At 44.1% G+C, this 280,963-nt stretch overlaps 3 protein-coding genes and 1 long non-coding RNA gene across 4 annotated transcripts; 3 read left to right on the top strand and 1 right to left on the bottom strand.

Moving 5' to 3' along the window:
- Positions 1 to 17,921: 17,921 nt before the first annotated feature.
- Positions 17,922 to 29,685, top strand: WT1 (WT1 transcription factor). The gene is made up of 6 exons (XM_059138978.1): positions 17,922 to 18,023; positions 18,123 to 18,219; positions 21,181 to 21,331; positions 25,048 to 25,137; positions 25,724 to 25,816; positions 28,308 to 29,685. The coding sequence occupies exons 1-6, from the start codon at positions 17,998 to 18,000 to the stop codon at positions 28,427 to 28,429; spliced, it is 579 nt and encodes a 192-aa protein (XP_058994961.1). The 5' UTR covers positions 17,922 to 17,997; the 3' UTR covers positions 28,430 to 29,685.
- Positions 29,686 to 74,457: 44,772 nt separating this feature from the next.
- On the top strand, positions 74,458 to 244,776 carry LOC131810950 (uncharacterized). Its single transcript, XM_059138974.1, has 3 exons — positions 74,458 to 74,630; positions 157,905 to 158,150; positions 244,338 to 244,776. The coding sequence occupies exons 2-3, from the start codon at positions 157,933 to 157,935 to the stop codon at positions 244,720 to 244,722; spliced, it is 603 nt and encodes a 200-aa protein (XP_058994957.1). The 5' UTR covers positions 74,458 to 74,630; positions 157,905 to 157,932; the 3' UTR covers positions 244,723 to 244,776.
- Positions 244,777 to 249,608: 4,832 nt separating this feature from the next.
- On the bottom strand, positions 249,609 to 262,184 carry RCN1 (reticulocalbin 1). Its single transcript, XM_059138857.1, has 6 exons — positions 261,810 to 262,184; positions 257,671 to 257,864; positions 256,392 to 256,570; positions 254,613 to 254,673; positions 251,644 to 251,843; positions 249,609 to 250,800 (listed from the first exon to the last, which is right to left on the bottom strand). Exons 1-6 carry the CDS (start codon positions 262,061 to 262,063, stop codon positions 250,693 to 250,695), a joined length of 996 nt encoding a protein of 331 aa, XP_058994840.1. The 5' UTR covers positions 262,064 to 262,184; the 3' UTR covers positions 249,609 to 250,692.
- Positions 262,185 to 271,823: 9,639 nt separating this feature from the next.
- Positions 271,824 to 278,652, top strand: LOC131810936 (uncharacterized). The gene is made up of 3 exons (XR_009345775.1): positions 271,824 to 272,758; positions 276,801 to 276,952; positions 278,293 to 278,652. It is a non-coding gene; the product is annotated as an uncharacterized LOC131810936 (long non-coding RNA).
- Positions 278,653 to 280,963: the final 2,311 nt, after the last annotated feature.

Raw genomic sequence — 280,963 nt, 5'->3', positions numbered from 1 at the left:
TTCTTTTCTCCTTTCTTTTCTTCTCTCTGCTCTTCTCAGAATTCAGAAATTGTCCCCACATTAAATGCCAAGAGTAGACAGAACTTGATTGTGAAGTGAACAGTATGTTTCAATTTTTGAAATTTCTTTATGCTGGAGTACAGGGTTGGTTTGTTTGCTTAATTACAAAAATTACAGATATGGAATCCTGGCATGTGTTTGATTCTGGGTCTTTCCATAGTTGAGATAATTTTGATACCTTCTAAGGTCTTTAGACACATGATATTTGTCACTTTCTGGAGAATCAGAAGCTGTATTGTAAAGATGAAGCATAAAGTGCGAATAGTTTGTTTTGTTTGATCCTCTTCAAGGTAAAAAGAAAACTAGAAGAGCTTTTGTTGGCCTGATGCTTACATTTTAGGAAAGGATTTCTGAACCAAAATGTATTTCTTGATTACTATTTTAATTCAGAAAGCTGAATGAAAAGAATAAAATGTCAACAGTAGGTGGTCCTACGGAAGAACAACTCTTTGGAAAACAAAGTTGCTTTGTATAACTTACTAACATCTCTCACGCTGCACATTTATCCCTTTAGAATGTATTGTAAGTCATCTACTTCCATTTGTGATTCGACAATCTATCTCAGGGTGGATGCTAACATTACTGAGTCCTATGTAAGGGGCCTTACGTATGTTTTCACCTTTGACCGCAGGACAATCCTAGGATACTAGGGTGTGTCCGTCTTTCAGATGAGGAGAGAGGAGAGATTAAGCCATCTAATCCAAGTTCACATAGCAATGTGAACTTTATTTTTAATTAATTTATTTTTTAAAGATTGTATTTATTCGTTTGACAGAGAGGGAGCATGAGAGAGCAATTGTGCAAACAGGGGAAGCAGCAGAGGGAGAGGGAGAAGCAGGCTCTTCGCTGAGCCGGTGTGAACTATAAAATGCTTGTTGTGATGTGTAGATTGATACTACACATTGACACTGGTGTGTCATGAACTATAGTTTGCCTTCTCTCTTATCGCTCTTAAAAATGGCTACTCCTTAGCTCTTTCCTCCAAGCCCCTGGGCAGCCGAGAACTGAATTCAGTTGAATCTTTTATTCCAGTAGAAAATTGGGCTTTTCTCCAGGGGGAGACACAATCTGGGTCAGCATCATCCTTCTCTCTGATGTCATATTCACTTCCTTTTGTCAGGGTATGAAAACGCTGTTAATATGGAAAATACATTTGAGTAAAAATACTCCGTGAAGGAAGATAGATAACTATTTTATTTTACGTAAATCCACAACTAGTGTCTTGACACTGAAATCAGTGCTAAGAAAAATCATGGTGACACAGTAGATATAGAACAGAAATACTGGAGGTTTGCCTCCTATTTTAGAGAAAAAAGATAATTTCCATATCACTCATAAAAATGAGACATTATCCCGATGTTTTTTTATTAAAAAGATCATGAACTTCAGACAAACCCCCATTAAATATTTGTCCATGTCTTTTTTTCCTTGAAAAATTTTACTTAAAAAAGAAGAGGGTTTTTTTCTTGTGTCCTAAGCAAGTCCTTGGAGACATCTTTCATTAGATGTCAGGGAGCGGTGTTATTACAATGGGTGCGGATGGGATTTTTAGGGCGAGCGTGGGCAAAATGAGATGAAAACATGATACATTGAGGGAGGAGAAGATACTCTTGCCCCTGATTTACTCCTCTCTCCTCCTCTCTTTATTCATTTTCTGATCTCTGTGTGCCCATTGGGATCAGAATTACTTTTATGACCTCATATGGGAGAGTATTATATTTCAATTTAAGTCAGCAGGAGGTATTTTGTGAACCCACTTTCTTCACTCTGACCCTTTTCGTCACTCACAAATGAAACTAGATTTTTTAAGTGGGTCACTGGGAGAGAAAATTGCCAAGGATTCCTTCTAAGCATTAGTCTACCTTTATGAATAATTCTGTTTATGGTATTTTTGCATTGGTTGCCTGCTTTTTTATGTCTTTAAAAGCCTTTCCCGTGTGTTCTTAACGGCCGCTGATTTCCTAAGGCTGCTCCCAAGCCGCAGCTCCTCCGTTAGTCTCTGTTTTGCCTCTTCTGAAGAAAATATCCTGCAAAATGGAGTAACACATCAACCTTGACTGTGGTCCAAGTTATTAAAACAAGGAAGAAGTTATTCTCTGGGGAGTTGGGCAGGGGGAGTGGGAAATCGAATACAATAGAAATGTTAAAGGAGTGCTGAGCAGAATGAATGTCCCTTTGCTGGTCCAAGAAGTTCACACACGGTTGGGAACACACAGTATTTGACCTGTGGATGGTTGAAAGGAAAAACGAAAGATTCACGATGAGTGATGTATGGTGAAAACGAAGCGGTGCGGTTTGGTAGGGCCAAGGATGTCGAATCTGGAGAAAATCCCCGCTAGACATGGTCTCATCCCCGAGAACCTGTGCCAAAAGAGATAACTGTCTTCTCTGGCTGGGAGTTCCAATACACAGCCCAGCACCTTCCAGCTCATAAACATAAGGTATTCGTCCAAGAGATTTACTTCTTGAAAATAGATAGCCTGCTTTAAAGTGGCTCCTGGAGCTTGGGATGCCGAGCAAAGGTGGAGAGAAATAGTTCTGTGAGTATCAGCATTCCTGAGTGAAACCCTCTAGCCCCGCCCCCTACAAAACTGTGTTAATTTCTCCTTTTAAATGGCTACCTTTATGCCAGGAAAGTGGTTCTTTGTCTTCCCTTGGACTCCACTTGGATCTGAACTGCCAAGACAAACCTGGGACTCCTGGGTTGTCAGGGTTGGGGTGGGGACTGATTTTGAGCTGTGTCTCCTGCTCCTTGCACCTGGGAAGGAACTTCTTTGCCTTCCATTCTCACTCCATGCTGCTAGTTTCAACTCTCCTCCGCTGTCTGCCTTTCCCATCCTTTGCTCTTTGGGCATATATTCAATTAGTGTATTTAACTTTTTAAATTTTTTAAGTAAGGTATATAAATTGTAGAACACCTAAAAAATACAATTATACAGGGAAAGAAATGACCACTTTCCCCTCCCCAGCTCAGTAGTTCAGATGAAATTACTGTTAATATTATGTTGCATACACTTAGACTTTTTTCTTTTGGGGAGGGGCAGTGAGGGGCAGAGGGAGAGAGAGAATCCCAAGCAAGCTCCATGCCCAGCGCCCTACATAGGGCTCCGTCTCACAACCGTGATATCAGGACCTGAGCCAAAATCAGGAGTTGGACACTTAGCTAACTGAGCCACACAGGTGCCCCTAGAACTTTTTCTATGTATACATATACATTTATGTCCTTTTCTTTTTTATAGCCAATGATTGGGCTTCAACTTCTGTAAGCCACTGCCAAGTTCTGTATTTCAACTATCTAGAGAGTGTTTTGAAAATATTGTCAACTTGTTAAAAAATATTTCATTTAAAAGACTACTTCGGGCCTGATAGACATCATCTCCATATTATGTTTCTATTTTATTTTTCTAAATATTTATTTATTTATTTGACAGAGAGAGAGAGAGAGACAGTGAGAGAGGGAACACAAGCAGGAGGAGTGGGAGTGGGAGAAGCCGGCTTCCTGCCGAGCAGGGAGCCTGATGCGGGGCTCGATCCCAGACCCTGGGATCATGACCTGAGCCAAAAGTGGACGCTTAATGACTGAGCCCCTCAGGTGCCCCTCTATTTTATTTTTAAGCAAGGAGTCATATTCGTCTTGTAAAGGTGAGGGGAAATGACAGGTTTATTCAGACCAGAAGAACAAAGAGACCAAGCAGGAAAGATAGAAGAGGAAGATGGTGGCAAAGGGTCCAAGATGGATATGAGGAAGGTGATGGATGAAGATGAAGTAGGATTCCAGCCTGTCCATAAAGGTGTGTGTGTGTGTGTGTGTGTGTGTGTGTGTGTGTGTGTTGGGGAGGAGAAGTATAATAGATGCATGGAGAATGTCTTTCATGACCTAAAGGAGTATTTTCGCAATTGTGGCCATTGCTATTATGAACTATTGGGGTACGTATGGTCCTTCTTTTCACGACATCCGTATCTTTGGGGGTAAATAGCCAGAAGTGCAATTGCAGGGTCATAAGGTAGCTCTATTTTTAATTTCTTGAGGAATCTCCACACTGTTTACCAAGTGGCTGCACCAACTTGTATTCCCACCAACAGTGTAGGAGGGTTCCCCTTTCTCCACATCCTCTCCAACACTTGTTGTTTCCTGTCTTGTCGATTTTGGCCATCCTAACTGGCATAAGGTGGTATCTCAAACTGGAAGAAATCAGAGGGAGAGATGAACCATGAGAGACTGAGGACTCTGAGAAGCAAACTGAGGGTTTTGGAGGGGAGGGGGTTAGGTGGGGGGTTAGGTGAGCTTGGTGGTGGGTATTAAGGAGGGCACGTATTGCATGGAGCACTCTGTGGTGCATAAACAATGAATCTTGAACACTGAAAAATTAAAATAAATCTTTTAAAAAAAGGACTATTTTGCAACTCCCATGTCTGTGATCCCATCTTGTACCCCTTTGAGACCCTCTACTCACCATGAATCCTTCTCCCTATCATTTACCTAAGAAAAAAAATCATAACCTCCAGCTAGGAAAACATCGACATGGAGGCTACGCTAGTAAAAAGCCATCCATATAAACACTTCTCTGAAGTGAGGGTCTGTTGCATACTTGAGGAGGTTTTTTCCCTATTAAAAGTGAAAAAGTTCATTTACTCCAGCTTTATTTTTAATTATTTTTATTTATTTTTTAATAATTTTTATTTATTTGAGAGAGAGAATATGAGACAACCTGATGGGCAGAGAGCCCAATGCGGGGCTCCATCCCAAGACCTCTGGATCATGACCTGAGCTGAAGGCAGAGGGCTTAACTGACTGAGCCACCCAGGAGCCCTCTAACTCTTTATTTTAGAAACAAAGCCACAAATATAATGTTCTTAAGACTAAGATGGTGACTCTCTTCCAAAATGAAAACAACTCCCCTCCCTTAATTATAAAAGTAATGCAGGCTTCCTATGTATTTAAAAAATCAGACCAGTACCCAAACATCATAAAGGAAAAGAGGTATCTGTTATCTCACCACCCAGTGATCACTGATTTTTATTAGGATGTGTTTGTATCTGCAGAAAGAAATTCCTGGGAACATTTACCCAATTAGTAATGGTGGTTGTCTCTGGAAAGGTTAGAAGGAGAGGGGGAATGCCTGATAGAGGTGGTTTTAAGAGATCCTAGGAGAAGATAGACTGGAGACACTTGTACAAAGATGTTTGCATGGAGTTCTGTTGCAAAAAGGAGCAAAGAAAAGGGGTTCTAGCTCAATGAGGATAGAATGTCAGCAGAAGGTTGTTTTTTTCTTCCTTGTTCTCTTTCTTTCTTTCCTTTCTCCCTCTCTCCCTCCCTCCCTCCTTTTTCTTTCTTTCTTTCTCTCTCTTTCTTTGTCTTTCTTTCTTTCTTTCTTTCTTTCTTTCTTTCTTTCTTTCAGATTGTATTTATTTATTTGACGGAGAGAGATCACAGGCAGGCAGAGAGGCAGGCAGAGAGAGGGGGAAGCAGGCTTGCTGCTGAGCAGGGTGTCCGATGAGGGTCTCGATCCCAGGACCCTAGGATCATGACTGGAGCCAAAGGCAGACGCTTCATGACTGAGCCACCCAGCCGCCCCAAGATGGTGGTTTTTTAGAGAGAAGTGCCTGCCTGTTTGTTTACTGATGAGAATGATCAAGAAGAGGAAAAAAGTTGGTGGGAGAGGATAGAATTGCTAGAACACTGTCCTTGAGAGAGAAGAGGCTTCGTGGGAAATGCAGCTGGGTAGCTGAGAGCTGGGATAGGTCATCCAGTAACCTAACTGTTGATCAGCAAGTGCTCTTTGTTTATAAGGGTGTTAACACTTTTGTTGTCCTATGCACTGCAACTATTTTCTCTGATTTGTATTTTGACTCTTAATAGTTTTGTTTTTTCCTATCAGAAAGTTTTATAGTAAAAGTGATCAGTTTTTGTTTTATGGTTTCAAGTTTTTGGCTTTGGTATCATGTCTATAAAGATTTTCCCATCCCGGGGTGCCTGGGTGGCTCAGTGGGTTAAGCTGCTGCCTTTGGCTCAGGTCATGATCTCAGGGTCCTGGGATCGAGTCCCGCATCAGGCTCTTTGCTCAGCGGGGAGCCTGCTTCTCTCTCTCTCTCTTCCTGCCTCTCTGCCTACTTGTGATCTTTCTCTGTCAAATAAATAAATAAAATCTTCAAAAAAAAAAAAGATTTTCCTATCCCAAGGTGTAAGAAAAATTAATTATTTATTGGTATTTCTTGGTATATTTTAAATTTACTTTTTATATTTAAACATTAGTTCATCTTGAATTTATTTGGCAATTTGATTCTGCCTTTGTTTGTTTCTAGAGGACTAGTCAGTATCCCCAAACTATTTTGAAAAATCCAGCCTTTCCTCACTAACTTCAAATATTTCCTTTATTAGTCCTTGGATCCTATAAAATTTCTTGGGTTCATTTCTAGATGCTTTACTCTCTTCTTTTGATCAGTCTAATTCTTTTTGCCAAATATTAGACTATTTTCTTAGCTATAATTTTATAGTCTGTTTAAATATCTGATAGAAAATTTCCTAGCATTGTATTTCTTTTTTCAGACTAATTATGGCTATTATCTCTTGTTTATTCTTCAAGGTGAATTTTAGATTCAGCTTGTTAATTTCAAAGAAAGCCTTTATTGGGGTGCTTGGATGGCTTAGTTGGTTAAGAGCCTGACTTGATTTTGGTTCAGGTCATGACCTCAGCACCATCTAGCTTCATACTGGTGTAGAGCCCCCTTAAGATTCTCTCTCTCCCCTCTCCTTCTGCTCCTCACCACCCTTGCTCATGCATAGCAGGCATGCTCTCTCTCTAAAAAAAAGAGAGAAAGAAAAGAAAGTCTTTGTAAATATTAGCTGGTTAATTGTGACAAATGCACTTATATTAATGTGAGATGTAAGAGAGGAACCTGGGTATGACATACATGGTAACTGTCTATATTATTTTAGAAATCTTTCTGTAAATCTATAACAATTCTAAAATAACAAGTTTATTTTTAAAACCTTAATTAGAATTTTGAGTAGATTGCATCAGGTATAAAAATTAATTTTGGAGAAGATTGACTTTTGAAAAAAAAGTGGATCTTTCTTCAAGAATGTGGATAGCAGGGGTGCCTAGGTGGTGCTGTCAGTTAAGCATCCAGTTCTTGGTTTCAGCTCAGGTCTGATCTCAGGGTCATGAGATCAAGCCCTGCATCAGACTCTGAGCTCAGGGCCATGTCTGCTTGGGTTTCTTTCTCTCTCTCCCTTTGTCCTTCCACCCACTCTCTCTAAAATAAAGAAGTAAATTTAAAATAAATAAATAAATAAAAGAATGTGAATGGCATTCCTCAACATTTTTTCAAGTCTTGTTCTGTGTCAGATGTCTCCATCTTGAATTTCCTCCTTTTCAAAAACTTTTTAGCAGTAATGCCTTTGGTTTCAAAATTTCTTTGAGAATGAGTGTGATTCCGTTCATATATTACAAGGATTTTCCTTCATGTCTTCACCTTGATCTACTCTGTCATGTTACTAACTTTCGTGGGACCTGTGGAAAAGATGATTATGCACACAGCCTTCACATTTGCAAGCCTCCGTATCACCTGGAGAAGCAGGGGACCTCTTAATCTTCAGAGCCTTGTGCTTGATCCTGGTGTTTTAGGAGCACAGTTTTTTGTTTGTTTGTTTGTTTTTTTATGTAATTGAGCATATTTGAGTAAACTTTTTCAGATTTAAGAGTGAGCAAGCTAGTTGGGTAGGACCTGTTAGGAATCTGGGCTGAAAAGCTCCTGCCCCATTTTTCCTGTGCAAGGCTTGTCTCACATGGATCTGGGACAGCCATTCTTGGTATCTACCAGCAGTTTCCAGCCATAGAGCCCAGGTTTTGAGAACAGCGAACCCAGTGAGTTAGATGAAATTTGGGATTCTGATAAACTATCACCTCAGTATCAGACACATTTAAGGAGAGAGCCAGATATTTCTTATATAGTCTGATTGAGATGGTCTATGAAAATACAGTTTGTATGTGTGTGTGTGTGTGTATGTTGAAGCAGGAATGAAAGTCATGACGAAAACCATCTTCCAAGTGCTAGGGGCCAGTAAAACTGTGGTGTGTTTGGACTGTGCTCTCCCTAAACTGTTGTGAGAAACTGAATTTAAATATTTAAAATATCTCTTAGCTCTGCTCTGAGTGTTAAATAAGAGGGAAAATGTCAGTCGGAGGCGGTTTGTGCACGGTTTCAAGTGGAGAGGAAGCCTGATGGCTCATATGGGCTGATATATACAAGCATTGCTGTCAGCCTGTTAACCATGCAGCCTGTGTCCCTTGTTAAACAGCAGCCAACGACCAGGCTGCATGAGAACTGAAGGCCTAGGAGCCATGACTATAAAGAAACTTTCAAAAGAGGAATCCAAACTATGTTTTGCTAATGATAGTGTTATTGGAACCAGCAGGCATCTTCCAGAAGGTAAGACCTTGAAGGGACCAGTACTCCTCTATAGATACCATGTTTTGAGGAACTCGCTGAAGAAATAATTCCAATGGCTTTTAGGTAACTGCTAGATTATGTATGAATCAAGACGTTTTCTGTAGCAGGGGACAGAAACCTGGTTGCAAGTGGAAGAGGTCAAAGGGGAAATTTTAATTTAGTAACTTACGTATTACCTTTTAAAACCTCATGTCTGGATTCAAGGACTCAGACAATGTCATTAGAACACTCTTTCATTGCCTTTTGTCCCTGCTGTTTTCTGCACTAGCTGTCTTCTCAGACAGGCTCTCTCCATTGTGGCAAAAGTAGCTCTGGTTTGGGGCATCTGTAGCCTCACAAGGAAAATACCTTCTTATTGTTTCTTCTCCAACAAAAGACCCAGGAAAGGCTCTCATTGGCCCGAGTTGGGTCATGTGGCTAGAGAGTGCAGTGATCTGATTGGCCAGGTCCTGAGTATGTCCTTACCCCTGGGGTCCGAGGCCCGGATCAGCAGAAAAATGGAAAGGAAAAGGGCAATGTTTGCAGAGAAAGGTGGGCTGGATGTGGAGTGGGCAGAACAAGAGATACTCAACAGAGAATTAACACAGCCAAAGTAAGGGGCAGCTGGGTGGCTCATTAGGTTATCTGGCTCTTGGTTTCAGCTCAGGTTGTGGTCTTGCAATTGTGTGATTAGCCCCACATTGGGCTCTGTGTTCAGTGTGGAGTCTGCTTCAGATTCTCTCTCCCTGTCCCTCCTGCTCACTCTCTCTCAAATAAATAAATAAAATCTTTAAAAGCAAACCAACAAACAGTCAAAGTTAGTAAAAGTGGCATGAGTTCTTTTCCCCTCCAGATGATTTTGGAGCTGGGTGCCCATAAAGATGTATGAGACCTGGAGGGAAAATAAATGAAGAATGATGCAGAGAAGCCTTCTTTCTTTCTTTCTTTCTTTTTTTTTTTTTTTAATTAACATATAAGTACTGTTTGTTTCAGGGCTACAGGTCTGTGATTCATCAGTCTTACACAATTCACAGCACTCACTACAGCACATACCCTCCCCAGTGCCCATCACCCAGCCACCCCATCCCTCTCAACCCCTCCCCTCCAGCAAACCTCAGTTTGTTTCCTGAGATTAAGAGTTTCTTATGGTTTATCTCCCTCTCCGGTTTTGTCTTGTATCATTTGTCCCTCCCTTCCTCCATGATCCTCTGTCTTGTTTCTCAAATTCCTTATATCAATGAGATTGTATGATAATTGTCTTTCTCTGATTGACTTATGTTGCTTAGCATAATACCCTCTAAGTCCATCCACATCCTTGCAAATGGCAAGTTTTTTTTTGTTGTTTTGTTGTTTTTTGTTTGTTTGTTTGTTTGTTTTTGTGGAGAAGCTTTCTTTCTAATAATGTTCATGAGAAAAGTTTTCATTAAAAGGTACAATGGTAAGGGGGCGCCAGGGTGGCTCTGTGGGTTAAGCCTCTGCCTTCGGCTCAGGTCATGATCTCAGAGTCCTGGGAGGGAGCCCCGCATCGGGCTCTCTGCTCTGCAGGGAGCCTGTTTCCTCCACCCCCGCCTGCCTCTCTGCCTACTTGTGATCTCTCTCTGTCAAATAAATAAGCAATATCTTTAACAAAAAAAAATAAATAAATAAAAGGTACAATAGTTAGAATTACTATAGTATACTTTTTAATTAAAAGTGACACAAGATAGATTAGATTTTTGTTAAAAGTCAAATATGCATCTTTTTCTTGAGATCTGAACTGAAATGAAGCATCTGAGGGGAGGAGGAAGATTCAGATAGCTGGTGGTTTTCTGTAGACTGTGCTTCTGGAAGAATTTTATACCATGAACCATCAGACTGCAAACATTACTTGTATTTTTTTGTTTTTTAAACTCAAATTTAACTTGGTTGTTTCACTTTTAAGTTTGAGGTTCTGTGCTGGATTCATAAAAGAAACTGCATCATTTAAATATTCTCAGGAACAGAACAATCCTTCGGCTTTTACATACACCCATTATTCCCACTATAAACTTTGAAATTACATGAAGAAAAGAGAATGGCCTGGCTGATGATGTTTGTGCAGAATTTTATTTAAATACTGCCCTTAGCACATCACATTCAGGCAGGGAAGAAAATTGCTTTCATGTTGAGCTGGAGGTGGTTATGCTAGGTTGCCACCACCAAAAGGAATCAAGCATTTAAGCATCTCATGTATATAGTCTGATTATCAAGGGTGGACAGAGAAGAGGGGTTGATAGGAAGTTCCATTCTCTGGATATGCAAGAGTTTGACATTTTCTCAGGTGCTTTTCTTCAACCTGATTAACTCTGCAGAGGTGAGAAGATGGAGGTGAGGGTTGGGGGATGCCCACCTGGCCAAGGACTAGAGGTGGGAGAGAGAAATCACAGGTCGAGGCTTCCCCTTTTTGAATATTTTTTATCAAATACTAATTATCTTCCAAAGTCTCTCTTTTTTTCTTCTTTCTTTCTTTCTTTCTTTTTTACTTTCTTTTTTTCTCTCTCTCTTTCTTTCTTTCTTTCCCTCTTCTGTTGATAAGGGATTTCAGAGCAGCTCTGGTTTTCCTCATCTGTAAAACCTCAATTCCTTTTTATTAATCTTCTTGTGCCTGTGGAATATCAAAATTAATCATTTCTAGAGAAGCTACTCTTCGAACATTTTTTTTTTTCTGAGCCAAACCTCAGTGTACAAGTTTTTAGCATGAAGAGGCTCATAATTTGTGTTATATGAGGGACATTCTTCTCTTTTTGTGAACTTTCTAAGGACACATGTTTATGTATTTTAAAGCTATCTAGGAAAAGCCAACTTTCTCAGGATACATTTTTATGCATTTTAAAGCTGTTTGGGAAAATGTGCAGTCCATATACCCCCAGGAATGTAGTCACGAGGTATATGCTCCACTGATAACTGTTTCTGCTTAGTTGATTTTCCCAGTTAGGTGGAAAGAAATTTTTTTTTTGTAAAAATTGTGCTCAGTTTTGGTTGTTGTCTGTTGCATATAAGCAGACCGTTTCCATCAGCTAGCTTTGTGCTTTCTTGACACCAAAATGAAAGTTGTGCCTCAGAGCAGAAGCTGGAGTGTCTTGAAGAGTATCTTGAACTTGTTCATCCTGATCGCTCCCCTTCTCCTATCCCAGCCATTCCCACAACATATCAAACCTTCAGCAAGCCTAATTTCATTCACACTGCTGGATAAAAGAGCTGAGAATAGTCAAGGGTCTTGATGATAAAAGTGAACCCAGGATGGGGTTATTCCACCAGAATTGTCTAGCTAGTTTTGAAGGACAAGAGCTGCACTGACCTGGACTCAAACCCCATCTCTGCCTCTTGCCATCTGTCTGACTTTGGGCAGATAACTCAGTGTCTTCTTAAATCTCAATAATCTTTGCTGTAAAATGCAGATCTTACTGTGAAGTCCTAGTGAACATTTACTGAGGGCAAACCATGGGCTGAGCAGTGTGCTTTACTAACCCAGTCTCATTAGATGCTATAATGGTTTGATGGGGAGGTGCTGTTTCTCTTTTAAACTAGATTAATATGGAGATAAATGATCCAAATTAATTTAATTCTTTCAAATGTATCTGCAAGAAACAGAGTAAGTCTGATTCCCTTGGTATGGGAGGTTGAATAATGACCCCCAAAGACACCTATGTCCTAATTGCTGGAACTTTGCAGTGTGATTAAGTTAAGGATCTTTTTTTTTTTTTTTTTAAGATTTTATTTATTCATATGACAGAGATCACAAGTGGGCAGAGAGGCAGGCAGAGAGAGAGGAAGGGAAGAAGACTTCCTGCTGAGCAGAGAGCCCAATGTGGGGTTCGATCCCAGGACCCCCCTGGGATCATGACCTGAGCTCAAGGCAGAGGCTTTAACTCACTGAGCCACCCAGGTGCCCCTGATTAAGTTAAGGATCTTGAGATGAGGAGATCATCCTGAATCATCTGGGTGGGCCCTACATGTAAAAAGTACTCTTAGAAGAAGACACAAGGGAGATTTGACTACAGAGGATATGTGGCGAAGGAAGCAAGAGGTTGGAATGATGTGAAGAAGGCGCCAAGGCATACAGGCAAGTTCTAGAAATTGAGAAAGACAGGAGACAGATTTCCCCCTCAGCCTCCAGAAGCCCTGCCTACCTCTTGACTTTAGTACACGGAGGCTGGTTTGAGACTTCTGATCTTCAGGATTATAAGAGAATAAATTTGTGTTTTAAACCACCAGATTTGTAGCAGTTTGTTACAGCAGCTGTAGGAAACGGATGCACTGGAATTTGTCCTATAGCTTCAATGTTTAAACCTACCTGCAAGAGGACCAATGAAATTTAGAGTGAACCATTGATACCTGTAGATGATAAGTGCTTCTGGATTTTGCCCTTGTGGCATTGGCCATGTCTGCTGGACAAGTACAGCTTCTTCTTCTTCTTCTTTTTTTTTTTTAAGCTTTCAAGGGTTTTGAAAGTTCTAGTATTCAGTTTTCAAAGAATCAGGTGCTTCCCTGCTTTTACTTTGTTGCCATGTGGAAGGAGATAACGAAACCAAGATGGAAATCTCTAGCTTGTAGCTTAAACTTCCTTGCTCACCTTTAAAGCTGAGGTTGCAAACTGGTGGCCTTTGGGCCAGATATGTCGTCTGACCTGACCATGATTCTAAGAAATCTCAGTTATTTGCTAGAGTTTTTTATTGGTTGACTGAGTGATTATTTAAGGGGGGTATGGGGACCTTTCCCCACACTTTTCCCCACCTCCCTAGCAGAGGGAGAGAATCTCCAGCAGACTCCTTGGTGAGCAAGGAGCCTGATGTGGGGCTCAATCTCACAATGCTGGGACCATGATCTGAGCCAAAATAAAGAGCTGGACACTTAATTGACTGAGCCATCCAGGCACCCCATTTGCCAGAATTTAGAGCTGAAGTGATCTCATATAAAAATCTTGATTTCTGACTTTTCTGGAAAATGGAAAGATCTGGCAGACTGGGTTCATAGAATTACCAGTCCCTGGCTGAAAGAGCAGGGTCAGTCCTTTCAACCTTATTATCTGTGTTGGAAGGTAGATCTAGCCACCACAAGCTTTTGTACCCTAAGGGAGATTTGGGTCTCATCATTGCTCAGTCTGATGGGATTCACCTTCCACTCTCGAGCTGCTCCATGAGTAATAGCACCCTTGTTTCTAGGTCATGACAGATTTTTCCCCCACAACTGTCCAAAGCTTTGTGATTGCTTCATTTGGAAAGTGCATCTTTGCCTCCAGAAATCTCTTCACTGGGTGGTAGCTCCTTATCCTTCTTAGAAGGCTTTATGGCTCCAGACCTGTAAGAATTCTGCCTTCATTCCTATTTGGTTCATTTACAACATAGTCACTAGAACTATTTTAGGCTAATTTCTCTTGGAGGAAAAGCTTGCCTTTACTTGACCACCTAAGCTCATATCTGGGTCTATTGTTCCAATGGCAGCCACCATCATTCCATGTCTCAGATTAACTCCTGCTGATGACATTTGTCCATCCAAATGACTAGATTTTCTATGACGGCTACCCCCAGGTTGCCGCATAGAGAGAACTTCGAGAATCCTAACACTTCCTAATACTAGAGAACAGTTACGTGTATTATAAATACAATAGTTCCCCACAACAGCAAAGAAGGTCCTCCCCCACCCTCTTTTTAAAAATGGAAACCAAAAAAGGTGATTTTTAAACGTAGAGACAGTATGAAATGGGATGGAAAGTAAATGTTTTGGAAGCCAAATTGAGTAAAAAAAGATTTCAACAGTTGAGGTAACTCGCTAAAAGAAATAAAATGTGGTTTGAAGGATAGATGTGTAGTCTTGAACTGCAGTTGAAGAAATCATGTGTTCATGCTCAAGGTTGGAGCTATGGGCCTTAATTGCAGTTCATGCTGTCTTGGATGTTGAGGATTCTATTTGACTGAGGAAGGCCACTGTGACCTGAGTGCCAAGAAGTAATGTGCTTGGATGTGTTCACTGAGCCCTGACAGCCTGTGGGCTTAATGCATTGTGCTGTGTTTGACTGGCATACTGATTTTGAAAAATTTGCAGTGGAATCCCTTCGAGTGAGGCATATATTTATTCTCTGGTCATATTTATTTATGTCACTCCCCCAATTCTTTTTTTTTTTTTTTTAAGATTTTTATTTATTTGAAAGAGAGAGATCACAAGTAGGCAGAGAGGCAAGCAGAGGGGGGGGGGGGAGGAAGCAGGCTCCCTGCCTAGTAGAGAGCCTGATGCGGGACTCGATCCCAGGACCCTGAGATCATGACCTGAGCTGAAGGCAGAGGCTTAACCCACTGAGCCACCCAGGCAGCCCCCACTCTCCCAGTTCTTAAGGTTTTTGTGTTTATGAATGGTTCTCCTTCTCCTCCTCCCTTTGAGTGGCACTCTTCCAGGGGCACTGGCGCCCATTTCAAGCCACATGCTGAAAGAGGAAGGGGGTCAAGAAGAGATGGTATAGATGGGGAAGGAATCAGACACCAGTTTATGCCATAATCTCTGAGAGAACCGCAGCTCTGTACCTGGTCCCATACCTGAAGGACTATGATGGGAAGAGAATTTAGATTCAGGCCTTCTCATGGAACATTTACAGACTAAGTGCCTTCAGTCACCAAGCTGAGAGGATACAGTGACAAGTTGGACTCTGTCTTTGCGGCTGAGTTTACCCCAGAGCAGAGGAGACACACAGAGAGGGCTATCAAACCCGCAGATGGAAAGGAGGAGACCAATTTCAGGTTGGCTTAGAAAGGTCTGTCCTCACAATTAAAGCACTTCCCAAATGGAATGGGCTGCCTTTAACACTAACTACCAGTCTTGGTTGTCCCACTGTTGAAGATAAGCTAGAGGCGTTTGAGCTGAGGGTTGGAGTAGATGGCTTTTCTCCCTCTGTTAGTGTATGGTTCCATGACCACTGACCTGCTTTCCGTTACTCACCCCGAGAGAGTGCTCACCATAAGAAATGTCTGTGGATTGTACCCGGTGTTCTGGCCAGACCCCACTGGGAAGAGTGTTGGGTTGCAGGGTTTCCAAGTGTGGAATGGCCTTGCTGGATCTGTCTTCTGGAGACGCCAAGGCCAGCAGGCAGGACCCAGGTGTAGTTTTTATTCATGGACCTGGTGGAAGAAGCTAGGGACGTATTTGGCAAGTACAGTCTTGTTTCTGGTTGCCTTTGTGTGTGTTGGCTTTCTTTTGTCTCTGAAGAGCATGTGAGTGGGGCAACACTTCTTTTCCTGGGACAAGTACTTTGAGGGAAGTCTATTTCCTGTGCTCTCCAGGAACCCAAATAACAACACATCCGGTGATTAGCTGCCAAGATGAGAGATTCCTAATTCTTCCCCTTTGATAGCAGAATTTAAAATAATTCAGATTTCTGTTGTGTCCCTTAGAATCCCTCAGCCTTACAAAATGTGTCCCGTTTTGGCTCCATGCAGAGGACTACACCAAGCAGAGGCCACGTCTCTTCCCAGCCTTCAAGGCAGAATGTTCTGGCAGCATCCTTCATTGTCCTGTCCTCTGTCAGCTACCACATGGCCACTGTCATCAGCTCTTGAGTCCTCACTGTCTCTATAGCATGATCATAAGGAAAGCAGACATGGCCTCTTTCTTGGCAAGTACACTTTAAGGTTCAGAGGCAGATGTTATCTGGATTTGGCATTTCTTTTTGACTTTTGCATGTTTAACCCCAGTTTAGCTCTTTGGGACACTTCCCCCCCACTCCCAGATATGTCAGAAATCACCTGGAGGATGTGAAGACAAAGTGTAGTAGGTTCAAGGGAACAGAACTGCCACCCGATTCCCCACACTGCTATCACTGCTCTCTGCAAGGGAGACAGGCAATTCTTTCTGAAATGCCTGGAGCCAGAATTAAATGTGAAACCCCACAGCTGCTGTGGCTGTGGGATGTGTGGACAAGTCAGTCATCCTGGCAGACACCCTTCGCCTCCAGGAATTTTCTCCCCTGGGGAAGTGGGAGTGGAGCCAGGCCCCGGTTTCCCCCACACCCTCAGCTGGAGCGGGCTGATTGGCCCAGCTACCTGCCTCCTGCATGGGGACCCCTGGAGTCTCTAGAGTAACAGAGGTAGAGGGCAGAGGATCTCAGCCCTGACGGCAAGTTAACTACTCCTGGAGGTTTGGAGTAGGGGAAACCAGTGCATGGACCCCTTGATTCCCCGGAGTTAATTTTGTAAAGCAGCTTTATAAATTCCACACACCAAACAACTCACCCATTTAGAGTATACAAATCAGCGGTTTCTCGTATATTCACAGAACTGTAAGTCCATTCCCACAATTTTAGGACATTTTCAGCAGTCACTCTGCCATTCCCCTCAACTTCCCCAGTCCTAGGCAGCCCATTACCAACCCACTTGCTGTCTCTACAGAATTTGCCTGTTCTGCACATTTTGTTTAAACGGAATCCCACAGTAGGTGTGTCCTTTGTGGCTGACTTCCTTCACTTAGCCTATTTTCAGGGTTTTCCACATGACCATGTATCAGTATTTCCCACCTTTTTATTGCTAAATAATATTCCCTCTTATGAAGATACTCGAATTTGTTCATCCATTCGTCAGCTGATGGGCATTGGGGTTGATTCCACTTTTTGGCTATTACGAATTATGCTGCTAATCAACAACGCATACAAGTTTGTCTGTAGATACACGTTTTCCTTTCTCTGGGGAATATACCTAGAAGTAGAATTTCCGGGTCACCTTGTAACATTAGGTCTAATCTTTTGAGGAGCTGCTAGACATTTTCCAAAGCAGCTGCACCTTTTTAAAGAGGCATTTCCTAAAAGCTTCCTGTGCTGATTCTAGAAGGGATTGTAACACGCTTCCCATGTAGATACGAATCCTTACTTTGCCTCATTTGGAAGTAAAATAACGGCAGCACACATGCCAGCTTTTACCTAAAGGAGAGAATACTTCTCGAGTCTTCACTTTTTCCAAGTTGTTCTTTTCAGCCTAACACAGCCCTCAGCTCTCGCTCACAGCCCAAGGGAACCTGGGCACCAACTAGATGACTAGCCAGCCTAGTGCTGAGTAGGATTACCTGGTGTCCACGGACACCACGGGTCGGCTGCGAAGAGTTAAGCTGATCTGGGAAACTGATTTGTAGGGGTGAGTGGAGCAGGGCCACAGATGTGTAATCCCCACTTCTGAGAATGTGACATTTCTCCTGTGTCATCACTTTCTTGGGGCTATCTGGTAAAAACTGAGTCATGAGGTGCCGACAAAAATCCATTGCACTCAATGCGGAACTTGAGGGATCTGCTCATTCCTGAGATTGGAGCTGTCAGTCCTTCCAGCTAGAAGGTAAACAACTTGCTGGGAATGAAGTCCTGCCCCTGGGTCTTTTCCCAGCTCGTCTGAGAGGGTAGACCCAGACGGCCGACCTGTGAGAACCTGAGCGTGAGGGAAGGCTGCGTGGAGGTGACGTGATGGTTGAGTGGCCCCGCCCTTCCCAGAGTCCTTTTTCCAGAGCGGCCCTAGTGCAGGGATGCAAAAGCCAGCTGTCATTGTCCTGTGAGCGTTTTAAGAACATTCCTTCTGCCACAGATGAGCATTTCCAGATGGCACCGGTGGACCGACCTGAGCCTTGTTGTCCTTTCTTTGTGTTTGCAGCCACGGCACAGGGTATGAGAGTGACAACCACACGACGCCCATCCTCTGTGGTGCCCAGTACAGAATACATACCCACGGCGTCTTCAGGGGCATTCAGGTGAGAACTTGGGATGGGGGGGCTTGCTGGACGGGGTCTTGTATGCCTCTTTCCTTTCTCAATAGCCCTTTGCTTCCATGCTGATGGCCATTTGGCCCTGGTAAGTCTGTTCCTTATTACAGAGTGCTCTGACCATAGGGACCTCTCCTCTTCCACTGGGGTGGAGAGGGCAGCCCCTTCTCTACAGGTCTTTGTGACCACGCCCACATCCCTGACTCAGACCAAGATGCTTCTGGCAGAAGCCCATCCCTTCCCCTTACCTGCTCAATTCACCTTTCCCAGGTGGGCTGTGGAACTCTTGCAATGAATGACCCAGACCCTTGGCTTCCAAGTCAGAACCTTGACTTGGTCTGCATTGTCAAGCGCCCGAAGCTGACTCTTCTCTTGCCTGGTGTTCTACTAGTAACAATAAATAATGACAATAACAGCAACACCGTGTTGGTGCTGGACACTTTCTATGTGCCAGGAGGTGTGCCGAATTTTATATATGGGCTTTTTGTCTTCATCAACTCAAGTTTTTAGATCAGTTCCAGGTTTAAGGAAAAATTGTACAGAAAGTACAAAGAGTTCTCCTGTCCTCCCTCTTCCCCTCCTCCCTGGGACTAACATCTTGCCTCGGTATGATACACGTGTTACACTTGATGAGCCAGTATTGATACATTATTTTTTTCTGAAACATTATTGTTAATGGAAGTTCATGGTTTACCTCAGGGTTGGGTTTTCGCACTGGGGGCTTCCATGGATTTTCTTAAATGTGTACTGCCATGCTTCTACCATTGCATTAGAGTACAGGATAGTTCCACTGTCTAAAAATAACAATGCCTGTGTTCCACCTATTCATCTGTCCCCCCTTCCTCTCCTCCCCACGACAACCACTGATGTTTTTACTGTCTCTATAGTTTCGCCTTTTACCAGGACATCGTCGTGTAGTTGGAATCACACAGGATGCGGCCTCTTCAGACTGACCTCTGTCACTTAGCAATGTGCATTTAAGGTTCTTCCATGTCTGTATTTTATTTTTCCATTTAATCCTCAGTGCACCTTTACCGGTGGGCACCATTATGTCCATTTTATGGTTGAGGAAACCGAAGTCCAGAGAAGATGAGTGACTTGTGCAGTCACACAGCTGGTCGTAACGCGAGACTTGTCTGATTCCAGAACCCCTGTTTTTAAGCACCATGTTGCATTGCTTCTCAGGGAGACAGAGGGCTGTGAGCAGTTTGGGGGGGGGGCTCCAAGGAGAGTGAGGAAAGTAAAGTAAAAAGGTAGACATTTTGGAGAATTCACAAAAGTCCATGGCAGACCACCTCAGCAGAGCCTCTTTTGGGGATCAGAACCACACACAGTTACCAAGAGTCTCCGTGTGTGACTTTCATGTGTGCCTCAGTGACTCTAACACAAGTGACCGTGGTGATACTTTCACCAGAATAGTCAGTACCCGAGAAGTAAGTTGTGTGCGAGCCGGGTCCCATATGATGTGTGGGGCAGGTAGCTCTGAGATATTCAGATTGATGTTTCCAGAAGCATCATGGTGATAGAACAGTATTCTCCCTCAGCCCAAACCTTCCAAGGGTGACATTAAGGTGAGGGTTATAGAAATATGAAATCTGAAGGAGGTACAGTCTCCCCTCCATCAAATGCCCCCGGCATCCTCCACCAGGATCCTTGACTGACATCGACAACATGGCTTTATATCCTGCTGTTGTGTGTGCTACCTCTAGATTGAATCAAAGGAAATGAAGAGAGCTTTTGACTTCCTGTCCTCCAATCCCAGGTTGTCAGACTCACTATAATGGCTGCGGATAGACTCCAGACCTCACAGGTGTTGATTCACTACTGACTCTTTTTCTCCTAGAGTCTGACAGTCAAACACCGCTGGCTCGTCATTTAAATTTACACCACCGTTTGCCTCGAGACACTGTGGCCTATCAACAGCAAATTTGTGTGTCACCATAGTACTTTTCCTTCCAAAAAGAAAATCTCACAGGGCAAGGCAGTGCGAAATAGGATCTAGAATGTAAGTGTGGTGTGGAAGGTGCACAGATTGGGGAACGGTTTAGGCTCAGAGGTAGTTCTGGGTCTTAACACAAAACACGGATGTGCTCTTTGACTTGCACATCTGAAAGAGAATGAAGAAGATTCAGTGGCAGTTGGGACACTCCCACTTCCCCCATCTATGAGTCATTGATCCTGAGAGCAAGAAGGAGAATTTGTCTCGCGGTGTCCCCTTAGCATGTTGTCACGGAGAAATGACACATACTCACTCCCTCAAGGTAAAGGGAATCGACAGTGAAGGACATGGAAAGTGCCCAGAAGGCAGACACAGTGTTTTCTGGTGTTACTATTGAGCGATTACTCTGCCTATATCATTGGCCTCTGGTGGTTTCAGCCCTTCACAGAGAGAGCCAGAGAGAGCCCCCAGCTCTCAGGGGCCTCTTCCTTCCTTGTCATTTACTTTCACATGGAAAGTCTTTTCAGTTTGGGGTTCATTCAGTATCCCATATTTTTCTCTAATAAGGACTTCGCCACACATTGCAGACTGGGCCTGAAGTCATGTGGCTGTGTGTCCAAGTGGGAGGAAATAGATTCTGGAATGTTGGATTTCTAGATCTCACCGTCTCCAGTGGCAAAGCTGAGAGACAGGATGGATGGGGAACTCTTGCAGTCACCAGCATTTCTTTTCCAGATCCTCTGGATCAGCAACCCCAAAAAGACCTCAAAGAAGTACCAGTTCTGGTTGATTCGTAGTAGTGATGTTGGCGTGCTGCACTGTAACATGGTCTGATCTGTCGTCCATTAGTGATGTCTGCTGTGGGCATGTGGAGTATGGATGGGAACAGTTTTACGTCTTATAACCGTCATCCCGTCTTTGGGTATATTCTAAAGCTCACTTCCACCAGGACTGACATGAATGTTCACATGTGGCTTAAAGCCTCCATTTCTCTCATACTCTGCTCGTAGGATGTGCGACGTGTGCCTGGAGTTGCCCCAACTCTTGTCCGGTCGGCATCTGAGACCAGTGAGAAACGCCCCTTCATGTGTGCTTACCCGGGCTGCAATAAGAGATATTTTAAGCTGTCTCACTTACAGATGCACAGCCGGAAGCACACTGGTAAGTGTGTCCCCTGTCCAGCCTCATTTCCAGTGGCCGGTGGGCAAGGGGGATTCAAGAGCTCCTGCTCTTGGCTGTCCCACCGCTAAGGACACCAGAAATTTCTTGGATTGGCAGTAGGCAGTGCTTTGAAAGATCTGACCAAGAAGATTAAAAAAGCTGCCAGGGGCATTTTCCAACCGGATGGTCTATCCTTTAATAAAGAATTTAGTAAACTGTCTTCAGGAACAACAGAGCAGAGTGGTGGAAAAAGAATTCTGCTGAACTAAAGAGGCTTAACTTGTGTTTGAATTCTGACTTCACAACCAACTGGTAAGACCTTGAGCAAGTTACTGAACCTCTCTTTGGACTTCCTTTTGTCTCATGGAAAATGGAGGTGGTAATGTCTGTCTTATTCCAGTCTTAAGACTATATTTACTTTTTTTTTTTAAGTGAGAGAGAGAGAACAAGCAGGAGAAGGGGTGGAGGCAGAAGGACAAGACTGTCTCCAGCAGACTCCACACTGAGTGTGGAGCCTGATGTGGGGCTCAATCTCATGACCTGAGATGATGATCTGAGCCGAAATTAAGAGTTGGACACTTAACTGACTGAGGCACCCTGGTGTCCAAAATCTAGATTAACTTTTATTCTATTTACTTACGTACTTATTTATTTATTTTATTTATTTTTAAAAAGATTTTATTTATTTATTTGACAGAGATCACAAGTAGGCAGAGAGGCAGGCAGAGAGAGAGAGAGGAGGAAGCAGGCTGCCTGCCAAGCAGAGAGCCCAATGTGGGACTCGATCCCAGGACCCTGGGATCATGACCCAAACCGAAGGCAGAAGTTTCAATCTACTGAGCCACCCAGGTGTCCCTAGATTAACTTTTAAAATCAAATTAAATGCAAGGCATTAACTATGAAGCACCTAGTATAGTCTCTATGTCAATAGGTCTGAATAAACAATAGTGTAACTATTAGAATACTATTAGCATCTCTAAAGAGAGAGGACCTATTCTGGGAGTTTGGTAATCAGACAGTTTTGAGAGATTGATGAGCAAGGTCAGTAAGACTTAAAGAGAGATGGTCCAAGGCAAAACTGAACTGTTTAGGTTAGTCACAACCGACCAGATAGGAATGGGAAAATGGATTTGGAGGTTTAATTTTTGTTTTCAATCTTAAAAAAAATGATTTTTGGTGATGTGTTAAGGAAAATAAGCTTTTCCCACAGGTTAAGGGATCTTAACTTCCTCTGGGAAAGAGAATTGGCCTTATCTGGTTGTTGGCTGCTACCTTGAGTATACCTTGCAGCTATTTCACAGAAGTTTGCTCTTTTCCTTGTGGGCACTGGACGGGAGTGTGGTTGGGTTACCACTGCAGGGAATACTGAGTGAGAAGCAGTGAGAAGCCAGGCTTTCCTACAGGGGAGCTGGCACTATTTTTTCCCGTAACTGGAAAGACAGTTTTATTGTTACAGTTACCCTTACTATCTTGTTATAGATGCTTATTTTGCTCTGGGGAAGCTGAAGAAGAGATGAGCTGTATTCAGATCCCTTTGGATCATTGGATTTTGCTAAGTTGCTGTGTCTGGAGGATGCAGTTCTAGAACAAACCTGAGTATGCACTCAGTAGACCACAGGCTCCAAGGCTAAAGATGAGAGAACTACGGGCCTGTTACATTTCTACATGTTTCCCAAATGAGATTGTTTGAAAAGCATTTGTGAAGTCTATTAAGAAAATGATAAAGCAAAATTGTGACTATAGAAATGCAAGGGAATACACTGGAGGCAATATGATTGTAGAAACCTTGACTGGGGAAGAGACACTTAGAAAAGCAGGGAGGGGGAGATGTGTGTGTGAGGGGGAAGCAGTGGGCAAGGTAGCCATGACCCCACACCCTCTGATGGCTTTAAGAAGCTCCTCTTTGCAGAAGACAAGGAGAGCAGCCTGTATTTAACAGTTCTGGAGCCCTTTTCTTGGAAGAATGCAAGCTTTTCTTATCTACACATGACAGTAGTAAGACTGTTGTATTAAGTATCTTTATATCAAATATTTTTTTATGTGCCAGACTCTGTACATGCATTCTTTCATTTAATCCCCACACACTGACCAGTTATCATGTGGGTAAAATATAGTGGAAGCAGAACCCACACTTGTGCCTTTTCACTGCAAGTCATAAACCCCCTTCTCAAAGAGGTGATAGTCTGTTTTGCAGCTAGGATTCACATATGAAAAAGAGAGTATGTGACAATGTGCTAAACTAGAGGCTGGAGTTGGCTGAGAAGATTTGCTGATTTGAGCCAAAGTCATCCCAGAAGGAGGAAGGGCTTGGACTTACTATCAAAGGGTCAGTAGGGTGCGGAAGAGGAAGCAAAGAAGGAGCAGAAGCAGAAAGGCACCAAAAAGAAAGTAGACTGAGTACGGTTGTTGAAGTATAAGGCACTGGGCCAGATATAAATACGAAGTGAAGGAGAGGTTCCTGCCCCCGGGATTTTCCAGCCCCTGAAGGAAGGTAGCCACAGACCCAGTCTACCAAGTTAGATGTTCTGTAATACGTTCTGTACCGAGGGAATGAAGGGCTTTTGAACTGATCATGAAATTTCCAAGAAGGCATCACAGAGGAAGCAGGTGGCATTGGCAAGGGACGTACCGTAGACTTGTTGACAGGGAGAAATGTGGAGATAAGGACAAAGGGCATTTGGTGTAAGCAAAGTGCAAGGCAGATTTAGGGAATGCTGAGCTCTGGTATAGCAGGAATAGAGATTAATCAGGGAAACAGAAGATATGAGGCCAGACAGGCAACGCGGGAATGCCTTTTAACAGAAAGAACAGCTGGTCCTGGGATGGTTTGCTCTCCATCCCAGAACACTGGTGACTCAGAATTCTCATAAGAAGGTGGGAAGGCCCAGTGGGGTCACTCAGTGCACTCATGGAGCTTTGTTCCCAGTATTTGGCTGAACTTTCTCTAGCAAGGACAGGGGTGGGGTTTCTCCCTTCAGAGGCAGAAGTTTGTGCAATCCCACTACTGACTTCTCTTGGATAAAGGAATACCGAAGCCTTTCTAGATACGTCGGTTCCTGGTTTCACTTGAGTGTCTCACAAGCATGGAGCTGTTTAGGCTTGATCCAGGAATGAGAAGTCAGTAGCAGAGAACACCAAATCTTTAGACCATAAAACATAAAACATTTATTACCTGGGGCCAGCTCCAAGGCATACCCATTCCAGAATTTTGCCTCCAACTCAGTTGAAGAGTTAAGACGTCTTTGGTTTATTATTTTTCTAAAGAGTCTCTACCAGTATTTCTCGAGCAGTGCTTGTGTGCTTGGCATTGGGCAAAGAAGCCCTTTATGGGGCTGGCCTGGCTCAAGCTACTCATGAATCCTTCAAAGCTGTGAGACTAGTAGCCCCCTTTTTCAATAAGGAAATGGCTCTTCACCCAGACCTTGAAATGGCAGAGCTGGTTGGGAACCTAGTGTCCGACATCAGAACCTGAGCTCCCGTCCACTTACAACTCAGAGATGAGGGACCTATCCTCATTCAACTCATCCTCCACTCTCCACTCACTGTCCAGGAGCTTGTGTGCAGGAAGATCTTGAGCCTCACATAGCAGCACCCTACCGCAGTCAACTAGAGTGCCTTGGTTCTTGGGGATCCCTCAGTCCCAGCAGGAAAGGTTGCCTTTCTTGAGATCCCCATTTCCAGCAGCATTTTCAAATGGATTATGTGTCTTCCCCAAGGTGAGAAACCATACCAGTGTGACTTCAAGGACTGTGAACGCAGGTTTTCTCGTTCAGACCAGCTCAAAAGACACCAAAGGAGACACACAGGTTTGTAGGCTCCCTTCTCGTTGCTGGCAGTATGTTCTCTTGGGTTGCCGTTGATTTTGTGATTCTCTTTATTGTTGAATATGGATGTGAGAGGGTTAGCCATTTGCTTAGCTTTTCCCAATAATTATGTCCCCCTCCCCCACCGCTGGAGATTTTCCTTTTCTTAAGAAGGAAAAAAAAAAAAGATGAAGAAACATCCCACGTTTCTCCTGCAGACCACAGAACAGTGGACTCCCACTAGCCATTTCCTGATGATATGCTGAGTAGCAGTGAACAACAGGGTGGTGGAGAGCATGATCAATTTGTAGTGTGTGATTCACTTTTTCAGTCTTGGACATAGCCGAGACTCTAGTGGGAAGCTGGACATTTGTGCTTAAGGGTTAGCAGCTCTTCAGGGATTACATTATGGAATCAGGTGGTCCATGCCAGGCCTGGGGTGCGGGGGACATCTGAGAGAGATGCAGACATCATCACAGGGGGCTGGAAAGGCCCGTCTCCTCTGGCCACCTCCAGGAAGCTGGCCCCGGGGGCCTCCTTATGCTCCCACATTGTTAGGGCTGCGGCTAGACCTTCTCTGTCCATTTAGGTGTGAAACCATTCCAGTGTAAAACTTGCCAGCGAAAGTTCTCCCGGTCTGACCACCTGAAGACCCACACCAGGACTCATACAGGTAAAACAAGTGCGTAAACTTTTCTTCACATTTATTTTTCATTATTTTTTTTAAAAAAATATGGTTGAATGAAGTTGTTTGTATTGGGAGAGATGGGAAAAGATGAGTGTAGAAGTTCTGAGCAGGTGTAGCAAGAGAAAGAACAGTGCACGGCTCTCTTTAACTAATAACATTGTTTCAGAAGGGATGGGGCTGGGAACTACAGAGCAGAAGGGAGAAATGAAAAGAATACTCCTTTACTGTGTGTCCAGAAAGAAAGAAGGAGAGGAGCTAGGTCCCCACTGTTCCTAGTTTGCTGCATTACACGGTGTTGCTCCATTTGATAAGATCATCAACTTTACAGAAAAATAGCAGAAATTCTCGCAAGCCAAATATTTACTCTCTAGCGAGCTCACATTTCATGACGCTATTTTCAGAGACCTGAATCCTTGCTGGGCTAAAAGTTAATGTCCCAGGAGCAGACATGGTTTCTGCCAAACGCATATCAGCATGTGGATATTATTCCCTCTTTACTAGTGTCGAGAGGGGAACAGGGCTTTTATTCACTGGTCGCTGAAACTTTTTGCTTTTCCACAAGCTTGGTGTGATTCCTAATGAAAATAGCACCACCTTTGCTGTGTATTTTCTAGCTTCGGAAGGAGGGTCAAGGCTTAGGGTTATCTCGCTGTATCTTTGCAACATCTTTGTAAGAAGAGGAGGGTAGGCATGTTTTATCCCCATTTTTCAGATGAGGAGACTGAGGCCCGTAGTGATGAAATGACTTGTCTACAGTCCCAAAGCTAGTAAGTAGCAATCCCAATTCCTTCTGCTCCCAGCCCACCACGTCCCATAGCTTTCTTTTTTGGAGAAAGAGTGTAGGTTCGTCTCACAGCCCAGGGAGGGTAGGAATCAGGAAGAGAGCCAAGGTCAGCAAAGCTGAGTGCCATTGAGAGACCGAGGAGAGTGAAGACCAACGAGAGAAAGGGTTGGGCTTTGTCCATTAGAACATGACCTTTGACAGCGTGGCTGGAGGTTGGGGAGCATAGCCAAGGGTCAGATCAGGAAGAGCAGAGGAATAGTTGAGTGGAAGATGAAGGAAAACATGAGGTTGTGAGCCCCCACGCAGTGGCAGATTCTCAGCCCCAGTAGGCTACACTTATAAACCTGTGCCCGCCCCAAAGTTGATGGGACAGGCCTCTCTTTTGCCCTTCTCAGGTGCCTCTCGTGTTTCTTCTTTTTCTTAGTCCTGAGCTCATAATTTGGTGAGAAAATTATCATTCCTTATATCCCGGCCCCCTCCTCCTGTAACCCTGTGTCTATAGGCATATGTGCAAAATGACCCATGCCACTGGCAGACTGTTTTACCCTATTTTGATCAGCCCCCAGTTCTGACCCTGGGACAGTGCCTCCCCTGGGACATTGCTCCCTGCTTTTGCCAACCAGTAGTTCTCAGGGGAGCTAAAGTGGGACCAATGATATCCTGGGAAGTTCTCCTTGGCTTGACAGAGATTGGCTTCTGAGGGACTTTTACTTGGGAAAAAGACACACACACAGCTCTATCTCCATTAGGGCCAGGCCTGGGAGGGGGGATCCTGCCAAGCGCATGGGCTTAGGAACAGACAGGCCTGGGGGATTAAAGCCCTGTTTGGGTCTGCCCTTGCTAGTGGTCTAGCCTCAGCTCCAGAGTGGGGATACTAATGCTTGTCTTGCAGAGCTGTTGTAAGGGATACGTGAAATAAAGTATACAGAAGACGCCGAGCACAAGGCTGGGCATATATTAGGCATTTCATAAATGCTGATTATCCTCCCTGTCCAGAATGAGGCTTGGAAGGAACTTCTGAGAGCTCCTTAGGTGGGGAGGTCTCGATCTTTTGGCAGGCTCGTTAAAAATCTTAAAACTATGCCTCGACTAGAACAGGGATTATGCTCTGAGGAACAATTGAAGGTAAAGGAAGCAAACACCCTGCCAAGTGGTATCAGCGACTTATTTTAAAATACGCAGCCCATCCAGAATATCGACACAGACAGAGATATGCAAGCTACAGTCCCAGCTCTACTACAGGAGGGCGACCAATCAGTAATACCCAGGGTCAGGAACCTGAGCTCCTGCAGCCCAGTGAAGCTGGATTCCCTGGGAAGACTGTGGAGGGGAAACATCTATGCAATTCACAAAACGGTCTAAGAGCAAAGGTTGAAACAAATGTTTTCCCCTCGATTACATATGAGTTGCCCATTTTGATTAACTAGACTCTTTCCTTTCCTGTCATTTCCCCAGTCCTCTGACTTAATAATATTTCATACTTTCGACAGTCATTTAATCCTGAAGGGTCCAGAGGTGCTGCCATTCCAAGGATGCCCATGAAATGAGCCCGATTTGTTAGTCTAGGGAAAGAACTGGCTGGGGAGGGGGGGTGGGGTCAGGGGTGAGTGCCTTGGGATGATTTAACTCAGGCCTTTGAGAGTTGAACTTGTGCCCAGTCTCTCCGCCGCAAGTGTCTCTGACCGGCAATTGTGTCAACAGGTGAAAAGCCCTTCAGCTGTCGGTGGCCCAGTTGTCAGAAAAAGTTTGCCCGCTCAGACGAATTAGTCCGCCATCACAACATGCACCAGAGAAACATGACCAAACTCCAGCTGGCGCTTTGAGGGGGTCCGACCGGGGGACATGCCTGTGTCCCAGGCAGGACGGTGTGTGAACTCCTTTCAAATCTGACTTTAAAATTCCTCCTCACTCACCTCTCTAAGAAGGAAATGGCCGGTGGTCGTCTTCAACCAGCTTCCAAGACAAGATGGCTGTGCTGCTGGATCCCGCCAGGTTTGCCCCAGGCCGCTGGGTTCTGCTTGGCTGGCTTTTCCAGAGACCCTGGAGAAGTGGCTGACAAGGTCCAGTTAGTTCAAAGCCCATCTCTGCGATTTGGTCTGGGTTTTCCACTGGGAGAAGAGCCATTGTTGGTAACGTCCCCCCGGCCCCCTCTTCTCCTTTTACGTTCCTTTTCACTAGGAATGGAGTCACTGTACTATTTTCCATCATAGAATATGGGGCATGTGTATGTGTCTGCTAATGTAAACTTTGTCATGGTTTCCACTTACTAACAGCCAGAAATAAATCAGAGAGCAAGGCACCGGGGCTGAGCCCCGTCTGACATTCCGGAGGCTAGGCAGGCCGCTAACCTGGACAGCGCGATGTACTGCTCCCAGGCCTCTGAAAAGACATGTGTGTTTCAAGCAGCCTAAGAAAGAATCAGAACTAACCAGTACCTCTGTAGAGAAATCAAAAAGAATCTTCCCGTTGAGCTAATTCAATGTTAACATTTGCACAATGCTGTTAAGAAGCTGTGCTTGGAGATCTGAGATTTGGGGTTTATTTTTGACTTTTTGGAGTTATAATCACATTCCTCTTCAGAGATGTACATCTCTCCTCACACAAAGGAAGTGGAATTCATTTTTATCATCTGGGGTGTCCTTAGAATGTACAGACCATGTTGGGTATGTGGCTTCAAGTTGTAAAAATTAAGTGATTCTAGAAGAAAATTGGGCTGGTCCAGCATCCCCACTGATAAGACTATTGTTAAGTAACTTTGAGTCTAACAGTGTATGTGGCAAGATGAGACTTACTAGTGTGAGGAAATCCATTGTTTAAAGGTGGTTGAGTGTGTGTGTGCGTGTGTGTGTCTGTGCATGTGTGCTAAAGGAGGGTGTTTATTATTTACTGTTGCTTGAAATTATTGTGTAAATGTATATATCTGATCATGATTTGCTCTTTGACAACTAAACTTAGGAAATGTGTAAATGTTAGATGCATCACTGTTTTGGTGTTGATCTTACAACTTATCAATGATAACACTAAAAATGTAACCTGCATTTTTCACTTCACTCTCAATTAAAGTCTATTCAAAAGGAAAGTGGTAAGATTGTATCTCCTGCATTATGTTCAAATCTTATTAAGAAGGGTTGAGACTGTCTTAAACAGGTAAGATGCTATGGGACATCAGAGGTCACTGGTGTCGTCTATCCACATCCTGGCTACTCTCTGTTTCTCTCTGTTGAACCCCAGGAGGCAGTTATCCATCCTGGAAGCAGCCAGCCCTCCCCCCCCGCCCAGGTGATGGTGCTCGTGCTGTGGTCAGATGCCTTTATGGAGGGCTTGGTGAATTTAATCAGGCTATCCTTGTATCCCTAACAAGTGATACAAGATTCCAGGTCAGCGAATGAGACTAGGGATGCTAATGATGACTGGGCTCTGTCTGGAAAGTTCACAGGTACATACGGCAGTCGGGAGGCCAGAGGCTGAGCACCTTGAACACCTAGCACAACTGAGTTGCCATCTGGGGTTGTTAGAAATCAACTCGGCAGGTGGAAAAGTGCTTAGACTTTCCAGGGCAGCCGAGTGTAAACGCAAAGGTCTACATTATGTATAAACTATAAACTCTTTTTCTGGTTCTGGTGTATGGTCTCTGAGCTGTAAATAAGGAGGTTGACTTGGTGGTACCACTCCCAGCTCCAGTAGCTTGGAATGCGCCTGCACCCAGGTTTCACATCTTCCTCCATAGTGTACCCCGAGCAGACGGCCGCTCTGCCACGGAGACTCTCTCCAGCAGCTCAGAGTTTGGGCCGTCTAAAAGTCAGGTCCTGAGGCCCCCTCTTCGTTTGCATCTGGCTCTTGCATCATTGTTAATTATAGCTAGTATGGTGACTCATTTGTATCAGCCAGTTTTATCTTTTCCTGCCAGAAGACAGCATTTCTCTGGAGAAGCTCAGGACAAGCATGGCCAACGTCAGCAAGTCAGAGCGAGCCAGGTCTCACAACGACAGCAAAGCCGCATTGTCTCAACCGCAGGAGGAAGACCAGAGATTCTCACACTGCCCTAGCAGTTTAACAGGCGACAGCTAAGGTCACGACCAACCTGGTTCAAATCCTAAATCCCTAGTTTCCTCTTCTGCAAGGTAGGAACAAAAGATTCCCCTGCTTCCTAGGATTGTTGTAAAGATTAAATTTAAAACGAAAGAGAAGAAGGAAGAAAGAGGAAGGGAAGGGAAGGGAATGAAAAGAGAAGAGAAAAGAAAAAAGAAAAGATCCAGGACAAAACAAAGGCTTAAGAAGCATTACCTAGGAAACTAATTAGATAAGAACTCACCTAATTTCCTTTAGCTCTCTGCCCTGGGGATGTTTCCTGGCATTGTCCAGCCATCTTCATTGGTCAGCCCTGCAAAATAACAAATCCAGGGTGCCTGGGTAGCTCAGTAGGTTAAAGCCTCTGCCTTCAGCTTGGGTCATGATCTCAGGGTCCTGGGATCGAGCCCCGCTTTGGGCTCTCTTTTCAGTGGGGAGCCTGCTTCTTCCCCTCTTTCTCTGCCTACTTGTGATCTCTGTCTGTCAAATAAATAAGTAAATAATCTTAAAAAAAAAAAAAAAAGATAAATCCATTTTCCTATACCCCCAAGCAGAGGTGAGGTTTGCAGCAAGAGGGCTCTTGCCGGCATCCGCACAGAGATGACATCTGCTCGCTCTGTGTCTTCTGTGAGGCTCTGGGTGGCAGTGAGTGTGTGCCTCACACACATGAGACTTACGGAGCTGAGCCTCAGTCAATCATCAGGGTGAAAGTCGGGGAAAGTTGGTCGGGGGAGCTCTCTGTACCTCCAGTGAGGTTGTGTTTGGTTCGTGTGTCAAAATGTGCATTTTCCCCTCTTGCTTGACTAGAGTGTCTAGTTCAGAATATGGTTTAATGTCTTTGACAGCCCCCTTCCCCTTTGCTGGATTACTCAGACTGTTGCAGTCCTCTGTAGCCCCCTCGTGCCTGAACTTGTGTTGCATTCTAAGTCTGTAACAATAAATCGTAACTTCCGTGGGTGTAGTGCTTTCCCATCTAGGACGATCTGCAGGGTCAACGGGTCAAGTGTCATTGCCACTTTACAAACGAGAAGCTGAGGCAGGACTTGGTCTTGGTATCCTATACCCACCAATCAGGCTCAGTGATGTAGACTCGCACTCCCTCCACTGTTTCAGATCGGTGAAACGGTCTTCCCAGCCGGACGGTGAGCCGCTGGAGAGGAGCGGATCTGCCTCTCCTGGGTTACTTAGAGGAAGGCCTTCTCAACCTTCAGTGACCATGGGCATCACGTGAGGGATCGCCAAGGGGCGTGCTCAGCTTTGGAAGCGCTGGGGCAGGGCCTGAGAGTCTGCATTTCTTACAAGCTCCCAGCTGGGCCGTAAACTGCCCTTTCCACAGCAAGGACCTAGAGAGTGGGCTCAATAAATCCTTGCTGAAAGGTGACTTTGAGATTTGCTCTTGACAGTCCTGGGGCCACACTGAACCTGTCTAGCCCAGAGAGGGAGCAGCCAGGGAAGACAGCCCCAGGACTGTGCTGCGGTGGCCTTTGGAGCTGTGGGTAGGGACGCTCATACTACAGGTGTTACCCCGGTGGATCCGGGAGAACCCATGGGGAGTTCTGGTTTCCAGCCTGGTCTCCCCATCCTCTGTTGGTGACTTGCCACAAGCAGGGAGGCCTCCCTGGGCGAGACGAAGTGTGCTACGGATCCAGCCCTTATGCCTCTCATGGTCCACGTTGCCAAAGCAGCCCTCAACCTCCCTGACACCCACAACTTGGAATTCTGTGGCTTTGGAGAGAACTGACTCCCCGTGAGCCAGCAGCCTTGCTGACAGGCAGGAATTCCCCATGTCCTGCTCCTACCGAGAACCACTTGCTTGGCACCTTGGGTGCCAGTGGGCAAAGGCAGTGGGTTCTAGAACCCTCTCCTCCCTGCCAGGTGCTTGCACTTCTGGTCTTGGACCAACAGGTATGTCCAGGAGAGTGTGTGTGTGTGTGCGCGCGCGCACTCTCACCTGGGGGCATTTTTCTTCAAAGCCTCACTGCTGGCTGAGTGGCTACTAAGAATTTCTCACAGGTAAATGCTTAGGACAGTAAGGGAAAGCAAGCTTCCACAGGAAGGAAGACAGATCCCTAAGAAAATTCGAAGGTGTTGGCCCTTTTCATTTAGGTCTTTGCTTCTAATGACCGTGTTATGTGTCAAGGGATTAAAATCTGTGCAAAGCGTAGTAAGCAAATTTAAATGCTCATGATGATGAAGATCACACCTGGTCTGGTTTCTTGCACTGAGAAAGCAGCTGCTTCAGGGGAGGGCGCCGGGCTTTTCTCCATTTTTCAAGAGAAACCCTGATTCTGTTAGTTCTTGAACTGGCCTTGAGAAGGAATGAGAGAGCCAGACATTAGAGGAAGGGGCCGGTGGGTTTCCAGCCCAGCCAGCAGACAGCCCTGTCTACTCAAGTCCTGAATAAGGCCGGTTTTCAGAGACAGAGGAGAGCAAACTCAAGACCCAGGGCTCTGGAGACTCCCTTGCCTTTAGTCCCAGACTGAAAACCAGCCGGGTATGAGGGGAAGCCTCAGACAGATCGCAGATGTAAGCAGCGGAGGCAGACCAAATCAGCACATGCGAGCTGAAGAGATAACAAGATATTTTTATGGAGCAGGGGAGGACGGAAGGCTGGGCCAGGGGAGATGGGGCCGAGATAAATGCGCAGGGTGGGTTGGTTGAAACAAGCAGCTTTTCCCCTCACAGCGTCCCAGGGGCTTTGGGGATGTTGACACCGGGTAAGAAGGATTGCCTGACACGGCAAGGATTCTGAGGGCCACTGAGGAGGCAGCTGGACTCGGGAGAAAGGGGGAAGGAGGGATGGCAAGAGGGAGACAGACAGCTCTGGCAAGAAGGATGAGACGGATGAGGGATGGAGTGTGGATGTCAGGGAGGTCTGACAGGAAGAGGGGGCTTCTGTCTGACAGGGCCTGACCCCCACGTGAACCGGCGCCAGCACTGTGAACACGCACCCGGGGCTCTCCCACGTCGGAGATGCTCAAGTGCCAACAGGCAAGTGATCCTAACAGGGGCCATTTATTGGTCCTTCGTATGTGGATGGAGCCAGGAGTTCTCCTGAGAACATTCCCATTTTACAGGTGAAGAAACAGGTTCCAAGAAGTACGTCCTACGAGGTAATATACAACCGGCTTATATAACCGGCTTGTACATGGCAGAGTTGAGATTCTCACTCGACTCTGACTCTTAGCCCCTTCCTTGTATCCTGTTTATCCTTCCGTCCCCACACCCGTTGGCCCCACAAACCTGAGGAGCAACCCCAATGCCTTGCCCGCTTGTTCGTTTGGATACTGCGAACGTTTGTCCAGTGTGGGGAGAAAGGATATGCTTGATCGGCGTGGTGGTCTCTCCCCACATTGCAGAGTTCTTTTGTAAAATATGTTTTCATTCAGTATTTTATATTAAATACCGGAACTTAAGAAATGACATAGCATAATGTGAGCGGGACAGTGATAAAAGGGGAAAATTGAGAAACACATTTAAAAGTTCAAGGTCAATGAGTACTTTTAAAAAGCAGCATCCTGCTTTCCCAAGGAGCTGAACGTCAGAGGGAATGGGCTGAGGAGGAAGCTGTTGGTTTCTGGCGATGGTGGGGGAGGGGGAGTCCTGCGGATGTGTCTCGTACATAGGACTGTCCCCACATCTCAGCAGGCAGCCTCCATGTTTCTAAGATGTCATTGGGTCCTTACTATCCAAATGAAGAGGTCCAGGGACACTGTCACAGATGCCTCTTGGACCAATTTTTCTGAGGTATAAAAATATAATGACCCATGTCCCTGGCCTCAATTTGGGCACAGCTTTCCTTCCAGCCTCAACCCTAGCAAACCTCTCCCCTAGCCAGAGAGGAAGGGCATGGTGATGCTTGGTCAGAGTTTGTGGAGATCTTATGGGGGAAGATAATCAAGTGGGGCTGCGTGACAAAGATGTCTTTGAATTCACTGTGTGGATAGCCAAAATTCATTCTGAGGAAGTTTCCTGATGCTGCCTTCTGGAGACAAGCTGCCACCACTTTTTGACAGGGACCCTGAGCCCTCAGAAGAGGCAGCTGAAGAGATGTGAATTTTGAAAGACTCCTACATTCCCTAGGTGTTCTAGCAACATCCAACACTAGTGGCAAGACAGAATGGTTCTGTTTGCTGATCCAGCCACTCACCTCTGATGAGAGCAGCCCAGAAAGACCCAGAGCAGAGGATGAGGGCCGCTGAAGCAGACCGTGGGGTGAACATGTCCTCCAGTAGGCAGGAACACTCCAGCAGCATGACACAGCCACTAAGAGCACAGGCTCTGCCTTCACACCTGTGAGACATCAAACACCTGAACCTCCTGCAGGTTTGCCAGAAGATGGAAGGAGACCTTGCAGGTGCTTAGCCCAACTACCCTCAGTCAGAGGCAGCCAGGTCTCTGGCTGTTCATCAAACGGGCTCTGGGGTACCCCCGCCAGCAAGTTATGGTTCCGCCCCACTGCCCATAAGTGGGGGCTGCCCTAGAGGAAGCTGGCCAAATTCCTCTTGTCTCACACAATTGTCTCCATTTTCCTTGTGTGATCCACGAAACTCAGGAGGTTGAAGGGACTGGTGTTGTACTTCCCCACCTGTCAGTCACCTCAGAGAGGAGGGTGTGGGCAGGTGGGACCGGGCAGGACCTACCCTCATCAAGGGTCCTGTGGCATCCTTTGTATAAAGGTCCTCTCTGAACCCATCAAAGTGCCTTCTGCAGGTTCAGCTTCCCAAATGAAAGGGGAAAAGTATTCAGAAGACTTCAGCGCAGGTGTGCATGGGCAAGTGCGACAGTATCAAGGAATTGGGAACTCTATGGGTTTGCAGGCCAGTGGGGGCCTCAGAGACAACTTGCCATCTAAGTTGATGGCTGCATTGCCTGGTAGGTGCCCCAGATGAGCAGAGCAGTAGCTCAAATAACCAAAATCATCAGTGATTAAAAAGCTCTGGAACTGGGTTCTGGGATGAATTTATGGCATGTGTGTGTGTTTAATCCATAATGGTAGATTCAGCTCTCAAATTATGGTCATCTCCATGATGCTACCAAATCTGGATGAAATGGGGCACCTGGGTGGCTCAGTCGGTTAAGTATCTGACGTTTCAGCTCAGGTCATGATCTCGGGGTTCTGGGATTGAGCCCCAGGTTAGGCTCCAGGCTCAGTGGGGAGTCTGCTTGAGATTTTCTCTCTCCCTCTGCTCCTCCCCCGCTTGTGTGCACGTGCGCTCTCTCTCTCAAATAAAATCCACACACGCACAAAAACCTGGATGAAACTGAAAAATTTACTCATTTATCTGACCATCCACTGCCAAATCGCAAGAAACTTCCTTTCATTTTGCCCATTTTCCTCCACACTTGTCCTTTTAGGCTCTGTGAATAGATGACACATGGTTTCATTCCCCAGATATGTCACTTACCAGCTCTGTGACTCTGGACAGGTTGACTTAACCTTTTCTTTGTTCATCTGTAAGATGGGACTATAGCATTGCCTTCATAGGACAGTTGGATGGGTTACATGGGGCCAAGCACCCGTGTGGTGCTCGGCCCATAGTAGGAACTTAATATACAGCAGCGTTTGCTCTTGTTTTATCTTTGATACCGTGGGCACCCCCTGGGTATCTGGCTATCGGTCTGGCTTGGCGTGCTGGGGGAAACCTCTTGGCTTTTCTCGGCACTGCCTCCCAGTTGGAAATTAAGAAGGGGGCCAGAATGATGGCTAGACGGGCCAGTATAGACAGGGCACTCAGTCCTGGGTGAGTCTCAGCCCTTGTCTTGCTGCAGGCATTCCTGCCTACAGCTCCAGAAGATGGAATGCAAACACCAGGCGATTTCGGTACCATGCCCCAGACTGCCAGGATGCACTCCCAGAAGCAGATATGTGCAGGCTTCCCTCCCCACCCCACGCCCCCCACCCCCTGGCGCCCCCCACCTCCCATCAGAAGAACTCATTAGAACAATCTGTGATAGGGTGCTGAAACCGGAGGCTCGTTCAGGCGGGCCATGCATGGGGAAGTCTCGTCCCTGCTGAGCCTCTACAGCTGATAAAGGCAGCCTCTGCTGGCAGATTTCATTTTTCACCCGGCCATCTGCATCCAGTCAAGGGTAGCTTGTCTTTCCGAAAAACCTCCTCATCAGCGTCAACCCTGCACAACCTCTCCCCTGGGTTAGCCGCCACTCCTGGTGCCCTGGCGGGGCGCGGGGACGGTGTGGTGTCAACGAACCAACCAGCGTCGCCAGACGGTGCACAGAAGCAATGACATGGACGGGCTGTTTCTATGGCGGATGCCCTGCTGCTTTTCACCAGGCCGAGTTATTGCCGAGTTAGCGCTGTGTTAGTTGCTCTAGAAATCTCCAAAGCAGTGTTTTCATTTTCTTCACTTTATCATTGCTGGGATGCACTATTATCACCTGCGCATGGAGAGAACGTTGCTACTCTCTCCTGTCACTCTTCTTCCTTTCTCTCTTGCCCTTCACCTTTCCATTCCTTCCTTCCACTTCCCTCTGGCAAGTTGGAAGTTCCCAGTTTGAGATCGTCGGTCTGAGGTCACCCTGCCCTCTGATGCTGGGCTTCTCATGGCAGTCCCGAGGGGACACCCTGCACGACACTCCCCTGCAGTGGGTCCCTATAGAAGCCTCTTAGGTTTGAGGAGAGGGTACTTAAGAGAAGGACCAACTTTGAGCCTCAAAGCCCCCTACCTTTTTTTTTTTTTTGGTTCACCCTGGGTATTCCCAGACTATCCCTTCAGAGCTGGGATGGGCCACTGTCACCCAATGACTATCGTTAGAACAGCTCTCAGGGACCTTCTGGAGAAACAGACATTCTATGCAGGCTGAGGAGTCATGTCACTCACTGCCGAATATGAAACCGGAAAGAAGTTTATTTTTTTATTGTTTTTTTAAAGATTATTTATTTATTTATTTGACAGACAGAGATCACAAGCAGGCAGAGAGGCAGGCAGAGAGAGAGGAGGAAGCAGGCTCCCTGCTGAGCAGAGAGCCCGATGTGGGGCTCGATCCCAGGACTCTGAGATCATGACCTGAGCCGAAGGCAGCGGCTTAACCCACTGAGCCACCCAGGCGCCCCCGGAAAGAAGTTTATAATTTTATTCACTTAGCAAACATATATCGTGAGCCTTCTATGTGTCTGACCCCTAGTTCAGAGATGAAGCAAGCATGGCGTTCTCCCCAAGAGCCTCATGGTCTAGTGGGAGAAGCAGGAACTTAAACAGATGGTGCAAGTGTGGGCTAAAGATCAAGCATGAGCTTTGCTTAAAGAGCTTTGGGAAGGTTTAACAGAGTGTTTTTCAGCCTGGTCTTAAAGGATGCATAGGAGTTTCTGAGAAGGAAGAGAAGGGAAGAGCATTCCAGGTTCCAGGCAGAAGGAACTGCAAAAATTAAAAAGATAGGGAATATCTTAGTATACCTAAAGTCGTAGTGGGTGGGGGGGGAGCAACTGGGCCATTGTCCAAAAAACTGCTTTCTCAAGATGGCGCACCCTTGGATCTGGTTACACAGTGGTGTGTAGAGCTGGCTTCCACTGGCTTGTGAGCCAGGAGTAAATATTTAGAATTTTGTTGGGGCACCTGGGTGGCTCTGTTAGTTAAGCATCCAACTCTTGACCTCAGCTCTGTTCTTGATCTCAGGGTCGAGTTAAAGCCCTGCATTGGGCTCCATGCTGGGTGTGGAACCTACTTTAAAAAAAAAAAAAAAAAGATTAGACTTTTGCAAGACAGTTGTTAAAACATTAGTCGCTTGGGTTGGGAGTATTTATACCATAGAAACTGGCAGGTGCTACAAAGCGGAACTGCTTTTGTTCATTTGTTTTCTGGAGAGCCATCTTACAGCACCAAGTGTGTTTGTCCTCGGTTCAGTTATTCCCTTTTCCCAGGAAGGCCCCACTTTGGTTCTTTGTAAGCGTCTGGCCTTCAAAGACGGGGTCAAAGACAAGTAGAACAGCACTCTGCTTCTCTCTGTTTAGAAGAGGGCTTGGTGTGCGCAGGCCTTGTGCCTGCCTCATACCATATTCTTTGGCTTCCTCCCACAGGCCTATTCTAAAGCCTCACTGGGGCCCAACCTAAAGTAAGCCCTGATGGGATCGTGGTTTCAGCCCCGGGTTCCTCCCTCCGGGCGCAGCCACCCTTGCCCAGAAATAGCTCCTGCTGGGATGCGGGGCCTCAGACCCACGCAGGCGATCGCAGCTCAGCCAGTGTCAAGGAAGGACTGACTTTTTAAAGAAACACTTTTTTTCTTCCTTTGCACCAAAAGGACCAGTTATTTCATTGTTGGTGGACACAGCCTTGGCCTTGATAAGTCTATGTATGATTGCTCAGGGCCTGAAATCTCTGCCTCCCAAATGTCCTCCCACTGCAGCTTGATAGAAGGGGCAAAACAAAACATGTTCCCAATGCGGCTTAGCTGCTGGCTGGTGGTGTGTACAAGTGTGTACAAGTTTCTTTACCTCTCTGAACCTCACTGTCCTCATCTGCGTAATGGGAATAGCAAGCTCACCTCCTGTGGTTGCTGGAAGGACTTAACTCGACCATGTGCGTAAAGGACCCGGCTGTGCCATTTTGTCTCTTTCCTCCACTTCAGCTCTCACCACCGCCCGACTACTTCCACCCACTGCCTTATCGTCAGTTAGCTAGCGGAGTCTGATGCTTACTTTTTCTTGTTTAAATCAATGATGGCTCTAATTTCACATTTCTTCTGCTGGACCCTATTTGGAGCGTATTCATTAGGTTGGGAAAAAATCAGTGACCCTTCTGGGGAGAGAACTCGTGGCTATGGCTTTATTACTTCCAGGTTCAAACCCCTCTGAACCTGTAAATGTGAGCTTTTCTAGGTTTAATTAATTAATTAATTAATGTTTTAAAAGATTTTATTTATTTATTTGACAGAGAGAGATCACAAGCAAGCGGTGGGGGCGGGGGAAGCAGGCTCCCCACTATGCGGGGCTCTATCCCAGAACCCTGAGATCATGACCCTAGCCAAAGGCAGAGGCTTAACCCACTGAGCCACTTAGGCGCCCCATAGGTTTATTCATTTAATTTTAGAGATTTTATTTATTAGAGAGAGAGAGAGAGGGAGGGAGAAGCAGGCTCCCTGTTGAGCAGGGAGCCTGATGTGGGGCTCGATCCCAGGACTCTGGGATCATGACCTGAGCTGAAGGCAGACGCTTAACCGACTAAGCCACCCAGGCGCCCCTACCTTATGGGTTTATAGTGAGAATCAAATGAGACAATGCATTTAAGGCGGTTTGCGGTTTGGCAGGTGCCCTGTGAGCCGCCAGTGATGGGTTTCACTGCCAGGGTTTCACTTGCTACGACTAAATGGAGTTGAAAGAATCATAGAACTGGAAGGAAGCTTAGAATCCAGTTCTTTCATTTACAATGACTTGAAGGGCCACAGAATGAGCGGCAAAGCCAGGACTCAAATCTAGGGATCCTAATTCACAGGTCAGAGTTCACCATGTCTCATCAGCAGGAAATGGTTAATCCTCACACAGGATTTTTTTCCCCTACTGAAGTTGGAAGACCAGAACAACCCTCAAGGAAGATCATTAATATTGGGATTTGTTATTTTGAGGCTAATTAGGACTCACATTGCTGTGATCCCCAAGGGAGAAACTGTAAGAGGAGCCTGGGGCCTCATTTCCAGGAATATGGAAGCTGTTACATGTTCCCTCTGAGCGCCCCAGTGGGGACCCGCGCCCCTGATTGCTGAATGGACATACATCATCCAGAAACCTGGATGCTCTGAGCCAAATAAGAGTACAGGCAAGACCCTCAAACTGGGATTTTAGTTGTCTCTTTAGGGAAATGAGGCATTTTATCAGATTAAGAGAAAACTGGGAAAATTGGCAAAAATCAAATATCAGCCTCATAATAAGTGTATTTGGGAAAGATATTGACCATATATAATATGCATGAAAGTGATTTTTAAATACAATTTCTTTTTCTTTTTTCTTTTTCTTCATGTTTATATTGGCCCTTCATTTGAGATGACCATTGACATTCATCACTGTTGAAAACCTTCCTCTAGGAGCTGGCCTTTTTTTTTTTTTTTTCTTTTGCATTTTTGGCCCCCGTTTTAGTCTGAATACTCAAGACATAAAAGCATGGGAAAGGAGAGCCGAGGGGAGGTCAGCCCATCTCTCTCCCCCATGTGATGTCTTTACACCAATCCCTAGTTAGTTCAGCAGAGGGGTGAAAATCGAAGGCTTTGGAACCACAGGGCCTGGGTTTGCGTCCAGCTCTGCTGCATTCCTCACATGTTCCAAGGAAGTCATTTCGCCTCTGCTCATCGCATTCTCTTATCTCTAAGAAGGAAATAATAGTACTACTTGCCTGTATCAGTCTGGGTCCAAGCAGGAGGCAGAAACCACACAGTGATTTGAGCAGAGGTGGTTTAATCTAAAGAAGTATTAAGCATGGAGAGGTCAATAACTAGAAAGATGTGAAGAGAATTCTAGAGGGTACACCAGAGTTGAGGGAAGGTACCCAAGGGAAGGACGATCTTGGGGTGGGGAGGTCTTCCTTGAGGCTGGGGTTCAGACTCAGTTGGAGGTCGCAGCCCACCAGATGGCAGAGACGTTTGCTGGGCTGTTTGGTCCAGAGCTGGTATACAGTGGCCAGGGACAGGTGAGCCCAGGTAGGTGAGCAAAGGGAGGTAGGATGCTGGGAGTCTGCTTCCTGACTGGTAACACTTGGCCCAGGATTTGTGGTGTCGGTGTTGGGAGGGCCATAAGAGACCATCCTCCAGGGCACAGACAAACCTGGTCTGGTGGGCAGGTGCATAGGAGAGCTGAGGTGTTTGCAGCAGGAAAGACACAGTGAGGTGGTCACTGGGCTCTGGGCAGGGACTGTGAGGCTGCTGAGGGACTGGGTACCCTGGGCAGAGCAGAGCACCCCTGGATGGCTCCCACATGGGGAGGGGTGAAATGCCTGGAGCCAGCAGAAGCCAAGGAGCACAGCACAACCAGGAAGAGACGCTTCTTCCTCCCATCACGTTCCTCCATTGCCCTCTACTGACAGAGTTTCACACAGTGGTCACGGTGAAGAAGACAGGCTCAGAGTCCCGTCAATTATTGCAAGGCAGGTACTGAAGGGTGAGTTTGGAGCGGAGCGGCAATACACTGACTGACTGGCACACGGGTTCAAAGAGTTTTTTGAGGGACAAAATGAAAGAGGTACAGAGGGTCCTTATCACAATGCCTGGTAAATGGAATCTGTTCACTTGATTCCTGCTGGGGGGTATCAATCCACATTTCCCAAAATGTGTACCAAGGTCTTCAATTTATATGGTAATAAACTCCATTGTTAAAGAGAAGCCAGCTCAGAAGAACAGCTTGAATAACCAATAAAAGCTCCAGCCGAAAGCCATCCCAGAGGCCAGAGGCTTTGAATGGTGAGAATTAGCAGGTAAAACCTTTAGATCTGCTCTCTGGGCACCTGCAGCCTGGGTGCCCTGGGATAGGACTGCCCCTGCCCCCCATCCACCAAGATTTATGGTGAGGCCCGGGTGCTCACCAACAAGGCCACCTGTTTGTGTCCTTATACCCTCTCCCCGCCTCTGTCATGGCTTCCTGATGGTTCTTTCCCACATTTTCCTGCACGCAAGCGACTCCATTGGGTCCCCAAATCTTGTGAATGGTTTCATTAAAAGAGACTTTAGAGGCCACCTGAACTGACTTCATTTGCCTGATGAGGCACAGAAAGGTAAAGTAGATTTTCCCAAGTCATTCAGCTCCAGGCAAGACAGTGACTAGAATGCCGGTCTTCTGAGTGTGAGGCCCGTGTTTTATAACCGCAGATGGCGTTTCCAAAGGTGTGTCAATATAGGGAGTGTATCGGCTTGGATGGTGGCCCCCCAAAATCGTGTCCTCCCTGGAATCGCAGAATATGACTTTATTTGAAAATAGCCTCATGGGGGAGGTAAGGTTTGTTAAGACGAGGTTATACTGGAGTAGGTGGGTCCTTAACCCAATAGGACTCCTGTGCTCATCAGAAGAGAAGGAAAAAAAAAAGAGAGAGAGAAGAAAAGATGGAGACAGAGACAGAGACAGAGACACAGAACAGAGATTGGAGTCATGACAATCCAAAGGACGTCAAGCATTGCTGGCATCCGTGAGAAGCTAGGAGACAGGCATGAACAGATGCTCCCTCTGAGCCCCCAACCGGTCCTTCTAGCACCTTCATTTCAGACTTCTGGCCTCCTGAACTGTGAGATAAATTTCTTTTGTTTTAAGCCCCTCCATGGTGGGAACCTTAATCCCATGTTCAAAGACGAACGTCCAGTGGTTTTGTGTGTCAGGAGATACCGCGCCTGGTGGATGGATACCTGCAGTGGCTTGTCACATTTCACAGAAAACTTTATCTCAAGTCGTCAGTCTTGCCATCAGGATTTACCGGGCGTCTGTCCTCCATCCATCCTTTTGCTCTGGGATGAAGGAGATGCTGAAGCATAGAGAGGTGGAGAAATTTGCCAGGTCCTAAGGCCAGTGAGCGGTCTGATGGCATTTGGAGCTGTTCTCTTTGCATCCCAAGCCATTGCTCTTTCTACGGCACCATAAATAATCCTTTTTATTATACAAGTTCTTCCAAAATATCAGAGGTGGGCCTGTTAACTGAGGCTATTCTATGAATTGAATTTGGTTTTGATCTTTAAATGGAGAAGGACACAGCCCCACCTTGACCCTGCTTCCCCTACCACCAAAAATTTGAACTAATTTTACATGGGAAAAGATGCAAAAGCGGTATATCAAATTGTGTCTGTGAGAATAAACAACACATATGAAAAGAATTGTCCGCTATGGTAATACGAAATTTAATCTAGGAATAGAAGATGTAATTTGTAGAAACTATCAACAGTTTCCTATTTAACAAGAAAAATAAATATCTTCATAAATTCAAATGCCTTAATAAAGAGTCTATCATTTTCCTGAGTCATACTTAAAAATTTAATAGGAAGACTTTCTTGACACAGGCACATACACACATACTTACACTTGCAGATTAATCTCAACAATTGAGATGCCATTTCACATTTGCTAGAACAGTGAAAAAAAACCCTAACAACGCCAAATACTGACAGAGATGTGGAACATCTGGAATTCTCATACACTGCTAGTAAGAGTTTAAAATGGTAAAGTCATTTTGGAAAACTTTTTGGAAGTTCCTCATAAAGTCAAATATACACCTATCCTCTGACCCAACAATTCACCCCTTAGTATCCACTGAAAGGAAATGAAAACATGTATCACCAGTAAGAATTACACGAGAATGTTTATATCACCTATAATCACAATAGTGAAAAACTAGAAACAACGCAAATGTCCATCGACAGGAAGATGAGTCAATAAATGGTGGCAAATTCATATAAGGGAATATTAGTCAGCAATAAAAAGGAATGAATGACTAATCAATGCAACCATCCAGATGAATCTCAACAGCAATTTGAGTAAAAGAAACCAGACACAAGAGAGAACATACTGAATGATTCCTTTTTTTTTTTAAGATTTTTTTTTTTTTTTTTTTTTTTTTTTTTGACAGAGACACAGTGAGAGAGGGAACACAAGCAGAGGGAGGAGGAGAGGGAGAAGCAGGTTCCCCGCAGAGCAGGGAGCCCCATGCGGGGCTCGATCCCAGGACTCTGAGATCATAACAGGACCCTGGGATCATGACCTGAGCTGAAGGCAGACGCTTAATGACTGAGTCCCCCAGGCACCCCTGAATGATTCCTTTTATATGAAGCTCAAGAAAAGGCAAAATAACTCGATGGTGATAGAAACCAGAACCGAGGTTGTCTATGGAGAGAGGAGATTAGCTGGAGGAGGGCATAAGGGAATTTTCTAGAGTGATGGAAATGTTTTGTATCTTGATCAAGGTTTCGATGACTTACTTGTATACATTTATCAAAAAATCATCAAATTTTCCCTTAAAAATCTGTACATTTCATTGATTTTGCTCCAGTTAAAAAACAACCCTCGTGTCTGCGTCATTATCCTTAAGGAGGAGGAAGGGAATAGAACATTGGTAATAGGGTCAGTAAATAAAACAAGAAGAGAAAAATGTTAAAAATTGTTGAGTTTAGTGTTGAGTATAGGGTGGTTTAGTATCCCTGTCTCTCTACCTTTGTGCATGTTGAAACTTTCCACAAGAAAAAGTTTTTTTTTTAAATTAAATACAAAACCCAAGCCATCCTTAGTGTAGAAGGACCAAAGCAATTCTTCTTGAAAATGAAAGCAGACAATGCTATGATCTCAGTTTCACAGGGATTAGGATCTCCTGGCAAGATCCATTCGCACGGCACCTTGAAAAGAATTGCAAAACCAATCTGTCAACTCTAATAGACCAAGTTCTCTTAAATTTTACACTTAAAGTCCCAAACATGTACTGAAGTCTTAACACAAAAATGTTAATATTTTTGCTTGTTTATTTGATTCCCTTGCCATCTCTAGGCTTCTGTATGAAAACTCCTCCAGGTTTCAGAATTAAGGAAATTTTACCACCTGAAGAAACAACTTCATTACCCGCAAACATTTTTGGAGTTACCTTTGGTAGGGTTGATAAGAATCTGGATGCTGACTACGGAACTGTCCACTGGACTGATGGGATTCACCGAGCTTTACCTCCGGTCCTATATCTCAGTGTCCCCCCATGCAAGTTACAATTCCCAACTGTTCTCTGTACACACAGAATTCTGCACACCTCCCAGCCAACTACTTCATCACTTGACTGGATTTCACATTTCTATGATGCTTGAGATATTTAAATGTCTCTGCTCTAGTTTGAAAGACCTTTAAACTTGGTAGAATCCTTCATTCTTTGAATATTTTTCCAGTCTTGGAGCCCAGCAACACATAAAATCCATGAAAACAACAACCAACTGGATTCTGGATATTTCTCATTGCATTGCCTGACCTCAAACTCACAACTTCGAAAGTTATCCTGGTGACAGTGAAGGCAAGCCAGGAATTTGAAATGCTGTAACTATTTAGAGGTTAATGTTCCTTGAATTCCATTTTTCTCTTACGAAGTTGCTACTTTCATAATGGTAATACTTAAAGGAAATAAATTGCCTCCGGTAACTCATAGATCATACAGTTTTTCCTTGTACCAAATGGTACTTTTGCCCGGAAAAATTAATTCCTCTCTCTGAGGGGCAAGTACTAATTAATTGCTCTCTGTGAGGGGGACATACGAATATTAAACTACCGGGAGAAATTGTCTCAGTCTTCTTACAAGTGCCCAGATGTGCAGACAGAGCTCTCTTTGATGGCAATGCTGGGTCGAAATCAGAGCTAAGAGGAGAATCAACTCACGGCTGCCACTGCTGATGTTGCTCCTCCCTCCCCCCCATTAAAAACCAACCAGCCTGGACTTCATCTTAGTGATCAGCCTGAGGAGTTTCCCTTCCGATTCCTCCAGGGACCATTGTGCACTCAGGGTAGTTTTGTTTTCTCTGTACTTGGTTAATGCTAATTGATGCCCCAACTTGAGTGGGCAAACTGTCTACCTTTTCTCTCTTCATCGATGGCTCTGAGAGTGAGAGCATGGACATACGTGCAGCGGCAGAATCACCCTGGTCCCTGCTCTCCCCGCATTTACTTGCTTTCCTTTTGTCCCCATCCCCTGCCCCCAGTGGCTCTCAGGGCATGGTTTACTGAAGCACAGCCCAGAACTGGATATAAAAGTAATAATACTAATCCTCACATTTACTGAGCATGTACTTTGTGCCAGCCACTGGGCTAAATGCACTCCGTGGACATTTCATTTACTCTTCACACGGACACAATGACATCTCTGTAGCCAACTGCTTCCCAGGCATCTCCACTTGATTCTCCCACAGGTACCAGCAAGTCAGCATATTTAAAATGGAACCCATCATTTTCTTCCTCAAGCCTCCTCCTCCTCCCTCAGTGGCTCCACCCAGAAACCTGGGAGTCATCCTGGTCTCCTCCTTCTTCCTTATGCCTTCACCCAACATCCAATCAATCACCAAGCCCTGACAGTCCTAAATCTAAATCCTTCTACACTGCCTCTACTTGTCTAGGGAACCCCACCTCCATCATCTGTCTCTGGATTATTGTAACAACCTCCTAACTGTTCTCTCCACTACCAGTCCTGCCCATTCCCATCTATACCAGCATAGCAGCCACCCACGAAGAACTTCTCTAAAATGCAGGTCTTCTTGTCTCACTGCCCTTTGCCCTGACGATAAAGTCTAGACATCCTGGGGGGTTACCAGGCCTTTGAACACCTGACCCCTACCTTGCAGCCTTGCTCAACAACTCACAGCTCCAAAGATCGACTTCATTTTCTACCACCTTTGAGCCTTTGCTCTAAATTTTGTCTGGATCCCTCCTTCTGTAGCCTCCTCTTCCCATTCTCCCAAATCTCTCTTATTCATCCTCCAGGTCCCAACCTAAACAGAGAAGCATTTCCTGAACTCCAAATCTGCCATCCCTGAGACCTGTCGTACAGCCCCACGTTTCTCCTATAATCGCCCCTACCACAGCAACTCCAGACTCTTACCTCCTATTGCAGGCAGAGTAACAGCTCCCCAGATCTCCCCCTGGAGCTTTCGTGGGAATGCAGCTCTGATGATACACCTTGATTTTAGTCTAGTGAGAACCATTTTGGACTGCTGATCTTCTGAATTATAATATAATATATTTTTGTTGCTTAAAGCCACTGAGCTTGTGGGAATTTGTTATAGCAGCAATAGAAAACTAATACATACTCTATGTATATTTTGTTTGCCTCTGTATCCCTAGCACCCAGAGCAATGACTGGCCCACAGTGTGTGCTCAACAATATGTTGGCGGGAGATACCGCTTTGGAAATATTATCCTTTTTATTTTTCTCTGAGCATTCTGCTCTCCCTCTCCCGACTCTAGTTGCTGTTTCCTGGCTTCTTTTCCTCAGGGAATAGGTATGATAGGAAGAGATGGCTGGCTGGTAACTTCTTTGAGTTTTTATGTATTTTTGTATTTGTATTTGCCATGGAGTGAAAGAAATCACGGAGGGAATGACTCAGAAAAGAAATCACCACAATTTAAAAGAAAGAAGGATTTCTTCTGAAGATCAGTAAGACATTCCTTTAGGCAGGAGGAGCGGCTTGGGAAAGGAGATGGCAAGAGTCGAGAAAGAGGTGACTAAGTGGTATGTCTTGGGAGACAGAGTGGTAAGGCACCATAGACCTCCCAGCTGAATGTCTAGTGCCCTCCAGACCCGAAGGGGACAGGCAGACAGGGGAAGTGTCTCAGTAAATACTTGCGTGCAAGGATTCCTGGAACAGCAAAAAGACAATATTCCAGGCTTTGGCAGTGAGTGTCCTGGAACTTGCACTAGCCCTGTTAATATTAAACAAGATTGGACCACAGGGACATGGGACTTTGACATAGGAATTAAGTTCCATTCTAGGAAAATCAAGTTATATTAGTTCTCATGCTCTTAGGTGTGGGTTGTAGTTCAGCTCCCCCTCATGTATCCATACCCCCAAAAGTCAACTCTGTCACTTTAGTAACAACTCTTTCTTAGCTGTGGAAGGAAAGATATGTTAATAACCTAGACCACAGCAAGTGTTTTAAGTCCATCTGGGTTTTTGAAATGAAAATTTGGATCTCTGAGGCTTCTATTTTTGTGTGTCCATTCATTGCATACATTCAAATAGTAAGATCACCCAGGACAGTGCTTCAGGGCAAGCATTCTGCTGGGTTCAAGCTCCCTGCTCAGTGACTTGCTAGTTGTGACCCTTGGTTGACTCTCTTAACCTCTTTACAAGAAGCTTGTGAGTTAAACTAACCCATAACCTCTCATCAAGATTACTTGAATGAGGGGTACCTGGGTGTCTCAGTGGGCTAAAGCCTCTGCCTTTGGCTTGGGATATAAAATATTTCTGTTTGGGTGTGATGCCTAATTTACTTTGTGTTGAACTTTTTTTTAACCTGATAAATGCATACAGATTGAACTAATGTCCCTTGCTGTAATTGGAAAAGGAGATGACTTCTTCATACAAAAGCACCCCTCTGGCAACTCAGGCAGGCACGCAAGGGCTAGTTGTTATTAGCCAGTGCAAGCCCTGTTCTAGGTCCTGGAATGTCAATGGATAAAACCAAAATTCTGCTCCCACGGAGCTTCCATTCATTGGGGGAAACAGACAAAAACAATAACAACAAAACCAAATGAATATTTATTAGACCAGCTGAAGAACAATAAGCAGGGATAAAGGGGATGGGAACTCCATTTTAAATAGGATCATTATATGGTTAGAGACCCAAAGGAAGTCAGAGAGGAGAGAAGAGGGAGCATCCCAGGTACAACGGTCACGTTCAGGAGCCCAAGGTGGGGCATCGCCACGTAGGAGGACAGGAGGAGGCTGGTGTGTTGGGGCCAATGGGCAAGTAATTGGTGAGTTCAGAGAGGTTGCAGGATCTACCCTGTAGGGAATTGTAAAGACTTTTGCTTTTATTCTGGGGTGGGAAACTGCTGGAGGCTTTTGAGCAGAAGAGTAACTTGATCTGACTCAAAGATGAAGAAGATCAAGGCCCAGCAATTCCAATCCTAGGTAAGTTCCTCAAGTATTGAAAATGGGTAGTCCAAGGAAAACTTATATGAGAATGTTCACAGCAGCACTGTTCACAACAGTCAAAAGGTAGAAACAACCAAAGGTCCGTCAGCCGATAACGGGATAAATTAAATGTGGTATAGTCACACAATGGGATATTATTCAGCCATAAAAAACAATGAAGTACGGATATACACTATAACACGAGTGAGACATGAATACACGGTAAGCGAGAGAAGCCAGACTAAAATGGTCTCATGTTGTAGGAGTCCACTGTATGAGTGTCTGTGGGCAAATCCATAGAGACAGAAAGCAGACTCATGGTAGCCAGCGAGGGAAGGTGGAGAGTGGGCAGAGATGGCTTTAGGGGGACCAGCTTCCTTTGGATGATGGAAGTGTTTTGGATCTAGACAGAGGTGATGGTTACTTAGCCTTGAGAATGGACTAAAAGCCACTGGATTACATATTGTAAAATATTTAATTTTATGCTATATGATTACTACCTCAGTAAAGAAATAAATAGAAGGATCCTTCAGGCTGCTATGTGGGAACAGGCTGAAGTGGGTGAGGACAAAGCCCGGCGGGATGGTTCTTGCAATAATCCAACCGAGGCATCATGGCAGCGGGACAGGAGGTGGTGAGAAGTGGAGAGATTCCCGATATAGAATTTAAAAGAAAAGTCCCTCCATGTCCTCTCTGAGGCTTAGTGTTCAGGGAACCCCATGTGTTCGACACCTCCTATGGCCCTCGTGATTACTCTCGGCTCTGAGTAGGACTGGATTTAGGAAGCCTGGGTATTCTCCATCCTAAGGCAAATACTGAGCCTGAGGATGACCACAGGGAATGGGGTGTTGTGGGCCACGGAGACAATTTGCCTGGGACAGTGTGTTGTGAGTCACACGACCCCCATTGAAGGATTACACTCCACTTAAGAGTGGAGAGCATGTTAAACCTCTCTATAAACTGTTTTCTTCCTTCCCATCAATAAACATCGCTTGAGAGAGAGCCAAATGCACTTACAGGTCTTAATTGTTCAGAACAGTGACTAAGCCCCACTTGGTCAAGATTTTCTTGACTTAGCAGCTGTCCAGAAAGTGACAAATTTATGATTTGAGAGCAATTTCGGTTTTTTTCCCCCCTGAATCACACAATAATTTGTGGGAATTAGCCACCTGATAAGATAAGAGGTGGGGGTGGAGAGGGGGGAGGGGAGGGGAGAGGGCATTCAATGCCTCTCAGTGTTCCAGGGAGGGCTGTGGAATTTTCAGAGCGGCCAGGACGCACTGCAGGGACCATTAAAGGATTAACAGGCCCTGGTCGGCCGCTGCATAGCGGTGAGGTTAGTAAATCATGGGAGGCCCGGTCATTATCCTGGGAATTAGTTCAAGTTGTATCCGCAGAGACAACAGCTATCAATCGGAGTCTCCAAGGGGAACACCAAAACCCGAAGCTGAACTCCAGGACTTGAGGGGCCGAGATTTCCAGGTCACAGGCAACCCGGCTCGCTTTCCCTTTCTGGCACAAACCTCCCAAACCTTCAATTCCGCTGTCACTATCAGCACATTTTTGAGGGGGGCAATCTGTTGCAAGTGTATTTCCCTCCACTAAATTGTATTCGCTTTGCGCTGAGTTGCTTTAGGGGGATAAAGAGATTATTGAAACATGAGAAAAAGCATTCATTGCATAAAAAGAAAGTTTCTTCCACGTTTCTTCCAGCGTTTGTCAACAACGGAGGCTTAGGTTTTTGCTTTTTCTCTTTCTTTGTAGTTTTTAGTCAGTGGAGGTGGGAGGGGGAGATGTATTTCATGCAAACATGGAATTGTTTTAAAAAAGAAACCAACCCACCCCAATCCATCTGGCCTATGGAATATGGAGATTCTTGACAAAGGCAATAAGTGGAAATAAAAAATGTACTTGAATTGCTTGCGTTTCACTCCCCAGATGCCCAGCAAAACGGCAGCAAATCTTTCCCCCGACCCTCCTCGGGACATTTATTAATTATGCTGCCGAGTGAGACTCTGTTTGAGGAATCTGTCTCTGCGTCCTCGTGGAGTTCCCCGCCATCTGAAAGAGCAATTTTGCAGAAAGAAGGGATTTTGTGTTGCTGGTTTAAGGGCTCTTAGACCCCTAATGCGCCATCGCTGAAGGGCTGTTAACAGACAAGGTGGAAGTATTTGGCTTGATTCAATCAACTAGCCCGCTACCAAGCAAAGGTTCTTGTGTCAGGTCCTGAGGTGGGGGCCGGATAAATGAACCAAGGAACAAGCCCGCTGGGGGAAGGCGGCAGGCGCGGTGCCTGAGCATCTGGACCTCCGCAGGGTCGCAGCCTGGGCGATGAAGTCTTGGCATGACCACTTTCTGTCTGTGACAAGACACTGGATGCTCCCCGAGCCTCAGTTTCTTCATTCGTAACACGAATAATGGTACCTTCCACGCAGGGCTCTTGTGAGAATCAGGAGATAATATTTATGAAGTGTCTGACGTAGAGTGAGAGCTAAGAACATGGTAGCTAGTTTTTATTTATTTTTGTTTTGGGGGGGTAAAAGATTGCTTCCTTGGCTGGGTCCAAGAAAAACAGAGCTCAGGCCCTGGGATTCTCACCGGTTGGCCTGTGCTTTGTGGTTACTTGCCTAACCTAAGCTAGTGGAAGGGAAGGAACACTGGACGTGGGGTCAGAAGACCTGGCTTCAAGCACCTTCTCTTCTTCTATTGAGATGATTAGACCTGGGAAGAATTCCTTATTTGCTACCAGCCTCACTTTTCTAGTCTGTCAAGTGGGCCCACTCCTCTGGGCTTCGCCGATATGTTGTAAAGACCAAAATAGATAACTAATTCACGTGGTTCTGTTGCATGGCCAGAAGCAACACTGTGAGTATAAGACGATGGCAACCGCAGTGGCTAATAATGAAGTCATGTGGGTTGTTAATGTCGCGGGCTGTCCTGGAACCCTGTGATGGTCTTGGTCTCAAGATAGGCGGGGTCAAAATGGTCCCAACGGTGAACACGCTTTTATTCCCTGGAGGTGGGATGGAAGAGTCACTTTCACTCACAGAAGCCAAGGTCTTCGCAGGGCCAGTCTCTGTCCCGGAGTATCACTACAATCATGTTAATAATAGCTAACTTAACCACTGCATTCTCTTACCTCCCCGGAAGAGCTATTTTGAAGTGTGGCAATCAGCCCTGCCCAGTACAAGCTCAAGAGGACTGGCCAAGGACACAAGTAGATGGAATGACTCCAGGCAATGTAATGGGTCTCCCTTCCCCACGGCCGGGAGAAATGGAGCAAAAGTTGGCCCAAGGCTTTTCTCAACATCTTTGGTTTCATGGGGGGAGGAAAGCAGCAAAGACAGGCCAGGATTTAATTCAGAAGAGAAAGAAACCAAAGTCTCTTTCTTCCCTGCATGGCAAGTCCCCTTTAGTATACCATGCTATGGACTAAGCTCTATGGTTTTGCAAAAATCTACCCTTAGAGCAGTAAATGATTCCTGAACGCAAGGTACTTTACTTAGTACTTTTCTATATTCTACTTGCTACCTTAGCAGGGAGTACAGATGGGAAGGGTGTCATGATCTGAAACATGATAGACCGAATTTCTACACCTCCTTATTGGGATCCCCGTGTGCATCACCAAATACCCCCAAATGTTAGCTTTCCCTGTGATCCGGGCCCTGGTATGGAACTGTGGGAGTTGAGGTTATCACTCTTCTTGCTTTTTTCAGCTTTGCTCCTTTCAGATGAGGACTCAGCAGAAGACTGGCACCTATTTCTAAGAGTAGAGATCTTTGATCCTAATGCTTTATGTGGTAGACCTCTCCAATGTAACCTAAAACGATTTGAGGAGATCATTCCAGAGTAATTTGCTCTTTCCTCACTGGGGACAAATTCTTTCAGAAATACATTTCTAGGATGCCTGGGTAGCTCAGTCGGTTAAGCATCTGCCTTCAGCTTAGGTCATGATCCCAGGGTCCTGGGATCGAGTCCCGCATTGGGCCCCTGCTCAGCAGGGAGCCTGTTTCTCCCTCTCCTGCTCCCTCTGCTTATGCTTTCTCTCTCTCTCTCTTTCTGTCAAATAAATCAATAAAATATTGAAATAAAAAGATATACATTTTTAAATTATTCCATTGCTATCCATTTGAATCTTTAAGTCCAGCAAACTTACATCTAAAGGGCCCTGAGATAGACCTTCCGCATAACCTTGTATTCAGCCCCTTATATTCTGGTCCACACTAGAGTCTTCTGGAAGCATTGGTTTCAGTCAAGATCAATTTCCCAGAAAGGATAACTGCACTGTCTGACTCGTGGTCATGATTTCTATTTTTTGAAGGCTAAATTTCATTTTTTAAAAAAGATTTATTTATTTATTTGACAGACAGAGGTCACAAGTAGCCAGAGAGGCAGGCAGAGAAGGGGAAGCAGGCTCCCTGCTGAGCAGAGAGCCCAATGTGGGGCTCGATCCCAGGACCCTGAGACCATGAGACCATGACCTGAGCCGAAGGCAGAGGCTTTAACCCACTGAGCCACCCAGACGTCCCTGAAGGCTCAATTTTTAAGAAGATTACTACCAAAATAATATGTTTGCTGTATAAAATAATTCAAAATGAGGTATGCAAAAAAAAAAAAGGTAAAAAGTAAACTTTTCACTTGATACTACTCTTGCAGGTATCAAATGTTCATTTATACATAACATTTGAAAGAAAAATGGAATCATGCTGAATATACTGTCCGCAACTTATCTTTTTGCACTTAAAAATATCTTGGACATCTTTCCATGAATATAAATTTTAGAGCAGGAAACTAGGGTCCATGGATCCCCTGGGAGATCTATGGATGGACTTCAAGAGTTCATGGACCCTGAAATTTTATGTGAACGCAGATGTGTGCATTTTCGGGTTCACAGTGTTCCATAAGTCTCGGGGAGTTCTATCACCCCCAAAGCATAGAAGCAAAATCACCCCAATCCTATGTTTAAGGCTTTTGTGTACTGGCTGCTCCGAAAATCACAGTTAAAACCTTTAGACGTCATTGTTGAATTGCCATTGTGATATATGAGTCTAATGATGACTTTATGAAATTGCCTTTAAATGCTAAGTATCTTCAAGCGTAGAAACTCACTCTAACTCAGTAACTTGCTCAGTAGACCACATTGTACCTCTCCTTGCTCTGTAAATTTTGCAGCAGCCTCAAGCCAAAAACAATAAAATTTGACCTGGACAGATCCGTGCGGTAACAACCATGCTATTAATGGGGTCCCTGTGCTGTAGGGCTGTGTGCAACCTTCTATCCCAACCAAATGGAAACTGAAAAGAGGACAAGGCAGTCCTTCGTCCGGGAGCCATTTTGGAAGAGGAACGATTAAGGAACTGGAAGCCGAGATCGCAAATCCATATCTAATTCTTTGCTTTCTCCAACCACGGCACAGGTTAATGATTGTTCGAAATGCTCCAAGCCACCTCCAACCCTGCTTCGTCACCTGCAGGAATTACCCGAATTTGTATGTTTCCTTGTTTATTATCTGTCTCCTTTGACACCCCCCAGAATGGAAGTTCCGTCATCAGTCTTAGTATATCTTCAGCTGCCTAAGACAGTGTCTGGCAAAGAGCATTTAATCAAATCACTTAAATGAATGAATAAATTGATCAATCAGTGTGTGGACGCTACACTGTGAGCCCTTGGACACGCAGGCTGGCGTGTGCCCACACTTCCTAACTTCCCAGAGCTGCGTGAGGCACAGGCCCGGGTTCCTAAAGGAGGAACCAAGCTAGAAAGATGCTGATTGGAATTCCTAACTCAGGCCTGCAGCCTCTCAGCTCTCAGCAAGTCGTTAATTCCCGTTGTGGAGAGGATAACAAAAGACAAACATCTTTTCCATTCCCCGATTACAGAATGGGAGAATGCTGCTTTTTAAAAAATTTTTAACCTCGTCTTCAGTTTTAGGATGACAAAATGCACCAGCGTGTACCATGCAATGATTTCACCCTCTCACACCAGCCGAAGGGTCGAGTGCAGACATGAAGCAGCTGCTGGGCTATTCCCTGGCATTCTGACCCTGTTCCGACCCAGGGCGGGCAGCAGCCTGTCCTCTCGGCCTGCCCTGCAGCCTGAAGCTCGGCAAGGCAGCCAAGACTCTGGAGGGAGACGAGGCCACCCCCTGCCCCCCACCGCCCCCTCTCTAGCACAGCCTTGTCGTTTCTTGGACTCATAAATCCTGAGCCAGTATTTGATCCCACAAAGCAAGATTGCGGTTATCTGGGTGGATGGGCCTGTCATGGGGCCTGTAGACAAACCCCAGCCAGGCTGGGCCGTGCGGCATCATTAGTCACCAGGACAGAAGTTCTGCACCGGGTCAACCCCAGGGCCAGTCCAGCTCTGGCCTCAGACAAGGCCCCAGGAGGACAGCTCATTATTGTTCTCAGGAACTCACAGTCAAGCCTTCCCGTTCTTTTGGGAGGTGCAGAGGGTGGGGGGTAGGTGAGCAAATAAATCTCTTGCATCTGTGTGCAGTGCCTCATAGACCCCAGTGTACCTGGGAATTCTCCTACAGAGGGTGTTATAAAAGCAGTTTACCCAGAGATTCTGATTCGGTGGGCCTAGTTCCAAGATGACCCTTAACATCGACCCATGACCACCTTGTGACTGTGTGAGCTGCATCCCCGACATGGGTTTCATGCTCTCTAGGCAAGGCTCCCCTGCATCCCTCCCAGCAGCCGCTCTGCAAGAGGCTGGAGGCCGGGGAGAAGGTCTCTGGGTTTCTGGAACAATTCAGTACTCACCTTGCTGCTTCAGGGACAGAAGGCGACGAGCACGAGCAGCACTGGGACGAAGGAGCAGGAGAGCAGAGCCTGGAACGTCCCCCTCATGCCCTCCCCCAGCACTGGGAGACAGGTCAGCCTGTCAAGTGACAAGACTATGAATAATCGTCACAGTGGTCACCACTAACCGAGCACTTCCATGCGCCGGGTACTGTGCTAAGCGGTTTCTCCGCACCCTCTCTTCCATAAGGAAAAACCCTATGTGATGGCTTCCATCTTTATGTCCATTTTACAGATGAGGTATTGAGAGGTTAAGTGACTTTCCGACCTCAGCAATAGGCCTGTGGAGACTGTTCAGTGTGGACTGAGACCCGGCACCAACGATGTCTGTGATGGTTTTAAAAACACAGTCACAAATGTGTCGATTCTCTTCCTCTCAAGTAGGTAGAGTTTCATTCTTCTCACCTTCCGTGTGGCCTTCTGACCAATAGAACATGGCAGATGGGATGGCATGTCGCTTCTGGGGTTACGTGTGAAAAGACTGTGGTTTCCGTCTCAGGTGAAGGAAAATCCCAGGTAAGCAGCCCTCTGGAGAGACCCACGCTGTGGAGGACAGAAGCCTCCTGCAACAGGACCCAACCGGGACACTCCTGGAAGCCGAGGGCCTGGGCCCTTCAGAGACTGCAGCCCGCACGACGGCTTGCTTGTCACTTCATGAGAGAACTCATGCCGGAATCTTCCGGCAAGGCTGCTCCCAGATGCCTGACCCTCGAACACGGTGTGAGACTATAAATCGTTGTGGTTTCGCACTGCTAAATTTTGTGGTAATTTGTTATGCAGCAATAGATAACTAACGTGGTTATCATCTGGAAGCTTTTTAGAAATGCAAGCCTGAAGCCTCACCCCAGATGTACCGATTCAGAAGGTGGGCGTTCGCAGACTCCCCCAGGTGATTCACAGGCCCGTTAAGTTTGAGAAACAGGAAGCCACTCCATTCTTGGTCAAGAATGCAGATATACATACAAGTGTCTATCTCCCTGCGCAAGCCTTTTATGTTAGCTCATCTGTGTCTTTCCTTTCCCCCTCTGTCTTTTTCCCTTCACCGAGGAAACCAGAGCTTCTGCCCATTGCCCCACCCCGGCAGCCATGTTGGACATTGTTCCACTTTGTCCCAGACCCACAGGTGACAAGGCCTCCTTGTCTGAAGATCTTAGTGATGGCTTATGGGGAACAATTGAGGGAGTGCTTTTGCTGGGAACCCATGGAGAGGGGAGTAGGGAGAGATTGGAAGGGGTGTTTTGGTTTCAAGTTATGAACAGAGAGTCACCAAGAGAACCCACATGTGGATGAGGATTGTTTTTTTTTGTGTCATGATTTACGCAGTGTGTCTGCTCCAGGTTTGGGGCCACAGACACTTCCTAGGGGACCAAAACTGGCTGCCAGGCCTTCAGACTCTGGAGGCAGCCTCACTAGCTAGCGGTGGGAATCAAGGGAGGAACCTTTGCTATTTCTCAGTCCCCAGATGGTGGCACATGTGGCAAGGGACTGTGACTCTTTGAAATCATTCTTCCTGACCTTGTTGGTCAGGCCACCTGACAGGATTCTTGGGAGTATTTCGGTCAGGTCAGAAAACACCACAGAATAGTTTGAGCAGGGAGGTGATTCGTGGCTGCAGGTAATCTTTTTTAGCTGTGTTTCTGGCCTGTCTCCATCATGGCTGTTTTTACTCCAGCCAAACAGAACACGTTCTTTTCTGCAGAAGCACTCTGGGTTTCACACCTAGACCTTTGGATATATACTCCCTCTGCTTGCAGTCTCTTCCTCCTTTTCCTATGGGAAACTTCTACTCATCCTTCAGTGCCTGACAGAAGTGTCACCTCCTGGGGGAGGCCACCCTAGATTCCTCCAGGTCTGGTTTCTATCCTACGTGCTTGAATAGCCCCCTGCTCAGTCCTTCCTCCTACCGTTTATCACTCTGTAATGGCTGATTTCCTCCTCCCCCTACAAAACTGGAAACTTGGTGAGTGGCCATGCTTCATTCATCGTTCTATTTATCCCAGTGTCTGGCACAGGGTAAGGGCTCAATATTTACTGTTGTATGAATGAACGAAGGGATATTAGCTGTGCCGAGAATGGCCCCTGGTACATGCTCAGTGAAGGTGTTTGGAATGAGTTGGTGTCTAGCGATTGTTTCTCTGGAGAGGTTAGAAAGGTGGCTGAGCTCTTGAAGACAGAACCCACATCCCCCCTTGGAAGTCCCCAGAAACCCGTGCAAACCAGGAGACGCTCTGCCTCATCCCTCTGTCTTCTAGGAGGGCTAAAGTTTTGGCCTCCACCTCAGCTTAGCCAGTACCCTGCTTTCATTAGTGCCTCTGCTTCTCTCCCTTCTCTTGACTTGATAAATAGAATTGAACTTTCTGGTCTGAAAGGTGCTGCCTTATTGATTCAAAAGCTGGCAACAGTGACCCCAGCCCAGAAACATTTCCTGGGGATCAAATAACCAGTTCCTCTCAGCCCTCATCAATCTGCAGCCAGGCTACACGTCCACTTACTCTAGGACTTACTACCTGAACCCTAACCCTAAGTCCCCCAGGCCAGGGGATGGCCCAGATAATTTACTATCATCTTGATTTCCCAGGGTTGTAATTTAGAAGGGTTTGCTGTCTGAGGCAAAACAAAGCCATACTTCGGTTCACTCGGGGTTCGGAGGGGTGCTACTTCTCTGGATTTAGATAATAATCCTGAGTCAGAAATACTTTGTACACAAATTTTCTTGCCTGGGTTATATAAAAAGATAGAGATAATCATAAATATCTCCAGTTTATAAATAAGGAAATAAGCTAATAGAAGGTGAGTAAGATGGTCCTCTGGCCAGAGATATAATAATATTCTTAGTGATAATGATAAATAAAATAGTAATAACAGTTACTTCTTTAGTGTTTAGTATGTGTTGTTTAATACTTCATATAGATCATCTGATTAAATGTTCACATTGATGTTATAGATTATGTATTACTATTAAAATTTTGGGGGGTGAAAAAGGGGATTAAGAGTACCCTGGTTATATGAACAGACATTTCTGCAAAGAAGACATCCAGATGGCCAACAGACACATGAAAAAGTGCTCCACATCACTCGGCATCAGGGAAATACAAATCAAAACCACAATGAGATACCACCTCACACCAGTCAGAATGGCTAAAATTAATAAGTCGGAAATGGCAGATGCTGGTGAGGATGTGGAGAAAGGGGAACCCTCCTACACTGTTGGTGGGAATGCAAGCTGGTGCAGCCACTCTGGAAAACAGCATGGAGGTTCCTCAAAAAGTTGAAAATAGAACTACCCTATGACCCAGCAATAGCACTACTGGGTATTTACCCCAAAGATACAAATGTAGTGATCCAAAGGGGCATGTGCATGCAAATATTTATAGCAGCAATGTCTACAATAGTCAAACTATGGAAAGAACCTAGATGTCCATCCATCAACAGATGAACGGATAAAGAAGATGTGGGATATATATATATATATATATATATATATATATATATATATATGAATACTATACAGCCATCAAAAGAAATGAAATCTTGCCATTTGCAACGATGTAGTTGGAATTAGAGGGTATCATGCTTAGTGAAGCTTAGTGAAATAAGTCAATTGGAGAAAGACAACTGTCATATGATCTCCCTGATATGAGGAAGTGGAGATGCAACATGGGGGGTTTGGAGGGTAAGAAAAGAATAAATGAAACAAGATAGGATCGGGAGGGAGACAAACCATAAGTGACTGTTAATCTCACAAAACAAACTGAGGGTTGCTGGAGGGAGGGGGGTCTGGAGAGGGGTCCTCTGCTTGTGGAGAGGGTGGTTAGGTTATGGACATTGGGGAGGGTATGTGCTATGGTGAGTGCTGTGAAGTGTGTACACCTGGTGATTCACATACCTGTACCCCTGGGGATAAAAATACATTATATGTTTATAAAAAAAATTTTAAAAATTAAAAAAATTGACTGTTAAAAAAAAAGAGTACCCTGGTCATGATGAGCACTGAATGGCATATAGACTTGTTAAATCACAATGTTGTACACCTGTGAAACCAATATAACACTATTTGCTAACAATACTGGGAATAAAAACAAAACCTTAATTAAAAAAAATTAAAAACACCTTCACAGCAAAAGCAAAAATTTTTTTTGAGTATAGTTGACACAGAAATTATGTGTTGTTGTGATTTTCATTGGACACTTGCATATACTGGATCTTAGGCAAGTTAAGTAAACCACCCAGGGTCCTAAAGCCCATCAGTGGTAGCACCTATGGTCTACCTCTGGTTAACACAGCTCCTGAACCTTTTCTCTGAGTCATTCCTCTGTGAACCCCACTAGGACAGAGATCGCCGAGCCCTCCACTATGTCCTCACTACCAGCCAGAGCCAGCACATGGTAGGGCGTAAGTGCCTGCTACCACTCCTTCCAAATTGAATGTCGTAGGCAGACCTGTGCCGTGTGTTGGGAGGCTAGTTAGGCCCATTTCCCATCTGTCCCATTTCATCCTCTGAGCCTCAGTGAGCTCAAAGTCAGAAGGATCCTAAGCAGAGCCCCCACGTATCAAATATGAGGCACGTCCTCCGCACACGGCCAGGCCCTCTGTGAGCGAGCTCAGATCCAGTCCTCTGCCCCGCCCCGCAAGGGTTATTTCTGAGAGAGGTTGCTTGAGATTCAGACAGTTGTACAGTAACTAAGCGGTGGAGCTGGGTGGATGGGGAACCCACATCCAGGCCAAAGATAGACTCCACGATGTTATCTCTCTTTTTAAAAACAGCTCTATTGAGATATAAGACACCATCCAGTAGGTCTATATATTAAAATGCACTGGTTTGGGATGCTTGGGTGGCTCAGTCGGTTAAGTGGCTGCCTTCAGCTCAGGTCATGATTCCAGGGTCCTGGGATCGAGTCCCACATCCAGCTCCTTGCTCCACAGGAAGCCTGCTTCTCCCTCTGCCTGTACTCTCTCTATCTCTCTGATAAATAAATAAATAAAATCTTAAAAAAAAAATAAAATGCACTGGCTTTTAGTATAGTCACAGAGCTGTGTGTAACCATCACCACACTTGGTTTGGGAATATTTTCGTTACTCCCACTTTGGCTCTCTACCACCCCAACCCCATCATTCTCTTTCAGCCCTAGGCAACCACCAATCTATTCTCTGTCCCTACAGATTTGCCTGTTCTGGGCATTTTATAGAAAGGGAATCATACGATATATGGTCCTTTGGGACTGACTTCTTTTTCTTAGTCTAATGCTGTCAAGGTTTGTCCCTATTGTGGCATGTTTCAGGCCTTCGTTCCTTTTTTACTGCTCCGTAATATTCCGTTATATGGTTATATCACATTGTACTTATCCATTCATCAGTCGGTGGACATGGCAGCTGTTTCCAATCTTATCTCTCTTACCTGCCCTAGTTGCTTCCCAGGGATGTCCTGAGGACCAAATAAAAATTAGACAAGAAAGCATTTTCTAACTCCCAAGTAGGAGGCAACCATTTTTATTGAGCTGATGGAAACAAATGAGGGCGAGTTGGCTTATGGTTGTTTGTTTCCAATGAAGCACAGGGAGAGCATCCTGCCTTGGGAGTTGGAAATCAAGTACTGGCACAAGAGCTGTTTGTGCTCTTATTGCTAGTGCCTCTTCGGCATGCCGTTTGGTGATAATGTTTTCTATCTTGACTTTTATTTTTTACTGTAAAACAAATGAGAGCAAGTGGCTCTTTAAGGGAAGGGTTTTTATTTGGAGTGATTCAAAAGTCTGGCATCTAACTTTAATGGAAAACAGATCTATCTTCTGCCACTAAACTAGGGAATTGTTGACTGGAAATAATCTTACTAAACCAATTAAAAAAAAAAAAAACTCTTCACGGATCTTTCTCATCAGCAGTTCAGGAATTCATATATCTTTCAGATATCAGAAGGGGCTAATCTTGTGTGTGTTACTAAGGAATCCACCGAGTCTATTTTGTAAACACACTTAGATGAATCCAAGAAGAAAACCAGGACAGTTAGGACACTTGCATCCTTTTCTCTTCCTTATCCTGGGGTGAAATGAAACAGAAGTGGAAGATTATGTTCTCTTCCCCATCTTAATTTAGCAAACCAGGAATTGTTTCAACCAAGTCCTATAAAGGTTGCGTGCACAGATAGTCCTCGCGTACAACACACTTTGGGGGTAGGTGTTTCAGCCGCCAATCTGAACACAGCATACAAATATCCATGTAAAATCCTTCCTATTTGCAGCAAAAGAGTGCTTCCATTATTTTTAAAAGGGGCTCTACACCATTCAACAGGTTTACTGAGTGCTGACTGCATCTGGCAAAGGACACAGAGACAGGCATACAAGAGGTACCAGCCAGACAATGAGAAAAGTGATCACCCAGATGGGAAGGAAGGACCTGAGTAGGGCTGGCATTGCAGGGAAGGGGTCTGTGGTGGGACAGCGAGTAGAAGGGACAAGATGGGCAGGAAACACTACAAGCTAATATTTTTGTTTGGCATTTACTGTTTGCTAGACATAGTGCTAAACTCTTAACCCATATTTTCTTACCCAATCACTGCAATTTAATAGGGGTATGCTCCACAAATGGGTACCACGGTGGGTATCATTATTACCCCCCTCCCCCTTTAAGTTATACCCTTAGTAAGTGAAGGGATTCAGGCCAAGTTTCTAACCACTGCTCAAATCTCCTCTCAAGCAAACAGAAACCAGTCTATTCAGGTTGCCTCATATCAGAAAGTAGATAATGACTTTTTAAAAGGAAAATGAAATAAATTTTCTTACTACAAATTATGCAACTTAGTTCTGAAATCCAAGTGTTGAATATGAAAAGATCAGAGTTTTACATTTTTTTACCATCTGAGCATTTTGGGACTGAACATATTATTTCAGTGGCCGCAGGCGAGCCTGGGAACAGGATGATTCCTGTCTGTGATACTTCCACACCCCACCCTTTCTCCAACATGCAGGCCCCTTCTGTATCACCTTTTCAAGTTACCATCTGGCTGCCTGTTCCATCCACGCTGTCCTACGTCCCAAATATGATATTTGTTTTCTTAGATAAAGCCAGCAGGAGGCTCTAGAGCTGAAAAAGACTGGGAGACGTGATCTGGTCTCTCTCCCATTTTGTGGAAATCTGGAGCCCAGAGAAGTGAATCACCCCAACTCACAGAGCTGGATAATAGGTCTCTGGTGAATTGCATCAATTCTTATGTGCCACTGTGTTGGTTTTTGGAGAAACATAAAAGGGACCCACAGAATTCCCCCCAGAGCCTGGGATGAAGACCATGGGTGGGTGGGTCCATAGATAATTTAGATGATGTTCAATAGCTCTTAACTTCTCTGCCAATCCTTCTGGTTTATTTAGGTCAAGGAGACAATTTCCATTTGGCCCTGTCTTTAACACCTAACACCTGGTAATCTCTCTTTTTAACAAAAAAGAGAACAAAGCTGAGGCACAGAGTCTTTGACAGACAACTAGCTAGGTAGCACCTAATAACATTGTTTTGTTTTCATGGTGTTTATTATTATGCCTCTATTTTTCACAAATGACACAGACTTTCCATTGATACTATTGAAGCAAACTTTTCCCTAAAACATATCTATTTGTCTTTAAAAAATAGATATAAATTGTTAAGCTAATAATAATGCAGATGGTTCACAAATATGACAAAAATCTTCACGATGGTAAGCAAATGCCTTAAAAGCAAGAGATGTTGCTGTAAACCATTTGAACGGCAAAGAGCAATGACTTGGGACCCCTATGCAGATCCCCGAGGTAAACATATCTCAGATCATACTGCCCTAGCCCCTGGCCTATTTTGAGAAGGGTCATCTTTGCTTGAGGATTGGGGATAAATGGATGAATCACTTAGCATCGTCCATTCCCAGCCCCATGATGTTGTCATTCCCACAGCCTGACTTCTTCATGGTGTATGCTCATCCGTTCCCCTGCCCCCTCACTCCCCACGTCTCCCTCCAGTCCTGCAATGGCCTCCAAATTCCCCTCACTTCTCCCCATAGACACTGATAGTAAAGATGGCAGACAGCCCACAGGGAATTACTGAATGTTGAGGAACGGTGGTTCACTGTGGCGTCCTTGAGCACGCTTGAGTGAATGAAAAAAATGCTGTGGGCCAAGGTAAAACCATGCTGGTGTGGGGGTTCCCGGGAACTTAATGGGCCTTGTATGGCAAGTTGCTCTGTCTCTCGGCCTCAGTTTCCTTTCTTAGCAGCCGCTGGGCCACCAGCCCTAAAATTCCGAGTTCCAACACTCTTCCCCCCATTTACCTCAACTCTCTGCTTGCAGGACGGTGCGTTGAAGAAAGGAAGACGAAGGAGAAAGGATGTGGTGAGGACAACGGGAGTTTCCTGACCTGTGAAATGAGAGAGTTGTGTGTAGCCTGTTAGAGGTCCAAAGGCACAGAGTTGTTGTGAGGATTAATTAAGATATCATCTGAAATTGTCTTACCACAATACTCAGTGCACAGTATTATGTCATGGTAGTTAGTCCTACTGTCATGGCTTTGCTGAGGCAGTGAGTCAGCTTCTAGAGAGAGTGGAGGCCCCTGAGGGGCATCAGGCTTCACCCAGGGTCGTTGTATGGAGGAGTCACTCCGCAGGCCTTGCTCGCCTCTCCAAGGGCTGGGCTGGGTAATAGGCCTATTCCCTTCCACTGGGTCTGAGGCACCGTCAGAAAATAACAAAACAAAAAAGAGACAAATGGCGCAGTCAGAAAAAAATAACACCAGGGAGAGAGTAAGGGAAATAGAGGCCCCTGCGTAGAGGCGGGAAAAAAATGGCAAGGAACCAGTCAAAGGTCAGGAAATCAATTTTTTTCTCCTTACAGATCTATAAGTTTAGAGGCTTGTAAAGGTCAGCGTTGTCCTTTTAAAGTACCTCCAGGATTTACATCCTGAGTAACACTTGGTTTCCTCCATGGTAAACATGAAGATCCAATTAGTTTTCCCTATAATTCAAAGAGATCCGAGAAACAGGGACCTTTCCGGTTGGGAGTCAGTTTGGCTATAAAGTTTCTTGCTACACTATTCTGAGGATGAACTTTAATCCATATCTTATCTCCTGTTTGAAAATGAACATCCCTTCTCTTCTTATCATAATATTTCTGCTTTCTTTTTCACTTTTTTTTCCCCTTTCCTGAGGAGCCTTGGCCATATTCCTTTTTGGCAATTAGAGTAAATTCTTCATACTTGGTTATTTGCTGCACTCAGTTACCTTAAGAATTTTTCTCCCTGACTTGACTCCAGAAGGCATTTTAAGGTCCTGTCAAAGCAGAATGTTGCTGGAACCCAAGCTTTTTGGGCCCTGATTCTAAGTCTTTTACAGCGATGTGGAATGGGGATCACTGAATATTTCTCTTTTTTATGGCATCCCTGACCAGGGATGAAATCACCAAAGCAGCTGTTCCAGGAACCTTGTTTACAGAGGCTGCTTCTCAGTCTCCAGGTTTCTCCCTCTCCCTCTGGGTCTACGAATCCATCCTGGTCTTTCCCCGGCGGACTAAGGGGTGAGGGGGCAGCAATACCCAAATATAAACATGCCCCAAGCTGGGCTTTCTTCTCACGCAGGGCGTGGTGCTGGTGTGCTGTCGGGCTAGTTCTGGATTCCCAGGGTAAGAGGATAGATACAGCGGGGGAGAACCCCCTTTTCACAGAGAGTAAGAATCAATAGCATTTAAGTGCTCCAGGTCCTTCTGAAAGGCAGGAGTGAACTTTGATTAGGAGATCTATGTGTGAGCTAAGGAGTTGTGGGTCTCTTTAGAAATCCAAAGGATGGGGCGCCTGGGTGGCTCAGTGGGTTAAAGCCTCTGCCTTCAGCCCAGGTCATGATCCCAGGGTCCTGGGATAGAGCCCCACATCGGGCTCTCTGCTCTGCGGAGAGCCTGCTTCCTCCCCTCTCTCTGCCTGCATCTCTGCCTACTTGTGATCTCTGCCTGTCAAATTAAAAAAAAAAAAAAATAAAAGGAATCTTATTTTGCTCTCTTTTGACTGAAAGAAGAGGAATGAGCTCTTCAACATGATGATATCTTGTTCAAAGATCATTGGGAATATTGGGCAGGAGATATTGGTCTCCTAGGGCAATCCCTAGTTGACAGAGGATTCGTTATCATCATAATAATCAACATCTACTGAGAGTTGACTATGAACAGGCTCTGTCAGAGGCACTTGACATGCATTCCCACATTTAGCCCCCATGCCTCTCTATGAGATGGGTACCATTATCACCTCCATTTTACCTGTATAGACACCAAGACAGACAGGCCAATTACTTGCTAAAGCCCTACAGAGTAAGTGGCATGTGACATTACATGGGACAACTTGATGTGTCATATTTTTCTCCAGCTTTGGTGAGTGAAAAAAAGGACGAATGACCATACATCTACCTAATATGGTGGAGATATGGAGGGATGCTTTCACTTTTGCTTCTTAAAATGCCTCCATTTGGTGTTCTTCTGTGTTGCCCATCTGTCCAGATAGGAGATGTGTCAAATCAGAATGAGAACAGAAAATGCAACTCAAACTGACTTTAATAAAGTAGATTCATGAGCTCATGTAACGGTAAAACCAGGGTGATCTGGCACCTCAAGGACATTATCATGGACTCAGTTTCTTTTCATCTTTCTGTTTTGCCTTCTGTTTGCATTCCAGGCTTCATATGTGAGTAGTTCAGAAGGTAAGAGACCACTCATTTCCTAGCATTCCAAATACAAACCCAAAGTTCTCCCCGGTAGGACAACTTAAGTTGCAGCTAATCCTTGAATCAATCACCACTCAAAGCCAGGGGCGTGGAATTTGTTGATTGACTTAAGTCAACAAATGATCGCCTCCGGATGTGGGGACAGAATCTGTACCCACTGGCTACATGAAATACATAAGAAGACTGGATACCCAAATAAAAACCCAGGTAGCATCAGAAAAGGGAGAGCAGAGGATGGTTAGCAGGTAAATAATTTATATCCCTGAATAATTTAAAGATAATGGGGAGCCTGGGTGGCTGAGTTGGTTAAGCATCTGATTCTTGATTTTAGATCAGTTCATGGTCTCGTGGTTGTAAGATTGAGCCCTGAGTTTAACCCCATGTAGAGATCTGTGCTGCATGTGGAGCCTGCTTAAGATTCTCTCCCTCTGCCTCCCCTCCTCCATGCTCTCTCTCTCTCTTTAAAAAAAAAAAAAAAAAAGATATTCATGTCTTTGGTTAAAAGTGATAGAATGCCCGCTGGCTGAAGTGTAGATTACTAGTCACACTTAGTATGAAATGTGCCAGTCTAATTGGTGTTGTGGCTCAAAGATGGCCCCAGGGACCCGGGCTTTTTCTGCTTTATCATACGCAGTGTTTCAGCAATGGTTACCAATGGCTGCTAAAGCTCCAGGTGTTACATTCTCAAATATGACCCACAAAGAAGGAAGCAGGAAGGACGGACACAAAAGGGCTCTCTTCCCATGCATCTTGTCTTTTACTGAGATAGGAAAATCTTTCCCCAAACCCCCTTTCTCTTCCATCTAAACAGCCTCAACTGGATCATATGGCCATCTAGCTACAGAGGAGGCTGGGAAAATAAATACCTGGAATTTTCAGTCGCTGTAGTGGGAAGCTGGTAAGGAGGAAGTGGATTGAGAATGGCCTTGAGCAGTTATCCAATAATGTCTTGTTTGGGTAATTTTGTGCTAATGAAGTAGAGGCCATATTCTAAGATTTTGCTAGTGCCCATTACGGAGAATATTACCAGGATCTTTTTAGTAAACCTCAAGACTCCTAGGTAGTTAGCTTTCATCCATATTACCTTCAAATACAAAATTCAATATAGTCTTAGATATTCAAGTGTTGACATCACTGAGACATTTACCAGAACCAAATTTCGGCAGCAGCCTACTTCACATTGTCAGCAGTAAATGAACGCTGCACACCTAATTAAAATTCAGATGTCTAAAGTAGCCTTATAAAAACTGGAAATCCCAATATAGACAGTTAATTATTCTGAAATTGTTTTTTTTCTTTAGATGGCAAAAATATTTCTCTGCTAATTGATTGCCTAATCTTTGGGGCTATAAGCTCAGTCTCAAAGTACGTTACAAATATCCTATCACTCAATAAATTGCAGCTAGTATCAGCAAAACATTTTTGGCTTATTGGAGGACTAGAGCAACGAGGCCAAGAAAGTGACTCAATAGATTAGGGAAACGGTAGAGTGAAAGATGCTGAGAACAATCTGATTACACACACACATACATCCATTATGTTTTCAGTTTCAAACCATTCCAACTTTGGACATTTTTTTTTCCCTTTCTGACTTCCTTTGAAAAATGACTTGAACAAATTTTTCACTGCAGTTGGAAGCAGACTCTGGGAGAAGAAAGAGGCCAATATTCGGGGAAACGGTGACAAATGAATCTGCTAGGAGGAAAGAAAAACTTAAAACATTCAGAGAGCTAAAGATCCAGGAGTAATTGCAGTTTGGCTGGGCAGGGCCGATGCAGACTTACATTTCATACTGACTCACAACCAACATCTCATGGTGCTTTTAGCATTTATGAGGCATTTTTACTTATACTGCCAATTGGCCCATGCACTAATAAATCTCCTCTAGAGCATATTTGGTATGTACAATTACACAGGGATGTAATAGGTTTTATTTTGGCACCCCAGTAGTTTATTCCCCATCTTTCCCTTTTCTGGCAGCCAATTCAAGCCTGGTTCATCACAGTATCCATTCACCTGAACCGCTGGAGAACCAATCTGGGTCTTCCCCTGGGATTTGGATGTAGAACCGGTAAAGTTATCCACCCACCCCATTGGCACCCTAAGTGGCAAAGCTCCAAAGGTTAGACTAGAGCTGCAGAGGGGAGCCATGGAGATGGAGAGCACTTAGTGCCACTTCTGGACCCAGGATCCATCTTTGCCGGAAGCTGGTGGATGTCCTAGTTGGGTGGACCCAAAAAATTCTACTTCCAGCTTAGCTGGTTTGGTTGAGTATCTGTCACTTGCATAGAATCCTGATCAATACCACCCTCTACACAAGCTACCATCCATCTTGACAGGTTCAGCTTGAATTGAGCCTATTGGATGGGGCCTTCCCCAGGGACGGCCCCCTGCCCATCACTCTTTCCAGGTGTCACCCCATTCACTGGCTCTTACCAAACAATTGGCATGGTGTTGAACACAATCACAAAACCCTCCGATTTTTCAAATGCTTTTCAGCTGTATTGTAAAATCTTATGGGAATGGATAATATGGTCCCCAGTAAATAAACAGAAGTTCTGAAAAAAAATTTTATTTTTTTTGAAGTTGTTTGGTTAGGAGCTACACATCTCTGGAGAAGTAGTATAAGCAATGGTTGCGTTCCCAGGTTAGTTCACAAAAGCTCGTCTTATGAAAATGTGCGTACAATGGAAGAGAATGATAGAGGAATCATGCAGAAAACTGCTGCTTGAAAAAAAGTGATTTTGATTTGAGAAAATAAGGAGAAACAGACTTTTCTGGATCATCTGGAGGAGTTTCAGAATTGCATTTGTCTTTTTTTTGGTCTGTTCTTTAAAAATTTTTACCTAACTTCCATTTCCATGTGGTTTGAAGAGTCAAATAGTTCAACAAGGCTTATCACAAAAAATAGCAGTTTCCAAACCACTCTGTCTCCTTAGTTTTCTGCTTTTTTAAGAGACAACTGCTTTTAAATCTTTTAGTTGTTTATTTTGGTACTTAACACATGTGTCTAAGCCACTTCTTGGTTTTTCTTTCATAAGTATTATCGACTAATTCCCAAGAATTTGGTTTTCGTGATCATTTGCCCACCCTGTTACACACCACTCATCTTCTCAAAGAAGTTCTATCATAACTGTGATTGGATCAGTGTTCCATGGTCAACATCTTGTGATGAGATACATGCAATTCACAGCTGAGCCACAGAGTATAAGAGTACCAAGATAATTTTTTAATCTCTATGCCAATTTGAGGTTTTCCCAGACATGACGATCATCCTGTTTGTTTGCTTAGGTTTTCATGTCCTTGTAATGTAGCCTCCAATTATCTCCCAGTTAGCTATATAAGTTCAGTAGACATTCTATTTTTCATTGATTCCTCTTTTTGGAGATGTCACTCCTAGAGCCTTCTGACCTGCTGCATTGTGGAATGTTGTTCTCTGTGTCTCCTGGACAGCTGCTATCCTTGGATAGCATCTCCATCCTTATCCTGGGGATCCTTCTGGCCTGCTCTTGAGTTAGATTTCTTGCTTCCTGTATCCCAACTTTTCTTCTTCTTGTTCCACTCCCTCATTGGGGTGGTGTACCTTCTCCTCTAGTAGCTTTTTTTTTTCCCTTTTGGTCAACATAATCTAAAATTTACCATTCTAACCATTTTTCAGTGTATAATTCAAAGGCATTAAGCATATTCACATTATCGTGCAACCATCACGACCATCCGTTTTCAAGACTTTTTCCATCTTCCCAAAGTGAAATTCTGTACCCATTAACCACTCCTTATTCTCACCTCTCTGCATACCTGTAACCAATGTTCTACGTTCTGTCTCTGTGCATTTGACTATTCTCGGTACCTCATAGAGTTGGAATTATATATTTGTCCTTAAGAAAGGGTATGTGAAAGGTAGATTTTTTTTTAAAGAACATGCATGTCTAAAAATATCTTTATTTCTCACTTACTGATAATTTGGCTGGATATATAATTTTGTGTTGATGTACTTTTCATGTCTAATTTCAAAAGCACTGTTTCAGTATGATATATCAATGAGATCTCAGACTTTGGAGCCAGACAGCCTGGATTCAATCCTAGTGCTTACCATTTATTACCTAGGTCATTTGGGCAAGTTTGTAGTTTGTTCCTTTGTACCTCAGATTTCTCACCTGTAAAATGGAGATAAGAAAAGCACCTATTTCATAAGGTTGTGGTAAGGATGAATTGTAAAACACTCACTATAGTCCAATAGAGCTAAAGTTAAGTCTATAATATTAGCTACCATTGTCTTACAACTTCTAGTGCTGTTGTCAAGAAGTCTGAAGTTATTTTTGATTCTTGATCCTTTCTAGGTCACTCTTTTTTTTTTTCTTTAGATGTGGTTCAAATCTATTTGTACTAATATTCTGAAATTTCGTAGTGATGTTGCTTTGTGTAGGTTTATTTTAAACCATTTTTTCTGAGCACTCAAGATGCCCTTACCATCAGAAAACTCATGGCCTTCAGTGGGGGGAATCCTACTGATTAAACAATTAATTATTTAATGATAGCCTCTCCTCTATTGTTTTCAATCTTGTCTCCCTGGAATACTATCGTTTAGTTGATCTGGTCTTTCCTTTAACAGACTGTTCTTGTTCCATAGACTTATATCTTCTTTTATCTCTCTGAGAATTGTAATTTTAAAAAATGGTTTTTCTTCTTCTTTTTTAAAAAATATTTTATTTATTTATCTGGCAGACAGAGATCACAAGTAGGCAGAGAGGCAGGCAGAGAGAGAGGAGGAAGCAGGCTCCCTGCAGAGCAGAGAGCCTGATGTGGGGCTCAATCCCAGGACTCTGGGATCATGACCTGAGCTAAAGGCAGAGACTTTAATCCACTGGGCCACTCAGGTGCCTTCTTTTTATAGTCTTCATTTCTTTCTATTTGCTCTTACCACTTCTTTGACATTAGCATTTTCCTTCTAACATCTGGTGATTCTTGATATCTGCCAAGTGGGCAGAGAAACTGATTAGAAGCTTCGTGTGTGTGGATGGGTTTGTCAACTGTGGGCTTCACCAGAGCGCAGTTTTATGGGATCTGATCAGGAACCCTTCATGACATAGAGAAGAAATCTTGCAATCCCTTCCCTGGAGGATGTATGTCAGGCTTCCAGCCTGCTGGGGGAGAGTGTTGGGGCAATATTTAAATTTTCATCGAGTCCTCTTGTTTTTGAAACATTCACCCTCTCCAAAGAATAAACCTTCAGGGTTTTGCTGCCGTGGGGGGCAGCAGATGACTTGGAGAGCTTATCTAATTGATTTTTCAGTAGATTTCAAACTAAAACTCTGTTTTCGGCTCTGTTTCTCAGGTCTGCAGTTCAAAATCGGGATTCTTTTCTGTGTTCACTATCACCCCCTTAGGAGTTTGCTTTTGTGGGTCTTATGTCAGTTACCACTAGATTTTTTTTTTTTTTTTAAAACAAGAAGGGAGCGTTTGTTCATGTTCCCTTCTCACTTTACTCAACAAGATCTTTCCAAGTCAATAAATAATCTCTAAACTATGTTAATAGTCGTCTTGTATTCCTTCATATAGATGTGCCATAATTTATTTAACCAACTTTCTACTGCTAGACAAATTTGAGTTATTTCCAATTCTTGATACTGCAAGAAAGAAGGTGTTAAATACATATTTTTTAAAGATTTTATGTATTTATTTGACAGACAGAGATCACAAGAAGGCTGAGAGGCAGGCAGAGAGAGAGAGAGAGAAGAGGAGGAAACAGGGCCCTTGCTGAGGGGAGAGCCCGATGTGGGGCTCAATCCCAGGACCCTGGGATCATGACCCAAGCCAAAGGCAGAGGCTTTAACCCACTAAGCCACTCAGGCGCCCCGGTGTTAAATATTTTTGTTGCAAAAATTCTGTTTACCCTCTTAATTATTTCCTCAACTTCAATGCACTGCTCTTTCTGACAGTCCACTTTTGATAACTCATTAATTCCATGAGATGCTTTGTAAAATAAATTTTCTGCAAACAAATATGTTTGGGATTACTGACATTCTGTGTGGGTCAGTAGTCTAAGAAGCTCCACAGATGACTTTATTGCACAGTGCAAATTGGAAGCTGCCATCATCACAGGCTCAGCTTCCATTTTATCAGGAAGGCTGTACTGATTGAGGCTTGAGTGAAACAGAAGAAAAACCAGCAGGTGTCTTAGCCCATTTGGGCTTGTTAGGACAGAATACCATAGACTCAGTAGCTTATAAACAACAGAAATTCCTCACAGTTCTGGAAGCTAGGATAACACTGGCAGATTTGGTGTCTGGTGGAAGCCCATACCCTGGTTCAGCCATTCATCCCCGAGCTGTGTCTTACATGGCAGAAGGGTGAAGCAGCTTTCCCAAGCCGCTTATAAAGTCCTGAATCCCAGTAGGGATCATCTGACTTGATCATCTTCCAAAGGCCCCACCTCCAAATACCATCACGCTGGGGATGAGGTCTCACCATGAATTTTAGGGGACGCAAGCATTCAGTCAATAGCAGCAGGACAGGAGTGGGTTGGGGTAAGATTGACAAATAGCCCAACATTAGTGGAAGGCACTCAGCATAATTCACTTACCTAGTGGTTTTTTTTTTTTTTTAATTATTAGGATGTGCTCAGAGCCCCAGACAGTGGGAAGTAATGCTTTGACATATTTCTTTCTTTCTTTTTTTTAAATTCATGAAATAAGGCACAGTTTTTTTGGAAGCCAAATTTTGTGGCCTAAGGAAGAAGAAGAAGGAGAAGGAGAAGAAGAATGTTTAACACTGTTGAGAGTCTGGAGGCAGTGCTCCAGATGGAAAAACAAGCACCATTTCAGCAGTATCAAATAAAGGGCTAAGTCTAGTAATTCTCAAACCATACTGAGCAGAAACCTCGAAAGACAAGCTTCTAAAGATGCAGATTCCTGGGCCTCATCATTCTGAATCTAATTTATTTAGCTATAGTGTAGGCCCTAAATCCTGAATCTCTACCAAGGATCCCAGGATGTAGGTGGCCCCTGGACCACGATTTGAGAAACTGGCTTTAGATAATGTTTTACCAGAAATTACTAGGGTTGCTTCAGTCTGGAAACTTTTCTAGAATTCCCTTTGTTAGCTGTCACAGGATCTTGGGGTTGGGGCCGAGAATACTTTTTCCCATCAAACAGGGCACCACGCCCAGAAGACATGCTGGGGTGACCCGATTTGGAGTTTTCATGGGACCAAATGTACAGGCAAACATTTGGGATGGGAGGCCTTCTCACCGTCTTGTCTGGCTGGCGGTTTCCTGGGGTTACTGAAAATTCATGCAGGGCTGTCGGAACCGAGGCTATATAGAGCCTAGTTAAGCGCTCTTAAAAGCAGCAGAGAAAAAGAAAGAAAGAAAGAAAAAAAGTCGTTTTGTCGTTTGGTCTAAGGAATAGTAAGTGGCCGCTCAAAAATTGCAACTGTATTTTTGGGGTTCCCTGTTCTCTGCTCCTTAACCGTTTGTAACCTAATAATGCTCCTTTTTTCTCGTCCCGTGGTCTCCACTTTGAATAGCTCTAGGGTCTGATGAAAGCGCCCACACTCAAATCTCTGACCCCCACAAGTAACCAACGCCGTCACCCCAGATGCTGGGCCCGAAGTGGGGGTCCCGGCCCAGCAGGACCAAGCTCTCCCAAGCTCTCTCAGGAGTTTCCCTGCGCGCTCGGGAGGGGGCGCGGTCTTCGTCCTCCCAGGCCCGACCGCCGGTCAAAGGTCGCGGGCAGAGAGGCCCGCAGGCACCCCGCCGCGCTGCCCCGAGTGCGGAGACCCCAGCTCCCAGCGCGCCGGCCGCCGCGTCCCGCGCCACTTCCCCCCCACCCCCGCGAGCCGGGCCGGGACCCTGGAGACGCGAGCGCCACCGGCCGCCGACGGTAAGCGCCGCGCGACCCGCGCGAGTTCCGGCAGCAGACGGCGGCGGAGCTCCGCAGATCGGGGGCTCGGCCGGCCCCTCCGCGCGCCCGGCTCTCACGCTCCGATCTGCGGTGGCCCCGCGGCCGCCGTCCCGCTCTTCTAGGTCCCCGCGGGCCGAGCTGTGGTTCTGGGGCTTCACCTGCGCGCCGATCACACTCCCGGAGGCGGGGGCGCAGTGTCCGTGTCCCCGGCTCACTTGGGGCCCCTGCACACTTGGCCCTGGCACAGCCAGGCCGCGCGCGGGTCCGCCGTGACCACACGCCCCGTTTGCCCGCCCCGCAGTAGTTGCCAGCTATCTCTTTGCTCAGCTCACGAATCCTTTCTAGAAAACACACCGGAAGGGGGAGCTTTGGGCCAAGCGAAGCCTTTTCTTTGCAAAACGCCCTCCTCCCGCGCACCTGGTTTTAATAAGAGCCTGGGGGGAAATACGGCCAGGATCCCGAAGGATCCCCAAGAAGTTCCGTCCACGGAGAGAAAGAAGGGTGCACAGGGATTGTGCGTGAGCCGAAGCACTCACTGTACGAGGGTTTGTAAAGACCTCTTTCTTGCACTTCTCAACTTTATTTGTAGCCGGGAGAGGTTGTCGGTGGCGGTGATGTTGGAAATGGGACATGAACAGCAGTTAAAAACACATTTATTCACATTGAAGACAAGCAAATTGCACAGTTAAGCACAATGTATCTTTTATTCCCAGTTTTAATAGTAACAAAGGAATATTGAAAAACAACTGCCACCCCTTCCTAGTCTCCCATCGTCATAATCCCTGTGCACACATTTTTTTTTTTTTTACATAGTTGCAATTAGGGGTAGGTGGTATTCTTATTTCAAAATCTGGAACAAGGGAGGTAAATTACATCCGGACAGAACGGATGTCTTCATTAGTTCTAGGAGAAAGATCTTTCAGTGCTTGAGCTGGAAGAGAAAGATTGTATCATGCTTTCAACCTATATTACAAAAGTTTAAAGGATAAAGAACATGAAAGGCTTTTTAAAAAGATCTTTGTGAAACATATAAATGTAAATATATATTCAAAGACATTCTTTTTGCATCTTCGTTTAAAGCCAAGGACAAATTTCTTTCCAACACAGCACTTTGATCTTTATGCTCTTAAGGAAGTAACTCTACCATGTACTAGAATTTTGAGAGCACTAGTTTTTCATCAAACATTTTTTTTAAACCCCTAATCAGCGTTTAATCAGAGACCTCAGGGTCTTGCACTTCTGTTCTCTCTGCCTGGAATGCTTTTCCCTTGCCTTTGCTTTGCTACCTCCTCCTTTAGATCTTAGTTCATATTCATTTCCCTGTCCACCCCCATGGGACAAAGATATTTTATTTTCTTCAAAGCACTAATCACGATCCAAAATTATTAGTTTGATTATTGCTGTCCCCCCCCCCCCAATAATGTAGGGGACTTAGCCGTTATATCCTAGAACCGTACCTCCAATCCCAGTATCTGCCAGGGCTGGTATTGAGTAAGTAACTTTACTGAAAAACCAATCTTCGCGATATGATATAGCCTTGGGAGCACTCGCTGAATGTGACCCTGGAGGAAAGATCTTTCTTTAGTATCCTGTCCCCCACCCCTTGCTTCTTTCTCTTAGTGGCTCTGGTGCAGCTGCTTTCAGATCTGCTGGGCCTTCTTAGGGCCCCACCCACTGTGACCCAGGTCAGCCTCAGGAAGTAGGCCCTGGAGGCAGCTGGGGCCTCAGGCAGTTATTTTGGGGGCAGATTTTGGACTAGAATGTGCCCGGGATTCTCCCCCAGAGGCCTGGGACTGTTGGCTGCACGAACCCCCGACCCTTTAGCACTTCTCAGTGCTCGGCTGCATGCACGAGGCTGCAAGGTTCATGGTGGGAGCTGTTTGTGAAAAACGCTCTGTTATTGTTGGACTCCAGGCACACAGAATAATTAGGGGAGTGACATGCGCTCAAGTGGAGGCCTTTCCTTGTGGGCTGGGCCACGAGGCCGTAACTGGCCTGCTTGCTGGCAGAGGCTGTGGATTCCTGCGCAATCCTACGTGGTTCCCATCTCAGAGGAAGCCTTGATGAGGAAGAGGCCGGGGGAGTGGGGGCAGACAGTTTGGAATTTCCCGTGATTCCTTGGGGATTGATTGTTGTCGAGACCCACCCTGGCCAACACCAAGGTGAAGTGGCTGGGCCTGCTTGCCTGTCCTCAAGGCCACACACAGCTCGCGGGCACTTCTAGACTGCCTGGGCCTGTGAGAGAGCTGGAGTCTGCTCCTGTGGAAGGAACCAATGTTCTGGGAACTGTCAGGTGCTGGAGAGGAAGATGCTTTTCCTTAAACTCTGCAGTCCCCAGTCCCGTGCCTGGCACATGGTGGGTGTTAAGTCAGTGTCTGGTCATGGAGGGCGTGAGAGGGCCCTTAACACCCTGTGTCAAGCCTGGGTGTGTGGGAGAACAGAGACTCCGGAGGCCCACTGCGTGGATTCAAATGCTGGCAGCAACGTGTACAAACTGCCTGGGAGCATGCTGTCATAGTTCCTTGTGCCCTACGCTCTGCATCTGTAGATTGCCAGCGAGAATCTTGTCCACTTCGTGGGGCTGTGGGGAGGGTGAGAGGTGGACATTTTGGAAGGCACTTTGGACAGAGCCTGGCACATAGTAATAGGGTAAGTGCTAAACAAAAATTAAAAATAAAATATGGCAAAGGTCTGTTCCCTCATGAGGGAGGACAGGGAACGGGATCACAGAGGGGAGGGGTACACTGGGCATTTCAACAGTAATTGCCAGTTGGGAACATGAGTTCCATTATACTGCTATTCTTTATGCGTTACACGTATAAATGTTTTAATAATGATTGAGTATATAATAAAACATTAAAACTGCGCACCTCAGTGTATCCTATACCACATTTTAACACACTGAAGACAATTGGGGCATACATTTGTCCAACACCATCTTGCTCTTGTACAACCTTATGAGGGAAGAACCATTATCATTTCCAGTTTTCAGATGCAGAAACTGAGGCCCAATAACTTGCTTAAGGTCTGCATTGTTAAACAGAGGGGAGCCAGGGTTGGGAGCAGACTCTAGGTTCTTAATTGCTGTGTATGGCTTTCTTAATGTGTCACAGATCTAGCAGGTTGAATCTGAGCTTTAAAAAAATAGAATGTGTTACCCTGTCGATGTCCGCTCACATGAAGATGCACGCTGTGACTTAGTGATGTGAGTCAGGGTTTTCTGAATCATGTGAAAAACCCAGAAATAGCTGGCTGAGTGCAAATCACTACTCGTAACCCTCTACTTCACATTTTATATTCATCGAAACAGCCTGCTATTCTCATAGTTCACTTAATAATAGGAAATGCTATAAATTTTAACTTAAAATAAATGTACATAAAGTGAGATGCCACTTATAAGTGCTTTATTCTGTATATAGAACACATATAAAATCTTCCCGTAAGACATATATTGGGATTCCATCTAAGATTTCATTAGGAAAAATATCTGTGATGTAAGAAAGAAAAAGGAATATGATCACTGGCTTAAGGATATAATTGAGGTTTAGGAATTTTATGGTATGTGTTAAATATTATTCAACAGACATTAAATGTTTTTGATGTATAAAGCATTACGTTAAGCATTTGGGGAAAGTAAGAGATGATAGCACAGTTTTTTTGTTTTTGTATTTTTAAAATTCATCTCCTTTTCTTATACCATCTCTCTCTTTTTTTTTTTTTTAAGATTTTTATTTATTTATTTGACAGACAGAGATCACAAGCAGGCAGAGAGGAAGGCAGAGAGAGAGATTGGAGGAAGCAGGCTCCCCACTGAACAGAGAGCCCGATGTGGGGCTCGATCCCAGAATCCTGGGATTATGACCTGAGCTGAAGGCAGAGGCCCCAACCCACTGAGCCACCCAGGTGCCCTGATAGCACAGTTTTATATTCAAATTTGTTTGTGGTCCTCCAATATGGAATACTTTAATATGTAGCTGACTTTTGAACTATACAGGTTTGAACTGTGTGGGTTAACTTAAATGTGGATTTTTAAAATAAATATGGTATAGTACTGTAAATGTATTTTCTCTTCCTTAAGATTTCTTTTAAAGATTTGGGTTTTTTTTTGAGTGAGCGAGAGAGAGGTAGAAAGCATGCATGCTCGCAAGTGCATGGTGGGGAGGGGCAGAGGGAGCGAGAACCCCCAAGCAGACTCTGTGCTGAGTGTGGAGCCTGGCCCGGGGTTTGCTCCCACAACCCCGAGATCACTACCTGAGCTGAAACCAAGAGGTAGAGGCTCAACCAACTGAGCCACCCCGCTGCCCCCGCTGATGATTTTCTTAATAATGTTTTCTCTAGCTTGTTTTAATGTAAGAACACAGTATATAATACATGTACCATACAAAATATGTGTTTATAGACTAGTAAAACTTATGTGGATTTTTGATTGTGCAGTGGGTGCAGTACCCCTAACCCCTGTGTTGTTCAAGGGTCAACTGTACGGTTGACTATCTTGAAACTTACGACACTAAGCCAAGTTGAGTATATTATGAACTATAAGATTCCTACTGTTGAAGTGTCTGGGAGAATTCAAAGAAAAGATCAATGATTTCACAAAGTCCCCACATTTAAGCCAGACTTCAAAGACAGAGAAAAACAAGGAGAGGCATGCATGGGTGGCTCTGTTGGTTGAGCGTAGGACTCTTGGTTTTGGTTCAGATCATGATCTCAGGGTTGTGAGGTCAAGCCCCGAGTCAGGCTCTACTCAGCAGGGAGTTTCTTGAGATTCTCTCTCTCCTTGTCCCCTCTGCTCCTCCCCTTACTCTCGAGTGCTCCCCACTCCCAGGTTAAATAAATAAATCATTAAAAAAAAATACAAGGAGAAAAGGAGGGGGTTCAGAACTGATTGAGGATGAGCAAGTGGCTGGTGGCGAGGGAGGGCGAGGTGTGATGGGAAACCTTGAGGTCCATTCAGGGAATGGAGAATTTTTAACTTGACAGTAGGGTTAGTTTCCCTGTGGTGGCAAAGGTAGGAGGGCAGTTTGGAGTGAGAACCACAAAGAATATCACATGCCAGACTAAGGGGTCTGGTCTTTTTTATCCAGTGGGTAATGGGGAGCCACCGAAGTTTTTTAGGCATAGTTGTGACATACTCAGCACAGTGATCTAGAACATTCTTCCGATGCAGGCTGTAAAGAGGGAAGAAAACAGATATGAAGACCAGGGAGGAAGCTACTGAGGTAGTTATAAGGACATAAACTAGTATGATGGCTGGGGACAAGGGGAAAAAAAGGAGAAATTGTTAGAGCTGAATTTAGAGTTTGATGACTAATGGAATGTGTTGATGAAAGGAGGAATAAAAAAGACTCTAAAAAAAAAAAAAGACTCTAAAGATTTGAGATTGGATGCCACTTACAAAATAGAGAAATCAAGACGGGGAGGAGCTAGGCATATTTTAAAAATGCTCAGTGGGTGAGGATTTGCACAATTCAAATTTCTGTCTTACAGGACTCCTCTGAGCCTTTAGAGAGAAGGTATCCTCCAGAATTTCCCAGGTTATCCCCAGAGACCCCTTCTCCTGCACCCCAAACTTCAAGCCTTAGACCTTTAGCAACATCAGCCCGACGCTGATAACAAGGAAACGTCTCTCAGGAAGCCTTACTCCCAGGACACTGTGTTCTAGTACCCGGGTGGGTTTGCATTTGCCTGTCTCTTCAAGCAGTCCTTCTAGGGCCTATTTTGTCACGCCTCGGATTTGCAGCATCGGGGAAGTGCATTATCGATTTTGAGAGGGAGAGGAGTGAGGATTTCACACTTGTGCCTGAAGGGTTGGAAACTGTGGAGGAAATTGGAATATTCTTAGGAAAAAGGAGGTGGAAGCTCTTTTCTCTTTTCCATGCTGCTACAGTTCTCCTTTAGACATTGTTTCCTTTGGAACAGGCCTTTGGCTTTTGAAACATCCTGTGTGGATTTAACACCAGGTCCTCCAAATGGACTTATCTCTAGATCTGCTACAAGCTCTTCAACTGACCTTGAAGGACGCGATTCCAGTTAAATCCAAGTCTTCCCTTAGCAGAAAGCCATCAGTGTGATTTTTTAAAAAAATCAAATTATATACCTAACCTAAAATTTATCATTTTAACTTTTAAGTGTACAATTCAGTGGCCTTAAATACATTGACTGTTGTATAACCATTCTCCGGAACTGTTTCATCTTCCCAAACCGAAACCCCGTATCCACAAAACAATAACTCTGCACTCCTCACTCCCCCCGCTCCTGGGGACCTCTCTTCTCTTTTCTCTCTGTGAATTTGACCACTCTAGGGACCTCATTTAAGTAGAATCACACAGTATTTGTCCTTTTGTGACTAGCTTTCTTCACTTAGATAATGTCTTCCAGGTTCATCCATGTTGTAGTGTGGGTCAGAATTTCCTTTCTTTTTAAGGCTGGTTAAGACACCATTGTATGGCTCGATAGACCACACTTGTCTGTTCATTTGGACATTTGTGTTGTTTCCATTTCTCTGTGATCGCCAGGGACTTGTGTAAGCAGTCTCTGCATGGAACTTCCCTCCCCACAAATTGGAGATGCCTTTTGAGTTTGTTTTAGTCTTCTATTAGAATAGTGTTCTAACGTGTTCTATCAATTAGATAATTGATAATAGAAAATCACAAGCCATCACATTAAATCAAGATGTGAGACTGAGCTCATTAAACTTTAGGGAAAAATACTTCTTAATCCAGACTTCAAGTGGTTTTAGATAGTAATTATTCTGTACTTGTTGCGGGGAGCAGGGGGGCTTGGTCCCAGGAGCTCTGCAGGGAAAGATGAGGGCCAACTCAGTTAGCAGTTGAGTCTCTCTGTGTTCTCCTACATCTTTGTGCTGTGGGACCTGCTCTGCTCTCCTACATCTTTGTAGGAGACCCTCAGACTTTGGGGTGGAGGGCGGCGGAAAAGTGAGTAGGTTCGTTGGAGATCCTAGACACCACAGAAAAGAATTTGGGTGTTTCCCAGGAACATGCTGCTTCAGAGATTGCTGTTGTTCTTAGTTTTGAGTAGGAGAATCATTGGCAGAGGAATTTGGTGAATAGGGATATAGAGAAACCACCAGAATCCAGCGCTCAGCCCGGCTTCCCACACCATCCTTTTCTCCTTCCCCGAAGACTTCGGTTTAGAGAAAAAAAAAAAAAAAATAGTGTCGACTGAGTTATTAGGTTGGAATAACTTCAAGTCTAGTTTAATGAGTTTCTCCTCCTTTGCCAGCCTTACAGGGAATCAGTTTTATCATTTGAATTTACTGGTTCCCAAAATGTGTGCCATGGTGCCCATGGGTGCTGGAGTAAACATGCAGGGATACTATGAGATAAATTAAATTTTTAGGGGAAACACAACTATACTGGACGGTTGTGGGATACCCAAGAACTATGAGTTCAAGGTGCTCATAGTTTCAACATTAGGTCGCACTGCATTCCTTCCAATGGTGCCCTATCTTTGTGAAGCTGGGTGTTAGGTGGTTGTAAGTTGTGCTAAAAACTGAGTACCTAATGAAAATCAGTGTGGAGTAGGAGATGAGATCTGGTTCCAAAGTTTAAGAAGTTGTATGATGCCCAAGAGGGGTACACTATCCATTAATAAGTAATTGTGGCCATTTAAGAATGAAATAAAAATACATTTTTTCAATTTATGTGTATTATTCTTTCAAATGGCCACGAAATTATTAGGACATAAATACTTGGTAAGTTGTTTGGATTTTGACACTTAAGAAATGGAACTGTTAAGTATTTCTTTCATTCAAGGGGTGCTGCAAAAAAATTATTGAGACACTAAGGGCCCCATGTACCAAGAGAATTTGGGATTCTTTGCTTTAATTTATCAGAAAATTCCCAAAATATTTACTTTTAAATATATCAAATATGGGGCTGGAGGTGAGGTAACAAGAGAAATAAAATAAACACTTTGCTTGGAGATTTCTTAAAGGATACGTCTTTATTTTAATGATTATAAAATTTAATATGTATTGTTTATTTTAAAAAACCCAAAAGGGTTCAGAATAGAAAATAAAATCTCCATACTCCCATTCTGTGTTCTTCCCCCACTTCCCAGAGATGACCGCCGTTAACATTTTGGTGGATATTCTTCCAGACTTTTATTTCTCTCACGTGTATTTAAGATTAGATGTTATACAAAAATCAGATCATAGACCTTCTATTTTGCTTATTCCTTTTAAAAATTCACTATATCACAGCTATCTTTCCATGTCAACATGAATAGATTTGTAATCATACATAATGCATATATATTTAAACAGATTTACAAATAGACCTTCAAGGGGAAAAAAAACCTTTCAATTCTAAAACCTAATTTATGAATAACTCTAGGAGGATTCCATTGGTACAGTGGCTCAATCGTGCCCCCTTGTGGCTTGGCATGATATGTAACATTTTTCTTCAAAGATTTGCTTGTAGGGCTTTGTATTCTGACATGGAAGATATAAAAGTGAATGAAATTGGATCTGTTTTAGAAACTCACAGTCCATAAGAGGAGATGAATTGTATAGCTAAATAACTATAGGAGCCAAGAAGAAGTAATTAGGCACATCATAAGAGAGCTACAGTTAAATATCCCATAGGAGCAAGGGGTTAGTCCGTCTGTGAAGATTAAGGACTTCATGGCACACTCACAGGGACAGCGGTAACCACAACAATAACAGAAAATGTTTAATGAGCGCTTTTAAGCCAGGCACTGCTCTTTGCACTTTTTATAGCAAAGATGGAATTCCTCTCTTCTAAGCTTTACTCAAGGGAAGGATTTCGACTCAGTGGGGTGATGATGAGGAGATGGAATGAAGGAGGGGATAGTACCCTCGGTAAGGGAGCTGCAGGAGCACATGCAGTGTACAGAGAGGATTGGGCCTTGTAGACTGCCGGGAATGAAGTGGGAAAGGACATCAGAAAGAGGAGAGTGCCTCAAATCCTAGGCTAAGGAATGTGACCTTAATTCTGCGGACAGGCAATGGTAACAAATGATCCAAGTTTTGTGATCAGGGGAGCCATTTTATTGGAGCTGGACTTTTGGAAGATTAACTTTTCAGCACTGTAAAGATGAGAGGCTACTGCAAAAGTCCGGGCAAGATATGATGTTGCTCAGAAGAGGTGCAGCAGAAAATGGAACGGAGACATGAATCTGAGCTTGGTTAGGATGGCGGCAATGACAGCATCTCTTTCTTGAATTTCAGTCTAATTACTGATGTAAAGCCACAGTAACGTTTGGTGAACTTTGAATGGAGGTCTTCATACCCCGTGGTTCATAGATTGATTTGCCAGGGCTCACATGCTGATTTCCTCCTTCTCCTCCAAACTAGTTATTTTAGGGACACCAGCTAGAATGCATTACTCAGCCTCTCATTTGGTAATTTTGACAGAGCTCAGGTTCTCTGGTAGGGCGTACTATTCCTAGCCATTTAATATGTGATTGTGGCATGGTATGTGGAGAATGGTGTTATAATATGTTTCTCTTTTCCAATGAATGTGACAGCAGAGGGAATTCGCTGAATCTGAGCAAACAGGGTTTGAACTAGGCCTGAGGAGCTGATTCTAAGGATGGAAGATAACTGGAGAGAAGTGGAATTGCAACGGTCAAGTGCAATTTTGTGGCCCTTTAAAAAGATGAGATGGTCAAATGAGATGATGGGAGTTTAGTTTGCCTTCCAAAATAATCTATTTGATTTTTTTTTATAAATGGTTATCTAAGAAATCCAAATCCTGCCTTTAATATTATAAGCACGCAGGGTGGTAATTCTCAAAGCAAGGTCACCAGTTCAGTGGTGAGCCTTCAGGATCTTCTTGACGGGCTTAAGCGTATCCCTTAAATGGACAGGGTGTTATTTTATAATGAAAAATAAGGCGCATCGGCTCACATTTATCTCTAATAAAGCTATAGCAGATGATTCAGATCGCTTCCTCCCAGTTCTTGCTCCTCTCCGGCTTTCCCATGCTGATGTGGGAGCGTCCCTTACACAGCTTGGGGCTCACTCATGTGGAAAGAAGTGACCATATTGATTGCTCTTCCTGCATTTTCCCAGTAACTGGTGAACTTCTCTGCACTTCATGGGTCCTCTGGAATATTGTTCCTTGAGAAAATGTCTTGAGTTGGATCACATTTGAAAGATAAGTTAAATTGAATGAGGGAAAGTTTTGTCAGGTGTTCCTAGAGTATCCAGCACCTAGAATTCAAAAAGCTTCATCTGGCTTTCCTCTCTGACTATTAGAGGATATGCTTTTGCCGGTGGGTAAAGAGGTGTGACCGAATAGAAATATATAACATAACATAATGCAGTTCTTGAATTTGTGGGTCACTAATTAACATGCTTGAGCTGTTTCAGACTTCACTGGAGTCATAATTCAAAACTGGTTTGTCATCGGTGTCCAGCAGTATCATATTTCAAACCCTATCAGATTATACTTGTGTACTTTATCACTTTTTAACCATTTAAATTACATTCCTGTTAATGGGATCTATGTTTTAACATCAACAGGCGGACTGGCGGTTTGCATGGTTCATGTCTAGTTGAGTTTTTATGGCTAATTGGGCACATATGTACTAAACTAACCCCTCTCTTCAGAAGTGAAGGATTTTACTAAAAATGAGCACATTTTTATTACAGGCAGTTTAGTTTCATCTGCTTAAGTAGTTTTTTAAACATGAACCATTTTTCAGTACAAGTGTGACTTAATGTGTTAACTGTATTTTTTAAATGCAGATTTCTTTCACTAACTTAATGGGAATTCACAGAAATCATAGCCTTTTAATTAAAGCCAATCTGTTTCAGTGCCAGACATTCTGAAAGATTCCAGTGAACCAAAAAAGAACACATTTCTGCACTGGAAGTGTGCATATGGGACCCTTCAGAAGCCTGACAGAAATGCCCGATGGAAGGATTTGAAACAGGAAAAAGATTAATAAAAAGAATGTCAGAGTAGTTTTCAGAATAGCTTAAATAATGTGTGTACTGAAATAATTTTCTACACCAAAGGATGACTTGATTGAAAAACTGTGACTCTTGCATAATCTTAATGCTATAAAGCCTAAATCTCACTTCAGAATGTTTATAGGAAAAAAAGAGAGCCCACGATGGCAATATTTTTCAAACCTAAAATTGATATAAGTGACTGTATTTTCAGAACTAATTCAAGCAGTCTGACAAGTCCAATTTGGAAGACAAAGGAACAGAATATTTAAAATTGAAAGGATCCTGGAAAATCTGGAATGTACAGTCATTGTAAAGGCGGTTGTAAGGAAATCACAGGATACATCTGGGTACAGTTTGGTCAAAAAGAAAGAGCCAGGGACCAGAAGTCAGAGGCACTTAACTAGCTGTGAGAGTGGACAAGTCCCTTAACTTTGCTGTATTTCTATTTTCTCTGTTGTAAACGGTGGTTATATCTACCTTAACCATTATTGTGAGGATCCTAGTGAACTACTGGGTGTAAAAGCTTCTGGAAAAGTAAAGCTGAAGTGTTATACAAGTGGAATTGTTTCTGAGGTTTTGAGTTACCATGGCCAGGCAGGGGACATGTTTTATTTGCCATGGCCTCCAGCAAGTGCCTGGTGTAAGGAAAGGCTCCCTAGACAGAGCTGAAGGATGGACGGGAGGAGGGACGGAGAGACGGACGGATGGAGGGGGGGGAGCGAGGGGAGAAGGAAGGAAGGAAGGAAGGAAAAAAAGAAGGAAGGGTTCTCGTTGTTCTTGTTTTATTCTCTCCCTCAGAGACTTGGGCCAAAAAAAATAAAACTAAATGTGTGGTTTGGGATTCTTTGGAGTTTTCCGCAGGTGCGCTGTGCTGGTACCCATCCAAGTCTGAACCACATGTATAAATACAAATAGAGTCTGGTAGATATCCTAGTCGTACATGTGTACAGGCTATTTGGTGGGATTCCTGTCTGTGGTACTAGAAGCGTGGTCGCAGATGCAACATTTTAAAGAAAGCCAATGATAACGTGCCCCCTGCTCCTTCCCTTCTGCATCCCTTACCTTCCCCCTACTGTGGGGGCAGCCTACTACATCCTCCTACCTCTCGTCATTGACTCAAGCCTTCTCTCATCCCGAAGGCCTTTCATGGAGGTTCTGGGGGAAGGAAGAGAGGGGAGAGGCTTGTTGGCTGTGGCCTTTTGGAGCAAGAGTGATTCATCATCCTTTCCGCCCTTTCTGTGAGGGAGCAGCAGAGGTTGGGGGTAATTCCTTCAACAAATTGAGGGGAGAAATTCCCTTTTGCTTGCAAGGAGGGAGAATTGGCTTTAGATGACCCGTTGGACACCCGCTTGGGTAGCAGCAGCCTTGAGGACTTGTCCCCTGGCCTGCTCAGCAGAGGAGATGACCAGAGACGGACGGCATGAGGCTTCAGGGCTGGCCGCCGGGCAGCCTGGTCATGTGCTGGGTGATGTGGCAAGGATGCCTGAGTTGATTGTGGTCAGGTGCGTGCTATGGGGCAGGGCTGTTGGGTTTGACTCTTTTGCTGGTTTTCTGGCCCCGAAGAGAAGCCTGCTGGGTGAGGAAGGACTCTGAAGACCGCCCTGCAGGAGAGGGAGGTGATGAGATTTAAATGGAGTCACACTGACATTTGAGACTGAACTAGCACGAAGTGACAGTGACCCAGGAGGTGACAGAGCTTGCTTGAGACCCACTACTCCAATGGTGAAGGGCAATTTGACAGGACACAATAGAAAGCAGAGATTAGAAGATAAACAGAAAACAACGTCAAACCCAAACGTTCAATGTTGTGCAGCACTGAGCAGAGATGTTCATGGAGTTATTACATTAATTAGAAACGGTCCTCATGGGGTTTGACTCCAGTTCCTTAATCACAGAACCAGACTCCAAGCAGATAAGACCTTAAAGATGATTCCTTCTAGGCTAGTAGATTTCAGATGCTGTTCCAGGAAGTCCAGGGTGGGGGTGGCGGCCAGCAGAGGTTGCCCAGGACCCCTGCGGAAGGGCTGAGGTGGGTGTAGACAGAGGCAGTAAGGAAGGGAGGGAGATACGCTGAGAAGGTGGGACTTCTGGTCTCTCTCCTTCTAGCTAGAAAAAGTTTGCTTTTGTCTGCTTTATACTTCAGGTTTCGTTGCCAGGTTACTTTTGTCCAGAGGGTTCCCCGATTTAAAGAAAAAGCTCCCTTATAATCGAACCCTCTTAATTCTGAGATTAGGAAATTGAAGTTCAGTCTGGGGAAGCGACAAGCCCCAGGCCATGGAGCCGTGAGCGGCAGAGTCAGGATCATAGGCCATTTGGTTCTGAGCCCTGTCCCGAACCAAAGAGTGACATTAGCCTCATGAATTCAAGGCACATTTATTAAGCAGCTACTAGACAGAGTCATACGGTAGGCTTTTTTTTTTTTTTTTTAAATTTCTCTTTCCTAAAAGATTAATGCAGTTACTGCATCCATTTGGTGCCTTTACTGCCGGAAAAATAACAGCCAGCAGGGGCTTTCTTGGGTTACCTTGGTAAGAGATCTCGGCAAGTCAAACACTATTAACTTTAATGAAGCGGCTTTGATGGTGGGGAAGAGACAGCTGACACCACATTTCCCTAACAATAAACCACTCTGACAGATAAAAACAAACAGGCTCCAGATAACATATAGCATTTCGGAGAACAGGGCCAATAATGAATGTAGACGGATGTGGATGTGAGCCGGGCTTTCGTCTAACGCTGTGTCCCTCCATCTGTGGTGGAAACTTCTAAAAGGCCAGGCACGATGATCTAATCCGGCTTTTTACAGAAACCGCTGCCTGGGTTATTATAAGGATGGCCCGGGGGCGGGGGGGCGGGGGGAAGAAAACCTAGTAGTAAAAAGGTAGTAGTAGTAGTAGTAGAAAACCTAGTAGTGGAAAACCTTCGTAAAGAAACCTAGTAGTATGCTGGGCTGTTTCTGAAGACCCGTTCTGCTCTGTGTTTGGTATCACACCTGAGCACTGATCGTTGGCTTGGCCAGAGCTAGCTGCTGCGGTAATACGCTTCTCCACCTTCCTGGCCCTGGTGTGGCCTCACCCACTGATGTCCTCTCCATGGGGCGTGCTCTCAGCCTCCAGGAGTGAACCTGAGATTCACAACCACCAACAGAGCGGGCTGCCGGGGCTTTCCTCCGTCTTGGCAAATCCCAGGAGAGAACTTGGCTTAAAACAGCAATAGCAACAGCCATGAAAACCAGTGAGCGGTGGACCAGGTTTGGTGTTAATGCCTGTTGGAGTCCACAAAGAGGGAAATGGTGTATGGTTTGGAGCTTGGTCATGATGTGGTCGTTAGTCATTAAACCCAGATTTCAGTTAGACTAGGATGAATAACACATATTACTTTACAAAAGGCTTATTTCAGTTCCCTCACTGGGATGTGCCTTAACAAAATACCCTAAGGCATGGCTTGTCACTGGGGGCGGCTTGTATGTGTGCAGTGGGGGAGGAATCGTTATGATTGTACTTGTGAATTTTTAAGTCGTCTTCTCCATGTATTTTGTCATTTGGTGTTTACAACCTTCCTAGGAAGGTAGATTTTTGATAGTCCCTCTGATTTGTCCAGGGACATACAGGGAGTACACAGATGAGTCAGCCCTGGATAAATTTCAAGACTTGTTCATCTCAGATGGAAAGCTCGGAGAGTTCTCTCTCTCTCTTTCTGTCTATTGGAGGTGGGGTGAGGGGTACTGGCTAGCAAGCAAAAGAGCCCACCCTGAATTACTACTGGAATTCACTGATCATTCCAGAGCCCTGGTGTACTCTTAAAAGCCATGCTCTTTCCTTGGGAGTATCTTTATTAACACAGCAAGTTGCCCAGGTACCTGCTTTCATAATGGCAATAATTATTAATGGGTCTCTAACTCAAAGTTTGAAAATAAGAGAAAATTCCCATTGCCTCTTCCCACATCCTTGGCCGAGATCAGATTTCTGTCTGTTAGCCACACCAGACATGGGTTAGTGAGACCCTTCCTGCAGAAGTGGGTGATGGGATGTAATTCGCTTGAGCCCTTGTGTTCGGGTCCTCCGACCCGTGACAGGGGCTGCAAAGGGATTTAGGGCCCTGCAAAGACATTCTCTTGTCTTCCAGCTTGAGAAAGCCTCTCAGAGGCCAAAGTGACTGGGTTTTGTGGGAGCCCTCAGTGGGCTCCAGTCAGCCAACGACTGATTCAGGATTGCTCCAAGAATTTCTCCTGGCCCCTTTTCTCTGCATCACAGCAGCTCTAAGGGTGCTCCCTTCATCTTTGACTCTGGTTGCTGCAGGCCAACAGCCCAACAGAAGACGGAGAGTTTTCAGAGGGGGCTGAAAATAAGGGATGCTTTGGGCGCAGAGTTGATTTGCCACCTCTTCTCACCCAATTTTTTTTTTTTTTTCCTTAAGTAGGCTTGCTGCCGGCTGTGGGTCTTGAACTCACTACCGTGAGACCAAGTGTCTCATGCTCCACCGACGGAGCCAGCCAGGCCCCCTCACCCAGTTATTTCATATGCCGGTGAAATCATAATAAGATGAACATCAGGGGCTTGGTCAAGGGAAAGACTACAGTGAAAGTAGCCTCAGGTGCGGCAGTGGAGCGTGTGGTTTAAGAGACCAGGAGGATGCGCGGGACGCTGGCTGGCTGAGCCTGTGCTCCTTCTTGGTCCCGTTCACTTGGAGCGCCCCCTTCTGGGAGACTCGGTATCAGGCGGTCTTGAGCTCCGCCCTGCCACCGCGCGGTTTCCTTCTCCCAGGGGAATAAGGGCCCTTCGGAGGTCTTAGCGGGCTCTGCGGTTAGTAATTTCGGAACATCACAAAGCTCTGCCCTCTAGTGGTTCTTTGGGAAACATTCACAATCTCTTAAAAAAAATCAATAAAATAAAATAAAAGAAGAAACAAAACAAGACGGTGTTTAGTGCTCGCTGTATTTGAAACAGAATGGCCAGAGAGCAAGAAGACTGGAGAGAGCAGAGTCAGCTCCCCAGCTGAAACCGCTTTCTGCTTCTGTTGTCACTCCTTGGCCATTGGTAAGTTTAGGAGCCATCCAGATCCACTTAGGCTGTTTTAGTGAAAAAATGAAGCAACACGTCCCTGAAAACAAGGCTCGGTTTGGATTCCTCTGTCTCGCTCAGGACAGTGCCTCGTGAGCCCTTTTGCCTATGATGCCCTTTGTTTACATTACTGACCACAAGAGAGTCGGTTCTGGGATTGCATCAACCTCCCCTCTGTTTCTTTATGAAATATCCCTTTGGCATTTCTCACCCTCTAACAAGTATTCCTGCTTTCTTGCATGTGGGGAAGAAAACGCCTTTAGTAACGCAGCCTTTCTCATATTCAGTTTTCTCCGTTTCTTTAAAGTGAGGACAGATCTTAATTTATATGGCAAGCTGAACTGTGTGCTTTCTTCCGAAAGTTTTTAACTTTACCCTTAAGTTGACTCTTGCCTACTCGGTGACCTTGTACCCTAATTTTTCCGTTTACTTCCTGTACTGCATTTGAAGTGCCTATAAATCACGTCTTGGGTCAGCCCTTTCCTTAACATGAATAATATTTGTATTCTCGCTGTGCAACACAATTTTACAACAATGCCAATTTATTTTTTTTTGGCAGTCTAGACTTTCTTTTTTCTTTCCTTTTTCAAAGCCCTATTGAATTTCAAGCCTCTCTCTTAGTTCTTGTGGTGATTACTGCTTTAAGGCACTAACTTTTCACCTCTCAAGGCAGATCTGGAAAATGTCACGTGTGAGGTTCTAGGTGGGCTGACCCAGTTTGACGTGGGTGTAAAAGCAGAACTGGGCCCAGTCAGGCTGTGACGTGGACGTAGACGGGGAAGGCGGGGTGGTGAGAAAGGCCCAGGTGAGTCTCACCCAGTGCTTGGGTTGACCACTAGCAGGCTTACTGCCCCTCTCCTCTCCCTCTCTACGTACGACCCTCCTTTAATTAAAATAACATACTTTAATGATCTCGTAATCATTGGTTTGTTTCCAGAAGCTATCAGGTTGTGTGTGGAAAAGTCAGTGGAGCAGAAACAAGATCCACTGACCTCATCTCCCAGGCTACAGAGGAGGGAATTTCAGCATTTTGGCACAGGGAGGGTAGAACCAAATAGAATGTTTATCCCCATCATATCTTCCAAGAGCCTAGCTTTTTATTTTTTATTTATTTATTTTTTAAATATTTTATTTATTTATTTGACAGAGAGAGATCACAAGCAGGCAGAGAGGCAGGCAGAGAGAGAGAGGAGGAAGCAGGCTCCCTGCTGAGCAGAGAGCCCGACGCGGGACTCGATCCCTGGGCACTCAGAACTTCAGATTGTCTTCCCCTGGCATATAATTAGTATTGTGGCCCAGCTTTCTGGTACATGTAGCAAAATGTGAAGCAGTCAGGAGACTTCCTGACTGTGTGATGGTGGGTACCTCACATCTCCTTTCTAATCCTCATGTTTTCACCTGTAAGATGGGAGTAAGAGGAACAGAGGTGAGGAATAAATGACAAGTTTTATATAAAGCACTTAGCAGCATGTGGAATTCAATAATATTAGTTATAACAATTACGAAGCTGGAAGATCTTTTTTTTTTTTAAGATTTTATTTATTTATTTGTCAGAGAGAGATCACAAGCAGGCAGAGAGGCAGGCAGAGAGAGGAAGGGAAGCAGGCTCCCCGCTGAGCAGAGAGCCTGATGCGGGTTGGATCCCAGGACTCTGGGATCGTGACCTGAGCCAAAGGCAGAGGCTTTAACTCACTAAGCCACCCAGGCACCCTGGAAGATCTTTATGGGGGATCAGTTTGTATGGTATAGACCTGGACTTGTGGGGTCAGAAAGGCCCGAGTTTGGGTTCCTAACTCATCTGTATTAGCGCAGTGACCCTGGACCCTTATCTGACCACATGAGCCTGTGTGTTCCTCTCCATGAGTTGATGACCGTATCTGTCCCCCGCAGGCCTATTGTGAGGCTTCTGTTAGATACAGGATGTACGTGCTTGGCCAATCTCCTGTTCTCCACATCTTCTGAGATGCTGTGTGTTGTCTCCAGAAGGCATTTCAACCCTCGTCAGAGATTAAGAAAAAGGGATCTCTTAGAATGACACCACCCCCACCCCATATTAAAAACAACCATTTAATACTTTCTTTCCAATATCTTCAAAAACCCAGGATTCTTCGGCTCTGCAATTTAAAACACTCACTCAGCTGCAACAAATATTGCCATTCTGCTAAAATTAAATGAATGCAACTGTTGTAACAGAACAATGGGTTGAAAGTTCTCCTCGTCATTCTGTAGGAGAACACAACTCCCTGATGGGGAAGGGTACACAGTGCCGCCGAAGGTCCTCGGGGCGCCGAGTGCTTTGGATGGATGTGAACAGTTTGGTTGGAAAGAGGTCACGGCACGTACCTTCTGAGTGCCTGAGTCTCCTGGCTTGTACCTACGGACGTAGCTCTGGGCAGAATGTTTGCTTGAGTGTCCCAAAGAATTTTTTTTCTTTTGTAAATAAAGTATTCCGTTTATAATCCATGCTTTCTGGGGTTGCAGAGGTGAGAGAGGAGGTCGTCCACGGACATGGGAACTATACGTGAAAGCATTGTTCTGCTCTGCTCAGACGTGGGGCCTGTCGGCTGCATGGGCGAGTCCATGAAAAACAGCACCCACTTTGGTGTGAGCAGTCCGTTTTCTGCTTACGTATACAGACTTGATTTATAATCCCAGTCCGGACAGCATCTGAGTCTAATTACCTGGGTCTATGAAAGTTCGGGAGATCTCAGCTAAGTTTGCAATTCAGGGATGCGCTTTACCAGAAGCAGATGGAAAAAATAAAACACTTTAGTTTATGACTATTTTTCTATTTGGGGGAAGGAGAAAGAACAAAAAGGGTTGCCAAATTGATCCTTGTCAAGCACTAATTAAATATTATTCATGATTAATTCTGATGTTGATGTATTCAGTGTTTTAGCGGTGTCATAAATATCAGGAGGAATGAAATAACTCACTTTGTGTAGCTCTAACAAATCATGCATACCACAGTTCCCATGTGGCCTCGTGAGCCTGCCCCTTATTATTATTATTTTTAATGCATACACTTGTTAGTGACTTTTATGGAATATTATTAGAGATGTGAGGCAATCATTTCCTAATTATGCCTTGCAGTTGCCACGACATTCAGTTAGCAAATACTTTTAAAATTACGCTTAGAGATAGATACTGAAATATTTACAGATGAAATGTCTGGTGTCTGGTTAAAAAAAAAATACATGTTGTCTGAAAGGGGGGGGTGAGTGGGTGGGAATTTAGATGAAGCAAGAGTAGCCACGAATGGATAATTCTTGAAGCTTAGAGATGGTCCATGGGGGTTCATTATAATATTTTCTGTTTTTGGGTCTCGGAGGGATTTTCCATAATGAAGTATCTGAGTGATTTTTTCCTTGGGAAGGCACTCAAGTTTATTTCTCAAGGAAAATGAGACTCATCAGTTTTTGTTTAAGCGCATGTTCCTTAAATTACAAATCATGGATCAGAAATTGTTGTAAATTCAGTTTGGGGCTGATAGGCTGATGATGATGGTGAGGAGGAGGAGGAGGAGGAGAAGGAAAATCCCAGTCGTGGCTTCTACTTCACTGAACATCCACTGGGTGCCGGTCACGGGGCTGTGTGCTTTACACGTTTCTTTCATCCTCGAGATAGCGATGCTTGAGATTGGGATTTTGTAAAGATCACATGCTCGAAGGACAGAAACGAGGTATCCAGGTTCCCACAGCCATTTCTTTCTTTCTCTTTTTAATTTATAAGGAGACTGTCCTTGGTGACACAGTTGGGCTGGAATGATGAATTCAAGTAATTTGAGCAGGAGGGGACCTTAGAGAGGCTTTCTTTGGAGATGGCCAACAGATGACATGCTGAGTCCCCGCTCCTGGGCCCATGGTAGCGGACATGGCTAATGAATGGATTGTGGCTCAGAATCCCACTCAACTCAGTGTCCCAAACAGGTCAGAGGCTCAGAATTGGCAATTATTTTAGAAACCTATTTATCACCTCTCATTCATCTGACCACCTTACTGGATGAGAAAACTGAGGTGTGGGGAGAGGCAGGACTTGCTCAAAATTTCTTGGACTTCATTTCTCCTGGCATCAGTCCAAGGCTCTTCCCCCACAGTAGTCCTTCCAGGTCCAGCTGTCTGTGATTCTCCGTGTGTGCATACATGGAAACTGCTTAGAACAGTGCCTGGTACATGCTAAGGACTGGATCAATACTGGCTATTATTATTATTATTATTATCATTATTTTTTATAAGGAGGCAAAATATAAAATACACCAGCTCTCAGGTGTAAGAATGGTGACTAAGGGGCACCTGGGTGGGTCAGTGTGTTTAGCCTCTGCCTTTGGCTCAGGTCATGATCTCAGGGTCCTGGGATCGAGTCCTGCATCGGGCTCTCTGCTCAGCGGGGGGCCTGCTTCCCTCCTCTCTCTTTCTCTCTCTGCCTGCTTCTCTGTCTACTTGTGATCTCTCGCCATCAAATAAATAAAACCTCAAAAAAAAAAAAAAAAAAACCAACAACCAAAACGGTGACTAAAACCAGGTCAGTTTGCAAAATCATCTGCTAGTTTCCTAAAACGGTAACAGAGCCCCAGGCGGAAGCCAGTCACAGAGCTGCAGCCCCAGACCCCAGGGCCCCCTGGCAACACAGACCGCTTGGCCTTCTGTCCCCAGTCACTGCTCCTCAGGAATTTGCGAGGAGAGCACTGTTTTGAGGGCTCCGTCTGGGGTAGATTGATGATGCAAAGCAGCCGACCTTAACATTGCATTTGAATGGTGCCAGCAGCAACCCCCCCACCTCACCTCTTCTGGGCCTGGCTGGTCCATAAACCACGAGGCTGGCTCCATGAGGCCCTGTTCTGACGTGGCACCCAGATCTGTGCTTAGCTCATAATCACGGGTCTCCCTCTCTGCCCCTGAAGACTTTTGAATCGTTTAATGACTCTGACCAACATTCCTTCCACCACCTATGGCAGAATTTTCATACAGACAGAAAATGTCCTGCTGCTCTAGTCTTTATTCTTGGGTAGTTTTGTGGGTTGGTTCTGCTTTCCCCAGGAGCTTAGGAATGATGCAGGTATTGTGAGTAGAATTTTTTTTTTTTTTAAATCTGTGAATTAAACAGCTAAGAAGCCCATGTAATTTGTGTGACAAGTGACAGCTTGTGTGAAAATAACTTACCCATATCCTGTTACACATTTGCATCCATTATGCTGGGTAAAGCCGTATGTCACTGGTAGACCATTAAGTCGTAGTCACCAGTGTTTTCCTAGGTGAAAGGGTAATTATTTTTGCTGTTTGTTCATATTTATTAATAGTCAGTGAAGAACATTAGGGTAAAGGATTATTTCAAACAAAGTGACAGATCAAATGTGTGGAAGGCATAGTGATCTAGCGGTTCGATAAGAAAAGCTATTAGCGTAAAGATAAGCTTTCGGTTGGGATCTGCATTTGCTACTACTGACTGGCATTTCAGATAAAATAGTTGCCTCCGGAAAACTGAATGGAAACTTATGGAGAATACCAGTAAATGGGTTTGCTTTGGATGGAATCAGCTGTGTTGTAGAATAAGAGTAAATTCCCTATAATGTTATATGCATGCTGGAGGTAGTTTGCAGAGTGATTTTAAGTGACACATGAATATTTGTTCTTTTAATAGTTACGTATTTATCTTATATGTGCTAGGAGAACAGTGTAACATAAAACACATGATTTCTTGGATTATTTATTGTTTATTTAAATTAGATATTAAAAAATGAGTTAAAGAAAAGGGAGTCAAAGAAAAGAAATAAGAGAATATTAGTAGAAGTGGTGGTCAAATCTGACAACAATTGAGATAATATGTGAATAAGTGATGTTTAAAGAGCATTGGACTATAGACTGGTTGGAACTTTGGGATTAGATTTGCTCATTGGGGATGGCCCTATGCCTCAACATAACATGTCTTATGGAGAAACCATCTGGAGCTCTTACAATATTCCACCTTTGATTTAAATTTTCAGCCTAATATTATACTTTGACTTGGGAAGCAAAAAGCAAAACAAAGCATGGAAGGTGATTCCGAGCAGGTGATGGGAGGAATCTTTCTTCTGAGTATGAGATGAAAAAAAGATGAAAGTCTTAAGTGTGTCCTTGGCTTAAAGAAAAATTGAGGTCTTGCACAAACTCTGCCCCTCACTTCCTACTTGATCTCTGGGATGACCTCAACTTTCCCTGGACCTCAGTTTCCACATCTGTAAAAAGAGGACTTGAATTGATCTCCAGGTTGCCTCCTGGCCCTGAGTTTTTGATTCATTCAGAATTCTGAGAAGTGGGAAAAGTGAAGCCACCCTTAGTGGCCTGATGTTCTGGGAAATTTAATGTATTCCTTAGCTGTTGAAGAAGGGGCTACTAACATCAGAAACTCAGTTGCTCTCTTCAAGTGGACTAAATGACTTCTTTAAAGAGGACAGCACTCATCTGGAATGTAAATTTGAGTGTGCTTGTTAAAGTGAAACACAGTCCTGCTTCTTCATTATCACACGCGGGAGACTTCTGGTAATTGGTGTCCCCAGCCGGGCTCAGGGACAGGGTCAATGATGATTTCCCAAGCGAGCAGAACTCTAAAGCTGATTCTTATAAACAGAGAGGAAGTTAGAGGAATGGGCAAGACAGGCCAGTCAGAGAGGGTAGTTTGAACCAAGACCTGGAGAAGGAAAAGAACACAGTTCACTTAGGAAAATGCAAGTACTCATGGATACAGCGTGTGATCGTTGTGGCACCGACCTCCCCTGCCTCAACCATGCCAGGCATGTGACAAGTGACCAGGACAGATGGTTGCTTGGCTAGGCTGCAGCGCTTGGGGGCAGCAGTGGGGGAAGAAATGAGACGTTGGTGAGTGGGACTGTCTCCCGAAGGGGCTCCTGAAGGGCTTCTGAGGCCTTGCTGAGGAGTGAAGGGTTTGCCACTGCTACTGCCCACCGTTAAGGAGGCAATGGTTAAGGGACACCTGGCTGGCACAGCTGGAAGAGCACGTGACTCTTGATCTCAAGGTTGTGAGTTCGACCCCCACGTTCAGTTTAGAGATTACTTAAAAATGGAGTCTTAAAAGAACAAACAAAAACCTAAAAAAAAAAAAAAAAAAAAGAAAGAAGGAAGAAAGAAAGAAAGAAAAAGAAAAGGGGCGTCTGGGTGGCTCAGTTGGTTAAGCATCTGCCTTCCATCATGATCCCAGAGTCCTAGGATCAGGCCCCTGGCCATGAAGCCTGGTTATCTCTCTCAAATAAATAAATAAAATTTTAAAAAAGAAGAGAGCTTTGAGATCAGGAGCGTTTTGGGAAGGATAGAGGCTTTAGGATGTACGTGCCCTCCTCCAATAGCTTAGTCTCTGTTGGGGCCTTTCTTGTGAGGGAGTCTTGTCACTTGAACGCCCCCTTGAGGCTCTAATGATAAACGTCCTTGCTCCTCTAGCTGGAGGCCTGGGGAGCTCTAGAGACTGTGCCTAGCAAGGGTCCCACAGAGGTCTCAGATGCTGATTCACAAATCCCCCCACCCCTTCTTTTTTGGTGAAAGCAGAGTCTTCCCTTTGAGCTTCTTGATTGGACAAGGACGCACAATCTCAGGAGATATTTCTGTGGATTAAGAAACATGGGCATGTTTCTTCTTGTAGAAATTCTTCAATTTGTAGCTAATTTGCACAGAACGTGTAAGTGCCATTCCAGAGTCAAGCTGCTTGTTCCCTTCTGCTGATTTCAGACACAAGCAGCCTATTCCTTCCTAACAAGTAGGTCTGGGGAAGCCACCCCCAATTTGGGCACAGTACCGCGTTGGAGCCCAGGAGACTCAGCACTGAGCCAGGTACCCAGGGGAGGGCGTGGGTTTTCTCGTTAGCTCCGATGCAGAGAGAGGAGATGCAGCCTCAGAACCAGCCCCGTCTCACATGGAGTCGCACAAGCTGTTTGAAACTACAGTAAAGAGAAGCACCCCCCAGACACCCCAAAACATAAAGAGCTCCACCACCCCTTTTCATTTTAAGCTTTGTATTTGATGTCTATCCATTTGAGGATAGACTGGCAGACTCGTTGGACTGCTGAAGGTCAAAATCTGTCCCTGCTGCTTGCTAGCTGTGGGGCCCAGTGCAAACGGAACAATAATATGCCTTCTTTAGAAGACTTCGGGGTGGAGGGAATGGAAGGAACTTGGCCAGGCTCTCGAGAGGTGTTCCATGAATGGTAGCTCTTGTTATTACCTGGCAGACGTTGTCGTTTTTCTGGTAACGATCACCTTTCCCCTGACGCTGCACCCCGTAGTAACCATTAACAACTTACACGCATGGAGTATAGAGTTTAGCAAAGTTTCTATGTTGTTTACAAATAGGCATTCAACTGAGCTGAACAGTAAGTAGGGCAACTGTTCCTTCCTTTGTGAGTAAACAAAAATTGGAGCAGTTAACGGATATGACCGAATTCCTAGAGTGAATAAAAGACGAATCAGCACACAGATTCAGTCTTCTGATTGAAGTCCTGTGCTTTTAATGGTGCCACAGTTTCACTCTTACTCCAAGAATGTCTCCTCACTCCTGTAAGTGAACCGCACCGCCGTTGCTCTTAGGTCTCAGAACACCACCAGCCGGCTGTGCCCTGATGTGACACTCATCTGCTTTCCCGGTTTCAGGGGCAGGCAGGCGGGAGAGAAGTCAGCAGGGATTTGGTACGGCGGTTACAATCATGCCTGTGACAAATCTTGAAAACCCAAACCCATGGGACGCCTGGGTGGCTCAGTGGGTTGAGGCCTCTGCCTTCGGCTCAGGTCATGATCCCAGGGTCCTGAGATCGAGCCCCACATCGGGCTCTCTGATCAGCAGGGGGCCTGCTTCCCTTCCTCTCTCTGCCTGCCTCTCTGCCTACTTGTGATCTCTCTCTCTGTCAAATAAATAAAAAAAAAAAAAAAAAAAAAAAAAAAAAAAAAAAAAAAAAACAAATCCAGTATTCCATTCTATTCACATGTAGGGGAGGGCTCCTTGCTGCTTTGTGGCTGCCTTGGGAAAATGTACAGGTGACATCAGCTTGGACAGTGAGTGTGATTGAGCCTTTGCAGAGGCAGCAACAGTTCCAGTGATGCCCCCTAAACACCCCCTGTGTAATTTGCAGCAGACATCAGGTTTGGGTCTGAGAGTATAATACTCCCCTCTCTCAGAAGGCTCCGACTCCATCTGCACCCCCCAGCATCATTTCTTGTTGGTTCATTGTGGTTTGTGGAACCAGGTAACCTGTACGTTGTAGATTCTAGTCCTGTCACTTTCAGGTTCTTTCTCATTATTTTGCGTCTTGGATTCCATAGGTTTGTGTTATTGCTTAAATGCCATTTCTTCACATCCGCAGAGACTAATTTCACTGCAACTGAAGACTTCAGTGTGAGCTATTCTTGCAGAATGTGCTGTGACGTCAGAGAGAGGGCAGGCCTGGGAGCAGCCCTGCCTGGGTCCTCATCTGGGTCCGCTTGCCGGGTGGGAAGGATCCTTCATCTCCGAGGCTGACGTTTTGTCTTGTCTATGATGAGAGAGTTGACTTCTGTATCCAAATCTTCAGCTTTTAGAGTCTGTGATGTTTTAAGCAGTGATTTAGGAACAATTTAGAAGAATTGATTGGAACACCTCACCAAAACTGAGAATTGCTGAGTTGTGGACACATGAATATTTGTATTTTTTTTTTAAACATTTTTTTTTTAAGATTTTATTTATTTATTTGACAGACAGAATATTTGTATTTTTAAAAAAATTTGTCTTGTAGCTATACCAGGGATTCAAAAATCATATTATTAAGCAGTTCCTATGTATTGCCTTTGCATGGAAGCTAAAGGCTTTTTTTTTTTTTTTTTCAATTTAAAAGGGTGTTATTCTTATTTCCTTCAAAGATGTCTTAAGAGGGATTGTCCTCCCATCCAGAAGTTCCTATGCCTGGTTTATGGTCAGAAACATGGAGGACATATTTAAAAGGTGCTGGATTCCTAGGTATCTCCCAGACCCATGGAATTTGAATCTCTGCATTGGAAGACCCAGCAGTCTGTATTTCAAAACAAGCAGAGAGACACACAAACTTTCTGGGTGATTCTGATGAACAGCCGGGTCTGGGAAATGACTGCTGAGTCGGCTGACGTTGTGTGATTACGGTGGAGTCAGTTTCTGATTCCTGGCTCTGCCTTTCTCCTTCCGGTAGTTTTGGCGTGCTCAGGGTGAGCTGTAGGGAATGCTCTGGGTTCCTGATTGGTTGGTGTGTATGAGCGGAGCAAGGCCTGTGTGGGTTGATCATCTGGCTGCATAGCACATCCTGTCTTTGGTGCCCTCTCCCTGGGGACTTCCGATCCCACACGTGCCCCTGATCCAAAGCCGCTCCCTCCTCATACACGTCAATAATCCCATCCTGTTTGGATTGCTTTCTTTCATTTTGGGATAACCGTTTCATTGCGGTGTCACTGACATTTCATACAGTCCACCATTTGAAGTGGGTCGCACGCTGGTTTTTAAGCATATACACAAATAAGTGCAATCATCTCTTTTCGAAGAGAGCCTGTACCCTCGAGCTACCATTCTTCCATTGCCTGCCACATCCCCCGGCACCAGGCAGCCACTGATCTGGTTTCTGTCGCAACAGATTTGCCTCCTCTAGACGTGTTCTATAACTGGTGTCATAGACTACGTGGCCTTTTCGTGACTCTGTTCACTTAGCATGTTTCCAATTTCATCCATGTAGCAGTATGTATCCAGCCCTTCATTGCTTTAGTTGGTCAAATAACATTCCACCGTATGACTAGCCTGCATTTGATCTATTTGTCCACAGGTGGACATTTGGGTTGTTTCCCCGTTTTGGCTATTATGAATAATGCTGGGTGAACACCTGTGTACAGATTTTTTTTTGTGGCTCTATGTTTTCGTTTCTCTAAAATATATACTGAGGTAGGATATTGTGGGCCAGATGGTAACTTAATGTCAAACTTGGACTGTTTTCCAAAGTGGCCACACCATTTTACATTCCTTGCCAGCAGGATAGGAGGGTTCCAGTTTCTCCTAGTCCTTGTCAACACTTGTTATTATCTGGTAACAAAAACAGCCACTTGAATGATAGTGGAGTGATATCTCATTGTGGTTTCCTTTCTTCCTTTTTAAAGGGGATTCCTGCTAAATAGAATTTATTTAATCCATCTACAAAAGGTCTTTTTAAAATCAAAATGAACTTTTCATTGTTCATGGTAAAAACAAAAACAAAAAACAAACAAACAAAAAACAAACCCTAGAAAATACAGATAAACAAAAAAGCAGAAAACCCTAATCACAATCTTACCACCTAGGGAAAACCAGTGTTACACAATGGAGCATCTCCTCTTAGATTTCTTTTTTATGTAGTATTCACTCTTTAGAGGAGAATTTGGTAGACTCAGTGAAACCAATTGGTAGGATTACAGGGGAGATTTTTTTTTTAAAAGATTTTATTCATTTCTTTGACAGAGACAAATCACAAGTAGGCAGAGAGGCAGGCAGAGAGAGGAGGAAGCAGGCTCCCTGCTGAGCAGAGAGCCCGATGCAGGACTCGATCCTAGGACCCTGAGATCATGACCTGAGCTGAAGGCAGAGGCTTTAACCCACTGAGCCACCCAGGTGCCCCTTTAAAGATTTTATTTATTTATTTATTTGTCAGAGAGAGAGAGTGTGTGCATGAGCACAAGCAAGGGGAGCGGCAGGCAGAGGGAGAAGCAGGCTCCCAGCTGGGCGAGGAGCCTGATGCAGGACTTGGTACCAGGACCCTGGGATCATGACCTGAGCCAAAGGCAGCTGCTTCACCGACTGAGCCACCCAGGTGTCCCACAGGGGAGATATTTTTGAGCAGGGAGAACCCTGACCTTTCCCCTTCCCCCCCTTAGATGAGAACAGGGTTGGGCCCCTTGGCTGTAGCCCCGTGAAGGTTCTGACCTATGTGGAAAATGGAAGAAATCGTCTTTCTGATCCCCACGGTCTATTGAGAAATGTGTCTAACTTTTAGCAATGTAGCTGTTAGTTGCTGAATGAAAGTCCCCAATGCCACTTAGACTTTGAATATGGCCTTGGGGGTGTGGGTTGGGGGTGGCGAGGTTCTATAACACCCTGAACCTAAGAAACTTTTGACACATGCTGTGAGAGGCCTACTTTCTTTTTTAAACATGAATCACATTGGACTCACTGGATAACGGAAAAGATCATGTGTGTTGCAACCCCATGTTTGATACATGACCCACATGTTGGTATTGATTTTAAAAAGGCAATCTTTTTCTAGCTGATTAAGAGTTCAGTGGTAACTTCTTATTTTCATAACAACTAAAGTTGTCAAGAGTTCATTTAGGGGTGCTTGGGTGGCTCCGTTGGTTGGGCATCTGACTTCAGCTCAGGTCACGATCTCAGAGTCCTGGGATCGAGCCCCGCATCGGCTGCTCACTTGGTGGGGAGTCTGCTTGTTCTCTGCCCCCTCCCGCTCACTCTCTCTCTCTCCCTGTCTCTTTCTTTCTCAAATGAATAAATAAAATCTTAGGAAAAAAAGGAGTTCATTGTAAATCTGTGATTTTGACCTTAGAATATATTCTCCCTTATCAGCAGTGGTGTTCTAACTGGCAGCCAGGTGCCAAGGCTAACACAATCTATTTTATATTTTAGCTCCAATAATAAAAACTAAATATTGTGGAGCCCTTGCTGTATGTTGGGTGCCCTCCAGTCTTTTACACGATTATTTCACTTCATCTGCACAGCCACCTTAAGAGGGACGATTAATCACTCTCCCTGTATTATGGATAAGAAAGCTGAGGCTACATGACTCAGCTTGGACAAGCAGTCTGGCTGTGCTCGCATTCCAGAAAATGGTCCTTGTCTAAAACTCACAATGAAACAAAACAGGAAAACAGTGCGATCATAGAAAGGTTTGCTTGTCTGGACTGCCTACACCACTCCCTGAATGTAAGGTTCCTTCTTCTGTTTTTCTGTTGGGTGTCACACACTGGGCGACCTCAGGGGAGGGTTCCTGCTGTCCTGTGCCTACTGCTTGGAAAGGAGGTCTAGAATTAAGTGAGTAAATCTCTCCTGGAGGGGACACTACTCCAACTATATTCTTTTGGCCAATTAAGCCCTTTTTCTGGGAATGCATTTGAGGAGTGAGAAGAAGCTAGGATTGGTTCAGCTTCTTTTTGTTGATTTCACCATCCTGAGACACCAGGTCATGAGAGGGATGAGAGCTGTGTTCTGGGAGCCTTAGGAGGGTGGGGTGGTAGCTTGGGCATGGGAGCCCTTGAAAGGGCCTTGTTGGGGAGCTGGAGTTCTGTGAGTGGTCCAGGGCATGGGGGCCGGAAAACAGTATTAACCGCCAGCCCGCTGTGAGCCAGGTGCTGGCCTGGGCTCTTCTTGGAGATTGTGTCATAACAAGTGCCATTGTCATAAATAGCTAATAAAATTCTATTTCATTCGGACCACTGCTCACTGAAGTACGTGTTCTCAGCTGCCGGAAACCCTTTTGGAATAGAGCTGGTGTGAACAGTTAAGAGTGTCATCCCTGTTGAATGGACACGGTTTGTAGGTTCAGAGAGATGAAATAATGGGATTCCCCATTCCCATCCCACAGCACTCCAGTTCTGCTGTGACTCCAGAGGCCCCGTGAGTATATGGTTAGTTAATTTTCTGGAGCCTATGAATCTAAGTCCCGAGCGCTCGAGTGGGACCAAGGGGTGGGGCTGGAACGAGCGGTCCTTTGGCCTGGTGGGAAGGAGGCCAGGAGTCCGTGATTGTTGAGTTCCTGTCCCACCTTTTACCCAAAACTAATTGGAATGAGCTGGGAGTTTTAAGCAGTGTCTTTAAAGCCGTTAGTGGTTAGGGACTCAGGATTAGGGTCCGACCTGGGTTGGAATTCAGACCTTGGGCTACTTATATATACTCCATTTGCTGTTATTTGTGAGGAGGGGATAAGACTGCCAATTTAGCAGAGCTGTTGGGATGATAATGCTTTGTACCTGGTAAACAGCCAAGAAACGTTAGCTGTCACTGGTTACCTCCAGAAGCCCTTCGTACTCTGGATGCCCTTTGTACTCCCCTGATGCTTTCCTTTTTCTTTTTTTTTAAAGATTTATTTATTTATTTATTTGATGGGGACACAGAGAGAGAATCTTAATCAGACTCTGTGCTGGGCGTGAAGCCCATGGGGGGCTCGATCTCACGACCCTGGATCGCAGCTCGAGCAGAAACCAAGAGTTGGCTGCTTCACCAACTGTACCACCCAGGCGCTCCTCCCCCCCACTTTCTTATGGTCCCCCGGAAGGGGCCTCCTGGACACCCTCTGCCATCCACGTCCACTGAGACCCACAAGATTCAGTGATTTTATGGAAAGTTATTTGGGAATTCCATTGATTCTGCCTTTGTTTGGAGTTTGCTGTTTGGATGCCTTCAGGCTCTGGGAGACTCATTTGCCGCACTGGGTCTTTCAAGGCTGTGTGTAGCTGCTATATTGACACCTATCTGGGGCCAGAGCTGCTCTATCAATTCTTTATTAAGACCAGTTATTTTTTATTTATGATGCTTGCGTGTTCATTAAAAATGGCACTCCCTGTTGGGGATACCATCAAGGCTTTTAGCCAGTTTTTATCAGGTTGTTAGAGTAGATATGAATATTTTAATAGAGAGAAAGAGCAAAGCCTTCAACAAACTTAATTTGTTCTGGAATCTAAGTGACAGGCTTAACAGGGGTGCCAAGTAATTCAGTATAATCAGTCCAGATAGTGGACTAAGAAACACAATTAAATGGACCAGGGAGCTTCTCCAGAGAGGTCTTGAGGGGGTTTTCCACCACTGAGCGGCTGTAAATCACTGTATCCTGCACCCTCTGAGTCCAGGTAAGATCTTGCATAGCCACAGGCAGCTTCTAGCCCCCGTCAAGTTCCCAGGAAGCCAGGGGGAGTGTTTTTTGCAGATTCCATTTTAACATTTATAGAGTTCTTTTCCCAGGGTGCTGATCTTATTAAATTATGTACAAAATGATGGATAAGTCAGGTCAGTGTTGTGATTAAAAGCATATATTTGGGGACTCAGTCTGGATTGCCATCCTAGATACCCTGGCTGGTTTCTTGGTGTAGTTTAAGGATTATCCACTTGGGGGAGCTTTATGATTGAATTTTAAAATCCATATCAGCTTTTTATATGCGATGTGAGATCCCGATGAATACCAGCCCCCCACACCCACCTCAGTGACAAGCTACTGAAGCAAGCGATGGTTGCAGAAATACAATGATAAATCAATGTGAGTGGTTTTACTTTATTGGCAATTTCTCCCTCTGGATTTTGAAGTTATTCTTGATTTTTTAAAAGCTTCCCTTTCAAACTGAAATAGTTTAAAGATAAAATAAAGAGCAGCGGTACTTTCTGCTGTTTCTCGGATGAGTGTTCTGCGTATGCATGCAGACATCAATGCATACTTAAATAAATGCTTGTCCCAGTTAATCTGAAATAGCCAAAGCACCAGAAAAATCTCCTTTGAAGTTTTATGAACATGGTCAATTGCAGAGAAGATGAAATCATGAAGCCAAATGTCTGAGCAGGGAATGCCGTTTTCCAGAGTATTTGCCTCCCAACCCTCCATCACTCTTTCTCTCTTTCACGTAGGTGGGACAGGGAGAGGTCTAATGAAGGACAGTCCCTTGCTGCCCGGGCATATGTCCAGGTTCCAGATGGTCTTTGGGGTCTACCCAGATTTGGACAGTTTTGAAATAATGGAAAGCTAGTTAGGGTTCCTAATTAGGACATTTGCTAGAGAATGTTGTCACAATATGGACGCACTATTAACCCATTTTACTATGGAATAAAATGAAACCAATTATAAACCCACGTACACACAAGCGTGACTCTATGCGCCCACCTGCCCGCACAGAGGGAGCGGGAAAGTGTTTCTCAGAGGGGGGTGGCTGGCTCATTGTCTGAAGCTCAGTGTTGTTCTGTTCCCTTCTTTTCTCCTCTTTGTCTTCTCCTTTTGAGTTGTCAAGGCATTTATAGATTCTCCCCTCATTTACTTAGGGTTCAATTATTATATGAATATGGCTCTGCTATTTTGACAAAGCCTCTTTCTCATTTTTCCTTTTCTCTCTCCGGAAGAGGAAGGGAGGAATGCCAGAGGAGGGTCGCCTTTCAGCCTTTTGTCCCTCCGGTCAAGGGCATCTCTGACTCGGAGCAGCTGCCGCTGGCCCAGTCTTCGCTTCCTTCTGCGCTGCTCCCTCACCCCAGCGCGCTCAGGCTCACCTTCTCCCCCTCCCCTCCCCGGGCAGCCTGGCCTGTCTCCACACGAGCATCAGAGCGTCCCCCTCCGTGGTCTGCGAGGACAAGTCTCAGGTACCTGCTCTAGTGGGGACCCCGCTCTCCTCCTCCCCCCTGTCACTTGTTCACCATCGTCATTGGTCACATCGATATGACTTCCACTGTCTGCTCAGTGGAGGAGAAATCTCGCTTCCTCAGGAACCCTGTTGCTCCCACCAGGAAGGCTTTTCTCCAGGAGGAAAAAAAAAAAATTGCTGCCCACTCCTATTTTTATTTTTTGGTCTTTGGCTTTAGCTGAGTGGGTTTCAAACTTTTCTCTGTTAACCACAGACTTTTTTTTTTTTTTTTTTTTTTTTTTTTTACATAACTCATACTCAGAAGCCCGGACCAGTCCTTGCTGGACTTCAGAGAGCTCTGTGGCAGGTTGTTTTCTGAGGCAGCTGAAACCATTTCTGCTGCCGTCTTGTGCAGAAGGCCTTTGCTGCTTCTCCCATTTGGGGGTGGAATCAGTTTCTCCTCCCCCTGAATCTGGTGGCCCTTTCACTTGCTAAGACCATCAGAATGGGGCGATGGGGGAGAAGCAGCGCTGACCAGGTCCCAGCCCAGCTTTGAGCGGCCTCGCGGCTCTCACTTCCATTTTCACGGGTCCTTGCCCTAAGACGACCGGGTGGAGAAACTGCCCCTTCTGTCCTCTTGGGTCCTTCCCCTCAGACCGCCAGGGGAAGAGGCTGCTCTGCTCTGCCAGAGGACGAGAGCCAGTGGGGAAGAGAGCTCCTGAGTGCTGGACACACAAGGAAGCATCTCGAACCCTCTGGTCCAGGTGACTCCCCAGCTGGTGGCAGGAGGATGAGCAAGCCCACCAGAAAAGCAGAGGAACCACCCAGCCAAGTGCAGAATCAAGAGAAATAGTCAATTCTTGGGATTTTAAGGCACTAAATTTGGGCTTAAATAGATGACTGAACTAGCCATAGAAATAGATGGCTGAAAGAGGCATCCTTCAGGAAAATCTTATGTGAAGCCTGTAGTGTGTGTGTAAGCCAGCTTATTTTTAATTATGAAATCAGTTTCTGCGCTATGACAGTGGAAACGGAGAAGAGACGGCTTCCAGCGGCCCCGTGTTGCTGCCTCCCCCCTTCTCCCTGCATGCCACACCACATCAAGGCTCAGCTTATTGTGTATGTGTCTACACCGTGAGCATTTTATAGATGCTTTGTGGAGGGCTTCACATAAAACTGGGCTTATGTTTACAAAGTCTTAACATCTCTTTCATCTCTTACGTTAGCCAAGAGATCCCTGTATCTAAGGGCACAGAAAGGTCCGTCTGCTCTGACGGCAGCAGGGCGAGGATCTGGGCCCCAACAGCCCAGCCTAACCCCTCTCCCTTGCGGCACTGTGGATGGGAAGGACAGCGGCTGGGAAGGCTGCTGGCTGAGCACACTCCAGTGCCTGCTGGGAAAATTAAGAGTCACGAAGATCAGCCAAACCGACTAGGTAGATGTAAGGTACATATGGTACTTTTCCACTGCAGGTGTGTGATTTTTTAAATTCTAAGGAGATAGCTGCTAGGGCTACTGTTGCACATTAACCTATCCTTGAACCTTGGACTTGGTGTCCATTTTGCTAGTACTGCCTGGGTAATAATTGCCATATTCCGACTCCTTACTGCGTATTGGGCTCTGTGCTAAGCCCTTCACATACATTGTCCCGTTGAGTTTTCCTAAAGACCCCGTGAGGCAGGTAAAGCAGTGAGGACTCACAGCCCAGAGACTTAACCCAGCAGCGCCGGGGACACCGCACAACTCCAGGGGGCACCATTCACATGGTTGTCTGTGCATGCGGTTCACATGGTGGCCCGACCCGAGGTAGCAGCCAAGGGGGTGCAGAGTTGGGATTTCAGACTCCCAAATCTGAGCACTTCATTTTATGTGACTTCACTAAAACTTTTCACTTCTCTAAGCTACTTTATTTCTTCTATCTCTAGCTCTGTGTCCCAGTGTCAGTCTGTCCAGCCACCTGTTCATCCATCTATCCATCCAAGACCCCTCCATTCATCCATCCATCTTCCCACCCATCCGTGCCTCCTTCTCTCTGTCTACCACTCACCCAGTCTGTTGAGTCGTGTCATTGAAGGTAGTGAGTGTCAACAATTAAGGTCTGAATTTCCAGTATCTTGAAATATACATGGACACGTGAATTCTCTAATGTTCTTATTTTTAAGTTCATTTGAAAGGCTAGCATTACTGAATGTTTAAAACAACGAGGAAAGAAAATCATTTTCTAGAAACCCATGTGTCCACAATACAGATTTCATATTGTGCCATATTTGCTTCAGATTTCTTTTGTCTGTTTTAAAAATGAATATAGAATAATGAGAGTCAAAGCTCTGCCTCCCTCTCTTACTCCTTTCCCTCGCTTAAAGATGGCATGTCATACCCATGTCACACTCCCAGGCATGATCGTGTGTATTTACCGCATCTGTGTGTATCCATAAATAATATTTAGTATAATTTTGAATTTTATAGTTTGCATTTACCATGGATGTGCTTTTGCCCTTCAACACTGTATTTTTTGAGATTTATTCATTCTGACATGTATACATCTAACTGATGAGCCGTTAAGTTGTTTTACTTCTTTTGCTATTACGGATGATGCTGTAGTGAACACCTTGGAACAGTCTCCATGTTCACAGCCGCATGAGCTTCTGTAGGGCAGACCCGGGGGAGTGGCGCTGCACGTCGTCTGCTTTCCTGTTCAAAATACTCTTTGAAGTGGTTGTGGCTGTTTACCCCCAACAGCGCTCTACTGCAGTTTCTGTTTTCCACCAGGCTCACTACCGCCTGGGTTATCTAGTGTGTATCAAATGGTATCTCATTTTTTAATTTCCCTGAGCATCACTGTATAGTTGTGTAGGTCATTCAGATTTCCTTTTTGTGGAGTGCTTCCTCATAATATGCTTTGCCTATTTTTCTAACGGATAGTCTTTGCCTCTCTAATTGATTCATAGGAAGTTTCTTGTTTCTGGTGTTGTTGTTGTTAAATCTTTTCTGGAAACAGATCCTTTGTCAGTTAATTGCATTGCAAGTACCTTCTATGTCAATAAACACAGTTTGGCAAGCTCCATTCAGTCTCTTGCGACTGTGGGTTTTCTACATCTCCTAGGTAAACGTTCAGAATGTTGTAAGTCATTACATATTACTGGTCCTTACCGATGACTAGGTCAGTCAGACATGGCCAGACACCAAAATGGTAAGGATTAAGGCATTGCTAATGACCTCATTTACTGGACCTGTATTTCTCTTCTCCTTAACCTGTGCCTATCAAAACCACAATCTAGCAGCTGCTAAGTCAGCACAAGGAACTAAAAAGGCTTGTTCCTGGTGGTAACTAATGAGTCAAATCAATGAAAGAGAATTAATTCACAATAATTCTATCTTACCTAAAACAAGCCAATCTTAAGCATAAATAACCCACATTATAGTTCATGTGTCCTGGAGAGAATAAGTTCATTTAATTGAATCTTCTCAGCCAGCTGCATGAACAGCTTCAGTAATGACCTGCAGGGTAGGTCACGGAATCTGTATGTTAAAAAGCTGCTCCAGAGGATTGTGATCTGTGGCCATATTTGGAAATCTCTGAATTAGGCCATCTGGTTTTCTGGGTACCACTCTGCCTTTACTGTGTGGCCACCTTCTCTGGAAGAGGGTATTTTTCTGTAAGACGAGGCAGGAAAGCAGATCCAGGGATGGAAAGAGCATCCTAAGGACGAACAGGAGCTTCCTCCCTATCTCAGGTACCCCCTCCAGACTAGCTTCCAGCCTAAAAGTCTGTCTGACTCCCCCTGATGGCCATCAGGAATCTTCACAGCTCTTCCCGTCACTCTCGCCCAACTGAAACAAGCACTACAGAATACAACCTGTTGCATTTCCTCCAAAGGGAGACCAGAGGTCGGAGTGGGGGGATTGTTTTCTTACTGCTAACCTGGGCACTGGTCCCCTAATCCCTAAGATTTTTTATTTTGTTTTTAGAAATGTGCTCTAAGTCCATTTAGAAGAATGGTCACAGCCACTCAACCTCTTGGAACAGAACCTTTAAGACTTGGTGTGACTCTGTGTTTTGCTAATGTTATCGAGATGAACCTCCTCGCTGGTTGCTGGTTGGTTCCAGAGGCAAGTAGAAGGAACCCCTGGGTGGGTCTGAGGAAGGATGTGGGTAATTATTGAGTCCTGCGGTGCCTCCTGCCGGCCTTTATTGCCTGCAGAGCTCTGTGACTTTCTGAACTGGTTGTTAGGACAGATATGGACCCAGGATTTTCTGTGCTGCCTAAGCTAAGGAAGCATTATGTTGGAACAGGTTTTAAGGTTTCAGTTTAACAGAGTAACGCGACCATCCTAGTCCTTGATTGCTTTAGTTCTCCTGGCAACACAGAAGCCTCCGAGGAGTCGGCCAGTTACATGGGACATGGGACAATGAATCTGGCCTTTCCTTCCTGCAAATCAGGTTTCCGGGAAGGTGAAGGGGTGCTTACACCCTTTCCGTGTTCTGCTCACACAGTCTAGTGCTATGGAGTCTGGCATCAGCTACAGAACAGACTCTTCATGGGGTTGCTTTAACTCTCGGACTAAGTCCATGGCCTTGATTGCATTACTTAGGAGCTGGTGCCCAGGTAGATGAGATGTCCTAGTTTCCTGGCTTACTCGGCTGTTTGTTCTCCCTTTTCTTCTTCTCTGTCTTCCTCTCTCAGTTCTTTCTACAGTTTCCTATGGAAAGAGCCAGTGTTCAAATCCTACCACTTGCCAACTGTGTGACCTCAGGCAAGTCCCTTAACCTCCGAAAGCCCCAGTTTTCCCTTCTTTAAAATAGGAGGAATAATAGTGCCAATCTCATAAGGTAGAATGAGGACTGATAATTTGTAGGGCCCAGTATAAATGAAAGTGTTGTGGGGCCCTTTATTAAAAAATTACTAAGAATTTCAAAATGGTGACTGTAGAAGGTGAAACCAAGGATGAGGCCCTTCTAAGCACAGGACCTTGTGTGCGTAGGTTACACACCCATGAAACCATGGAATCAGTGAGATAAGTAATATTACTATTACTCCTATTGGTTTGTGTCTTCTGTTTCCGTTTCGTGCTCTAGGTTTGCCGGGAAAAGCCAAACATGCCCTCCACTGAAATACGCACGCCTGTACTCATTATCATTTGTTCTTAGGGCCCCTTAAGTCTGTTGCGTTTGCTTTTCTTTTTTTCTTTGCTTGAACCTAATAACAGAAAGCATTAGGTATAAGGTTCTGATTTCATTCAGAATGCCTCTGTTTGTATATTCCACTTTTCCTCTGTCCTTCTCCATGCCCATATCCGAGTGTAATTACACCCACTACTTTTGTATCCTCCTTATCTCCATGTGCTTCCCTGGTTTTCCTCAGTTTTTAAAAAGAAAATCATGAAATCAGAGAGGGAGACAAACCAAAAGAGACTCTTAACCGTAGGAAATAAACCGAGGGTTGCTGGGCGGGAGGTGGGTGGGGAGATGGGGTGGCTGGGTGATGGGCATTAAGGAGGGCACGTGATGTGATGAGCACTGGGTGTTATATGCAACTGATGAATCACTGACCTCGGCCCCCGAAACTAATTAATACACTACACTATTCGTTAATTGAATTTAAGTAAAATAAAATAAAATTTAAAAAATAATAAAAGTCACTTTAAAAATTAATGAGAGGTTAATTCACTGTTAACAATGAAAACAGATGCTCAAGAAGAAGACTGAGGCTAGCAAGAGAGGAGATGGGATACGACTGAGAACTGGAGAGCAAGACAGAAGAGGTTTTGAGGGCTTGAGTGTTTTGGTGACTGGGGTTTGGTTCATAATAATTGCAGCTGATACGCTGTGCTGAGTGCGTTCCAGAGTTCATCTCATTTGATCCTTGCAATAACCTGAGAAGGGTAGATGGGGTTGTTGTCACTAGTAAACAGGAGAGAAACAGAGGCATTGAGGTCAAGGAACTTGACTTAGGTCACAGAGCTAGTCAGCGTTGGCTCCAAATAGGAACTACTGAGGCAGAGAAGTGCACTCGGGAGTTGTGTGTGTTTTGTTGTGGTGGCTGTTAACGGAGACCGCAGCGTGTTGAAGTCGGTCCTTGTCCTTTTGTCATTTCACCCCTACGTAGTTCATTATGCCTTTCTAGAAAACATGCGTATTTTCTTATGGAACTGTAGTGTCGTAATGCTATGTGATGAAATTAGTAGTAATTCTTTGGTATTCCATCTAACCCAATCATATTCAGATTCCGTTGGTTGTCCCCAAAACGTAATTTTAAAATCTTGATCCATACACACTAGGATGCAAATAAGGGTCTCTGTATTGCCATGGTTGTTATATTTCTTAACGTTATTTTCATCTAGAGCAGACTCCTCTTTGAAAAAAAATGCCATTCACTGAAAAAGCCTAGTCAGCTGTCCCATAGGAGTCCCCAGTTGGGGTTTGTCTCTTTGCTCCTCCCTGATATTCCCTGACTTGCAGAACTCGTTTTTTTTTAATTCCTACACTGTATGTCGCGTCTCTTCGAGGTGTTGTTCTGGGTCATGTGAAAATCAGTCTCCTTTTTAAAATCTCTTTGGAAGATATAAAAAAAGATTAAATTTATTTCTCAGTGCTTTTCCTTTGGATTTTTGGATTTGTTTTTAAATATCAGTCTCCTATTTCCCCTAGGGATGGATCATCATTTAACTCTTTTCTCTGCTGTTTTATGTACAGCTTTTCCCTTCTTTAAAAATGCTTTAGGGAACTTCTTTGCAAATATAATACTTTTATTTTATTTTAAGATTTTATTTATTTGACACAGAGACAGCGAGAGAGGGAACATAAGCAGAGGGAGTCGGAGAGGGAGAAGTAGTCTCCCTGCTGAGCAAGGAGCCCGAAGTGGGGCTCCATCCCAGGGCCCTGGGATCATGACCTGAGCTGAAGGCAGATGCTTAATGATTAAGCTGCCCAGGTCCCCCAAATATAATACTTTTTACCATTTCATTAAAATACTTTTTGTCATTTTTAACCCAGAGTTAGGGTGTCAAAAGTTATGATCATTTTAGTGGTTCAGAAAATTACTTCCCATAGGAATGTGGGTTTTTTTTTTTAACTTTAAAAAATTAAAACTTAAGATTTCTCAGATTCAGTTGGAAGATCCCATGGGTTCTCTGGGTAACCACAGACTCAGGGGTGAATGTATAATTGAAGATTTGTCCCTACATCTTTCCTAATATTTTTCAAAGAAAAAAGAGATTGCATTGCATGACCCACAGCAACATGTCCAAGAGAGGCAACATACAGTGTAGGATTGAAATGAAGATAATTGAAGTATTGTCCAGACATAGTACCTTACTATGTCCCATCGTTGTAATTTTGGGCTCATTTCAGTACAACTTTTTTTTTTTTAAGACTTTATTTATTTATTTGACAGACAGAGATCACAAGTAGGCAGAGAGGCAGGCAGAGAGAGAGAGAGGAGGAAGCAGGTTCCTTGCTGAGCAGAGAGTCTGATGCAGGGCTCGATCCCAGGACCCTGGGATCATTACCTGAGCCGAAGGCAGAGGCTTTAACCCACTGAGCCGCCAAGGTGCCCCTCAGTACACCTTTTTTAAGGATTTTATTTTTAAGTAATCTCCACACCCAACATGGGGCTTGAACCCACAACCCCAAAGTCAAGAGTCTCTTGCTTCACCAACTGAGCCAGCCAGGTGCCCAGTACACTTGTTTTAAAGGAGATTTTGTTTTGGTATGATCTAGCGGGTTCCAGGTTGGTTGTTCCAATGGATTCTACCAAGAGCCAATCCATTTCAAAAAGATTCTTCTTCTGTTTAGGTATCTAAAGCAGAGGAAAAACAAGAAATGAAAAATCCCAGTATGTGTGGTCTGTTACATCCCAGATGGTTGGTTTTTGTTGTTTTGCTTTTTTCATTAGATGAAGTTTTGCAGTTGCCTTTTGTAGAGAATACTTTATTATGTTTAGGAATTAAAAATATGTTACAGTGCTGATTTCATAGAGAGTACAGTAATTAGAATATCAGTCTTCCTGATTCTCTCACATCCTCATGTCTGCCTTCTTACCTAAGTCTGTAGCATCTTTACCTTTTTCATGTGACACTTGTTGGTGTTATTAATTAGAGATCAGTTAAGCTGCTGTAACAAAGATCCTCTAAAAGTACAGTGGTTTAAATAATGTAGAAATGACGACTTTCCTCTCATGTAACAGTTCCAAGGTGGTCCAGGTAAACGGGACAGCTCTGCTCTGTGTCATTCAGGAACTTGGGCTCTTCCAAGCTTTTAAATCTGTTATCCCTTAGGATCTAGCTTGATCCTTGATATTGTGAATTCCAGTCCATGTGCATTAGAGAGAGGAAGTCTGGGGTTAGGGAATTTCTTTTGTCTTAGAAGTTGCACATGTTATTTCCACTCATATTCCTGTAATAAGAACTTTGTCAAATGGCCACACCTAAGTGTAGAAGAAGCTTAGCAGTGTAGTTTTTGGTGATGCACACATGTGCCCAGGAAGAAGAAGAGAATAGAGTTTGGTGGGCAAATAGCTGTGTGTGACATATTATTTATGACAGTGGGTTCTAGAGTCAGACAGACATGAGTTCCAATCTTGGCTCTGCCACTCACCATCAAGGTGACTTAGAACAAATAATTTATCTTCTTGATTTTTCTCATTAGAAAAATAGAGATTATAACTTCTATTTTCTTGGGGTTGTTATGAGAATCAAGTTGAATGAGCAAGTTCATGCAAAGTGCTTAAGAAAAAAAGCACTGGTGGGTAAGAGCACAGAATTGGAATCGAACTGGTTGAGTCAAAATCCTGATTCTACCTTTGCTGGCTGTGTGGCTTTAGAGAAATTATACAAAATTGCCTGAGATCCACTTTTTTGGTCTATAAAATGGAGATATTATTAGTACCTACCCATTGAAAAATGTGAATAGAAAATTTTCCAATGAAGACATCCACATGGCCAACAGACACATGAAAAGATGCTCAACATCACTCATCATCAGGGAAATACAAATCAAAACCACAATGACATACCATATCATATCTATCAGAATGGCTAAAATTAACAACTCAGGAAACAATAGGTGTTGGGGAGGATGTTGTGAAAGGGGAATCCTCTCAACGCTGTTGATGGGACCACAAACTGGTACAGTGGCTCTGGAAAACAGTGTGGAGGTTCCTCCCAAAGTTAAAAATATAACTATCCTACAACCCAACCATTGCTGTACTAGGTACTTAAAGGTTGCAAAAATGCTGAGTCAGAAGGGCACATGCACCACAATATTTATAGCAGCATTATCAACAATTGCCAAATTATGGAAAAAACCCAAATGTCCATTGACTGATGAATGGATAAAGATGTGGTGTACACACACACACTCACACACACACGTGTGCATGTGTGCACACATGATGGAATATTACTCAGCCATCAAAAAGAATGAAATCTTGTCATTTGCAGTGATGTGGATGGAACTAGAGTGTATTATGCTGAGAAAAATAAGCCAGTCAGAGAAAGACGAACATGTGATTTCACTCATATGTGGAATTTAAGAAACAAAACAGATGAAATTAGGGGAAGGGAAGGAAAAATGAAATAAGATAAAAACAGAGAGGGAAGTAAACCATAAGAGACTCTTAAATAAAACAAACTGAGGATTTTTGGAGAGGAGGTGGGTAGGAGGATGGGCTTAAACAGGTGATGGGCATTAAGGAGGGCACTTGTTGAGATGAGCACTGGGTGTCGTATGTGGGTGATGATTCGCTCCTGAAACCAGTGCTGCACTGTATGTTAACTAACTTGAATTTAAGTTAAAATGAAAAAAAGAAGAAAGAAAGAAAGGATTCAGTGAGGTCCTCCATGCTGGATTTATTAAGTATTTATTCAGACTCGATAAATCATGATGGTCTTCTTATAGTTATTACTGCATCTGTTCATTTTTTGAACTCTTGAGTTTATCTCCAAAAAAGAAGTAGTAAATTTTCATGGTGTAAGCATGCATCTGTCATGAGTTGCTGCATTCTCTTAAGTCCCTATTAGTGCTTTGGTCCTGCATCCTGTTAATAGGTTTCTATGTTCAGATTGTATACTGGTTCCTGTTTGATTTCTTGGGGAAGCATCTACTGATGACTTTCTAGTCTAAATCACATAGACTAGGCTAGTTAGTGTGACCTCTATAGCTTATTTCAGAGGTTGAGTACATTTGTTTTCATAATGGCCTCAATCTCCTGCAGCCTTTTGAATGGACCAAGCTGGCCAGAAGAAATCTCTCTATGGATAGCTAGGCAATGAAAAAAAAAAAAATGGAAAACACAGGGATGATACAGGGCTGCTTTAATCTCAGGGTATCTCTCTCTTGTATCATTGCAATCACCCTGGATTTTATTGTTCAGGTCTAAGTTTGGGGTATATTTATAGAATTCTGCTCCCCTGGTTTCATGCAGGTAACCTTAAGCCCACAGTTGCTTCTCTTCTCTTCCAGGGACCCCTCCATGATTCCCATATAACTGCAGGGACACTTTCCTCTTGCCCCGCTTGCCGCCCACTACTTACAGAGCTGACATGCTGCTGTGTGGTACCATTGTGCTATCCTGAGTAGGTGACATTCAGCCTGGCGCCAATGACATGAAATGAGGGGTTATGTATGCCTTTTTCAAACTTGAGACTAGCAAAAGACAAAACCCCCTTTTGTTTGAAACCATTGGAAGTGTAGTTTTGAGTTCTTGTTCTTTTAGAGAAACTGTGGGGTGGGCCCTTTTCTTCCCTACACCCCCATCCACTGGCTGCTGTAGTTTTGCATGGAGTAATTGAGCAAATGAAATACCAAACCTATAAAAGGTAGCATTATCAAAGTGAATGAACGAACGCTTACCTAGCAGAACTGTAAGACATGGAAAAATAGGAAGACAAGTTAATGATCTAGAAATTGTATAGCTTTGCTGTCTTAGAATCATGGCAAATGGAACATATGGCATTGGGTCATTTTTTGCATTGATATGAAAAGAAAATGAGTTTATTTTACAAATAAATGGAGTTTGTGTTTCTGTTTGCTATTCATGACTGTAATGTTTACTTCTCTTGAAATAGAAATATGTCACCTAAATATTAAATATAGAGAAAAATTTTTTCAGCTATTAATGAAAAATTTTTTCTTTACATGCCATGCCTTCATCCACTTCAATAAACATTTTATGCTTTTTTCTTCATTTGCTATTACGTTGTCTGATGAGGCTGTCTGTGAACAGAGGCATCTGAAAGAAAAAAAAAGGTGGGGGCAATTGATGAAAAGACAGACATGTTAAAATTGTTATTTCCACGAGTATTAGAGTTTCAGATTAAGGCCTAGAATCAATTCACTTCATTTTCTCATGGATTTTAAGATAGAACAGTATTTCTGTTTCCTATTTTGAAATTCAGAATAGCCCCAGAATTCCATTAAGGTTGCCATTAAAAATTTACCACATTTATTGTAATTCTAGTGAACATTTAGTATTTTTTTTAATCTCCACAGCATCCCTTACTTCAGAAGCCTTCTTTTCTTTGTAGAAACGACCCCTGCCCTATTCTCAGTTCATGTGACCCAAGCCTGGCCAATCAAAGTCCCCAAGTTAGTCCAAGTCAGTTATAAGACTTTAGAGAAAAAGGGAGTTCTCTGCCCATTGAAATTGCTGGTCGAGATGCAGTAGGAAGCTGGCACAGGTGACCTAGGCTTCTGCATGGTAAGAGTCTCCTGAGACTGAAACCAGCTCAGAGAAAATGAACCCAAGAGATGGAGCAAGATTTCTGGCCTTATTTTTTGAATACTCATGCCTGAAGTGATATTTATAACTTACTACTGAATTTCTTATTTTCCCCCTCAAAATATTCTGAGTCGGTTTCATCCACTTAGAGTTGGAAGAGTTCTGGCCAATACGGTTATCATCATTTTCCTCAGGGTGCGTTTTGTGCAACACTTGGATCACTGCATATTAATCACTTCACATATAATAGGAAGAGAGAGTATTCATTGAACAGTAAAATTAGCAGGATCATGTGACAGCTTTCTACCCAGTGCAGAACTCCCTTCCTCAGGATCCTTCATTGATAGTCACGCTAGAATCAAAATCACTTTGTTTCTTCAAGGTTTTCAAGACACACTAGTGTATTTGTTTTCTATTCTGAGTTTCAAAATAAGTCCTGAATTCCATTATGGTCTTTACTTTAAAAAGTACACCCAATTCACCATGCAAGATAGCTTACTATCTTACAAAGTAGTGCATCCCAATTTGGAAGTTCTAATTCTCAGAAGGTTTTTTTCTTCTATTGAGTTGAAAAAGCTTTTATACTTATTTCACCCATTGGTCCCAATTCTGCTTGAAACCACACAGATCGAAGCAAAATCCCCCTTCTACAAGATAATGCTTCAGATATTTGAAATACCAGTCTTATCTCTGCTCTGTCTTCTTTGCTCCCAGCTACATAAGTGCAGTTTCTTCTCCCATCCTTCATGAAATGGAGATGTCCAGACCACCATGGTTTCCCTCGCCTCAATTTCTATTTGTTAAATGTTCCTTTGATATGGGATCAGCACTGAGTTGGCACCCTTTGTTTTCCTCTAGATGCTTATTTGAGTGCAGTCTTTTTTTTTTTTTTTTTTAAAAGATTTTATTTATTTATTTGACAGAGAGAAATCACAAGTAGACAGAGAGGCAGGCAGAGAGAGAGAGAGGGAAGCAGGCTCCCTGCTGAGCAGAGAGCCCGATGCGGGACTCGATCCCAGGACCCTGAGATCATGACCTGAGCCGAAGGCAGCGGCTTAACCCACTGAGCCACCCAGGCGCCCTGAGTGCAGTCTTATACTGAATTATATTTTGGGGCTTCTGTTCCCACTTGCAGTTTCTGATTTATAATAAGCTTGCTGTGACCTAGTACTCTCTTTCCCTCCCCATTTTTTTTTTTTTTTTTTGGTCCAAAGAGTTTTTAAGCCAGGTCTGTGTTTGAGTTTTGATTATTTGAATCTGTATTAGGATTTTGCAAACAATCATAAGCTTTCCTTTCCTAAATATCCAGCACCATATGAAGGGTATCGTTTTGCCCATGTGTTTCTGCCTCATTTGTGACCTCCATTGTGTGGAATGTTGGAAGAATTCAAACGTTGACACTTGGACTACTAAAATAGCCTGCTGACTAGATAAGAGTATTCATTTGATCAATTAGGAAGGACGTTCAGATCTGTGGGTAAGAAAGAATCTAGAAGAATGGCTTAAATACAAATTAGGTCATGTGGAGAGAGCTGGGATGATGTTTGCCTAAAGACATGAAGGACTCAGGCACCTTCTGTGTTAGGTTCCACCACCGCCATGTCTGGCATCTGCGCGCTCAACATTGCTTTCTAGTCCAAGCTTGTGCTTTCTAACATCCTGTCACATATATATCCCATATATTCCAGATGGTAGGACGGACAAAAGGTTGCTTTTCTCACTAAAATAAGCTCCTATTAAAGAGTTCCCCCAAGTCCCCACAATCTTTTGTTTCTATTTCATTGGCTAGTATTAAATCATGTGGGCATAACTAGCAGCAAGGGAAGTTGGGAAGTAGGACCTTTATTCTGGGTGGCAGCATAAACAGCCAGCAATTGGGATTCTGCTACTAATAAAGGAAAATGGATATTTTAGAGACCACCAGCCCCATTCCTGGGAAGCCATATTGAAATACTTTTCTTCTGGCTGTGGAAGGAAAAAGTAAAGAAAAGATCTACTTAATTTGGATAATGTCTTTTCTCACTTTTGGATGGCCTTTGGGTTTGGAATGCTTATTTTCCTCTCCAGGAATTTTTCTGAAGGCCTGTGTGGAAGGTCACAATTCACTTGTTTAGCATTTCTCCCTCCTCCCCTCCTGGCTGCGTAATTTAGCGTGAATCTGCAGACCGTGGGATGGCAAAGATGAAAATTGGTGGAGCCCAGGACATGTTTGAATTAAATCCAACCCTACCTTTTTTTTTTTAATTTAAAGATTTTATTTATTTATTTGGGAGAGAGTGAAAGCATGAGTGCACACGTGGAGGGCAAAGGCAGAGGGAGAGAGAGAGACTCTCAAGCAGACTTCATGCTGAGCCCAGAGCCTGACACAGAGCTCAGTCCCACTACCCTGAGATCATGATCTGAGCTGAAAGTAAGAGTCAGACATTCAACCGACTGAGACACCCAGGCGCTCCCTGCCAATCCCTTTTTTAGTACAGTTAAGAGTGAGCTCTTAACTTAAGAGTGAGTCTTTCCTTCTCTCATAGAACTGTGGGAGTAATTAAAGTTGACATAATCTTTAAAACACAATGCTTGCTTGGATAGCTCTGATATGTACAAGTTTCAATTACCCTGGTTTGCAGAAGACCAGTCTCCTAATGATACCATTCTAATTTCGGTTACCAAATGTAGTAACTTAAAAGTAGCATAAAGTACCAGAAACTGTGCTGCTAGCTCTTTAGTCCATAAATCATCGTGTAAGTGACAAATGTCCATGATCAGTGACCAGTCATGTCGCCACCTCTAGTCTGTCAGTGAATGGTCACTGTGCACATGTTACTCAGCTCAGAAACAGACAGCAAAGTATGTATTTGTGTTTCCTCCTTGTTCCCTGGTGATAAACCCATGTGACATTGTATGAATAGGGACAATCAGAAAGAGAACTGGCCAACAAAAGTGAAAGTGCAGCAAAGAAATAAAAGTGATAATACTGCGAGTGAAGTGAAGAAATAACTGGTGTGGGCATGTTGACACTGTTGCCTTTTGAAAGACGAGCAGTCAGAGGAACTTAGTGGAGGCAAATATATTGACCTAAGGGAGGAAAGCAGGTGTGCTTAAAGGATAAAAATGTCCCAGAGGAGAGGACACCAGCAAAAACTTCACATAAACGGAACTCTTGGAGATATTTCAGGACATTGAAAATACAAGCAAGGGATAAAAGGTTGTAAGCAGAGGCAAACTTAGAAAGGAAGGAGACAATTTGCTGAGGCACAGAAAAGCAGCTCACTCCATAGTATGAGTTATACGATGACAAGAAGGCAAGCACTCTTGAAATGAATCTTGATTTTTTTTTTTAACAAATAAATAAACCACTTTATTTTCAATGTTTCTAGTATTTTGGTGTACTAAGTAAGCAACATACCCCCCTTTCCTTTACATTTATAAACAATAGTGAGAATAATTTTAATGTTTTGACAAAAATTTCTGTAGGTCATGGGACAAGTGTAATGTTTTCCATTCACAGTCTTACACAGTCTTACCCTGCATGCTCATTTTAATCGCCCTGCACTTGCCGTGAGGGTCGCCTGTAGTTCACTCTAATATCCACAACAATTTTACAACTCAGGCAAGTATTATCACCCCCATTTCTTCCACTCATTCATTCATTCTTTAAATGAATGTCACAGAATGAATGAATATAAATGAATGCCCCAGAGATCATGCAGGTTCCACATTACATAGTTGAATAACGGGCAGGACTTGAACCATGATAATTTCCCTTTAAATTCATTGCTTCTTACAGCCCCACTACCATGACACCTATATTCTTTCCAAATAATCTCATTGATATGTGAGGTATGAAGAGGAAAAATGTTCTAAAGGTAGAGTCCTCTCAAATCTAATGTGGATTAGATTAGACATCCTGTGTCAGAATTCGCTGACTGGTGGATTAGTAATCATTCTTGGGTTGCAAGCAACAGAGACTGAATCCAACATAGTAGATTACTACAGTACTGGTCCCCAGTGAATCCCGTCTCCCTGCGGCCACTTTTCTTGGCAAGGTTTCTTTGCCACTTCTCCCTCCAATTACCAGATGAAGTCTCTTCTCCCATCCCTGGAATTTGGGCTGGTTTTAAACTACCTTTGATCAATAGAATGTGCTGGAAGGGAAGTTTCATCTTCTGCTTTTGTTCTCTTGGAACATTTCTTCATCATTTAAAGAAGCCCAGTTTAGGCTACTGGAACATGAGAGAAAACATGGAGAACGAGGTGTTCCAGCTCATGGCTCCTGCCAGTTTCCAATAAGCGAGTGAGGGAGGCAGTCTGAGATCAGTCAGCCCCTGACAGATGTGCCTACTGACTGGAGATCAGTTCCATTCCTGAGCCCAAGTGACACAGAGCAGAAACACACCATCCCAGCTGAACCCTATTCAGATTGCTAATCTACAGAATTGTGAGTAAATAACTGGTTGTTATTTTAAGGCAGTAAAGTTTTGGAGTACATTATTAGACAGCAAACCACTAACCAGTAGAAACAGAATATATTGGAAGGATATGGGGTTGTTCGTAAGATTGAAGAAATCCTTGTAGCAGGAATTACTCAACAGTCTTGCCTGGGTATCACATACAGAGAGAATGAACTCTAGCTGTTTCTTCTGTTCTTGTGTTGTTCTGCTAAAGATTCAGAGTCCTGAGAGAGAAAATTTGATGGGTCACATGCCTGTCTTATGGGTGGATTGACTGATGAAAGGAGAATCTGCAGAAGGAACTTCCGGTTTCCTTTAATCTCCTGTAGTTGGGGAGACAAATACTGGAACTTGTGCCCCCAAAGTTGTACACAGATACTACCACCAAAAGAAATCAGGGTGGAGAAGGAATGAAAGATGGACATCTTCAAAATGACACTGCCTACTACAGTTACTTCTCTTTCTTGATAAGGATTCAAAAGCATTTAAAGTATATACTTTGTTATTTCATGGCAAATAAATTTGTGGGAAATCAAAGGAAATTTATATACACATAACAGGTATATAAGTTAGTATATGGAGAAAAATTGCATATTGAACTCAGGAAGTTGAAGGTCAGAAGGACTTTGGAGGGGCACCCAGGTGGCTCAGTTGGTTAAGCATTTGCCTTTGGCTAAGGTCATGGTCTTGGGATCCTGGGATCAAGTCCCACATTGGGCTCCCTGCTTTGTGGAGAGCCTGCTTCTCCCTCTTCCTGTCACTACTACCCCTGCTTGTGTGCGTGCTCTTGCTCTGACAAATAAATAAATTAAAAATTCTTAAAAAAAAAAAAAAAAAAAAAGAAAGGACTTTGAATCTCATCAAGGCCAAGAACCTCATTTTATAAATAAGACTGAATCAAAGGTGATTGAACCAAGGGTACATTAAGTTTGTGACAAAATCAGGACTAGAACTTGGATCCCCACCCCCGCCCCACAACAGTCCATAGCCTTAATTGTATAGAGAATGGACAAAAAAAATTGACCTGATATGTTTGAAATTCGCATATTACCTTCCTTTTGGGTATTCTCATAGTAGGGAGTCTGGGAGGCCTCTCTGACCATATGTGACATCTTCCTTATCTTTCCTCCCAATAGAATACCCATCATCTCTTTTCTACCTTGAAACACATTCAGAGGTACTCAGGCCAATATTGCTCGGGGCCAGCCTACACCCGAAAAATCAGATGAGGTGGATGTTGCAAGATCCAACCCAGTGGGCACGTGAATCAGGACCACATTGTCGGGCTAAGATTCAAACAGTCTTAGAACTTTGGTTTGGTGATGGCTATACATTGTATTTTCCCTTTGTTTGAAATAGCTTGGTTTTGGGTGTTTTTTTTTTTTTTTTAAGATCATTTAGGTAAAAATAGCATCTTTGTATTCTTGTCTGATTCTGATGCCTACTGTTCCTTTAAAGTCCTAATCTTGTGAGACCTGTGTATTAGACTGGATCATCAGGGATTATGGCCTCAGAAGAAACAGCTCATTGGAGAATCTCAAACTGAATGAACATAGACCTACCAAGGAGAAAAGACCCTAATTATTATTAAAGAAAAACTCTTGCACAAAAATAAAACAACAACAACAACAACAACAAAAAACAAGGGCAAGAACATAGAAGAGGAAAATTTTTACGAAATAGAGTTTAAAGAATATTTAGATCTTTGGTGTGGGAGAAAAACATAACAAATTGGTGATAGTAGATGCCTCTGGAAAGAGGAGTGGATGGTGGGAGATCTAGGTAGGACAGACACTTTTCTATTTTGAACCATGTCTTCAAAGCCTTACCAAAATAATGAAAGGAAAACAAAATAAGTGCTATAAACTGTTCCTTGACCAGAAGTCTGTGCTTTGCTTTGAGAACTTCCACTGTTTTTTAATGCTTCAAGCAAATTTTGGTGAACGAGTTATAAAGACATCTCCCTTAGCCTTATTCTCTGGACTTAACTAATATGGGTTTTCTTTAGCTAAAATTTCAATTGTTGCTACCCTTAAGGGATTTTTTTCCCACCCAATACATCTTATCTCCGTATTTTGTGTCTTGGTATTAGTTGATTTTTATCATCCTAAACATTCAACACATTAGTAACACTCCGTTTTCCATCTTTCTAGTCTTCTTGCCCAATAACTGATATTTGGAAAATAGCTCCCAACCAACCTTATTTTCATGACATTTCTCTTATCCTCTTTAAAATGTGGTCCTTTCATTAATGGACCAATTTTATTCACCCAAAAGATGGATTATTGTGCCATTTGCTGGCTGTTTCAGTGTGTAACCGATTAAATCAGGGTTGGTAACTCACATTGGCATATAGGGAGATAGCAGTTCTCAGCGGGTACATCTTAATGGAGATTTTTTCCATTTTGAAAGACATGTTTTTTTGACGGCTCTGCCATGGTTTTGCCTCCTCTGGAAATAATACCAGAGTTGCCGTTATTTGTGATAGGAGAGAGACTGTAGAAAGAAAGGATGTTGGCTTCAAGGTAAAGGTTTTGGCAGATCCAGTGCCATCTCATTGGTTACAAAGCCTTTCTGGAAAGCGTGCAATTATTCAGCTTGTACAGCACAATTAAGTAAACAATTCATTTAGTCTCTCTATTGATACTCCATTGCAGAGGGACTTGGGTGGCTCGGGAGATTGGAAATGGGAGCTGGAGCTTTTTCCCTCGACGTAGGTGGTTTGGATTTGTTCCTTAGGGTAGTGACCACATAGTGTCTCCATCTGATGGCTGTGCAGTGACCCGTGGGAAACAGATTGGTGGTTTCAGGCCCATGGAGAGGCGGTCACATCTCAACATCCAGGATCCCAGCTGGCAGAAATATGTGAGGATTATACTGACATGATTCTATTCAGTTTGTGCTTTAGTGAAATTTATATGGTGGAAATCCTACTTGCAGAAAAGTGAGCTTTAGAATATCTTCATAAAACTCGGAAGGAGGGTATCGCAGCCTTCCACATTTGTCAGATGATTAGCACACTTGGCCTGTTTATTTTGGCGTCAAGCTTTCAAGAATTTTTAGGGTCGTAAGACTTCTCCCACATTTGTGAATGTCGAGGATAATGTATGTACTCACAGCTAGTACAGACTTCCTGAAGAAACACAGGGCTTGGGTACAGGATTCTCTTTTCATGTTTTTGTAAATTGTGGCACAACTTGGGACTTTTAGACTGAGTGAGGCTTCCTGAAATGAAACAGATATGCTTATAAATTATAAAGATGTGCTTATAAAGTACCATTCAGACCTAAGATATTTTTTAACCTAGGTCTGGGGGCCATGTTGATTGGCCCACTGTTCTACCTCCAGATTTTCTCTTTCCAATTCTAGTATTTCATGACCTTTTCTACACACACATGTGCACACATACAAAAATTACTACTTATGTTACTTGTTCTAGTTGGAGGAGGGAATCCACGCCTGGACCTCAGGTAGATAAGCTTTTCAAAACTGAATGCCGTACCAAAGAAAAGGAATATGAATGTGTAAAGTCCTAGGGTGCCACAGTTGCCAGTAACGCCTGCATAACCCTGTGACACCATAGACAGTTGCCATTTGTCTCAAGGTTCTTTGAAGACTCAGAGTTAACCGCAGTGTTGAGCAGGTGAAGTATTAATAAAAAATGGGTAATAAAATTCTCTTTAGCGCTTGGGAGGAAGACATGGGCCCATGCAGAGGAAAGTCTCGCCTCTTCTTTTGCTCCAGCTCACCTATCCCTAATATTTTGCTGTGGTGGAAGGGTTTTCCTAAGGCTTGGATGCCTCTTGGTGAGGACATCAGCTAGGTCTAAGATTTCTGGAATTTGATTTGTCAATATCAGGCATTCAGATGCAACGTGCCGTCAGATGCCCCCTCCCTTTCCCACGTGTGCGACAAGAGGTAAAGACAGAGGAGGCCACAGGTGAGAGTTAGTGTCGTCGAAGTTGGGAACGAACTTCTGTTACCAACCATGATTCGTGTCCTTCCGAGGAGCCGACCTCGTGGGGGGCGTTGCTGGAGGCGGCCCGTGATTGGCCATCTGACGGACTACTTCCGTGTTGGGCCACATTGCATGTCAGATCAGTGCGCACTCACCGGGTCTGGTCTAGGCAGTGGGGTAGAGTGATGGGGCCGATGGGCGAGTCCAAGTGGGGAATGTGCCTCCGTGGAAGGGATATTTGCCTAGTTGTAGCTGGTAGTGGTATTTATTTCTCTAGGTTAACGATAATCATGGACTCTAACTCTCTTTTGGGTCCCCGTGAGTAGTAGACCACTACGATGAGACTATTTTTAAAACCCCTTGCTTTCTTGGCAGAAAAAATGGAACATGCTGGAGAAAGGCATGGGAAAAATAGCAGGCTTGGACCTTTCATCTTCTCCCGTTCCCTTTTCTGCCCAAGCCTGATGGTGTCAAGAGCTCACAAATCCCTTGGGCATGGACAGAGCCACTCTGCATAGGTCCTGAGAGAGCTTGGGCATGTGGTGGAGTTGAATTTGTGACGGCTCTCTTTGTTTATGACATGCTTAAAAATGTCGGGGTTTGCTTTATTTTGTTGCTTGATTTAATTTTATTATTTAAACTTTAAGGTATCACTTAAATACAGAACTGAATTGGAAGAGGGTTAACTTGGATCTTTTCACTGACAAGAAAATTATCAAGTTATATCTTCATCACCGAGTTACAGAAACACAGTTGGATTTGTTTTTTTTTTTTTAAACTCCTTTGGTGAAGACTGAACTAATTCTTTTTGAAAATTATTTGAGAGGAATCTTGTGGGAGTTTATAGAACGAATTCAGTCGCTTTCAGGGAGACTGATCTGACTTTTCTCTCCTGAGGTTGGCAGTAAATGCTTTTTTTCAGTTTGGAGGAGAAGGGCTTTATAGCCTCCTCTTATCCATGACTCATAACTCTCTGAGCAGTCACATTCGGCTTTACAATGAGGGGTGTAATGAGAGTTTGGGGGAAAGCGTTACCTGAATTGAGCCAGCCATTTTGAGGGGAGAGCGTGAAATAAAGAAAGAGGGGCGATTGACCTTTCCTTTCCAAACTTCAAATCTGCAGTGTGCCCAGGCCCTAAGAACTAACTTTCCTGTTAAGAGGAAAAACAAATTTTTTTTGGTGGATATCTTAAACAGAATTAATTCTGGCTTTAAAGCTTTCATACAGTCATTTTCAACTTGCATAGGCTGTCCATAATTTCAGGAAAAGTGGGTAGCTTCAGGCTAGATTGTTTTCTCTGTTGGTGGGTGTAAATGTGTATGGAAGCTATTTGTTTCTCGTGTAAAATTGGATCTGTTGACATAAGCATTTTTTTTTTTAAAGCTTGGAGATGTAAGTCTGCATGAAAGACTTCACTCAAAGTTGTCCTCCTGAGAACTTAAATTTAGTCAAACATGTTGCTGTGAGATGAGTCACAATTTGAAATATTTTACATAGATTTCTCTCTGAATTTTGTATCAGAATGGGTTTGTAAAGGAGAGTTAAAAGTAAGTGTCAGTAGATTGAGGAGCGAAATGGAATGCCTCTAGTATTGAAATGTCATTTGGGAGGGGAATATTCCAGCTAAAATAACGATATTTTGTATTTATCATCTTCTCTCTTTTCACTTGTTACCTCTTTCTGAATTCACAATCTGTTCCTTTCTTCATATAGGAAACGAACTAGAACTGGACCACTAGAAAAATGGAAAATCCAATAAAATCTATCCTTAGGCTTAGGAAATTAAAATATTAAAAATTTCACACAGATTTCATTGCCATGTGTAGCCTGGTAAAGCAAAGGAGGGCATTACAGGTTCATATAGGTCCAAATTTGTTTATTTTCAACAAGATAATTGAGGCTAAAATTTTTAGCTTTTTTCCCTCCCTCTCCTCTGGCCGCGCGCTTGTCTTCTCTCCTCCCTTCCCTCCCTTCGACTCTCCCTCCTTCCCTTGCTTCTCTGCGGTAATACTTAGAGCTCTGTGCGGTTTAGTATCCCTTAGCATATGTTGAGCAGGCTCTCTTCAAAACAGGATGCAAAATTTTATGCTCTCCTCCACCCATTTGCATTCAAATTTATTAAGAATTAGTGGAGGAAGGAAAGGAAAATGTAAATACAGAGCTATTAAGTCCATGTCCTTGTTGTACCCATTGGTCATGCTGCCTCATTCATATTTTGCCTTGTATCTAGGACAAAGATTCTAGCCTCAGTTCTGTCATTAACTGGCTCTTTAACTTGGGTCTTGGCTCCTCAACATCTCTGAGTTACACTTTTCTCATCTGTTAAAGTAAAGTGGTTGCAGCAGATGATCAATAAAGACCTTTGCTGGGTTGTATGCATACTCTACAAATTCTCAGTTCTCTTTCTGCGGGCATTTTAGCCCATTTCCTGTCTGACTTCCCAGTTAATGGGGGATTTCACCCATGGCTGATAGGATGAAAAGTGAGAATTGAGTTCTGCAGAATTTTTCTCAAGGCAACTGGGAAGCTGCTTTCTCAAAGCCAGAGAGATGGGTCACACTGCTCACCAGGTTGTTAATCCAGATACACAGAAGTCATCCATGTAGAAGTCATTTCCCTCTCTCCATTTCCCCCTCTCTCTCTCTCTCTCTCTCTCTCATTTTCTCTCTCCACCTCTTTATCACCACCCCACCCAATCTCTCCTGTCATTTCTACTTCCTAAATATTTCTTGCCTCTGACTTCTGTTTCTGTTGACAATGCCCCAGATCAGGCCACCACCACCTCTTCCCTAAATGACTACAGCAGCCTCATAACTGGTCTCCCTGCTGCCAGTCCTGCCCTATCCGTTTCCCAGACTGTAGCCAGTGAGATCTCATTTGATTCCACTCTTTGCCCCATTGGCGGCCTTCTTGATTCCTATAGCATGCCAAGCTCTTCCTCTTATCAGGAAACGTGCTAGCCCCTCTATCTGGAACATGCTTATTTATTTATTTATTTATTTATTTATTTTTACACATGACTGGAACCTTCTCTTTCATCTCCTCTCAGCTTAAATATCACCTCTTTAGAGAGACCTTCTTTGACTAAGCACTTCTCTTTACTGTCTATCACTTTTCTCTTTCCTTCTTGGCACTCATTACAGGTTGTAATGTATGTATTTACATGTGTAGTGAGTATCTTTACAAAAACTTAGGTGTACAGGGAGATGGGACGCTATTTCTCTATAGCTGAACCTAAGCCAGCTCATGAATCGTTCTCTCAATGATTTCCTCTCACCCTTCTTTTCTTCTCCCTTGAGGCCATTAAAATTCTGGAGGTGCTGAAGTGTTTTCACATCAGGGATGCAATGTCCAGTTTGTGCCATTTATCATTGATGGCCTCTAGTAGATGTATAGTGAGTTTTGAAGGGAATCAATAAATAATACTCTTCTTCCCCTCCCAAATTCTGGTCAGTTGAGCTGTAAGCAAAAGAGGGCAGCATAAGGAGATTGAAATAGCACCACTCTCACTAATAAAGCTGATGTTAGAGAATGTGTTTTACATTTGTGGGCAAGTGGATTTGCTCATCAAAGCTCTAGCCTGAGAACGAACACCTTCTTAAAATAGTTGCTAACTGTAAATGCTGAGGTGGTTTTAATTAGAAAAGAACAGTGGTTGTCTTAATCTTTATTCTCCTGCATCTCTGCTTGTGGGAAGAGGAGGTTGGTCATGTTCTTGGTGAATTTTAACGATACAATTTCAGTTACTCCTTTTAAAGGAAAGTTCCAGAGCAGTGAGTGTCTGGTCCTTTTCAGCCCTCTGTAATATTTGTTCAAAGAAATAAAGTGTTTGTTATCCAGCAGCATGTTCTTAAATGAGTTCATTTAGTGTTAAGCCAGAAATGTTGGAAAATAAGAGTTATTTTCTAGGTGTTCATTTGTGTGTGTGTGTGTGTGTGTGTGTGTATCTCTTGAGGCATAGAAGGGCAACATTGGAGATAGGTAGGCTCTAAGGTGGCCCTAAGTGATCCTTGCCTCCTGGTTTGCAAACCTTTGTGTAATTCCCTTCTACCTGAGCATAGGTTGGACCTGCCGGTGACTCACGTGTAATGAATGACTATGGCAAAGTGGTGAGATGTCATTTCTGAGATCAGTGACATAAATACTGCCACTTCTCTCTCTCTCCCCTGTCATTTTCTGTCTCTGAGGGAAACTGGCTGCTACAGGATGAGCTGGCCCGTGGAGAGACCCATGCAGCAAGGAACTGAGGGAGGGCTTTGGCTAACAGCCAAGAAGGAACGGAAGCCTTCAGTCTAACAGCTCTCGAGGAACTAGACCTTGCCAACAACCAGGTGAAGGAGCTTGGAAGTGGATCCCTCCCCACTTGACTTGAGTCTTCAGATGAGGCTGCAGCCCCATTTGATGGTTTGGGTGCAGCCTCTTTTTTTTTTTTTTAAAGATTTTATTTATTTATTTATTTGACAGACAGAGATCACAGGTAGGCAGAGAGGCAGGCAGAGAGAAAGGAAGGGAAGCAGGCTCCCCGCTGAGCAGAGAGCCTGATGCGGGGCTTGATCCCAGGACCCTGGAATCACGACCTGAGCCTAAGGCAGAGGCTTTAACTCACTGAGCCACCCAGGCTCCCCTGGGTGCAGCTTCTTGAAAAATCTTGAGCTAGGGTCAAGCACAACTGAACTGTGCCCAGATTCCCGACCCACAGAAACAGTGAGGTACTAAATATTTGTTGTTTTCAGCTGCGAAGTTTTAGGGTCAACCATCACGCTATAATACATAGTAATACATTATCCGTGTGAGGTAGGGAAAACAGAATGTATCCTATCCAGCATCTAGTGGCAGAAAGAGAGCACTGGGGAGGTGTGCAGTAATGCTTATTGATATTAGTAAGTGATAGACAACCAAAATATCTGTTAAATTATTTTAGGAGTTAAAATTCTCATGTTGCCTTTTGGGGAGAAGGCAGACAACTGTAGAGGGGTACTTCTGTGTCTTTCATCTGGGTTTATTGTTAAGTGCGTGTTTCTGGATTAATAGCTGCTGCTAAGGTGAGGAGGGCATGGAGGGGCATACGAACAATTACAGCACATCACGGGTAGAATATGAAAAGTGATACCTACAGGAGAAAATCCCATTGAAAGGCGGGTCAGAAAATCTGGTGGAGGAAAAGACAGCTAAACCAAGTTTAGATGGACTTGGGATTTTGACGAGGTTAACAGATTTAAGTTGAGGGATAGTCTTTACATACATCAGTCTTAATGGTCTCCTGCCACTGCTATATTTTGTTAATGCAAAATATTTTTATCATGCTCTTTGCCATTCTGCAGGGACTCAGAGGATCCCAGTATTATTGTAGATAGTCTCTGAACTAAGGTAATATATATGGAGTGGGAAAGCACAGTGGTGGGTCTTGGAGTGAGACGGGCAGTACTCGAACATTTTTTTTTTTTTAAGAGTTATTTATTTATTTATTCGAGAGAGAGAGTGTGAGAGAGAGAATGAGCATGAGAAATGGGAGGGTCAAAGGGAGAAGCAGACTCACCACCGAGCAGGGAACCTGATATGGGACTCGATCTGGGACTCCAGGATCATGACCTGAGCTGAAGGCAGTCGCTTAACCAATGGAGCTACCCAGGCGTCCCAGTGCTTGAACCTTCTGAGCTCCCCTATTTTACTCACTGAGCCCCAGTGTCCTCAACTTTAAAATCATAATGGTATCTACTGGGAGAAATAGGAATCCATATAAAGATTTACCACGTTATTTGTCATATAGCTGAATGGTAGCTGTCAGTCTTGTTACAAGTACTGAACACCATGGCTGGCACATAGGCATGCAGTAAATATCAATTTCCTGCCCCTTCTGTTTTTCCTCTACTTCCTAAAATCTAGCCCGTGGGGCACCTGGATGGCTCAGTGGGTTTAGCCGCTGCCTTTGGCTCAGGTCATGATCTCAGGGTCCTGGGATCGAGTCCCGCATCGGGCTCTCTGCTCAGTGGGGAGCCTGCTTCCCACTCTCTCTCTCTGCCTGTCTCTCTGCCTACTTGTGATCTTTCTCTGTCAAATAAATAAATAAAATCTTTTTAAAAAATTAAAGATAAATAAATAAAATCTAGCCCGTATTTTTTGATTTCTATTTATTGATTTTTTATTCTCCAATGCAAGAAATATTTTGATGCGGGAAGTCTTAAAAAGGCATTGCTCGTTTAAAGCCTCTTTGCTTTGCTTTCTCCATTTATTCCTAAAGGTTTTATTGTTAGCAAAGCCTTCTGAGAGCTTTCAACATAAATAGCTTGAAATCACCAGATAACAGAAGATTTTTTTTTTCTTTAAATTTAGAGATTAGGAGCCAGCTGAGCTAGAGGGGAGATATTTATCATGTCATTATTCTGGCTATGTAGGATTGAGTGCCATTTTGTGTCTTCTCTATGAGTATCACATTAGCAGGAAGGGCTGTAGTTGTATGAAACTGGGGGGGCGGGGGCAAGACAAGTGAACTGTGCTATATCAACAGGATGGAGTATAGTAGGAAAAGTAGAGAAGAAAAATGAACAATAGGGGGTTGTTTTAGACAGAAGGCACAACGGTTAACAAGGGTTAACCTACACTACAATACATTTTAATTTTTTCTATTAAATAAAACTTTAATTTCAATTTAACAACATTGTGACTCTCAACAAGTTCTCAAAAATAATTCTGCTTTTGTAAGCTGTTGCATTTAAAATAACTCATTTGAAAGGGGTAATTTTTCATCTCAGCTCAGTGCCTATGATTGAATTGAATTCATTACGGAGTTTCTAGGAAGGTATTAAGCATATCAAAGACAAAAAAATTATGGTATTGCCAAGGAGCTGAAAAGTGTACAGAATTCTCCACGGTCAGGTTTTCATGACATGTAAAGGAACAGGGGTGGGAGAGATTGTTAGGATACTTAGCAGTGAAGAAGAGTTTAAAATGCAAAGTAAACGTAATATAAGGAAATAGCATCTTGAAAGTGAAATCCAACAAAGTTGAGAGTTGATTCAAGTCCCTTCAGTTCTTCTTTTGTGTGGAAATGATTTTGCTTTTAAATAATCTTATCCGTGGTCATGTTCAAGTGTCCACGAATTATCCCTAAGCAAAACCATTGAGGGTTCACGTCTTTGCTCCTTCATTCATTTGTTCACTGATGGATTCATTCAACAAATATTAATGAGTACCAGCTAATTGGCAGGCCCTGTATTAAGTCCTGAGATATAGTGGAGAGTCACACATGCCTGGGTTTGGGGAAATACTGCCTTTTCTATTGAATCCCATTCCCCCTCTGCAGAAATATTCATAATGCCTGTTAGCACATTAAAGGCTCTGAGAAGTCCTGCAGTGAAGAAACCTGTTTAACCTTCTCTGATACAATGTTTCCTAGACCTTTGTATCCTTAAGGGACTATTCTTTCTGGGACCACACTGTGGGAAATCTAGGTTAAGATGAAAGAGGCTGTGCTGAAGGACAGGATGACTTTGGATAACAAGGCAAGTAAAACACTGCTTTAATTCATACTTGTTGATTCCAGGGGCTCTGTCACCAAGCAGCTTGGCCCTCCACTTAATGAAGAGGAAGCATGGACTGCCTCCATTTTGTCCAAGACCCTTTCTATTCTCTGTATTTCCAGTGGCCACATTTTTCGGCTCAGAAAAAAATACAAGTTCAATATGACCAGTGAGGTTTTTCAGTCCGTTCACAATGGTCCTGGAGCTAGCTGTTGGCCAAAAGAAACTTCCTTACTATTCACAATGCTTCATTTGGGGGAAATAGATGAAAATATTTAATATATGGTTAAATAGGATTCTTTTAAAACCATTCCAATACATCTACCATCTGAGAGACGAGGTAATCTTTGGATTGCCCTTTTTGAAATTATGTACTTTCATAAAGTGAAAATACCCCTCAAAAATTATATGCGTATACTACAAAAAAAATTAATACGTGGGAACTAATGTAAGCACATGGTACTTTTAATTTCTCTGTGGCCCCGGGGCACAGTTATCTGCTCTTTTCTGGGAAATCACTCATCATGTAGCTATTGGGGAAAGGGAGCATTTTGGCCCCCTTTCTGGGAGCAATCCAATGCAGTATGGATATTAATTAAATTTATTAAACAAATAACACAGCGACTCGGGGAAGCAGGGGTCCATCTGCTCGTTCTGCAGACAGATCTCTGCAGAGACGCGAGCTGAATGGTAGTTAAAGCGAAGTTGCCGAGCTCAGCAGATGGGCTCTTGTCTCCAGTGGGGGAGATTTGGTGGCGGTCCAGCAACTCTTTCCCCCCTCCAGGTTTTTGTTCCTTGCAACTGTGATTGAAGAAGCCCTTTTCTGTCTTTTCCCAGCCTTGTGGCCCTCTCTCCCACCCCACCCCGCTTTGTTTATGTGAGCAATGTTTAAATCTGAGTGATTTGTTAGAGAGGCAAGTCCCGGCTGATCTCATTTTGTGTATGTGCTGTAAAGCTCAAGCAGAAGATAATTAGGAAAATGTAATCCCATTGACTTTACACCCCACTTGTGTACATTGCAGCAACTCAGCCTCGTGCCCTGGAATAAAACCTCTGAACAGATTTGAATTTAGTCAGCATTCCCATTCCTTGCCTTTGGAAGTTATTATTCTGAGGTTTAGATGCTTATGGTTCTTAACATCGTTCCTTGGATTGCCTTCAGACCTAGGCGCCTTTTAAGCCATGCAATTTAAGGATTCTTGTTTGTTTGCTTTTTCCTTATGTCTTCATATTCTGTTGGCAAGAGTCTGGGTGCCTTAAATCCCGGTGTCTCCTTCACTTGCCATCTGGGATGAGATGACAGTGTTAGATCAGCCCATTCGGGATCTGCTGTGTCTTTTAGAAACCCACCTCCCCACCTCCCCACCAGCCTCTTCCATGACAAAAGGTGGTGAGTTTGAAACCTTTCTGTAAGGAAGAACCACTTTGCTTTCAGTGGATGATCGCTTCCCCGTATTTGGTGTAAGTTTTGACAAAAGCCCACTTGGACCCAATTTAATGCTAGCATGTTAGGTTAATGCAAATCACCCCTCCCGGCCTTTTATCCCTAACTGAATCTTTGCAATAATTATTTTTGTAGAAGGCTCAGTCATTTCTGGCATTTCATGTCCCCTCACCTGAGACCAGGGCCTTTTCGGGGGGAGGGGGAGTGGGGGGGCAGACGAAGCCTGCTAGGCAGACTGTGTGCTCTATTCATGGTAAAGTTTTGGGCTAGATAGATGCCACTTTGGGCTGAGTCCTGAAATGCCCTTGTCTCAGAGAGATAGGTCTGGTTCCAGCCAAACTGCCAGTGGGACACATTTACAGAGATAAAGGCACCTCTGTGGGATAGAAACTCTTCCCATCAGAGTGTGTTCCCTCCCTGGCCCGCGATGCTCGGCCAGCAGAGGTCTCTGTTGATTACAGAACCCAAAGACAGAGCGGATGAATCTGGGGTTTCCATTATCCCCAGGTATGCCGAGTTTTGTGGGACGATGGAGGCCAAACCTTTTTTCCAGTTTGTAAGAAGAAGTTGGTTGTTTCTGTCGCTCATGAAGGTGTTCACCAAGTCCAGCCTTGATATTGGGCTGTGTTTATGCTTTTTGATACCGAACCTGAAACCCCAGTCTCATCACAACCAGGAGATGCAGTGTTTTAGCTGCTGGTGCCAGCCCCTGCCCCTCACTGGGGATCCAGCAACCCCCCCCCCCCCCCGCCGCCATGCTAATATTCATAATAGGAAGGCTTCCGTTACTATGGCAAATTGTTGGAATGAGGTGGAGATTTTGTTTTTCATTAGAGCCCTGCCAGCGATTATTGTGAACTCTGAGAGTTATCGTTCCGTCCCAGTTTTTTTTTATGGAATTTAAAAAGGCACAGCAAAAAAGACAGTCATGAAGTGTCTGGTGAAAAATGTTTGTTTACCAGCAAGTCGTAGGTGAACTGCCAATTTATTTCTCTAATTTGTTGGGAGTCAGAATTGGCTGGGGGCAGGGGGAAGACTCTACATTTTGAATTCATAGGCTATTTACCAGTGTCTGCTCCGTTTCTCCTTCCCCCCTGGTGTACCTGGGCTAATTCTGTTCTCTGATTTAAATCGCAATCTACTGGCTCTGGCATCTCAATTTAAGGGAAGATTGGATGTTGTTTTTCAAAGGGAATTGCAAGTGTTTTACTCTTGTCTGAAAACAGATTGTGGCTTCTTTCCCAAGGATAAGCTTAGGAATTACATATAAATCTCAGGGTTTCATTCTTAGCAAAATGTTTTCAACCCTCTTGTCCACACATTAGTATAAATGAATAAAACAGAGAAAAAGCCAGAAAACACCCTGACAGACAGTGTGTGAATATTTCTGATCTGCTTCCTCAGCCTGCCATTCTACTGAACACATTTTGTTTACTCTACGGCTTCTAATTGCTTTATTGCAGATTTTGTAGGCAGCTTGACAACTTGGGAGTAAAGGCATCAAAAAGCTCTTGATGGGCAACAGAAGTTAACACTCATCTGTAAGGAACCAGGGAGCAGCTTGAAAAATAACAATTTATTTTAAAATTCTCTGATAAGGGCAGGTATTTTTCAGATGTACTTGTTTATTTGACGATGTTGTACCTTTCTTCTGGGAACTCAAATGCAGACTTTAAAAATATTCACTCTGGGGCTCCTCGACTACTCCTTATTGTCTGTCATGCTTCTGCTGACACCAACAGCCTTTTGTAGCCACTATCTCAGAATGACAATGTTGTAGCTCTTCAAAGCATGGAGCTCGCTGTGTAGGACAGAAACTGACGAAAGGTCTCTCCAAGCGAGACCCAGGCCTGGCAGCTTGTACCTGAAAACACTGATGGTTGACCTGGGCCTCGGGGGACACAGCCCAGCTCCTGAGAGAAAAAGTAAGGTTCATGGCCCTTGTCATTCCTAATGATCCCCCAGCCTGTTCCTGTGACTCTGTCTTATTTCTGTTACATGTCTAGAGCTTTTCATAATCCTGGATACAATAAATATTGATTGATGGTTGATTAAATTTGCATTTGGTTTCCAGGAGCCACGCAGAATAAGCCAGCACACTATGTTTTGGCCTCGGGCCATCTGAGTCTTCTCAGGTCCAGGAATCCCTTATCTTTGCTGTGCTGCAGAAAACAGCCTTCCATTCTTCTGATCTAGTCTTCTGAGGTCAAGCTGACCGAAGGGCCATCTTGAGGCTGTGTGATTCTTTGTTCTCACTGTACTACTGTGTATTTTAATTCAAATTCAGAGTCTTGTGGCAGGAAGGGAATTTATAGACCCGTAGCCCAGCCCCCTCCCAGTGACAGCCATGGTGGAGGGATCTCGCTGCTTGTCCATTTGTCCAGTTATCCAACGACAGAGAGTTTACTCCTGCGTTGTTGCAGTTTTTAATTTTGTGTTTTTAAAATACTCGAGATGTTAGAAGCTCCTTCTTTAAATTCATGAGTAGAAGTCACCATCTAAGGCAACCCGGACTTGGTTTCGAGAAGTGATGAAAATAAAATCCCAATTCAGCTCCATGGTATCATGATATCCTTTTCTACATACTATGTCTTCAAGTAGGCTTACGTATATTTAATGTTCCCACATTTATACATTTCCAGATATGCATATGTTTGATGATCACTAGCTACCACTGCTAGTTCCTGGGCGAAGTGCTTTATATGCGTCATGCCGTTTAATCTTCCCATCGTACTGGTATTCTTATTTTAAAGATGAGAAGATTGAAGCAAGGAGATGCTGAGTGAGTTGCCCAAAGTCTAAGGAGTCTAAAATAATCTAACGTCCTATCTCATAGCCAAGCCTGGAGTTGCAGCCAAGTCCGCGGACTCCCGTATGGCCTCATTTAACTGCTCTTCTATGTTGCTAGCCTGTATTTACTCAATTCTCCTTTCCTTACATCCCTAAGGAATCTGAAGCCTGTTCAAACAAAGGTGCACATAAAATAGCATAGTTCAAAGCCAGAGGAAAAAGAGAAATCATATGAGAACCCTTCAGATTTTTGGAGGGAGCAATCCCATTGTGCCTAACTTGGTACTTTCTAAGTCAACGTTGCCAATTTCTGAAGCTTTCTGCCTATTGGGAGGAAGGTGGGTTCCTACACCGGTAACTCTTTGGGGGCAGAGGCCTTGTCTTGCCACCACTGTGCTCCTGGGTCCTACCCGACAGCGTTAGGATTGGAGGAGAAGACTGGTGACGATGAAGCTGGATACCGAGGTTTGATTCAGGTTGTTGCTGCTGAAGCACGCTCATTCAGAGCAGGTGTGGGGTCAACTTGGATGGCATTTGTGACTTGGGAACCCAAGGAGAAAATGGGAATGGGAGGGGCGCCTGGGTTAAGCCTCTGCCTTTGGCTCAGGTCATGGTCTCAGGGTCCGGGATCGAGCCTCCGCATCAGGCTCTCTGCTCAGCAGGGAGCCTGCTTCTCCCGCTCTCTCTGCCTGCCTCTCTGCCTACTTGTGATCTCTCTCTCTCTCTCTGTCAAATAAATAAATAAAATCTTTTTAAAAAAATGGGGATGGGAGAGGAGGAGTGGTAGAATAAATATTTTATCATCTGTATGCTATTTTGCATTTTTTGTATGTATCACTGTAAAACACCTTGTATCCCTTTTAGAATGAGGCAGGGCATTAAAAAATGCTTATATATTATATAGATGCACATACAAACACAGAAAATATTAGATCGAATTGACCCGTTTAATGACATCCTTTGCTGTCTGCTGACATAGACAGAGAAAGGATGGAGGAGGCTAAGGATTGCCGGCTTTGCAGACTAGGTGGGGAGGCAGAGGGGCTCTCCGTGTGCTGTGGGAGCCACCCCGGCGAGCATCCCGGAGAGTGTGGCTTCTAGGCCTTTGCCACGCAGTTCATCTTCCTCTGGAACTTGAGAGTTCCCCCCCCAAAACTGAATGTACCTCAAATTCATGCAGGAAGAACAGACATGTTCTTACTTTATTGCAAGCAATGGTACTTCCATTCACACAGCTGGGGATCGTACTGAAAACGTTGCATAAAGTCATATTGACTTTAGTCAACCAACCTCCCCCTTCCCCCCTGGTTTTCATCACAGATTCCCCGCCTTAGATTTGTGCACCTGACGTTTTACGCCTAAGTTCGTGGCTTGGCATTCGTTACTCCCATTTTTTGGGGAGAAGCAGGTTCAAGGAGGCTGGTTCAGTCTTCTTTGTCTTGTGTGGTCCCACCTTTTCTCTCCTGCCCTTGTGGCCCCTTCATTTTTATTTGTTTGCTCCCAGTCCTCAGCGTCATGTCCCTTGCTGTGGTTGATTCCATGTGTTTGTGACCAGATGGTACCAGAGCCCAGAGTGATGGGTTTTGAGGGAATTTTCACAATTATCTTCTCTGGGTGGGGAGTATTTGTAAAACATGGTAAGCAGCCCGTACTGGGGGTCTCTCATACTGTCTCATAGTATGCTAAAGTGACTGCCAGCCTTGCCCTGTCATCTTCACGTGCTAGGCCTCCAGCCCCTGGAGGAAGGGGAAGGAAGGAAGAAACCCTACACGGTTCGATCAGAACTCAACAGTCCAGTCATCACTGGGTGCCCTCGGCACACTCTTGCTTTGTTCTCCCCAGAGAAAGTTGGAGGGTGAGTGTGGCAGGCCTGTTCCACAGAGCTGCACGTGGCTCTCCTTGTCTAGTAACCAGTGCTGCTTGGCTGCGTTCAGGATGCCCAAGTCAGGTGGTGAGGTTTTGTTGTGTTCCATGGGAGCTCGTGGTGCACGTCACTTACTTTCCATCAAGACAGGGAGTCGGTTCTTGAGTGGCCCTTTACAATCCAAGCCAGGCTGGATAAGTCTCACTCAACCTAGGAGTCTCTCAGACATCAAGACCTTTTGTTTATGAAGAAGAAAATTTTGGGATAGGGAAGAGCCTGATGAAAAAGATTCATTCCTTTGGATAGGTTGCATCACAAAGAGGAGATTGTTTTCCTGTCTCCTCAACGGGGATGCTGTTTCTCTGCTGGGATGACTCAGAGAATAAGAGTCATGAGACTCTTAAATAATGAGATAGTCCTTTTCATCTTAAATAATGGGATAGTCCTTTTCATCTCTGACATCTGTGTTTTTCCCAGCCCTTCCCAGGGGTCACTGAGGTGCAAAGACAAGCTTTGGGTCAGTTCTCCAGAACTTTTACTGTTTGTAATACTTGTTGTTCATTCATTCACCAAATATTTATTGAGTGCTTTCTAGAATCAGGACAAACTAAGAAAGCAACAGCAATGGGTCCCTGCCCTCCAGGAATCTCTGTCTAGAGAAGGAGAAAGATATCAATTAAAGAATTGATCATAGCAACAATATTATAATTACAAAAGTGGTAAATGATTTTAAAGAGACCGGACAGAGAGACCTCATTAGTCTAGTCGTCATGGGACAATTCCAGTAATCCCATCCACGAATGTGGATGCCCAGATGTGGGTTGGGGGCGGGATGAGAGTCAAGTACTAGTGTGGGTGGACAGTAGGGAACAAGATATTGAATAATGTGGTAGTAACTCTTTACAAAGGCAATGAGTTGATCTGTTTCATGTAATCCTCTTTTAGAGCTGGAATGTTTTAATCAAGTGTATATTTCCCTTTCATAATCAAAACTTTTAAAATAAAAACTAGAGAAGATGGATTGTTGGCGTATACACAACATTTACTTCTCGCTGTTGTGGAGGTTGAGAAGTCCAAGACGAAGGTGCCAGCAGATCTGGTGTCTGGCTAGGGGTGACTTCTGCTTTATGGACACTTGTCTTCTCACTGTATAGATGGTGGGAGGCGTGAGGAAGTGCTCTGGAGTCTCTCTTATAAGGACACTAATCCCATTTCCTGAGACTCTCCGCTCATGACCTAAACACCTCCCAAACTCCCCACCTCCAAATACCATCCTGTTGGGGATTGGATTTCACCATATGAATTTTGGGGGGATATAAGCTTTCAGTCTATAGCAGTGTATGATGCATCAATCTGTTTATTCTTGGCCCTGTCCAAGGTGGGATGCCATTCTAGTGTGGAATCCTACTCTTCCTTAGGACATCTCAGGTCCCACTGTGAGCGAGAGTGTCAGCATCAACCCATATAACATATTCCAGTGACACATCATTTGTCTTTTAGTCTTGATATAAAAAAAAATAATAAATACAAGTGAAAGTTCTAGTATTTTCTTCCCACCTCTCCATGCTTCTCATCATTGGATCATCCTGGATAGACGCTTGAATGTATATCCCAGACTTTGGAGATCACTGGACTAGAGGACAGGAAGATTGTTGGGGGATATTAAAGGCAAGCAGAGTAAAGCATCATTTAAAAAATGTAGGGGTGGAAGTGAGTGATTCTCTGTGCAGCAGGTGAAGAGTTTGTTTCTTTTATTTGTTCATTCAACAAACAATAAATTGAGCATTCTGCCAAGTGCTGTATTATACACTGGGGAGAAAAAGATAATTCACTTGGTCCCTACCCCTGGGCAGCTCCCAGCTTCAGGAGGAAGACTGAAATGCAGATGAGAAATTGCAGAACAGTATGTGGAAAGAGTTAGTATAAAACGTTCAGAGGCCCTCACCTTCTGGATGTCTTTGTTACTTTTTTAATGGACTCAACTCTGACCACTGCTTTCAGTTGCACTGCCTCTTCTGTACAGCCTTACCCCTACACGGTTGATGTTACCGTAGATTTTATTCTACGTGCCTCTTATCACCTTATAACAGTCTCTGTAATTACTTATTTATTATATTTATTTTTACTGTCTCCCACCCACAAGAATATAGCTTCCCAAGGGTGGGGATATTGGTCTGTTTGGCTCATTAAACTGTCCTAACTCCAGGAATAGTTTGTTGACTGACTAAATGAATGGAGCAATCATCCATCTCTGTCTGATTGTTGAAGGTTGTAGACAGAGGCGGGGGGTGGGTGACCAAGGAGGATGTAATAAAGAAGGTGATGTTTGAGTGGGCTCTTAATATGGGCAGTTGAAATTTTAAGAGGAAAAGACATGTTGTGCAGAAGGAACAGTATATACAAAAATACAGAGATGAGAAATAGCCTAGTGGGTTAGGAAAACACAAATGGTTCAGTGTGGTTGGGACTTAGGGTATATGGTGGGGAGCAATAGAAGATGAATTCAGGCAGTTGAGGAAGATTGTGAAGCCCCTCATATGTGGTGTTTATCATTGGGGAACTTCAGCGGAAGTACCTGAAGATCTGTAAAAAGAGAATTTGATAAAACTAATTTGTGTAACATACAGAACATCTTACTTCCTTTATTTTCAAGCCTGATGTGCTTGTCCAGAGCATCATAGTCAAGGAAAGGACTTTAACGATGCCCTTGGGCTTCGGATGAGGCCTGAGAAGAAACGGAAAATCTAGGTTAGGAAACAGGTTCTTTCCAGCTGGCCCATCAACCACTCCATAGTAGTTGTTCTCGTATATATATACAGAACTAAATGAAAGAATACACTTGCTAAGCAGTGTCCAGATGACCTCCAAAGTGAAAAGGATAACACTTAGGTGGCATTTGGTTTCATCCCATTGTTGCTGGTGTGAATGCCCCTGGATGTGTTTGTGGATCATCTCCAGAAATCCTTCCTGATGTTACAGTTTTGTGATTAAAAGCGTGAACTTTGGCGTTAGAACAACTTGAATTTGAGTCTTGACTCCTTCACTTGCTAGCTGCATGCCTTCTGTAAGTTCCTTAACCTCTCTGAGTTTCACGTTCCTAATGGAAGGATGTCAGTGTCTAGGGTTGCTTAAGGGTTAAATGAGGTGGTCTGTGGAAGAGTTTCAGGTACTCATGGGAATGTAGTGGACATTCAACAATGGGTGAAAGAAGATTCATTCCTTATGTTCATGGGGAGAAATGAGATGTTTGGGGTCAACCTTGATAAGCGTGTATGGGGTTGAGACACATTGATGTTTCACTGTCTTTAGTCAAAAGCAGAATAAAATGAACATGACCCATTCCATTACTTAAAAAGTTGGTTAACATTTCCTTTGTGCCAGACAGTATTGATGGAAATAGAAACTCAGCAGTAGAATTACAGAAAAGATGCAGTTTTTCTAGTGATCCATAAGGACTGAACGTACCAGGTACTGTGTTCCTCTTCCATGCTGACACTTTGGGGTGCAATGTAAGAAAGAGAGTTGGTTAAATTGGGATGATAATAACAAGGTCAACGTTGTAAGTATGATGCCTGAAACCAACCAATCAGTGCCACATAGGGAAAGGGCCAGCCCTTTCATTCCACACAGTTCTGGAATGTTGAAAATGACACAGGATAGGTAGGAGGAAGGTTGGCTCCTCACTCATGGAAAGGTCCTTGAGCCTTATGCCCTCTTGGTGGTTCATTAATCTCAGCTACAATTTGATCTTGGTCTATCAGGCCCTGTGCTACCTGCTTTCTGCTGATCATCTCACTGTCTATGCATAAAAGCAATTTAAATATTATTTCCCCTACTATGTATTCATTTGTGAAGCTTAGAGAAGTGAAGAATCTTGTCTAGTTTTCCTTGAGGAACAAGTGGTGGATTTGGGACTTGAATTTCTGTCTCGTTCACCCTGAATTGGTAACGTCTAAGCTATGCATTTTTGCTCCGAGATACAGCTGTCCTGTGCTTCTTTGTTAATGAAGGTTAACCATTTTTTTTTTTTTTTAACATGCATTGGAGCAGTTTGAATTCCTGTAAGACACAGATGAATGTCTTTTTTCTTAGTATCCGGTGTCTAATGACTATGAAATGATAGCACAGTCATTTGTGAAGGTGACTTGGACAACTGTCCCTCCAATGAGCTCAACAATAGACCATTCTCTTGCTATTCTGTGTGTTCATTAAAACAAGCTTTAAAAAACTGCATGTGTTCCTTTGGATACTAACTTCAGAGGATAGGAAGAAGTGACATACCTAAGTAATCAGTTTGTCTCGTGATGTTTTGTGCGTTTGGGTATAATATGCTTAATTTATGTGTCATCAAGCTAAAATAAATTTTAACGTTCCTAGTTTCAGATAAGTATATTTTATAATAAAACATTAACTTAAAAAAGTCAATGAAATGATCATTTGGGTAATAGGCTGGATTTAAGATACCCAAAAGATCAGATTACTGCAGTTGAAATTCTTCGTGGAGCATGAATCAAGCATTTTGGGAAGTGGCATTCATTCTGTTAGACTTGTTCAGGATAAAGTTTCAGCGGATTAACACAAGGTTCAAGAAGTCCAAACCATCTGATATTCCTAAAAAGCCTGGACATCAGCCTGGACTGAAAATTTGATTTTTACACAATCACTTAGCTTTATGCTATTAACATGCCCAGGCCTGGCTTCCACCTGGACCGGTTATGAGCTACACATTAGCTTTTGGTCTTACCAGGGACTTGGTAAAATAGGGTAAATTGCTTGTGCAAATTTATCACCACTTCCCAAAAGGAGAGCGTACTGCTCCCCCCCCTTCAAGCATGTGCTCTTTTCATAAATTCAGCGACTCTTTTTAGAGGGAGTAAGTGATATCAGAAAATTTTAAAATGTTACCATGTGCTGGAATTTGGCCTTTGTTTACTTAAACATTATTCAGCCAGAGTGTAAAATACACTGCTGGGGCCCTTTAAAACATTTTTTTGAGTTAGATTTTTAATTCAACTATAAAGACAATTCAAGTGAGAAACTTCAGCGCGTTGATTTTCTTCTTTGCGTCATTGCACTGTAATTAGCTGAGTTGTGTTTTAAATGCAGCACAAGAACATCTTTCTTGTCTGTTTATGTCAGAAAAAAATGGCTAATGAGCACTTATCAAAAAGATGAACATTTTTTCATTAGATTAAGTAAAATCAAAAGAGATTAATAATGTACTATTATGTTCCAGCTTGGAATAAATTGAGTAAAATAGCTAATATCTTCACAGCTTCTTGAGAATTTCTTCGCATGGCAGGATCCTCCCCCACCTACTTAGGCTTCAAGGATGTGCCCGTTTGTGGCGACTAGCTTTGTGAAGTCAAGGCAATTCCCAAAGGATTTGGAATGCCCTTAATATTATTTGTAAAATCCGAGTATCTACGAAGCAGGTGTCAAAATTGATTTCCTTTGGATATGCTCATGTTCTTTGCTCCTTATCAATACAGTTCTTAAAAATTGTTTGAGAAAAGGATTTCCCCCTACTTTCTCTCAGAGATCAGTCACAATGCCACCTGGTACTTAGGACACACAGAGCATTCTTTTATTTTGAGATTTTTTTGGTGTGTGTTCATGTGAATGACTGCTAGCCTCCGTGTTCCCAAAAGGTACAGGTGATAAAGGTTGATTCCTCGGGGAAGTTTAATGTAAAAATGTACAAATTTAAGAAACCTTCTCCTTGTAAATGTCACTTAGATGGCAGTTTTTTTCCAGGTCATCAAAGTTTCTAAGACATTGCTTTCTTTTTTACTATGTGGAGTGAAAATCCATTTTTATCAGTGTGTTCTTGGGGCTGTATGTACATATTCACAAAGCAACTGATAGAACAAGGCCTTATATGGATAAAGAAGAATTTAACTTTCTCAAGTTTTTTGAGTTAGCATTAAGGTAAATGGAGAAGAAATAAATTCTCTATATTAAAAAAAATGAAAAATAAACTGCTAGAGACTTAATATAATCATGTAACTTCTGTCCACTCAGCATACTTTTTGGGAAAACATTTTATTTTATTTTTTTAAAAGATTTTATTTATTTATTTGACAGAGATTACAAGTAGGCAGAGAGGCAGGCAGAGAGAGAGGGGGAAGCAGGCTTTCCTCGGAGCAGAGAGCTCGACTCGGGGCTTAATCCCAGGACTCTAGGATTATGACCTGAGCCGAAGGCAGAGGCTTTAACCCACTGAGCCACCCAGGCACCCTGGGAAAACATTTTAATTGAAGTACAGTACATTCATAAGTGAAAGAAGCCTGATAGGTTTCTACAGAGTGATATACCCATGTAAACATCACCCAGACCAAGTTGTAGAGCATTACTAACCCTGCAACAGCATTCTTTACTCCCTAGTACTTATCGAAAGTAGTAATTGTTCTGATTTCTGTCACTGTAGCTTACTCCTGGTGTTTTGGAACTTCACACAGCAAGTATTCTTTTGTGTTTTGCATCTTTCCCTCAAAATTATTTCTGTAAGATATCGTAATGTGATTATGTGTACCAGAAAGTCATTTTTCGTTGTTGTGTAGTACTCCATTCCAGCAATCTACCCCTGTTTATTTATCCATCCTTCTATTGGTTTTGTTACCAGTTTGGGGCTACATTAACAATGTTGCTATAGGTATTCTTGTATGTGTCTTTTGGTGGACATATGAATGCATTCCTTTTGGATACATTCAAAGCAATGAAATTGCTGGGTCACAGGGTATGCGTGTGTGAAGTTTAGTAGCTACTGGGAATTCTGAGTTGTAGCTACCATTCACGTTCCCACCAGAAGAGTAATAAACTTCTAATTGCTCTACATATTCACCAACAAAATAAAATTTTAGCCATTCTTAGGGGTTTAAAAGTGAAATCATTGTGGTTATCATTGCATTTTCTTGATGGCTAATGATGATTAGCACCTTTTATCATGCTTATTGGCCATTTGGATATCCTCTTTCATTATGTGCCTACTTAAATCTTCTGCTTATTTGAAAAAAAAATGAATAGTCCATTTTTTTCTCATTGATTTTTAGAAGTTCTCTATATTTTGGATATGAATTCTTTGCTGGATATGTGTATTGCATATCTTACTGGTATCTTTTGATAAATATAAATTCTTAAGTTTGAGAAAGTTATATTTATTAATCTTTTCTTTGTATGGTAAATGATTTTTATGTCCTGTATGCAGAAATTATTTTGCTCACCCCAACATTAAGAATATAGCCTGTGTTACTTTCCAGAAGGTTTAGTGTTCTTTTTACATTTACATTTACATGTAATTCATGTGGAATTGCTATGTATGTGAGCTCTGAGGTGGGTTAAAATTTCATTAAAAAATGTCAGTTATTAAAACATACCATCTTTTCCCCCATTGCTTTGAGTAGTACTTTTTTCATAAATTAGGTGGTCTTATATGAGCGGTCTATTTTCTAGACCCTCTATTCTGTTTTGCTAATTTATTTGTCCATCGTATGCCAATATCACTATTTTAATCAGCCCATACTTTATCGTACATCTTGATATTTCATAATGTAAATTCCTTAACTTTATTCCTTATGGGTTTTTGTTTTGTTTTGTTTTGTTTTTTGACTATTCTAGCTCTTTTGCCTTTCCATGTAAAATTTTAGGATCGGTTTATTAATTTTTATAGAAAAACCAGCTCAGGTTTTGGTTGGGTTTATAATGAACTTCAAGATCAATGAGGAGAACTTGACATCTTTGTAATACTTAGTTTTCTAATCCATGGACACAGCTATCTCTCCAGTCTTGTAGCTCTTCCTTAATTTCTCTCAGCAGTGCTTTATAGTTTTCAATGTATGGATCTTACACATTTTTTTATTAGCTTTTTTCCTAGGTATCTGGTATTTTTGATGCTGGGGATTCTTAGATAGCTTACATTATAGTAATGTAAATGATATTGTTTTAAAATTTCATTTTCCAGTTGTTCATTGTTAGTATAGAGAAATATAGTTGATTTTTTTAAAGTATGATGTCTGTATCCCATAATGGCTCAATTCACTTTTTAATCAATAGTTTATTTGTAGATTATTTTGAATTTTTAATGTATATAATCATATCATCTGTGATCAATGACACAGATTTTTCTTTTAAAACTTAGAAAAAAATAATTTTAATTTTAATTTCTTTTCTTTGGACCACCATGCTTAATAGAAACACACTGATGATAATGTAGCATTATGATGCCTAATAGAAGTGATGATTTCAGACACCCTGTTTCATTCCTAATCTCAGGGGAAAAGGAGGTTTCCTTCTATTACTAGTTTATCAAGATTTTTAAACATCATGAATGGGCACTGAATCTCATCAAATGTTTGTTTGGGGGCATCTATTGAGTGACTATAATTTTTCCTCTTTAGTTAATGGGGTAAATTATATTGATTGATTTTCAAATGTTAAACTAGCCTTGTTATTACTGTTATAAATTAACTTGGTTGAAAAATCTTCTTTTTTCTGTATCATAGGACTTGATCCATTAATATGTTTGATTTTGTCAGATTCCTTGATCTATGTTCATGAGAGAGATTGGCTTATACTTTTCCTTTCTGGTAATAATTATTTTTTGGTAAGTTTTGGTAAAGGCCTCATAAAATGAGTTCAGAAGTGATTTTATTTTATTCATCCTATGAAATAATTTATATAAGATTTGTGTTGATTCTTTCTGAAGTGTTTAAAGAATTCACTGATGAAGCGATTTGGGCCTGAAGTCTTCTTAGGTAGACTTTAAATTACAGTTTCTTATTTTTAATGGACATAGGACTGTCTGGATTATCTATTTTTTTCTTGAATCACTTTTGATAAGTTAGTATTTTAAAAAAAGGTATCTGTCCATTTCATCAAAATCATATAATTTATTGGTCTAAAGTTATTTATAATGTCTCTTGTGTTTTTAATGACTATAAGTTCTGTAGTGATGTTCTTTTTTCCTTTATAGTATTACTATATTTTATGAAAAAAAATTTCTTTTTATTTAGAGAGCCAACTTTTGGTTTTGTTGTATTCCTCTATTGCATGGATTGGCAAAATATGACTCCTGGTTAGATCTACCCATCACTTGTTTTTGTAACTATAGTTTTATTGGAATACAGCTAAATCCATCCACTTATGTATTATCTGTGCTTGGTTTTGTACTCTAATGGCAGAGTTGAATAGTGGTGACGGGTCATGTAGTCCACAGGGTCCGAAATATTTAGCCTTTGTCCTTTTACAGAAAAAGTTTACAGACCTGTGCTCTATTATACTTTTTTCTTTTTTAATTAATTTTTGCCTTTATCTCTTATTACTGCTCTTATATTTTCTATGAGTTTAATTTGCTGTTCTTTTTCACGCTTCTTGTTAGGCCATTGATTTTCATCCTTAGATTTTCATTTAACAGTTATATTTTCTCTAAGTACAGATGAGCTATATCCCACATTTGTTTTTTTTTTAAAGATTTTATTTATATTTTTATTTATTTGATGGATTGAGAGAGAGAGAAAGAGAGAGAGATCTCAAGCAGGCAGAGAGGCAGGCAGAGAGAGAAGGGGAAGCAGGCTCCCTGCTGAGCAGAGAGCCTAATGCGGGGCTATATGCCAGGACCCTGAGAACATGACCTGAGCTGAAGGCAGAGGCTTAACCCACTGAGCCATCCAGGTGCCCCTACCACAAGTTTTTATATGTCATATTTGTGTTATTATTCTGTTGAAAATGTCTTATTATTTCTATTGTGATTTCCTACTTAACTCAAAGGTTATTTACAACTTTATTAATTGATTTTCAGGCATTTAAGGATTTTCAAAGTTTTTTCCTTGTTATTAATTATTAGATTAATTTCACTCTGGTGAGAGAGCATACTCTGATTTTAATTCTTTGAAATTTGTTGAGATGTGTTTGATGACCTGGTATATGTTTTATTTTGGTAACTGTTCCATAGATACTTGAAAATAAAATATCCTGTAGTCATTGAGTGCTATGTTAAGTTTGTTGATCATGTTGTTCTGCTTTTTTAAATTTTAACTAATTTATTTTCTGCTTGTTCTTTTAGCTACTGAGAGAGGTGTGTTAAAGCTTCCCACGGGGTTTGCGAATTTGTTACTTTTTTGGTTTTGTTAGATTTTACTACATTTGAGACTATGTTATGAGATCTTCATGTTGAATTGACCTCCTATCTTTACCAAATTTTTCTTTATATGTAGTAATATTTCTTGCCTTAAAATCTATTTTGTCTGTTTTTAGTACATTTATACCAGAATTTTTTGGGTTAATGTTTGTATGTTTTCCATCTTTTTCCTCTCAGCTTTTCTGTGTCCTTACATTTAAGTAATGTGCAGTTGGGTTTTAAAAAAATCCATTTTGACAATCTTTACCTATTATTTGGAGTATTTAATTACAACTAATGTAATTATTGTTATTTTTTCCTCGAGTCTACTACCTCACTTTGTTTTTTGTTTGTCTCATCTGTGTTTTGGTCATTTCACCTTACATTATTTCCTTCTTTTGGATTTGAAGATTTTTTTATTGCTTAGTTTTCCTTTTGTTAACCAAATACACATTTTCTGTTATTTTTATGATTATCCTAGAGGTTACAACATGCATCCTGGACTTACAGTAAACCTTAAATTAGGATTTTCACCACTTACTGAAGAATGTGGAGACCTTGGAACACTATATATATATAGTGTTGTTATATATATGAACACTATATATATATATAACAAAGTGTTTATATATATAACACTATTGTTATATATAACACTATATATATCACTGAATTTACTATCCCTTTGCTACTGCTGTGGAATATTTTAAATATCTACATATTTATATTATATATATTAAATACCATAAGATATTGTTATTATTATTTAAGGATTCAGTATTAATTTAAACTTACCTACTTATTTGCCCTTTCCCCTGCTCTTCATTCTTTTCTGCATTATTATGCTTTCATAGGAGGATCATTTTCCTCCTGCTTAAAGAGTGCCAGTCTATATTTCCTTTAGTGTAGGTCTGCTGGGATGAATTCTCTTAGGTTTTGTTAAAATGGCTGTTTATTTAGATTTTATTTTTGAAGGGTATTTTCTCTGGGTATAGAATTCTCGCTTTGCAATTATTCACTTTAAGAGCTTTCAAGGTGCCATTCTTTTGTCTTCTGTTTTCCATTTTTTCATCAAATAAGTCAGCCTGTTGTTGTTGCTTTGAAGGTAAAATATCTTTTCTTTTTTTCTTCAAGATTGTCTTTGTCTTTGGTTTTCAGCAGTTTTATTATGGTTGCTTTTCTTTAATTTAACAAACTTGGAGGATAATGATTCTTGAATCTGTGGTTCCATCTCTTTCAGTTTGGGAAAATTTTTCTGTCAGTATCTCTTCAAATATTGCTTCTTGCCCATTATCTGCTTCCTGTTTATCAGAACTTTAATTACAACAATTATATCACTTAAAAAAAAAAGTTCTGTCCTATGTGTGTCAGTTATGCTTGTTTGTATTTTAAATCTTTTTATCTGTTTGTACTTCAGTCTGGATATTCAAACTGACCTATGTTCCAGTTAGTTATTTTTTTTCTTCTACTGTGACTAATATGTTGTTTAACTTATCTACTGAATTAATAATAAAATGATTATATTTCGTAGATTCCAGTGCTCTGGTAAAATGGTTTTTTAAAATCTGTTTTTGAACATATGGATGATAGTTTTCAGGACAACTTTAATTTTTTTAATTTCAAATTTACAGAAAACCTGTAGGAACGGTGGAAAGCATTACTGTATATCTTCTACCAAGAGTCACAAATGTGTTACATCTTTTTTCCCCATTTGCTTTATCATCCTTACCTCCACACACAGGTGTTCTCCCAAGCCACATTCACACACACACTGTTTCTTTCTGAACCATTTGACAGGATGTTGCAGATGTCATGCTTCTTTATTCCCAAATTCTTTAGCTGAGTTTACTAAAAACAAGGAATTCATCTTACATAATTACAGTACAGCTACCAAAATTAAGAAGTTTCATATTGATACAATACTATTGTGTAATCTACAATCTAAATTCAAATTTATCAGTTATTCCAATAATGTCCTTATAGCTGCATTTTTCTCCCAGTCTAGTATGTGATTTAGAATCATCCATTACGATTAGTTGTCAGTGCTATTTAGTCTCTTTTAATTGAAAGTACCTCATTTGTCTTTCATGATCTTGATATTTTTTAAGAATATAGAACAATTATTGTGTAGAATGTTCTTCAATTTTGTTTTTTCTGATGTTCCATTATGATTAGATTCAGATAATGCCATAAATAACACAGAAGTGATATTGTATCTCTCAGTCTTTTGGTTTGTTATTGGTGTTATTGACTTGAATAACTTGTAAAATCATACTGTCTTTGTGTGTGATCCACCATAAAGCTACTGTTAGTGGTTTGTAATGAGTGAATAATTTGTGGAAGAAATATTTGGGGACCAAGAAATAGTATGTTCCTTACCAAACTTGTACCTATTTTATTTTAGCATTCGTTAATGATTCTTGACTGAATCAGTTATTACTATGATATTTGCAAAATGATGATTTTATAAATCTATTATCCTTTCTACATTTATTACTTGGCACACTTATGTAACAAATAACTTTTCCCTTAACCCCATCTATTAATTTGCAGACTTAAGAATTCTTATTTAATTGAGAAGATGATACTCCATCAATCTTTTTCTTTTAGAGAATGGGGAGAGGGGGCAGAAGGAGATAGATAGAGAATCCCAAGCAGGCTCCATACCCAGCATGGAGCCTGATGCAAGGCTCATTGTCACAGCCCTGAGGTTATGACCCAAGCTAAAATAAAGAGTCTCATGCCCAACTGATTGACAACCCAGGCACCCTCCCCCCTTGATCTAATTTTTAAATCTAATGCTGAAATATTCCAAATTTGGCTATTTCAAATCCCCTTAGGCAGGGTCCTATGAACGTTTGCCATCTTCTTTGAATGTTCTTTACCTGCTGGCACAACAAGATGTTCCAGGATCATTTTTTTTTTTTTTTTAATCTGCCTCAGCATTGGAATCAGTCATTTCTTTAAGGCATCCTGGTTTCTTTTAGTGGAGAAAGGTATTTAGAATCTAAGATCTGGACACTTAAGTAAGATCGTTTTGCTGCCAGAGTGCCATTGTGTCTAGGCTCAATGGGGATAAGAAATCTCGATTTGTATTTCTAATCTATGAGTTCATATTGATACTCCAAAATTTAATCTAACACCGGAAGGTTCATTTTAGTTTTTTCTCCTTTCTATTTGTAAATCCTTTCTCCAAGTGAGAAACCTAGCTCACATTATCCTTGACATATCTACTCATTTTCTCAGTCTTAGAATTGCTCGCCCTCCCGCTATAAAAAAAAACATGTACACAAACCAGTGTTTAGAATTTGTTAAAAGATTTTTGTCTTTAGCCTGAGGGTATATAGTCAAAACTCTGTATTCAAAAATAATTATTTTCCCCTTCAGTGTGATTGTTAGTCATTTGAAATATAGTTGGACTCATTTGGTTCTGTTTATACTCCATTTTATATCTCTTTCCCTTCCATCATTGTTAATTTCATTGTCATCATCATCATCATCATCATCACCATTATCATCATCATCTTATGTGAGTATGTAAAACATGAACATGGTCCCCAAACCCCAAATCACCCCAAAAGCTATATTCAGAGGAACATTACTTCCCCTTCTTCACCACCCCCCACCTTGTTAATGTACCCTCATTAGTTTCAGGTTCAACCTTCCTAAGTTTCCTTTTGTAAATATAAACAAATAACTATCTTATTAAACCATCAACCTGAGGGATAGGCATCGAATCTAACACATCTAGTAGCCTTCTGGAACACCTCTAGGGATGGAGACCGGCTGGTGCCATCTTTATGCCCTCCCTTTGCCGTGCTCTAGAGCACCAGCTTTTCCTGGAAGGGAGCTTTTATGTGTGTGGTGCCTTGGTTCTTGCAGCTGTTGCCCAGAGGACACCCCCTGATCCCTTGGCTCTAGTCACCCACAATGGGGTAGGGGTATGTATACCTGGGTCCCAGGAAACTATGGCAGGCAGAGACAAAAATCTTTTAACAAATTCTAAACACTGGTTTGTGCACATGTTTTGTTTTGTTTTGTTTTTGTTTTTGTTTTTTTTATAGTGGGAGGGCTAGCAATTCTAAGACTTGGTAGGGTGTCACCCCCAGGACATTGCACAGATAGCAGACTGAAGCACCCCCCCCCCCCCAGTCCTGTGACTGGCCTTTTTGCCAGGCCTGGAACTTGGGTCCGAGGAGCAGGCTCCAGGTCTGGCAGACACCTAGTGCCCTGTAGAGCTGCTTTCAAGACATACAGGCTGTGGATATCACCTTGGTGCTCTCCCTCTGCCTCACTCCAGCTAGTTAGGATCTCCCAGAAAAGAGTTTATTTTCTCTTCTTTCTTATACAAAAGTAGCATACTGTGTATGTTTTCTTGTCCTTCGCTTATTTTGACTGACTGCAAATATATTCTGGAAATCCCTCCTTATATGCCTTCTTTAGGTTTTTTTTTTTTTCCACAGCTATGTATTATACCATCATGTGAATGTACCATAGTTTATCAACCAACCTTCCGTGTTGGTTTTATCCCAATATTTTTTTCAATAATAAATAATGATGTTCCTTATTTATATGTATTTTTGTATTCTTGAAGGTGTACCTTCAAGGTAAGTTCTTAGATATAAGTCAAAAGTTAAACTCACTTGTGATTTTATTAGATATTGTCACATTCTTCTCCCAGAGAGGTGGAGGACATTCCCACCCGCCATGTGTGAGAGTGGCTCTTTCCTTACGGTCCTGTCAAGAGAATGTGCCGTCAAGCTTTGTATTTTTACCAAATTTAATCACTGAGAAACAGTAATACAGCATAGTTATAATTTCTCATATTTGGACCGAAGTCCATCTTTCCATATGTTTAAAGGTCATTTAAAAACATTTGTGAATTGTCTCTTTGTGACTTTCACTTATTTTCCTTTTGAGTTTTTAAAACTCTTAACCCCCTCAATTTTAGAGATCTTTATGGGTTAGGGATGGATATTAGCCCTTTCTCTCTGAAGTCTAGTAATCATGGTTATTACAAAATTTGTGTGAGTCTCTGAGTCTCTTTATTGTCTTTTTTTTTTTTTTTTTTTTTTTTAACAATTTGGGGTTTTGGTTGTTTGTTCCTCTATCCTGGTAGGTTTTGACTGAGTGCAGACTTCGTGCATGAAACGCTACTGAGGCTGTAGGTGGTGTTGTTTCCCTCCAGAGGTGATTTAGTTATCCACTGGCTCACAGATGATGTTTGGGTAGGTGAGCTTGATCAAGGCTGGTCAGTTTAAGGTTTGTCCTCCCTGTAAGAGAGGAACCCTTCTCGGATTGTACCTGAAAGTCTGGTGTCTTTGCCCTCCTCCTCAGCATCCCTGAAAGCTGATTTGTGTATCCACAGCAGTGAGACTCCTACTTTCTCCTTAGTGTTTTTTTTTTTTTTTTTAGCCTTGTAGTAGTTGCTTTCCGCGGGTTTGTCTGTCTCCTGAGAGCAAGTAGATGGCCTCCAGGGAACCTGTACCTCCAGGCTCACTTCTCTGCAGCTGGCCTATTACTGCTTGTCCCCTTTTCCAACACGACAAGACTCTCTTGAGCTGTAGGCTGCTGCTGTCTCGCAAGCTTTGTTCCCCACACAGTGAGCCGGCATATACCCGAGGGAGGAACAACAGTGGCAAGTGCTGGGCTCCCTTGCATGTGTCTCCCTGTCCTGCTGCCTTGATTATTTGCTCCTAGCTTCAAGCAGCTCTTCTACATTTTCTGTAGCTTTGATAGTGCTTCTCAAACAGAGGGGTCACTCTGATACTGGTTATTCTATCAGCTGGTGGCACGAGTCCTCTCTCCACTTAGCACGTTTCATTGGATTTGTTTAGAAATGAGAGAACACAGTCAAATCGACAAAGCGTTTTAAAATTGACAAGGAAATTGACCTGCTTATACACTGCTGGGGAGGGTAGAAGTTGGTACCACCTTTCTGGAGGACACTGATTTATATCAAAGTCTTTAACAGTTCATTTGCCCTTGGACTCAGCAATTCTGCTTCGAGGTGTTTATCCTATGAAAATAATCGTGGGTGTGTGGGAAGATTTATTTACCAAGATTCTAATCCCAGTCAATAAAATTGGAGTCAGAATCCTAAGTACGCAGCAACAGAGGGTTTGATAAATTGTGCTGCTTCAATACAATGGAATGTTACCAGGAATCCAACCTTACAAATGATGTGGAAGAATATGTACACATGGTAACGACTTACTGTAAAGCAGAAGAGATAATGACATGGCGTGTGCAATATGGTTCAACTTAAGAATGCATATCCAGATACATGACTATAAAACTGGAATAATGCATATGGTTGGGGTCATTGGGTTGTTGGATATCGCCCCTTTGTTATGCATATTTAAAATTCTTTCCATTTTTGGAAATTACCTTTGTTCCAGGGAAGAATATTCATAACCTTAAAAAAGTGCTGATAGTTGGTAGACCCAGCTGATGATATTTTCTGGCAAGCATTTTATGTTATACTCGTTGCCTGAATTCTCTCTTTATACCCTTAGTGGCGTTACAGATTTCATCAGAAACGCACCCACCTCGGGGTGCCTGGATGGTGACATCAGTTAAGTGTCTGACTCTTGGTTTCTCGGGGTCTTGAGGTTGAGCCCTGCCTGGGGCTCCATGCTCAGTGTAGAGTCTGCTTAAGACTTTCTCTCCCTCTGCCCCTACCCCCACTCTCAAATAAATAAATAAATAAATAAATAAATAAATTGGAAAGGAAGGAAGGAAGGAAGGATAGAAGGAAGGAAGTTGCTTTGAAAATACTTTATGGAACAGAAGACCTCCTTACAAAATATACTTAAAATTCCCACTAGTCAGATTTAACAGAGGCTTCACTTGTTTTTGTCACTGTTTGCGAAAGCTTTTTAAGTAAGGAGTCCTTTAAAAAAGTAAATAGGTTTGTGATGAGTAATTGGATTATAAGGGAAGATTTATTTCCTAGGAGAAAAATCGAATTTCCTTTTGAAACCGATGGCCAAAATTGAATGAAATTGCTTTTGTAAACCTGAAATCAAGATTTCGGCACCCTATCTTTATCCTTTGTTGCTTTCTTCTTGAAGGTCGGCTCCAAGACCATAATCACCAGCTATGACCTGCTGGGTTTCCAGGTTGCTTCCTTGGAATGTCCGTTCCTTGAGCACATCACCAAAGAACCAGAGATTTGCGGATTGCTGTCGGCACCATGAGGCCTATGGGTACTTCTTACCCATCCAGACAAGGTGGCAGGACAATGACCAGTACGGCCATGTGAACAACGCCGTGTATTACAGCTACTTCGACACTATTATCAACCACTACCTGATCAGGTAGGCTTGGCTTCCGAGCCCCACATCCTCCTGTCATCCCTCCAGCGTGCCCTTTGCCGGGAGTCCATGCAGGGCATGATGGGAAGAGATTCCTTCCATTTTCTCGCACTAGGGCACCCTTTTGTTGAGCCCACTGAAAGTCACATGATTCAGGAGGGGAACAGGAGGACCCTCACGTGAGTGAGCAAGCATCGCCCTACTGCTCCTGCAGTCTCAGGTGTGCCTATATTTTGGTCCTTTGCACTAAATTGGCAGCAAATGTGCCGGCTTTGAATCTCAAATGACTGTCTACACAAAAAAACCACATCTTTTTAAACTTGAGCAGACAATAAACATCAGCCCTCAGGCCTTTTTGTGAGAAAAGCAGCTGCTCCCCCCAAACAGCGTACATAAGGGGGAAGGAGAGAGTAAAGATGTTGTTGTAGCCTCTGAATGCAGTGATGACATGATTGCCTTTGGATGTGTGTGTGCAAGGTGGTTGGTATATATTTGGTGAGTATAATTCTCTATATGAAAGATTGTGTTGTAGAAAGAAAGATTATGTCATGTAGACAGATCTGAGGAAATCCTACCACCACTTTGCATAAGCTGGGCCATTTTTGTCAACTTATTTAATCATATTGAGTTTTCTGTAAAAATAACTACATCTATTGAGAGCTTTCTCTGTGTCTAGTGCTGTGAAGCATTTTATACAGACTTAAAATTGAGGGATAATTGACCTATAACATCATTACTAGTTTCAGGTGTATAATGTTATGATTTGATATTTGTATACACTGTAATCACCGCATGAAGTCTGTTACTATCCATCACCATTCAAAGTTACAAAACCTTCTTTTTTTTTTTTCTTGTGTTGGAAACTTTTAAGATTTACTCCTTCAGCAACTTTCAAATATACACAACAATACTATCGACGAGAGTCACTGTGCTTACATTACATCCCCATGACTGACTTCCTTTATAACTGGAAGCTCGTACTTTTTGACCCATTTCACCCCTTTCAGTTACCCTCTAGCCCCTTTCCCCTGTGGCACCACCACTCTGTTCTCTGGATCTGTGACTTTTAGTTGTTTTTAGATTCTACAAAGAAGTGAGTTCACATGGTATTTATTTTTCTCTGACTTAATTTCACTCATCATAATACACTCAAGGTCCATCCATGCTGTTGCAAAGGCAAAGTTTCATTATTTTTTATGACCGAGTAATTTTCCTCTGTGTGTGTGTGTGTGTGTGTGTGTGTGTGTGTGTGTACTCTGTCTTCTTTATCAATTCATCCATCAATGTGTACTTAATGTTGTTCCCATATCCTGGTTATGGTGAATGATACTGCTGTGAACATAGGGATGCATGTATCTTTCCAAATTAGTGTTTTCATTTACTTTGGATAAATGCCCAGAGGTGGAATTGCTGGCTCATATGGTATTTCCATTTTTAACTTTTTGAGGAACTTCCGTGGAACATTTACACTGTTTTCCGTGGTGTCTACACCAATTTTAAATCCCTACCAACAGTGCACAGGTGTTCCTTTTTTTCCACCTCCTTGCCAAAAGTTGTTATTCTTTGACTTTGAAATAGCCATTGTAATAGGTATGAGATGACATCTCATTGTGGTTTTGATTTGCATTTTTTCCCTTGTGCTGAGTGATATTGAGCATCTCTTCCTGGTCTGTTGGCCATCTGTATGTCTTGTTTGGAAAGGTAGGTATTTAGATCCTCTGCCCATTTTTTTTTTTTTTTTGGAGTGTTTGCTTTTTTGCTGTTGATTTGTATGAGTTTTTATGTATTTTGGATGTTAACCCCTTATCAGATCTATGACTTGCAAATATTTTGTCCCTTTCAGTATATTACCTTTCATTTTGTTGATGGTTTCTTGTGCTGTGCAGAATCCCTTTAATTTGATGTAGTCCCACTTGTTTATTTTTGCTTTTGTTGCCTTTGTTTTTGGAGTCAGATCCAAAATAGCACCAAGGACAATGTCCTGGAGTTTACCACCTACATTTTCTTCTAGGAGTTTTATGGTTTCAGGTCTTACATTCAAATCTAATCCACTTGTAGTTAATTTTTCCATATAGTGTAAGATAGTAATCTCATTTCATTCTTTTGCTTGTGGCTGTCTGGCTTTCTCAAAACCATTTATTAAAGAGACTGTTCGGGGGCGCCTTGGTGGCTCAGTGGGTTAAAGCCTCTGCCTCCAGCTCAGGTCATGATCCCAGGATCCAGGGATCGAGCCCTGCATCGGGCAGTCTGCTTGGCAGGGAGCCTGCTTCCTCCTCTCTCTCTGTCTGCCTCTCTGCTACTTGTGATCTCTGTTAAATAAATTTTAAAAAGTCTTTTTAAATAAATACATAAATAAATAAATAAAGAGACTACCCTTTCCCCACTGTATATTGTTGCCTCCTTTATTGTAAATTCATTGGATCAATATGCATGGATATATTTCTGAGCTGTCTATTCTATTCCCTTGATCTATGCGTCTGTTTTTATGCCAGTATCATACTATTTTGATTATGATAGCTTTGTAATATAGTTTGAAATCAGGGAGCATGATATCTCCAGCTTTGTTCTTCTTTCTCAAGATTGCTTTGGCCATTTGGGGTCTTTGTGGTTCCATACAAATTTTAAGGTTGTTTGTTTTCTATCTCTGTGAAAAATTCCACTGGAATTTTGGTAGGGATTGCACTGAAGCAACCTTCTTCATCAGTGACTGGTGGGAGTAAGTATATAAATACCCCAGCTTCCTCACTTCTTGGATGAGATAAAGCTGAGCCACCCACTTTACATAGGCTCCCAGCTTCTCCAGTGGGATTAAGCTCCAGTTCCCAGATTGGCATTTTTTTTAATTGAGTTAAAATTTATATAACATAAAATCTACTCTTTTAACTATTTTGAAGTATACAAATTCAGTGGTTTTTATTATATTCACAATGTTATACAACCATCACCATTATCTGATTCTAGAACATTTCCATCACCCCTAAAATGGGACCCCATACCTTTTAGCAGTCCCTCTCATTTCCATGTCCTCTCTTACCTTGGCAACCATGAGTCTACTTTTTATCTCTATAGATTTGCCAATTCTTGACACATCATATGAATGGAATCATACAATATGTGCGCTTTTGTGTCTGTCTTATTTCACATAGCAAGATGTTTTCAAGGTTGATCCATGCTGTAGCCTCTCATATACTTCCTTCCTTTCTATGGCTGGATAATACTCAGTTGTACAGCTGAGCCACATTGTGTTTATTCATTCCTTAGGTGATGGACATTTGGGTTGTTTCCACTTTTTGACTTTCACGAATAATCTCATCTTGGGAACTCCACCCTCATGACCTCGTCTAAACCTAATTACCTCCCAAAGGCTCCATCTCCTAATACCACCCTATTGGGGGTTATGATTTCAAAATATGAAGCTTGGGGGGAATATAGTTATGTAGTACATAACATGGCCTCTTTGTGGCTTTTTAATATCTCTCATTTATGAATCTGGGAAGTCAATGTGCAGGTTGCAGGTGATGATGATTGAGTCCTCTATCCATGGAGGACTGTGTCTGTGTGGTTCCAGTTGTTTGAAACTGTTTCACACAAGATCTGTTTCTGCCAGTTTGGAGGGGGAAGGATAAGGGTTAGCAGCATGTAAGGAAGAACTCCTGACAAAACAGATTGTCCTTTCGCAGGTAGGGGTCTCCAGATGTTACACGTTTCCTCTAAAATTGTGAAAATACTCCGGCCACCAGGGACTTCCTAGTTGTGACATACTTTTTCTCAGAGACCTGAGGATAGTCTAAGAGGTGGCTCACTGACTGTCAGAAGCCAAGTCAACACCACATAAAGGTGTGAGAACATGGGGAAGATGAGCTGAAGAGAGCCAACCTCTTGTCTCACCGGCGTGAGGTAATGTGAGGAAGGGCAGCTGGTCTAGTCAAAGCAACGTGTCCTAGCCTGGCTGGCGCACCCCCCTCCTTTCAGCTGGCTCTCTGTGGATGGGCAGTGCTGTATGTGCACCAGACACCCATGGGATAGTCAATGAGCAACATCCCCAACTAGAACATTCTGTCTTTGAGGGGGACTTTCTGTAGGAGAGGGGACCAGGGAGTTGTGGAAGGCATGGTGGGGGAGGCTGAGAGAGACAGCGGAAGAGGCTGCAGCCTGCCCAAAGTTCCCATCACTTTGACACACGGAAGGGGTTAAGTCATTCTTGAACAGTTTATCGCTCATCAATTGTAATTAAATATGTTTATATTAAATTATGTTCTGTAATTAATGTAAAATCCTTTAGCCTGTGCTGTTATTAGAACCAGATGCTGAAGTACCAACAATATTTCAACATGACTGTGCTGCCTCGCCAGCTGTCTGACTGTAATTACTTTAATCTCAGCTTGTTATCTAATTATCACCTTTGTAAAGGGAAAAGTGCTCTCTAATGCTTACTGATTGTTTCAGAGGATGATGAGGAGCGGGGAACAGCTGTCAGAGATCGTGGGCCCTGCTTATCACAAGGAAGGAACTTATCCTGAAGCCTATTCAGGGCAAAACTGTTGGGGGGGGGGGCGCCCAGGGCGGGAACGGGGGCCTGGCCCGCAAGGCGAGACATTTGGAGCCGTGGTAAAGGGTGCGGGCCCTGTGGGCAAACTGTCAGGTGACACCGGCCTCTTCTAGGGATGGCTGGAGGATGAGTTACTCTGACGCTGTTGCTGTATCACATGGAGATGGTCACAGTGCTAGAATCTGCCTCGGGATGGTTGGGAAGATGCAGGGGGATAAGGAACCTAAGGAAGCCCTCAGCCCCGTGCTTGCCAAGATTTAGTAAATGTTAACTCTTGTTCCTTTAAAAAAAAACCCACTACTGGTTTTCTCCATCTTAGACTTTACAGACAAATCTGAAACGCCTGAAAATGGCTATCTACATGCCAGCAACTTGTATTGTAGAGACCAGGTTGTTTTCCAAATTATGTGTAAGTTCTGTCCTTTGGGGGCTGAAATTGACCTTTGCATTGCTTTTTCCGAAGTGGTTCATCCAAATCGGTCAAGAGTATAGATAAGTATTGTCAGGGAAATCATGGTGCTCTCAAGGGGGAGGAGACTGGTTAGGAGTATCTTCTAGTACTTCGCGTACCCTCTCGCATGTCAGCAGCTGAAGCGGTAACTGTAGTTCATTCTAAAATAATCATTACAGCATGTTCCCTTAAGAAGTTCATGAAGCTTTTACTCTCCTCCGTCTTTACCTCTCAGGAGCTGCGCTCCCGTCAGAGGGGAGGGGGCACCACTTGCCCTGCCTTGAGAATGGCAAGTCTATCTCCCCTGTTAGACTGTGAGCTCCTCAAGGGCAGGGGGTACCTTCGTCGTTTATCTAGACCAGGTGTATTGTCTTGCTGGGCACATATTTTGTTCCTCAGTGAGGGTCTCTGAAGAGTTATGCAAAATAGCTCATGGTCGGACCGTGTGGGATCACTCAGGGGTTTTTCTTTCCCGAAGGTGTGAAGAAGGACCCCTCCCGGGGCTGTGCAGGAGGTCTGTCTCCAGGATTGTTCTTGCCCCCTCCGTTACTGCCACGTCCTCATATCAGGAAACGGCAAAGCAGGCCTGTGGCGGAGCACCCTGTCCGAGCACCCTGTGGCGTCTGACTGTAATGGTGATTAGCCAGCTGTGTCTGGAGCAAGAGGCCACAGCTGGCCTACTCCGAGGCATGCAGCCCAAGGAGGGCAATGCACTGTAATGGCAGGAGAGCCCAGTTGCAAAGGGGGCTACTTTATGAGCGGGGCTCCCACTGTTCGTCAGAAGAGCATCCACGTTATGAACTTCACGTCAACTCCCTTCAGTTGAAGGTACAAACCAGGCTCTGGAGTCACTTTTCCATTAGGGCATCCTTGCCTCTTAAAGGAAGTATCTCCAAATGAGAGAAATAACCCAGTGTTGATTTCCTTCAGGAAAGGTCTGCCTGTAGTCTCATCTCCCATCACTTCTGTTGCGGTTCTTTCTCTCGTGCAACAGTGAGCCGCGTGTGATTCCTTGCCAGCAGCTTGCTGAGGCTCCGCTGTGCCTTTGGTCCACCTGTTGTCTCTTCCTTGCATGTCCTGTTCCTGTTCTTCAACGCTCTCACTCTTCCCAGCTTCTGGTGACCATCCCACCACCACCTGTCAGGTAGACTATGTGCCCATTCTCGTTATTTCCATCGGCTCCTGGATTTTCTATCTCAGAGACCCAGCTACTAGATATGTTAGGCTTGGTTGGCTGTGGGTCTCTGTTGCAGCTACTCAGCCCCACTGGTGTAGCGGGAAAGCAGCCATAGGCCACATGTCCGCCCACACATGGCCATGTTCCTGTAAAACTTTATGGTAGCTCCCTACTTACTCTGCTTTCTCTGTGCTCTTGTGTTTTTATAGCTTGAGTCATTGTTCTGGCTACTCGGTCATGGATTCTTAATCTCCCATTACTGAATTGTTCCTCTTGTAATGACCTGTCACCCTCCTCAACTCCTCAAGCTAGGAACATTAGTATCTTCACCTTGATTTCCCCGCAAAGCAGAGCTGAGACAAGCTCTTAACTATGAGTAGTGTGCTTTAGAAATTGATCCCAAGCAGCAAGAGTGAGGATCTAGGAGGTATGACCTAGAAGAAGGAAAGCCAGCCTGGCATGCCTGAGCTGATCGGCAGTGTGGACAACCGTGGCTGAATTCCACTGGGGATGGAATTCATCCCCGAGAAGCTGTGTAGAGGGGGCCTCAGAATTGTCTGCCTACAGGACTGAAACAGGGAGCCCTTACCTATTGGTTCCATCCCTCATTAGTCAAGGCTTGCCCTATGTGGTGTTAGCTCCCTGATTTTTCTAGGTCTGTGCAGGAGTCAGAATCGTCACCTGCTTCTGTTGGGGTTGGGGCAGAGACCCCTGGGGGAAAAAGAGACCCTTCATGCTGCCGAGGCAGGGTGCTATCAGGTCACTCCTCGGCATGGACAGTCGCTGCGGCAAGGCTGGAGGAGAAAGGAAGCTTCGGGGGATGCGAGGCAGCATAGCAGAGGTGTCCCACATGCGTGACATACATTTTTCTTCACCTAGCATGGGGACTTGTGTGTGCTGAGCAGCCCTGGTTAAGAGGATGCCTGTTGGTACCAGGCTGCCCACGTTTTGATCCTGGATGCGCTCCTTACTGAATGTGTAATCCTAGGCAAACTCTCTCTGGTCCTCATTCCCTCATCTCCAAAGTGGGGATAATAGTACTTACAGCAGAGGCTGTTGTGAGGTTCAGAAAGGACTTAGAAAAGGACCCATATCACATGCTCCGCAGATGTTAGTTATTAATAGGCACTTAGTAAATACTAAAAAATTTTTAACAGTGGTCTTTTGTAAGTCAACATGGCTATCTTTGCTTATTTATTTTTTCTTGTTTTATTATGTGCCTTTATTTTATTCATTTATTGTATCTATTAAAAAATGGAAAAGCGAAGGACAAATTGGTAGGGCTACATGTCTCCAAGAAAATGAGAGGAAGTGTATTTCTTTGAGGATGTGAAGAATTTCCCTGTGTGTTTTCTTTTTTAAAAAAGATGTTATTAAAGTGTAGTTGGCATACAGTGTGACCCTATTTCAGGTTATCTTTGCTTATTCTTTCCAAATTGAACTTGAAATACCTTCCCAAATAAGACACTTAGAAATCATTCTTTTTTTACTGGAAATAGAAAAATAAGAAGATAGAAGATAAGGAGGAAAAAGACCTAAAAACATCAACCCAATGCTGGTGTTTTATGAGGCTACTGTGCAAGACCTTAGTCTCTAAGCTTCCTGGCACCCAAGGAAACAGGAGAACGAGATGAGCCACGCAGTTCTTATTACCTTCTGGAAGAAAACATGGTATTTCTTCCAGAGAAACAGACCATTTTTTTTCTCTCACATTAAATTTTAAAAGGAATTCAAAGGAATTTCCCAAGTAGGCTTGAACCATAAATGCCTATGTGTGTAAATAGCCTAAAAGAAGGGTTTTCTCTGTTTTGAGGCTTGACCCATGCTCAGTGTATATGGTGCTCAATGAGTAAAAGAATAACGGGAAGTGTTTTAGTAGCAGATTTGGTAAGAGGCCGCATGGTGCCGCGGATGACTGATATACAGGGGAGCTCTACTGGTAAGGTTTAGAGCCAGGGTGGAGGACAGAGGTCAGCGGGTCTGCCCCTGGGGGTGTGCTTGGGGGCTTGAGGAGCAGCTGGTAGGTCTTTTCGGCTGCCTTCCTTGCTGACCACCCCCCCACCATCCCCCGCCAGCCTCTACTGCTTCCTCTGTCCCATGATCTTGTTCCTTATTCCCCACCTCGGGCTCGACAAGCGGACTCAGCCAAGCAGCTCCCTCCTGTGGGCAGGTGAGAACAGCCTTCCTGGGGCCCTCGGCCAGTGCCAGGTTGCTCTGCTGGGGAGGCCGTGAGCTGCCCCAGGCAGGCAGGCAGCCTACGGGGCTCAGTTGTCACTTCTGCTGAGTGGCATCTCCCGGAGCCCAGCCAAGGCCACACTCCCTCTTGAGTACATTTGCATCTCAGGGCTTCTATTAACAGATGGATCCTCTGTCAGTCTGAAGGCCTCAGTTAAAATACTATGATCTGTCTCCTTGAGCCCAAGGAAATCTCATTATAAGTAAAGTAATCTCATTTGCGGGTGTGTTCTCTAACCCACAGGCCCGGGAATGTACGGATACAGTATGCCTGGGAAGGAGGGCTGTCAGATTAATACATTGTGTGAAAATTGGGGCCGGAGGTCATCAGTCTCCTGATACACAAATCTCCCTCTGAGAATCTCATTTCATTCAGACTATCAGTTAGATTAGAAATACCCTAATTATCCCACTGAAATTAAATTACTTTATGTTCGGGTGATATAATGAACAACCATAAAGAGGATATCTACAACCAATCATCTTATTAGTCACAGCAAGACCAGACCAGACACTCACCGGACCTTGCTGGTTATTGTCAGTCAGGCTTTCATACAACAAAGAAGAGAAAGAGGAAGGTGGGAGAGGTCAGTGCTAGTTGTCCTTCTGGAGGGTTGTGTGTTTTTCCTGGACAGCTATGGGTTCCTCCTGTGTTCTTCCGCTGCGTCGCTAAGAGTTTTTCCCCAAAGACGCCCCACCCCCCCAGTCATGAATGAAAGAGCTATGAAAAGTCCACTGCATTCTTGACCTTATTCCCTGCCATGGTGGTGTGAGGCCTACTGACTTAACGGATAGGACTGAGTGTTCACTGCCTTTTACTTTTTATCCCACAAACATTCACAGGACCTGTCAAGTGATAGGACTCCATTGCTAAGAGAACTAATCTCTGTCACTTGTATTTGTTGATCATGCTTGCTGCTGTAATTACCTGCAAATCTCAATAACATAACCCAATAACTTATTTCTTGTTAAAATCACTACCTAACAAAAGTCAGTGCGTGGTGTGTGTGTGTGTGTGTGTCCGTGTGTCTGTGTGTCCGTGCAGTCATTCAAGAACCCACCTTGTGGCTCTGCCCCCCTCTAGCTCAGAATTCACAGTAGTGGGACTATCAACGTTTTGGGGTAGGCTAATTCCTTGTAATGGATGGAGGACTGTCCTGTGCATTGTAGGATGTTTAGCTGTGTCCCTGGCCTCTCCCGCTAGACGCCAGTAGGACATTCTTCCAGGGTGACAACCAAGAATGTCCCCAGACATTGCCAAACGCTCTTGGGGAAAGGGGGAGAGAATCTCCCCCCAACTGAGAACCACTGCTCTATAGCAGTGGAACTGCCTGTGTTCACCAAGGGGTTGGGAAAATATAGCGAGGAGGATTCTGCAAGAGGTTTTTATAAGCCACGCCCAGAAGTGGCACACATCACTTCCATCTGTTGTCTGAGGCAGAAATCATGTGGCCTCACCTAACTGAAAGAGAAACGTAGTCTGGAAGTGTCTCCAGGAGAAGAAAGAAAGGGAGCTAAAGAAAGGGAGTTCAACATGAGGCATTTTGTGCCACACTGACCTTCTTGAAGGACAAACCAAGGATACACAGGAACTTGAGATTTACCTGCATGTGACACTTCAGCACTGCTGGTTGCCACCAGGGGAACCCATCCAGGCCTCCCTTTTTTTGTCTCCACCTTCCTTTGCCTCCCTATCAAAGCTCATCCGTCTTGCCTTCCATTATTTGTGCAGAGCCCTGATTTCTAACTAATTAAATAATCTAATCCATGCTGATGTGGTCCAAAGAAGCTGATGGGCTCGCATGAAACTCTTCTGTGGAGCATAGTTATGAATTTTTAACAGGAACAAAGGGAGGGAGAGTATGGGAGCCACTCTAGCAGATTGGGCAGAGGGGAAGGGGCAGAGCTCTGGGTAGACTCCGGGCAACATGGTCATAACAGGGTTGTTACAGAAAAAAATATTGACAATAGTTTAAAAATTAATACCATTATTTAGGTAGATCTTTTTATTAAATGATAAGCAAATAAGGAAGAATTTAACAAAATGAGCATGCTATGGACTACATGTTTGTGTCCCTCTAAAATCCCTATGTTGCAGCCCTAACTCCCAATGGGATGGTATCAAGAGGGCCTTTGGGAGATAGTTGGGTTTGGGTGAGGTCATGAGAGTGGAGCCTTCATGAGGACATGAGGACATAGCAGTAGGGTGGCCACTGTAAGCCGGGAAGAAAGGCTTCACCAGAACAAAATCTGCCTGTGTCTTTACCGTGGACCTCAAGTCTGCAGAGTCATGAGCAGTAGATCTCCGGTAAGCCACCCAGTGCATGGTGTTCTGTACTGTGGCTGCCCAAACCAAGATGGAGCACACCGTACCCTAACTCTTTGATACCTAAACCTCTAATGAGGTGAGCCTGTGTTCACACACTTTGGTCCTTTGGGTGACCAGTTCTCTTCCTCATCTCAAGTGCATAAGCACATAGATAGTGACTGGAGTTAAATGGTTTTTACTCTTATCATTTTTGAAGAGCACACACTTGAACTTCTCTCTTAGGCATAGGATATGTCAACAGAGATAGTTGGAAAGAGATCACCAGGTGGGTGCTGCTTTCCCATTATTGGAGTTGGTACCTTACTGTTTGATTATTAGATTACTTGTTACTGTCAGTGCTATCATCTGGGACCCTGGGCTGTTTTCCAGAGAGGTCTAGGGTTTTGGTGCCTGGTTTACCAACTTACTCCCAGGAGCAAGTTGTGCTGTGCTACTAGGTAACACTGCAGTAGAAGGAGTTCTGGGGTAGGAGACTGGTACCCTGAATTCCTGAGTTGGCTGTGCCATTTCCCTTGTGGTTGTGGTTGAGTCAGATTTCTCCCATGGCAGCTAGGGCTCTGAACACCTTCTTGATGGGTTTTTGGCAAGCAGTTCATAGTCCCCCTCACCCCCCATGCCACCTCCTCCCCACCTCCTAATATGTCTCTCCAGAGAGACATTTCCTAATGGCATGATACTTACTGTCTTTCCACCCTCACTTGCACTTAAAACTTCTCCATGGCATCAATTTGCATGTCAAATAAAGACCAAACTCCTTTGGTGTACTGCAAAGCCCTGCAGGGTCTGGTCCCTATTCAGGCTCCTCTGGTACCATGTTCCTCCTTGTTCACCAAACCAGATGATCCTAGCCTTTTCTGCAGTCCTCAGCACAGCCCTGCCCAGGAGGGGCTCTGGCCCTGCCATGCCCTCTGCCTTGAGGGTTTTCCTGTCTCTCTTCTGTTGTTAACTTTTCCTTTTAGTTCTCAGCTTCTTCAGGTCACCTTCTCGATGTGTTGGCTTGGCCTGTTTCCCCTCTCTGGGCTCTCCCAGGACCACCCACTACCTGACCTAGAGCATTGTCAGAGCTGCAGTTTTCATTTATTGGAATAATTATGTGAAAGCATCCTTTCTCCATCATTTGATTGCAAGCACCATGAGAGCCGTGACTGATAGCTGTGTCCATTGTTCTATCCCAGAGCTTGGCACATAGTAGGTGTGAATACACTTTCCTTGCATGAATGCATTAAGGATTTGGTCTCTCTGGAAATATTAGTCAATAAGGCTTGACACTGAAACGCAACCTGTTTGATTCACTGTGAAGCTGCTGACAATTTGGAAATCTGATTTTTTATGTTTTGGAGGGGCGCCTCGAAGAAAGCAAAGGTAGTTGGTGAAAAAAAAAAAACAACAAATCGGTGTGGCATTCATTAAATCTTTGTCAGCTTGACTTCATTGCTTCTTTTGGAAATCTTAAAGAGCCCAGAAACCCCATAGTCCTCCAAAGCCTTTTATTTGAAATGCATGTCCCTGGGCCAGGCTTATTGTAGCTGGCAACCCCAGGGGCCTGACTCTGGTCAGAAAGCATGGTTTGCAGGTAGATAGCCTGGTTTGGGGTAGGAGAAGCCTGCTAAACATAGGGCAGGGACTCCAGCCCTCTGAGTTCACTAATTCCTGACCCAGGTTAAGGGATGGGGTGAGCAGCCCGGCACTATGTAGATGCAGATGTGGGAGGAAGGCTGGGCAGCCCTTTGAGAGCCTCAACCTCTTACGATTCATACCATGCAACTGCCTCTCAGCTCTGAACAGAGTGAGGTATGAAGTCATTTCCAAAGCAGCGTCTATGAAATTCCATTACACGGTGCTTTTCAATTTAAGGGGAAAGACCTTTGCAGAAACTAATTTGCAGTTGCTTTAATCATGGAGCTCAGAGACCGCACACTTTCCCCATCGCTGCTGCTAAAGAGGCTCACACCGGTTTTGCAGATCGGGTCTCCCTCCCCCCCACCCTCAGCCCCATCTCAGCTCCTGGATTCCTTCTGTGGTTGTATATCCCCTAAGTTTTGCAATTTTTGAGACACAAAGAGAGTAATTATATTTGTTCCTCCTGGTGAATGTAAATGTTTTGGAGTCAGAACTCAGTTGAAAAGACTCAGTTAGATCAAAGCAAAAGGATTCACTCTAGGGAGGAGATCATCTTGGGCTTGTTTCTTCCTCCCTGGCAGCCTGTCCTGCGTCCCAGGGACTGTCTGTTGGATTCCCCTCATTCTCTTATTCACGGACACCACTGTGATTGTCCTTGAGACCTGCAGAAGGATGGCAAGGGACTAGAGAAAGTGGAAAGCCCTCGACCAGGAGTCAGGAAACCTGTGTCCTGGCCCAGCTCCCCTGTTTGCCAGATTTAGTCCTTTGGGAGACACGTTCAACCTTTCAGGATATCTCATTTAGCACCTGAAGGCAGTAACACTTCCCATGAAGATCACATGGGGTTTGGGGGGAGGTTGGGTGAGGTAAAATCCGGGGAAGCATGTGAGTTCTCTCTATAGGTAAGAGGTTACTAGGGAGTCAGTGATCCTGGTTTACTAAGGTTCTTTCTTAAAGAGCAGTTGCCTCAGTGGAAAGACTTCATTACCGACCCCACACTCCGCAAGGTGAATTGCATAGCTGCTTGAAATTCTGCTGGGTTTGAAGCTTTATGGCTCCTGGAATCTCATGTGAAAATCGAAAGACTCGGGGGGCAGTGGGGGGGGGTGGCGGGAATCACACTAAGTAAACCATTTTCAGTTATCAAACATTAGGAGAGATTTCTTTATCAGATAACCAGTGACTTCATGGGGGAAGAACAGAGACACCAACATGTGGAAATAGGTAGATTTTCCAGACCAGAAGTTTTGTGGGGGTGTTGGGGGGGAGGGGGGAGGGAGTTGGGGATGTCTTTATAACACAGATAAGGTACAATGAGAAAAGGGACAGGACAATAACACATCAGGTACTAGATGAAGCATTTCATCTGCTTAATGCACATTAGTCGTTCTTGTTGGCTCTTAGCAACTAAACACACTTCCTATGATGACAGGAATCACCTCCTCCGCAACACACAGTACGGAGGCTGGAAATGCCAGGCACTTGTTTTCCCAGCCTCCTTTGTGGCCTCCTAGCTGCTGGCGAACGATCCAGCCTCTGCCAGTGCATCAGGCCCAGGCTGTGACCTAGTGGCGGCTGATGTATAGAAGTGGGGACAGTGGAGGGTAGGAGAGCGAGGGCAGCTGCCTCCTGCTTGCGCCGTGACCGTGTTTCTGGTGTCAGCCTCCACGGTGTGTCTGGGGACGGCGGTTGTGGCAGAGGCTTCTTCCAGGGACTTGCTCTCTGATGTGATTTTGGGTGTCATTACAACATCGGCTTTAAACCTGTTTTTCAGCCTTTCTGGAGATCTCTGGGCTCTCCAGAATCCTTCCAATAAATCCCTTTTCATCCTAAATTAGCCGGACTTCATTTCTCTGGGTTGCAGTGCAAAATCCTGATGATAATATCTGTGTCTGTATCTATATTTATATAATATACTTTAATCTTCACAACCACCCAATTGAGATTGTGTATCTGTTGCTTGCATTTTATGATTGTGAAACTGAAATGCAGGGGTGGAGGGGTCAGGCAGAGGGGAGCAGATATTTCAGGGCAGAACCATGGAAATGTCGCATGTGGGCCCGTGAGGCTGAGGCTGCGGAGAGAGACCTTACAGCCTCCCCTGCTGGGGGCCCTAGCTGGGACCTGACTGACCTGGTGCAGAGGAAGGAGCGCTGAGCTGCTAAGGCCCTGGGCCAGCCCTGCTAGTCTGCAGTCACACCCCTCACTCCCATGGGAGGCATTCTGAGACCCTGCTAGATGTCTGAAACCACGGCTAATACTGTGTTTTTTCCTATGCATACATAACTTTGCTAAAGTATAATTTCTGGATTAGGCACAGTCAGAGATGAACAACAATAACCAATAATAAAAAAGAATGGTGTAACAATATACCGTCATAAAAGGGATGTGAATGGGGTCTCTCTAAGTATCTTACCATCCTGTACCCTCCCCTTCTGGCACTCCCGCTTCTTCTTGTGATCATGTGAGACAGTGAGATGCCCGCGAGCCGAGATGAAGCGAGGTGCGGGACGTAGGCGTGAGGATGTAGCATAAGGCTCCTTCTGACCCTCTCTCTGCTTGAAGACTGCAGCTGACCTCGGGGGAGTGACCCTGTGGAAAGCAATATCATGGATAAAGGGACCGCCGTATTCGAAGTTCTCTGGAAGCTACAGGAGGGGCTGTAGAAATGTGTTGGAGCCACAAGAGTAGTCACTACATAATGATGATGATGATAGTGATGGTGCCTCGTTAGGGGGCGCGAACAAAGGCCCCGATGATTCCCGGACACTTTTTCCAGGGACAGTGAAACAGTCATTTTTACAGGAGAACTCAGTTTAGCCCTCTCACCGCAGGGGTTTTCCTGCCTCTTTTGTGGTTGGCCCCAGCAGCAAGAGAGGAGGCGCCCATTCCCTGGTTGGTTTGCCGAGCCCCACATGGGGGTGACCTACTCTGACTTAAGGCACAGGCTGGGTTTGCGTTACCTCAGAGCTGATTTTTCTTGTCTCACAGACACAATCCTCTTGTTTTTGAAGACTTTAGATCTGGTTGTAGTGAGTGCTGTAGGGGCTCCTACCTCTCCGCCCAACCTGACCCCCCTCCCAGACTCTGGAACTAAATGTGCCCTTGGTAAACTTTATGACTGTGTGATAAAATTATAACAAAGGAGAGTCAAAAGAAAGCACGCAGGTGACTTGCCAGTCCGAAGCTGTGGCCGTGCAGAGCTCTGCTTCCTACTTGGGGAGCGTGGGAATGATTCATTTTACCTGCGCGTGTGTTTCTGAAGTAAAACATTTGTAGGTGGGCTTCTTTAGTAAGGCCAACGCAGGGAAGACATTCATCCCAGGTTGTGGGGTATGTTAAAATAACTGACAGAGCAAACGTATTTTCTTTTCCCTCACTTGGCATTAGAAATAGATTTGCATTCCGTCGTTAGCCTCTAGAGCTTATTTTTAAAGCAAGTTCCTCTCGATGGCTGCACGTGAAAGCCTTCTGCTGAGCAGGGAGGCTGATGGGGGGCTCGCCGCCCCCTGCCTGGGCAGGGGGTGTGGACACACTTGGTCACACTTCCTCTCCCTCTGCCTGGGACCCTGTTTCTGAATCACTAAGAGATGTAAAGTCAAGGGTAAGAGGCCCGTGAGTAGAATCATTTGAGGAGCCCCCTTGGGAAGAACAGCTCATCTGACAAAGGAAAGAGAACGAAAAAAAAAAGTGAAGAGAATGAAAAATTGTACACTGCAGTTATTTTCTATTTCTGTGGCTCTTTTTCCTCTCCTGCTGTTACCGGCAAGGGAAGCATCGCAGATGAGAAGTGGTGGATGTTTTGCTCCATTTCTGATAGGCTTTGTAAGTTTTGTAATTATGCAGAAGGATTCTGATAAGGGCAGGAAACCCAGGAAACGGGAAGACACTTGTTCTTGCCACGTCAGGTAATGGAAGTGGTCAGTGCAGGTCCTGCAGCAGACCGTGTAGGTCGGAATCATGGCGGACAGGGCAGAGGACTTAGCCTCCCCATGTCTCAGGGGCCGCGTCTGGAAAGGGGGGGTAATAATGACACTAACCTTAGGGATTCTTGGGTGGAGCAGTTAGAGGAATACTCGGTACATCCACAGACCGTGCTGGCTGTGTGTTCGCTGCTGTAGCTGTTGTCATTCACACTCTCACTCTCGTCCTCTGCATGTAGTGCCAGACACCTGTTGTGAGGTTTGAGCTGGGGGTCGGGGGGCGCATACATCCCCTTTCCGGGTCACACATTACTCCTCTTCTCACTGGCTTTCCACATTGCCTAATTCCTGTGCTTCTGTGAGAGGGGGCCCCTTTCCAGTGACTCTGAGCTTCGTCCTCAAGCATGGCTCGGTCTGTAATGGGAATGGGATACCACGCCAGTACCTGGGTTTGGGGAAGGGGAACCACTGGTCTGAGAATGAGTGGCTGATGAACCACTGACCTAGGCCAGTTTGCTCTTTGGATCAGAACTCAGAATACTCGCCTTTTTCCAGGAGATACAGGTGGGGACAGGAATTCATTACTCAGGCATTACTAGGGATTCCCCAAGTTTCTCTTTCCCACCGCGTCTCTTTGCATGTGAGTGGTGTGTTCCACTTGTCCAAGATCTCCTGTTGTATGATGTCACTTGAATTTCAAAAAAGGCTATGCGAGGTGAGAAGGCAGGTATGATCTTCCCATTCGAGAAAATTGAGGCCCAGAGAGGTTAAATAGTGTCCAGGGTCACATAGGTAATTAACTACAGAACCTAAACCAGAATTCAGGTCTCTTCTCATGCTGCCACTTGGATTTCCAAAGGTGGGAGCCACTGCACTGTAATGACATAACCTCTGATGTGGTCTCGTGTTCCTTTGCCCTTTGACCGTGTTTATCCTGGCAACATCACCCTGAGAATAGTCAAAATGCCCTTGCTAAGGAGTTTGCTACTTCCTTACACGCCAGCCTTTGCTTTGTGGGAAAAGAAATGATCCAATATTTTCATACTCTGCTTGCTTCCAGCTGTTTGAGTCTAGAACAAAACTGCACACAGAAGTTCAGGACCTTGCTTCTGGCCTCCGGCAGGCTGCGCTCCAATCCTAGACCTTTCAGTTCCCTGTATCGCTTTGGGTGATTTATTTAGCATCTCGGGTTTCAATTTCTTTATCTCTAGAATGGAGATAGGAATAGTCCCATGTCATAAGTTTGCTCAAAATGAAATACGATAGGGATTGTAAGAGAGGTGAGAACAAAATCAGGAGTGGGTGGGGTCATGGGGCAGTTTCAAGGAAGGAGTAACAAGGGTGAATCCTCTCTGAGGCCAAGGGTTGAAGAATTGATTCCTTGACATGAGGTCACTGGAAATGTTAACTTGGAGTCCTTGTGCAGTGTTGGAGCATAACTTTTTGGGGGGTAGGCTGGGAGTTTAAGAGTAAATACTAGCAGAAGAGATAGGAACAGAAAGTGTACATGATTTTCTTTTAAAAGATTTTATTTACTAGAGAGAGAGAGAGAGAGAGAGAGAGTGCATATGCACAAGCAGGGGGAGGGGCAAGGAAGGGGAGAAGCAGACGCCCTGCAAGCAGGGAGCCCAATGTGGGCCTCAGTCCCAGGACTGAGATCATGACCCGAACCCAAGGCAGATACTTAACTGACTGAGCCACCCAGGCACCCTAGACAACTCTTTTAAACAATGTTGCTGGGAAGTGATTAAGAGATCATTTGAGAGTAAGGGATGGTGGGTGGGACCAATACACATATTTTTTATCATTAAGATGAGAAAGATACAAGCATGTTTAAATACTGCTATGGACACAATTGAGAGGGCGAGGTTGAATCATGAAAGAGAAGAGATGACTGATAATCATCATTCCCTGAAGGGTAAGTGGGAACATGGGACCCAAAGCCCTGATGGAAATCCTGGCCAGGACAGGATGGGGGACACCCCCATGGAGTCCCTGCAGGGAAGGGAGGAGCAGGCTGGGTGCCGACGTCACGGAAAAAGGTTACATAGTGGAACCTGAGAGAGAGTTCCTATATGCTGGCCCCCTCTCCTCTCTGATATAGATCAAGTTGTCTGCTGAGAATGCGGGATCGGGTGACTAGGCAGGTCCGAGATTTGCGGAGAGTGGAGAAGGTTTAAATACCAGGTCAGAGACCAAGAGTACCAGTAGTATGTGGGCTAGGTGGCTCTAACAGGAGTCTCCCAAGTGCCGTGCTTTACCCAAGTAAAAGGTTTATTTCCCTCTCACACGGTGGTCCAGGTGGGGGGTCTGGGGCTGATTGGGAGCTCAGCAGTGTTGAAGGGAGCACTAGAGCCAGATCATGTAGGACTTCATTGGCCCAGGGAAGGGCATTGGGTTTTATTGTGAGTGGGATCGAAGGTACCAGCTGGGATGCATCAGGAGGCAGTGGGCGGATGTCATGAGGGCAGTTGAGGAGGGCACCTGGGACCCGGTGTCTTACTAATATCTAGAAAACTGAAAAAGTCTGGGAAAATGCAAAGGGCAGGAGGTCCCTCCACCTTTGTCCCTCGAGTACAGGGGCGGTGTGGGCACTTGGCTGCATATTCCCAGTGTTTGGACCTGTTAGCGGAGAAAGAGAAGAGAGAGTTTGACTTTATTCTGTGTCCTTCCTGCTTCTCGCACAGTGAATGCCCAGGGTGCTTACATTTTATGTTAGGTCATCTACATACACACACACATAGCACAGGCTTTAGAATCGGGTGGATGCAGGTTTAAGCCTCTGAGACTGCACATATGCACTAGGTGTCTTTGGGAAGTGAATAAACCTTTTGGAGCCTGCACTTCCTCCTCCATAAAATGGTGATATGAACAGAATATCCTTCACAGAAGTGTTGTGAAGACCAGGTGAAAGAGGGCGGGTGAGGCATAGTTCCTGGCATGTAGTAAGTGCTCAATAAATCGCTGCTACCATTATTATCAAGTGTGATCCGTAGCTGCTATTGGCACCACCATTTTACTTTTTTCCAAGAAATGTCTTTTTTCTATTAAAACAAAATGCTCAAACAACTCAAAAAGTACATTTGCATTCCAAACAAAAAAACAAAAAAGGCTCTGTTTGGAGCCAGCGCATGTCTTCCTCTCCAGGCCTGACCAGGCAGCCTGGGGTCTGGAGAGAAAGTGATGGGTGATGCTTTTCAGTGGGAAACCACTTGCCCACCCTTTTGTGTTTTCCCCAGAGAAATCTATTGTCCTGGGAAGTCTTTTTCTTTGGATGGCGATTTGGCTGCTAAAATGAAGCCAGGCTTCTTTGTTTCTGAGCACACACTGGTTCCAGGGCTCGGCATGGGGATGGAACAGCTTGTTGTTGGCAGGTGATGGTAGAGCTTCCCGCTGTGGCCCCTTCTCCTCCTCACAGCCACATGAAGTGCTGCCTTCTGTTCGCGAACACCTCTGCGTGTGTATACATGTGTGTGGCAGCCGCGGCAGACTCCCTCAAGGATCTGATCTTAGTCTTGTCTCTTGCTTCGAGAGACCATGTGACTATGTGTCACAGATATAGAAAGAATCTTCCCTTGTCTTCCAAGAGTTAGGATGCTCTGTTTCTCCCTGGGAAGGGTGTGAGTAGCTCCAGGTGAGGAGTTTCAGTCTTGGTGATTCACTCCTGCAGGTTGAGGGGACCCCTGTCCTGGGAGGCTGTCTGATACAGAGTAAGTATTCAGGTCTCTGAGTCAGACACTCTCATGGTCAAATCTCAGCTCCAGTCCCTGGTAGGTGTCTAACCCAGGACAACTCACCTCTCTGAGCCTCAGTTTTCTTCTCTGTAAAATAAATGCCTGGCACATAGTAAGTGCTCAGTAAACACCAAGTCATTTATAAGATTTGCCTATGCCATTAACTAGCTGAGTAGCCCTGCCTATGTTATTTAACCTTGCTGTTCTGGTGGGCAGAAGCTGTGGGGAACTCAGAAGTCCCCTTTCACTCTGGGGTTCTATGATTTAGTCTAGAGGTCCTGGTTCCTTTGGCCATTGCCTATCACTCCTGAATTACTCCTCCCTACATCTCCAGTGGATCATTCCTGGAGTGTAGATCCACGATCCACTGTCTCCTATCTTCAAAACATCCTTCACCTTTTAGTATATGTCCTTCCCAATAAATGTCCTAAATGGTTTCTCCTCTACTCAGTTTTTTGTTTCCTCTGGGAAACAGAAAAGGGAAAACAAAAACATGATGTGAAAGCGGGAAGCTGCACAGAAGTCTTACCTTTCCCAGGTCTTAGCCAAGGAGATGTTCTGGAATGATACCAACTTTGTCCCTCCTGTGTGCTTATAATGTTCATTTTATGTCAACATGGCTGGGCCATGGTACCCAGATACTTGGTCAGACATTATTCTGGATGTTTCTGTGATGGTATTTGGGATGAGATTTCCTTTAAGTCAGAGGACTTTGAGTAAAGCAGATTGCTCTCCATAATGCAGGTGGGCCTCATCCAATCAGTAGAAGGTCAGACTAGAACTAAAGACTGATCACTGCTGAGCAAAACGGCCACCCCTGCACTAATAGAGTAAGGCTAGATTTAAGATGCCCTCTCTTCTGTGGTCCCCTTTGGTAGTGCCCTCCCTTCTCTGGTCTCCTTGGGACGATGGCACAGACATGATTTGAATGCAGATAAAGCAAAGCCCCAGGAATACAGAAAAAAAGATGCTGCATCCTGCCCTTTCACTTGATGAGAAGACACTTGGTTTATTTGGTGTCCTAATGGATACCTTTCGGGGAATTTTTGCTTTGCTCTGGGGTGAGCCTTCTCCTTAATTTAAAACTGTCAGACCATACTTTCAAAAGGAAATTCCCTAATTGCAAGTATCTGGGAACTTGTAAAGATTTCCAGCCATGTGTCCTGCCTGACTCAACATTCTTCAAAAAACTTAACCTGATTCATGAATAGAGAAACTAGCTTTATCTCAGATCTGTTTTCAGCACAGAGACACATAGAAAAACCACATTGCCTGATGGCATCACTTCCCTGTACTGACTTCTCGTCTGTGGGGTTCGCAAAGTCATTGACGCATTTTTAGTGCAAGGCTGCTAGATATGTTCGTGCCAGTTATTATGGAGACATACAGAAGAAAAGAAGAAGACATGGCAACCTGTTCTCGGGGAGTGTGGGGGGCTTCTCACTTTGAGGCAGCTTGTCCCCTTACCATATCCCACCTTTCACCCTTGGGCACCCCATCACCAGGTGGCCATACAAATTATCATCCATAATGGGACACTTTCAGGAATGGAAGTTGGTGCTATTAATAGTGGCATCAGGATGACAGATATAAATTGAGGAATCTGGCCACCATATTTAATATTAAGAGCATCAGTTAGAAAAGTGGAGTGATTGGGTCTTGATCTAAGCACCAGTCCCATGAGCGTCGCTGATGGACAGACCCCAGCCATTGCCTATCCTGACACGAGGCATTGTGGGCTGAGTCGATCCAGTACCAGCACACCTGGGCGAAATCGCTCCCCAGCACTGCCGGAACCGGAACTGTGGGCTCAGAATGAGGATGGTCGAGCGAAATGAGTGAAGAGACGTTTTGCTCGTGGATGCTAGAAGCATTAGCCATCAGGACCCCACTCCTGACGGGGAGCCAGAACCCTCCCAGAAGCTCCAGCGGCTGTAAGTTCAGGACAAGTTTCACGAGCGGCTGAGCATTTCTCCCCTGTTCTCGAATAACAGTTTTCGTAAGTGACATTTTGTTTCAAAGTCTTGTCCATCCATCAATCCTTGTCCATCCTTCTGTTGCCTCCCCAAGTCAGCCGTGCCTCTTCCCAGCCCACCTGGCACCAGATGTTCTGTCAGCCACCACTGTGTGTCCCGTGTCCTCCGAGTGGCAGAATGCGAAATCTCCGGCGACGTTCCCTGGAAGCACTTAGCCCTCAACAGCTGCAGCCCCTTGATTACCTTGCCCGCCTCGGCAGCTCCGTGCCGCCACCGTATCAATTGCTTGTCAATTCGGTTTAGCCATGACTTTGACTGACTGGATTGAGGGGAGTGGAAGTGGGGTGTAAGCGAATGGTTAAAATTAATTGCTACATAAGAAAAAATTGAAAGATAATTATTCCTGCTTTCCTGTCAGTGCTCGAGGGTAGATGACCTCATTAACTTGCAGCTTGTACACAATTCAATTACTAGGAGATGGAAAATACATTTTTAATTACCTCGGTGGCCTGCGTACCATTCATCTCCATTTGCACGGCTCTTTTTTTTTTTTTGTTTCTTTTTTTTTTAACTGTTGTGCTCTGAAGAAGTAGCACCATCTTCGGAAGGTTGTCATAAAAGCTGGCTCCTGGTTCCTATTATTCCTATTTAAGGGAGGACAGAAAATGTGTGAGATTAACCCCTAGATGCTGGGTGAGTTGCAAGGCAGTCCTAGTAATGCGTTCTGAATTAGCTTGTGAGGTCAGGAAATTCCCAGTTCCTAGCGAGAGAGAATTTAAGAGGGCAACATCGTGTATTTGGTTTCCAGTGATTGAAAGGAGAAATTAAAAACCGTGGAAAGCATGGAAATCAGGAAAGTGGGCCAATACCAAACTTTATATGGATCCTGAAAGAAAGTTTTGGGGCTGTTTTTTTTATGTCTGTTTTTTTAGTGATTGAATTAAGCAATGACTTCATTATCTCCTGTGTATTGATTGGCATCCCCTCACCTTTTTTTTTTTTTTTTTTAATTCCAGGCACAACGTAGAGAACTCTCTAAATGTTGGGTGGTTTTGCAGCCAAGTCAAAAATATGTGTTGCCTGTGATTGGTCTCAGGATCATGTGTTCTGGAGAGTAGCTGTTACCTCTCTGCATCTCAGTCTCCTGTCCACAAAGTGTCCTGGGCATGGGTTCCCAGATATCTGAAATAAGGTAGACGTAAGCCCCTCTGGATAAAATTGTACATGTGGGACCTGCTCCCACTCCAAACAGCCTCTCAACCACTGATAAGTTGCTCTTCCCCCTTCTCTACAAATATAGAATTTGAAGTGGTGAGTCTAGTGTCTTTGTTCATACATTTGGGGATTTAAGAGCCATATCTGCGAAGGCAGCTTCTCTATTTGTAGGAACTCCATGGATGTTGCTCAATAATGGTGATGGTCACGTGCCTTGTAGAGTAGGAATAACAACTATACATAGCATATTTTGAAAAATGTGGATGACTTTTTGAATTGACTTGCTATTGCATCCATTTGGATGTAGCATCACAATCAAAACATTGCTCTTGAATCCGAATGGAAATACCTAAATAACAGGTGAGACCTCTTAATTATGCCAGTGCCAGGTTTGTAAAAGTGATCCTTTTCTCTCTACTCTGTCAGTTCAGGCACTCATACACGAGCCCAAGAATATTGAACACTTGCTGGGCAAGGCCTGGACCAGAGACACCCCAGTTTCCACGTTTCCATGCAGCTCAAGGTGTAGCAGAGAAGACTGGCATGTAAATCAGTAGCTAACAATGTCATGTGGTAAATGTGACAATGAGATATTCACATGGAACTGAGAAGAGAGTCTGGTGAACTTCTCTCAAGGTGCTCAGGAAAGCACCTGTTTCACCAGGCTTGTTTTGTTTCTAGATCATGGTCAAGGAGTGAGTTTCTCTCTATTGAGTAACCTGTGGTTAGCTCTCGCAAAGGTGGGCCCAGAGTTCACATGACTGTAAGAAGCTGGGAGCTGGGGCCTGTGTTTGCAGGAAGGGGCAGGTCTGAAATCTCTCTTCCCCAGGGGGTAACTGGGACTACTGAAGACCTTGTCTCTTTAATTATGAGAATTTATCATTGAAAGAGCTATGTAAGTGTCCGTAGTCCTATGCAGTGGTATGCTTTAAATGTTTAACAAGTGACTGACTGTCCAGGAAAAAGAAAGTTTACAATAAATTTTACTGTTAATAAAAGAGGTATAGCTCACAACTTACAAATAATACTAACATAGGCAACACACTTTATTTGTAAGTCTCAGTATCACAGAGTGCTTTCGTTTGCTTTTGCTGAACTCTTGTATCCGAAGCCAACCTGCAGTTGCCATCTAACCAGTGGAACGAAATCAGACTACAGATAAACAGGTGATGGCAGTCTGGGTAAGCAAAGAAGTTACTCACATCCCTGACGAATGAGCACGGCTCCAACACGAATGACCCAACAAAGACACATATCAGAACTCGACTCGTTTGTCAGTGACGTGAGCTGCTTCTTTAGTGAGGTGGATACTAGCTTTCAGATACCAGAGGAATATTTCTGCAATTTTTTTGTGCTAGTCACAATGTGACAACTACAAGGATGGCACAGTTTAAGTCTAATCTATATTATTAACATTTTCTTCATAACCTCCTGAAGTCTAAACAACAAAACAACAAATCAAGCTCTGATTTCTAGTTTTGGCTGATTTCCATGGTATAAATACTATCACTGTAGCTGGTTTCAAGCTACCCAGGAGATGTCGTGGAAAGCAGAGTGGGGAGATACACAGCAGCGTACATTTCCACCGCACAGATAGGAGTGTCATTGTAGAAAAGGTAGTAAGTTAATTAGGAAGTGAGGAGTTTTGAGTGCTATATTCATTACCCTGGCCTTTAATAAAATTTATTTGATTGTCACCATTGCTACCTATTCCCTTATATTTGACAACTTCCAGATGGAGGTTTTCATGCCAGTCCCAGGAATTTTGGAACACCTCTTTGATGCAGATGCATTTTCTATAAATATTAACGAACCGGATCCTAAGAAGGAAGAATTGTCTATGAAAACTCAAGGCTTTGGTGTCAGACAGACCAGAGTTTGAAACTCTGTTCTTTCTGTTACTGGTCGTTGGGGATTGGGTCAGTGCCTTGTGTTCTCTGGGTCTCTGTTTCCTCATCTGTAAAATGGGAGTGATGGTCCCCAACTTCCACGGTTGTTGGCAGGATCAGTGAGATAGTGGGAAGCTGCTCAGCACAGAGCCCTGCATGGAGACCACGCAGAATAAGCAGCGGCTCTTACAGCGGAAGGGTTAGCCTACACACCCTAGGTAGGAACCGAACGAAAAAAAAAACCATATATATATATATATATATGGTTTTTTTTCCCCCCACTGAATGAAATAGCAGTGATGGCGTGCAACTCTACTTGCTGTTACCCAGCCTTGAATTCTTTTTTTTTTTAAGATGTTATTTATTTATTTGACAAAGAGAGATCACCAGTAGGCAGAGAGGCAGGCAGAGAGAGAGGGGGAAACAGGCTCCCTGCTGAGCAGAGAGCCCGATGTGGGGCTCAATCCCAGGACCCTGGGATCATGACCTGAGTCGAAGGCAGAAGCTTTAGCCCACTGAGCCACCCAGGTGCCCCTCCAGCCTTGAATTCTGTGCCTTGGAACAAGCCAGGTCATAGAAATAAGAGTCAGGGAAAGCGGCCAACCATGTACTTGTTCTGGGTCTTGACCCTGGCTGGGAGGAACACTTAAAATTGCTTGTATTTTTAAAGTAATAAATCATTATTATAGAAACTTTAGAAAATGTAGATAAGCCCAAATCACGAGTAATTGCACACTCATCAATAATCAGTAGCCTCTCTGAACACTTTGATGTTTTTCTTCATGCATTGATTTTTTCTTCTTTTGTATGAATTGAATAATACCATAACACTACTTCATAGTTTAATTTCTTTCACTTCACAGTGTCAGGAACATCTTTCATGTTAGTGTTTGTCCCGTGACACTAATTGTAATAGCTATAGTGTGTGAGGGGAGGGGATGCCTACATAGATCTACCGTGCACCCTGCTCTTGGACATTTATGTTACTATAGTAATCACTGCAGTCACATGTCTCTTCTTGAGGAATTTTCCAGATCAAAGGGAATGCACATTTTAAATTGTATGTTAAAAATAAAAAGCTCTGGGGGCACCTGGGTGGCTCAGTGGGTCAAAGCCTCTGCCTTTGGCTCAGGTCATGATCCCAGGGTCCTGGAATTGAGCCCCGCATCGGGCTCTCTGCTCAGCAGGGAGCCTGTTTCCCCCTCTCTCTCTGCCTGCCTTTCTGTCTACTTGTGATCTCTGTCAAATAAATAAATAAAATCTTTTTTGAAAAATAAAAAATAAAAAGCTCTGTTCTCATTGAGGCTGTTCTGGCCTCGTCTTCTGTGGAGAAAGAGGTGTTCACCGCCCCCACCCCCCACCGGCTGGTGAGAAGGCTTTGCAGACTCTGAGGTCGGGAGCTACAAACCTTTCTCTAGCTTCTGTTCATCTTCCTCTGCATTTATTTCTCAGGATTCTAGCTTCCTGAAGGGTGTGACAAAGGGAACAAAGGCTCCCAGAGCACTGACTGCCCGTCTGAGGGGTTCCTCATCCCTAAAATGCCTCTTCTGTCTCCAGGTGTTCCTCTCTGTGCTCATGACGTATGGATGGCTTTTTATCCTCTCAACACAGCTTCCCCCCACAACGTCTCCCTGCCCTCCTGAGTACAAAGAACTTCTCTGCCCCTCTGTAACCTGCACCTGCAGCAAAACCTTCCCTTTTCGCCTGCAGTTGGTGACACTGGCCCGCTCCTGTGCTCACTCCCCTTTGCCACGCTTGCCTGGCACTGTTGCTGTTTGGTGCGATCCTTCTCTCCACCAGAAGGTGGAAGGTGGGATGTCAAGGCCATGTCACGATGTCTGGTTTGTTTTCGTAATGCTGCCGCCAGCACAGGGAGCGTTGCATACAGTCAGTGATTAATATGTGTCTATTTAGTGCACCCGATGGGTGGTTGGAAGTAGGCATGAACCAGATATGGTGCGGTACTGTGTTTAAAAGCATTTTTTTTAAAGAGTGGAATCCTTTCATTCCAGTAAACCCTTAGCTGGGGCAGCTCAAGCCCTGGTGGATAGCAGGTGCAAGCCCTAAGGTTTGCCCCATGAATCTGTCCTTCACCCTAGCCAGGACATCCATGGAACCCTCAGGATCCTTCCTGGACTTAAGTCAGAAGAACTAGCCTTGAGCCCTCATTCTGCTATTGTGTGATCTCGCACAATTACCATCTATACATGGGATGTGTTCATTCCTACCTCCCGGGGGAGTTGGGAGGACTAAGTGATAGGACTTATCCAAAAGCAAATAGCACAGAGTTTGGTGCCTGGTGAGCACTCAGAAAATGTCACCCTCTTTATTTCCCTCTCTCCCTCACACTTAATCTCCCTCACTTTGCGCTTTCCTGTTCTCTTATCTTGACTAATAGAATTTATTAGTCTAGGTTTCTAAATGGAATGGGCCCAACCAGTTCGGGTGCTGACCTACCCAACCCCCTCTCTGCCTCTGTCTGCAGGGAACCCACCTCCTGGGACCCTCTCCAGCCCCAAGCCAGTCTCTGGTTCAGGGACTCTTCTGCATCTGATGAAGAGATTAAAGCACAGGGGGCAAGTATGGTGGGTTCCTGTGCTGCACACTGTCTCTGACCCTTACTGTTTTTATTTTAAAGGCTTCAGTGTTCCTTTTGGCTTAGAGACAAGGCTATCTTGAGGGACTTTGTAAACCAACCACCACTTGTGTTGGGCAATAGGAAGTGTCCCTACCAGGGGCTTCTGTCCCTAACAGCTTGGTGTAGTGGTTAAGGATGGAAGCTTTGGGATCAGAAAACTTAGGTTCAAATCATGACCATCTCTTTTAGATCTGTGTCCTTGAACAAGTCACCTAAGCATGCCATGCCTCAGTTTCTTCATCTGTAAAGTGAGAATGATAATTGTAATAGTACCACCCTTGCGAGATTGTTGGAGGAATAAAATAAGATAAAAGTATGTAAAATGTTTAACAAATACTCACATTCTTTCAAAATGTAATCCTATTTCAAACCTAAGAATATAGATTGCTTTTCAAACTAAATGATAAGCTTTGCCAGATTTCTGGTGAGTGCCCCCTGCCAGCCCGGAGGAGGTGGGAGCACGTAGAGATGTTCTCAAACAGTGCCTTGCACAACATCAGTCTTAGCTATTATTATTGTGCAAATATTTATAAAGAACTTAATAATTTTATAGTATAATACAAAGAATAATCACACTATACAATAAATAATCATACTATGTTCTCATATACTTAATACAACATAAATAATTATATTGTGCAATAAACAATTATATAACTGAACTGACCAAAAAGATGCTCAAACTCACTAGTAATAGAAATGGGGACTAAAACAATGAAAAAATTTTTTTTGTCCTTTTGTTTTGGCCAAGATTAAAAACAACGGTGGTACTAATGTTGGTGAGGACCTGGTGAAACAGACACTCTTTGGCACCATTACTGGGAGCAGTTAAAAGTGACATTAAGTAGACCTTTTTGAACTAGCATGCTACTTCTCAGAATTTATACTGAGGAAATGATCATTTTTCTAAGCTGTAATTTCAAAGGTTTTCATTGTGCTTATTAAAAAAAATTTAAAGAACTGAAAGTTCCATCAATAGGGGAATGATTAAATAAATTTTGATATTCTAATACTATGCTTCCATTACAAATTATAATATAAATTTATATTTGTTTACATAGGGAGATTACATAATCTGTTAAATGATAAGAACAGGTTACAAAACAACAGGTGATAGCATGATTTCTCATCCTTCAAAAATGTGTCCATGTATCCATGTGTTTGAACATGTGTGTGCACATGCAGTAAAAATTCTGGAAGCATTACACAAAAAATGTAGCAGCAGGGGAGTTTTGGGAGACGTATTTTATTTTCTTTTTAGACTTATTTATTTTGGGGGGGGAGAAGGGCAGAGGGAGTTGGAGAGAAAAAAACACAAACAGAGCCTGAGAGACCACCCAGTCCCACAACCCCGAGATCAGATGCTGAAACCAAATGGGCAGTCAACTGACTGCACCACCCGCGAGTCTCAGACATACGTTATTTTCAATATCTCCATAGAATTTGACTTTTTTTTTTTTTTGCAATAAGTAGGTACTACTTTTATGATCAGAAGAAAATAATAGTTATTTTCTCTCTTCATTAAAGAAAAGGGGACTTTCCTTTTGAGAGAGTAGGGGCAGGTAGAGAGAGTGAGAATTTCAAGCAGGCTTCAAGCCCGGCACAGAGCCCAACACTAGGCTCAATCTCACAAGACTGACAACATGACCTGAGCCAAAATCAAGAGTCAGTCATTCAACCAACAGCCATCCAGATGCCACCAAAAAGGGATCTTTTATTTGCAAACCAAGGTGCTCTGTGTGAGTGGTTAAGATAACGGCCCATTCTCAGGACTAGAGAAAACTATAGGGAGTAGGCAGTGGTGTGCAGTGGGTAACGGAGTGATGAGAGACTTATTCTAATTCTGTGGGTGAGAGGAAGGGACATTTGAACTTGGCCTTGAAGGATGAGAATCTGTGGGACATAAGAAAAAAGTGTCAGGATTGGTAAAACCCACTATGCATAAGCTGCATAGAGTCTGAACTAAAGTAATGGATTTTCCCCCAAGAACTGCCCCTCAAAAAAGAAAAAGTTGCCTTATATTCAAGTCTTGTAAGTTCCCTCATGTTATGGGATTCTCTTTTCATTGTTTTATTTTGAAGAATCATATCAGCCTGAAAGGGCCTAAATCAAGGTTAGTTTTCAGTTCCTATAGACGTTCCCAGCGGCAATTTAGGAATTATTCCTTTAGGTGTGTCTTCACAGTGGCAACTGTTAGAATTTGTCTTCACGCACCTTTTAGACATCATGCTACACAGCACTGGGGTTACACCGTGAAGGTCATGAATATGCATAAAAGCACAAATACACAAAGGAAAAAAACCCCCAGTTATCATGGTAGGTGAACATAGTACTTGGAGATTAGGACAAAATTTTCACGTCAGCATCACTTACAGATTCAAAAGTGCAGCATCTCCAACAACTTAGATGGAAAGGAAGGTGAAGTTCTCTTGAAAATGTCTCAGGGGAAAAAAAGCTTCTAAGATTGATGAAGACTGATGTTAGAATACAATTATTTCATGAACTGTGAAACTAGAAACCGCATTTCTAAGATCAACATGTGGTTTTCTTCTGCATGTGATTTTACATGTGTGTGAACTAGGCTAAACTGAGTCTTGCTGGGAGACATTTGGCTACTTCCTCTCTAGCCCTGAAATTTTCCCCCTGGTTTTCTCATTAGAAAAATGGGAGATCGTCATTTAGGGAGTTGTTTTATATTCAGACAATATGATACCTCCTGTGTTCGTCATACACGTGTATCTGCTGTCTGTGTCATGTTCCACTCCTGGCACTCAGATCCGTAAGCCCAACAGCAACCGACTTCACACTGCAAGGCTCTCTGTTGGTTTCCTGCCGTAACAAAGCACGCAGCACTACGTGGCTGAACTGACAGGGATGTATTGCCTCACAGTTCTGGAGGCTGGTGGTCTGAGATCAAGGTGTCGACAGGGTTGGCTCCTTCTGAAGGCTGTGAGGGGGACTCTGTTCCTGCCACCCCCCCCCCTCCTGGTGCTTGGCTGGCAGTCTTTGGTGTTCCTTGGCCTGTAGAAGCATCACCCCGGTCTCTGGCTTCATCTCCACATGGTGTTCTCCGCGTGCGCCTGTCTCCAAATGTCCCCTTTCTGGAAGGATACCAGTCATATGCAAGCAGAGCCTACCCTCCGGACCTCTTTTAAACTAGAGTGCATAGCCTTTCCCCCAAGTAAAGTTACAGTCTGAGGTACTGGGAATTAGGACGTCAGCATATGAATTTGGGTGGCATGGGGGACACCGTTCAGCCCAGAGCAGCAGGTGGATTAGTGCTCTTCTGCACCTGGAGAGAGGCAGACTTGAAGTTGTACTGAGAAGGTTGTGGAGCCAGTAATGGAACCCAGCTCGGTTGGGAGCCAGTCCTGGTGCCTGCTTGGCCACACAGCCTTCCCGGTCTGTGTGCCCTCTCGGGCACTGCCTTACAGAAATTCTCAACGCAGGCGTGTGGGCTTGCCAGATTTTATCTGAACTTGATGCTGCCATTAAACTCTTCAGTCCTGATGGCTTTATGTCTAGTTGTGAACCAGAGTAGAAGCAGATAAGCTTTCATGTTTGTATAACTAGTCTTCATCCTTAGGATGAACCTGAGGTTAGCTAGAACCTGAGGTTGTGGCTCTTTCCTTTGTTCATTTACTGTTTATTAGGCACCTGCAGTTAGGTCGGTAATGCTGAGAAAATATAAAAAGACAGAACCCTGGCCCTCATCCATTCCTGTTGCTAGTCTGAGAGGTGCATAATCAAATTAAAATTAAAAATGCGTAGCCCACATGTGAGAATAAATTTGGCTTGGAAATGGTGGCAGAACTTTTGATTTTTAATTAGTTTCAGAGAAATAAGCCGATTCCATTCTCCGGGCTTTAGAGTTTCCTCTGGCTTGATAGTGCTTTTTTTTGAAGAACAGAGGGGTTCCAGGAGGAAATCGTGGGACCCCTCAGGATTCTGAAAGAGCTATAGCAGGCTTTTACTAGTTTGGAATAAGACGGAAGGATCTGCGCCATTCATTGAACTGTGTGTCCAGTTCTGTTCCAGGAGCTTGATATACACGGTCTCATTTAATGTAGTTCTTGCAACAACCGCTGTCTTAGGTGCTAATCCCTGACCCCATCTGAACAGGTGAAGAAATGAAGTTTGAAAGAGGGGAGGTGAGACAGAGAATGGGTGGCTATCCTAGGGCTTTCTGGAGAATGGAGTGTTTCCCAAGGATGGTCCCCCTGCAGGCACTGAGCACAGTGGCCCAGGACCCGGCACGGTCCCACCCTTTGGGGACTGCACAGGCCCAGCCACTAGCAAAACAGAGGGTAGAGTCGGCCTCTTGTTTTCCGAAGCCCTGTGTGTGACAAACACAGAGGAAGAAATGCCGTTCAAGTTAAAAAGCAGGTAAATGGGACCAAACCCAGTGAAGTCCACGGATTGGATAAAAGATCGTCACACCAGCCAGAACGGCATTAGCTGGCTCATGATCTCAGCCAACACTGCGGAGCCACAGCCTGACCCCGCAGAGTGCTAGCAGTGGGGTCCCGAAACGCCACCCCATGAATTGTAGGGTCATGCTATTGCTTACTGAGAGGTGAATGGAATCTTGGGGGTGAATTTGCTGCTGATTGTAGATTGCCTCATATCCAAATCAGCATTATCCTGGGGCTGGGACCACAGGGTTTTACTGTAATTTGTCTAAAATCATAAACACTACTTAGAGGAATATCATCTAGCCAATGTGTCAATTTTAAGTGTATTTCCCCAGTCTTGTTTCTCTTTAATTTTCTGTTTTTTAAGTTTTTTTTTTTTTTAATTTATTTGACAGTGTGTATGAGTACGAGCAGGGGAAGGGGTAGAGGTAGAAGCAGACTGCCCAAGTTGGGGCTCGATCCTAGGACCCCAAGATCATGACCTGAACCAAAGGCAGATCTGAGTCCAAGACCTGAGCCATTCAGGCGCCCCTTTCTTTAGTTTTCCTATAGCTCTAGTCCAGATTCTCTCAGTTTCAGCTCTCCTGGCATTTCAGGCATGTTGTGGGAGGCATTCATTGTGGGAGGTTGCTGTATCGTGCATTGGGGGCATTGAGCACATCCCTAGCCTCTACCCTCTGCATACCATTAGCACATCCCCATAGCTGTGACAATGAGAAATGTCTCCGGACGATGCCAAATGTCCTCTGTATGGGGGAGGGGAGGGCAAATCACCCCCTGGGGCTGAAGGTTGAGAACTCCTCCTCTAGTCCTATGATACTTTGCATTATCAAAATTCCAGCCAACCATCAAATGTTTACTGGATTTTACTGTGCTGTGCACAAGGCAATATACTAGAAGGCACCAGGCCCACAGTCTGATTGGGATCATGCTGGGGAGACAGATCTTGTGTTTGTGGGCAAAGAAGGAAACTGGAAATCAGAGAGGACACAGGTGGTGAGCCACACCTGTTGAAGGGGGAATTGGGCAGATAAGTGAGTGTGGCTGGGCCCTGGAGGATATGGGTGTAGGGCGTGGAAGAGAGTGAGCAGGGATGCTTGTGGTCTGTTTGGGTCCCAGGAGTGTTATGTGTAAAGCAAAAGTAGAAGAGAAAGCAGGACAGGGAAGTTGGGATTGGAGAGTCTTGAATGGTTACACACAGCTAGAGCCAACAGGGTCTTAAGGAGCTCTCTCAGAAAAAAGGGGCTTCTTGTCAGGATGTGGGATCTGCAGTTGGGTAGGGATCCCATGGATTCACTGTTGTCCCGTTTCCAAGTTCTTGTCCTCCGTACCTGGAGCTTGAGGTCTTCGCCTCTGCCCTCTGTCAACTAGGGAGATGCTACTCTCTGTGCTCTCTGCATCTTCTTCAGTGTTTTCTTATTCCTGGTCCTCTTTCCCATTGGTTTGCGTCTCTCTGAAGCTTTCTGCTCACATCTGGAGAGAAGCTGAGTCTGACTGGTTTCACTAGTTACCATTATCCATACAGAGCGAGGGGTCTGTGTGGGCTGCATTGGGTCTTGGAAAGCCTATACTTGGACCACTTTGGGGTCAGGCGCCCACCTGTGGTCCAGTTAGTGGCTCTGCCTTTCTTGGGGATCAGCCTGGGGCTGCTTCCCACAGTCAGGGGTATGAAGACGGAAGTAGGGTTGACAGGTATGCAGTCTGGCCTCAGGAGTCCAAATTCTAACTCTGTAGACATGAGCATGGTCTGTACGGTTGGGAAAGAGTGAATCCGGCCCTGAAGGCTTCATGTTGAAGGGGATGGTACTCTAGTTAAGTCCTGGCTGTGTTTGAACCCCAACCTATTTACTTACTAGCAGGTAACTTCAGGCAGATTGAAATATGCCCTAAGTCTCACTTTCAAGATTGATGATGATGATCACAGCACCTACATCTCTAGAAGGGACTTTGTCTTTTTTTGCTGCTGGATCCCCAGCAACTAGCACAGTGCCTGGCACATAGCAGGTGCTTAGAACCTGTTTATTGGATGAGAATGGCTACAGTTACTGAACACTAACCATATCCCAAAGTGCTGTTACCTGTCCCAACTCATTCATCCTCACAAGGGTGGCAAGAGGTAGATACTGTGACTATCCTCTTTTTGTAAACAAGGCAACTGAGAACCAGAAAGGTTAAGTCGCATAGCGAAGACATCCACAGGTAATCCAGGCACCCCGGCCACTGAGTCCAAACTCTTAGCTGCTCTCCTGCATTCCTATGTGGTTAATTGATGTACTGTATGAAAGGGGTCAATCCTTAATGAATGGTAACCTCTTAAAAAAACACAACTTCCCATTAAAAAGTAGTTCCTAAAATCAGTGAGAAGGAAAGACTAGTACTTCAATACTAGATATTACATAAATGCTTGTTAGATGGACAGTGTCCGTCCCTATCTGGAATTTAAAAATAATAGTGTTGTTTTAGGGTTTACTGTGTTCTCAGGATTTTATGTATACTAACTCAGTCAGTTCTCCTGAAGATTCAATGAGGTAGGTATTTACCAAACTTTCTCCATTTATAGGAGGAAAAGAATGAGGTGAGAGGTTATGGCATTGCCCAGTGTCACCAACAAGTTAAGTGGCGGTGCTGGGATTTGAACTTGGGTGTTCGGGCTCTTAACCAACAGGCAGCACTGCCCCCAGAGAGCTTCCTCTATGGACTGATGGCAATTACACAATCTAACAGTCATGGGCAACAATACGAAGACTTTTCAGAGAATCTTTGTTTCTCCAAAGCAAGCTGGTAGAATTTTAAATCCTAGAGGTATAATTCAGAGCCAAGACATGAAAACACCTCTATGGGCTTCATAAATTATATGCAATCTCTGCTTTATTTTTGCATGCATGTTTGAAGAACGTTGTGTTTCCTTACATTGCTTTGTGGCTTTTCATGTTGGACAATCACCTCTATTATCTCAAACATACTGCGAGCCCTTGAAGAGCCATTTTCTCCTCCAGAGCTGCTTTTCAACATGATCCTGACCATGGTGCTTTTCAAATCCACGTGAACCTATTTCAACACAACTCATAACTTCGATTCATTTGCTTCATTTGCAGTTAATGGAAATACACTGAGCGTCTGTTGTGCTCAAGACGACCTAGAGGATTCGAGGTGGATGAGGCGGGATTCTTGTCCCCGAGAGCTTGCCGTCTAGCGGGCCAGTCTGCAATGAAAGCAAGGAAATGTAATAATAGGCAGAATAAAGGGGGGCTCGGTTAACACATACACTATGCGTTGCAGAAATGCTTTGAATGGAGAGATTGATTTTACCCAGAAAGAAGGGGAAATTATATCTGGATTGAAAGGAACAGTGATAATTATGTTAGCAAGGAGGGCGAGACCCTTGTATATAGATGCTCAGAAATGAGATGACAAAGGTAAGTTGGGACTAAATCATTAGAGGCTCTTAAAAGGCAGGTGAAGGAGTTTGAACTTTATTCTGTAGGCCGTGGGGAGCCACTGAAGGATCTTGAGCAGCAGAGTGACAAAATCACCTTGTATTTTAGGAAAGCAGTCAGCTCATAGGAGGTCACTTGCATAGGTCACTTCCATCAGGATGGTGCAGGCCTCCTGAGGGCAGTGGAAGTAGAAATGGGAAGGGGAGCTGGGACAGGATAGGCCTGACTGTGCGGGTGAGAACAACATAACCTAGTTACCAATCAGCTGTCAGAGGTGAGGACAGGAACTGCAGGTCAGGAGCTGGGTGTCCACCAAGATGAGTTTGTGAGGACAGAGGACCAACAGAGTGTACCTATGCAAGACAGATGCCATATCAGTGCTAGAGGCAGAGGTGAATTCACACCATGCTCTGTGTTGTGGCGGAGGGGGTTAGGGGGACACGACCACACCATGAAGGCGTGCAAGGGTGGAGGAAAGATGGCAGCCTGTACAGTAGCCCAGACAGATGTTAGCAGCTGGCCTTTTGGGACAGAGTATGGAGTAGAGGCTCTACAGTCACCGTTGGGGATGTAGAGTTGACAGTGCTTGGTGACAGTGGCTGCACAGGAAGAAGGATACTGAGATGGTGGGTGTCTGGCCCACACCTCACCCGGTTGTAGGATCTGCCTCCGAGTCGCCGGTCTGCTGTGTTCCTCTTCAGGAGGCTGGTGTCCACAGAGGTCACTGCTGAGACCCTTGCCCATCCCGCCTGGTGTCTGTTGTGGAGCAGGAGAGCTGCCCACAAGCACACTACCTTAACAAAAGCAGCCTTGGTAAACTGCCAGAGGAAAAGGGATTTCATTGTCATCTCATGAACCAAAATCGCAGTTTCAGGAAGACTAGATTTTAGCTTGTGGTTGACAAAGGAGTCAGAGATAGCTCCCCTAGTCAAATGAGGGCAGCCATTCAGCACTGGTGCTCTCTGGCCCCTCACAAAGCCACGAGAGGGGTCTGTCAAGAGGATCCTATGTGGACAAAAAATGAAGCAGGGTTGGGGGAGTGGTCAAAAATCAGAAACAAAAAACTCAGGCACCACTCCAAGCCCGGCTGTGGAGTTGCTAGGAGGCCAGGGACCGCTGCCGGAAACCGTGCTTTCCGCTTCGCTTCACTCTCTGTCATGGCGGCCTCCTGTGCGTGGCCCCGTGGGGCCCAGTCTCCCCACCGGTGGGCACTATAGCCACGGGCATAGAGGGGCTTACTGAGGTGGTCTCAGAGAGATCAGTGTCTGAAGGTCCTGTGAAAAATCTCTCTCTCAGGAGTCAAGGGGAGGCATGACAATAGACTTGATCTCTATTTTGCCTGATGCGTCATGTCCTGGTTTCTGAGAATGTCCTGGGGAGAAGTTAAGGCCTTCTCCTGTCCCATATCTGCACATCCTTCCCAGGGAGGAACGTGTGCCTGGTACATAATGAGGACTTGGTAGGGGCCAGCTTTAACCCTAAGCAAGAGTTTAGCCGGAAGCTTCATAGGAATGCTGTGAACAAGCTTCATCATGCGGCTGAGGAAAAGCCTTACTTGGTTGGCCCCTTTCTGGCCTCAGCCCCAGCCCTATCTGCACTGTGAGTCTCTGGAGGCTCTTCAAGGATGCCCTCTGAATCCTGTTCTGAGTTTGGAGCCATTGTCTTCTGGAATCCGAGCATAGGCCTGGGCCTGCTTCCAGGTTGCTGTTTCTTAAGGGTTTTTTTTAGCTGCTGTTGGTTCTGTTTTGATTCATAGTCTTTGAATCATACTGCAAGGCCTAGGGTGGGCAATTAAGCTTCCCTAAGCCTCGTATCCTCACTTATAGAATGTACATGTCCCCACTTCATAGCACTGCTCTGAAGGTTACGTGTGATGGCTCTTCTAAGGTGCGATCAGCCCAGCGCCCCCGCATTGTAGGGACTCAGTAGGCAGCGGCTGTTATGATGAGAGACTGGCCTCAGGGGTTGTGGGAATGCCAGAGACAAGGCCCTAACTGAGCTTTATCTGCAGGAGGGACAGTGGACTTGAATAGGTCAGGCAAGAGGGAGGTGCCTGGAAGCTTCCATTTGGGGAAGGATGTGGTTCAAATGTCACCTTGGAAGCCTTGTCCAGCATCAGTGTTATGCTCAGTGACCGGTTCCTTGAAGGGCATGATTAAACGTTCCCCAAAGGGTCTTGGGAGTTAATGCTCTGCCTTCTGGGGACTGCAGGGTTTGGAAATAATGACAAGACAAAAGCCCCACAAAAGCAAGAAGTGTCGTGGTGGTATTCTGGCTTGTAATTTGCATTAGACATAATTACATTTCCTAGACATAAAAGGAAATATTTGTGGTCTGCAGAGAGGAGGCTCTAACAGACAAAGGCAGGTCTCTCTTGGTTCCCTGACCCATTAAGTGACAATCACAGTACCCGTGTTCAACATCTTCTAAGTGAAACAACTTGCCATAGCTCTCTGTGGGTAATGCTGGCCAGAACGACATTTCCTCCACCAGTTCCACAAATGTCAGCATTTATGATTTTAAATAATGGCCCGTGAAAGCCCAACCCTGGAGTATTTGCTGGCTTTCTTTGCCACCCCAATTAGACTTTCAAGTCCTTTTCCTCCTTTATTTTTCCCCAGCTAGTTGCTGACCCACTGTAGCAGTGAGGAGTGGGGTGTCTGCGCAGAGCAGAGAATCCTAAATAACGGGGCTTGTTGGAACTTCAACCCTTGCAGCCGCAAGTGGGAGGAAGGCGGGAAGGACCGAGGGTGGGCGGAACTTCCGGGGGCATCTGCTTCCTCGAAGAGTTTTCTGGGAGACCCACATGGCACTTTTGTGTCCCTCTCATTGGGCAGCACTTGGTCTCTGGGTTCCGCAAGGGAGGCTGGAGATGCAGTCATTTAGCTGAATGCTTGTCACCCTGGGGTAACATCAGGCTTCTGTTACCGAAGAAGGGAAGAATGGGTGCTGGGTGGTCATCAGTCTTAGCCAACTATGGTAACGGTTTTGTAAAACCCAGGATCATATTTGGTAATAAGAGATGGGAACACCTTTAAAGTTGCATGATCAGCTTTTTAAAAAATAATTACAAGTAACTCCTATTGCCTTTTTCCTTTTTCAAGAGCAACACAATTTTATTGTTAGAAAATTTAAAATGCAGATTAGCAAAAATTTTTCAAAATTATTCAAAAATTAGCAAAATTTTTTGCAGATTAGCAAAAAAAAAAAATTACAGTGGAAAGGCCCCATGACTCCATCACATGGTGATAACTGCTGTGAACATCTTGGTAACTATCCTTCCAGAAATTTTTGGGTCCATTCACACACGTAGATTTCAAAAAAAAAAATGGGATTATACTCTAGAAATGTTTGTTCTATGCTCCTTTGATTTAATAAGATAGGATGAGTGCTTTTTCTGTTGATAAATATTATGCTCTTGTAGACTGCTGATATTTTATTGAATGAATGCCATAATTTCATTAACTAATCAATCTATTATTGAGCGAGTTTCCAGCTTTTCACTAAAAGATACCATGATGTATGTCTATAGAGCTACATCTCTGAACACATCCATGGTAATTTATTTGGCATAGATTCCTAAATAAACTGAGAATCCTAAGAACGCACACCTTTTTAAGATTTAAGTGAGTATGCTAGACTGCCCCCCTGAAGTCTCTCCCTATCAGTGCTGAGGGGTGCCCTCGGGGGTGGTCAGCTCAGAGGCCCAGGGCAGCCATCTTGCCTTTGCCCCTCCGATGGAGAGTGGAGCCCTTTACTGGCTCCATAAGGGCTTTGGCCCCCCGCCCCCTGCACTGATGTATCCGACGGCTATGAAATGTATATATTTTTATTCTGTAGAATAGCTCTCAGTAGAGATGGGCAGGAAGGGATCAGAGTAGGAGCTCCCAAAGCACATGACAGGATAGGATTGACCTCTTCTGTCCGATGGCTTGGGGAAGCGAGGCACCCAACAGAGTAAGCCCAGCAGACAGACCAAAGCCAGGGAATTGGCTGTGTGCCTCTGAGCAGCTTTCGCTCACACCCTCCTCATCCAGGAGTGGAAAACTATCCCCGTGAACAAATTTGGCTTGAAATTGCATCTTCCTGAAACCTGTGGAAAAACAGTGGACGCAAGTGGTTAATGGAGACTAAGAGGAGGAGTGGAAGCAGGCCAGGGTCCCCGAGACACTAAGACGCCATCTCCTCTTTGTGAGGGACAGGCTTCTCTCTCCTGCCCTGCTAGCCTGGGTCTCCTGAGCCTGACCTACACGTGATTCCCAGGTCCCAAGCTTTCCAGTATAGCAGAATCGGTCCTGTGTCCCTTGCTGGGGCCGACCCAGGCCCTGTCTCTGTCACCCTGCCCCCTAGCCTGTTAGAGTGACCCCACTGCTGCTGGTCTGCTCACTCTGCTGGAGCGCTGGGCTTTAGCACCTTCGGACCTTGGGCCTTTCCCAGCTCCAGGAAACAAGGCCAGCTGGTCAGAGTGTCTGTGAGGAAAGAGGCCGCGCTCGTGGGTCCTCTCGACCACTCTATTTTTCTCTTTCTGGTTCCTTGTATCTGTCCTCTTTGCCAGCTAAAGGCGGCGGCGGCTGCTGCCTCTTCTCCCCCTCCTCCTCCCCCTCCCCTTCCTTCTTCTTCTTTAAGATTTTATTTACTTTTGAGAGAGAGAGAAAGGTAGGGGGTCAGGAAAGGGCTGAGGAAGAAGGGAAGAGAGAATCTCAAACATACTCCCTGCTGAGCACAGAGCCCGATGCGGGGCTCGATCCCTCAACTGTGAGATCATGACCTGAACCGAAATCAAGTGTCGGGAGCTCCACCAACTGAGCCCTCGCCAGGCTTCTTTGGTGAATAAAGGCTCCTGAGAGAAGAGAGAAGAAAGCAGACAGATACATGGACAGTTGGTCAGTCTGACAGACTGTGAGAGGTCTTCCCACAAGAGCAAGCAGAGCGGATTGCTTTCCCACCACAGAGGAGCCTCCCGAGGGACACAGAGAAGCAGAGCCCCGGAGCCCTGTTGCCCAGGACCTTTGAGTCTGGTGGGTGTGCTTGTGATTGAGGATTTCCTAGCGATGTCATGCAACTAGCTCTATTAAGTGCCGGGCACTGCTAACCACAGGAGACTTAAAAAGAAGAAGAAGCCATGAAAACACTCAGCCTGTCCCTGAGGAGCTCCCAGCGTGGCAGGGGAGATAGAAGCCGAACTAAATATTCACAGTGAATTGGTGGGTGTGGAAGAGGTGAGGGTGGAGGAGACCTGCCCTATCGGGGGAAACCTCCCAGAAGAGGTGTCAGGTGAGCTGCATCTTGAAGGAAGGTGTGCTAGGTTGAAAGCAGAGGGTGGCCAGCAGGCAGAAGGATGATGTGGGCAAAGACGTTGGTCATGAGTTTGGGGAGAAGCAGGTGTTCGTAGCCTGAAGCTTGGGATACGTAGAAGGTAACTGCAGAAGCAGGGGTTGGGGTCGGATAGTGAAGAGCCTTGACTAGTTATCGTGCAGAAAATTAGTCTTTGAGGAGAGTGTAGAAAGGTTTGGTGGAGGAAGGAGGATTTGAAGATGAGGGAAGGCAAGCCAGGGCAGAATGGGGGAATGGCGTGAGCAGGGATTTGGAGGCATGGTGAGGTGTTGGTGATTGACCAGCCTGGTTGGGCAGAGGATTTCTGTGAGGCAATGTTGAGGGACGAAGCTGTAAGTAGATCCATGTGGGCAGCAAAGATACCCTGCAGGATTCTGAGCAAAGGGGTATATTAAAGCAAATGATTTAGAAGGATTCGTTTCTTAGCTATGTAGAGATGGTTTAGAGACAGGGAGAGACTGAAGGCCATCCAATCAGTTGTGAAGTTCTTAGAAAGATGCTGTAAATGGTGGGTGAGGAAAAAGTCCTTTTTGCTTCCTGCTTGTCTGGATCCTAAAGCTACCATTATTATCAGAAGGATTCTAGAAAGTTCACCAGAAGGCATATACCTAGACTGGATTATTTTAATACCCTACAGAAATTGTTTTGCCAGTTTCAATATAAAGTTTTGTCCTTGCCTGTTATGGAGTGTTCACATGAGAAGTACTTTCTGAAGAATACTTTAGTATCTTTTCTAAGCCATCTATACCCTGCCTATCCCTCTTAAACAATGGCCCTCTATAAGCAATCACACAATCAATCTCTCAAATTCACGCCAAAGAAGTAAACATATTCTATTCAGACAAACTTGTATGTTACCTTTAGGACGTCAGATAATGAGAACTAGATTTCCCAGTGCCCTTACCACTTTCTCCTTGGCTACCAGGAAGCTCAGGACTAAATTAGCTTTGTGAAGGTGGTAACTACCTTATGCTGTTGATCTCTGTTCTCTTTCTCACCGACTTATTATTTAAAAAAAAAAAAAAAGCAACACTTTTGTATTGATTCTGTTTGTGTGTTTGAATAATGTATATATCTCAGACACATCTGGGAAATAGACGGGGCGTATAATATGATTAAATCTTAAATGAAATAATTTCCTCCTCCCCGGGAAGGCAGCTCTTACTATGCTTTTTCATGCAGCCAAAAAAGCCTCTCCCCACTCTGCTCATAGGCCCCAGCTCCAGTCCAACCTGCCTCTCCATCGGTTCATCCTGGCCAAGCTCCTTAGGAAGATACACTCACTCTAAGCCCATCGGCCTCTGTTCGCTGGCCCTTTTGGCTTGAGATGTTTTCTAGCCTTTCTATATTTCAAAGCATTGTGGTAAATAATCAATTCAAACCAGCACCAAGTCTCTCTTTCTGTAATTCTAAAAACCCATTAAATTATATTGTTGGGAGGAAACAATAGCTGTGCTAATCATGCCCTGTGCATGCGCATCTTAATTTCCCTAGAGGCCTGAATATGAATTTTTACTAACATGTTAATTTTGTGTGTTAATCAGTAGCTGTAGGCCGAATGAATGGATTGACTATGTAAAACTGTTTGATATTGAAACAACTCCTTTTGACCCCCTCAAATTGGCTTCATTCCCCTAAAGACGGTTAAAGTTAATTAAGCACTCAATAGGTTTATGGTGTTTAAATTAAAATATATTACTCCTCATTGTGTAGTCATCAAGTGAGAAAGACATCCTCCTCCTGGCTGCCTGGCTGGCTAATGGGCTTATCAAAATTCATGATGTAATAAGAAGGCCGACAAGTGCATGAGAGACTCTGGCTGTCACTCAAAGAAAAACAGTGACCACTTCTGTCCACTAGAGGGCACAAGAGAGCCACAAATGCCTGGTGGGCTGGCGTGTTGGTTTTGGGACGGGAAACAGGAAAGGCCCCTTGTAGGCCTGATTCTCTCATTTGTAAAGAAAGCAATCTGTTATTCTTTTTTCCCCATAAATGAGGAGCTCTCTCTTGATTTCTGTAATTCCCTTCTTCTCTTCCATGTTCATATTTTACACCACTCTTCTGTCTTCTTGGGTTTGTCTGTGACTGTGTTTATAACAGCTGCATGCGGCAGAAAGCAGCCTACATAGCTCTCAGGAGAAAAAAAAATGTTGCCTTTCTTAGTCTGGATAAGTTTTCTATGAAATTTTCATGGGGGGTTGGTGGGGGAGAGAAAGCCTGAGGCTTGCGCTTCCCGAGAAAAATCACTGACATGGTGCAGAGAAAATATATAAAATAACACTTAAGTCTTCGCTCCAGAAAGACACATGAAAGCTGTAATTGTGCCTGCTGACTTTCCCTCTGGGCCTCTCAGGGGCTGGGGGGTAGGGAATGCGGCTTTGCAGCCTGCCAGACAGTTAGTATTTAGATCTGGGGAAGAACTGCTTAATGAAATGGGCAGAGTGCAAAGAGGGGGAGGTAGTGGGGAATCCTGCAGGAGCACTTACTTTGAATTAAAGCTGGGCCTAGGTGAGGCTGACCAGGAGAGCTCTGCTAACATGTCCGACCCCGCCAGCCCCTCCTGGGTCCAGCAGACTCTGAGACATTAGTCAGCTGGGGACAATTATTTGTAGTCACTTTGGGAACCTTGGCTGGTGGTAAGGATCATAAGGGGATTCCAAAGCATTCTTATCAATGAATCTGTAGCTCATTCTTTCTGGACTGGTTTTAAGAAATTTGTACTTTTATCAAGCTGTGTGTGTATGTGTGTGTGTATGCGCGCGCACGCATGTGCACACATGCACATGTATGTGTGTGTAGGGCTGATTCACAAAATGGATAGAAGATACCTCTTTTAAAGGCTATATAAACACAGGTATAAGACAAGGAGAGAGGAGGGCGGTATGGTGAATGAGACAGGTGGCACCATGAGGATGATGGGCTGTTGTGAGAAGAGGTGTATACTCAGAGGAGCGAGTCTGCCCCTCCTTGGGTCTGATGAGAATAAGCACTTGAAGGTCATAGTGGGCTAGCTTCTGTTCATTATGTGTGATAGCATGGACTTTATTTTCAAAATGCTTTGGATGAGCAATTATCAATAGTGACTGTTAGTGGAGGGGAATGGTTTTCAGATTATGAAGCTGGGAACTGACCTAGAGTGTACGGCAGAGTGGGTGAGGCTCAGACTTTCCTCTCTCTTACGTGTTGGGGCTCCACTGAAGACAGCTTTTGGAACAGAGGTGCTGCTGCTGAAAGAGAGAGGGGGGAAGAAGAATTTTTAAACTTCTTGTTTATTGCCTTCTGGGTTACAAAATTTTCCACTTTCTCATTTGAATCTTACAACAGCTTTATTCCGTTTTCAGAAAAAGAAGCAAAGATCAGGGAATCAAGATATGTCTTCATTGTCACTCAGGGAATGGCAGAATTAGGACATGAACTTGGGTCTTCAGACTCCGAATTCAGGACCCCTGCCCTACAGCAGGGTAGGGTGAGGGCCTCAGACTAGACTGGAAGAGGATCTTGGCTTGTGCAGGCCAGACTGAGTGAGGGGGGTATGATGAACCAGACTGAGGGAGAAACCTGAGATTTTAAAAGGCAGGACAGCAGGAGGCAGCAGTGGCCCAGGAAGGGATGAAGGTCCGTGGGGCCTCCCAGGGCCTAGGGCCTGCAGCTGGCTTGAGTCTTCCTTCCAGCCTGGCCTCTCTGCTCTGGAAGAGAGGCGAGTCCTGCCCCTGGCTTCTCCTTTCATTTGGGGATTGTCAGCCTCATTCCAGGCCCTCAGTGGGTGGGGAACTGAGTCCCAGAGGGCCTTGGCTGGTAGGGAATCAGCCCCGCAAGTCTTAGGGCCCAGCCAGCAGAGGTTCCCATGTCTTTCTGGGGGAAAGGATTGATTTTGGGGTGTGACATGTGATCAGTTATTACCCGTCAGCTCCATGTGTTTAGGAAAGCCCCCCCCACTGCACCCCTTCCCACCCCCCACCCGCAGCCCCCTTTCCAGAATTCCTCCCACTGACTCCTTTGACAAATGGGCTGGCGGGGCCATTTCATTCACTGTATTAGGACGCCCGCCCCTCTCCCCGGTGTGTGCAGCTCTTTCTTCGAGTTAACCAGTAACTGGTCTTTTTGTTATCCCATTTCTGTGTGAGGAACCCTTCCAACAATTCTCACGGAGGAAGCACTTCTGATTTTTGTTTCCTTTCTCTTTTGAGTCTGCAGAAAACCTTTCATGTTCCTTTGTGTGAGAGAGCTTCACACTGGCCCCCAGGATGTGCTTAGCTGCCTTCGTGTTCTCCTTGGCACTCCTAATGCTGCCCTCAGCCATTCCCTTAGCATGCCATCTCGGGCAATAAACCAGGCCAGGGAGATTTAGGGCTCCTCCAATAAGACGGACTTGTAGGAGACTCTCTTGGGAAGGAGCGGCAGGCAGAGAGCAGGGATAAGTACATCTAAAGTTTGTGCAGTTTTCTTCCTTTGTGTGGAGTTCCTTCCCCAAAGAGGGGCCTGATAAACAGCAGAAAGCCTACCGAACCAATTGGCTGGAAAAGAAATGACAATAAAAGTCACACAGAATAAAGTCTTCTGTCAGCACCCATTTAAGTTAAACAGGTTTACAAGTTGCAGCAGAGAATTAACTGTTTGATTTCCTAGAAGCCAAGAGGATTTTTCGGCACTTAGAGGGAGGAAAATAAAATCATTTTACTTTTAGTTCATGTCTTAACCCCCACCCCCACCCCCACCCCCAACCGGGACCTAACTGTGACATTTCCCCATTTCCCCCGTCCAGGTCAGAGGTGTTCATTGGAAAGTCCAAATGTGAGGCTGTCGGGCTTGCTGGATGGGTCTGTGGTTTGCAGCCTGGGAGCGTGCTCTGTTGCAGAAACCCCTCCGTGTCATCTCTCCTAATTTGTGCACTTAATTGACAGCTTGTTAACAGTTCATTAGGAACACTGAAAACCATGTGGCAAAAACAGATCTATCTAGCAGAGAGGATGTGGTCCCTTCTTCTGAACCACTCTTTATTAAATTTCACCAGAAACAAGATAGCATGGCAGAAACAACCTACTGCCTCTTCAAAAGCAAATACTTTCTGCCCATGCCTGCTAAACTCTTCAATTCCGAGGACACTGGGTTGTCTCCTGGCTGTGGCTTTGTTCTAATGGATTGGGACCCCGTGGGCCTGTGATGGGGACATATGCAAAGGTTCCTGGGGCAGCAAAGGGAGGAATCGCTCATCTGTGAAGACACTTTTAAAGAACTGTAGGGATTACATGGCCCCTCTGATCTTCCCGCCTCCCACTCACTACTCCTCTGGGTCTCTGGAGACCTTGAATATTGTCTTTGTGGAGGCTGCTGGTAAGAACAATTAGAAGCCAAAATTCTTTCTTGTAATCTTCCCTCATCCCGCTAGGGAAAATTAGTTGCCCCTTCATCTTTGTGCCCATAACACTTCACATCTCCTACTCTTATCTATGCCCTTGTGTTATTGCTATACAGGTGTTCCTCTTGCCTTGAACATCTATGACCTTGTGTTATTCCCATCTCTGGATCCCCAATCTGGGGTTGAATTGTTGGGATGATTGCTTTTAGGTCACCTTTAAGTGTTCTGTTCTTGACCACTCCCTGACCAGCATCACTACCTGCCTCACCTCAATCCCAGCCACCTAGAGGAATTATATGAGAGTAGTGGAATAGTCTTCAGGCCAAGGTGGTGTGCTTAAAATAGGTTGGCTTCTTCCAAATAAATTCAACCTGATTTCACTGCGTCAGATACATACGGAATGCCTACCGGGTTCCAGGACTTGGGTTCATGGTGGCGAACAGAACAGTCACAGTTCCTGCCCATATGGATGTCACTGATTATTAATTACAGTAATTGCTATAGATTATAAACTTAGGAGAAGCAGTCCATCTTTCAAATGAATGTGATATTTTAAAGCCTTCTGGAGCAGAAAAATGCTAAAGGATACTTGAGTGTCAAGATTTACTCTTTTTCAAAGTGTACCCCCTGCTTCCTACTTCTGGGGTTCCCCCTCCCCCCCTTAAACGCATGGCGCCTTCTTGTCACCAGAAAGAACTAGCACAGCAAGCTCTGAGCCTGAGGAAAAAATAAAATTATTTGAGGAGCTCATCACAGAAATTTGACATCACAGGCTTCCTTAAATCTTTTCACTCGTTGTTGAAAGATGAGCTAGCCTCGTGCTTACACAGGCTCACTTGTGTCATCTTAGGGTACTACCTGATGACACCCGAGCTTTGTTCCTAAAATCTTTCCATAGTTTTTTATCTTTTGTGAGGCATTGGTGCCTTTACTATCCCTGGATTATATTCAGGATTTCAGGAGAGCGCTCCGGAAAAACCCATCCAAAATGGGGGCTTGCTTTCTTAAAAGCTTTGGTGCCAGGGAGATTCTTCTCTGCCCAAAGAAGTCTTGTAGTTATGAGAGTTCTCCGGAGGGACTGAAGTAAGTTGAGTGAGGCACAGTTGAGGCTACCCGAGAATCCAGCAGTTCTCCAGGTCAGTCCCCACACAGGAGGCAACATGTAGTAACAGCCTCGGACACATCATGTTGATTGTAGTGGACGTGTGTCGGGGACCTTTCCAGTGTTCCCCGTCCGCGTCTCACATGGAGTGACCTTGACCTTTCCTGTGGGGACTGCACCCCCCTCTATTCTCCTGTACAGTTCGGGTGGGACGAATCCTGCCTCTAGCGCCTCAGATGGGCTCTGATTGGCCTAAGCCGGTTGGGGGAGGTCAGGGATCCTGTGCAGTTATTGGCTCAGACATGGACATGTGGCCCGGTTCTGGCCAATGGCAGACGGTGAATCTGAGGGTTCCTAGGGAAACTCGCGGAGAGGCTATTTTTCTCCTGCTGGGTGTGGGGGTTGCTGCGGTCGAAGTCGCTCTGAGACGTCAGAGCGTTTCCAGGTTTCCTGGAGCTGGTGGGGACCACTAAGGGAAGTCCGAAGATTGTGTCAGTGTGGAGGAACGCAGAGTGGAGAGACTGTGAAATGACGCCGCTTCCGCTGAAGCCTGCCCTCTCTGGGCCTCCGTACTTCCGCGGACCGGGAAAGCGCTCGCGTCCTTCGCCTACTTCTGACTTGAGTTAGTCTGGATGGGTTTTTCCGTCACTAGCAGCTGCAGCGTTCCTAACCGCTGACTTTACTAATAATACCCAGAGTCGTATATGTCAGAATCAATTGACCAGAGATCAATAATATAATGAAATTTAGGCAAAGTTAGATACTATGAAAGCTTTGGGGTAGGATCACTCCCCTGGGGTCCTCTTTACCCCTTATAGAAGGTCGCCGTAGCAGCAATCCCAAGGACGGTGATGCTGTTAGGGGTTGGGCAGTCTGGGGTGCTACCGGTGCCCGGCACTGGCCGTGTTCTACTCTCCTGGGTCTGTTCCATTGCCTGGAGTAGAGCAGTTAGTCCACAGAGCAGGTAGCCTTAACGAGTAGCCTGGGAAGTTCACGCCGGGAAGTCCTGGGCCACCATCCCTGGGTTAGGGAGGAGACAAATTCTGAGTCTGAACATGACTTTGTGTTATGGAAGGAGTGGGAACAACTTCCAGCTCCACGCGCCTGTAGCCTCTAGAGCTGCTCTGTCCAGTAGTGGCCACTAGCCACCAGCGGCCACTGAGGAACGTGGCTCGTTTGAACTGAGATGGGCTATCCATGTAAAATACCTGTGGGACTTTGAAGACGGAGTGTGAAGAAAACGAAAGTATCCCTCTCATAATCATTGGTATTAATTACATGTTGGAACCATAATATTTTGATATATTTGGGTTAAATAAAATAAACTATTCACATGAATTTCACTCATTTCTTTTTACTTTTATTAATGTGGCTACTAAGGTGGAAAATTTAACTTTACCTTTTCTGTTTCTGTTAGTGCCTCTCTGGAGGTCAGAGACATGTCACTTGCTTCCTGTGCCAGAGAGAGTTCTCCGTGTTGTTTTTAAGTGACTACTAGACCTTGACTTATACGTGCCTTTAAGAGCGGCCATCAGCAAACGCTTGCAGCCTATGTTTCCACTTTGTTGGTGGCCTTTCTGTAGATGTATCCAGGTGTGGGGATGTCCTGAGCAAGGTCACACACCTGAGAGTAAAAGGCAAAGTCTCCACTGAGGAATGAGACCATCCCAGAGTGGAAACAGGAGGAGTCAGACAGGAAAGAAGCCTTGGAAGCTAGTGAAGGGAGCCCTCTCTTTGGCTCTAGACCACAGGGGTTCTAGATACGCCTGAAGATGCTTCTGGGGGTGGGGATAGGGAATGTGGCTTCTGCCACCAAAGAGCAGACTGAAAGCAAGCAGGGAAAGGTTCAAGGGACCCAGCTGGCAATGAGAGAGAGCTGACCCTTCTAATCCAGACTCTCTGGCTGTGTGTTACTCTGTGGCACTATCCTTGAGCAAAGCCTGATCTACATGCTGCTCTCTGGCCTCTGTTGGGTTGGGTCTACTGGTCAGGACTAGGGTGAGCCATGGCGGTCGCGGCAGCAGAGCTGAGTGAGATGTCCACGGTAGAAGGAGACCCCTGAAATGGTCTTCTCCTCTGTAGTGTGGGCATGCTTGCTCCATGGACAACCCCAGAAATGCAGGTCTGAAGCTTGTGGGAATTATCTTTCAAGCAATACCCTCTGAGTTAATGTCTGGTGGGACTGTCGCAATGAAACCAAAAATGATCTTAGTGATGAGGAAAGATGTCCCCAGCACATGCTTGCTCAGGCTAATTCACAGAATGACCTCCAGGACATGCCTAAACCCATGGCCCAATACCAGGAGTCAGTTCTAGAGTCACTTCCCATCCTACTGAACAGAAGGATATTTCCTATACCTTGTATGTACTTTGGTTTTGTCATTATTATGTGCTAATATATTTGTTAATGGCTGTCCTCTCTACCAGGCTGTTTCCTTTTCAAGGGCTCATTGCTATACCTCCTGGCCATGGCACCATGTTTGACAGCCAGCAGGCATTCAAGTAATAGTTTTTAGAAGAAGGCAAGTGTGTGGTTAGGGCTGTGGGTTTATACGGACAGACATATGTGGATAGTGCTAGGCACTGGCATCAAAGAGTATAGGCAAAGTGCTTAGCACAGTGTCTGACATGTAGCAAATGCGTTTCTTTCTACATTACATATCCATCTGCATCGATGACCACATTGTCCTTAATAATCTTGATCTTTGGTTCTTGTTGGAAAAATACTGCCTCACTGCCTCACCAGACTAGAAGTGAAGAGACCCTGCATGTAAATATACTTACCTTGCCCTGATTTGAAATGAGAATGATGAGGGGACAGATTGAGAATTCTGTGGCTTGGTATAATTGAGGTTGGAAATGTTGTTGAGCTCAAGCAGGTGCTTTACTCCCTGGGTTGTCTGAATTGGCCCAAAGTTTGGTATAGATAAGCAAATGACCCAAGTCACCACATATTCCTGGGAGCTGCAAAGCTAAGGAATTCCTTATATTTTACTCCCAAAAGAGAAATCAGATTTGAATCCTTTTTCTGGCTTCTCTATAGCCCCAAAGGAGCTCAAGTGGGCTGATGACACAAGAATGATCTTTTAGGGAAAGATGATTTGGACAAAGTTATTGATACTTATCAAGGTCTTATAAATTTTCCGATGGCCAGCATTGGCCCTTCCCACAGTTTTCCATGGTAGAGTAATAGGTTTTAGTTATTTGGGGACTCTAAGGAAATTAATAACAGCTATTTATTTTAAAAGTAGTTTTCAAGGGGCGCCTGGGTGGCTCAGTGGCTTAAAGCCTCTGCCTTCGGCTCAGGTCATGATCGCAGGGTCCTGGGATGGAGCCCCACATCGGGCTCTCTGCTCAGCAGGGAGCCTGCTTCCCTTCCTCTATCTCTGCCTTTCTCTCTCTCTGCCTAGTTGTGATCTCTGTCAAATAAATAAATAAAATCTTTAAAAAAAAAAAGTAGTTTTCAAAATTAGACATTTTTACAAATTATTCATGAAGTAAACAGTGTAGCTTCTTAGGAAAATCGTATGAAAGTGGCATCAAATGCACCAGAAATTCCAGAAATTCTGGGTGAGAGGCTGGTGTTTACTTTTCAAGGAGGGCTGTTGAAACTTGCAGCTTTCAGGTTCACTGGTACATTCACGGAATCAAGATCTTTAAGGTTGACACTAAGAAAGATTGACAGTTTAATAAGGAATTGGCATTGATTCTCAAGATCAAATCGAGTGCTGCTGTCATTTTTATCGATGCCAAAAGACCTAAAATCAACCCTATGCCCCAAATTCATTTTAGAGTTCCATTCTTCTGTTGCCAAAGACTGTCCATCTTCCTTGATTTGGTGTTTCAGCTTCTGTCCATTTCTCATTCAGTCTGTCAGTGTCTAGTTTTATAACTGGGTGGGTACTCCTCGGTCTCCACTGAATTCCTCTGAGAGATCTCAATGACATTACTTTCTGGAATTGTTTTCTGATCTTTGACTTGCAGCCTCAGAATCTTAACTTCTAAATAGATACTGTCTTGATTCCATCCTTTTTTCTTTATTTTTTAAAGATTTTATTTATTTGGGAGAGAGAGAACACACACAAGCAGGGGAAGCAGCAGAGGGAGAGGGAAAAGCAAGCTCCCTGCTAAACAGGGAGCCCCACATGTGGCTCCATCCCAGGACCCTGGGATCATGACTTGAGCCAGAGGCAGACGCTTAACCAATGGAGCCACCCAGGTGCCCCTGTCTTGCTTCCATCCTGACAACCTTTTCTCTTCTCTTTAGAGTGTGGGGTCTGATGCCAAGCCCAGTGCCTCTAAGAAGGGTCTCCCCTCCTTCCTGATCTTGATTGCTCTGGGTAACCTCGATCAGTTTTTAGCAGCATCCCAAGAATTTCAGCACTTTGGGTTGTTTTTCAAGGAAATATTATATTATCCTTTATCTTCCACTCTTCCCAATTTCTGCCTGTCACACTGCTAGTAACACGTGACCAGGATTGGGAGGGGCACCTGGGTGGCTCAGTCAGTTAAGAGGCAACTCTTGATTTTGGTTCAGGTCATGATCTCAGGGTCATAAGATCGAGCCCTGCACTGGGCTCTGCATTGGGTATGGAGCTTGCTTAAGATTCTCCCTCTCTCCCTCTCTTTAAAAAAGAGGCTTCACTTTTCACGCTTCTTTGTCCTTGACGATGCTGTTATCTTCCCTAAACCCCCACCTTCTTCATGGTGGAATTGTCAAACTGTATATATTCATTTTTGAGAACTATAGATTGGGGACAAGTTCTGCACTTCTCTTAGTGATTCTCTTCATGCATACTGTGAGAACGGTTTAGTACGTATTCAAGTAGTTAGTTATCTAGTGTAATGGAATTGATTGGACTCCATACTTGTTCAGTTACTAGTTAGTTACGTGACTTGATTTGAACTAGTTACATTGCCTTCCCGAGTCTCAGTTTCTGGGACTATAAAATAAGAATAGTGGTATTTACCTCATGGAATTATTCTGAGGCTTATATTAGCTACCTATTAGCAAATACCTGGGAAAAGTGAAGTGATCAATAAAATTAGATCTTCTCACCCATTTTCTTAATGCTATATTCCTAAGAAGTTCCAAAGTGAAATGTAATTACGTAGTGATTTAAAAAGACTCCAGACATCCAGCATCACAAGGCCGTGTTTTCAGAGAACTGCAAAGTCAGGGTGCCCCTTTTGTGCTTTCCTTTGGCGTCTCTTTAGAAAAATAATTATTTTGTGAAATCTGCAAACTTTTGAATAAAATGGAAAAGAGACTAGATACTTTAGATATTTTTATGAACTTTGCAAAAACATTCTGGATTGAGCTGTGCTTGCATAAATTAAAATTTAAATCAAAGTAAAATTAGAAATGGAATTTTTAGGAAATTTTCAAATGTTTAAACAGAAAGCCAAACTATATACCATTTTGCAAGTTTGAAATTTTTAAAAGACCTATTCTTGCTCAAAATTGGTCAAAATCATTATCTTTGGAATGCTAGGTTCACTCCAGAGGTTATCTGTATATTTGCATTGCATATGAAAAACAAGGGGTAGTTGATGAAAAGCTTCTGTTCACAAAAGAAAAAAAAAAATCTCACGACATCATCTTTTCCTATATAGTATTGGCCTCCATTGTAAAAGAGAGTCACCCACAGACCCTCTCATTCATGGTTACAGCTGCTTTGCATTCTGTGTGTGATATAATTTCAGGAAACGTACCCTGGTTGTGAAGGGATGAGGAAGGGGCTGGCAGTTTGCTCTACATGACTTGACTGAGATGCTTCAAGAAGGTTCTTCAGTTCTACCAAGGGACAGTTTTTATAGGCTTGAAATAAATACTTTGGGGAAGACTCGTTTACAAAAGAGAATACAAAACTACAAATACGAAATTAGATCCAGGGCCTGAAAAGGACCCCAGTGGGTGAAGGGACTTTAAGATAAGGCTTCAGGAGCTCATGTGAAGAGATCTCAACCAGATCAGTATGAAAGGTAGAAGGAGCTGAAATCCTAGAGACTGAGGGGAAAGCTCAGTATAAGGCTGGTAGTGGTGGTCCCTCATCTCCAGTGGCTGAGCAGTTGTCAGAAAACTGGGAATTGGGACGCCTGGGTGGCTCAGTGGGTTAAGCCGCTGCCTTCGGCTCAGGTCATGATCCCAGCGTCCTGGGATCGAGTCCCACATCGGGCTCCTTGCTCAGCAGGAGCCTGCTTCTCCGTCTGCCTCTGCCCTCTGCCTGCCACTCTGTCTGCCTGTGCTCACTCTGACAAATAGATAAATAAAATCTTAAAAAAAAAAAAAAAGAAAGAAAGAAAGAAAAGAAAAAAAAAGAAAACTGGGAATTGCAAAAGATGAATTTGAGGATGAACACCAAGATGTTTTCTAGTGAGAATTTGTGTTTCATTACACTGGGCAAAATGTCAATGCTAAAGTCACTTTTAAGCTAATAAAAGCACCAAGAACTACTACGTAATTTGTTTTCTATATGCAATTTATCTAACTTCCATAGATGCATTATAGTGCCGTATGTGGTCTTTCAAAATAATTTGCAAACTACATGCAAAAGAAATGGAGTTTTTTGCTAGAGAACATGACTCGGAGGCCCAGTGTGATTTCTCAATTATATTGGAAATATTTTTGTAGAGGGTGAAGCATAATTTTTCCTGTGAGTTCTTTCAGTAGCATAAATATCAGAAGGATGATTTTGAAATTTCTTTTCATAAATTAAAAGTCTTTAAAAAATTTTTTTTACCTTATTTTATTTTATTATTTATTTATTTATTTTTAAAAAGAGAGCCTGGGTGGCTCAGTCAGTTAAGCGTCTGCCTTAGGCTCAAGGTCATAATCTCCAGATCCTGGGATGGAGCCCCTGTCAGGCTCCCTGCTCAGCGTGAAGTCTACTTCTCTCTCTCTACTTCTACCTCTTCTCCCTGCTCATGCTGACCCTCTCTCAAAAAAATAAATAAAAAAAAAATCTCTTTAAAATGTTTAAAGAGAGATTTCTTTTCAAACTCAGGATGGGACATTATTATTTGGCTGTTTTAATCTTCATGCTTGTATCGGTATGCTAACTATCATCAAAGTCTGTCATCTATTTTAATAATTTAAATGGTATATTTCCCTTTTTAAACATCCCTTGAATATAACCATATGGATTCTAGAGTCTGAAGACTCAGATTTATTTCGGGCACCCTCCTAGGACTTTAGGAATAGCATTTGTTTTTATCTTTTAAATATTTTCTTGGTGGAACATTTTGCTACATGTCCTGAAACGGTTAAATTGGCCTTCGAGCATCACAAGGCCATGTTTTCAGAGAACTGCAAAGTCAGGGTGCCCCTTTTCTGCTTTCCTTTGGCGTCTTTTCCTCTGGCCCTTTCTTGCCTGGATTCTGTGGAATAGCAGCTGGTTCCAACCACCCCCCCAGTCTCCTGTTTTGCTCTCAGGCTTACAGCCTGCTTACAGCCGTTGTGATGTACAATTAGCACCAAAGCACATGCAGATAATAAGAGAATCACCATAAAAGTACTAAACAGAGCAAATAACATTTCAGGCTGGATTTAATCCCAAATACTTGTTCTAATGCTGGGAGGTACAGACACCCAGAAGCCCAGTAAGATTATACTCCAGTTAGCTGTGGAGGGATGGAGATATATATATATATATATCCACTGTAATGGTCAAATTCAGACGTTAATTAGGACTGCATGCAAAGTGGGTAAATATCGTAAATTCGAAGCTAAAAAGAACCAGGAAAAAAGAAGGAAAACCTTTAGGTTTAATGTAGCATTAAACTGGTTAACTGGTTCTTCTGGTTTAAGGATGACAAGAGATGCATTCAGATTAGATGGAAAGAGTGAAACCTTCGTGAGATCTTGGGCAGACTTTAAACCAGGGAGCTGAGCTACCGCCTTGACCTTGGCCTGGCTGTTGACATCTCTGTGCGTCAGTTTTCTCTTTAAAATATAAATAAAAATAATCACATGCATTGCTGAACAACTTCTACCAAGCAACCTGAGATGATTTTTTCCTGATAAATCAGAATCCACCAGAGGATGTTTCCTGATGGTGAGATGCTCTTGCTTCTTTTCTAAATAAGTTCATTTAAATCACAGTAATAGCTGATAGTCAAGTGCTTACTTTGAAGTGGGACTGAGGTTTGGAAAAGTAAAGTCACTTTCCCAAGTTCATAGCCACACAGAACCTGCGTTTGAACCTGTTCAATCTGATTCTGATTTAAGGATACTCCTGGAGCTTCCCAACGAGGTCTCCTCCTTCCCTCTGGGCTTTCTTGAGGCTGTCATCAAAGGAGGGGCATTTGGATGGGCCCTGGAGCCCCACTGGGGTACTTGAGCTTTTCCTTCCCCTTTCCAGATGTGTGGTTGAGATGGGTGGTAAGCCGGCGCTTGGAGAGCACGCATAACAGGGCGATGCAGAGACAGTTCTGTGTGCTTGGAGGGGAGGACCACATTTGTCCAGGTAAATCTAAGCACCTTGTTTTTCAGAGGCTCAGGGATACTTAAAGTCTGCAGGGCAGTGCTAAGGGCTGATACATAATAAATACAGCTTAGTCTTTCTTTGTCTCGCTTCAGGTACGCTTTAGACAGCAGCGTGCAGGGGCTGAGAGCTGATGATTTATTAATTACATTTTCCAGATGGAATGGCAGCCTAAGGGGTGATTTTTCTACCTAAAATAGACACCGAAAATGCAGAGATGCTCCAGATCTAGTAACCGACCTTAATACTTTCATCTTTGCAACTAAACCTGTAAAGGCTGCCAAGTTGGAGGCAACTGTTCCTTTTCTGAGAGGTTGGTTTCTTACTTATTCATAGTTCTTTATGAATAATCTGCAGCCTCAAAACTTCAGTTTTTACCAAATTCAATCACAAGTCTGAATTATATTAAAAACTTACTATTACATTTATATCACAAGGTCTTTCCAGTTTAACTTTTAACAGAGCTCAGAGAGAGTGAGCTGAGGATAGAGTACAATTTCTGACTTTGGAAGAGAAATTGTTTGAAAGTCTGCATGATCTTGGTAGCTTAAATGCACCCAGGGACATTTTTGCCCAGTTTTTTTAAACAATATGTTGGATCTGACTTCAGCGCACTGGGTATTTACATCCAAAGTTATGAAGCTATTTTGCAAAGCCTAAGTGTCTGTGTGTGTGTGTGTGTGTGTGTGTGTGTGTGTGTGTGTGTTGCACCCTTTCTAATCTCCTGATAAAGCTTCTGAGCCTCAGAAACAAATCACTGGCCTCCAGAGCTTGTTGGAAGTTATTATTTTTGTTTGTTCAACGTGAAGATAGCTAATCCCCCAACACATCGCACTGTGTGTGTTTTTCTCCTCAAGCATTTGGGTATTAACTTCAGCATGGTATATACTTATTCCCTGTTTTTCCAGTTTTCGTGGTGTGCATTTTAATAGCAGAAGGGGATTTGCTGTTGATTAGGAAGGAAAATAGAGGGAGAAAAGTTCTTATTATATAAAATGATCCTTTGCTTGCATCAAGAGGATTCTCTGGGGGCTTCATTGGGAAAAAAAAACAAACAGGAGGTAAATGTCCTAGATGTTTACAGGTTAAAACATTCCATAAGTGGCTCGGAATCAGCCCTTCCTGGCAGTCTCAAGGTGGCTAATTGCTGGAGCGTCCAAACCGTTCGAGCGACTTCATTTTCCCCGGGGATCGACACTCACAACAGGATAATGCTTACCCTGATGGAAGTGTCACAGTGGGGACCCAGCTTAATTTGCTGATATGATATCAAAAATAGCATTAAGGTAATTACGTTGTGCACTTGTAATATTTCACAGGCAATAATACAGTAGAAAATTGCACTTTTTTTTTTTTTTTTGGTAACCTGGTCATTTAAAACTTTAGCTGCAGTGAAGCTGATGTATTTGATGGGTTGTTGTTTCTTAAATGTGTGCTCAATTTATAAATGCATAAATGCAGTTATTTCTCCAACCATTTGACTGAGATTAAAAGAACTGAAAGTAGTAAATGGGAACTGTTTCAACGGGTATCGTAAGAGGAGTCTTTTTAATTGTAGTAGCAGAGAAATGAGGAAAGATAAGAGCCTCCTTTGCCAAGGACAGTTTGGTATAGTAAAAACACTGCCTAAAGAGGCCAAAGACATGGGATCCAGGCTCTCTTCCCCTATCCTTGCTGTGTGACCTTGTACAAGTTCTTGAACCTCTCTGAGCTCTTGCTTCAAACAGTCGTGCTAGATGGACTGATCTTTTACAGACCATATCAGCTGTAGTATCTGTGATTCCAGAAAGAATTAAGATTTTTTTCAATTTATTTATTGATTTTTTTTTAATTGCAAAATATTTTCAGGGGTTTCATTTTACCACAGAGGTAAATTTTCTTTTTGCCAAGGGAGCATCACAGCCACCTGAATATTGGGGCTCACACTGTGTTTTCTTCAGACTGTTGAAATTTTGGCAGTGGCTTCAGGTGAAAAATGTTACTGATTTAACTTCACTGAAGAAACCCTCATCCTTCTGTTGTTCCAGGTGCACTTGGTGAGGAGTCTCAAATGCTGCCACTTTCTTAAACCACACGTGTCACTACTTTCTCATCCAGGCATTTATTTGGCAAATCCTCAGGGCGCCTGGCTGGATTAGATGGGGGAGCTTGTGACTCTTGATCTCAGGGCTGTGAGTTCGAGGCCTATGTTGGGGGTAGAGGTTACTTTAAAATAGATAAATTAAAAAAAAATATATATATATATATAGTTTCATTATTTGGAAAATCTTTATTGAGCAACTATTATGTGCTAATGCTGCTAGGCTCTGAGCATACAGTAGTGAATGAGATACAGCCCCTGCCCTCCTGCAGCTTAATCACAACTTGTGTATATGTAATGTATAATGTATATGTATATGTATATGTAATGTATAATGTATTTGTAATGTGTCAATGTATATGTAATGTATAATGTATTTATGTATAACACATAAATACATATATTTATGTATTACAACAGGATATCTTTAATCGCAAGAAACAGAAATCCACTCATTAAAGCTAATTAAGGGAGTTTCTCAGAAGGAGAGTAGGACACCTCCTACAAGCCTAGGGCAGGAAGCAGAGCTGGTTGTTACAGAGAGTGGAGCAAAGAGCCTGATACTTTTCAGGACCCAGGCAACATCTCCCCCTTTCCTTCTCCCTGGAGTCACATGTCTCTCATCACTGCTGCTTAGCTCTTTCCTTCTTGTCTTTGCAGACCACAGGTGTCTGCCCACATTCATCTACTTGCACTGCTAGCTTGCTTGACAACTTTGTGCAAATCAGGAGAAAGGACCGCTGTCTGAACACACAGTGTAGCAAGCAGAGTTTGGTGCTCACTTGCCCCCTAGCCGGGTGCTATCATGCATTTAGCCTTACGTCCACATGGCCTTATCTTAGTGAACCCAGCAAGATGTTTTCAGCTCCCAATTCCACATGACCTTCTAGTTAGTTTCCCCACAGGTCAATGACCATGTCTTCATGACCCAAAGTCAGTTTCCTCAGAGAGAGAAGTTAGTTGGGCTGGGTATCCCGTGAAGACAACCAAATGTGCCAAGAGTGAGTGAGAAGCAGACCCATGATAAATAGGGTTCTAGGGGGGAGATGCTGTACATCTCTGGGAAACACACCTCTGCCTGGGCTGGACATTCCTTAGAGGGGAGACACTACTGGGGACATGTGGCATCTGAATCAGATAAAGCTGTGTGGTGTGCTTACAGGGACCCGAGTCTTGGTCTTGCCCCTAAATCATTCAGACCCAGTGGGTTTGGAAGAGCAAGATGTTGGATGACAATGACAGCTGTTCACCATCCAGTGTCAGAAAACCCTAGGGTCTGTTGTGAAAAGCGGCAGATCAGGTCACTATACACTATACACTTTCTACACTCAGCTCCTAATATCTCATCTGAAATGGAGATGCCTGCCTTGAACATTTCAGAGTTGTCCCTTTTCCATACAGCAGTTCTCATAGGATCACCAAGACACAGGAAGTGGGAACATATGTCACAAGGGAGGAATCTGTATTTCTTGTGAAATGCAGTTCTCAAAAATCTCCACCTGCAAAAAGTGCAGACATTCATCAGGGTTATTTTTTTTTTTAATACCTGCCCCTACATGCTTTTTGGATGGAGATCTATTGAAAGGCCTATTTTGGCTGCTGCAAAGTAACTGGGAAGATTCTGTCTAGGCGGTAGGATCTCATTATACCATGAGTTGTGTCAGAGTGTATTGCACAATATCTGATATCGTGCAATATTGGATATTTTTATCCAAAAATAAATAAATGAAAAGGGCCAAAAAAATGCTTGATTTAGGTAGACTCGCCCCATTAGGAAGCTGGCCTGGATCAGGGTGGCTCAGTGTGTTGTTTATGCTTTTGCCCAGTATCTCTGCTCCACATCCACAGTAATGAGAGATAAAATATGGAAGTAGAAAACTAAAACTCTATAAAAGGCTAGGCTCAGAAATAAGATAATTATGTGGACGAGAAATGCAACTTGAATTCCCATGAGTCCTTGGGCTTGTTGACGGGGTCTGGAAGTCAACAAGGGTGATGAAGAGGTCTACTAGGGAGGAGTAAAAAGGATGAATAGTGTTCACTGGGCCATGTTCAGGGCTGCTTGAGCTGGGGGGCTAGGGCGCAGCTCTTTTGTGGAAGGGCTAAAAGAGCGGACGACTGCTTGACGCTGTGCCAGCGTTTCTCACCTTCAGTGCTGTTAACACTTTGGACCACATAGTTCTTTGTAGTAGGGTTATTTTGTACACAGTAGGGTGTTTAGCAACATCCTACTCGTGGCCTTGACCCACCAGATGCTAGTAATAGCAAACACCAACCTCCTGTTGTGACAACCAGAGATGCTCCAGACATTGCTAAATATTCCCTGGCAGCGGTGGGGTGGGGGGAGGAGGAGGGTGGGGATCAGCCTTGGTTGAAATCACTGGACAGGATTATCACAGGAAAATGGTAGAGGTTGGAGAACACAGAGTCTCCCAAGTAAGAACTTAATCAAGCTGCCCACTCCCTCGTGATTGAATCTGTTTTCCCAATAATACATGGGACAGGACCCCTGAAATACCATTAAAATACCATTAAAAGTTTTGATTGGGGTAGCCTTATGGAGGTAATTGCAAAGCTGTCAGACAAGGGGAGCTGAGCAAGCAATGAAAGGCAATCAGTCCATCAGTCAATAACAAATTAGAAATATTGGAAATAAATATAATCACTGGAAAAAGTTAACAGGATAAAGTCTAGATTTGTACACAGTTGAAGAAAGAGTTTGTGACTTGGAAGATAGCACTGAGGAGATAATTCAGAATGTGGCACTAGCAGGAAGGACATTTTAATAAAACAAAACAGTAATATTTAAAAAAATAAGTTAACAGACATGGAGATAGATCAAGGACTACAACATAAGAAAATGGCACAGATATAGCATCTGAAATGAAATTGAAGACATGACCGTCTCCTTAGGTTCAAAGTGCATGTCAAATTCTAAGCAGTAAATAAAGAAAAACTCATATCTCGACACATCATAGTAAAACTGCAATACATAAAGTATAATTTCTTATAAGTAATAACAAAGGCCAGCAGACACTGAAGTAATATGTCCAAAGGGACAATAACTGTCAACCTAGAATTTTTCTACCCCATGAAATCATTATCCCAAATCAGGGGTCTGCAAATTTTTTCTGAAAAGAGCAGATAGTAAATATTTCAGGTTTCAGGGCCCTATGGTCATTTTCACATGCTAACATCTGTGTTATATTTGGGAAGAAGATAGAGCTACTGAGTAATTTGAGACTTTTGTGTACAAATATACATTTAAGTGGGTAGGTTAAAGTATTAAGGATAACCATTCCAAGAATAGCATTACAATCTATTGCTTTTAAACCAACTGAATAAACAAGAGGAATTACCAAAAATTTTGTCAATCTAAAAGAAGCCAGTAAAAGAGAGGAGGTAAGAAGCCAGGAAAATGGATTAGCTAAGAGGAAAAAACAAAATATGAAGGCAGAAACAATTCAGTAATCACAAGAAATATAACTAACCCATTAAATGACCAAGACTATCAGACTGGACCAAAACTAAGTAAAATTAAACACCACCAAGCTGCCAATTTTAAAAGACCATCTATCATAAATTGCATTAGAAGGCAGAGACTTTCAGATGATTCCCATGCAATGGCTAATGCCAGTTCCTACAGACGATTTAATATCTTGGGGTTAGATAAATTCCAGTAGTCCCTTTTCTGAACTGAGAGCTCAACAGTGAGAGAATTGGATTAGAAGATACCTAAAGTCTTCTCAACTCAGAAGTTCCAAGATTTGATGCTTTTCTAGTGTGGCATCTTTGTGGGCAGAGCTCTATACTGGCATTCTGGGGAATTAAAACTCTGGATAACACTGTCCACTGTGATGAAGCCTGGCCTTGTCACTTGGCCATTTAGCATTTTGATTGCATTCTCAATTCCAGTTGTCACAAGTCTATGGTAAGGAGCCTTTTGCAGAAGGACAGATGCTTGTTATTACCATAAGCTTATAGGCAGCATGGAGATTGACTTGTGAGAGGCAAGAGAGGCTTTTTATTCCTAATATGTTATGAAAGTTTGATCAGAGTGGGAATTTTCTGTCATGGGTGATTAGAATCAGCTCAGATTAATATTCACTTTCCCTAATTCAGTATGAAAAGTGCCAACATAAGAACACTTTGCTATGAGATGGAGAGAAAATGCAGAATGATGCTGATCACAAGGTCTAGTGTCTCCTTTCTGGAAAATGAGAGCCTTCCTTGACCCCCTGTTTATTCTTTTTTTTAAAAAACATTTTAAAAAATATTTTATTTATTTCTTTGAGAGAGCGAGAGAGAGAGCACAGGAGCAGGGGGTAGAGGGAGAGGGAGAAGCAGGCTTCTCTGGTGAACAGGGAGCCTGAAGTGGGGCTCAATCCCAGGACCCTGGGATCATGACCTGAGCTGAAGGCAAATGCTTAACCGACTTAGCCACCCAGGTGCCCCCCCCATTTGTTCTTTTTTTAGAAAAGCTTAGCGTCCTTTTTTAGTATTAGTTATATTAGTTTAATATTAATTTTCCAGCTTTATTGAGATGGAATTGCAATGTAACATTGTATCACTTGAAGGTGTACAGTGCAATGATTTGATATTTGTATATATTGCTAAATGATTATCACAATAAGATTAGTGAACACATCTATCATCTCACATAGTTACAATTTTTTATGTGTGGTGAGAACTTCTAAGATCTACAATCTTAGCAACTTGCAGATATGTAGTATCATAACCTATAGTCACCATTATGTATATTACATCCCCAAAACTTATTCATCTTATAATTAGAAGTTTGTACCCTTTGACCACCTTTACCAGTTCCTCCCGCCTCCCTCCCCTGGCAACCATCAATCTACTCTCTGTTTCTATGAGTTCAGGGGTGTTTTAGATTTCATATACAGATGAGATCATATAGATACGAGTATTCATTTTTCTCTGATTGATTTATCTCAGCATAACGCCCTCTAGGTTCACCCATGTTGTTGCAAATGGCAAAATTTCCTTCCCTTTATGGCTAAATAATATTCCACTGCACATACAGACTACATTTTCTTTATCCATTCATTTGTCGATGGACAACTTAGATTGTCTCTGTATCTTGGCTTTTGTAAATAGTGCTGCAGTCAACATGGGGATGTATTCATCTTTTCAAGTTAGTATTTTAGTTGCCTTTAGAGAAATACCTGAGGTGGGATTGCTGGATCACATAGTAGTTCTAGTGTTTTGTTGTTGGTGGTGGTTTTGTTTTTTTTGTTTGTTTTGTTTTTGTTTGTTTGTTTTGAGGAACGTTCATATTGTTTTCCTTAGTGGCTGTACCAATTTACATTTTCTCCAAAAACACAAAAGCGTTTTTTCTTCACATCCTCACCAGCACTTGTTATTTCTTGTCTTTTTGATAATAACCATTCTAACATGTATGAGGTGACATCTCAGCATGGTTTTGATTTGCATTTCCCTGATGATTAGTGTTACTGAGCACCTTTTCATATACCTGTTGGCCATCTGTATGTCTTCTTTGGGAAAAGAAGATCTTTTCAGATCTTTTGCCATTTTTTAGTCAATTGTTTGGGTTTTTTGTTTTGTTTTTTCTTTGTTTTGAGTTATAGGAGTTCTTTATATAATTTGGACATTAATTCTTCAATAGATTTGTGGTTTGCAAATATTTTCTCCCATTCTTCAGGTTGCCTTTTCATTTTGTTGATTTTTTTTTTAGTTGTTACACAGTAGCTTTTTAGTTTGATGTAGTCCTACTTATTTATGGTTGCTTTTTTTTGCTTGTACTTTTGGTGTAATATCCAAATCATTTGGAAAAGAATCACATTGAGATGGCTTTGGGTAGTATGGACATTGTAATAATATTATAATTTTTAGTGTGGATCTTTCACCTTCTTGGTTAAGGTTATTTCTAAGTGTCTTAATGTTTTTGATGCTATAGTAAATGAGATCACTTTCCTTACTTCTTTCTCATAGTTTCTTATCGGTTTATACAAACACAACTGATTTTGTATGTTGATTGTCATATCTTGCAACTTTACTAAATTCCTTTATTATTTCTCATTTATGTTGTTAATCTTTTTTCTTTTTTCCTATGCTATGTTTCATCTATTTCTGCTCTAATTTTTATTATTTTCTTCCTTCTGCTAATGTATGGCCTAATTTGTTCTTCTTTTCCTAGTTCTTGAAAATGTAAAGTTTTTTGTTTGAGATTCTTCTTTTATTTAAACTTCCCTTTTAGAACTGCTTTTGTTGCATCCCACAAATTTTGATATAATGTGTTTTAATTTTTATTTGTCTTAGTTTTTTTTTTCTCATTTGATTTCTTCTTTGATCCATTGCTTGTTCAGAAGTGTGTTTAATTTCTATGCACTTACAAATTTTCTCACTTTTCTCCTATTACTGAATCCTAATTTCATAACACGGTCAGAAAAGATACTTGATGCAATTTTTATCTTCTTGAATTTGATGAAACTTGGTTTGTAGCCTAACAATCCACTCTATCCTAAAAGATGTCCCATATATACTTGAAAAGAATATTCTGCTGCTGTTGGATGGAATGTTCTGAATGTATTTGTTAGGTCCATTTGGTCTATAGTGTTGTTCAAATGCATTATTTCCTTATTGATTCTCTGGATAATCTTTCTATTATTGAGAGTAGGGTAGTAAAGTCCTCAACTCTTATTGGATTCTATTTATTTCTCCTTCAGTTTTGTATTTATTTTATATATTTAGGTGTACTGATGTTGGATGCATAAATATCTAGAGTTGTTTTATATATATTATTTTTTCTATATATATAATAACTTTTTGTGTCTTATCATTTTTAGCTTAAAGTCTGTTTTTTTAAGTATAGGTACCACTGATTTCTTTTGGTTACCATTTGTTTGAAATATCTTTTTCCATCTTTTCACTCTCAGTCTTTATATGTTCTTAAAGTTAATGTGAATCTCTATAGGCAGCTTATTACTGGCTCTTGTTTATTTACCCATTCAGCCATTCTAGGTCTTTTGATTGGAGAATTTAATCCACTTACTTTTAAAGTTATTATGAATAGGCAAGAACATACTATTGCCATTTTTCCCATTGTTTTCTCTTTCGTAGGTATTTGTACCTTGCTTTCTGTCTTGCTGCCTTCCTTTGTGATTTGATGGGGATTTTTATTTTTTTGGTGGTGGTATGCTTTAACCTCTTTATCATAATCTTTTGGGTAACCGCTAAAGGATTTTTTATTGGTGTTGTCACCATGACACTTACAAAAATTATCTTATATTTATAACATTCTGTTTTAGGTTGATATCATCTTGGGATCCATAGTATACAAAAACTTTACACTTCTTCCCCCTCATATTTTAGGTTATTGATGTTACATTTACATTTTTATATTGTGTATCTAATAACAAGTTATTATAGTTGTTTTTAATATGTTTAATTTAGTTTTTAAAATTGTTTTAAAAGATTTTATTTACTTATTTGACAGAGGGAGAGACAGAGCACAAGTGGAAGGAGCGGTGGGCGGAGTGAGAGAGAAACAGGCTCCCCACTGGGCAGGGAGCTGGATGCAGGGCTTGATCCCAGGACCCTGAGATCATGAGCTAAGCCAAAGGCAGATGCTTAGCCAACTGAGCCACCTAGGCATCCTATGCTTAATATAGTTTTTTAGATACCTTTTAAACTTTTAAACAACAGTTGTAAGTGGATTATGCATTACTATTACAATATTAAAGAATCTGACTTTGACTGTATATTTACTCTTACCAGTGAGTTTTACACATTCATGTGTATTATGTTAATTAGCATACTTTTATTTCAGCTTGAAGAACACCTTTTAACATTTCTTATAAGTCAGGTCTAGTGGTGATGAACTCCCTCAGCTTTTGTTTTTTGGGGAAAATCTTTATCTTTTCATTTCTGAAGGACAGCTTTGCCAGTATAGCATTCTTGGTTGAATTTTTTTTTTTCTTTTAGTATTTTAGTTTAAAGTATCATTCTACTTTCTCCTGGCCTGCAAACTTTCTGTTGAGGAATCTGTTGATAGTCTTATTTCCATTCACAAATTAATAAGAGTAAGAATAAGAATGGGAATATTGATATGTAACAACCATATAATGAGTACTTAACTATGTACCAGTAATGGGACTAAATCATTTATAGCTATTAACTCCCACTGAATTCCCTCCAACTCCACTATTATCTCATTTTATATACGTGCCTCAGGGGTGTTGTGGCTTCACACAATACTCAGCCAGCAAGCTTCCATGTAGGATCCTAGTTCAGGAAGTGGGGCTGGGATTCAACCATTGCGAACATTGCTATACCCTTTATGGATGTGAAGGCTGTAGGTGTTTGTTTGTTTGTTTGTTTGTTTTTGAGGCTCTTGTAGGCTCTAGACCAGGATTTCTCAACCTTAACACTATTGACATTTTGAGCCAGAAAATTCTTTGTTGTGGAGGCTCTCTTGTGCCTTTTAGGATGCTTAGCAGCCTCTTTGGCCTTTACCCATTAGCTGCCAGAAGCACCTCATCCCACCCCGACCCCACCCCTCTGCAGCCCATGCTGTGAAAACCAGAACTGTCTCCAGAAATTACCAGATGTCCCTGGGTGACAATCTTCCCTGGTTAAGAGCCACTGCTCTAGATCAAGCTCTTCCACCCTCTGCTTCAATGTGTCACAGTCTGAGGTAAGGTTCACTTCCTTCCTGCCTCTGTATGCTGTTAGGGACTATTGTTTGCAGGGGTGGGAGCAACTCCAAGTTTTATTTCAGTTGAGGGTGAGTTTCCTGAGTCCTGAGCTTTTTTTGGTGATAAAGGCATCTGGGCTTCTACTAGTCCAGTAAAAACAAAAGACTTCTTTATGTCTCATGGCAATCACACTGGGTTGTCTGCCCAGCTCTTTCTTCCTAGGAATTGCACCACACATCCAGTCAGCTGTGTGTCTGGCCATAGCTGAGGGCCCACGGTGAGTATTGTACTGCAACTGAGTCAGTCAGTTCTGTCTTCCAAGAAGTTGCCATGGCATGAGAGTGAGTCTCTCCTGGTGACTAGAGCTGTGTCCTGCAAACGTAGCCATGCTGGTGGCCATCTTCCCGCCCTGTGCACTGACAGGGAGGGAGCAGAGGTTCTCTCTGTTGGTGCTCAGACCAGCCACAGTGGCATTGCCTGGAAATGGGTGAAAAATGCAGATTATCAGCCCTTCCTCGGGCCTACTGATACGGATGCTCTGGAAAGGAGCCCAGCAATCTGCATTTTACAAGTCCTCCAGGTGATTCCGACATACACACTAATTTAATATAGAGGGTGAAAGAGACCAAGGAAATGTGATCCACGAGAGAAAAAGAGAGCTTCTGGAGATGGGATGACTTCCCAGGTCTTAGTTCTCTGCCTCCTGATGGCTGGCTTGCCGTGGGCCTTCGTGGCTTTGCTGAGAAACTTCTGTGTCCTCATAACAAAATAGACCCTGACTTATTTTTCCCCCTTAGTTGATTGAAATCAGTTTCTTTTGCTTGCAGCTAGAGATCCATACTCATTCATCTCACAATATGACTATATGCAATTCATGTAGAGAGAAAATTATATGGAGCAATATCACTCCAGCTGCTCAGGAAAGACTATTTTTATCAAGGACTCTTGGAAATATTTTAAAAGCTACAGATAAAATACCCATTTTTTTCTTATCTTTTGCTTGTGTACACACACAAGAGCAAGAATTTGTGTGTGTACATGGGTGTCTACTTACAGAAGCTTATCTACTGAAGAGAACCCCACCTTTCCCCCCTCCCTTCTCATCTCTCTTTGCAATTTTTATTCATCGTGCTTAAAGACATGGAGTTTTCTTGACTTCTCTCTCTAACTTGTCTATCCTAGGTTAGCCTATAGTTAAGATAAGTATCAGTCAGCTGACAAATATTATTGAAGGCCTACGATGGGCCAGGTATTTGGAGGGTCAGTTGGTCATGGTTCCCAGGTAGTCACCCCTCAAAGAACTTACAGTTTAGTAGGAGAGAATGCAGTCTTTTTTTTTTTTTTTAAAAGATTTATTTATTTATTTATTTATTTGACAGACAGAGGTTACAAGTAGGCAGAGAGGCAGGCAGAGAGAGAGAGGAGGAAGCAGGCTCCCTGCTGAGCAGGAGAGCCCGATACGAGGCTCGATCCCAGGACCGTGGAACCATGACCTGAGCCGAAGGCAGAGGCTTTAACCCACTGAGCCACCCAGGCGCCCCGAGAATGCAGTCTTAACTACATTCTTTCTTACAATGCAGTGTTAGAAGTCCAGGATTATGTTTGTGTACAAGGTTCAGAGGAAACCCAGAAGAAAGAGTGATGAACCTTCAGAGTAAGGAAGTTCTAGGAAAAGGGGAAGGAAGGGTGGTAGTAAGAGAGGGCTTCCTGAAAGAAGTTCCACCTGAATTCAAGAACTTGGAAATATGATTAGGTTTCCACTAGGCAGAAAAGATGAGGGAAGGAGGGTATTTCATTTGTGATTTGGAAGTATCCCAAGGGATGAATTGGATGTCTTGTTCCTCACCCTGTTTTGATTCTGACTGACTTGTATGGCTACTGTATGCACATAAAGACTGAAAATAAGACAAAGAACTTTCTAGTTTCTTAAGGCCTCTAGAAGCTGTCTCCTTTATAGCACTGGAAATTCCTCTTCCTGGACATAATTTATTAACTGGACTTTCAACATGATGTAGCTGAGCATAACTGGCCTTTTAAAGTCATCCTTGTAAGGAGAATGACTGTATGTTGGTTTATCTCGACCAGGAGAAAAATAAAAAGTATGAAGGGGAAAAAAATTCCCTATTAAGTTTTATAATTATAATATGAAAATTCAGTTAATTTCTTTTATCATGGTGAGTCATTAAAGACTGAAGTAGGTTCCCAGCCTTTTGTTTCCAGAACAATCCCCTAGAGGCTTAGTGCTCTGTCATCCGAATGGGCCTGATTAAAGCGAGGAACCTCTATCTTCAGATTACTGCCCTCCGTCATTAGCATTACGTTATCTTGCTCTTCAGACTGATTTTTAATTTTTATGCTTGCAATTATAAATGATTTACAGGGACATTCATCGCCCGACCTGTCCTGAGTCATTAAATTCACCTAGGTTGAATGGCCCGATGTGCACCTGAAATTAACCAAATCAGTGACATTATCTTGCTGGAGTTTTTCAGAGGCTTTAGAAATAGAGGAGACTCCTTTCTCCCTCTCAACTCCTTGGCTTAATGGGAAAATATTTTTAATTGATAAAAGAGGTAATTAGCCAAGGCTAAGAGGTGCACACTAATTGTGCAGTATATCTTGCAGAGTTAGTTTGGCTGTGGTTTCTGGAATAGAAGGGAAGATGACCCGAATACGGACCTGGCCGTAGTCACATGAAGCTAGTTTGAATGAGTTTTATCTCCCTCAGTGAAGTTCAGGGGAAGAACTGTGCTAATGTTTATTGGGCACCTACTACGTGTCAGAAACAAGAACTCTCACAACACTCCTTTGCTCCTCTCACTGTTGTAATCTGTTCTGTTCTGTTACAAGGAATGGAAACTTCCCAGGGAATGGAGACTGAGATGTCACTCAAGCCAAGGAAAATGGAGCCAAGGGCAGGCTCTCCCCTGTTCTTTTTCTCATTCAGGAGCTATGTCATTGTTCTCATTCGGATTCTTTCTTATCTGTTTATCTCAAAGCTCTCTTTTTTCTTGCCTGGCTTCCTCTGCTCATCTCTTTTGTGCTTGGGCACAAAGAGCTGTGCCAACCCCATTCATTCACCCAGGGTCTGTAGCACCCACCAATGGCTTGGTAAGAGAATTACTCTTCTTAGATGAAATTCTCTGTGGCACATCAGTGGTTTCTGATCACTAGTGATTTTTCTTCCCTTGGGTCAGGAATATATCCCTGGTCCACTGTGGCCAGAAGGGACAGAAGTTGTAGGCAAAACCACTAGAATGAGGATAATGCATCCTTAAAACAGGTGTGGTCCTTCCCACTTTCCAGATGAGGAAACTGAGGCTAATTTGTTAAAGGTCATATAGCTAGCACAAATCAGAGGCAGGAACGAGGGACCAGTTGGTACTGACTCCAGTCTCCCGCCTTCCACTTGATGTGCTGAGTCTGCAACATCCATTTGTTCCACAACGTATAAGAACAAGGACGTTCAGGAGCCTGGTGGAGTGGAGGTTAATTTGGGTAGGGACCCTGTGACCACTTTGGCAGTGTAAGCAGCACCACGTTGCCCCATTTTCTTAATTCCATCTCTGTCTGTTCGGGGACAATAAAATAGCACATCCCGTCCTCCTCAACTCCGAGATGAAAGAGGAGACATCTTGTACGTCTTGAGCTGTGGAAACAGCCTAAAGAAAATCTGGTTGGAGGGTCACAGAAGATACCTGTGGGGCTCTGACAATGAAGCTTGATAAGAAAGGGGACAGGAAATCAACAGTTTTCTCACTGCCAGAGGATGGAGACCTGTACCTCCATTTATTGGTTCCAACACTGAGTATCTGGGTGACATTGGGCAATTATTTCACCTTCTGATCCTCTGTTTCCTCATCTGTAAAATGAAGCTGATGTAGTTACAAAAACTAAATGAGTCCGTGTGTGCACCAGCAAGAACCGTCTCTCACATGGTAGTCATCCTGTGATTGTTAATTCTTCCCTCCTCCCTGTCTTATCAAGACCCTAAGGCCCTGGCCTCTTAATAATTATAGCCTTGGTATTAGCCATTGCTCTGGGTCTGAGAATCCCCTGGAAAGTTCTGCTAATCAAGGGCCTTCAGCCTTTATTTATCCAGCATCCCTTTCCTCCTTAGGTAACAGCACCCCCTTACTTGGTGAGAAGTGCCCCTTTCTTCCATGGGGTTCTGGCAAAGCTGCCAATTCAGTAGGACACCAGGCCTGGGCAGCCATGACACCCACCTGTCTGGCCCTGCTGATTGGACCAGAGATGGCCACATGACTGGATGTGAACCAATGAGAGTTTATATTCAGACATGGGCAGGCTGCAGCTCACTCCCTTTTCGTGAGTGTTGAGCTGGGACGATATGGCCTTGCTGCAGGAGGACATGTCCCTTGGAGCAAACGGAAGCAGAGTCAGATAGGAAAGCAGGACAGGGCTAATTTCTGTGAACATTGCTTCAATCCCCAGTGTCCTGAGGCTACTCTTAAACTTCCCAGTTCATGAGCCAATAAACTCTCCTTTTCTACAGCCTTTTGAGCTGACTATCACTTTTAACTGAAAGAGCTTTGAGGAGAACAGGCCGAGTTTCTTCTAGTCAGGTGCTTGGGTGTTCTAATCAGGTGCTTTTATGTCCCAGTGATAACCTTCCCAGCCAGAGCCTTTTGGCTGCTGGAGTCCGCAGAAGGCCCCCTGTAGGAGTGGTGCTGCCACGGTGATGTTCTCTTTGCTGTCGCTCGTGCTCTTCCAGAGTATACGCCCGAGCTCTGAACCCCCTGCTGTCTTCCTTCCTTACCTCCCGAGCTATAACATCAGCTCAGTACCTTCTAATCCACCGGCACCGTTGGCAGCCATGGTCCAACACCTCCTATTCATCTCTGCCTGGATACCACCTGAAAAGTATGCTCCATTTCCCTCCACAAAACCATTTAATTGGATTATAGATGCTTGTGCTCACAATTTCTTCATCATTACGAACCATCATTGATGAGATGAAATGTGCTTTCGGTGGCAGCACTGGCACCGGAAGTTCTCCGATCCCACCTCTGTGTCCAGATGCTTGCTCTCAGCTGCATCTCAAACCCATTCCTGCGTATGTGCCCCAATCACAGCCTCCCATATCCTTCTCATGGGCCGGCCTGCCTGCCTGGCCTTCACCTGGGTATTGAGCCATCTGGAATTTCTCTTTTCTAGCCCATTTCCAAACCAATTCTCTTTCATAAATTCACTACATTCTCCTGAACCAAATCCATGGTTTCTTCGTGAGGCCGTCTCGAGGGATGGACTTTGGAGTCAGATAGTCTTATGTTTGGATTTCATTGCTATCTGTTGCTAGTTATGTGACTCTAAATGAGCCTCAGTTTTCTTATCTATAAAATGGAGATGTATTACGGTGCCCAGGCAGGCCTGAGAGGAGATTCAGAAACATTTGGCTTGTGATATCTGGGAATAGCTCCCTCCTCCTGGATCCATCGCCACTCAAGTATTTCCAGTGGAGCCCTACTTCCTCTCTCATTTTCTCCTTCCGGGCTCCTAGGAAATCATTGTCTCCTGGATATTCTCACACCACTTGGACCCCTCAGTCTTGTTCTTCTCAGAGCCTTCTTCTTTGTGTGCCTCTGTCTTAAGTTGGGTTCTCCTAGAAGACGACTTTGAAACAAGGGTTGGAGTATAAGTGGTTTACTTGGGAGCTGATCCTAGGACAGGCCGGTAGAATAGACACGTGAGGCTGTGAAGCGAAGGAAGCCAGAGCAGATAGGAATGAGGAGGTAACTGCTGTGAGCAGCGGGGACGCCATCCCAGGGAGACCCCTGGGAGGTGGTGCAGGACACAATGGAGTGAGGAAGCTAAGCTAGTTCCCCTCTGCCTCCCATCTGTCATCTGCTGAGGACTGTTGACCCAGGCATTTGTGGCTGCAGCCTGAGAGAAGGCCCTGGGAAGAGAGAGTCAGCAAGATGCCATGAGCCTATTTGGAAACATATTTCTGAGCAGAAATGGGCAGGGCACTAAGGGTATCTTATGGCCATGGCCCCCAAGGGTTTGCCCTCTCTTCTCTGCCTCCTCTCTGTGCTCTCCATGCGCCTGCCACACGCTTTATGACTTCACTAGCCCTCTATGTCTCAGCAATTCCCTAAGCTCTGGCCCCAGCTACACTGTCTTCAGGTTCCACTGCCCACCGAGCCTCTCCCCTGGGGCTGTCCCATAGGCATCTTGAAGGAAGTACCAACAAAGCCACGCTCATCATCCTTTCCTTGTGACCCTACCCCAAACCAGATCTTCCCTTTATAGTTCCATTCTTGGTGGACGACATCACTCTATTTCCGTTCTCCTAAGCTAGAAATTTCAGAGTCATCTTTTTGCAGCAGCCCTGTGATTCATCCTCTCATCAGATTCTCCTGCTCCAGCCTGTCCTATGTTTAGCAGCCAGAAATATGTTCGTACACATGGCTCGCACCACGTTCCTGTAAAATTGTCTAGTATCTGTTGTAAAAGACACCCTTGAGCTATTTGTCTTGCTCTGGTAACCCTCGTAACTTACCCCAAATGCACAAAAATGGGCCGATAGCCACCATATTATCCCTAAGATTATCCCCATTCTCACCATCACGGTTCACTGGACAAGCAATTCATTGGTCAGATTCCCCCAGGGGTTTTGAATTGGAGCTAAAAGTTCTTAACTAGAGAGAAAGAGTAACTTGAGCTGGGGATGGCAGTATTTGCTTGGACGCATGACCCAGGCTTGGCCAAACAGGGTTCTCCACTCCTAGGCTACTGTGATTGGTTCAGAAGTGGTCCAGGGCCCAACACCAGGCCAGGTGATCATCCCCTGAACTCTTGCTGGAACTTTCAGATGACAGTCTTGCTGCTGGCTGCAAACATTAGCTCTGCAGATGATTTCAGTGGAGAGTGGCCATCTTTGTCTGCACTTAGGATAGCGTTTGGGAAATGAAGCCAACACAGAAAGTGAAGTGAAATAGAGTGTCAGGACCCCGATAATGTCCCTCGACTCCTGCATCTAGCAGTACCAGAAGGTGTGTGTTCATCTTAGATTCTCCACATTTTTTATTGTGTTAACCTGTATAACATAAAATTTAACATTTAAACCATTTTTAAGTGTATAGTCCAGTGGCACTAAGTACGCTCCCAGTGTTGGGCAGCCGGGATCCCAACCATCCCAGACCTTTTTCATCTTCCCAAACTGAAACCGTTAAACAGCAACTCCCCACGTTCCCCTCCCCTCAGCCCCTGGCAATTACCATTCCGCTTTCTGTCTCTGTGGTTTTGACAACTCTAGGGGCCTCATCTCTATGGACTCATACAATGTTTGTCCTTTTGTGAGCAGCTCATTTCACTTACCACGTCTTCAGGGTTCACTCAGGTTGTAGCATATGCCAAGACTTCCCACTTTTGAGAGCCAGTTCATTTCTTTTGGCTTGAACTATTTTGAGTTATGTTTCTGTCACTTATGACCAAAAGAATCCCGGGTAATACAAACTAGATGCGAAGAGAGAAAGAAAAAATAAGACAAAAGGTAGAGGAGAGTTCTGCTAGAAAGCTTCTACCCCCTTTCGAAGCCTGACCGCATGAGGCCCTCGAGGTCTCTCAAGACACATGACCATCTCTTTCTCTCTCTCTCTCTCTCTTAAATGAATTCATTTCTGTTTAAATGGGGAGTTGTACCCAACACACTTCCTTGTTCCCTCTAACATAAAGCCGGAACTCTCTCTGCATGGGATAAAGGGTCTCCTTCTTCAAGTCCTATCACCTTCAAGAGGATCCTAATCTTAATTCTCACCAAAGCTCTTAGCATTTATCAAATAATTCAGCATTTTTTAAAGATTTGTATCTATTTATTTGACAGAGAGAGTGAGAGACACAAGCAGGTAGAACAGCAGAGGGAGAGGGAGAAGCAGGCTCCCCACTCACCAGGGATCCTGATGTGGGGCTGGATCCCAGGACCCTGGGATCGTGACCTGAGCCAAAGGCAGTTGCTTAACCAACTAAGCCACCCAGGAGCCCCTAATTCAGCATTTTTGATGCCTCACTGCCTTATGCTGTCCTCTCTGCTCAGAATGTCTCTCTTTTTCTAGGCAGAGAACTCCTATATACCCTTCAAAACCCTGCTTCAGTGTTACCTCCTCTCCAGTTTCTCTGACTTCTTTTTTATTCTCTCAAGTCACAGATACTTTGTGCTGCAACTGTTAATAGATTTCTTAGTCTTTAGATTAAGAGCTCTGAGAAGGCATGGGTTATATTTGCTTCTTTATATCCTAGGACATAGCCCAGTGACATTTGTTGAATAAATAAACATAAAAAAAATTACTTGATCAAACTCAGTACTTGATATCTAAATAATTAGTGCACCGAGGGCTTTAAAAACATTGCTTACCATCTAAGTAGGTAAAATATGTTCCCTGAAAACTTTTTTAAGAAGTTGTTATTTTCACTACTAATAAAAGTCCAGAGTGAATCCTAAACTCAGTACAGACAGTTTTAGCAAATATTTCAAAGAGTGGAAACCCAGATAAATGATTCTTCACCATATTTGGTCAGATGTGGAATAGCATTTTTCCATCGTCTAACTTGCACTTTGCAGTATGTATTCTTTTTAAGGATATACAATGTAGATTACTTGCTAATTATGCTGGATTATCCCTTAATCCTTATACTCCTGGGTGAACGCAAGAAATGATGGGTCATGACATCATGTAATAATTCACCCTCTGTTGCTCTCTGGCATTGTCTCTTTCTTTTCCATATCCCTTGCCTCTGTCTCCCACTGATGTATTGGGAAGACATTTGAGCTGAACAGTCCAGCTGAATGAGACATTTTGTTAATGTGGTACCTTCTCTTTAGGTTGCTTTAGAGTAAGATATTTTTGTTCTTGTGGAACACATAAAACCCTTTCATAGTCCCCTCTGGCCTACCACAGCTTTGAAAGAAAAGAGGATCTTTGCCATTTGGTAGGGGAGAGTGAGAAGCAGGCTCCTTGCTAAGCAGGGAATCCAACACAGGGCTCCATCCCAGGATCCCAAGATAATGACCTGAGCCAAAATCAAGAGTCATACGCTTAACTAAGTCACCCAAGCATACCCCACAAAAGTAACTTTTTAAATTTTAGTAATATATATTCTCATTTAGGTCAATTTGGAAAATTCAGAAAAAGATAAACAAGAAAGGCATCATCATTAACAATCCTATAATCCCATGATGAGAGCCTGATTTTGTTAAGATATTGGTATATCTGCTGCTGCTAAGATATTGGTTTATCTCCCTCCATTGTATTATTATTTTCTAAAACAGCCTCACTATCATGGCATAAAATAAGCTGTGCATACTGAAAGCATACAGTTTGATGACCTGGGGCATAATTCCACTTGCAAAACGGTCACTGCAACACAGATAATGAACGTCACCCCAGAGTTTCCTGGTGACCCTTGCTCAACCGTCTCCTCTCCACCCCGAGGTATCCACTGATCTGCTTCTCTCACTAGAGATTCAGTTGCATTTTCTGGAAATTTTTGCAAGTGGAATCATTCAGTATGTACTCTTTTTTGTTGTTGTTGTTTTGTTTTGTTTTGTCTGGCTTTCACTCAGCATACAATTATTTTGAGTTTCATCCACATTGTTGTATGTTCATTCTTTTTTAATTGGTGGCTGATATTCTATAGCGTGGAGGCACTGTGCTTTGTGGACCTGTGGACCAAATCTGGGTTGTTTCCAGCTATTATAAATGAAGCTGCTGCAAATACTCACATACAAGAATTAATGTGCATGTATGCGTTTGTTTCTCTCAGGTGAATACCTAGCAGTAATGGCTGGGTGGTACAGTAGGTGCCTTGTTCACTTTGTTTCAGGAAACTGGCAGAGTATTTTCCGAAGCAGTTGCAAAGTTTTACATTTCCATCGGCAATCAGGATTTACATTTCCAGTCCTCTGCATCCCCATTGCTTGGTATAGTCCATCTTTTTTAATTTTAGCCCTTAATTTTAGCCATTTAATTTTAGCCATTTAGTGTGCAATGGGTATCTCCTTGTGGTTGTAATGATCACCTCCCCAATGACTCATGATATTAACTATCTTTTCATATTTTTATTGCCATTCATATGTCTTCTTTGGTAAAGTATCTGCTCAAATTTTCTGCACATTTTGAAAGTATAGTGTATGTCTTTTTATTATTGACTTGCAGGAATACTTTATATTCTAGATCCAAGTCCTTTGTTGGAGCGGTTTGCCCAATATTTTCTCCTAGTTTGTGGCTTGCCCGTTCATTTTTTCTAATAGTAGGTTTTGAGGAGCAAAAGATACTGATTTTGGTAAAGTCCTGTTTATTGATTTTTTTCTTGATAGCTTCTACTTTTTGCATCCTATTTAAGAAAATCTTTGCTAAACCCCAAACCACTAAGATTTCCTCCTGTGTTTTCTTCTGAATGTCTTTTAAATTTCAGGTCTTAAATTTTGATCTATGATCCGCTTTTTAATTTTTGTATATGATGTGATGTATGGATCCAAGTTTGTTGTTTTGTTTTGCATATGGTTCTCCAATTCCAGCATTTTGAATAATTTTATATCATCTCTTTGTACATGTGCCATGATGAACCTGGTATCTCTGCTGTACCATTGAGTAGTTGTGTGGCTTTTTGCAAGTCACTCTGACTTTCCGGATCTCAGTTTAATAATCTGTAAAATGGGCATATAGTTACTGGCCCTATCTGTCTGACAGTGGTTATAGTGATCAGCTTGAGATAAGTAATATTGCTCATGATTTCTTTTTTCTCTGAAATGTTGGAAACTTGAAAGTCAATCTTGATTCTTCCTTCACCATCATGGCCACACTCAGGCACTTCTAGATATTTCTTGAATCCATTGTCTTCTCACAACTCCCACCCTCATTGTCCTCTTTTCTCATCCAGACTATTGCAATATTCTACCAGCTGGTCTGCTGCCCCTGGATTTTCTGCCTTCTGACCTGACCTCTCTGCTGCGTCCAGGGTGAGTCATCAGGCCTTGTTGGTCGGGTTATCTTCTGCTTACGCTCTATCATCTTCAGACTCAGGTCTGAGCTCACACCCAGGGACTCTATGCTCTGCCCTGCCTCTACTCCAGCCTCATCTCCCACTGCTCCCTGCTGATAGTGTATGTGCAAGAACACACTCCCTCCCGGCCCCCCGAATCCCGGAGCCCCCACAGACATGTCGCTCACCTCCATGCGCCTTGACTCTAGCTGTGAGACTTGCTACTTTTCTGTGCTTCTATTGAACTTTGAGAGCGACCTCTGAGCCCGGAGTGTCACGTGGCCTTCACCACACTGCGCTGTGAGTACTATTAGTGTCACTTCCCTCAAAAGACAGGTCGGTCAAGGAAAGGCGCTGTTGCTTTATGCATTGTTATTTCTTGACATCCACCGCAGAGTCTGGCTCAGAGTAGAGCCAAGAATTATTTGAAGATCTAAACATGATACCAGACAAGGGATGACTATTTTTGTGAATAATTAAGGCAATTCAGGACAGAAATGGCTCTTGGAAATCATCCAGGTGAGCATTTCCTTACCCAGATTCAGAGCCTGTGACTGTAGAAACCTTCCACCCATGTCTCTGGAAGGAGGGAAAGGTAAAGAGGAGAGGGCGGGAGTTAGTGCAGGGCATTGCTTACTCTTCGGTCTTGTGGAGATCATTGGTGGATACTAAATAGGAAGGTAGGAGGTAGACGGAAAGTTATATAGGACAGTATCTGAGAACGAGACTAAGGTAATCTCAGTATCTCCCCACAAAGTACTCGTTAAAAGGAAAAATAAAAACTAGAGTAGAGGCGGTTTATGGATGGCTCAGTGGGTTAAACGTCGCGACTGTTGATTTCAGCTCAGGTCATGATCTCAGGGTTGTGAGACTGAACCCCCATGTCAGGCTCCATGCTCAGCCGGGAGTCCGCTTGAGATTCTCTCCCTCTCCCCGCCCCTGCCCACATGTGTGCATGCACCCGCATTCTCGCTCTCTCTCAAATAAATAAATAAATAAATATTAAAAAAAAAACCCAGAACAGATATACAAGAATGTGAATATATTTACTGCCACTGAACTATACTTAAAAATGGTTAAAATGATCAATTCTGTGTTGTGTATAGTTTACCATGAAAAAAAAATAGACAAAGGGGAAAAACTATCTAGAAGGAAAACTGGACAATAAATACCTTAATCAAAGGGTCAAAATTAACATGACTGATCAAAGGCAAATGGACACCGTGGGCCTGTGGATGTGATGCCTGAGAAGGGCCCAGTACCTCTTATGTAGCATTCCAGCAAAAATGCAAACCCCAGTCCAACCCTGAGGGGTCCCCAGGGAGACCCCCAGTTAAGGGTCATGCTGTGCAATAACTGGCCCATATTCTTAAAAAATATCAGTGTCATAAAAGGTAAGGCCTGTCCCAGGTTAAAGGATGACAACTCAATATCATACATGAGCCCAGATCAGGTCCTACACCAAAAAAAAGAGAAGTTTTTCTTCTTCTTCTTCTTTATTTTATTTTATTTTGTTTTGTTTTGTTTTTTAATAAAGCACCTTAGAGGGACAGCTGGCAAACATGGAATGTAAACTATAGATTAGATAAACCGTGTTCCTTTTCCTTTCCCTGAGTGTGGTCACTGTGCTATGATTATGGTAGAGGCTCTCCTCCTTTTTAGGAAATACGCACTGAACTGTGTGTTTGGAGGGAATGTGCCACAATGTGTACAACCCCCTCTCCAGTAGTTCATGAGTTCTGTGAGTTAATGAAAGCACCTGTGGCAAAGTGTTACCAGCGGATGACTCTGTAGAAAAGATATGCAGGCATCCTTTGTACTGTTCTTATAAACTTTTCATTAAGTTTGAAAGTATTTCAGGGAACCTGGGTGGCTCAGTCGATGAAGCATCTGCCTTCGGCTCAGGTCATGATCCCATGGTCCTGGGATCGAGGCCCACGTCGGGCTTCCTGCTCAACGAGGAGTCTGTCTCACCATCTCCCTCTGTCTGTACCCCTGCTCCAGCTCTCTCTCAAAATAAATAGGTAAAATCTTAAAAAAAAAAAAAAAAGTTTGAAAGTATTCAAAGACAAAAAAAGATTTTTATAAGCGGCAGTGATTAAAAATAATTGTAAGAAATTTATTGATTGATGTGAAAACAAATTCTTGATATATAATTGAAGAGAGCAAGTTGCAGTACGACCTTGGTTTTATTCAAAACAAAACAAAAATCTCCTGTTCTAAAGAACAGTCTGGAAAGATGTGTACCAAAATGTCAACTCTGGTCATTGTTGAGTTAGGAAATAAAGGATAATTTAAATTTTTTTCTTTGTGTTTATCTATGTTTTCTATTTTTCTATTAATGTGCATGCATTAATTGTACCATAAAATTAATAATTAAATATTGTGAAGAAACAAATGACAAAAAAAGCTTTAAAGCCATGCCCGTGCATGGACTGATGGGGGCCCTCTCAGCTGGGGTACCTACCTTCTTCAGTAACCTCTTACTTGGCAGAAGCTCAACATTCTGTCAACTTCCAACATCACCCTGTGGTGATTGAAAAGGAAGAACTCTATATCCCCCACCCTCTGTCTCCCGCAGCTCTCCCTTCTCAAGGCAGAGCCTCAGAAAGCCCCTTCTCGTGTATTTGGTATTCTAGCTTGCTCTTTGTGTGTTCTCAGTGTTTCCTGCTACCTGGCGGATTTCAGGGAGGTTTTTCAACTGCTTTCTAGTCTCCTGCAATTTCTCCTGATAGCAAGATGCTGGATGTCAGGCCCTTCACTGTGTGCTGTGTGTGAGGGAAGTATCACCCACCTCCGCCTAGTTCCACTTGAACCTGCTCTTAGCAGGTGCAGGACTGATCACTCCATCCCTGCCTTGCTGAATTTGAGGGCTTGGAAGATGGAGTACTCCCTTGTCGGAGATACCTTCTTTGGAATCTCTCTCTCCAGGAGCAACTCTAGCATGGACAAAAAGCACAACAGTTAAAACATTGTTAGTGTGTAGATTAAAAATTTCTGTCTACCCTAATCTGTCCTGCAGGGCCATCTCTCATGGATGATTCGGCTTCTGGATGTCCGAAAAAATCAGATCATCATCTACCACATTTACCCTGTAAGACTGTGTTTTCCTGTTAATTGAGCATAATGTCACGGTCTTCTTATTTTTATTCAAAATGTTTTAATGAATTTGTTACACTTCCTTTGTTTTCTTGTCTTGAATTCTTCATCAGACCCTTTAACATTGTTTCTGAACATAGATTTGGAGTTTTTTGCTTGTTATATATTGTATCTCTTGAGACAGGTTGGGTTTTCTTGTCATTTTGACGCTGATTTACCAGAATGAACTTCCTGAGAGAACACTGTTGCAGAGAAATTGTTCTGCTCTGACAGTAAATGATTGTCGTTCGCTTTGCTCAGTTTGGGGACCCAGACGCTGTGGAAATTGCAATGGTGATGATCTGCGGCCCACTGGGTCTGGACATTTTCCTACTGCGAGCCACGGCCAGCCCATTACATCAGCTTCTTGAGGAGATAGGCAACCTGGTTTAGAAGTATCATTTTTCTTATTTTTTTTAATATTGCCAAGTGACAAGATAAACATAGCAGGGGTAAAGGCTTGCTTAAATATTTGTTCAGGCTCATGTCTTCCTGGACCTTAGTTCTAAGGAATCTTTCTTGTTGCTTTTTTCTTGACATCATTTATCCTTTAAAATAAAGCCAGTATTTCAGCTAAAACTAATCAAAGGAAAAACTCAGTATTCTTCAGGTCAAGACTGTTCAAAATATCCCTTTCATCCCTTTGGAAAACAAAACAGCTTACAAGTCTGCAAATGAATTTATTTGCATGGGCATTCCCTTGAGGTTTGGAATAATATTCTTCTTAAAGTACTTGGAAGACTTGGACCTAAAATTATACTCGGCTAGAAAGTGGGAAAATAGCCCCAAAGGCTAGAAAGGAGTCGGAGGAGGCCCCGCTCTTGCTGTAGGTGCTGTTACCATCAAACACTGACCTTTGTGAAAGGCGGAAGCCAATCAGCCTGGAAGACCCAGGTTTGGGTCCTTTGAGCCCCTCCCTGAATGTGTCTGGAGCCACAACTTTCGGTCTCAGGACCGCCACCCAGCAGGGTTCTCATCATCCCCTCGTGTCCTCCTGCTCTCTCTTCACCCACTCTTGCCTTCCCCAGCCTGTTCCCTCAAGTTCTGCGCTTGAAATGCAAGTGGGATCATGACTCTGGTTCCCCTCCTAGAGCACCGCAGTGGCTCCTCACTCTGTTAGGGCTGAAATCCAGCTCCTGCACGATTGGGCCCCTGGTCCTCCGCCGCCCTGCTCCCCTCCAGCCCTGCAGTCCCTTCTCGGGGCTACCCTGGCCTCCCTTCCATTCCTTAGAAGCTCTGCGCTCCCGCCTTACTTAATTTTCACAAAATCCACTCTGGACTGTGTTCTGAGTGTTCATTCCTGTTTTGGAGATGAGAAAAAAACTGAGACTCTGGGACACTGAGTGACCCATTGACACAGTGGCAGGGCCATGAGTCCAACCTAGGTCTCGCCATGTTAGCTCTCACCCAGTCTTCTACCTGCAGGCCGTGGGGTTGGGCATGGCTGCCACCGGGACTTGCTTCCGATTGATTTCAGTTAGCCCCAGTCTGAAACGGTCCTGTAAAGGCAATATTCAGATAGGCTCAACTAAAGACAGATTATTTCCAGAAAGACACATAGTGCATTCCTAAGCGTCTGTTCTATCATCTTAATCTCTTAACTTCATACGTGCTCACATGTAAGGTATTTTCTCCCAAGTCTAGATTTCTAAATGTCTGTATTTCTCCTTGTAGCCTCAGGACTTCCTAGCGCCACCCAGACAGGGACCTCCTTGTACAGAGTCCCAAGAGCTGACCCTCCCTTCAGCTGCCCACGTGACGCTCCTGGAGGACTTGGCATGGTCATCAGGTCATGCTGCCAAGCTTGTGCTTATTCTTAGTTTCAGGAGTGTGGGATAGACTTTTTGCCAGAATCCTGCTCTGGCATTCCAGGTAGCTGACCATAAGCTAAGGCCCATTCTGCTATTTATAGTGAGTGCTGAAAATAGCCTTGTCCCTCTGAAAGGTGTGCCTGTGCCATATGCCCACTGGCCTCCTACCATCTGAAAGATGCTTCCTTCCAGACCTCACATGGCAGCAGAGCTTCTAACACAGACCCAGAAGCACCAGAGCCCGGGGAGATGCCGGTGTGGGGAGTAGAATCAAGTTACGGACTGATGGAGGCAGGAGCTTAGGAAGAGGGGAATGAGGCAAGACCGAATCCAGCTGTTGGAGTGGGGTACAGATTCAGGGTAGAAACACGAGCATGGCTGGTCTCATCCTGAGCCATGAATATAGCAGAGATCCACCAGTCCTTACCCCTGGGCTGGGACTTAGTCTGAGTGTGAAGGGTTAGTGGACCCAGCTGAAAGGGCTGGGGTGACCAGTCGAGTGTAGGCAGACCCGGTTCCTTTCTAGCTGCATGCAGGGGAACAGTCTACTTCATCTCTGAGCCGTTTTCTTATCCAAAGCGGTGGGCCCAGAGGAGCCGCTGCTGTCCTAGGTGTGTGCATCAGAATGCCCTAGAAGCATGTCAGAATCAGGATGCTGGAACCCTCCTTGCAGACTGGTTCCCCAGGGGGTTCCGGGAGGATCCTGGGGATCTGGAGGTTTCCCAGGTTCCCTAGGAGACTCTGGTCCACACCAGTGTGGGAGAGCCCCTGTACTAGATGGACACGAGGGGTCTTCCCTAACAGCCCCGTGTTCTCAAGTTTGCCCGGTCAGCGATAAGAGAGAACAGATGGTAGGCATTGGCCTCACACAGTAGTCAGGCAGCATCAGAGTCAGACACTTCATCAGTTGCTCGCTGCACCCCAAGAAATCACCAGTCGGGAACTTTCCTAAGCCAGTTTTTCATGTGCGTGTTCACCCACTTCTACTTTCTCTCCTAGGCGACCCCTCCCTCTCCCATGGCTTAATTACTTTCTCTCCCAGAGGTCACAAATGGGGGGTCAGAAAGACAAACCTGGCCTGGCCACACATGAATTTTATTTAATCTGCCCAATATTTTTTTTTAAGTCTGCAGCCGTGTGGGGTCAGCCTGAGTATTTACTTCCCGGCTCCCCACAGGCCCACCACGCCCGAGTATGTTACACCCATCCAGCGTTATGGCTTTCCGTTCCCTGCCTAGACCCCGATTTTAGATTTAATGCAGCATCTTAGCTCCTGTCCCCAGACCCAGCCTCTTTTTGAGCATCAGGCACATATAGCCACATGCCTTTTGAGACAGAATCCAGCTGTGTACTTAATGGGAGACCTGGCCTGTAGTGCAGGACAGGGTAAACACGAGTGATGTTATTATCTCGACTCTGCACCTCCTCTCTGGGTCTTGTGGGCACCTCAGCTCCACCTACAGTGTTAAAAACAGAGCCCAGCACTGTCCTCACCTTCATCCCCGGCCTCTCTGTGTTCCCTCTCTCCACAAATGAATCACCAGAAAGTGTGTAAGACTGGAAGCCATCCTGGGCCCTTGTGTCTCCCTCGACGGACCTGGACGTCAGACCTTGTGCAGAATCTCTTTGGGTTCCATTCCGTTTTTTCCATCTCACGACCACCATCCCAGCTCAGGTCACCATCGTCTTTGTCAGGCCTGTGGTCGTTGCTGGATTTTTCTCCTGCGGACATTTTTGTCTTGGTCTGACCCATTGCTCATTTCAAAGCCATGGTGCATCCGGCCATCTGTGTTCTAGACATCTGGGGCTTGTGTTATCGCTGGGATGTGCCTACTACATCTCTGGCCTCTGGGTCCTCGCACATGCCGTTCCTCCTCCTGGAGGACTCTTCCCCTTACTGTTCACTTGAATAGTTGCTACAGTTTCTTCATGTCCCACTTCGAAGTCACTTCCTATTCAAGTCTTCTGTGATACGCAGGTCAAGTCAGGGCCCCTGCTCCGAGCTCACCGAGCCCCTGTGCCTTCCCTGGCATGGCACCCCCCACACAGCAGCCTGACTGCATGCTCTCTGGACTAAGGCTACATGAGGGCAGGAGGGGTCATGGTCTGGCTTGTTCCCTGATCTCTCTTCCAGGCCTAGCACATGCTTGGAACAGAGAAGTGTGCAAAGTTTGCTGAGGAAAGGGAGAGAAAAAGGAGAGCGTGGAAGGGGAACCAGAAAGGAACACCACGAGCACCTCCTTCTTGCTCAAGGGAAGACAAGAGCCGATACAGCCCACCTCCAACCCCAGTCTCCTAGAGTTGAGCACTTAAGAGAGCAGGAATTCTCATAATCAGTGCTGTGTCCTCAGTACCTAACAAAGAGCAGGTGTGCCATGGAGGTCATTCTAAGAACTTCTTGACCTAGACGATAGCCCATAGCAGAACCAGTAAGAGAACTACTACTTTTTTTTTTGTAAGTATATCTATATGTATATATATATTTTTTAAAATAAAATTCATATTCAGACTTTTTTTAAATAACATTTTTTTCCTTATTTCAAAGGCAAATTGTGTTCATTCTGGAAAATTCACACAAGCCAAAAGAAGGAAAAAGTTAGCCAGAAACTCCCTAGCAGGATGGCTCCTGAAGACTTTTTTGGAGTCCATTCTTTCAGAGTTTTTTCTAGGCCATAAGTATGTCAACCGATAGTTCTTATATGACAAATGAGATCAAATGGTACCTACCGCTCTATAGTCTGATCTTTTCTCATGGAACAGCTTCTATGTCCGCAAATGAACGTTATCTAATGTCCCCATGAGCAACATCAACAGACGCCCAGGGCAGCTGGAACAGGTACTCACCGTGCCCTCCCTGTGTGGGGTCTGGCAGTTTGTTTCTGTGGATGGTGACTCAGTGAGTGACTTTGTAGTCAAGCCTCTATACCACCCCTGATTGTTCCATTACAGTGAATTTTCACATTCAGTGTTAATTTTCTCAAGAAAAGAAGATAATAAGCAGGTGAAAATGTTTAGGTCGCAAGTGGGCCTCTTTGGTGGTGGTTGGGGGTAGACTGTAATTTGGCATTATGCTTTTATTTCTGATCCTGTTCAGCCTCCAAGTTTATTTCATGTGCAGCCTCATTTCTAGTCCTCCAACTTAAAAAATAAACAAAGCGCAACCACTGTCCTTTAAAGAGATTATAATCTGATAGCAGAGATGAGAGACATGGTAGCCATCTATATAAAAAGTGAGTTTTCACTCCCAGAAGTTCCTGGCTCTTCACAATAAGAAGCGAGGATAAAATAGAAATGGTAACGCTAGTAATAGCTCATGTTTAATGAACACTTACTATGTCCAGGAACCGTTCATGTAGCGCACGGTACTGTGTTAAGTGACACGCACTGCTGATTCTCACTGCTAGCCCACGGGGTAGGGGTTACAGTTAGGAACATTCTATTGTTGTGAAAACTGAGGTCCAGGGAGGTGAGCTAACTTGCCCACCTAACTCCATAACTCGGCTAGCAAATGGTGGCCCTTTGAGGCTAGAGCCCTTCACTCTGGAACACACATCCTTGGGCTGGGAGAGAGGGTCATAAGGCCTGAAATAAGCATTGCGATTCAACTTTCTAGATACTGTGGCCTGAGGACCGGCTTGCTGACGTCCCCCATGGTGGGGTTCATGGTGACCAATCAGTGTACCTTCCACACACCCATCGGCTTTCCTCAGGTCCCAGTGGCTGCTTTGGCCGTGGAGAAAGTGGGTCACTCCAGTGTGCATTACCGCTTGGCTCTGTTCCCACCCAAGGCCACCGACGAGAAGCCTTCTGTAAATCACTGTGACCTCAGGGATGGCTTTTTCTTTGGCGACCCCAAGCTGGCCCATTTTGACTCTTTGGCCTGTACCACCGGGTCTTCAGTCCATGTCTTTGTGAATCCAGCCACAAGCAAGCCAACGGGCCTTCCAGAAGACTTCAAGAAGGGCCTGCAGAGGTTAATGAGCCCAGCTTCCATGTGAATCATCTGTACGTGGCATAACGCCCGTCAGAAAATAAAATTCAGATGATTTTCTAAACGAGCTCTTTGGATTCCGTGGCATATCTTATAATTCTTAAAATGACTGTCAGTTAAAAGCTTTTAGGACACAGTCCTCTGGCCCCACCAAAGAAGTCAGGCCAGGGGTAGAGAGCTTTACACAGCGTCTCCCCGAGCCCTCTCAGCCACCCAGCAGGGCCGGTCCGGCTCTTTCTGCCTTTTTCTGGAGAGGAAAAGGAGGTTTGTAGAGTAGAAGCAATGGGTCTGGAGTCATCCCAGTGGGCGAGTCCGTCTGACCCTCGGTCCCCCAGGGGTGCTGTCCACCTGCATCTTTATGGCTAATGTCTTCGCAGCCCGGCCACACACTTCCCTGGTTTGGGATCACTGATCTGACAGGACTTGGTAATAACCATGTGACCTCTATTTTTTTTTTTTTTAAGATATGAACTTTAAAAAAACAAAACAAAACAAAAACCCCTGCCTTTCTTCATTGTCCTTAAACAATAAACAAGCCTCTGACAATTTTCTGATCCACAACCTCGGTAGCTCACTCCTGCCATGGGTAGAGGCCCAGAAGGAAGCACCAATACATCCACTGTCTGCTCTGAACGGTGGGAGGCCCCTGCTGTGGCAGACTAATGAAAATGGTTCCCGTGGGCTGTGCCCTGGCTTCCTGATGTGCTTTACAGGCATTGCCTTGATCAATCCCTCTTCCTCTTCTCCAAGGTAGGAATTACTGTTGCCCTTTTTCTGATGTGGTGGTTGAGCGAACAGTGGGAGTAGAGGAAGGAGTTCTAGTCTAACCTGTGCCTCAGTGCAGAGGAAGGAAAACCAGAAGCTGACTCTTTCTGAGCCTCAGTTTCCTCCTCTGGAAGCAAGACCCGGAGTGATGGTTTTTCAGTTGGGTCTCTGGGTGGTTTTTTTTGAAAGTGTAGAGGCTCTTTTGGTCTGGAAAGTCGTTGCCACTTCCACACAGAGCTTTGGAATGCTGTCACCGTGATAACAACAGTGCTGAGGGCAAGTCCTTTGTCATTTCATCCAGTCAGTTCCCTCAGGTGGTAGATCCGTCTTGAGAAAGCTTCACACAGGGAGAGAATGCGAACTGGCCACCTGGTGTCTGCAGGTCTGGCCTGACTGCAGCCATGTGACCTGCTCAGAAATGAAAAACTTTTCTGTGTGTGTCACTTTTCAGTCCTTGTGGTTCCTGCATGTGCCTTATTTTATGCATCTTTGTGACTACTCTGAGAGCTGGGGATTATTATTATTATTATTATTATTATTATACATGTCAGAATAGGCCTTTCAGGAGGAAGGTGACCTACTGAGATGACAGAACTGTGTAGCAGAGCTGGAACTCAATCGAGCCAGACCTCTGGACCTGTCTTTCCATGCTACCAGCTCTGCATCTTACCCCAGTGGTCCTGAATTCTCAAATTACACCATGCATAGCCACCAGTTTTTAAAATAGTAGGAATATTAGCAGTGGATTTACCAAGAGGCTCTTTAGCTGGGGGCAACATAGTGGGGTGATTAAGAGAGTGGGGTCCCCCATCAGACGGGGACGTGGATTTGTATCCTGGCCCTGCCATTTCTAACTAGGAGAACATTCTTTGACATGCAACACTGTCACTCCTGACCACACCGGCTTGCCTGTGTTTGACTCTCACCCCGCTGAGCCCCCACACCACAGCTGCCGTGGACGACTGGCCTAGAGCAGCCTCTTTAGACCACTGAGGTGGTAGGGTTGTCTGTTCCCACAGCACAGCCCAGCTTATCCCTCTTTCCTGTGGGTACCAGCCTCATAGGTTGTGACGAGGGTTCCAGGAGAAATGTGTGGAAGAACTTGGCTTAGTGGCTGGTATGGCTATTAGTGTAAGAGAAAAGAAATGTTTTGTGTTCTCGCTACACAAGCACCTTCAAGGTGGGAAGTAACCAAGCCTTATATTCATTTTCTTTCCCACGCCTCAGTGGCTAGATGCACACTGTTTTCTATTTTATTTTATTTTTTTTAAGATTTATGTATTTACTTGAGAGAGAGAGCGTGAGTCGGGGAATGAGCAGAGGCAGAGGAAGAGGGGGAGAGAATCCTTAAGCAGACTCCCCATTGACTGTGGGGCTCCACGCGGAGCTCGATCCCACTACCCTGAGATCATGATCTGAGCCAAAATTGAGTCTGACACTTAACTGAAAGAGCCACCCAGGCACCCCTATTTTCTATTTTATATGAGAAAAATGACAGAGGTACTGAAAACACATGGGATGCCGGGATGCCTCCTACCTGGGGTATGAGGCATTGAGTACCTTGAGGGTACATTGAGCCAGCCTCGGACTGTGGAACTGGCCCGAATTGAGAGTGCAGATGGATTCTGTGCAAAGAGCTCCAAGTTCATGTAAACTGCAGGAGTTTAAGTACCGATGACACAGTCTTTCCCCTGCCCAAGTTTTTAATACTTCAGCGTGAGCCAAAGCAGTGAACATTACAGCGCTCATTGGTTTTTAATGGGAAATTCTAGCATTATAAACTTGTTTTAAGACTCCAGAGAGAGCCAAATCCTAGTTGCATATACTTGGGAGGAAGCCAGACTTTATTATAAAGGTGGCAGAATCAATCTAGAAAGACTTTTAAAAACATCCAGTCAGCCATCCACCACTTAACTCCACAAAATATTTTTGCTGGGCGGCTAACAAGTAGCCGTGTCGCTCTTTTTTTGCTGGGCACCTCTCAGCAGACAGGACTCATGCCTTTGCTAACAAGAAGCAACTACAACAATCCACACAGGTGAAGAAAACCTCCAGGTGTTGCTGATTTCCTAACTAGATTTTTTGTTACACTTGAATTCATTCAAAAACCTATAGTAAGAGACAGGCGGTACAAAATGGGTGTTCATGTTTTGCTTGGACAGATTTTGGCTCCTAGCAATTAATGCTTTGAGTCACATTAAGCATATAAATAATGCTTTGTGACACTACAGTATTTCCCATTACAGATCAATTTTGTAGCATTTGTCCATAATCTGACTTGAAATGTTACCTAGGAACAAAATATGTTTTCCTTGAAACAGTCAGACCCTATTAGAAATCTAAGGCTTTACAAATCACCATGTTAACAGTTATGTCCCCTAGCTAAGGTTTTTGTTCTTTAAATAGTGTTAAATTCATCCCCAGAAGCACTAGTCTCTGTGAGGGTTCTCTTCTTATGTGCACTGACTTGAAAGGAAGAATTTAGTGTTCAAAATATATTTAACATCTTACTATGCATAACTTCATAAATCAACCAGCAATCCCTTTGGGGGTAAAAATAATGTTAGCACCTTTTACAAGTGTTATGCTTCTAATTAGGTTACAAGATATTATTTTCTCATTTTCCAAAAGACAGGTTTTCATTACCAAAAAAAAAAAAAAAAAGAAATAAAGAAAAAAAAAGGTGTCAGCCTCGTTCTGGGTAAGAGGAGTTATTCTCATTACCGGACCATATAATCATACACCGTGGGTGAGCAAAGAAATAAAGGGGATATGTATCAGCTCTGAAAGTTGGAGCAGTAAGGCTTAGTGCTACCCAGTGGAGATCTGGGGCTGGGAGCACCTGGGTTTGATCCCAGCTCTGCTATTTAATCATTGTGGAGTCAGGCAGATTACTTAACTTCTCACTCAGCAAATGTGAGCTATTTTTTAATTATTTACACACTTTTCCCCCGGGAAGAACATTCTCTCTGATGAAAGCTAACAACCTCTCATCCGTCCAGCGGGTAGTTACGGAGCACCTATTACAGATTAGGCTCTCCTCCTCTTGGTCCTGGACAACGGCAGTAGAGAAGACAGACCAGACCATTGCTCTCCCATTGCATTTTGGGGAAGATGGACAGTATACAAACAAGAAGACATCAAACGGTACAGTGGGCTGCAGGTACCCCCCGCCCCCCCAAAAGACAGGCCTACCTCCTAACCCCTGGAACCTGTGACTGTGACCTTAACTTGGAAAACCAGATTTAAGGAAGGATCTTGAGATGAGGGGGTTAGCATGCTGGATTATCAAGGTGGACCCTACATCCAATGACAAGTGTCCTCGTAAGTCACACAGAGAAGACAGAAAGAAAAGGCCATGAGACGGAGGCAGAGAGGGGGGTGATGAGCCACAGCCAGTGAACAGCTGGGGCCACCAGAATCTGGAAGCAGCAAGAAAGGATCTTTCCCAAGAGCCCCCCAGAGGGTTAAGCCTTGCCTACACCTTTGTTTCAGACTCTGGCCTCAAGAACTGGGGAAGACTTAAGTTTCTGTTGTTGTAAGCCTCCCTCTTTGTGGTAATTTGGACATCAACCCTAGGAAACAGTGGCTTAAATGTGTACCAAGAAGAGAACAGGGAAATGAGACAAAATACAAACAGGGACTCAAATGGGACCACCATAGATGATGGGAACGTGGGAGGCCCCCTTGTGGAGGCACCATCCGAGTTCCCTGAGGACGCGGGAGATGGGTGTTTGGATCTCCGGGACAGCAAGTGCGAAGGGCTCAAGCTGGGAATGACCTTGCTGTGCTGGAAGACTAGAAAGTCCGTCGCTACGGGAGGTGGAGGGGAGAGCGGTAAGGAGATGCTGATACAGGAAGGGCCCAGAGCCTGTAGGGCCTTGTAGGCCTTGAAACCGGTCCAAGAGAGACTTACAGTTAAAATGACTGGCAAATGCCCCTACTAGCAGAGAAAGAAGGAAGTTATGCACTTGTTACATAGGTAAAGGTGAGCATAATCTAAACATTTTTGTAGTCAGATTATAAACGGAGCCTTTATCATCTTAATGAATATAATCCTATCCCACTGTTAATTCTATATGAACAAGAATGTCACAAATAGTACGTCAGAGGTCAAACACCACAGCACACAGTAGAAAATCCTCAGTGGGATCCTTTATTTTGTTCACTATTTATAAGGTGAAATTTCAACCTTTAAGAGCTGTTTTCTACCAGTTCAGCCAATGACTTGGAACACCACCTTTTCCTAATTCCCTGGTGTAGCAGTCCCCAGGGCACGTCCAAGGGTCACAGATTCCCCAGGACCAGCAGGAGTGGGTTCCAGGGCTCCACGACACCGGCCTCCCCAGGATCCTACCGCTTCATTCCTGTCGGTGATCAGCGAGGAAACGGATTGTACTACTGTTCACTTTTTCAAAGCTCAGACCTACCTCATTTACATGTCAAGAAAATGTTCTCAAGTATAATAAAGTGTTCATCATTTTCCTGGAGTTCTTCGAAGGCCTGACATTCATTTCTTCCCTACGGCTAAACTTCCTTTCTTTTTCACATTATCTTTCTTGATTGCTGCTTATTGTAAAAACAAACAAACAAACCAAAAAAAAAACCACCACAAAGATATGGATTTGTTGTGCACATTAGCAGGTCTGTACAGAAAAATGCACAGAGGTTTTATATACCATTTACAGTGACAGCTCAGAGTATACGGTCAAGAAGGAAGACTCGGGAATATTAGACGTGCTCTGAAATAAGCCTGCAGAGGGGGGACACCACTGTAGCTTCACCAGATGTTTCCCTCACCCGCTGTTCAACAGTGGCAGACCCAAAAACTGTGCAGTTAAAATACACAGCAGTCGCTCCATGTCCTGTCCCCCAGCCCCCCAACTTCTGAATCTGGGGCTCTTTCACATTCTCTTGCTCTTTCATTTATGTTTAACGGAAAAACTACCAAATCATGTTTTAGCAATTATCCCCATAGAGTGTCGCGACTGACCAAGATTTTAATGTGTTTGCGGAGAAGTCTTACTGAAACGAGCGCGATGACTATTTTCCAGGAAACAGGGAGTGAACAATCATTTTAACCCCAATCTGAGGTCAGAAACTTGCTTTTTGGGGGTCCCCAACTGCTGTAAGCGAGACACCTGTAGCAAACCCTCCAAGACAATGAGAGAAAGCCTGTGACAGTCTGCTGTATGCACCATGGGAGGAGGTATCAAAGTTCATCGTGGTTTTTTGTGAGATCTTCCCCGTAATTGGTAGCCTGGCTCCCGACGAACATGTTCCAGTTCTCCAATATCTCCTCTTTAGTTAGCTTTTCATCCTGCAAGAGAGAGGAAAGATCTGTCACAGAAGTTCTGGTAACTCTGAGGAACGGTTCAGCGTGAAACTCCCCTAATTTCATGGATTCTCAACATTTAAAATAGCACATGTCATAATTAAGAGAAGCTGCCAGGCACCCCCTTCACCCACCGTCACCACCCTGCAAAAACCAGACCGCGGTGAGAATCTGGTTACGTCTACAAGCAGTGCTGGCTTTCCCAAAACAGGCCCTGAAGAAGAGATCCACTCCCCTTTTATGGCCTGACTACGGAACTTGCCTGTCTCCCAAGAACGTGGAACAGCGATCGAACTGGGAAGAGGCAGGGCTTCTTTCTAAATCTCATTTATTTATGTGGGTATTTATCAAAAGATGCTCAAGGGCTGGGTGTCTGAGCCAGCAGGACGAGCTTGCTTGGGAATGTCTGGGATGTCATGGGATGGGCACCCTTGTGCCTGACACATTACAGATGTTTGCTAAGTGTCTGCTGACCCAACTGACAGGATGAACAAACCGGTCCTCGGACAACTCAGGGTACAACTCTGAAATCCATGCCCAGCCCACAGCCAAAGAAGTGACGGTTTCTGCAATCCTTAGGGGAGGGAATTAAGTCTGTGGCCCTTAGCGGACTATCCAGAACTGTTTGGGCCTCTAATGAGTTCACCGTGGGTTATCACGGTATTGGCTTAATCTCCCAAGTCTCCAGTGTAGGGCAAATATGAGAGAAGTCGATAATGACACGGCTGCGTGGGCCACGGGCCAATGCTATCACCAAAGAAGCAAACAGAACCCATCTTGTGTAAACGGTCTCCCTTCAAGGAATGACTCCAGGAGAACGTGAACTACCTTGTCTTTGTCTGATTCATACACCAGGTGCCTGGCCTCGGCCTGAGCATGGTCGTAGTCCTGAGGGAGGATCCAGTGGCGAATCTCCTCTTTGTCCAACTTCCCGTCCTTGTTCAGATCCCGGAACTCATTAAACTGCTCCCGTTCCGACAGAACCCAGTCTGGCTCGGGGCCGTTCTCCTCGTGGGAAAACATATCCGCTGGAAGGGAAGCGGGTTCTCGGTTAGCAGGACAAACGGGAAGGCAAGTCAAGGAAAACCTGAGCTGCTGAGGTTTTGGAAAGATGATGGGGCCCATCGGGACCCCTCACCCAAATGTCTGGTGGGCAGTGTCTGCAGGATAATGACGTAGTGACTTAGCCGCCGTGCAGGCCACCTCATGGAACAGAGAGAAAACGGAGCTCAGGGGCCAGAAGATGAATCCTGGCTCATGCCTTAGTTCAGTGACCAGGATTAAGTTACTTAATTCAGTGAGTCTTAAGTTGCCTTGTCTGTAACTTGGAGGTAGTGATTTACAAATCAGAGTTTCTATGAAGATTAAGAAGATCCTCTCCGTGAAAAAAACTCTACAAGCCAAACTGGCACTATGTGGGTGAAAAAACAGTAATAAAGACCAACATCAAGCACTTCCTATGGCCCAGATAGTATATATAAAATACTTTACACATTTTTTGTTGTTGTTGTTTAACTTTCATAATAATTCTAAAAGTAGCTACTGTTACTGTTCCCATTTTATAGATGAAAACACTGAGGCACAGCCTTAACCCAAGGACCCACAGCTAGTATGAGCTCGAGGCTACATGGGAACAGAGCCACTCTGCTCTCACCCCTGGTCTCAACCATTTATTCCTACTGTTGTTTATATCATCTCCAAAGGGCTTCCCCAGAGATCATTTTATTTCATCCTTATAACAATTCTCTAAGATGAATTATTATATTTTATGAAATGACTGGGAAAGGAAAAAAAAAAATCTAAGTACATTGCTTGCTAAGTCACTAGCTCTCCTTTGAAAAGACAGATACCCTGTGCGCAGTTTTCTCTTTAATGGAAACACAGCTTGGAAATGCCAAGTGGTAGGGAGAGTGCGTAGTGAATGAAGGAAAAAGAGAGGCAAGACCCTTGGTTCTGCTACAAGGCAGAGCCACACCTGGCACTGCAGACTGTTTTAGAGCAAGGCTGTCACATTTATTAGCTACCTTGGGCTTCATCAAGTCCCACATGCATGTGTGCTGTGTATTCCCATTTTCTGGATGAGAAAACTGAGGCTTATCAATATGCCGTGACTCCCACAGGGTCGCACAGCTACTAAGTGGAGAAGCCAGGACTCCCAAGCCCGGTGCTCTTCCCACCACACCAGATCACCACCGGTTTTCTGCTCACTCCCAGCAGAAAACAAGGCTCCTCCGTAAATGAAGTCACTTGTTGGGCAAGTCCACACGTCGGGCCTCCCCTCTGCCTGCGAGCCACTCAGAATTGTATTTTCAAGCACCATGCCCCGCACCTCCGTCCCTCCCCGGTGTCAAGAATGGAGTGTTTCTTTCAGGCAGAGCCCCTCAGAGTTTTGCCCCTGACTTTGCACCGGTTCAATGCAGAGTTCAGGAGGGCCAGGAAGAGCACACACTTTTAATCAAAAGGGTGACATGGCTTGTTTCAACGCGTCAGCCTTTTCTAATTCCATCACCACCATCAAGGCGAGGCATCCGCAGCTCTGAGCTGTCCCTAGCTCGCACCCCGGGCACAGGGAAAGCTCCACGGCTTGCACCCACGAGGGGCCTGTCAGTATGTTATTCTCTGGAGGTAGTGCCACCGAGATCGCTTTAATTACCACGGCGAGAGCGAACGGTCTGTTCCACACACCCGCGGACAGCGCTCGGGCCTTCCGATCAAAGATCACCTCTGCTTAGTATATGTGCTGCCGAAGCGAGCACAAAGATCACCTCTGCTTAGAAGAAACTTTGCTCGTCATTACAGAAGGCACGATTCTCGGGCCTGGGGTGGCCAAGCAACGCAACCATGGACCAGGGACCAACGGCAACGTGTGCGTTGGTCTTGTGCCAAAAGGTAATTAACTGCCTCTATTAACAGTGGGCACGAAGATTATATGCATCCCATCCGTCAGATGACTTTCCAGCATTTACTTTATCAACACTTGGGAGTACTAGAGTCGCCAGGGGAGGGCACCTGCTTTAGGGAGCCCTGTACCAGAGCACCCACGTGACCGCGGTGAGGATGAAATGGAAAGTTCCAGTTGGCCTGCCCCAGTCCTCTATGCTGGGAGGCCTACCGGCTGCTCGGAAGGGCTCTAACCAGCAAGGCAGCTTCTGACCCAGCTGCATGAATTTGACTCCCACTCCCGCAGTGCCCAGTACCAGAAAAACCCACTTCCTGACGCTTCAATGGAAGCCACCAGGGCAAAAGGCGGGTTGCGGTATTCCCAATGAAAGCATCAAAAACCAGAGGCACAGGATGACCAAGCATGGGGCAGCTGTGCCCTCTGTATAAGGAGTCACCTCTCTAAGGAGAAGGCCCTTCCTGCAGATGCCTGGGCCTGTAAACAGTCGCATTCATCCCGGCTCCACCTGCTCAGTGCCTCGAGGCCCCACGGACCCACCGTCTGCCTTTGGGGTCTTTCCCCTGACCCAGTCTGCTCTGGCCTCACTGGAAACCTGTGGGATTTCCATGCCCATTTTGCAAAGGTAAAACCAGACAGGGGAGTGGGGGCCACCTGTCGGAGCCATGGGGCCTGCTGTTGGCCCCTGGGTGAGGTCTCCCAAGTGCATCCCAGATGCTGTACCCTGGGACTGGTGTGACAAGTCCCTCTCCAGTGGGAGGGCATAGGAGTGACAACTTCAGACTTGCAGCTGTTGCTAAAAGAGATGTGCACGGAAAGCAGTTTGAGATGTGGGTGGAGTAATGGTGTCCCTTGGCATGTCCGAGGACGGCCTAGCAAGACCCCAGGCCACACTTACCAATATACTCATCTTGATCCACAAACCCATCCCCATTCTTGTCAATGTCCTCCAGGGTTTCCTAGGAAGCAAAGGGCAATAGAGAAGGCAAGTTGGAGGCATGCTCTAAGTAAATCTGAGAATTCTACCTACTGTCCTTCTCTGTCTGGCTTTTATGGCTGAAAGTGCTTGGAAACTTTTGGCTCACCTCCTTACCTCCCAGGGCAGTAGTTTCTTACCTGTGAAAAATAGGTAGTGGCTTCTGTTAGTCCTTCTTCTTCCCCCAACTTTAAGAGCAGAACACTCTCTTCAAATGCAAAAGCCCAGAGGGACTCCGATTTTTATCAAGAAGCCCTGCCAGGCCAACCATGCCCACCATCCCGCCAAATCATCCCCTGGGGTACTGTGAGGAACCCAGCTTGAGAACCACTGGACCGGGTAATCACAAACAGTAGATTCCAGGGTCGAGTGGATGATGAAGACTAAGTGGATGTCATAAAAATATGAAACAATAGGCAATTAAGACATAAAAGTATATTATACTTTTGGACATATATGTGCTACACTTTGTGCATTTGACTTCTTAATTAGGTTTATTGCTCGGGTGAGTAATTAAATGACTCTCCTTTGTCAGATGCATCCTGGGCTGAAGCGAACAGCCAACCTGAGAGCAGGGAGCCAGTCCAGAGGCACGTAATGCACTTATAGACAATTCCCCCATCTTCACGGTCCCCTGGCAAAGTAGCTATCGCCACATGGATGGTGGGTGATAGAAAGAAATGATGCTGAGAGCCACTGCCCAGTCCTTGGTGTCACGGTGATCACGAGAGGGAAGCATGAGGCAAGAGGGGACTCCATCCACCAGCTGGGCAACTAAAATAGTCCAGAGCTAATTAGGAACAACAAACCCTAGCCCCTTGTTTCCCAGCATCGAAGCAGTTAGAACTGGCCTGGGCACCTGCTCAAGAAATAGGTGATGGCATTTATTTTACTGTCACGGAAAATGAAGACGTTTGGGACCCCACCAGACACTCTGGAATGCCCATTCACACCCCACCCCGAGCCTTGGTCAGACACACGTACCCTCCCAAGCCCCACTCCTAAGAGAAGCATCCTTCCAGCCAGTTTTAAATCCCCCTGTGGTTTAACAATCACTTTCAAGTTTCAAGTAACAAACCACTTTCAAGTGGTTTAACAAGACACTTTCAGTGTCTTTTTCTAGTTCCTGCAAGGCTGAAAAATGGGACATAGACTAGCTAGTGGATCACTGAACCCATCTGCTCTTTCCTGGCACACATCTAAACTGTATCTCCCTGCCTCATCCTATCCAGAAGGAGCCCGTGGAAGGTAAAAGGGAGGGACAATCTTGGCCACAAGAGTAATAGCAGACTGTTGCCTTCTCTTCATTCCCCTTCTTTTCCTTTGTCTCCCGGCTGGTTGTTCCAGGATGACCAGGAAGTCACGAGATGGCAGCGTGTCTGGGTGTATGGTGTCTGGGTATCTGATAGTACTCGCGGAAGCACCCAGAAGGCCCACATGACTCAGACCATCTGCATGGGACTTGGTAGAAACAAAAATAACCTTTGTTTCCCAAGGCTGGGATTGGGGCTGTTGGTTACAGCGGCTAGGCGACCCTGACTAATCTATCAGGTAGACAAGGATTCCCAACGTAGTCCACTTCAGAGTTCTTTTCCAACTCCCGTCCGGCCAACAAATGCACTCTCTTTGCAAGGAGGGACAAGCTTTTAGTACAGATGAAGCTCTGGTCTTTTCCCAGCTCAGGTTCTTTAATGATCTTACCAAAACCACAATTTCCTTCATATGCTCAAACTCCTCGGGGTGCAGAAAGGCGGTGAACTCCTCCCGAGTAGCTGTCTGGTCACCATCAAGGTCTGCGGCCTTGAACCTTCTCTCATCGCGTGGCAGCATCTTTTTAAAGGTGTGATGATCTGAAGTATCCTGAAACTCTGTGGGGTTTCCTGCAGGATGTATGCAGAAATGTCTGAACTGGGCTGCTACGGAAAGCATTTCCTTCCAGACCACTCATCCTTCTTGCTCAAACAGTACACACGGGACAAAAGGTCCCAAATCCACTGCGTTCTTTGAAACATTTCAGAATGCCTTTATCTGTCCCTTCATTCCCTCCCCTGCAATAATCCAGGCCCCAGCAGTTTACTGGGGGCATTATAGCAAGTGGTTAAGAGTGCTGGCTTTAGGCCACATGGTCATACTTTTCTTTGCAGAACGCTGCTTTCATATCATTGTTCAATCTAGAACACACAAAGCCTCCCCAGTACCCACAACATTCTGTCTAAATGTTTCTGTCTGGCTCTTAAGATCTCCCTTAACCTAACCATGAGTGTGTGCATCTTCGGCTCTCCTCAGACCTATCTCCTAGCTCTCTCTCCCATGCACCCAGTGGGGCCGCACACTGTGCCTGCACACATCCCTCTATCATTCCCCACGAACAAGCATGGCTTCTATCCAAACCTTGTCCACTGCTGAATACACTCCTGTCCCTTTGCTTCCCCAGCTGACCCACCTTCCCCTCTTGTCTCTCTCCAAATACATATCCATTCTTCAAGGCCCAACTCTCAGGCCTCCCTCCCCCAGGAAGCCTTCCCTGAGGGCTCCAGCCATCTTTGGTATCTGAAACCAGGCAGCATTTTGAAGCTGTCCCACAGACAGGCTTCATCTCTACTCTGTTCTCTTTGTTCTTTATGCCTCCGAGATCGTAAGCTCAGATTGGGCAGCAACCGAAGTCACATCTCACGATCCTGAAATGATGGCCTGAACCCGAGTCAAGATTCGGATGCTTAACCATGTAAGCCATCCAGGCTAAGTCACTCATTATTGGGCCCTGGACGCCTCCCACGACTCACCACCTACAGCCTCAGTCAGAGTAAGCAGCTCTGCACATTCTTACTAAGCAGAGGAGGGTGCTACACAAGGAGGTTCTGCTGAGGGGGTTGTGACATCTCCCCGAGGCAACAGATGTGTCGACAGAGAGGACAGGCTCAAGTAGGGAGCTTGTTCTGAGGGCCCCAGCTGTGCAAAAAACTCGGGCAGCACCTCTTACCTAGGTAGTAACCATAGGTGGCTTGTTTGTATTCTTCCCAGGAAATCTTATCGTCTTTGTCCCGATCATAATCCTTCCAGACTTTGGCAACGTTATCATAGATGTATCTTTTCTGCACTCGTTTGATCCACGTTTTCAGCTCCTCAGTGGTAACAAAGCTGTCCCCATCACTGTCAATCCGATCAACAATCTTCCTGCAGTTAAAAAAAAAAGCCAACACCAAACCCTCAAGTCTATTTTCAAGACTTAACATGATCCTGATCCAGAAAAAGATCAAACACCATAGAATCTAAAATGCATAAACAACTGAAGTAAAATCAATGATCTGATCGTGCTGGGAGGTATCTTAAAGTTTATCTTTTCTGAAGATAATACGCCTCTCCCGACCCAGTGCCAATGGCAGACACGACCAGGGTGGACCATGGCCTCTGTCCTGATAAACCCAGATGTGCCTCAGAATCCTTCTCAACACAGTGCCCTGCAGCTGGACAAGTGATCAGAGCTGATCTGTAAGATGAAATCTAGCAGTCCTCTCCCAGTGCATTCTGACCCTCTCTCTTTAGAGTGATGGTACCGAGGCTGAGGGAAATGAGATGACTTTTCCGAGATCACACAGCTAGTATGTGCTATGACCGCGTAACCGGGCTCTAGGGCCAGTGCAAAAAAACAAACAACAACAACTTGAAGCGTAAAGCAGAAGGAGACCAGACCTTGTCAGTCAAAGCCTAAGACGTCAGGGGTGAAAGAGCCTTCACGGCACGGAAACTATTCAAGAAATTTGACCAGCTGAGCACACGCAGGAGCCCACACCCCTGTCCTCAGGGTACAGATGCCTCTGTCCAGTGGCGTCACCTGTTCCACAGCTGGCCCCCAGTCCAGCAACTGCCCGTGCAACTCTACTGAGGTACCCCAAGCCCGAGTCCAGAACAAACTTCAGGTCGGAAACTCCCCAGTGTCCACCTCTAGGCCCGAGGGTCCCAAGAGAAAGAAGCTGTCCCTGTGGGGAACTACAAGGACACCCACAAGCTATTTCTAATGCTTAAAAAAGTCTGACTCCATTCACCTGGGATGGGGTCACCCAGGCTAATTAGCGATTAGGTTCTTTGCTTTGTGCTGCAGCCTGTCACCTCACTGGTAAAACTTTCTTACTGTCAACTGAAGTTCTGACTGACAGCTACTCTTTAATTAATTAGAAATGGGGGATGAATTCATTAATACGTGTAAAGTCTCCATCGTCTACCTGAGTCTGGGTAGGGAGCTGCTCCTCTTAACTCAGGAAAACGTAAGCACTCCCAACAGCTTCCGGGTGTCCCCTCCTCAGCGGCCATTTTAACAGGTCTCAAGACTGACAAAGCCTCGAGTCTTCCTTCCAGGGAATCACAGCCCCTCGGAGTCTCAATTTATAGTCAGTCTCCCCGACTATAGTCAGTCTCCCCTCACCCAGCGAGGAACAGAGCGAGCAGAGACCCCCGGCAGGGCCTCGGGCATACCCGGAGATGTGCTGCGGCCACTTGCAAGGCTGGCCATCTCCGCTCCAGACACTGCCTAACACGTGGGAATAAAAGTCGACCGTGTCAAGAGAAACTAGGAATCAGGGTCTGCATGTGACATCACTTGGATGGTACTCTACGTTTTCTCCAAGACCGCGCAGCATGTCTGAGACTGCATGTGGCCCCTGGGCCTCCACTTTGCAGCTCCCCGGCCTACGTGTCTCCAGTGGCTTTAGGACAGGTCCCCTTTTCAGAATCTAACATCAGGCAGTGATTGCCCGGATCCAGCCACACTCCCCCTCAGCAGCCCAAGCTCGGTGGGGGCAGGGGACAGGGAGGTGGCTGTTCCTGTTCCAGTCTGTCCCAGGCGGCACCCACCGCTCCCAAGCCCTCCCCTCTAGCCTAGATTTACCTGACAGATGAGTGGTGTGTCCAGTCCCCATCCGGTGGTTCAGGCCGCAGACCGGCTGGGTTCCCTCCTCTTCCCCACCCCCACGCTAAGCCAAGAGCAAGCACGCACAGTTCTACCTCCCACTTGTGTCTGGATTCACCCTCTCCTGCCCTCAGGACAGGCTGGGCCTGCTTCAGGCCCTCATGGACACTGCCCTGTCCCTGGTTTCTCCATCCATGCCTCGGTCACGTTCTCTGTCCTGCTGCTGGTCTCGTGTTCCTAACAAGTTTTGAGGATGCTCACGTTTTGATCATGTACAGAGTAATGTCCAGTCTCCACCTCACAGAGACCCTTTCTGCTCTGCCCTGTCCCTTTACTGTCCCACTACTCCTCACCCCCAGGACAGGTCTCAACACCTTTGTGAGCAGGTCGTTTTCACTTCAGGAAAGCCTCGCTCTGCTGGTACCCCCAGCAAACTCGGACCATCCCGCTGGTTCTGATCAGATGGCGTCCCCAGGCCCCTAGGCCCGTCTGGAACCTGCAGCCCTAAGGGCTCCTTCTCCCGATTGTGGTCACCGTGGTTTGTACGTGGCACCATCACAGCAGTTACACGCAGTGTCTGCTTGTGTCTCTCTCCTCTACTCCTGACAGTAAGGACTTGGAGGCCTAGCGTACAAGGTCTTAACTTTGTATCTGCCTGGTACCTAACAAGGTGCCTGGCACACAGCAGCCATTCAAACGTTTGCTGCATGACTAAATGAGTGACGTGGGGGTATGCCCAAAGGGACCAAATGCAGACGGACCACCTACACTAGTTCTTACCACTAGGCTTGCCTGTCATGATGAAGGCACTAAAACCGGAAGCTGTTAGGACAGCAAACTACAGAGTTCCCTACTCCACATCCCAAAACCTGTCCTCCTGCTCTCTGGTGGCAGTGCTGCAAATGGCGGCCTCTCAGGGTCCCAGAAGAAATCAGTTACCAAGTGCTTCAAAGCAATACAATAGACCGAACCCATCAATGGCCCTCATTGTTAAGTGCCAGACAAGAAGAGAAACTACTTCTCTGCAAAATAAAAGGGGATTGTTTGAGGATGACTTTGAAGTTCAAAGATCCTTTTATCTTAGAAGGCAGCTGGTGCACCTACACAATAGGTATAATTTAGCCTCCTATTTTAACCAAGCACATTGGCCTTTGGTAGCACTGGCAGCACAGGGATGGCTGTGTTCTTTTTCATGTAGCAGGACAAGAAGATCCTCCACCCCCAGGAAGCAAGTTCCGGGAGGCCTAGTGCCCAGTAGGCCAGGCTAACGGGAGCCCCCACCCCACCCCAACACACACACCAGAGCAGCCTAGCCTCCACCTGGTACCAGGTCTTGGGGCTGATTGCTCAGTGGAAGGGTTCCCAGGTGCCTTTGCACAAGCCCAACGGTATCCCCAGGGGACCTAGAGAGAGAGAGAATGCAGTAATGTACCAAAGTTTTGTGTTCCAGGTTTGGCTCCTGATTCAACTGCCTTCACCAGTGAAATCCACAATCTGCCACCAAACCCGCCAGCTTTTTGCCCTCCTTGCCAAAGGACTGGGTGCCTCCGCAGACAACTGCAGGAAACATAAACTGGGGGACCAGTTTCCACTCTCACTTCCCACTCCCTATCCCCTAATGCCCCTCTTCTCTTGAGAGGATCTTTATACCCATATTTCTGCTATTCCTACTATTAGCCAGATGGCAAGAACATCTCTGCCCCCGCCCAGAAATCAAGTCTCTCCTTCATCTGCCCCTCAATCTTTTATCCATTTCTGTTTATCCTGGAGACCTTCTTAGCAGTGCCACTAACCCTAAACCCCGGGGAATGGCGGGGTGGGGGGAGAAGAAGGAAACTGGGAGGGTGGGGAAGAGCTCATGTCACTAAAATGCCACGGCGCACAAACTCTTTTGAACACCCTCCGCCCTCCCTTCTGATGCAACCGAGGGTAGGGGGCGGGCCCTGACCGCCTTGGCTCCCGCGGCCGCTGCCACGTTCTTGCCTCCCCGCGGGAAACCTCCCCGGCTCGGGCGCGGTGGCCGTGTCCACGCCGCGGTCCCGGCACCCCCGGGCAACTCCGCGCGAGCCCGCCGGCCGCGCCCGCCGGTCCCCGCCCTCCGACCGCGCACCCGATTTCGCTTTCGCTTTGCGGCGCAAGTCCCGCGTGGCGGCCGCCCGGGTGTCCCCGCGGGCACCTGCGACGCCCCCCCAGCGCGGCCCGGACCGCGGCCTTACCCCAGCCTCTCCTTGCTCTCCTCCGAGGTGAGCTGGTCGAAGGTCTTGGAGTCTTCTTTGCCCAGGAAGGCCTCGTGGTCGTACTGGAAGCTCTGGTTGTCCTCGGGCGGCCGCTCGCCCAGCTCCGAGTCGGGCCGCACCACGCGCTCCTTGCGCACGGTGGGCTTGGCCCGCAGCGCCCGGGGCGCCAGCGCCAGCGCCAGCAGCAGCCCCAGGGCGAGCCCCAGGAGGCGGTCGCGGCCGCCACGCGCCATCGTCAGGGCAGGAGAGCGGCCCGCGGGGAGGCACCGAGCGAGCGAAGAGGACGGCGACTCGGAATGGGGGCTCCCAGCGCGGCGGCGGCGGCGGCGGCGGCAGCGGGGGAGGGGACGGGCCCGCCCCGCGCCGGAGAGAAGGGGCGCGCCCCGGGCCGCGGGCAGGGAAGCTTCGGGCAGCCCGGCTCACGCGCCCATTGGCCACGGGGCTGCTGGGGGGAGGCCGGGGCAGCCGAGCCACGTCGCCAGCCCGGGTGGTGGGCGCGGGGCTCGGGTTTCGCCTCGGCCCCTCCCAGCGATCTGGTTGCGAGGGGCGGGCCCAGGCGTACTGGGCTGGGGACTGGAGGGCTCTTAGGAAGACGGGCAAGAAGTTCTTTGTCAAGCAACAGATGTTCGGGATAAAATTCTCCCTCTCTTCTCCCAGTTCCGGAGAATGAACGGAGGGAGGGAGGAAGGCGCTGCCCCTCCCCAGCTTCCAGCGGGGCGCCCGAATCCCAGTCCTGGACCCCGTCCCAAGATTTGCTCCTACAGCGAATTCAACCCCACTTACCCAAACTTGGGAGTTTGGTAACAAACACAAGAGACTGGAAAGAAACCAAGGGTGGCCGAGGTCCCCTAGAAACAAGGGTCGCAAACCCAAGTGTCGAGGAGGGCCAAGCAAGTGGCTTCAGTATGACGGGGGCCAACTAAACTGAGCAGTCCTGCGCGTTCCAGCTGCCACGAGTGCAAGGCCCCAAACTGGGAGATAGTTCCGCTTCCCAAAAGAAATCAGAATTTCAGATGTCCGATGTTTTCACTTCTGAACGATGGCAACTCATTTTACAAAACACCGAGTGATTTAAACAAATCTTGTCTGTACATTAAATGCAGAGTAATGCTGCCAACATTGAGAAGCTCTGCAGAACTTTGTGCAATCATGGAAATGCTCTCCATCTGGGCTGTCCTGTGGTGGTTGTTGAGCACTTCGTGTGTAGCTACTGTTACTAAGCCTTTGAAATTTTAATTTAAATTTAGACTTAAATAGCTACATACCGCTAGTGGCTGTCCTATCGGACCAGGTGGGTGTATGGCAGTGATTCTGAGTCACAGCCTTTTGAGACTCATTGAAATCCATGGGCCTCCTTCCAGAAAAAGGCACATACAGCTATTGGCAGGAATCGTTGATAAAAGTGTCAGGAAATCTGCCGATCTTCTGAAGCCCTACTGATGAGCCTCAGGTGAAGCATCCCTAGAAAAGTAAAGGTGTGGTTGAAGAGAGGAGAGATCTTTTCCTTTATCTTGTTCAGTCCCCCATCCTGACCATCTAGAAAAGGTCACTGAGCTGCCCCTTGCAACAAGGATACCAGGACATTATCAACATAGATCCAAATACTGTTTTTATGAGGACTTCTTTCGTTCTTTTTTTTTTTTTTCAAGATTTATTTATTTATTTGACAGAGATCACAAGTAGGCAGAGAGGCAGGCAGAGAGAGAGGGAAGCAGGCTCCCTGCTGAGCAGAGAGCCCAATGCGGGGCTTGATCCCAGGACTCTGGGATCATGACCTGAGCCGAAGGCAGACGCCTAATGACTGAGCCACCCAGGCACCCCTGAAGACGGCTTTCAATCAATGAATAATTCATGTGTGCCCATCATGGCCTAAGCTCTGGATGGGATGCTGAGGATACAATGGAGGACAAGGCAGTCACGGTCCCTGCAGAGCTTAGTGTTTTGTAGACCAGTCAGTAAACTAAGCACCTGCTAAATGACAGGGCTGTGATGGCTACTGGTTTACTGAGTAGCAAATAGGCGTGTCAGGTGCTGAGGGAGGAAGGCATTCGGTGTTATGGGGGTAATCAGTGGGTCAAGACCCAGCTTTGGGGATCCACTGAGGAAGGCCTCCCAAGGAAAGGGACATCTAAAGAGAGACTGAAGGTGAATAAGCTAAGCCAGACAGCAGGGGTGTGGGTATATGCGCAGAGGACAAGGTCATGTGTGACCTGGCACAGAGCGGTGGAGTTTGAGGTCATATCCTTGTGACCCCATACATTCGCAACTCTCTGCAGTGAGATGTGGGGGTATAGTCCTTGGTGCCTCACCAAACCTGAGCTGACTTCTCATGGGGCAGGAAGCATGGGGCTAGAGAACACACATGCTTCCCACAGTCAGTTTAGAGGCTTGACTTTCTAGCAATAGAGAGACATTACATACTCTTAAATACTTTGGGTGTAGAGGAGCTCCCTACTAAAATGCGAGGGCCCTGAGGTGGGTGGCTTTGTCCCTTCAGTACTAATCACACAAGCAGAATGTGAATTGGGTTGGGGGGTGGGAAGAAGGAGTTGGAGGAGGCCCAGAAAAAGATCAAGGCTAAAGAGGAGGAGGATTAGGAATGGACTAGAGAAGTGGGTGGAGATTGGAGACAGTCTCTGCTTTGCTTATTCACAACTTTGCCACAGGCGGCCTGGGCCCCTGGGTTTGATCCAGACTCTCAGGACTGAGGGTGGCACATCGTTTGCCCTGTTCTATTTGGGTTTCTGCCAGATACTAGTAGTTTCCAATAGTTAGACTGTTCCAGAGGTAGTCTTGGCTCCTGTGGGAATTACCAGAGAATTCCACTGCTGTGAATCTGGAAGAGTTTATATAATTTCCCCTGGGATGGCAGACGCTTTTTTTGTTTCTTCTGGTGGAAGCTAAAATGTCAAAATACCGGCCCCTCCACCCCCCGTTTATAAAGTACCTTGCTTATTTGGTGTTTAAGTTTCCTTTACCATTTCAAAAATTCCGTTTATTTAAAGTAAAAAATCCAACGGAACAGTTCACTTACATTGAGCCCCACGTCAGGCATCCCAACTTTTAAGACATACACTTGAGAGATAAGCCTACAAAATGTTAACTTTGAAAACCGACAGAGCTCATATCCCAAGCCCCACAAGCCTGTAGGGAGCCCAGGAACCGCTGTTAAAGGCCTGGAGGGTTCAGGCTCATCAGCTTCCGGGCCCAGCTCGGGAATGGTCGATGCACCCAGACTTAACGTGAGGGAGGTTCACCTGTTTATATGAAGGTATCTGTGGGAGCCACAGTATCTCCTGGAAAGGAGCTTTTACACACACGAGGCCCTGATTTTTGCTGCTGTGGCCTAGGGAGTCTCTTCATCACTTGGCTCTGGAGACCAGCTTGCAGTCCCTGTCCTGTTGGACTCTAATAATTGGTGTCACCCAGAAAGGAGCTCATAGTTGTTATCTGGTACCTGAGTTTTGTGGCGGCTGCCAGGGGTGCCTCTACATTGCCAGGTTCTGGTGGCCAGAAGGACTTATATGCTGGGTGCACAGGATTATAACCAAAGGTGGCAGAGTTCCTAAACAGCTGCCACCCCTGGGGCCCAGCAATACCCAGGAGCTCAGTCTTTCTAAGAAAGAGACCAGCTGATCATCATCAGGCTGAGACTTGAGGAGCAGACTTCTAATTAAACACACATCTAGGGACTGACTGCGATCCTCTCCAGAGACGTTGGAAGGCAGGCTCTACCTTTAGGCTCCCTCTCTGCTGCAGTCCAGAGCACCAGTGTCTCCTTGAGGGTACCTGTGTCTGGTGCCCGTTTGGGTGGTTGCTGCCAGGGGTCCCTTTACCTTGCGTGGCTCTGGAGGCCACTGGGACCTATGTTTGTGATCCCACAGGGCTATATGTATTTGCATACTTGTAAAAACTGATGCCTGAAGGTCTGGCTTCTAGTAAGTCTGAATCTGACTGCTGAGATCCTCCTCTTTGGGACACTTCAAGTCTTGGTACATCCTTAATTACAGGGAGCCCTTAAACCTGTAATTGGCTGCTTGGACAAGTGCCAAGGATTGAGCAACAAGTTTCATCCCCTACACAAGGCCACTCTTTAAGACTAGGAGAAGGCACATTTTCATCTACTATATAGAAACCAACACAGAGAGTCAAACAAAACAAAAACAAACAAAAATAAAACAGAGGAATATGTTCCAAAGGAAAGAACAAAATAAAACCTCAGAAAAAGCTTTAGTGAAATGGAGATAAGTAATTTATGTTTATCTTTGATAAAGAATTCAAAGTAATGGCCGTAGGGATGCTCACCAAATGAGAGAAGAATGGATGATGACAGTGAGAACTTCAACAAAGAGATGGAAAAATAAGAAAGTACCAAACAGAAGTCACAGAGCTGAAGAATACAATAATGCAACTGAAATATACACCAGCGGGGGATGTGACAGCTGACCATGTGAAGCAGAAGAAAGGATCAGTCAACTCAAAAATGAGTGGAACTCAATCAAACAGAGCAGGGAAAAAAAAAAAAAAAGTGAAAAAGAGTGGAGATCACTTAAGAGACATCAAATGGACTAACATTCTCATCATCGGCCTCCCAGATGGAGGAAAGAGAGAGAAAGGGGACAGAAATCTTAATTGAAGAAATAATGGTTGAAACTTCTTTACTTGGGGTAGGAAATAGACATCTAGATCATGGAGCCCAGAGTGTTCCAGATAAAAGGACTGCAGAGAGACCCACACCAAGACACAATCAAAATGTCAGAAGTTAAAGACACAATGACAGTTGAGGCACAAGAGAAAAAAGAAAAAAAGAGTGCTACAAGGGAATCTTCCTAAAATCATCAGACTTTACAGCAGAAATTTTGCAGGCCAGAAGAAAGTGGCATGATATAATCAAAGTACTGAAAGAAGAAAAGCTTCCAAACAAGAATACTCTGCCTAGAAAAGTTATCATTCAGCAGTGAAGGAGAAATAAAGCGTTCTCCAGAAAACAAAAGCTAAAAAAAAAAGTAAAATAAGAAACAAAAACAACAACAAAAGCAAAAGCTAAAGGAGTTCACCAACAAACTGGCCTTATGAGAAATGTTAAAGGGCTCTCCTTAAGCTGAAAAGAAAGGGTGCAAATTAGTAATAAGAACACACATGAAATCGTAAGCCAGCTACTTTACCAGAAACAATCAGGAAAAGACAGCTAAGAAGAGCTCACCTGGGGTCAGAGCATACCTCAAACATGGATCTCAAGAAACTACCCTACAAAAGATTATGAGTTTAATGGGATCAGACTGGGGAGCTGTCTTTGCCCCAGGACATTATCTAAAACCATAGAGTAATTAACTGGCAATTCATGGTGCCTAAAGTTGGTTGCAGCGTAGGGAATTGTCAGAGAGCTCTGCTTAGAGACTCGTTCCAGGGTGACCACGTGCTTGTCCGAGCTATATTGGATTGTATTAGACCAGATGATAACTCAGATAAAGTTGAGTCCACAGGACAAATGAAAAGAACCAGAAATGACAAATACAAGGTAAATATAACAAAAGCTATAAATATATATTTGCTTTATTTTCTTTTCTCAGCTCCTTTAAAAGACATTGAATTATATAAAGTAATAATTATAGCAATGTACTATTGGGTTTGTAACATAGCTATAGATGTAATAGGTGTAAAAATAATAGCACAAGGGGGAGAAGAGAATAGTTGCGGAGAATGGACATTTCTATATCTCATTGTAATTAGGTTTTTATATCTAAAGTAGATTCTAATGAGTTAAGACATACAGCATAAGCCTTAGTACAAGGACTAAAGAAATAACTAAAAAAATACACAGTGAAAAAAATCACTAAGGAACTGAAAATACAACACTAGAAAACATTCACTTAATGCCAAAGAAAGCAGGAAAGGAAGACTAGAGAGACAAAAAAGGCAGAAGGAAAATGTCACCAGCTGGGAATCTGGCTGAGCACACAGAAACCAAAGGCGACAAAAATGGTCTCTGAAAGAGTAAATATATAAGACCTTTTCTTCTTATTACTTAAAACATTAAAAAATGTAACTGACTTCTCAAGCAAAGACAGTCACATTGTATTGTGGGGTTGATAACGTGTGCATAAATACAACACATAATGATAGCTGCATGTAGGATATAGGCCATGAGGAGAGAAATGTATGTCCACTGTTTTAAGGTTCTTCTATTACACTTGAAGTGGTGAAATATCACTTGATGGTAGACTATGATATATTAAAGAGTGTGCTGTAAGGTCAATTCCAGTGCGCTAGGAATTAATCTGAGCCATTTTGCTAAAGTTTCTGCATAGTAAAGGCATGACCCCTAGTAAAGGAATGAAACATACCCATTCATAGTATTGCCTTGAAACCTAGGGTCCAAGAAATTTGGGAGCGATTTTTACAACTTTCCAGCATCATTTATTGAGACTACTGGAGGAGTCTATTGCTGTGTAGCAAGAACATGACTATATGACTGGATAAGGTGCCATTTGGGGCTACTTGGTTCTGAAATGTTCTGTACATACAACAGGGGTTCCTGATCCAAGACACACATTTCATTTGGCCATGGCCCTTATAGAAAAGGGAGGCAATAGAGGACTCCTTCTGACATTTCCAGACCCCCCATTGTGAGATAGCCTTTGGTTGTGATGCATATTTTTACTTTAACGCTGTTATGTATGTATTATAATGTTTTATACCTTTTCCTTTAGCTTTGTAAGCATGGCCATTTTGAGTCCCACAAGTCTTAATTTTTAGCAATTGACTCTTCAACTTCCATACTCTAAACCCTAAAGCAACACGAAACTACCAAAGCAAAGAGTTAAATGAGCCAACAAAGTTTGTAGAATGGAGTCATAAAAAGTAATAATCAGCTAATCCCAAAGCAGGCTGATAAAAGAGAAAAAAAAAAAAAAAAAGAACCCAGAACAGAGGAGACAAAAAGAAACAAATAGAAAGATGATAGACTCAAACATCATCATGTTAATGGTCATATTAAAGATAATTTGTATAAAAATTGCAGTGTAAAATACAGAGATTGTCAAATTGTGTAAAAAAACAATACCCACGTATATGCTGCCTACAGGAAATGCATCTTAAATGTAAAGACACAAATGGGTTAAAAGGATAGAAAAATAGACCACACTGACACTAACCAAGAGAATGTTGGAGTGACTATATTTATATCAGATAAATTATATGTCAGAGCAAAGAATATTGCCAAGAGTAAAGAAGGTCATTTCACAATCACATAGGGGTCACTTAATCAAACAATTCTAACAATAACAAATGAGTATAACAAATGTTCATGCACATAATAGCAAAACTTTAAAATAAATGGAGAAGAAAAAACAACAAAGAGAAATAGACAAATACACAATTATAGCCAGAGATTTTTAGAAAATGCTCCCTCCATAGCTAATGGAACTAATAGCAGATCAGCAGAAATATAGTAGACTTGAACACCTCTAGCAATGCTTGCCCAGACTGACGTCTTGAAAAAACCTCCACCCAGCAACAGCGAGATACACATTGTTCTCAAGTGTACTGAATTTACCAAGATAGAACATTTTGTGGCTCATAAAACAAGTCTCAGTAAGTTTAAATGGATTCAAGTAATATAAAGTGTATCCTTCAGGTGGAGGGACCTGTTACTACCAACTGTTGGATTTCATGGTCAAAGCCAAACTGGCCAATGAAAGGGCTAACCTCGGGCAACAAAAACCTAGCCTGTCTCACGACTTCTAGTTTCAGCTTCAACAAACAAAGAGCTTAGAGGTTGTCACTCCTGACTTTAAAACAAGGAAAAAAGCTGAACAAACTGGGAACCAGTGACTTTTCTTGATCCCATCAGAAAACTGAGATTGCAGGACAAACCAGCATGCTCCAATCTGGACAGATAGGTGATCACAGAGCGCCGAGCGCCAAGGTCAGCTTACCTGCAGCAGAAGCTTCTGGAACCCCTAACTGATAGGAACACTCAGATGGCAATTTTGATAAGTTGCTGGAGGCAATGTGTGGACTACAGGGAGAATGAGACTGTCCTGAGTGCTGGCGTCATGAGGTCAGGGGTCAGGCTTTTACAGGTTTCGCCTCCAGGAGCCCCACTAGGTTCTCATGGGGAAGGGTCAAGAGAAAAATCACCTTCTGTCTCTGGCAGGTAGAAGGGGGAAAGCAGCCATTCTGAACCCAGTAACCATAAGTAACCATGATGCCCAGAGTGTTCTTCATTACAGAACCCTAGTCTCCAGTGAAAAAGACTTCCCAGAGCCTCGTCTCCCCTGGGGGAAGGGCACTTTGTGGTCTCCATCCCTCCAGTTAATGATGACTGTGTCAGGAAGGGTAGATTGAAGCTTTTGTTCTCAGGTTTGGTAGAGGGATCAGAAAAGCATGTTCTGCTACTGCACTCCTTAGTGAGTCTTGAAAGAAGCGATATTTCCAAGTTTCCTGCACCCAGTGCTGTAGAACAATTATGCAAGCAACATGTGTTTTTACAGAATAACTGTAAATGCAGATAAATAAAAAATGAAAAACACCCCAAATTCTACCACCCAGAGATTACCACGTCAGCATCTTGTTGTATATCAGACCTGACACTTTCATTTGCAGGTGCAGACATGTATGTTTTATGAAAATGGTGTCCTATTCTATACAATGTTTTGTATTCCTTCGGAAATGTATCCATCTATTGTGAGCATTTCAAGTCAGTATACATCTATACAACGTTCCTAATGGCTGCATGATATCCTACCATCCTTCGATTGTTGGATCTACTGCAATTGCTTCAGAGAGCCATGGACACAATAATGCTATGTAGCAGCCACAAAATTGCAGTGGCACACAAGAATAATCATTTGTTCAGTTTACAAGATTGCAGGCGTTCAGCTGATCCCGGCTCACTCACACCTTGGCAGTCAGCTGCCTGTCGGCTAAGCAGCCCTCATTTTGACTTGTTCCTGTGTCTGGACAGGCTGGCCACTGGCTTCTTTAGGAGGCTCACCGTTGGGACAACCGGGGTGATTCTGTCCTGTTCCAGGTGAGTGATCCTCCAGGAGGCTAGCCCCGGCGTGTTCTCATGGCTATTCAGAGGAGCCACAGCCAAGAGGAAATGGGCAAGCACTTTCGTAAGCCTCTGATTGTGGCATATTTGCTCTCATCCTGGTGGCCAAAGCGAACCACGGGGCCAAGTGCACAGAGGGAGGAGGGTAGAGGGCGGCATAATTGGGTGATGGGCATTAAGGAGGCCATAGGATATGATGAGCACTGGGTGTTACACGCAACTGACAAATTAATGGAACACGACATCTAAACTAATGGTGTACTATATGTTGGTTAATTGAATTTAAGTAAAAAATAAAATATACTTGCTGCTTAAAAAAACCAAAACCAAAAACAAATGTCTTTGAGTGTTAGCTTATTATTCTGTGGAACAAACCCCTACAAGTAGAATTGCTAGGTATATCCTTTTCTGAAGACTCTGAAGTAAAACTACCAGCTTGCTCTCCAGAAGAGGCACATGGCTTTCCATTCCCATTAATGGCAAGTGACAGTGCAGATTTCTCTATGACTATGATGTATAGAAAAAATATTGTGCAAACTACGGACGTTCTAGGGGTCTGTGGTTAAGTTGTATGATGTGTCCCCAAAGGTTCACAAACATAAACCAGGAAAAATAAGGTCTTCTCGGGAGTTGCAGAATAGGTATCCCAGTGTGGTCTTTTGGAAACGCACGTCCTATTCCTTCCTTAAGAAGGATTGGAAAATCTTGAAACGAACGAACAAAAAGAAACACCCACAAACAACAGCAACAACAACAACAGAAGTATTGGAAAGACTCTAGACAATGTGGAGGGACAAAGAGGGTCAACATAGTTCCTGGTTTTCATGGAACCAGGTTCCATGAAATCTTGGTTCACCCAGTTGTCTTGGTTTACCAGTTAAGCAAACCCCCCTTTCACTCGCAGAAGATTTCCATTTTGGACTACAGATTTTACAAAAATCATTCCCTTTGATTTCAAGCTCCTTCCTTCATACAGTCCACGATGTTTTAAGTTCTGTGTTTTGGTGGTTTTGTTATGTGTCAGACATTGTCTTAGGCACTGATGATCCAGTAGTGAACAAAATCAGACATAGTCCCTGCTTTCGGTCTGAAATGTTTCAGGGGAGAACTAGTGATGGTTTAATCACAGAAATCAATGCAGAAGTGCAGCAGTGGCGAAGGTTACAAGGGAGAAGTGCACGATTCTAAGAGCATTTATGTAACAGGAAGATTTGATCTTCTTGCAGAAGGCAGGGATGAATCCAAAGGGAAGTAATGCTTTAGCTGAGATCGGAAGGATACTTTGAATTTACCCAGGGGGAAGGATCAAGTGAGAGCATGTAAGAAGACTGACAAAAAGGAAGCAGGTACAGACAAGGATGTGAAAGACGTTTCCTGTAGCCGCAGTGGAGAGGATCAGGGGAACTTGGAGTGAGATCAGAATGGAGACCCCACCCAGCATCCCCTACACCTCTGTTCCTTCCCAACAGAATCCCCATTTTGTTCAGGAATGCAGACAACCCCCAACACAGTGCTCTGCCTTCGGGGACACTAACTTCACTCCCAGTGTAAAGGGGTCACTCCCTTAGACTTGTGCCCTGATTCTTGCAACTGAGAAGAGAAGGAAAGTTTCCCGTGGACTTCCAAGGAAAGTTACCTTGCTCCTAAGAGTGAGTCAAAAGAAAAGATGGTCCTTAATTGTTCCTCTGAGTTTTGTCAAATCTAGATGGGAAGTGGGGGGCAGCTGCAGTCGTCTTCTCCTCCTGAAGATGGAGCCGGCTCCAAGGATGGTGGAGCGGACACATGAGAACCTTTCCCCTTGATAAAGGCTGAGGTGCCGAATCAATGTTCCCCGAAGGCCACTCTACCGCAGGACTTCCGGTTACGTGGGGTATGTAATTCCTGAAATTTCTTATTGTTCAATTGAGATTGAGTTCAAGTGTCTCTTACTTGTGGTCATAATGTCATAGCAAGAAACAAGAGACCATGTCTCTTCTTGATTTTTGGAGGTTATGTTAAGAATTGTTTTTTCTCTGCCTTTATCCCAAGATCGATTAGAAGTCATTAGAGAATTTTGAGCAGAGTGCATGATCCAAAGGTTACTTTTGCTGCTGCACGAAGAAATTCTAAAGAGGCAGGAGTAGATGCAAGGAGACCAATTAGCAGGCCTTTCACTTGGGTAGAAAATACAGAGGATCTTTCTCAGCCCTACACAGTTTGGGAAGCTGCAGAATGAAGATCATTTAATCAACATCACTAAAATTCAGTTTTTTAAAAGATTTTATTTATTTGTTAGAGAGGCAGTGTGCATGAGCAGGGTGAGGAGCAGACAGAGGGACAAGATGGAGAAGAAGGAGCCCAACGAGGGACTCAGTCCCAGCACCCTGGGATAATGACCTGAGCCGAAGGCAGATGCTTAACCAACTGAGCCACCTAGGTATCCCTGAAATTCAATTTTGATGTTGCTATTTTTAAGAATATCTCAGGGGATCATAAAAGATGCCTATGCAGAATGGCCTCCTCTCAAGGGCCAGCATTTTCAATGAACTCTGCACTTGCTTGCATTGCCCTGGATCTCACCCTCTTCAAGGGAGAGCCCTAGAGGTGACATTTGTGAATGGTAGTCTGGATAGTAGGTGGTGATAATGGAGATAGAGGTGGGGAAGATGGGGCAGAAATATTCTAGAAATAATGTTTTGGTGAAAGGATGAATAGAGCCAATAAAGGAGAGAGAGACAGAGACAGACAGACATTGAGGATGAGCCTCAGGTTTCTGTGCAAAAAGAGGAAATGGTGGTTCCATTAGATGATATAGAAAATGCTGGAAGAGGTCCCCCAGTTGGGGGCAGAGGTCCATTCAGAGTTCAGCTGGACATGTTAAGTTGGATGTACTTTCGGATATTCAAGGGGAAGTTTCAAGAAGGTGGAGGATGGTGCTCAGAGGATAGATGGGGTTGGAGTAGTTAACATTCTCATCATGCACATTTTAGGAATTAGTAAAAACTGTGGACAATGAAATGGCTTTGGGAGAGAAGAGACTTAGAAGAGAAGAGGCTTAGGGCCGGGCCTGGAGGAAAAGGGCAGAGGAAGATGAGGCATGCAAAGACCATGGAGAGACTTTTGTCAGAGAGGCAGAAAGAGAATAGAAATGTGATGTGTTATGGGAACAAGAGAATAAAGTATTTCAGAAAATAGATAGTTCACAACGGTTCTGATAACTGTTGAAAAGTCAAAGAAGTATGACAACTAGTCTCCCAAGATGGTCCCCCAATGAGTGATGCCTCCTGAAATTCATACCTTTGTGTGGTGTCCTTCACATTGAATGAGGGGTGGCCCAGTTCAACCGATAAACTGCACGGAAGGGGCACTATGTGATTTTTGAGGTTAAGTCATGTGAATCCTTACAGTGTCCACCTTGGTCTCTTGAAAGGCTTGTTCAGAAGAAGGCCAGTCATGACTTCATGTAAGAAGTCATTTTGCTCTTAGACCATCATGTTGTGAAGAAGCCCAAACTAACTGTGAAAATGACTCATGGAAGGAGACGGGCGAGAGAGAGAGAGAGAGACCAAGCAGAGAGAGAAATACTGGCCAGACCCCAGTTAATCTAGCTATTCTAGCCTGGGAATCAGCCATATCAGGAAAGAAGCCATCTTGAACGTGAAGATGACTTCAGCCCTTGGAGAGACCCCAAGTGAGAACTGCCTAGCTGTTCTCAGTCAATCCACAAGATCGGGAAAGATAAAAATAAATTCTTATTTTAAGCTCCTAAGTTTTATACTGGAACAAAATAGGAATTGAAAAAAAAAAAAAGTCTCTGATTTGATGGTATAGAGGTCATTACTGTTTCTAGGAGCAACAAGGGCAGAAGCCAGATCTGAGTGGGATAAAAAGTGGGTAGAAGCTAAAAAAAGTTAAACAAGTGAACGAGATGCTTTTGGTAAATGTTTAACTGTAGATGAGGAGGAGATAGAAAAGTTTATAGTTAGAAGAGGATATGATATAAAAGAGAGTTTTTCTAAAAGTGGTCTCTATTGTGTCATGTTTAAAAACTCTAACCTCTGAAGTACTTTTACTAAAAATAAGACTGAACCCAAATCTAATGAAATCTTTTGATGTAATTACCAGTTTACCAGAAATGTGAGGTATACAGACACAAGTTATCAACACTGTAAGGATATGATCAACCAAATCAAGAATTTGAGATAATCTTTGTAACAAATGGCCCAAGAAATAAATATTTAGAAAAAAATAAAGGCAAGGAGACTGCTACGGGATAAAAACAACTTGAAACACAACAATAAGATACAATATGGGCATCCTGACTGAATCCTGATTTTGAACAACCCAACTTACAAAGACATCTTGTGACACTTGGGAAAATGGAATATGGACTGGATATTAGATGATATTAAGGGATCACTGTCCATTATCTAGCTATGATAATGGATGGATATAATGTTTTTTGAAATTTCTTTTCATCTGGAGTTGCATCTTGATACCTAAGATTGACTCTAAAATATGTTCATAAACTCGTGACAGTTGCTGAGGCTGGGTGATGGCTAAGTGGAAGTTCCTTACACTAGTTTCTCTGCTCTTGAGTACATTTGAACACTTCTATAATCACAAGTGTTAAAAACTCTACTGAATCATATTCTTCATTCTATTGAGGATTTATGGACAACATAGGATAGGTCCTTATTGATGCAATTATTCTCCAAGCAGGATATGGGAGACAACCACCATCCTAATTTTTTACTCTAGTGATACTCTACAATGGGAAAAGAAAGCCAAAGGGAAGGGTTCAGTTAAGAGAAGGTGACTAAAAACACAGGAGAGAGGAGGTGTATGAAAGTGTAAGGTTCTGAGAAGGAGGGAAAGGTGGGATTCACCAGACTCAAGGTGAAGGATGGGGCCAGTGGAGACAGGTGTGTGTGTTTGTGTTTGAGTGTGTGTGTGCGTGTGCATGTGTGTGTGTGTGTGTGTGTGTGTATGTGTTGATTTCTAGAGGAGGAGAGAATTTTCATTGAGTAGCCTCTAAATCCTTGGAGAATTAGGCATTGAGGTCCAATGCTATAAGGTCGTGGGGCTGGTAATTAGGAAATTATAATTTGCAGAGAATAGAAGAGATTTGACAATGTTATTGAGGTGTGTGAAGAGTGAGTTTCCTGGGGACACAGAATAGAATTGCAAGGCGCAGTAGAATTGCAAGGATGATTAGAATAAAGCAATGGCTCAGACACCCTAAGTTGGAGAAGGGCAATGGACGGAGAAAGCTCTGTAGCTTTCTTGGCCCGAGGGATTTCAATTTGTCCAGGGGGCTGCCCTTCGCAGAGTTCTGAGAGGGGATCAAACACAGGGATGGGCACTGTTCAAAGTTACCCTGCCTGTGTTTGCCCCAGGGGCTTCTCATCTGTGGACCACACAGCTACTGGGGGTCTTGTTTGCTGGTTTTCTTGGGGTTTTTTTTTTTTTTTGCAACTTTTGATTCTAGAAATAAAAATGGGCTTTCAGAATCAACCAACCAGCCAACCAACACTGTCGAAGTTGGCACTTTGGGGCTAATTGTCTTCCTTTTCATTTAGACTTATTTCCCACAGAGTGTGAGGTAACACTTTCACGTAAATCTTGGTAATTCCCAGGCATAAAGCAATTGCCTTCATTTCCCAGCGGGACATACTAAAGTGGGTTCATTTGTGGTAAGATCGGGAATAGCAGTTTTTACAGTTTAGGTCCTATAAAAAAAAAAAAAAAAACCCTGCCCCCCCATCATAATCCACTCATGCTTTAAAAACGCATCTCAAAAATCAAAAGGACTCTGAATGTCTGGAATGTGCCAGGAAGCTGTGTTAAGACACATCTGATTAGCCAATTTATTTATTATCTAGACAAACTTACCTCTCATTTCTCCTCTTTCATAACTTCCTTAACCACAGACCCTGTGAGTCGCCTGGATGTCAAAGAATTAAGCCTGTCTTGAATGAACAGAAGTAACAGGAGTACGGAGGGAATTTCCTTCTCTTTTCCTGGTCTCCACCGTGATTCTCTGATTTGAATATGCAGTGGCAGAAAAGAAAGGAGAGGCGAGGTGGGTGCTCTGGGGAGGGAGCATAGCCTGAATAAAGACTAGAGGCCAACAGGTCAAGGGGCCCCAGTCTGGACAGCTTGGCTGAAGCAGTGTAGATCGAAGGCGGCTTGGTGTGGGGGAGCTGGATTAGAGAGCCTGAGCGGAGGGGCTTTGAGTGGTGCCTGGGGAAATCCTGAGCCATTTAAATGAGCCATTTAAATCTGACAGACAAATTGGTGTTTTAAGAAGATTTACCAGGCAGTGATGTGCAGGATGAGGGTTGGGGCGGTGGGGGGGGGCAACAGGAGGAGGAGGTTACAGAGGTAGGAGGAGAAGAAAGCTAGGAGAAGAAGGATTCTGCTTTGACTTAGCAAAGAGTGAGCACCTACTGTGTACCTTACCTTGTGCTGGGCACCACAGTCAAGCATTCTTTCTCTCAGTGCGCAGAACCAGCGTCTGCCCTTCTGTCCAAGCCAGGACCTAGCATCCTTTGGCATACCTTCCTCTCTTTCCCCACGGAGCAGTAATCAGGCTGTCCTGTCCATGCTGTGCTCCTGCAGGTCTGCTCTCCCTCCTCCCCACTCCCTTTCTCCTGCTTCTGCAGCTGAGCCCCTCTCCCGGCCTTCAGGTCTCCCTGCCTCCAGCCTCCCCTTTAACTCCTCTGCCTGGCAGCTGTTGTGGGTGGGGATAGCCTTCCGAAACAGTCAGGCCACCTCCTCCAACAGAAACCCTTCTGTGGCCTCCCCATTGCCTTCAAGGTTAAGTCCAAACCCTGTAGCAGAACCAGGAGGCCCTTGACTGGGTCCTGCTTAGCTCTCCTTCCTTCCCAGGGCTCCTGCCTCCCCTCCTGGAATCTCAGGATGTGGCCATGCAAAGATGCTTCCAGTACCTTTTGTCTTCCTTGCAGTGATAATAGCTTCCATTCTACCCCCATCCCCCCTGACTTGTTCTTCAACAATTCATTTAGAGATCCCTTGCTAACAGAAGCTCTTTCTGGCCCCCAGGTGCCTCCTGGGTGCTTTTAAAGAAGTGTCTCTGGCTATTCTAGGGCTTACCACAGTGTGCAGTCACTGGCTTCCTTTGCTCTGCATGGGAGCAAGAGGGCGGGGGCGACACCTTCCTCCTTGCCCAGCACCGTCTTGATGCATAAGGGGTTCTTGGTAAACGGTCATCAAATGGAAATAGATGAATTTATAGGAACCTAGGTGGCAGGAGGCAGAGGGCATTAGTCCCATTTTACAGATAAATAAATCGAGGCTCACAGAGTGTTTTAATAATTTGTCAAAGGCGTCTCAGCCTAGCCTAGAACGCACTTCGGGGTGGCTGAGTTCTTACCTAGGGCTTTTTCCTCTCCCTTGCAGGCACAGAACAGAAATCATCAAAGAAAAGCATCCCATCTAGTGCCTTCGATTCTGGCTGATCATTGGGAAAGCCTCCGGGGGGGCCACTGGGGGAATGAGTATGACAACAGATGAAGAGTCTTTGATAGATTAGTAAGGGATTTCATAAGCTGGAGTATTATTAGCTTTGGAGATTGCAAAAGGCTAGGAGTCCAAATGAACAATTTTCCAACATAATTTGAACATTTATTTCACTGAAGTTATTATTCACAACACAAATCCTCCCCGTTTTCTGAAAGTCGAAGGATACGGTTGCATGTGTTTGTTGCTGTTTTTATTTTATTTTTTTCCTCTCACTCTAATAAATGCTCTTTGCCTATGGTTTTTTTTTCTTTTTCTTTTTTCTTTTTTTTTTTTTTTTTTTTTTTTTTGATTGGGAGAACTGCTGTGCAGAATGATAGATATTGTTCATTTAACCCTAGCATTTACTTTCCCCCTAAACGAGAGCTCTGTTCGTGATTGATCAGACTTCTCCCCCATTTAGCGCCCATGTAAAACATTGTGAAAGATCGGGTCTGCAGCTCGGATAGCATTTTTGCAGCAATCTGTTCAAGCCACAGCAGACACGCCGGCTACCACGGGGGCTCTTAATGAAACGTCGGGGGATATTAGGGGTTTATGGCCTGGAAAACAGTACAAATCAAAACGCGATGCTTCCTGTTTATCTGTTTAGAACATTTTTATTTTCTAAACCTAGCCATGTTCATCTTTTTCTTCCAGCATTTGGGTTTGGTTCTTTACATATTGATTTTCCCGTTGGCTGGCACGCTCCGATGGCGTTGGAGCACTCAGGTGTGCTCTCTGTATGAGCGCTGGCCGGGTATCAGCAACAGAGGCAGCCTCTGTCTTAGACCCCTCAACACAAGGGCCGGGAGAAACTACAGCTCACTGATTAAAAAAAAAAAAAAAAAAAAAAAAAAGATTGCTACACGTCTCTCTCCCCTTTGGGGTCTCCCCTTGGGCCAGCAGGGTTGACCTTTTGTATAAATATTTACATACAAATCTCACCGCAAAAGTAGCACTCTCTTCTTAAATTTTATAAGGAAATGCAGTAGAGTCCCAGCAGGACAAAGTCCATCACAGATGGTTCTCCCAGGGGTCGGGCATTTTTCCTGTGAAGGACCAGATATAAATATCATGGCTTTGTGGGTTGCAAGGTCTCTGCCACAGCTGACCACACAGAGCACCTTAGTGATGAGTGATGGGCGTGGCGGAGTTCCATTCTGGTAAGTCTTTACACAAAGAGACAGGGACGGGGGTTTTTGGCTTGTGGGCCAAAGTTTGCTAACCCTTGGTTTAAATGAAAAGACTTTAAGGGACCATGTACAGGTCCTTATATGGACAAGATCCTATATGGACAGGATCAAAGGAACAAAAAAAAAAAAAAAAAAAAGGGCACTGGTACCCAGAGATACAGCAGTGGGAGGCTGACCAGGCAAGAAGAGAAATGACTGGCATCCTGGTGAGAATGGGGGCCTGAGAGACACTAGGGCAGGGAGGGAGCAGGGAAGAAATACCCCCATCCCTCAGATCACGTACCTGTGCCTCTCACTGTCTGATCCAGTCAGGGCCCACCCAGCAAGCGGCCTGGGGATGAAGTCCCTACAGGGCAGCATTTGAGAAGGGAGAACAGATCAGGAAAGAGGCAGGCACTGGGAGAGGGAGAATGAGCAGCATGGGTGATGTCTCTTTGGGGACTAACTTCTTAGCACCCACTCCTTTTGGGATTAAAAGTAAGCTTGGCTGGCCACATTCCTTGACCCTGACTAGATTCTAGAGAACTAAGCCTCCCCCTACTGCACCCGCAGCTCCAGGTTCCGCATGCCCCTGGTTACAGTGAGAGGGTCAGGGATAAGCGCACGATCTAACTCAGGCTAATGAGACCCAGGCAAAGAACTTTTGTTTGTCTGAACTGTTGGGAAAGATAAGCTTTCTTTTTTTCTGGTGGATCCAAGACTAGAACTTTGGCAGTCAACCGACCATGTGGTGAGGCCATCACAAGGGAGAGCCTGTGCCCAGTAATCATGGGGGAAAGCAGAGTGTCAAGGGGTGGGGGAAAAGCTGAGTCCTATTTTAGTCACTGAGCCTGATCAAGCTATTCCTGACACAAACCCTCCATTCTCAGCTGGGTGAGCCAATTCACTCCCCTCTCATCAAGACCCGTTTTCTGCTTCTAGCCTGGCTAAGAGAGGATTGATCTCTGGAACCAAGGCCTGCCTCCCCACCACTATGTGGACTTCACGTGAGGCACGTCTCAACGCCAAGCATGCAAGCGACAATGATTCTCCTGTGTGCATGAATGTTTTTGCGTGTGCCGGCGGTTGCATTCCAGTAATGGCGTTTGTTGCTCGCGTGTATTTTTCTCAGACATGAAAATCTTTTCTGAATATCTGCATGGCACGGGCCTCATATGTCACACAGACAGCAACCTCCTAGGTAATTACATAGGTATCTGGATAACCATAGCAACCCAGCAGTTCTGAGATGTCACAGGGATCGCTGCAGCTCGGGGACACTGCTGCTCATACACAGCTCGCCCGGCTCCATGTTTTGCATGTTTTCCATGACTTCTTCTTTGCTTGAAAAGAGCTCTTCTGACCAGGCAGCCCCTCCCATTGGTCAGGACTTTCCA

This window comes from Mustela lutreola, chromosome 1 (genome assembly GCF_030435805.1).
Source record: "Mustela lutreola isolate mMusLut2 chromosome 1, mMusLut2.pri, whole genome shotgun sequence".
Taxonomy (NCBI): domain Eukaryota; kingdom Metazoa; phylum Chordata; class Mammalia; order Carnivora; family Mustelidae; genus Mustela; species Mustela lutreola.
This window is presented reverse-complemented; position numbering and strand designations above follow the sequence as displayed.

Excerpts from the sequence above, each read along its gene's own strand:
- WT1 (XM_059138978.1), top strand. The coding sequence starts at position 17,998 with ATGCAAAAGCCAGCTGTCATTGTCCT. Across the intron at positions 18,024-18,122 it reads AAGCCAGCTGTCATTGTCCT|CCACGGCACAGGGTATGAGA; the intron begins GTGAGCGTTTTA and ends TTGTGTTTGCAG. Across the intron at positions 18,220-21,180 it reads GCGTCTTCAGGGGCATTCAG|GATGTGCGACGTGTGCCTGG; the intron begins GTGAGAACTTGG and ends CTCTGCTCGTAG.
- LOC131810950 (XM_059138974.1), top strand. The coding sequence starts at position 157,933 with ATGACCTGCTGGGTTTCCAGGTTGCTTCCTTGGAATGTCCGTTCCTTG. Across the intron at positions 158,151-244,337 it reads ATCAACCACTACCTGATCAG|ATACTGTGGCCTGAGGACCG; the intron begins GTAGGCTTGGCT and ends TCAACTTTCTAG.
- RCN1 (XM_059138857.1), bottom strand. The coding sequence starts at position 262,063 with ATGGCGCGTGGCGGCCGCGACCGCCTCCTGGGGCTCGCCCTGGGGCTG. Across the intron at positions 254,674-256,391 it reads TGAAGGAAATTGTGGTTTTG|GAAACCCTGGAGGACATTGA; the intron begins GTAAGATCATTA and ends TTTGCTTCCTAG. Across the intron at positions 250,801-251,643 it reads ATGAATCAGACAAAGACAAG|GATGAAAAGCTAACTAAAGA; the intron begins GTAGTTCACGTT and ends TCTCTCTTGCAG.